Here is a 266960-nt window from a genome sequence, read left to right on the forward strand (position 1 = left end):
GATTCGATGTTGTATAGATACACAAGAGATCATATGTAATGGACTTGTCCTTGGTACAAAAAGGAATATTTAGCATTACTGTAATGTCAAATTGTGAAAAATTAAAATGTGACCAATGTGCTATTTATGATGCATGGAAATGTGGTTAATTTCAGTAGATGTGGTCAACACAGTGCTTCTGTTTAATCAGACAAAAGGAGACCACACATGACAGCATTTATCTACGAGCAGGAGGACATGGCCACCTGACCAGAGTGGAAAATACAACAAGATCTTCTTCCTGTCATGATTTAGTACTGATGCCTCAACCCAGCCATCTGGACTGATAAATTAAACAAGATCTTCAATCTGAGTCTATTACAGTGTTCTCATAGCTTTATGGTCTTTATTTATTTTCTGTTGTGCTCTCTTGTTAGTGTTTGGTAGAAATGTCAAGCTGACAGAGCAAGTAGAGGTCAATTGGCATGCTCCAGTTATTGATGCAGCTACATGTGTTTGCTTCCATGCTTTAGAAACCTTGAGTGATGAAAGACATGCATCAATTGCAAATCATATTGAATGAGCTATGCATAAGGAAAAGATCTCAAAGTAACATTGTTATACTGCACATAAACTGTTACTGCATAATGGGGCCAGTATGCATTTGCTGAGAAAAATCTAATATGTCAGTACTGTTTAATTTAGAATTCGCAAAATGTTTATGATTGGCATATTTGGTCATGCTCTTCTGAGGTGCTGATTAGCAATCAAAATTTAGCTCCAAAATAAATTGGTATTGATCTATTTCCAGGAAAGCAAAAGCAAACATGACAGATCTTCTTTCAAATCTTTCAAAGAAATACAAATTCTGCCTAAGGCTTGGAATTCAAAAGCTTTGTTTCCAACAGGTCTTTGTATTCTTATTGTATTCTCTTCTTTCAGCCTTTATTCTGGTGTGCTTCTCAAATATTTTCTAATTTAGAATGAAATACAATAAACAGCCTTGAAGTTTGTCAGAATCCAGACTGTGAATAGAAATCATATAATGCAAACAGCATCGCCTTTCATGTTCATGTGCAGATGGGCTTTTATGGGCTTATTCAATGCACACTAGTGTGAGTATGGCTGAAATAAGCTCTTTCTTTCTCTGTATTTACAGCACACCAACTGAAAACACCAAATTTTGTAGACCAGACACTAAAAAAGAAAACACCACAATGCTTTGGGTGTCATTCAATAAACCGAAGCAAAATCCTCATAAAAAATAATAACACTTTAACTCAGCAAATTTGTACAATAATGGCTAGGTCAGGGCCAAAGCTTGTCCCTATTTTCATGTAATCATTATTTCAATTCAATTCAATTCAATTTTGTTTGTGGCCAAGCGCCAAATCACAACAGAAGTCGTCATCATAGGTTTATAGCCAAAGCACATCAGCTGTAGCTAAGCACAGGTCTCTATTATATGTCAAACCTTCCAACTGTGGAGCCTAAGAAGGCAGACAGCATGTTCATATTGTTCATTTTAATCATGATTTTTCAGCTAATAGATGAAACACCAGGGCGGTGACATCATAAAACACTTTTGAGAGCTATGAGATTGATCCTGGAGTCTCTCCATTGGTCAAGACCAACCTGCTCCAGTTATCCCAGCCTAAGCCTGAAGTGGAGGACACCATCATCCACCTGCCTCCCAGCACCTAATCCTCCTGGTCAAGCCTGCTGGCGCAGCAAGGATTATGTTTTGTGATTTCTCTAGTGCCTTCAACACCGTCTTTGCAGTTCTGCCTCTTGTTCAGCACGAGCTCTTTTTATACAGTAACCGTACCATACTGGTGAGAGGTTGGCCCCTTTTTTAAGGTGCCTTTGCGTATTTACACTGAACCTAAAGATGCCAACCAAAAGAAACTCCATTGACCATTTTAGAAAGGTACAATTACAGTATGCACTGGGTTACATTAATTGTCATTAATTAGTGTGCTGACTATATTAGCAGGTGAGGAAAGTTGTTAGTCTCACCAGGCAAGATACCATAACAGCTGGTTCTTCTGGCCTGTGCAGTCCTCATAGCAGCCAATGGCAGCCAACACCGACCAGTATCTGCTGTTTCACTCCCACCACCCAAGCACAAATTGACTCTAAACCATACTGTGGAAAACATCTCCAACTCCACAGAAGCCAATAAGGTGGAAGACAGGCATCAAAGATAGTTTATAGGGTCTGACAATTCAGGTGTGAAGTGAAAAAAAAAAAATTCCCTTAAACATCCCTTAGACTAAAATCTACTCACTGCGTAATGTCTGTTAATCGTGAACTCAGTATAAATAATTTGAGTCACGGTGCTGCACTGAATGTTTCTTCCTCACCAAAATGCAAATGTAAATGCAAAACTATCCACTAGGTTGAATTGGAGTTGTACAGGGGGTGGGTACAGTTGGCACATAGTACTACCAACTACTTAACAACATACCTATACCCTATACCCACTATTTGGGTGCCACAGTTGTAAAAAAGCTCTGGTGTGAGGATGCTATAAGCTGCTAGTGAACAGCAGCAGTGATGTTGGGCTGTTAGATTATAGAGATCATGTCATAGTGTTGTGTACAGTTGAACTAACATCTCCCACAGGTGTAAATCTGTCAAATCAATAGATTGATCCTCATTCAACATAATCGTTTGTGTACTGTGAACATTTGACAGTAAATTCATATCTAACCAGAGACTCCTGTTGTAATATTTAGTTTGTTCATAACATTTGCAGTTCACTTTGGGTCCATGTCCATGAGTGGTTGCGCAGATCCTGTCAGTTACCAAGGCCCATTTCTGACCTTGTACCAGACTGAGTAACAAGTTGTACGAGTAGCTGATACAACCAACAGTCAACCGGGAATACACTTGTTCATAGCTTTAGGTGAACCCACATTTACTTCCCTCTGTTTCACACCCCTGTCAGATTGCACTTTAATCAGTTGCAGCAACAGCGACAGTTAAAAAGAAGTGAGTAGGCTATTACTTATTAAATGGCTCTTCTGCATTTTAAGCATTTGCTTATTGAAGCATTAACAGCCAGAGAGAGAGAGCGAGAAAGACTTTGACCTTTGTCCAAAAAATTGAACACCGTCAGTGTGGTGGATGAAGTTTGTATATTTAATATCAATTAATCTAGTTTGGTTGAGTTGGGAATACAAGTCAGGAAATCACAGTAACACATCTGACTGGTTATCAAGAACAACACACTAAAATCACAAACTTGGTGCTCCATAATTTAACGTGTAATTATCAAGAAGGAAAAACATTTAAAAAATTAGTGATACCCCAGGAGACAGCCAATTAAAATCAACAAGTGGTGCCTGTTGTATTTATCTCTTGAAGTTACTATACACACCTGTGAGCAGTTTGAGTGAACCAGCTAGTTTCAAAGTCAGGGTGGTAAAGAGAACCACCCCGACTTTTGTTTCCAAAAGCCACAAAGCCACTAAAACCTAATAACTTGTCGCACCCTTGGTGGCACCATTGGCTGTTTTGGTGCAGATTCAAATGGACTAAAGCCTTTAGGTCTGAAATCACACTAAGCAGCAGCAACCTAAAAGACAGAAAGTGTAAAAAAATAAATGAATACAGTGAATATTACAGATTTGGGCCAGGGCACAGGGTATATGACACATATATTATGAATTAATATATAAATATATTCATTCATCAATTGTAATAATAATGAATGTAATATATTCAGTTCAGACCTGATTACAATCAAATGTCATTTTTGTTGAGGCTACAATAAAATCATGTGTAAAAGTGAAAGAATTTAGTACATTGCTAGTGAATATATTATATTTCATTCTCATGTTTGCTGTTCATGCTAGAAATAGTTGACCGTGCTGGAATGGCAGCTCACCTTGTCTCTATTTCAGCAGACCACTAATGAGAACTAATGGTACAAGTTTTACCGCTGATAGATGTGTCAAACATGAGGGGCGGGCTGGTGTGGGAGACTGACGTGTCTCTAGCGTCCCTGACTCATTGATTTCCTTTTGCATTTAACTGATTCATTTCTAGCTCCACCAGGATCTGATTTCTTGGATGTGTTCTCGTTCACTTGTGTCTTTTCCACTGTTTTCTGTATTTCAGAGTGAGCAGAGCCCATATCAGCTCAGTCAGGACACTAGATGTCTGTAATTACTGCCCAGGGCTAGTTTATCCCACTACTCTCCTCCTGTACCATCACTTGAATGATTGGAACTGCAGGGGGGATCACCAATGTAACAGGTCATTACTCATAAAGGTCTGAACTGGTAATATACAGTCAAACCTCTACAGAGTGGAAAAAAGATCTCGCTTCAATAAAAGAACATGGATTGCTTATCTGAAATGTTGGCAAGCCCATGGATCATTTTGCTGTGGATCACTTCAAGTAGCTTTTCTTGTCCACAGGTGGAAGAATTTCTGTGTCTGTGACCACAAAAGCAGACATAACTGGAGGTAACTAAAATAATACTGCATATATTGTATGTTTGTTTATGTGTGATGAGTGATGCAAAATAAATCCAGAAAAAAATATTAGTGCAATTGAACGTTTCAGGAATAAAAATAGGTCACAATGTCAAATATATCACTAGTGTTAGCAATTTGGAGGTTGCTCAAGGTGGCTTATGCCCAAATCAAGAGCTAATGAAATGAGGAAATCCATCTGGAAATGGGTAGATTATGCTGGATGCTGGCAGAAATTCCATTAACATCTGGAAAAGGCATGTTGCAGTCCCAGTATCTGAGCCAAAGGCATTTGGCATGAAGTTTGAATAGGACATTAAATTGTTTTGTTGTTTAACTTAGGTTTAACTGAATGTCTCAGTGTAAAAGAAACACACACACACACACACACACATGTTGATATTTCCAAAAGAAAACCTGTTTGTGTGATAACACACAGAAGGCATTCGGGGCGAGGACTTTCGATTATTTGCTTTTCCCTGTTTTCTTGTTTCAACATGAAGTAAAACACATGCGGGTAATGCAGGGTTTCAAGCTGTAGCTATTATTGTTATTCATCAGTCAATACACCAATCAATACAGACACTCAGGTTTTTCTCTCGAGAAGGCTTAGCTTCTCTTGACATTTAACATACTTATTGCATTTCTTTCTTCTTTGAAGATGTACAAGTTGCAAATTGTTCTATATCCATATCACAACACTTTAAGCAATGCATAAACATTACATCCCGCAGAACACACACATCATAGTCTTGGAAGTTTTAATGCAACATAATAAAAGATCATTTTCTTTCTTTAAATCTATCCTATGCATGTGCTGTATTTCTGTTATTCCAATAAAGTAAATACAGAATGTACAATGTCAGGGCTACAGAAAATTGGACTATCGTCAAAGAGTGGTCTGAAAATAATATGTGGGCTTTAAAATCTTTCTGAAGGTCCCTGTGCAATGCAGTTAATATATTACTTGACTGATCTTTGTGGTGAAATAGCATTTTTCTGAGAGCTTGTAAGTATCATAAAGTTTTTGAAAGTTTTCTGATGCAGCGTCGTGGTGAATCTGGTATTATGGGAAACAAGTGGAAGGAAAGCTTCTTCATCCTTTAAACTAAACTAACCAACCCGTACTAAACACATGAATGATGTCACATCAATGAGGTCCCTCCTGTCAGAGTTTGGGCTGACGTGAAGCTCAATAACAATAATAACAGTAGTGGAAACACGGCTGTGCTGTAACCGAGAAGAGAATAGTAATGAATACAAAAGGCTGCAACAAAAACAACACTGCTGACCCAACAGTCGTGACCCAGTCGTAACCCTTCCGATCCACTGTGGAACTCAACGAAGCCTCGATTACGCTTCACTTTCAATGACCCAGCAAGGTCACACTGCCAGCATCCCTACTATAATTATCGTTATTATCACTAGTGGTAGAAGTAGTAATAGTGGTAGTAGGAGTACTTGTAGTGAAAAAGAAAATAATATTAGCATTAGTTTTTATATTTTTCTCCTCCTTATTCCTTCCCTCCTCTATCCTGAACAGCACACAGGCACTGAACAGAGTGGGACACACCAAGTCAGCCGCAGACACATACTCACTGTAAACCAACGCCTACAACATTTGACAACCTTTATAATCAATAGTATATGTCTCTCTTTTTTTTAAACTGCCCTGTATTTATTGCTTTGTGTTCCAATTTCTGTTAATGTTCCATCTTTATGTTGCGTTCAGTAAATGAAGTACTCAAGAGCAGATGTTAATGTGATCCTAAATGTAAGGCAGTGTGATCCTCTTCCCACATATAATTCTATACACATTAAAAATTCACATGCACTAATGTATATACCTGCATAATCACAAACTTCAATATGAGCCTGATGTTCCCCCCACAAAGAGGTACACATAGAATAACCAGTTATTTTTCCTGAGCATAAGATGTTTAAATAACCAAGACACCTAATGGAAGCAGACAGAGGAGACGTGCGATAACAACATCTAATTATTAGTTACCCTGTTAAAATATTTGCATTGTCTTGTTTCATAAATTAATTGTATCACCTGCCACATTTTATCAAGACATGATGTCACACAGTCCATCAGCCATCTAGGTTACACACTGAACCTCCATCTGGATGGTGATGAAAATGCTTGCAAGGATAACAAATATAATTCAGTTGCAAGATGCTCAATTTATAAAATGTCATAACACTTTCAACCAGTTTCAGATATGTCATGAAGTTGAGCACAAACAACAAAATGCTCTGTTTTCTTATAAGAGAATGAAATTGGTTAGGAAAGCAGCAGTTTTTCCATTTACAAGTTAAAATTTTACACTTTACAAATACAAAAATACATAAAAGTGTCATTGTTAGGATGATATATTTGATAATGTGGATTCAGTTCCCTACTCCTCTTCAGTTAAAGTCATAAGCTTGTGCCTCTTGTCGTGATACTTTATTTTACCATTGAGGAACTGCTGGAATTACTTGTTTCATTTTGAAGACACCTTCACCAGGTGGTCTGATAATTGCCAGGCTGGGGATATGTGCTTTATGCACCACAGTAGCAAATGTTTAATGGCACCTGTAACTTTACACCTGGACAACCTGAGGCTGTTTCTATGTTGTTTTTGCCTTCATTTCATAGGAGGTAGCAGAGACATGTGATGTGAGACAGGATGTATGACACCCAGCAAACATCTTTAACAGGATTATGGACGTTGCAGTTGTGCTGTAAACTCTGAAACCATAAGCTAACACTTGATTCTGGCATCACTGTTAATGCGCCTCTCTTAGCATGATGCATTTTACAGTAACTAGACTCAAACTTCACATTTTTTCAGTAGAAAGCACTGTAGTTAAATAGAGACCGTTAGACACAACTAGATGTGCACATTATACTGATTAATTGGACACTTTTTCTGGAAAGACGCTGCTGTGGAGTTTTGAAAATGTAAAATAGTTTGAGCACCACAGATATTAATTCACCTCATATTATGACTGAATGTCAGAAGTCGATAAATCACACACACACACACATATATCTGCACATACATACCATAAATTTTGGCCAGTGAGCAATTTATCTTCTTTTTTCGACTTGTTTGTGTGTGTGTGTGTGTGTGTGTGTGTGTGTTGTGTGTGTGTGTTTGTGTGTGTGTGTGTGTGTGTGTGTTTTCGGTAAAGTGATTCACAGTGATACAGTCTATAATTAGAATCATGTTGACTTCACACACACTTGTGATTACTCTTTAGCCAGGCAGAAAGATGACTACCATTTTTCTCTGCAGGATCCAAAATGAAAATCATCAGAACATACACAAAATGCAAATAATGTCCTGTGGAGAAGTCCACATGAGAAATGATGGCTCATTTCAAACACTCCCCATGCTCTCACATTTCCATACCATGCCCTGTGTGTTTTGATTTAACTCTGTCAAACCAAAGAAACACTTGAGAAAAGTGGTCTGGATACAAAAAGAGAAAACAGGCTGTTGGATGCCGCTGATGTTTACATGTGTTATAAACTGAAATCTTTTACTGGCTTCTTGTAGCTGTAGCTATGTTCTGGTTGTGTCATGACCAGACATGTACAGTTTTACAGTACAGTAGTAGCACGATACCTTGTCATTTCTTAAGATATGACAGGTTGTAAAGACAACATTAACTGTCTTTACAACCTTAAACACAACAATATCACTATTACAAATACCTAATACTATACTTACTGAACTCCCCTGTCTTTTGTCTGCGTTATTCTCAGTAAACATTGGTCAGTCCACCTTTGACAGTCGATTTCTGGTATTAGACGTAAGCTCTAATGCCTGAGTGAAAGCTATAAAACATTTACTCACTGATGGAAAATGTCTAAATGCAGAGCAGTAATATTAGTGCTCAGACTGAAAACCTAACTCAAACGTACAGATCTGTACTCTGTATTGAATGTATTATACTTTGTGATTATACCATTTTTACTATAGTTGTTCCCAATTTGGTATCAAGCCACTTAGCAAAGATCAATAAAATATAACTAAGACATTAAAACTGCATGTTCTCTGTAGTCTGTGTTTCTTTGTGGACTCATAAAATGCCTGTTTAAAGTTTTATATTAAAGTGATCCTCAGTTCATTAATTTTAATTGACAGTTAAAAACAGAAATTGTTCCCATAGTTCCTTTAAATTGCAATGTAAACTGCCCTTGTGTCTGTGAAGATAGTTTCATTTTTACTGTAAATAAATCTTTACTAAGTTGTTTTCCTTCTTCCTAATATGACTACACTGAATCATCAAAGATCATAGACACATTAAAAGTAAACTCTATGTGATTTGTTAAAATGATTTCAGTGGTCTACAGCAGAAATACTGTGAGCACACAATTTAAATTTTCAGTGGTTAACCATTAGGTGATATAGCAGGAAAGTTGACTGCATGATGAATAATGGATTATACATGTATTTTATATTAAAATGTACCTTTAAAAATCTACTGTATCTCATTATTGAATAGCACTGTGTTATAATGACCAAGCATCGCCCATTTAAAACGTGTTTTATTTCAGCAAACTGAACTACAATATTTTTCCAGAATAAAGAATATATTTCATCACGGTATTTTATTGGTCCGAAATGGTTACACATAACTGTTCTTTTCAAATCAAACGTTTTTAAAATGTTAATAATTGCTTTGTATAATCAGACCCCACCATGTTGGAGCTGAGCCTCTAAAAACAGCACTTTGATTTGAATCAGGTTGCTTTTACACTGTCAAGCTCCACTATTCAAGTTTAGGGGTAAAGCATTGGGTGGTTAATGGTGGCTATAGTAGGAGCCTGAGACAAAAGTCTACCAGAAAATCTTTAATGCGGAGCAACAAACACCTTTACGTAACGCTGTTCCTTAATTGGTCATTTTCAAACCCATTCTGGTCGTGCAGTCTTGTAATTGTTTTTCTTCAAGTTGGTTTGTACTGTAGGTTTTCCCAGTGCACCCAATCAGAGAAGGGGAAGACAAGAGGGAAAGCCTGTTATTTCTCATGAGATTGAGTTTTTGAATGTTTTAAGACACCAGCTTCTTACAATATGCAAAAAAAAAAAAAAAAAGATGTTAATACCAATGACAGCACCCTCATCTGTACATGTATTTAAAAATAATTCCTAGATTTCTATATGAGATCTACATGTATTTGTTGAAGGCTGCAGTAACTTACAATAAAGAAGGTGATTAAGGAGGCGTTTACTAAAATGCTTGAAGCCAGAGCTGACTCCAATTTGTCAGCAAGAACTAATAAACGTGTCACTTGTGCTGTTTGAAATGTGGCTGGGCTCCATGACAGTTGCTACCAATTGAGCCTCAGCTAGCTCTATAATTAACCGGTTGATTTTCAGGTGCTCTCCAGCAGCATCACTGCAAAGCATGGGGCTATCACAACATGTGCGAGTGTAATGAAGGCGTGTCTCTTTAGTCAGCATGAGCTGTAAAAGTGTTTATTATCCACAAATTATCAGCTAGTTCTGTAGTCATTAACCACTCTTAATATGCATGTGTCCTGTTTATGATTCTCACTGCAATTAAGTCTAATTTAAAAGGTTTGGTGTATGAGTACTAGTGAGAGGCTGAAAACAGCAGCAGACTGCAGAATATGAGGCCGTGTTTCGAGTTATGATGGGTTAAGGAGGCTGTAAAAACATTATTTAACATTTACAAGTTATTCACTTGTAATAATCCATGAGGATGTCCTACAGTTAAAGAGAGCAAAGGCTCTCACACAGTCAGTGTTTCCAAGCTTGTGTTGATGGACATAAAAACGTAAGAAATATTGCATATGGACTCATAAGAAAGTCCGTTTCAGGAAACCTGTTGTAGATTGGTCGCACCTGTTTCTCTAAGCACACGGGGCGGCGCTGTTCAAGCTGGTGAGGCTCGGTTCCATCTAGCTAAGCACTGATGCCATGTTGTCCCACTTTCCCAGATGGCCTTAATCTCTGCCCTTAGCTGAGGCAGATTAATCCCGACAGTGCTGACATTATCTCCTGTTCTACACTGTGACACTGGACACAGGAGGAACTCCCCACATCCTCACTTCTAAAAGCTGCAACATCACCTCTCATGCCACTGGATCCCAATCTTGGGCCAATGAATAACTGAGCATTGGTCACAACTGAACATCTCTAAGCTGCATTTATACACATTAAATCGCTCTTTTTAATAGAAGTGGCACAAGCTGCAGAGGATTTGTTTACAACATTGGCAAATAAACTATCCATTATATAGACCGTGCTTGTGGATGTCTATGAGTTTTGCATTTCATTGTGCCCTTTTAGAGTAATGGCACAGTAAACACTCATAATAATTGTGTCTAGTGGTTGTAATAAATGCAACTGATACCTCTGGACTGGACTACTGTAACTCCTTACTGATAGGATGCTCCAGTAACTCCCTAAAAATCCTCCAGTTAATCCAAAATGCTGCAGTGCTGAGTTCTGACCAGGATTAGTAAGAGAGATCATATTTCTCCCACATTAGCTTCTCTCCTGCTGCTCCTTATAAAATCTGGAATAGAATTCAAACTCTTCTCCTCACATACAAAGCACAAGCTCCATCATATCTCACAGTATCATGTTATCTCAATAAAATGTATTTGTAAAATGTAAAATGGGAGGCAGAGCTCTCCTCTCCTCTCCTCTCCTCTCCTCTCCTCTCCTCTCCTCTCCTCTCCTCTCCTCTCCTCTCCTCTCCTCTCTATCTCTTTCCTTTCTGCAGATATCCCTGGCCTTAGCTGCATTCTGGTTGTATCAACCTGCTCTTTGTTTTGTCTGCTGCTTGTTCTTTTGTCTCTCCATTTTCCACAACCATTTGAGGCAGATGGCCACCCACCCCGAACCTAGTTCTGATGGATGTTTCTTCTGTTAAAGGGAGCGTTTCCTCCCTTTAACAACACTTGCTCAAGTGGAGTTGTTTTTATATAACACTGTAAAGTCTTAATCTACTATGTAAGGCGCCTTGCACTATATCATAACCTGAATTGAGTTGAACTGAAAATAGGTACCTGTACTGTGAGCATTCAAACCACAAAGTGCATCTCAGTCTGGCTGATTGGTAAATATTTACCATCTTGTGCATCTTCCTCTAATGGTAATGTAGCTACAAACAGTAGACATCGGGGTCCTGCTGGTGCACTCTGACAAACATTTTCCATTAATTATCTTTATAATTCAAAAGCTGGAAGCTGTTTGATGTGCTGTGACAGATTATCATATTAATGACGGAGCAGAGTGGATGTCGGCCCATCAAAAAACATGTTATATCAAAAGAATGAATTTCATAATATGTAGCAGGAACACTGAAGCATCATATCATTTTGTTACAGAACATGTAGAACAACAATTTAATATTTAACTACTATATAATATTTAAGCATTCATACAATGATGGAGCACAGATGTAAAAGGTACCCCTTTTTACCCTGATAGTATCAGATACACAATGTTATGTCATTGAACTACAGTATATTATGAACCCATGCACATCACAATTTGACATCCAGAGTAATAACATAGCATATTAAGTCAAAGAGTCCATGTCCATGTAAAGTCAACTGATCTGTGACATTTCCACAACTGTAACCAACTGTTCTTCATTGTTGTCATGATTGTTGTCCGACACACAACCACTATTTTCCACATTGTCGACCAGTGCTGCTCCTGGAGCTTTAAATAACAATGCCAAGCGCTCCCTTTAGCGTTGAGAACATGCTGGCAAAGCTTGCGTCTCTGTGCAACGGGAAGGTGAAACAGCAAAAATTGGAGTTACAACTAGGTTGTCAGTAAAAAACTATTTATTTGAAAGATCTAAACAGAGTATGTGGTGGAGAATGCATGGCCAATTTCAACGGCCAAATTCTCAGCTCTCAGAAATTTCATTATCCACATTTAAACCACACAGATTCAGCTGAAAAAGGAAAAGGCGAGTTATTAGCAGCTTGTCTAAACTCAGGAGCCATCTGTTTTCGATTTTTTAAAGAAAATAAGTATAGCTAAAGTCTTTGTGTGTCATTATTCTTGTTTCTCTATTCATACAGTTTTTTAGTTTTGCATGTCCTCTATCTCACCATGTTGTCTTCTGTTTAGTTTCAGAAGCTGTCCTAACCATGTCACATGCCCCGCCTGCTTTTATCTATTGTAGCTTTGTTCGCCCCTGGCCACGCCTCTGCACACCTGCAGGTAGATATACTCACTGCCAGACTGTCTCTGCAATGCCATGCTACAGACCTCCTCGCTCTGTTTGCTGCCTTTTTAAGTGGATCACGATGCTGGAGCCTTTCTCATCCATTTGGTGACTGTAGGGCTTTAATTTCTTGTTTGTCTTTGCCCAGAAGAATTTATTGGTGTTGCCCACTGTGTTTGAGATTATCCAAGTCTTGTTCTTTGTTAAAGTCTGGCCCAGACCTCATTCTGACTGCTCCTCCATTTTGGCTCCCTTATCACCAAGAGAACACACAGAGCAGTCATGAAAAACATGAGAAACATCTTACAGCTGCGTAGGTGATATTTTCAAGAATTTTGATTAAATAACAAGTTTGGACATAGTTAATGTTTATTACTTTTGGCACTTTGCACTTGGTTATGGGTAAAGATTGTAGCCTGGCTAAATAGAAATGTAATAATAGTCACTTCATACACATGTTTATTAACTTTTAAAGACAACCAAATACTTTTATTTTATACATTTAAACACGTAGGACTTGAATTGACTTGAGCTTGAGTCTGTACAGTGATAGTTTCTCCACCATTCACTCCAGTCACTTTCCATTAATACATGTTAAATAGCCTATGTGGTCTTAAAGACTTTGAACAATACACAGTAAAGCCGTTATGAAACATAAGATTTTAGGGCTTGGAGAGATAGAGCTTGCACATGTATTGACATGTTGCCTCATTCATTGCAAAGGGAGAATGCACCACAATGAAAGAACAGATGTACAAGTATATGTTTTAAATTCACCAAAAGTCAGTAGATAAGCGCATGTTTTTGAGACCAGGACACTCTCATCTTGACCATTTCCATTTGCATAACTGTTACTCTGTCACAAAATATGGTGGCTAACAGGATCAGATTGACTAAAATGCCTATTTTCATGACAGAGAATGGTCTGCAGCAACCGAATTGACTAGAATTTGTTTCACACCTTCCCACGCTGTAGCATTTGCATCATTTTTGGATGAGGCACAAGCAAAGTGGGTTTTTTATTACTATTTATGCATGCAGTGCCTGAAGAGCTCACACTGAAATTGATGCTCAAGATGTTCCAAACACTTGTATGTCTATATGACTATAGTTTCCCAGTTATGGTAAACAATGTTGAGGTCACAGTATAGAAAACGGAAAACATATTGTTCCAAATGTTTTGTTTTTCAATTTAGAAATATTGCAGACACCTACATAGAAGACCTGGCAGCTCCCTGCCACAGGAGGGTGAAGCAGCAATACTTGGGAGCTGCGATTCTCCATAATTGTCAGATAAATCTTTGATTAAGAAAGAAAACGCTAACAGTTTAACTAATGACTCAAAATATTTGTATGTATATGTACATTCATGACATTTTAAGTAATGTTAAAAACTTAAAACTTAAAGTTAAATGGTGAAGTCCAGTTGAGATACAGACTGATAACCTGTGTATTTAACTTAAATAACCAATTCACTGTGTGGTTTCAGTACATCTGACGTGTTGTCTCTGGGCTTTTAATGTTATAAACAGATGACCAGCTACGCCACTGCTTCTCCTACCTGTTGCATTGATTTTCTCTATATTCTAAAATCAAAAGACACATATGTTCTTTTGTGATATCAGTCTATTCAGTATTACAGTATGGATTACAGATTTTCAACCATCTGTCACAATGGCAGGCTCTAATAATGAAGGCACTCATCCCTCAAGGAGCTTCTATCTGTCTTCTCTTTCTTACAAGCAAATCACAAACACAGCTGAAGGACACATTCCCATCTCTTTCCATCTCCTCCCAGCGACACAACCGTGGCTGTCACTGGACTGAGACTGGTAACTGGCTTCACCAAGCTTGTCCTGTTATGTGAATATCAAACTATCCATGCAATGGCCATGACCGGTAAGAGCACCTGTGGTCTGCCTGATGGTGAAGTGCCTCAGAAGAGATGATGCTCGTACACTTCAGTTCCCTAACCTTCCTCACACCTGGCAACTGTTTCCCTTAATTATTAAAACTGCATAGACTGCATGTCCATTTTATAACTGTTAATTCTTAATGGCTCTTCAAACAATCCATTATCGGTTCCAGTAAGGGACAGAGAAACTCCTCCTCCACAGCTCTTCCCAGCTTAAACTCAGGTTGTTGTTGTTGACTCAGATTACTCTGTGAGCAGACAAACTGCATGCGTCACTTCATCTAAACTCAGTCACCAGAGGAGACTTCAGACTTCAGTGGATGAAATTGATTACTTAACCTCTGCAAAATCACCTGCCAATAAATTACACGAGGAAATGACTGATCACAGACATCATGCTCACATCACCAGAGGCTGTTCTGCCTTACTTAAAATGACAGTTTGGTGATACGCAGGATGCAGTATCATTGCAATCAAGTGCAGCAGGGCTGTATCATGCAGCTGTGTTGAAATGCACTGCAGCTGAAGCACTAATATTAGTCCCTGCAGTGGAAACATACAGTCACAGTGAAATTGCTTGCAATTTACTTCCAAGTGGAGCTTTGATGTTGTCCATCCATATTCTGGGATTGTTTCAGTAAAGCGAGCGAGTAACAGAGCAAAAGACAAATATCGTATTCCAGCAGCTTTGAATTCTCTATCTGAAAGTTATTTCAGCAGTATTGACTTGATATTGTAAGAAACAATTCAAGCTTCATCTCCACAGCTCTGAACACCACTGCTGACTTAACAATCCATCAGCTGAAAAAAATAAAAATAAACATGTCAAGCTGTACTGATACCTGTATTCATGGTAACAACATGCTGCGCTCGGAGCAGTCACACTCGAGTGCAGCAGGTTCACATCATTCTAGTATTGCTTCAACTTTGGCTCAAGCTCCCATTCTCGCAGTCATTTTGTCAGCTTTAAGGGTATCCCTGGTTTGAAACATTTGAAGTGATGAAGTCAAGCAAGAGAGTGGAGGGAGACACAAAGATTATAGTAATATTCAACCGAGAGTCATTCAGAAGAGATAGAGTATATTCATGGCAAGCGTGGCTGCAAAATTCTCTGACTTCAGCTGACCCTTCTGTCTAGTAATAAATAATTTAAAATACAGACTCTGGAGGTATATCTGGTATGGTAAATATGTATGAATTTACATTCCTTGGAACAGTGTTATAAAACACCACCAGTGAGCAGCTTCATTGACCAAATGCACAAAAGTAAATTAACTTAAAGTAAATTAATAATGTTTCAGTTGTAGGCTTACAGTACCCACATGCAAATATACAGACACTACTAGATTGTAATATAAAAAATACTTTGAACAGAGGAGGTGTTGAAGACAGCAAACCCAGGTAGAAACACATACCCAAGGTAAATGGCATCTTTCATTTTGCAAGCCCACCTTGAATTAATCCCATTTAAGGGTTTAGCTACAGTGTGCACAGCAGTATTCACTCAAGCTAATCCATATCACACCCACGTATTTCTGCACACACAGGCTTGTGTACAGGGGTGTTGATACACATACCATGCATGCTGTCACACCTACTCATACACTTTCCCCCGAAACATGCACACAGGCTCAGTTTCTGTCGTGTAACAAAGACACAAGACACAAAAGCTCCTTTTATGGTTCTATTGTTAAAAAAAAATGACAATTTTCCTTTAATGGTTATTCCTGTTTATCTACAAGAAAGAAAAACTGGATCATCTATTGTCATTGTCACTATGCTACAGTATTACGGTAGAGATATCCTTTAGTGAAACACATGTAATTGGTCCTCAACAACACGATCTGGCAGTAGGCATTTCCTGGACATTATGCCATTAAAAATATCAATAAAGATTCTCCGTGTTTTTCTGGTTTCTTATCACGAATATTCAGCAGTCAAGTCTTAGATGTGTCTTCTGTGAGAAAGAGCACAGGTGGATAAGAATCTGTACATGAAACACAAATGAATGAAAGAGTAGTGTGACTCTCTCTAGGGCTCTGTACCCCCACATTCAGCATCAACACAACCTCAGGGCAAAATGAGTGAGAGCTGCAGACGTGAGGACTGCAAAGGAAACTAAGAGACACTCAGTAAATACTCAAGGTTAGGTTTCATCTCACCCCTTGAACATATATTCCCTTTGTTACAAAATCCCTCTCCTGACCGCTGTTGTATTAACGAATTCTACAGCAGAAATATATTATTAATGCTCTGCAATCCCCATACTCGCCATACACAGTATGCTCTGAAAATGTATAGCACCTAACTTCCATATCATGCCAAGCTGTGCATAGAATAAATGGGTTTTACACAGGAGCATCATCACACACATTCCCCAACAGGAAGTGGATGATTTAGAGACAAATTATGCTTATTGACACACTGACAGTTTTGAGACAGAGCTTGTGAATGATTTTGAGTACTTGATGGCTATTCATTTCTCTGCAGTTCCATTACTTTTTCCACCTTCAATTGAATTCTTGTAATGGCACATTGAATGCCACTGAAAAGACACTAAGTGTGCTATGAAATGCCTTTAATGTCGAGATGGATCAGCCAATTAGCCATTGTATCTCGCAGTGTGCTATTCAAATTCACTAGAGTGAAATCAAAATCGAGTATGTCAGAAAACACTATGATTTATTGCTGCAGTCTACCTCACTATTCCGCAAAGCGGTAAATCCACTTACAGTGCACGGATCATCACACATCCTTAACTGTGTGCTAAAGGAAGGCAAAGTGGAGGTGGTGTGTGGAGAAACAAATTGAAAAACAATGTGACGATTCTTCCACATTGTTGTGGGCAATTAAATAAAATTTGTCAGAATCCCTCTTTACCTGTGGAGGAGGAAAAAGCATTGTGTAGTAGAGGAGTTGTATTCAGGAGGTAACGTTATGTTCACGCTGATATTTATCCTACGTGAAAAACCACAGGGGTCTGCATTGGTGGGGGTGTGTTGTTTCATGTACAGGTAAGAGAATGAAATATGACCGGAAAAGTCCAGTTGGAGGGAAGAATTAATGGGTTTTAATCTAATGAGATGCGAAACCAGAGCACAGTGTTTGTAATGCTCACAGACAGACAGAATTGTATAAGAGGTGAACAGGACAAATACAGCTTTCATGTTTTAAAGTAATCAGGAATGCAAGTACAGGGCATTCCTGAACGAATCACTGCACGTCTGTGCGAATTCAACTTAACAAGACGTTTTTGTATAAAGTTTCTACTTATTACTTATTTTTCTGTCTCCTCTGCAGCTTCCAGGTTTAAGTATTGATACAGAATTAAGGGAAATTTACATCACATCTTATCTTAAAGCCTCACTGAAGTGTTTGCTCTGCACCCTGGTTCCACATAATAAAACTATTATATCAAGAAGCCTTCAGAGCTAATAGTTCATCGTAATGATCCATCGACAGAAATTTCTCACTGTCAAGATGTAGAAATTGAGTTGATTTGAACAACTGACCTCAAATTGCCTCCAAAGAGATCTCATAATGGACAATTAGCATTGTCTGTGTTTTTGTCTGTTTTGTGAATGCTTCTTTGGCTGTGTCCCCCATAGTCATGGAGCTTTAGGACATGGCATTTGAGCACGGGCACTTGAAGACACTGGCTAATTAGTTCCTGAGGAAGGAGCAATCCATCTTTCTTAGGAAATGATGTGTCCACTTCTGCAGCTGTGGTCAGTGTACTTTAAATGAGAATGTCCTAAACTCAGGAGAAGTAGAACAAAGTCAAACAAATAATAATAATAATAATAATAATAATAATAAGAGGAAAAATAGATTTGTTTGTTATATAGGCTACATAAAAAATATACGCTTTCTAAAAGAGCTATTAGTCTTCTGACTAACAGCTCAAATAAAAAAAAAGAAAGAAATGCAGCTGATTAGTACTGAGATGGTGCTCTCCTACACTCTTAAGGATTTAAGAATCAATTTGGCATAATCATGTTATGAATGTGGCATATATTCACAGAAATATGAGGTCAGACAAACACTTTCTAAGATTGGAAAACCGAGTTTGCAGATACTTAGTTTGCAGGTCATGGCACATGTAAATGTGGAAGTGAAGTAGGCCCTTGATTTAAATTCTAATGGATCTAATTAGGAGGAGTGGGCATGATCCACTATATGTGCATCATAGTTGTGCAGTGGTATTTAATTAAATTAAGAAATAGGAGCAAAGTCACTTTTTAATGTATTATTTTTAATTATTATTGTTTAAGTAAAAAAAAAAAAAGCAAACCAACAAAGTAATATGACTACGTTTGGAATATTATAAAGCACAGTAAGGGTGCCATGATCATTGTATATGTGTGGGTATTTTCTGTTACTGTGAAATGCATTTAAAGATACGTTTGTTCTTGTTATGCTATTAAAGTATAATAATCACAAAATGTGGTTGCATGCTAAGTGTGTAATACGAGTTTCATTCGTGCTTTGATCAAAATTTCATGTATTCTGCCACGGCATGAGCACAGCATGCGTTCATTTAATATGAAAATATGTGTCTCGTTGCGGCATGGTTTAATGTGATCTCATTTTGTAAGTGCTCCAAAATTAAAATGACATTATAGTTCTATTGTTTTCCTCCGAGCAGTACAGTGAAAAGACGTGAAAAGAAGAACAAAAGAAGAAACAGGGCATTCAGACGGTTACGTTGTGTCATTGCTTCCATACATTTAGCATAATAAAATACACTCAAAGTGAACTGTGAAGGAATTCCATCCACAAATGTAACGTAAGATGAAGAGTCCCATCTGCGACGAAGATCTGAGATGGAGGAAAGCAATCATAGCTGACTAAAGGCATTACTAAGAAATGAAACAGTGGGCGGGGATCTTCCTCCGTCTAGAGTTATTGGATGAAAGCTGTTCGTGTAACTTCTAATCGTCAAAGTGGGAGTTTATTGAGGAGAAAATAAGTTTACAGTAGAAAAACAATAAGCATGAACTTGAATGACTTCTAAATGCAGAGTGGGGACGGTAGCTTGGCATCTCCAAACTGCCTTCACACCAATGCATAAAGGTCCTCTTATCCATTAACCAAATAAAGAGACATGCTGTGATGGTTCACCTGAAACTAGGAAAATAAAGGGCTGTCTTCACATGGGATTTTATTTAATATGTTGTTCAGAGACTACTTTAAATTGAAATGATGAAGTTTAAAATGTGGATAAAGTGAAGGACACGTGCTTCTATTTTGTGTCTGGAGAAACCAGCAACAATATTTATGTTGTTATGTATGTTCCCATTCAGGCTTATTGGGAAAATATCTGCAAGATTCTCACACTTGCATATTTTCATGTATCTGTATTTGCATGTAGTTAACATGTTTAATGGTAACGTTACTTGAACTAACCAAAGTGCCTAAACCTAACCACATGCAGGAGGCCCACAGTGCCAAAATCTTCTTTGTACACCCACCTTGATGGCTTCACATTGAGCTGATTGACATACAAAAATGCCCCCCTTCCTTCACTTGGGAAAACAAATTAGGAGTATATGAACGTGAAAACTGGTGTATGAATAAATCCTACCTTAGATATGACTGCAAGGTTTGAACTTAATTTATCCTACTTGTCTGCATGCATGTGTGTGTGTGTGTGAGAGAGAGAGAGAGAGAGATGTGGGTGGGAGCATAATTACATGCTTTCAGGCATAAGCAAGCAAGTGGTTACAGTATTGCTTTGGTGGAAGTGAATTAAAATTTCTCTCTTTATCCCTCCATCAGCAACTTGACACACAAAATTATATTTTCTTCTACAATGTGTATTGACCCAGATGCTGTGGTAGTCTTGTCTGCAAAGGGATTCAGATGACATGTGGAATAGAGGGCTGTCGGCCTATGAGATACAGCTAAAATATTGTGCTGAAGATATTTACCTCCATCTACAAATGAGCTTATATTTTCACTCATCTGCTGTTGCCTGTCTGTTAGCAAGATATCCCAAAAGTTAATCAGTGGATTTGGATGAAATTTGGTGGCAGATGGCTGTGGGCCCAAGGTTCAGTTGATCAGATTTTGGTGATGTCTGGGTCTGGGATGACTGCCACTGGACAATTATCATCTTTAGTTATAGATATTATGCTGTGTTCACATGTCAACGCAGAAGGTTTAACAGGAACTGCTGCTAAACTGAACTGCATTTACTTATGTGCTGCAGTTTGTTCATACTGAAAGACAGATGGACAAAATAACAAAATCACATCCACGAGACAATCTTATTTCTGCTTTAATGTGTTGTCACGGGTGATGGGCTTGACTTTCCATCAAACGGTTTCATCTTTTTCAGTTTCTTAATTAATGGATGGTTGTCTTCTCGGTGATAGACAGACCATGGACAAAATGTGTCAGAGTTGTTACAGTGGGTTACACTCAGACAGTGTTGGTATAAAGGCAATTTAAATCATGACACAGTTTCTCATGATAATCCAGAGACCTCATTGGGAACAGTTAGAATTATTTTTCATCAAAGTATGCCTGCCAACTGGCTGTCATTGCACAGAGGGAGGCATGCAAGTGCTAAATGATGACACATGCAAAGTTGTGACAAAATAGATGTGGATTGAAAGATATTTGCTTGTGGAAATGTCTCCTAAGCTAATTAGGTTTAGACCAGATTTAAATACAGTATTAATACAGTATTTTTAATGTGCGCTATTGTGAAACACAGACAGACACAGCTGTGCTGTGGGTTTTCCTGTGTCTCTCGCTGTTGCCAACCTATACATGGAAAAAGTGGAGAGAAAATCATTCCGCTCTTTCCTAGGATGGCACTGACTCAATGGGTCAGGTGTATAGATGACACCTGTGTGAAGGTCAAAGGGACCCATGATAACTTACAAACAGAAATCTACAGGAAACCCATGCACACAGACTTGTACCTGCTGTGGCTCCCACCACCCACCGCAGCCCATCAGAACTCCAAACCACGCGGTTAAAAACATTCCCTCCTCCATGGAGGCCACCTGAGGAAAGTTCTTCAGGTCTGTGCATATCCAAAGTGAGCTATTATCAAGCCAGTGACGAGTACCACCAGAAAGACGACAAAGCTTACAATCAGGGTCAACAGACAAGCCTTGTAAGTCTCTACATGAGCGTCTGCAGCTAAAAAAAGGATCTTTGGATAACACAACATGGAGAAGTAGTGAAACATTTCAATGCAATTGCAATGAGTCATATTCCAGACAAGGAAAAAACATAAAAGAAAATCACTCTTCTTTTATTATCATTGTTCATCTATATTATTGCTACATGGCCACCAGGTTGAACACTGTTCCATCCTCAGACCCATACTGATGAACTAACATTAGCAGATACCACTGAATGTACCACAGACAGGATGCATTTTTATAAGAATGTTGTATTATTACGTTAAGGACCTTATGGCTGCTATCTGTGTGTTTACTTCTGTTTCTCAGCCCCAAATAAGCCCAGTTAATCCCCCACCTAGTGCAAGCTCATGTTTTCTACATGTTTTGCTTCCACATGGGAAATGAATAAAGAAGAAACAACTGGCATGCATTTCCTAGTATTTTCTACCACAGAAAGGATTGGACAAGAAAAGTAGTGTAGTTGAAGGCAAAAATAAATGTTAAACATGCAAATAATGCCATACCCACACACATTGCCCTGAAAATACTCCTGAAGAGGTTTATAGGGCAATGTTCGAGTATGTGACTGTTATGAAAGTTAGGCTCTTGTTGACTAACACATGGTGTAAAGATGTGCACTCTGTGTATGTTCCGTAAGCATTTTTTGTCCTGTTCTTACAGATAGGTGAAGGGCCACAAGCAAAGATCAGCTTTGAATTTATTATGTGTAGCAGCTACCAACACCACTCAGCCAACCCATGCACCGTCGGTGAGGGGGTGGGGTGTTCACAACTGTGTGTATTGTGCATACATGTAAAGGCACACTTTGGCAAATAAATATATACATTTTCATCAGCTGTTATCTTAAATCAGTTTGCAAAAAGAAGGCCAAAGAGCTATGCAGCACCAGTATACCGTCTTGTTGCCAAAAACACCCCCCGACTCCTGAAACATGGTACAACCAGGAAGTATAAGAAGGCATGAACTCTCCTCCAGAGTCTTTTGCCCATTGACCAGGAAGCAGGTGAGTAACTCTTGTAATGTAACAGGTAGCCATTTGAAGGGTGCTAGCTTCATCAAATATCCTTCTTCTATTTGTATACTGAGGTTAAGATATCAGTTGCCTTTAACTGAACTCGTGTTGTAGGAATGAGGGGAACGATTAACCAGGTTCTACTGGTACTTAGCCTGTTGCCTAGCAAGACTTAATAGTAAATGCACAAGCAAGCCTAGCCAGCTGTGTTTAGTAGCATGCTACCATAAACCAACTGTAATAAGATCATTGGGAATGTTAACTAGGTTGTTTGTGGGGGGCTGGATACACGTGGTATTATGAGCGGCATTATTCTAACAAGCACAAAGATTCTGCTTTGTAACACCAGCCATCTTTAAATTTCAGATCATGTCAGAGGCCTAACACCAGCCTGCTAAGTCAAAAAGTACCACGGAAAAGTAAATGATCTGTGCTACAGCTGCACAGACAGGTAAACTTTCCATTCCACTTTCAACCTCTTTGTTTATTGATTTTCTTATAAAGGTTTTTAAACTGAAAGATGTAGGTCCATGTTTACTAAATGGGAAACAATTATGTTTTATTAAATTCATAGGAAGTTGGTCTCTGGTCCAGGTTTTCTGGGCATCCTTACTCTTAAAATGTCAAAACTTCTAACATTCCCTTGCATGTAACCTTAAAACATTTCAGTGTTGCCCCTCTGTTTTTACTCAAGTCATTGGAGTAACTTTCCCTCATCTTTCACCTACCTGTCCTGGTGGTCTGCTTAACATTGTTGTGTATTAAGTCTAAGCAGGACTCTGCTTCACACAATTACAGACTTAGTATTATCTTTAGTATTGTACTCTTGTTACTGGTTCAATGTTTGTCTTGCTCATAATTTTAAATGTTTGTGATAATGGCTAATGTAATATCTGGCAAACAAATAAATCAAAAGTTGGCACATTTACAATGTTTAATGTGCTTTGTCCCTGGAAAATGTGTTTGGTTTGTTTGACTTGTGGTGATTTTCTCAACATGCTTCAGATAAGTGTCTGCCAAATGACTAAATGTAACATGCCTCCAAGTAGCATTAATGTTTGTGTACTGATGCTAATGAAAACTAAGCTAAACCAATAAATATAACCTTATCAATACCAGGTCAACTGATACTCCACTTTATAGCAGAAACAACTGAGATAATGTACTGTACATTTTTTAATGTAAAATTGTATTAGACAATGAAGTGTATTGGGGTGTGTGGCATTACTGTATTGGTGGCCAGAAGGATTCTGCAGAGCCACTACATGCTTTCACTCTTTTCAATGAGTCATGAGGCAAATTGCTTCAGGAAATACTTGTAGCTGACATAGATGCTTTATTTCTCCCCTTCTACACGTACTGCAAATAAAGCAAAATTGTGCAGCAAAAGCACGTCTACAGCTGGTTCCAACCTGGTCAACCCCGCAAGCCTGGTCTTGTCCCATTTTAAGAAGTCACCCCTAATCTCCAGTGATGGTTCAGGCACACTGCAATGCGTTCCCCACTGGCAGACTTCTGAGTCGTCCCCCATGCATAATATCCATGCAATTCTGCTTCTGACAGATATGTGTTGTAATCTCTTTGAAAATGAGCATTTGCAACATGTAAGAGCCTCAAAGCTGCAGGTTTGAGAAGTGCGAGGGAGAAAATGACATGGAAGAACTGCTATGTAAAAAATCCCTGCCTTGGGTCTGGCCTTTTATCCATGTTTTAATACAGAATTTGCTTTTAATTTCTTTGAAAGTGCTTGTCATAGTACATTTAAGGTAATTTTAAGCTTTAAATAATTAACAGCGACAGTGTTTAATAACTTATTACATTTTTAATATCACCTGTTGGAGTTTAGAAAATATTGTCTGCCTTGTTAACAGTGTCTCTGTAGATTTAAATAGGTGTGCTGTCTCATCTGGAGGTGGGTTAAGGTAGGTTCTGACTTGGAAACACGCAACAGTACAACATACAGTATATTTTCAGTGTCACATATGTTTGGCTATCAATTTGAGATTAAATCTCCATTAAAGATGACTCATCCCTGCATTTACAGAATTCAACTGAAAGCCATGTAGATTAAGCTACTACAGTAGCCTACTGAATATTTAATCTGTATTCACTAGTTTGTGAACATGTGTACATTGATAGCATTAGAATCTTTGGTACTAGTTGGAAAAACTAATATTGATATTTCTCCCTCAGTAATTTAAACTGCTCACATTTCACTAATGGAAGCATAAAAGCTTTTTCAGATGTGATTGTGCTATTAAATATTCCATGCATGACTCTAAACAGGAAAGCCATTTGGGTTGAGTAATGGAGATAATTAAAATCTATGCTACTGTACACGAACAATTAAATTGGTCAAAATTGCAAGATGGTTAATAGCTGACTGGTAATTTACACTGACACCTCAGCTCAAGGTTTCAGATAAGAGCCAATTCTGTTGCCACACATTCGGATGGTAATTCCCCCCGAGTAATAATTTGAGTAATACATTGAGACTATTGAAAGAGGCAAGTGTTGTTACACTGTAATATTGATGTTCATCTATAGGCACAATGTCCCTAAAGGGATCCCGCCCACTCTTAAAGACTCCCTCTGAGCGGATACATCTCAGATTCACAAGTCAGTTGGATGGAAATGATGCTATTAGGGCACTTGCATGGCAAGCTGAGAGTCAGTCACTGTCGGACTGTGTAATGCAGCCAGCTTTAGTTTTTGGGGTTTCTAGTGCCATCAACTCAACTTGGCTTCTATTAGTGGACATTAGGCCAATTCAGAGAGTTGGATCCAAGCTGTCTCTCACAGCCTGCGTCCAACCTGCATCCCAACATCGTTCACTAATGTTTAAATGTCTATTTTTTTTTTTTTTAAAGACAAAAGCAAAATGCTTCACTATCCATATACAGTGAGTAGTATTATGTATAATTAAATGCAAGTCGTCAATGTGATGTTTCGTTTGCGAAATGTTTTCACAAATGGATTTGTGGATTCCTTTGGATGTGACTGTTTATGCTTAAAATACAAAGATTGTTATTTTGTGGGTATTTTTACCAACACAACTGGAAGGTAAGGAAATACTTTCCTCTCCTTTAGTATCAGCTCATGTTAATACATTATAATATCAAACTGACATTGATGTAATTTCAGAGTTATCCTAATGCCACAGTTTATTCCATGTCTGTTCTCTGACGATGTGGTCGCTGTCGGAATAAAATACATGGGTTTTGGATATTTTTTGCGTTTCACCTCTGCATATGCACATATTGCCTGTCTCCATCTTTCAGTGTCTGCTCCTCGCAGTCTGGTAAAATAAAAAGATGGGGTTGAGTAAAGAGATGACATGTTTTTGTTTTTTTTTTTTGTTTTTTGAGGGGAGGGGTTGTGATCTACACAATTACACACATGGAAACGCTCCTGTTTTCACCAAACCAGATAGACCGTATACAATCAAGTGGTTTTTGGGGAAGTTGTGACTCTTTATCATAGTGCCCACATTGCTCCTCAGTGGATCACATTTAAGTAACATTTGCATTGCTGTATAGGACCATCATGTAGAGTTGACGTCACCGGGGGCAGTTGTGGGACATGCCACCAAAACGAGTTACCGTAGGGGCCTGTGAGGTTCAATTGATGCACACAGTAAAGTCTCTGACACAGTAAAGAAGGGATGCATATGTAAGCTAGCATTTATCATTATGTCCCCTGATGTGATTTTTTTATTTATTTGTTCTGCCTACAGTTCACCGCAGCTGAATAGTTACTGTACGCCTACAAACATGAATGAAAACCACCAACATTAAAAGACTGGATCTGACAAACACTGAGCTTTGTGTCCTGTAATGTGAACATTACCCAGGATAAACTTCTCACAGTTCTCACTGTCAATCTGGACACCAGTGTCACCAGACCTAAAGTGGACAAGACTTTCTGTTTGCTATCTCACGTCCCCAACAAAATGCCCAGAGTTCTCACACACATCTTCTTGGAGGCTGTTCCTAACACCTACAAACGAGGAAGCTGTTTGCAGCAACAGCTCCCTCATGAATTCCTAGGTTAAATGCTCTAGTGCTGTTTGCAGGTGTCTGAGAAACACAAAGGTCACATCACTAGTTCATGTTCACACCTCTCTTTAACCATTCATGATTCATGTCATCTTGCTAGATTGTTGCACTGACAGATATTTGTGAGTCTTTCTCTACAACAATCTTACCACAAACTGTAATAATACATCATGTAATATATACTTCAGCTAACACCATCACGTACGTTGTAAATGACACAATATGTGTCCTTGGGGAGGAAACAGAAATAAGAGAAATAGGAGCTTGTAGAACTGGGTTGATATTTTGGCCCAACAGCATTACGAATGCATTATTAATGCTATTAAGCATTCTGTAATAACACTACTGTAGCTGTGTTTCCCATTGCATGCCTTATTTGCCATAGGCAGCGTATCTTGAGGGGGAATAGAAAATAATGAATTCCAGTTATCATTTTTGTTTTCTGATTTTTTTATACTATTTCATAAGGACTAGTGACAGATTGTATCTGTTTATTAAAAATGGGGAATATTAATCTGGCTTTTATGATGGACTGCCAGGGATGCAGGATCAGTCAGGAGTGCTCACAATCACTGATGTGCTGATAGACAAGATTCCCAGCAGCAGCAATGAAGGATTTTAATAAAACTTATGGAATTTTCTACTTGAAAAGTAGATTTTTATATATTAATATATTTGGCTAAAAATATATCTAAATAAAGGCCAGTTTGAAACCTTCAGTCAGGCAATTGTAAAAATGTGTCTTCACTTTCCTCAGGATCAAATGGGGCCAGTAAAACACTACAAAAAGATGTCTGGTGCTCTTCTTGAATCGCCATCCTGACTGAAATAGAGCACCTGATATTCTCGGCTGAACGGCCTGAACCGGTCTGAACCCATGTGCTCTGGGCACTTTGCAATATTGACAAACCTAAATTCACTGGGATGTTTTATATCAAGGATGGCTCCTCCAGACAGGGTGTTTGCTTCATTGTGCTGTCAATGACATCAGCTGGTCAGTTCTGCATACCACAATAAGGTTGCGCAATTGCGTGCTACCATGATTATTGACAGATGCTTCTCCCTGCTTCACCCCAACAAGGGGATCAGGTGTGATGGATGGAAAGCATTGAACAACTTGAATTTCTTAGCGCATGATAGGTATGTCAGGCTGTCTCGAAGTATGTGGATATCTGTTTGACACATCAGGTTTATCATAAATTATTCAAACTTACGGGGTACCTATAGAATATTTCGTTTCCAGCTAATTAATGATTAATTAGCAGTTTAAACAAATATGATATGAATAGGTGTTTCTAACTTTCTTTATGTAGGAATAAAGGGAAGCCTCGGGACATCTTGATCAGAGTTTTTACTCCACTTGCAGCATCACACATGCATCTGGATTTTTAGTGCTGTGTTAATATTGATCTGTTGATCATGGCATAATCACAGCATCATTATTTTCTGTTCTACTCTGTTTAATTCAATTACTGTAATAAATGAACGTTGACATGAGACAACTGTTTATTATACTACATATTATATTACACGAAGAAAAAAATCTTAAGTGCAGAGGAAGGTTTAAAAGAGTTCTGTTTTCAGTATGGACAATTTAGAGCCTTTGAGATGTGAGGAAAACTTATGCAGGCTCAAGGAAAACATGAAAACTGAAAAGCCACGGCCAGATGTCAGGTTCAAACTCCTGCCTTTCTAGCTGTGAGGTGAGAGGGCTCAACACTTCACTCCATGTCATCAAATGAAAGGTTGCCTGCATTCTGTATTTCGCTGTGCCCACTGAACTTCAGATGAACTCCATTTACATAAAACATGCAATTAGACAAAGTACTGCTAAGCAAACTAATGTGGATGCTAGTGCATTATTAGAAAAATGTGCAGTGGCCATGACTGAGTGACTGACACAATCTTTGCTATTACTGAATTATCTGACAACCTAGTGTTAGTCGACATATATCCACTGTATGTCCTCACAAAAAGTTGTTTAAGACGAAACGATGCGAGCATCACAACGATGTAATTCAAAGGAACAAGTACTTAATGATAACTGGAGAGATGAGAGGAATGAAAGGAGACAGAGTAATCCTCATAGATGGAGTCAGTTCTGTGTGTACGTCAGGTTTCCTCTTCCTGGCAATTTCTCAGATCTTAACTAAAAAGCTAAAAACAGTTTAAGGCTTATTGATTGGTGCCTATGGTGCAAAGAGGAAAGTAAGCACATGGAGTGAGTATGTGGACTCTCGGAAGACTGAGAACCCCTCTTTGTTAGTGGGTTAGATGCCATATGGACGGCAACATGTTCAGCTCTGTTACCCCAATAAATTGTTGTTGACACTGCCCTCTAGAGATGTGTGATAATGCATTAGCACTGCAGATCTTAACCAGGGAAGCATCCTCTCTCCTCTGAAGTGAACGTGGGAGAGCATCGCGCTGCATTTGAGTTTGAATATATAGATTTCTGACATCTTTTCCTTTTCACGAGTTTGCTCTGTGAGCCATATTGTGTTCAACTCATTGTTCATTTTGGTCTTGTTGGACTGCGTGGCAAGAGTCTAATATTGAGTGCAGTGTGTGGAGCATCGTATCACTACCTGCTAGGAAACTGCTTTCCTGTGGTGCTTGTATAGGTAAAGGTGTTATAGGTCACCGCTGCGCAGATCAATACAGGTTTACGGCCTTGATATATTGAGTCGGCTTTGCTGAAAATGGGAAACCGGTGGCTTTATTCAAGTGAATTCATTTTTTTTTTTTTTTTTCGGAGAATGAATTTGGCATACTGGTGGCTGTCTTCCTGAATAACTCATTGCCTGGACTTTGAAAGAGAACCCTGAGGGCCATTTCACAAAAGGCTTATGGTGCTGCAAACACCATTTCAGAGCGAAAGAGAGAAGCAAACCTTGCTAAGGTGATGCTGATTACAACAGCACAGCCCGAGGCACCTGTCAAAGTTTTGGCTGTCTTGACAATACTTGTGGCCCCATCACACTTGAACACAGGAAGCCCCGTTATGACACAAAATACCAAATTTAACTCCTTGTTATTTAAGTCTTTATCTATTAACCGCATTTGACTGAGAAACTGGTTCATCTTTGGGACAGAAGGGGTATGCTAATTTGAAATTTTAGAAAATGTCATTGTTCTGTTTTACAATACATGTGGGGCATAATTTGAACACCAGTGACATTTAGAAATAGGGCAATTTCTGATTTGAGTGATATTAAATAGACTCTAACATGGACCTGTACAGTGAGAACGTAGCTGTCATTCCTCCTTCTGAGGAGAGGACCAGGTTATCTCGGGTGAAATACTTTGATATAGAGATTTTTTTAATCAGACAAGTTTAAAGAGGGACTTGAACCTGTCCGATTAGGTCCATTAAACAACCATAAAGTCAAAATGACTCCTAATGGATTTTAACGTTGTATGAAAAACCATATTTATTATGTTTATTTTACCCAGTTAAAGATTCATATCAGAATTTTGTGAACTAATCATGAACAACACCTTATGTAGTGAAACACACACTTTAGTCTTGATTGAATGAAGCATGTTGCCAGTGGAGTTGACTATTATTAGTATTACACATGTATTTATATTCATATAGTTGTTATGATACCACAAGGAGATCTTTAAAAATCATTTTCAAAAAAAAAAAAAAAAAATCCAACAAAAAATAAATCGGCTTAATGGACAGAATTAGAGGGTCTGAATCCAGGGTAGGATTAAGAAAAACTGTGAAATAAAAGAGCGACTGATCAGGAATGACTGTGCGTCTGTCTGGAGGGCGGGAGGAGAGAGAGAGAGGGAGAGAGAGAGAGAGGTGACTGAGGAACACAATTTCATCCAAACCACTTTGCTTTTTCCAGAGTCTCTCTGTGCTCCGCGGCTCAGCGCAGCTCCCTATTGTTTCAGCTGGGAGGGGAACAGCTCCACATCCCGTTTGCTCTGCGCTCGCAGCCGCTCAGACCCTTTTCTGCTTTTCGGGGTCTGATGCTCGGTTTTCCGTCTGAATGCTGCATTCGTTGTCAACTTCTCCGATTTCTCCACTTAAGACTTGAGCTGCATCATGAATAGTTTGGGGGCACCTTTCAGTCGCATACCTCTGGAATGGTGGGGATTACACGGCAGAAACCCGGAGAGCATGTAAACGCAGATGGAGTTTGGGATTTATTGCAAAATAAGGGAAAGATGACCGTCTTCTCGTTGTGCTTGCTCTTGTGCGCAGATCTACTGGATTTAGCCGTCGGTAAGTGTGACCCTGTCATCCATATTTCACGCAGCGGGAACCTCCTATCCATGCGTGGGGTCCAACAACATCCTAACTGTGAATGAGTTGAGTGATCCATATGTAAGTGGCCATTAACAGGACAGCCGGGTGGAGGCGATCGGTACCGTTCCTCCCTGACGCCAACTTTCCCCCCTCAACGCGAGCCAAGTCGTGGAAAGAGAGAAATCAGTGAATAATGGTGGGGGTTCAGTCCAGGCTGCACAATGCGTGGTGTCGGGATGCTCAAACGAAATGCAAGACGCGGGGAAGCAGGAGGCCTCGTTGTGTATTAAGTCTTAATTCATCTGTATTGACTATCACCAGCGTGCATGACAGCACCTACTTCACAGCACAACCCAGCTGCACCGCGGCGGCGCGCACTCCCCGGCGTTCTGGTCATCGTGGCTTTTTGCACCTCGCACAGCGTCCGAGCTCAACAGATCTTAAAGTTGGTGCCTTGACGAACATGAAAGTGCGTCTCCTCCGTGCACATCCTCGCCCTCGGCGCGTTGCGCTCGGCACCGCGGTGGCGTCGGTGTCGCATGTTTACTCTCCGTCCTGCGTTTGACGCGTTCAGATGTTGCAGGATGAAAACACAGCAGTGAAGATTCTGGATTTGAAGCAGCATGTGTTTTGTTCTAAATAATTCGTACACCGTCTTCTGTCTTTCCTTGCTTGGGACGCAGTGGTGATGGTACTGGGGATGTGCTGCAATTTAGGGGGGCAAATATTTACAACAGATAACAACCCGGAGCCATGAAGCATGTCCCCTCGCTGTTAACATATTTATTGTCCTCTCATACGGTCCCTGTGGCATTCTCCAGAGGCATTTAGTGTTTTTACATGGTGTCATACATCATTAAGACCTTACCAGGCTGCATACACATCACTTGGTTCCCTCACTGAGAGATGCAGAGAGAATTGTGCTGGACTGAGGCTGCTACTCACTGGCGGTAACAGTGTGGTGTTTGAAGTAGTCCAGATGAGAGTTCACTCCTGGCTCCAACATCAGAACAGCATGGCTCACAAACTAACCTGTTAACCCTTCTGCATTAGCTGAGGATTCGGTTGTTTTGAAGTGATTTTGACCTTCCCTGACCTGTATAGGAAATCATTATGTCAGTCCAACTTAACATAATGTTAAGTGATAAAATGCCTCTGGCTCTTGCTCTCATGATACTCAACCACATACAAGCCCTGGACTTATGTAAGGTATTTAGGGCTGCTTCAACACTGCTGTCCTCCTCTTCTGAAATGGTAATAGCTTTTTTTTTTTTTTTTTTTTTTACCAGCTTTGTTTTCTCTATATGTAACAGAGGAACTGGTTTTTCATTGACCACCCTGTAAACAAATAGTGAATGGTACAACGGATCAGGTGCTGCAGTTAGACTGCGTGGTTGCCAGTTGCTGTCGCTATATTTAAGCAACACAGATTTAGTTTTTGATGGACTTTAGATTTTTCCAGTTTTCTTTGTCTGCTAAGTTCTGAACATCACATTCAGTTGATACCTGGATACAAAATGTGTGTTTGTGTTGTGTTAGAGTTCAGTGCTCCCGTGTGACGCCCTTGAAGTGCCATGCTGTACATTTTAGATTTAGTTTCTAAACAGCTTCTCAATTCTTTGGGCCAGAGAGAAACGTTGAATGGCTCATCTTACAATGCAGATTTGATTCTGGACTAATGGTGGTACTGAGTGAAACCTGCTGCCTTGCACCATCGCTGACTGTCAGATGTGTTCTTCAGTATCTCCCAGCTTCACGCAGGCGTGCCTACAAGCTAACCTCCGCCAGTGAGAATCAGTAGTTTAGGATTTAGGATGTTGCTGTTAAGCATGTCGCAGCACCACCAGTTTCAAAAACAGGCTATATTAAGCAACTGTAAGCTCAGTGTTCCTCCATGAGTTATTACATGTTTACTGTACACACATCAGTACATCAACTATACTGTTTCTGTGTGTGAGTGTGTTTCACTAGACGCAAAAAGCAGATAACAATCATCTGGCTGCAGCAGTGCACTGTATAAACCAGACAAGGTGTCCTGGTAGACTAATGGTTAAGAGCCATACTACACCCCCACTTGAAACCACTGGCTGCTGTTAAAGAGATTTATTTTTTTTATAGTTCACTGTTAACTTCTGATTTATTATTTCTTGCTGGGGAGAAATTAATATACCCGAGAGCCCGGAATTTAATTGGGCAAATTGTGTTATTCCTCTGAATTTCACTGGATGGATGGTGCTGATTTGCTCTGCAGTCCCTTTTGTGATTTTGGTGGATAAGATGGGTGCATGCTGCATTAGTGCTGTGTTTAATTGATTTATGTTATGTCCTCACAGCATCCACCTCCACCGCCGTTTCACAGAAATAAAAACAAAAACTTTCTAATAACAATTGGCACACGTATTACTGTCTGAATTAGAGCGCCATTTAAGGGGAGAACAGATTTGCTTCAGAGCTTCACAAATTTCTTTAAGAGATTAAAAACTATAGATAAGAATGTTCAGACGCTGAACTGAAATTATATTAAATTACAGCTTTTTGAAGCTTTTTTTTTTCTGGCAAGAGCAGTTGGCTTGATATTTCCCCCTCATATTCATCCTCTGGCCTATACCGCTTTCTAAGATCTGTCCTACCTATTAGAAATCAAAGTCTCTAATGCTGTATCTTATTTCCCTTTTACCTTTTTAGAGCAAAATGTGGATGAAGTGTCTTACACAGTAATATTAGACATGTCCTCAAGCATACTAATTTCTACTGATGATAATGCGTTTCTTGAAAGCTACATGAATGTCCCTCCTTGTTTACGCTCACAGCAAGTGACAATTTGCTGTCCAATGCAATCAATTATGCATCTCTTCTCAGATGCTCATATCGTATATCTTGCTTTAATGTTTCCCGATGTCTACTGCAGTGAATAAAAGAGAATATTGTGCACAGTGTGCATTCTTAGCATGTTCTAGGCTGTATGCAAATGACGGATAGAAACGGCTTTAAGCTCAGGTCTGAACAGCTGTACGTGGGTTCAAAGAGCAATGTAGTAAAGTACAAGTTGCTTTGATTTTATGTAGATGAGGATATAAGACAAGCAGACTCTAGTGATCAGCTACCAGTAGAATGTGGTAGGAGTATTACAGGGATATCAAGGTTCATGACCCACGTTTAGAGGTCAAAGGGAGATTGAATATTAAAAAACAGATTTAAACAGCACCGTCCAACACAAAGCCCTGGCTGTAACAGTTATTGCAGCATAGAAACATGTCAATCATGTCACAGCTAAAGATGCTTAACTGTGAAACTATAGTGATGATGAACTAAACATGACATGCATGCACTATATTTGCTGAACACTGTATGTTCGAAGCTCGTATGTGTTTAAAACAGTATTTCATTTCAGATTTTTCAGTGCTAGTTTTAATTAATTTCCCATCTGATGAGTAAATCAGCTTCTATCGAGCAAATGTCTTGCTTCACAGCTCGGTACTGTAGGTTGGTTTGTAGATTGTGGATCATAGCGGTGTTGACAGATTTAACAGGTACTGGATCTCTGTTAGATCTGATGGTTTCCGGCGCACTGTGACTGTCTGCTCCTGATGGCTGGTCTTGACTCACAGGAAGTGAGAAGATATATTGGCTGGGTAAAGGGTTGTGGTTATGCCACTATCTAACAATCACCAGGCTTTGTATCTGCACTGCAGCTTTCAGCAGTTATATAAAATGATTATGCACAGATTAGGAGCTGTCTTCACTGTTTGCTTTTGCTATTGTTTGTTGGGTCAGTCATGGTGGCACTTTAAATAAATGTGCATGTGAAAACGTAACACAGAGTATCACTGGTTAAGTGCTACGGAGTCATTAGATGCTTTGCTTGTAACTCATTTAACTATTTTTGATTCACAAAGAACAACCTAGGCTCAGTAGGACTTTGTTGAAAATGATTTACAATTTAAAATCACACTATCCTCACCAGCTGATAGGACACCATCTGTCTTAAAAGTCGATTATGTATTCTGCTGATATCTCTGATGCGGCAGTGAAACCACTATTACATAAAATGAGGTGTTGGCAATTTGTAGGAAAATATTACATGTATTTCTTCTTTCTATCTGTCAGGTGGCAACTTAATGAAAAAATAAGAGTGCAGCTTACTTAGACCCAGTGACACACATCAGTCTCTTAGCCTCTTACACTTGCTAAGAGTACTTTGAAAGAAAATGAGGGGAGAAATCCTGTACAAAAGTGGTTGAGCTGCATCTAATAACTTCACTGAAGAAGTAGAAAAACAAATCCAGGATCCGGGACTTATCCATGCAGCAGCCACTGTACAGTACACCGTGTGTGACTACCAATTGTCTCCTTCAGTGATCACCTTCAATTAAAGCATGATTTTTGTTATGCTCACCTTTTAGTCTGGATCTTTTGTAACTTGAAATTCCATTTAATGTGATGAAAGAGCCATATTAAAACTTGAAACAGGTCGGTGACCCAGAAATGACAGCCTTTGTTGAAGGCCTTCAGCCAACTTTGTACATGTAGACCACTGTGCTAAAAATGAAATGGCTTTTACCGGGGGGGGGGGGGGGGGCTTTTTGGTGTCATGCAGTCCCTGCAGCATGTTAGTGAATATTTCAGGTTTATTATCTGATTATTACAGAGAACAGCTTTTACTGCTTTATAGAAAGAGTATATTTAGATTTCATAATTTCATGTTTGTTACTCAAGCAGAATAAGAGAAAATGAAATGAAATCTAAGTTTGATGTTAATAAATTAGATTGCTTATATGTATTAGGGAGGTGTAAAAGACTGCTGGCCTCCACCTGCGCCTAATTAAACTCTGTCCAGTGAAGTTTCCTGAGCACTGAACTGTTGTCTACCAAAGGGAGGAAAAATAAGTCTAAAGTGAGCTAAACAGAACATTGTTTGACATTTGTGATGAGTTTTCCAAGTACAACAACAAAGATTTTTGGAAGACAAAATTTCAGTTCTAGTGTTTTTGGTAGAGTTCTCAGTGATGAATCACAGTGTGGGTGATCTTTTAACTTTAAGATCAGCCGTATTTGTGAAGATCACGTTGTGTTGGTTCACAGGGACGCTGCAGAAACTTGTTATGCTATTATTTAACAAAATAATACAGTAACAAGACAAAAATTTCCTGAAAACAAGCAGTTTTACACTTAAACATGCACACGTTTGCTTGCTGGAGTATGATCTACTTTCTTCAGAGGCATCCATCCCAGTAGCGTGACACCCTAAAATGGCTGAGAATGATAAGCCACATATGAGAGAATAACATATTCTGAGCATTAGCATACATGCCACCCATCTTCTTTACAGGTAAATGTGTAAATGTGGAGAACAGATTAGCTCTTTGTAATTTTGGACAAAGTTAAAATGCAGTGTTTGCAGGGTATTAGTCACTTGAATGCTATTAACATGTTTTATTAAAAAGCATCTTCTGTTTCCATCAAAGACCACTTGTTGCTTGTAGCCTTAGGTCCAAGGGGTCCACTACATGGTGTACGTCTCCCACAGTGCACATAATGAGAAATGTGTAGTCTCCCACTGCCACCATAGCTTTTTGTATTTTGTTAAAGGGGAGAATGTCCTAAAAAAAAAATAGCATGCCTTTGCCTATATTGCTGAAATACATTTGCATTCTTAAGCAGTGTTCCTCCAAATGATGAAATGATAAAGCCTGTGATTAGCAGAGACAACTAAAGGCTTGGGGCAAGGAAGTTCAAACTGCACAGTAAGTTCCCCTTCTACCCCTGAAGTCCTTCATACTCAGATGTAGGCTGGCTTGCTGATGTCTTTGGCTTGCGTGGGAGTTTGAAGCAACTCTGATTCCCTCGGCAGCTGGTGGTTTGCAGAGATAGAGACAAGAGAGGAGACGCTTTGCTCAGAAAGGCCTCCCAAGACAGGCTGCATAGAGAAATTACCATTCTTGTTTGTGATCTACAGTGAGCAATGCTCATTGTCAGGATCATGTGTTTTCTCACCAGAACTGTTATTAGCAATTTTTTGTAGACATATAATTTTACCTTTTATTCTGTTGAAATTAGTACACAGTGTTAGTGGGGATTTCTTGACAGGCTTTATCAGCACTTTTACTGTATTGTCCCCTCACTGTTTCCTACATGCTAATGTGGATTATGTGATTTTGCTTATCGTGTTCAAACATGGCTGCCAAGTAATAACAATTGCTCTGCCACTGTGTCCTAACATTATCCTCCTTATTAAAGACTTTGAGAAGTGGCTTGACACTTATCTTTGCATTCATGGCCCATCAGCACTGCGGTGCACAAAATGATTTTTTTATACTGATCCTCTGATTCTTAGCATGCTTTTTATTTTAGTAATAGGAGTTTATGGAGGAATGAAAATATTATTATGCATTATAATTGTGACCTCAGTTTGAAAAGATAAAATGCTGAATCAGTAGTAAAAGGTCTGAGATAAGATCGGAGATTGTGTACTTTGTCTGCTATCAAACCAGAGACACTGAATAAATAGTCAATGCATTACTCTTTGTTTTTTGTAACTGACCAAACCTTAAAATCCCATGTGTAGCAATTACTGTATATCTTCTATTTCTATTAATTATAATACATATTTAATAAATATAATACATTCTTAAATATAACCAAAATGTTTTATTGTAACAAGCCGGGACCCTGTTTACAATTTATTTAATCTGTACACTACACTTGATATGTGGTAACTATAAATATCACAGGTCAGTGATTTGCTTTTTTTCAGGCAGTGAACGCAGCATCATAGAGGTTTCATGAAAAGTCCAGATTAGGCATGAAACGAAGGGAAAGGAGGGGAAAGAGCTCTAATCTACATATTGACGTCACTCTGGATGGGCTGAATCTGTGCAGATGGTAGTAAGGAGGGCTTGTGTTAGCTGTGCATCTTATGACAACAGATTATTTCTTTTTACACATGCTGACTTCCTCCATATGAGGCAGAGACAGCCTTTCTTCCTATTGGAGCACATCCCTGCATTTTCTATCACCAAAATTCATGAAGACATACATCTCTCACTGCAGTTCAAGCAGTTCTAGGTGAAGTGTCAGTCTGTGATGGAACAAGTCTCAGGATTCATCTGTTAATATCTGTCATTTACGGTAACATTTATCAACAAACCTTTGATCCGCTGCAGGACTAGTCATGCAAGTTCAGGGAATTAATCTCTTGAACATGTGACATGAATTATGCAATAACAGAAACTGCTGTTGCATATGGATCATAACTGTCTTTAGATATGCTTTTTTTACTCAATATTGCAAAGTTGCTTCCACTTCTTGGGTGATTCCACTTAGCATTTTGCTGCCTGCTCCTTTGTTCTGCATTTTTTTATATAAAGCAATGATCATCCAATTTATTATCGGACAATAAAGATGTCAGTCATCAATTAATTTAATCGGAAAGTGAGTGTGGCTCCTGCTTTTTACCTGGTTACACTCTGCTGCAGTACACGCTGTTCTCAGGAAAGGGGAATAAAATATTGGCAGGGAGCAGGTGAAATGACTCCTCCTAGTGCTGTTATGCTTTGAGGAATTAGCCTGTAAGTACTGCATACAGTATAATGTCATTGTGTGGGTCTGTCCTCTTCTGATTGCAATCTCTTGAGGCATGAGGTTACAAGCTGTTTATGCTGACAAACACCGATATTTAGCCTTTATGCGGTCATGTTTGCAGAGCTCACCACTCACACACAAGGTTATTTGCCATTGTTTTCTTTTGTTTTACCCAGGAACTTGAAATACATCTTCTACAGCATTAATCATTTTCTTGACTTTGACTTCAACTAGTAGATGTTTCAGGATTTATCTTTTGCAACGGTTAGTAGGTTGTGCGAGAACTCACTGACTCTAAAGGAGACAAACAAAAACTGATGAAGCAAGTCAAGGCAAAGTATACTGTATAAAAAATGACAGGGTGTTTTTCTTGGAAACAGGAGTTGAATTAAGATAGTAAATGCCATATGAATTATGCCATGTGTGGTATGGAACTCAGTTACAGTGCATGTGTTCAGAGCTTTGGATGGGTTGCTGCTTGAGAGGGTTGCCTTAGCATCTCAGCACTTATGGTTTTTATAAGTTAGATTTTTTTATTTCTTGGATAATAATCCTCAAATAGTTTATCTGACAAATGTCCAGATGTCTGGGGGAAAAAAAGAAAAAGACTGTGCTGCCCACAGATGTGTTGTGAATTCTAATTCATGGAAATTGAGTCATTCGGTTGAATCAGGAAGATGTCAGTGCTATTTGTGTACTGTGGTTACACAAACACTGGTCTCTTATTCCCACAGAGTCAGAGACTATGTTGCTGTGAATTCTAGCCTTTTACAACACATTAGATGACACTTCTGTTGTCTTCAAGTGATCCAGGTTTTATGTGAACAGAGATGTCTCTGTGAACAAAGCTGTTAAAATGACTCGCCATAACCTTTACTGCTGCTGTTAATGTTTATGTATAAATAACAGCAAAAATATCCTGCCACTACCATCATGTTAGTTAAACAGATCTTTAAACTCTTACTGAGCAGTTTCTACTCCAGAGTCTGTGCTCGTGTCATTTGTATTCTGTTTGATGCAGCACTGTGGTTTTAAGGTTAGAGGTTGTCTCTGGTCCCAATGAGTGCTAATGATTAAAGAGAATCAAACAGCTCAGATACATTTCAAACTTGTGTCCCTCAGACCAGTTTTCCTTAGACGATGGGTGGCCAAACTGAACAGGCTCAAAAATCGATGTATCCCCCATGTTATTAGACCTGTCCCTAGGTTGCATTTCTAGGTATCTTGAAAGTGATGAATATGAGGTGGGAATGGGGGAAAAAGGAAGGCTTGTAGAAAACCTTTAGCTCTGACGCAGCAGAGTAAAGTCAGCCCTGGGCAATGGATCAAGTTTGTGCTGAAACACCCCCACTGGATTGTACTTAATCAAACTTGGAAAGCAGCATGGGAAGTAATGGTGAATATGAATATGGAATGGGAGTAGGAGGAAAACAGCCTGAAGAACTGTGCACTTTAAGTGTGTAATAAGTAGATTGGCAGACTGGGAATCTCTCTTTTTTTAAGCTTTTGTCATGAACTACAGTAAAACTAACTCTTGAGTGAGTCAAGGTTGTTGCTGACAACAAAATGAAAGTGTTCCTGATGCTTTACTAAGCCTTGCTAAGTGCAGTGCTGCCATGCATTCTTCTACATCCTCTGATCGTATGAGGATGGAAGAGATGTCCCCAACTAATCCACAGGCTCCAGACTGATACAGATTGAGCCATTTTTAACAGATGTACGGTAGGCTCTTAAAGCCTGATCTGTTGTGTGCGTCAGTGAACTGCACAGCAAAACACATTCAGGAAACAGTAATATAAAAGTCTTTACTATACCTAAAATAAATATTGGATTGAACTGAGTACTGGATATTCTTCTTCGGTGTTAAGAAAATCTGGATTGTGATCACAGCAATATTGCTGACAAAATTTGGCAAACACCAGTTTTACGCCAATGTAGTTCTTAGCTTTAAAAGGACACATTTGTTTCACTATGTACTGTATTTGTGTAGTTATCTTGTCAAGCCACAATAATGTATTTTAGTGTTTTTTTGAGTGTTAGTTATGCATCTGTTTGGCAAACCAAAGGCAAATTTGAATTGAATTGCTTTCTTGTCATTTCAGCAGTTTGATTTACGAACTCGCTCAACTGTTTTTCAGTTTCCTCATGTGGCTGAATCTTCCAAGGGGAGTTGAATGTAAGAGAAAGCTCACATTAGTCTCCGTCATAGCTGACTGAACATTAGGCTACATTCTGCGGGATAGTGAGACCTCCATCATGTCATAGTATTTCTATGAGCTAGAAAACAACAGCTTCTGGATGCAGTCAGACTGCAGATTAAATAGAGGGTACAGTATTATCACTGATGCCACAACAACAAAATGTATGTTATGAAATTAAAAATAACCTGAATTTTTATTTCATTATTTTAAAAAAACATAGGGGGCAGTTCTGCACATGTTGAGTTTTGTGACATTGGTCACCCTTTAGAATCAGATGTGATGATGTATGTCGCATCCCTTCTAGCCCTTCTTTCCATTTTATTTAGCCACCATCCTGATGGGACCACGCTGGCTCCTATCAGTGTTCAGGATAATAATCTCAGTGCAAAAATACGATGAATTATGTCAGTTGTAGTGCTGGATTACTCAATATCATACTCTTTACCATTTGATCTGAGGCTATATGCTAGTTAAAATTAATCCTATTGTTTAAGCTCTACCCATGAGAGAAGACATGAGCTGACAGAAGGATTATGTTACACTGAGCTGTAGAAAGATTTGGCTGAAACACTTTTTATTCTTTTGTTTATGATCATGCACTTGTGGGAAAGAGTTAAAATGACCACAGAACTTTAATGATACACCCCTGGAGATTCAAACAACACCTTTTTAGATTGAATCCACATTGTGCTGCAATTTTAAATCTCACTTTTGAAGACAGACCAGGGCTTTATGATAAAAGCTGTTGTAAACACACTCTTGGCAAAAATCACTTGTTGTAGGAATATACCCAACAAGCGTGTTTCACTCAGTCATGCGGAGTTAAAGAAAGGAGGCAACCTGCTGCTTTACCTGTTGTTAGATTCTGCACAACTGGCACAAAACTACAAAACACACTGTATAATCTAACAGTAAAAAGACACAAATCACAATGTATTACAATGTAAAATGGCAATTATTTAAATTCTTAACAATAAAATAGTTTGTTACGCTTTCTCTTGTTTGATGCTACTGATTAAATTTTAATTAGGTGGGCTTCATATTACTTAGTATTCAAGATTTAGAAAACTTCATTATCCCAGAGGGAAATGGTTTTACCTTGTTAAAGTTGCTCTTAACTAAGAAAAGGAACCACAACCTGAAAAGATCCACACCAACACAAATACAGAATAACATCAATACAGAAAACTCAGTATGTACACAGAATGTGTAAGACGACTGAAAATAGTCAATACTAGTCTAATTTGGAAGGACAACAAATATATCACATGAAATATTGATTCTGATGAATTTCACTTGCCCACCTCCTTACAGAGGGGGAGGATTTGTACAGTTTGATGGCCACAGGTGGAAAGGATCTTCTGTGGCTTTCTGTGGAGCATGTGATGTTGACCAGTGTCTGGTTGAACGTGCTCCTCTGTCCAGCAGCACACTGTGTAGTAAATGGGTGGAAGGGTTTGTCCAGGATTAAAAGGAATTTGGACAGCATCCTCGTCTCAGCTACAACATGTAGGGGGTCCACTTAACCCCCAAAACCTTCCACCTTCACGTTGCTGCCCCAGCAGACCACAGACCAAAGCATAGAAGAAGACACTGGCCACCATGGACTCATAGAACATCCGCATGGTGCTGCTCCTTTGTTTTACTGATGTCGAGTTGAAGATGGTTGAATCCACATTAGTCCACAAAACTGTCCACCACTCCCTGGTACTCTGTGATGACTCCACCCTGTGTACGTCCTACATTTGCAGAGTCATCAGAGAACTTCTGAAGATGGCAGGACTCTGAGTTGTACCTGAAGTAGAAGAAGGGAGACAGAACTGTTCCCTGTGGAGCACCTGTGCTACAGACCACAGTGTCAGACACACAGTTCTGCAGGTGGATGTACTGAAGATGGTCGGCGAGGGAGTCCATGATCCACAAAGACGTGTCAACATGCATGTTTTTTAATTTGTCTCCCAGCAGTGCAGGCCGGCTGGTGTTAAATGCACTGTAGAAATCAAAAAACATAATCCTCACTAAGCCTCTGGGCTTGACCAGGCGGGAGTAGGTGCGATGGAGCAGATGTATGATGGCATCATCCACTCCAAGATGGGATTGATAGACAAACTGGTGGGGGTCAAGTGAGGGTTTGACCAGAGATCAGAGGGACTTCAGGATCAGCCTCTCAGAAGCCTTCCTAATGTGGGAGGTCAAAGCCACTGGTCTGTAGTCAATAAGGACACTTGGACGTAGCTTCTTATTCACAGGAACTAGGCACAAGTTTTTCCACCGAAGAGCCACTCTCTTCAGACACGGACTATGATTGAAGATATGTTGGAGAACACCACATAGCTGACCTTCACAGACTTTCAACACCCTTGGGCTGATTCCAAAACTCCTCACAACATATATTTTTTAATTGTGCAAACACTTCATCCCTGTATGTACAAAGCAACATATTTATATAGATCAATCTCAAAATTACATTGATATGCGACTAAACTACAAACACATAATCATATATTAACTATACTGATTAATGAGACTCTACACTCCTAGGGCGGTTGTTTGGGGGGTGGTAGTCATGGGACTGACAAACCGCAGGTGACTTTAAGCTCCAGAGTCCTGTGTGTGGTTCGTTTCACTTTCACTTTGGTAAAGGTTTGGATTTTGTTGAATGTTTACCAAAGACTGCAGGGGAAGTACAATTTTTCTCTAAGCTTCGTTACGCTCTACTAATCTTTCTGTGCTGTGAATGCCTAAACCCAGCCTATTCTCACTCATCAGGACATCTGACACTTTGTCACATACTTTGGTACCTCGTGTTGATGCTAAAGGCAGCAGTCATCACTATAAAACGCACAAGGATGTCAAATGATGACAGTAATTAACCAGGCACATCAATATTTGATGCCTAGAGCAGTGATGTAGTACAGTATATTAAGGCAAAACTAGGGAGGAAGATCCAACCTTCCCACAGAACACAGTGTGTGAGTTATTGTTTGTTGTAACAAGACCATTACAGAAAGTACTTATTTTACCTTTTAACATAGCTTTTTGTGCCCAACACTAGCCTAATTGTCTTTTTAAAAAATTAATGTTCACTGGGCCACAAATAGCAAATTCTCTACTTGTATGTACAGCAGAGTGTCTGTGTCTTCTGGTGTATGTGCTATACAGATGGGCTTCTCAGAAGGAAGAATAGCAGCTTTAAATAGTTTTTTTCATGAACTCGTAGCTCTCTTTCACTTTTCCAGTATTTCAGTCTAACTCGATACTTTTGTCTGTAATATTCTTGTGAATGAGTCCACTTATGAGGGTTTGTGAAGAAAGAGAGGAAATTACAGTATTTCATGACAATTAGAATTATAATTTCTATAATAAGGGAAATTCTCCTGCAGTCAAGAGATCCTACATTAGCATAAATCCTCAGTAAGATATACACTCTATTGGCAGATTACAGGATTCTTAGTTACACGTAGCTTAAATTATGCATTCAAATACAACTGCCCTGTCGTAAATCTATTGTTCTCAGACTAGGATGTAGTAAAAGGCACAAACATGTGTATGATGCAGTTTAACAACAGTACAAACTAACATCCAAAATAATCATACAGCTGAATCAACACTGCACAAAAAACCTCAACTTTAAGGGAGGACACGTTGTACGACTGTGTGTATATTTAAAAGTATTTCCATTAAGCAAAAGTTGTTGGTTCATTAGTTATACTGTTGTATTTTTATTAGATTCAACACTTTAATGAAAATTTCCACAAATTAAGTGCACATTCCCTAAAGGCTGTGATGGCAACTCTGCTGACAAGTAGACCGTTAATTGTTATGGGGAGTTGTAGCTACATATTCTGCAATCAGGATCAGTTAAAGTTTACTCTAGGAAAACTCAATTGTCCCAACAGATCTCTGGATAGATTCTGTATATATACATATACATATACAAAGTACACTAGTGTCTTTCTACTAGTATAAAAATCCAATTTTTAAAATGTTTACTGTTACGTTGTGCTCTGGGAAACAATTGTAATATTAGAAAGAAGGGTCTGGACACAAAGTATTAATGATCTGCAGCAATCCGATGTCATCTGTGTAACAGGAAGAATATCGAGTTCCTGTCTGGAGTATTTAGAGGTGTGTAGTTATTTTGTAGCTGCCTGGTGTCATTTGCACATGATTTAATCAAGATAAACACAGTGGATGGTCGCACAGAGCGGCTCTGAACAATAGCTCTTTATCTGAATAAACCCCCCACCTGCCCAATTCTACCTGGGCACCGGACTCACTGCGCTTGGAACAAAAATACACAGATAGGTAAAGCCCACTTCAAGGTCAGGAGACGGGACAGCGCTGCACGGGTCGTTACAGTCAGTTATTGTAGACTCTGCCTGTCCTGATCAGTCTCTCTCTCTCTCTCTCTTTGTCTCTTTCTCGGTCTCTCTCTCTTGTTCTCTCCGTCTCCTTCATCAGAAAACCCACCTAATTCACGTTTTAGCAAAATATTTACAGGCCACATTTCTGGAGGCCCAGCTTTACCAAGGCTCTTATTAAAAATAACGGCTGTCAGAGGTTCAGTGACTGTGCATTGAATTTCCGCCCTCGGGTGTGTGTGCATTTTGTCCAACAAGTTGACAACCTGACACAACTCCAGCTACTGTGTAAACCATGTTTATAAAAGAAACTCAGATCATTCTCCAATCTAATAAACTGAAAACATGATTTACTGAAAAGATAAGGAGTGATACCAGACCTTATTTTGAACAGAAGTGTTGCTGTGATGTAAACATGCTTTTAGCTGTGTTGTAGAACCATGTGTGATCAATTATGAAGAGCTCATGGAGGATACAGAATGGGCAAACACTTTGACACATGTTGCAAGACCCACAAGCTGCTGTTGAATTTTATTTTATTTATGTTTTTACATAAACCAACATGAAGCAGGAGGAGTTCAGTGGACATTCATTACATTTTGAAGTTATTTTAACACTGAATGCTAGGAGAACATTTTTCTTTTAATAGCGGGCCATGACAGATTTTGAAGGAGGCTAAAATTCATTTTTCAGATTTTTGGGGGGATGTGTCTATCCCCTAGTCTCCCTATGAAGATTGAGTGCAGGAGTGTAACTGTAAGAAAGGAATGAGGACGTGGACAAGTGTACAAGATGCAATTAAAATACATGTTCACAGGCTGATGAAGACTTTTAAATCGTGCAGCAGATTAAAAACAGTGAGTTTGTCAAGGACATAATGTCATTAGATGTTCTAAAAAGGGGGAACAATTATGAAGACAGTATGCTGTGACTTTATTGCCACTGCTCAGTATTTAATGAAACAAAGAGTTGAGTGAATTCCTTAATATGCGATGAGATCCTTTAGCAAAAGCAAGGTGATTCTGCACCAAGGTAATAGGTAGTTAGAGTTGTCCTCAAGACCCACTGCGGGAAATTATATTTTAGTCCTAGAAACAGCATCATAAATTGTCTGTATCAGTCAGTATGTTTTTAATCATTTTACAAATGTTGTAAAATAGTAAAAATGTGAAAAAACCTTATTTAATTCATTTGTTCAAAAAGTGGAAATGGTAAAAGGAAAGCTGGAGAACTAATCAAATGTTCATTCAATAAATGGAAGACAGGGCATCGCTCTGAGAAAACAGAAACGCTGGCGCTGTATTACAGACTGTTCCACTAATTATATGACATGTTAAATGTGAAGGTCTGGCAGATGTTAAGATTAGAAGTTTTAAAGTGTGCACATAACACGATTTCACAACAAAAATCTGTTGCATCATCCTTTTTGTGCCAACTGTGCCGAAGCACTCAATGCACATTCATTACATATGAATAGCACATAATAATCACAGCAATTACTACAAATGTTGGGGCTGGATTCATTATGGAAAAGAAGCTTAGGCATAATTGTTTTTCACATTTTTGTATGCTTCTTAACAAAGCGTTTGGGGAATGAGATGGCCCAGTCGCAGAGGAACTGAACCGAATGGAGAAATATCAGACTGTACACTGCAAAAAAATTTTTTTTTTAAGGATTTATCCATTCATTTATTCATTTCTGTCTATTTGGAATGTGTGGCTGACACTAAAAGTCTTCTACAATAATTATGAAATTAGGTTTACATTAAGAGACCAATAGCCACAAACCTCTAATAGGTGTATAACTCACCACACTTGTCTGTTCAACTCCACCTCCTGTACAACTAAACTGCAACTGCGATTATCGTTTTGTAACTAGCATAATTGTTATTTCATGTTGAATTTACTGTGCATAGTTAACTGCAGACCCGAGTTTGAGACCAAAGTTCTGCATGAGGTCAGGTTTAGGCAAGAAAATCTGAGGTTGGGTTGAGAGCGTTTTGGTTCACATTTTAATGCAGAGATTGTGTGTGTGTGTGTGTGTGTGTGTAAAGCGACTTTAGCATTTTTGTCCTGTATCCCCGCCCACAGTGTTTCCCTGACCCTAATCCAGTGCTGTGATGCCTGAGCCCAACCATAAAAACAACAGCAACAACGCTGCGGTCACATATCTGGATGTTGAACTGCAACATCGGATATTTTAACAGAAGAGAAAACAGGAGGTTAAAGATCAGATATTTTAAATATACATTAATCGCTGATACGTTAAGGATCAACATATTTGCGACTTTTCCTTTTTGTTAATTGTGAACATATGATCCGTATGTTGTTGTTGGTGTATTTCTGGTCGCAGTTTAGTTGTATTAGACAGGGTTAGTCTCTTAGCAGTAAAATAAAAAAAGCGGTAACCTTCATATGTGTTGTGTTGTTGTTGTGTAGAGGTCAGATTAGTGGGTCGACAAGGTTTTAGACACTGATGCCTGAGACAGCAGTTTCCAATGTTAGTTACGTTTGTGCCCTAACCACGGTGGTTTTTGTAACTGTTGTGAGGGTCACTGACATATTGTTCTGCTCATAAGGAGATCACATAAGAAAACACATGTAGGTCAACAGAGTCACATGCATTAGGCCAAATTTGTTCTGATTTTCCTTGTTCTTGATAAAGAATATGTAGATCATGTAAGAATTTAATTAGTTACACATGGATTCATCTTCATATGTGATGCTCATGATTGTGTACAATCTCACAATGTTTTTTTTTTTTAAGAGAGAGAGAGAGATAGAGGAATATTCCAAACTACTGCACCCAATAATCGAGAAGGAGAAAGCATGCTATGTTTTCCCTTTCTGAAGAGAGGGCCAGATTCACAAAGCCCCGAGTACACAGAAATAAGCATGTAATTTATCAAACAGTCACATCTTCCAGAAGAACGGTATGCTCGTCATTTGAAGTGCACCTTGCCCTTGCATGTAATTAGTGAAATGTTCCTCCTTCCTTTTTGCACATGCATTAGTGAAGGAATTGCACAAATGGTGGAATGAGATTTGATAAATGTGCTTGATTATGCAGTCTGCTGAATTTTCCAGAACTGTTTACTGGGGTCAGGTTTGTAACTGAATTTCTCCAGCTCTCAGGATGAAGCACACAAGTGCCAAAGGACTGTATATATCAGAAAAGCTGTCATCCAGTGGGATTTTTTTTAAAAAAAGAAGTAAAATCTACTTTATTGAATATGTTCTTCAAACAAGTGTCATTTTAGTTCAAAAACAAAAACTTGAAAACTTGAATATAACATTGTCAGCTCGCCACCAAATTGGGTCTGGTCCAATGGCCACTGGTGGTTCCACTTCTAAAAAGACTCTTCCACTGCAAGTGTGTATTATTACTTTCTTGAGTGACATTAACTGTGCTTTCTGCTTCCTCAAAAGTATCTGAAGTGAGTGTCTACAGAAGCAGCTCCTCCTTTTACCTCCCTATAAGAAAACTTAGTGTGTTTGTCATTCCATTTCCTTTTTCATTGCCTTAGAACAGTATGCAATAACTTCCACTGCATTAATTTTATGCTCAGTAGATTTCCAGATACGTTTTCTCAGGTAAAGCGGAATTGCTGCCCTCTAAAAAGTTTGGGTAGCTTGTTACTTTGTTGATTGGTATTTCTATTTCAGTATTGCTAAACTGATTTTCTTTTGTTTTCCGAGCTTGTTGATGTCTCCTGTGGTAGACTCCATCACTCCACAGCATGTTCGAGCTTTGCCCAGAAGGCAGTCTTTATGCTTGATAAGATACTGCCTCGGTAGATTAAATGCTAATTTCACACAGACTATCGGTACAAAATCCATGAAGAATATACAGGACAGTAGCAGCTTTTATGCATTAAAATCTTTCCCTTCATGTTACAGCATAGTGATGTCACTGATGACAACCCCATCTCTAAGAAATGACATTTATATGCAACTACTTTGCAACAGTAAGTTCAATTTTGTCAACACGTCATCTTGTAGTATGATATCCACTTGTGGTGACTATGGTTTTGTTTTATGCTGTATGCTGGGTTAAAGTAGAAGATAAATACTGTGGTCTGGTTATAACTTCAACAGCTTTTTTGCCTAAGCTTAACCAAAGTGGGTTTTGTTACCTAATGAATCACAAACAGACCTGTACTCTCAACATGTTCTCATCCTTCTGCATCAAATAAAGATGGTTCCATGGTCAAATAACCACAGTTTGTATGCTCATTGTCATCTGTACTTGACACCATGGGAAAGGTAATTAATTTACTACATCATTGCTGTGGTCATAAAATATTGATGCACCCATGTTATTATTGTAGTCAACTGACATCCCTGTGTGTCTCATAACAACGCAAGCTGATACCTTAAATTTTAAGACACAACCTCTGGAAATGATGGCAAATGGTTGTTGCACATGGCTATGGTGAGTTTTCCTTATGAAGGAAGCAGAAGGAATTAGTTAAATGCTGCTCACACAGTTCACTCGGCATGATGCAAGCTACGAAGTAGTTGGTTCACTGTAAGGCTTCCATACTGAAATGGCAGTAGAGAAGCAAACCTGATAAGATAACATACTAAATCTGATAATGTGGTCTCAGTATCATGTGCTTTTACGAAACAGGTGATATATGTCATAATATTACAGCAGTTACCTTATTATGTTGTGCCAGTGTGATTAATTCTGTCTAAATTTAGGAATTAGTCTCTTTAACACAGCCATGTATTGACAACACAGTCAGAACCTCTAAAACTGTAATCTTGTAGAAATTCCATGTTGCAAAGTCTCTTCCCAGACAACAGCATGATGTATGAAGTCACAAGAAGAGAAAAGGGCAGATGATGACGTTGCAGACTATTTTATATTCACACAGGTTGCCTGCTTCAGACTGACCTGAATGAGTAGAAACGCCTCTGCAGTTCAGTCACTAAAGGGACAATACAGAATGAAGAGTCATCTGAGTTACCTGATGTCTTGACTGAGAACCTCTAGTTACTGCACTGCTCATCTCTGTTTGTATTAGATTTTGTCAGCTTCAAACGTTCACGGCACTACTGACTTATAAGTGAAAATAACTCTTTAGAATCCAGGTATTTGACAGTTAAGTGGCTTTTGTGTGATTCTTTTTGCGTGTTTCTTTTTTGGTTAGTGGCTGACCTTGACAGAACCATACTGTCTTAGAAGAGGTAATGTTTTCTCATTGAATGTTATTCAAATCACTGCAGTTGGCCCATAGAAAAGAGACTGCAATACAGTAGCTAGCTCAAAAAAAAAGCTGGTAATATCTATAGTAAACCCTTTTAAAATCAGTGCACGTTCTTCAGTTGGGTACTCTTTAGAAAAGAGTCCCCAACTCTTGGGGAAAATTGGAATGATATGCTCTGACTACAAGGAACACTCTGGTCTCCTGCCAAAATTCTCCTGCTTGGCTTTGTCGTCTGTCCTTACAAAAAAGTGCCATCTTAGGTTTGCCCCCTCCTCCCCATCCCACAGTGCTCCTCCATCACCAGATGTATTTGTGCTTTGAACAGCACACAGACAAAATCAGGCTCTTGCCAAGTGCTTTGCAGCTAAGAGTCAGCAATAGGTAATCAATAGAGATTTAGAAGAGAACTTTTCCCAGCCATCAGTGCACGACGTCTTCACTGTCACTTGACTGTACAAACAGCAAAATCCAGCTGTAGGGCTAGTGTAATTTCTTTGGGGTGTGTTCAGTTATTAGAACTGAGGTGGACAGTTATAATATCCACATTAGGTCAGTTAACAAGACTGCACAAAAGAAACATGAATTGCTTTGTGTAGCACAGTAAGGGAAGTTCTTAATGTACTTCACCTAGGGGCCACAGTGGAGGCAATTCATCATGCTTTATTATGTTTTCCTTGTTATTATGGTGTTCGCTCTCTGTTCTCTTATTATATACTTATAAAGGCTTTCATAAACTGGTTTCAGGGAGGATTGTTATTGTGGGGAGTAGATAAACTAAAATGTATTCTGACCCATATTGAATGAATTATATTGGCACTTTAAAAACTTGCTATGTGAATGAATACTGAAACATGTTACATGTCAGTTTGGTTGGAGAGGGTGCAGAATTAGAACACTGGAGAGAGTGAAATAAGGGTTTCTACACAGCTGTATGCTGCGAATTGATTAAATGCTTGATTAAACACTAGGCGGAGGAGTCTGGCAGCCTAATTCAAAAGCATATGCAAATAATCCTGTTTCGTAGATTATTGCCTTTTATGCACCCTTTTTCTCTCTCATGCCCATGCAATCTTGTTAATGCATATTCATATACACAAACACAAGAAAAATATACAATAGAAAGTATACGTAAGCCATATACACCCCCCTTCAAAAACATTGCAGCAGTGAGCCCACTTCCTACATTTTTGCTGTAGACTGTTTGACATCAAAAGATGAATATTAGACAAAAATCAACTTTACAGCTTTAATTTCCAGATGATTACATCTGGATTCGATAATCAACTTAGAAGATAGTACCTTTTGTTTGAACCCATCAATTTTTCATGTGAACAAAAGTATTGGAAAATGTAGACATAATTCCAGCCTGGCCTCCCTGTTCTTCTTGCTAATGAGTGGTTTGCATCTTCTGATTTTGTCTGTACTTTTGTTCATGAAGTCTACTGCGAACAGCCGATTGTGAAACCTTCACTCCTGCCCTGTGGTGGTTGTTGTTGGTGTCAATAACAGTTGTTTTAGGGTCTTTCTTTTTTCTGGGAATAAAAGCTGAAATGTTCAGTTGTCGTCTCATATTCGTAATGATGTGAAACCCAAATGTTTTCTGGAATTGGCCTCACTGATCCAATACTTCTGGAGTGTAGTTTTAAAAATATCCCAGCACACTCAGACATACACAAAATCAAGTAATTTCACTTTAAAGATATGTATCCACACATAGCCAGCACATGTAATTTAATCAAATCAAGTAGCATTCATATTATCCACAGTGTTGCACAGGAATTGCTTTTAACAGACCACCACATATTTTGTTGAGGATTACAGTTTTCAGAGTTTCAGCAAGTACACAGCCTCAGGCAGTGTTTTCTCAACATGGTACACTTTCTATGTTCAAAAGATACCGGGGCACATCACTACGCCTTAAACTTTGTGTGATATTTGTGCACATACCAAGTCATATGGCCTGCATTTACAGTACTACTTACCATGCCTTTGCTTTGAAACAGTTGATTAAAGATGATATGTTGATGTTTCTATTATATATAACATTCAGAAGGTGATATTAAAAACCTGAGGTTAAGGCCAAATTGCTTGAATGTAAACATTCTATTAACTAGCAGCATTAGCTGCTGTGCTTTAACAGATGTAGAGTATGTAAACATGCGTTTCTGTGACTGAATAACCTAAAAATAACTCTGAATCTTTGAGAGGAAACTGCTACACACCACGAGCATTGCTCTGCAAGTGGCACCGTTTTTTTTTTTTTTCGTGCAAGATGCATCATTCAGTAGATATCGCTCAGCAATTAAACTTGAAAAATCATTTTGGTAGACATTCAGTGGGCATGGATTTAAGCATGTATGTTTGACTTTCATTATTCCTGTTTTCTTGATGGACTGTTTAGTGTGACTGCTTGATGTTCCCTTTATATTTAATTTGAAACCACCTGCTGTAATGAGCCATAAAAAGCCTTGGTCTTATGGAGAATTCTTTGAGAATCATTAGCTCTCATGGTGCCGTCTGAACCAGTTGTACGTAAGGACATGAAAATATGATGAGCTCAGTGGAGTTCTTTAAAATGTTTTAATTTTTTGTAGCTTAAAATAATATTTTAGGTGACATTCAAAATGTCAGTTTACAGTATATATTACACAGATGTCAAAAGGAATATGTCAACAAATATACATTTAAAGGACAGCTGCTGTGTGATTTATTTATTTTTTTCTTATATGTGCTATGGACAGGCTGGAGGATGGATGTAAAATTGATTAGAATTTGGTAAAACACATTTAATTTGCACTTTTATTTTACATAAAGACTAGTGTAAGTCATAATAAATGAATAGTTTCAGTAGACTACAGGAAATGCATACAGCAGTATGATGGCAGAATCGTTATTTATAGGGGTTTTAAAAAAACATTTTCATTAAAAGTGTATTTTGCTTTCCAGGATACAGTATGTCTGTAAACACTGTTGGTGTCATAACAGATAATCAGGACTATCACTGAACTTTCATCGGGTGGTGATTTGGCACTGTGCAAAATATGTCCTCTGTAGAAGAAGATTCAATAAGCTTAGAGGCTGAATATGAATCCCTACCTTCTGATTAGCCTTTTAAATTGTTTTGTTTGATTTATTTAATCTTTGTCCATCGTCTTGTGCAGATGTCTTTAAAATTTGATTTGATTCTATACTTTGGTGGAGAATAAGAGATAATGTGAATAATCTCAGAATATCTTTGGGCCAATATGGAGATGGATTTCTCTGAAACACAATGTTTAATGACTCATTATTGCGGTCAGCCACTGAAAATAGATGAGATAGACATTTTATCCTGATTAACGCGCCTAATGGGTTTGCCCATAAAACCTAACTGTTCCTTCAGTGATGCATGCTGAATCTGTCTCTCTCGCTCATATTTTCAGGTCGATAATGCACACACTAATCCATCAAGATTGACAGTGATCATTAGAATAATAAGGAGAGCAGATATTTGATATGAACTCTCTTGGTGGCTGTTGCCAGCTGAATAAAATTGTCTGAGACAAGCGGGCAACCTTGACAGTAGACGCCAATAGCGTGGTGAAATTCATCATTCGTCCCTTAAAAGTTCATCCTCTAGATAAACTTTTCCATTTGCAAATAAATATAGATGTTTTTTATTTTTTTATTTTATTCTGGCACACAGGCATACATTGTTTGACGCTCCTGTCCTTGTGTCTTGGTAGAGGCATTGACTGCTGAGACTCTATAATGTACTATCCATGAAGAATCTATATTTACTAAAGTGTTATCAACCCAGTGCTGAAGGCATAAACATAATTTGTTATGCATGCAGCGAGTGTCAAGGGGTGTACGCACTGTATATTAGTGTGAATGTAGCTTCTTAGGTTTGAATGGTAATAAGCAAACATGCATGTGTGTCTATAAAGTCATACTAACAAATAGCTATATGTTAAACTAGTTTTTTAGCATCTTACTAAATATTTATTGAATTGTAGCATTCAACAAAAGTCAAACTTCCTCCATTGATTGTGTATGTTTGTGTATTAAAATGAGAAACCTGTCGAACAGAGACTACGGATTCATACACTAGGAAAATAAGCTATTCAGTGCATACGATAGAATAGAGCCATCATTTCAAGATTTAAAAAACTAAAACTATTCAATTGTTTTGCCTCGTTACAGTTGCTCTCAATTCAGACAAGAAGAAAAGTAACCACAACCATAAAAGATCTACACCAACACAAATACAGAATTACATCACTACAGACAACTCAATAAACAAGCAGAATATGTAAGATGGCTGAAAATAGTCAATTATAATAGTCCAGGGTGGAATGAGAACAAATATATGATATAAATAATAAATCTGATGATTGTCAGTTCCCCATGTCCTTTCAGATGAGGGAGGAGTTGTGCAGTTTGATGCCCACAGGCAGAAAGGATCTTCTGTGGTTCTCTGTGGAGCACTTGATGTTGATCAGTCTCTGAACACGCTCCTCTATCCAGCCAGCGCATTGTGTAGTGGGTGGGAGGGATTATCCAGGACTGAGAGGAGTTTGGACATAAAGAGGGTCCAGCTCCACCCCCAGAACAAAGCCAGCCCTGATCATCTGCATAGAAGATGACACTGGAACCACAGACTTATAAACATTGAAGGACCTGAACCTCCTCAGAAAGTACCTTTTGTACAGTACCTATGAGTTCTTTGTCCAGTCCAGTTTATTGTCCACAGTGTCAGACACACAGTTCTGCAGGTGGATGTACTGGAGACGGTCAGTGAGGTAGTCCATGATCCACAAAAGCGTGTCAATCTGCATGTTTTTTTATTTCTCTCCCAGCAGTCTAGGCTGGATGGTGAAGAAAGAAATCCAAAAACATAATCCTCACTAAGCCCCCGGGCTTGACCAGGTGGGTGTAGGTGCAATGGAGCAGATGTAACCCCACTCTAAGATGGGGTTGATAGGCAAACTGGAGGGGGTCAAGTGAGGGTTTGACCAGAGATGAGAGGGACTCCAGGATCAGCCTCTCAAAAGCCTTCATAATGTCAGAGCCACTGGTCTGTAGTCATTGAGGACTCTGGGACGTGGATTCTTGTAACTAGGCACGAGTTTTTCCACCCAAGAGGAACTCTCAATGCAGGCTAAGCTCTTGTTGGAGAACACCACATAGCTGGGGAGCACAGGCTTTCAGCCCCCTTGGGCTGATTCCATCTGGCCCTGCAGCCTCAGTGGGGTGAAGCCTGTGCGGCTTCCTCCTCACCTGATCTGCTGAGGTCATTTGGGTGGTGGCTGAGTCGTGTGGGGGAGGTGTTGAGGAGCCTTTAGTGAAGTGCAAGGGATTCTGAGGCTCAGCTTGGAATCTAATGTATTAAATTTGTTGACCCAGTCCACAGTCCGTTCAGTCACCTGGCTGCTGGACTTACTTACTACACCTTTCTGGTGTTGTTATGCTGAAGGCTTTGTTCCAGCTTCCTTTCCCTCGCTGGTCTCGACAACAGGCTCCAGAACCTGTTCGCCGCCTCCCCTGCCTACTGACCTGAATGCCATCTTTTTGTCATTCAGGATGGCTTTGATGTCCTTGGTGACCCAGGGCTTGTTGTTGGGAAAGCAGCAAATAGTTTTGTGGGTACGTGGGTGTCCACACAGAGATTTATGTAGTCAGTGATGCAGCCTGTCAGTCCATCAATGTCCTCACCATGAGGTCCAGTTCTAGTCTGTTGCTTTAAAACATCCCTGCAGGGCAACACTGGCCCCCTCTGTTCACCTCTTTACAGTTTTAATCGTGGAAAGCTGCCTTAGAACCATAGGTGTTTACTGTGGGAGGAGATATATCTGACTTTCCCAGAGGGGGGAGGGCAGTGGAGCTGTAGGCCTCCATCAGCATTCATGACTAAGGTCAGCCCTGGAGATGTATTGGTAGGATAATGGAAGTATTGGATGAAACCAGTGCCATTTCTCAAATACTCAGATTGGCAAATGAAGCTTATCATGATACAGATATATTAATTAACTGCTCTTTAGCGCAGTGAAATACTTTCCCAATGGGGTGTTGAGAATGAAGAGGTGAGGGATTCACTTTGCCACAGTTGGAGACAGAAGGATAATGGAACTGAAGCATGTCTGGATGGCACAGCTGCAGCTCTGTTCCTTAATGTAACTATACTTTTCAGCTTTCACTGACATTGTATTTTATCTTTTTTACTATTTTATTTATAGTATATATTTTTATATATTAATTTATGACAGTTTGGAAAACATTATATCATAGCCAGACATCATGTCCATTGGGCTCTTCCATGGGATAATATTCCTTATTATCATTGCAAATAAGGAATATTCTTGCTTTAAAAGTCTGTCTTCACTTACTAAGTAACATGTGAATAACTTTTTATGTATTATTAAAAGATATTAGTGCTGCAGCTTGTTATTATTGTTTTCTGGTGGTGTAGTGGTAAGCACTGTTGTCTCACAGCAAGAACGACTCCACGGGTCCGCCGGTTGCCTTTCAGCGTGGAGTTTGCATGTTCTCCCTGTGTGCGTGGGTTCCCTCTGGGTACACCGGCTTCGATAAAATTCCCCATAGGTGTGAATGCTTGTCTGTCTCTGTGTGTCAGCCGTGTGATAGACTGGCCATCTGTCCAGGTACTTGAAACTCGTTTTCTCATTTGAATACCCTGTACTATTACTATTCTTATGCATGTTTTAATACAAACATAAATTAATAAAATGTAAGCTTATTAATTAAGTTGTCATTTTGTCTGCATTTTCCACCAGTTAGGAACAAACAGGCACCCCAAAGGTTTTCCCACTGTATTGTTGTAAATGATGGATGTTGTTAAAAAGCTAATAATTAGTTGTTTTTTGTCTAGAAAGTACAGGCAGCTTGATTTACTTTTTACAAAAAGCCCAGGTTGAACTCTACTCAAATCAAATAGATAGCAGGTTTTTAGATAAACGAAATGATCCACCTGTGCCAGATTAACCCATACACAGAAAAAGAGACCTACTCCTTGATTGTTTATTTTCTCACAGCATGTCCATCATGTTTGGACAGTTACAGTTCACTGCGAATCATTTAACACAGGAACATTTAAAAATAGTAAGGTGTAAAATGCATCCAGATGTTTGACTCGCATATTTGCATTTTTGTTTTGATGATCTGTCAGCAGGTGACAGATTATTTTTATAGCTCTGACTCTAAACATAGCATACCTTTTTGAAACACATCCTCTTTTCAATTCACATTTATTTTTACATACTGTAATGTGTTGTAAGATTTTTCTCTGCTTTCCTCATCGCCTAAGGTTGAAGTTCCTTTTTTACCCTAAGGCTGAGGCGCCTGACAGTTAGTGTGCCAGCTAGGAGTTAAGTATCTTGCTCAAGGATGCAACCTTGTTTCCAGGTGCATGCTCGTAATGCTCAGGCTCCTTAGTTGGGAAAATTATCTTTCTGGTCACTGACATGCAGCTTTCCAAATTTAACTGGTTGATTCCTAACCAAGTTAAAACCCACACCAAACAGCCACAGCCTTAATATCACCTGGTGGTTCTAATGTTGTGGTGGATAAAGGTCAGCATGGGAAAGTTTTAATGCTTGCCATGATTAACAAGTACTAAATTGCAGTGCACTGCTCATGCTGACCCCTGTCCACCACAACATTACTTGTTACCTGGCTTAGGAGCTTTGTAAATAAAGGAATCAAAAACCCATTTTCTGAAACACTGTTGAAAATTACAGTTCGAAGAGAGATTTAACAATATCTTATTCTCGGGGAACGTGTTCTCCAGCAATACAACACAATTCACCAATTCATATTCATAGTTTTTTCTTATTACCCCATGTGTTTTTTTATTTTGAATCTTACAGACAAATCTGGAAATGGCATAAACACTTTTACGGTCTGAGAAGCATCTCTCCCTCACAATCACCCTGAAATATAATATCTAACTACTGCATTTATGTAGTTTTGAGTCCAAATGATTACGCTTGTTAACTTTTTAGTAGTAATGTGGCCCTTTCTCTGTCAATACAGTAATTGAATTTTTTTTTAAACGTGCTACCACTTGCAATATCTAAAAAAACAAATATAGCAGAAGACGGTGAATGTTTGAGAATTTAAAAGAAGACTCTCTCCATGTTATTGTGGCTTGTCACAGATCACTTATAAAGCTGCAGAGTAAATTGTGAGTAATTCTACAGCCACAATTGTCTGGTATGGTAAATATATTTACAGCATTGTTCATGAACAAAAACTTACTATTCAACTAAGTTTGCACAGCCACTCTAAAATATCACTGCGATTTATTAACACACACCCTTCCAAAAATCAATGACAGAAAAATGTCAAACTCTCAAAAAATGCCAGAAAAGGCCATGCATTCCTCTGCGCCCCCTTTTTCTATCAGGTGTCACATGCTGCTGTTGAGCCACCTCATTAGACCATATAAGCAGAGAGGCTGTCATGAATGACATACGTAAGATGTGCACACGAGGGCAGAATTTGTGCTTGTGTTGGCACCCTGTCTTCCCTCTGACTGTACCCTGTGTCTGATTGGGGTTGGAAGGCAGGTGAGCGCTGACCCTTAGGAATTATCACACACTGAAGCTTGTCAGTTACTTCAGGATACAACAACAACTATAGTATATGCTTTCAAGCCTCAGCCCATGTAGGGTACAGCGCTTGTTAAGAGGATATAGTCTAATTTGATTGGCACATATTTGTGTGTGTGGTCTCACGCCACTAACTCCCAAAGTGTTCCAGCCTATTAGCTTTAGTTAAGAGTGATTTCCTTGGAGACATGGCAAAAAAGCAGTTTTTGGCAAGCGAGCATGCATGTCAAATGACTCAATTAATCAATTCCACTGCCAAATTGACAGCATTTAGAGTATGCTGTTTTATCATAGCTCTTCCCCTGTTCCTCATTACATTTACTTTCACACCTTGTAATGCAACTGGAATCATAATTATAGCAAGAAGTGTGCTAAATGTCCATTAGGCTTTTCCTTTGGTAGTCCAGACTCATTTGAAGCCTCCTTACATGTCTTGTTCTCTCTCAGGTTATTACAATAGATCTTTGTATATTTGTCGAAAGAGCAATTGGTTTTTCAATGAACTGCGAATGGTCAGTAATCTATTGCATCGTTGTTTCTGTCTGACTGCTCTGCAAACATGGGATCTGCAGATGCTATTTTGGATAGTGGCTGTTAGTGCGCTGAGCTTCAGTGCTCTGTTATCCCATCATTAAATTCATTTGTCCATTTCAATGTAAACCTTGTGCAGAACAGGGCAGGCTGATGGCATTTTAAATGTACTGAAAGGCAAAATTGTAGCTATTTTCACCTGTGCCAGGTACATATTTTAAAGCATAACCATTCAGACGTGTGCTTCTGTGAACACAATCTGGCATTTTGAACAGGAAATAGTAAATGACACTGAGAAAATTTTACTATTATTTTTGAGAGTATGTATTCAAACTATTCAAAAGCAGCACATCAGTAATTTAGGATGGAACATCTTCTCTCGGTAGTTGGTGTTTTTTGAAGCCCATTTTCTCTTGTAGAATAATATACAGCATGATCACTTAACCAACATAAGATGGTTATAGATAAATTCAATAATCTTCTGCCAAAGCAGCTTACTATATTGGTAATTTTTCACTATGGACTCATGCTTTAAACTATGATTATTCTATATGAGTCATGAGCAGCATCAGACAGCTTAATACATCACTGAGTTCAAGCAAACACTCTTTCCTAGTTTCTGCTGGCCTTGATGAATCTATAACACCTTTTCTGGGAGCCTCATAACTTACACCCTACACTGTTCAATTCTCACGTCGTAGGTTTTTCTTTTTATTTTCATGGGTTTTGGAGTAAAGAATGAACTCTTGATGATATTCATCAGCAATAATTCATTGTTTTGGATATTGGGGAAGCTCGGTCTGTCCCTCACAATACAGATTCTCAGCTCATGCAAGATAATTACTTTAGCCACTCCATCACTTTTTGTGCCAGAGTGCTACCCAATCCAACTGTTATGCAATCTGTAAACTTGTATAATAATCTTGTTGTATAATAATCGCTGCTGCACACTGCTGCTGTCAAACACCGTCTACAAATATATGGATTGATAGTCAATCTATTCTTCTTTTAGGATCAATTTGAGTCTCATAATAAGTCACAATGTACATTTTCAAAGGAAGTAGATGAAAATTTCATTACCGTTTCACCAAAGTCTTGCATATGTGCTGTGCAGTCTTCTTGCAGGCTTAAGTGGTGTTGGTCGGCCTGTCTTCAGATGTAATTTCTGCTTCTATAATCACTGCTATAACTTGCAACTCATAAAATGTTATGTTCAGTCTGTTTGTGGCAGACTGTACAGTATATACAGATGTCTTGACCTGCTCGTGTTGAAGCACTGTCCAAGTCATACTTTCTGCATCTGTGTATCTACCAAGTAAACACAATCAGTAATTCTCCCAATCCATGTTTGGGTCATGCCTCAGTTTTTGTTTTTCATTTTATTTTGGGGTTGGGAACTCTCACTTTGGACTATCCCTGACCACTAATGCTACTCTGGACACAGTGTTACTTTCTTAGCACAAAACCTGTGCACAAAGGGCGTGTTTTAAGAGCTCTATCAAATCTGAGGACGTCACAGTGTTAATGTGGGAGACTCCACTACAAGAGCGGTAGGATGTCTCCAACAGGCTGCCAGTGCGTTGGTGTGGTCATGTTGCCATTCTGGAACAAGCTGTGCACATGCATGTTGTGGTTTCAGTCTCAGTTTCAGAACTGTTAGACCAGCAGGCATTTGTGACTTTCACTTTGTTGCTTAGTGCTGCACAATTAATCTAATCGCCATGTCAGCTGTGTGCTTATATGACCGCAAGACTGCAATTTAATACGTGTGCTTGATGTGACTAAAAATTCTCCTTGTGTGCTCTTTGCTGTGCTCTTGAAGAGATGAACAGTCGGTGCCTCTCTGTTTAGGCACTGGAAACTGTGATCACATGACTTCCTGGTGTGCAGTGTTGCTAATTTAGCTCCTGTATTCCTACATTTACTGACTTTTTAAGCCTTTTTACTGACTTTTTTTTCCCAATAAAGTTCTTTTGGCCAGATATGAATTACTTTTGTTAAAATTAGATGCTAAAATTTGTAAGTGAATGTTCTCTCCTGTGTCTGTGGCTCGTTCACAGTCTGTGTTCTGCTTGTGTGGCGAAGCGCAGCAGCTAGAATGAAGTGTAAATGAGCTGTGAATGGGCTGAAGAAGCAACGGATCAATTATGCCCACAGTTTGTCCTTTTAAATTCAAGATTCAAAAAACTCTATTAATCCCAGAGGGAAATTGTTTAATTTGTTTAAACTACTTTTTTTCTGTTTCAGTTCAAATTAACGTGACTATTAACATTTTAATTTCTTAAAATACACACAGTGCAGTAGTGTGAGTTAATTACAATGTTTGGATTCACTCAGTCTACAGTCAACAGTCTACATAAAGACAGGCTCTGAAATTAGAGGTTTAAATGCTTATTGATGTGATGATAGCAGGTTTAAAATAACTAGGGATATGTTTTTGTATGCTTTATACTATTTTTAAATGTTTAGTTGAGAAATACACATTTCATTTCAATAGTATAATTACTTCTTAATAACCAAGCTAGTAGACTCATGATACAGTTTATCAAATCGCAATCTCAAATTACAATAATCACAATATAGCTTTACCTCAAACCATGCAGCCCCGCTATGTAATGTTTAATTCAAGATCTTTGACTCAGTTCTTGTGAAAAGGTTTCACATACCGTTTTGTTTTTCACTTTTTTATGTAGTTCAGTTATAAACAGCACTCTGTAGCCACCGTCATGTGTCAAACATGTCTGTCTGCACCCTTAACTACACTGTAGGCACACAACAACAGGATAGATTAGAGTAGAAGCATGGATGTGTCCGTAATGCCAGCACATGTCAGTTGGAGGGCAAACGGAAAGCATGAATTGGCCTTTAGCTGCATTAACCTAAACCTTATCTTAATAGTTTGTAAAGGACGTGAAATGGGCCGAGGTGTCTCATGTTAAATAGGATCTAGCTGTTATATCAATTTGCCAGATACATAGCCTTTTTAATCATCATTTAATATTAGCGGATCACACTTGGAGCAGACCTTGACTGGATTGAGACGTCTCCGCTGTGTAGTGTCACTGTCGTGGTGGGGCTGATGCTTGCTGGATCAAACTAACTTGCATGTCCTGTATTTGAAGTTCAACACTGGTCTTTCCTTGTGCAGGGTTCATGTCTTAATATCCGTCTAGGGAACTGTCCATGGTGCTTTTCCTGTCTTTTGCTGACTGCTCTGTCCTTTTTCCATCTTTAAAACCACATACTCGTACTGTGTAGAGTGTAGATCTAGGTATGAAGTACATGATGATGGCAGCACCATATCAGATGAAGTGATGTATCACCTGGAAACTGTGTTAAAAGAAATTCAAGGGAGGGAATGCTGTGTTCATCCTTCTTCAACACATGACACCTAACTGAATTATGTAAATGCTACTACTGGTAGTGCCCTCTGCTATGGCTGTGGACCTATTTTATTATGCCAGCCCAAGAGAAGAATCTATTTCAGATATCAGGTGTGCCATTGCAGAGTGACAGGTCTCATCCAGAGGTGAAGCACTGTTCAAAGTGGATAAACAACATTGCTGCTTACTGCATCTCACTACAAAGGTTCACTGCAAAACTATGTTTAGAGACCAAAGTCTCTACTGGACAAAGAGATAAAGTTACTCTTTCATTTCATAGTAGATGTAGCCTGTTTGCCTAGTGTGTGCCAAAACAATCTGCTCAAAGGCTGCTTTTCATTCAACCTTTCCTTGAGGCTGCTCCTTTCTCTACATTTAGGCTTTCGCCCACACTGAATAGCGATCCATGACAACAGCTTTGTGGATAATTAGCTGAATGATGTAATTAGGGCCTCTTAGGGCCCTCTGGTCACCAAAAAGCTCTCTCCTACAGAGTAAAGAGATAGAGACGCCGCCCATTGTCAAGCAGAGGGTGTGAAGTAGCCTCTTGCATCCATTCATCTTGCCCGCTACACAGCACTCATTAGAGCTATACTTATGCTCTAATGAGGAAGCAGGAGGAGTGTTGGCCATGGGGTGGAGACACACGGCGGTCATTTTATTTTTGTTTGAAGGTGACCACAGTATTTAATGGAGGCGCGGCACTCACTGTCTGATCTGTCTCCCCTGAATTGTTAAACTCTTCTTCACTTTATCTCTTGTTGTCTCAATGTCTCCGGTGTTTGCTTCTTCCTCGACTTCCCCCTCTCGCTCTCTCTCTCTCTTTCTTTCCCTTTCCCTCTTTCTTTTATGCCATTCAATCACTCATGCTATTTTGCTCCTGTGTCTCCTTCAACACAGGCTTAGGTGCATGTTGGAGCTCTCCCTATCGTGAATAATGTGCATCAACTGCAGAGGTCAAATGGAATGGGTTTTGCGAGATAATGACTGGAGTGATGGTACCTGGGTGCCTCCAGATTGTGGAGTGTCTGAGCTTGTCATAAAATGGCAGGAGAGGAGGACACTGGATGCTCATTGTGTCCTTTAAGCATTATGAATGTCAGAAACGGCAGTGTTAAAATGGCCCTGTTTTCATCCCACCCATCTCTAGCTCCCTCCACCTCTCCATTTGACACCAACAATACCTTTGTCATTTTCTTCTTCATCTGAGCAGAATAAAAAACCCAGTTCATCTTTAGGTCGCATATCCATGAACGGTATTTACAAACTCATTCTATGATTGAGTGACAACCACATCGAACAGCTCTGTGTCATCATCCAACATCACATGCTGCTCAAAGCTAATATTTATTGCATCTGTCTTCTTGTCATTGAATGACTTTGATGCCTCTCTCCTGCGTTACAGAGTCGAGGTTTGCTCCCTCTTTGGGTTAGTCCCCCGCTGTATATTCTTAAGATTTACAGCTCCATTGGCTGTTTCCCTTTGTCCTCTCCTGCTGCAACGTTTAAACCCAAGGAAACATTACAAGTTAAGGGAATCGGGGGCATCACTCTGCTGCCTCCACTTTGTTCCTCTAAACACTGAGTTTCAGCTCAAATTGGATCCTATTAAAAGTCAATGAGCCATTGTCACATTATAACAGGCCCTGGACTCGACAGCTCACTAAGTAATCTATTAAAACCCACGAGTCACTGTGATGTGTTCATAGCTAGTGAACAACATTAAAAATGATATGTGGGACACAGGATATCACCTGTCACTGGGAGAGTGGGGCCATCATTAAACAATAATTAAATGAAAAATCAAATAAATAAGTGAAACGAGAGGAGACTTGAAAATGTGGTGTCCTGTTTTATTCAGACTGCTGAATGTAAAGTGTGACTTTGCAGACAAGTAGAACAACTTCGAAAAGAAGCATGTTTAGAACAAAGAGCCTCATTCACCAAATGTTGTCGAGGTGGAATTCCTGCTTAAAGTCCACGTACACATTTTTTTTTTGTTTCCTTATCATCTAAATTAAAGGAACGGGACAGTTCTGTGTTGGAGTCTCTATTTGTGCCTATAAGATGTTGATTTCCATAAACACTTTGCCTTTTGCAGCTTTGTGGATTGGACTGCTTTAATAATTTATTCAGTCAGATTATTTCCCTGAAATGATGTATGTGTGTTCTTTTCACAAGAGAGGTTAATGATAGATTCATAGATTCATTCTGTTTTGAATATGTTGTAATACACCTGTTCCCTCATCAAGGGCATGTCTAGCATTCCTCTCACTGCCTCTCATGTGGGAGCCTTTCAGAAACGCATGTCAGTGCAAATGTTCACACCTGATATTTCGCCAGTTCTCTATGGCGATCACCCAGGACCCCATTGGGAAAACTGACCTCGTGGACAGGTTCAGGGTTTTGCCAAGGATCCTGCACATGTTCCTTATTTAGCCCGCTTTGCTAAAGTGCGGAGCTGAGACAGATGAGCATCCTGAGTGAACAAGCTGCAGGGACCCTGGGTGACAGCAGGGATTTCCATCATTCAGTTTTATGCCTCTACCCCAACTGGCTTGTGATTAAGTGATCACACTTACAGTTATCAATAGATTTACAGTGAATATTCGGTACAATAAATACAGTTTACAGGATGAGGCACTCAGTATCATTCAGTACAGGCAATTAGAAAATGCATATGCGATTCAGTAAGAAGTACCAGTTATGTATGCTTCAGTATGATTGTATTATATACTATATAACAATTTAACAAATGTACATCTGAACTTTAATGCAGTTAGCTGCATAACAACACAGGGGAAAAAAAGTATTACAGTATTACACATTGTAAAATTATAGTCTGGCTAATTATGTAATCAATCAGTTTGTAATAAATGAACTTCAATGAATTATGAATTGAAGATTGTTGAGTGCTGTTGCACCCTGTGGTGTGCAGGGGGATAGTGCCTGTCTGTCACAGCAGTGAGTGACGTGTACATATGGCACACAAATATAGAGCAGGAAGCTGCCATCTCGACCTTTCGAGCAATTAGCATGGTCACAGAACCGCTGGTGTGCTTGTGTGCGGTTATTTAGAGAGACATTGTTTTGTTTTCCACGAAGGTGCATACGTTGCTTGAAACAAATTCAATAATTTCTGACACACTAAAAAAAGATAAATAATTACGTGCACAAACACTAGTCGAATATCATAGTGGGAGAGTAACCAGAAAAAGTATCCAAGCGTTTAGCAGCCTCTATCTGTTTGACACATGTACCTGTCTTCTGCAGCTGAAATTCCCTCATCGCACTCGCTACACACAATTATTGCCGTCTCGGAGGCGTGAAAAGAGCTGTCAGAAATAATGTTGTCTTTTGAAGTTGTTGTAAAGAAAACTTTTTAAGCTATTTTCTATTGACCAGTTTAGAGCTGTACTCACCCAAGTATGGGACAGTTGCAGTTTAAGCTGTCCAGACGGTGATGATTTTTATTTTTGTCACACCATCACACAATTATTGAATCCAAATTGTGTTGTCTAGGTCTCTCAGCCACCAGGGTTTTTTAATTTTAGAATATAAAATTACAGCAGGATGTAGTCACCGTGAATGACTTTACATGGCATATAGATTTGTTTGTTATATTATGAAACAATATACGACTGTAAAGCCATTTTCTACATGCAAGTAATTTCAACTCATAAAGGCCAGAACAGAAAACATTTCACACCTCACAGTTTGACACTTAGCAGGCAACAGTTTGCTCATCATTTCTGTTGAGTTCCCTAAGGATATCGTGTTTCTGTGTGATGCATTCTAAGACTCAGCCTCAGCTTTGGTTCTGCATCCTTCTGTTTTCAGATACTGACCTTCTTGGATATAAAACAGGTCCAAGCCAGATTTTTGCTCTTTTTAGCAGAATGTCCTGTTAATTAATTAAAACTACTGTTGACTTATCAGATTAATAAGCAAATACTGAGGAACAAGTGAGTGATTTGTTACGGGATTTGATCTATGCCTCTTTTCAAATTACAAATGTATTACATACATTTCTATCAGTATAAATCTGGGCTTATATGTGTACAAATATACAGTGGCAAGTGGTCATAAAACGTGATCTGATCTTCTAAGTCAAGAGTATTATGTGAGTATAATGTGCCTAAAACAACAACCAGTTATTAATTCCAGGGGTTCCCATACTTTTCTTCCACTAGCACTATGAGAGTTTTTATGGTTGGTTTCAATAAAGACATAAAATATAAGAACGTTTTTTGTGTTATTACTTTAGGCATCATATCATATTTGTTAAAACTCTTGACTTTTTATGAATTTATGATGAAATTAATGCAGAAAACCATGACATTCCAAAAGGTTCACATACTTTTTCTTGCTATTGTACATATAGGTAGCACATAGTCAACATTTTTGTTTTTCAACACCGAGAAATGTTTTTGATGCTGATCCAATCATGTTTTGAGCCACATTATTGAGGAGAACCTCTTTAGCGTCACCTTTTCATTTAGCAAAGGCTACGGTTCAGCAGATCTTTCAGCTTGGCTTAGCTCTTTCATACAGTTTTGACTTTTAGTTTATGTAATTAAAATACAGGGTCATGGGGCATTGAGGCCAGTAAGACAACACAGTTGATGAAAGAAACCACTGATACTAGAAGTGTAATTTGCAATATACATAGTGAACATAGTGATTTTCATTTAGCTGCTTTACACTAAGTAGAATATGTTGCCCAGTTCAGCAGATGTGCACAGGAAATAAAAGCTAGAGACACATGCACCGTGCGTCGTCTTTGATCTCATAAACCCGACAGATGTGATTCATCCATGCCTGTTTACTGCCGTGCATTAATTTCCCCTCCCGTCCCTAACACAGTTTAGCCCAATTAACACAGTAGCTCTTTTACTAACAGTGTGAGGGGGAGATGTGCATGTGTCAGAGCTGCAGTTGGCTGCAGCCAAGTACTGAACTCGATCCAAAATGGAGGGACTGCTGTGAATACCAATGCTTCCTACTTCCCCTCACTCAAGGCGAGTGATAGGTTGAGCTCTCCGTGTGTTTCTCTTGCTTTCTTTTTCTCACACTGCCATGTTTCTACCACTTCACAATAGAAATACTTCAGCTCAAAGAAGATGAAAAAACATAACCCACGAAGGGATGCAGGAGTGCACAGTTAGAGGAATAATTGAGAGTCATAATGGAGGTAGTGAGGTTAGATGAATTGTGTCATTTTGGATAATAACTAAAATCTCCCATTCAGGCTGGTGCACTTTCAGAGAAACTCTAAACTTAATACTCTACCATTTTCTTCCTGACTTCAGCTATCAATCTTCCTCTTAAAGATCTTTAGCAACAATAGGTGTCCTTAGGTATAGTTTCATCATTCCAGTTTATGGCACTGCTTCTACCAGATGAACAATTCCTCCACAAGTATGGAGCTAAATCAGGAACAAATGTTTGATAGAAAAAGAAAAGAATGTAAATGAAAAGCTAGTTCTCAAACTGTTAAAACAATTATAATAATGAATCTGAAAATATTTGTAAGAACAGTTTATGAAAAACAATAATATTAGACTAATTATTTTTTCTTACAAATTGACAAAAAATTTGGCCCCAATTTAGCTCTAGAGCAAAAACAGTATTTTAACAGTGAGGAACATATGTTGCCCAACACGTCTTTCTTGTCATAACAAATTCTAAAACAGTCGAACCTGATCTGTAGATGTTAACATTAATCTCATTGCCGGTGTCCCCTCCCCAGCTGACTTCATGACTCCGCATTTCCAGCACTAAAGGAGAAATAGCTGCAGGATAGACGATGTGACTGCTTTGGCTGTCCTACCTGACACTAGCTCACAGTGGGAGGGGACGTATAGGTGGATACACTGACAGCAGAATTATACATGTGACATCAGACTTAATGAAGACTGATTAATGCCACGGTGTTGCCACTAGGGAACAATGTTGAAAGATGATCTAACAAGTGTCTGTCTCTAATCAGCGATAAACGCCCTTGTTTCAGTCAAAGATGACAGTAGGCAGCCCTGGAGAGGCACTGACATTGACCCATGTCAAAAAGCACAGCAACAGAAGGTAAAGTCACATGGTACAGGAGACAGTGGAGCAGCTCTGAAACTAATCCCACCAGCCTTATAAAGCTCTGTTCAGGTACAGCTGTTTTGTGCCTTTGTTGTCTCAGCTTACCTGATGTAATGATGCATTTATACCAGCAGCAGGCTGCACTTAAGCACAGTGGTGTTTTAAGAAAAATGCAAATGTCGTGCCAACATGCCCGTGATGATGATGCAAACGGGTTTAGCAGGGATATGGAGTGTGTGTGTGTGTGTGTGTAGTGTGGTAAGATGCTAACGTTAACTGCAGAGCTGAGGCAAATCGTTATACGATTAGTTTTGCAGGTGCAGGTATCTGCACAGAAAGGAAAGTAACAAATGAAAATGTATTTGATGTATTGTATCCTGCTGGGATCATAAATGTGTCTAATTCTTAGAAAATGATCCAGTAGCACGGTGCAGTCTTTGAGTTTTCCAACACTTCATGTTTTTTCTTCCCCATTTCACCACATTATAGACTTGACACAAAACAGAGACTGATGCTAAATTGCTAACCGCCGGTATTAAGAGTGTTCTTTTCCACTGATAACTCAGTGCAACAGAGATCCAAAACACAATTTCTAGTTGCCAGACAGTGGAACGTTCTTGTCTGGGCAGGTCAGCCACCTGACCTTAATCCTGATGAGCAAATGTTTTGTTGGCTGAAGACCACACTGAAGGTAGGAAGCCTCTAAAACAAGCAAGACAGAAAGATGGCCACAGCAAAGCCCTGGCAGAGTATCACTGTGAAAGATACTAGTATGGAGTAAAAGGGCTGTACTTTCTACAGCGTTCATCTGTTTTAGATGTAAACAGCCTAAAGATAATGCTGAGATTTATAACACTTTAACCTCAATGTCATGGTTTAATTTCAAATTCAGTGTGTGGGAGTACAGAGCCCGGAGAGCAAAATGATCACTATCCAAATTCTTATGGACTGACTTCTACATGGCATATTTTTTTTAAGATATACTCAAACATATACCCGTGTAATCTTTTTTGTCCTGTACCCTTAACTTGAAGACATTTGGGCTGAGTCCATACTATGACCTTAATGTTTGCTGTCGTGCACCTGTGTGCAGGACAGGACATCGGTGTGAAGGTCACCATTTTGGCCAGCAGGACACTCTATTCCCCCAGAACAGAAAGGAGAGGAGCTGCAGTGGCAGTCTCTAATCCTCTTTAATTTGTTTTCAGATGGGGCTTTGGAATACCAGCCGGCTCCCTAAGCAGAGATCACATAAGAACGTGGGCTGGGACAGCTGTCTCCTCTTCTGGCGTTTTTTTTTTTTTTAATACAGGTCTGCTCACCACCCCATCCTGCAATGAATAATTCTGGTGCTGAGCTGAGTAGTTACTTTATGTGGATTTTAGTGCAAAGTAAATAAATAAACAGCAAATGAAAGTGGGTGGGGGTGGCGTCATTTGGCTTTTTCTTTATCAGCAGTCATGTGGCCTCCTCCTCCTCAGCTCTCAACACTAAACAAAGCTTGTAATTGGGTTTGGGTGTGTCCCCTTTCTCCTTTGTTTGACGGCAGAGGTTGACTTGTTAAAGGGTCCCTGCTTACCTCACCTACACGCCTGTGTACCCGCACAGAGGTGAATAGTATCAATGGACGTGCGACTTTGTCTCCTTTGCGGCAGCTTTTATTTCAGTAGTGTTGGTCAGATGCAGGCACGATCCCATTGAAGTGATGGAGCACATCTTGAGAGACAGGGGGGGTTTAAAAGATGCTGAAACAAAGCATGCAGGCAGTGGGTTGGCAATGCAGGCAGGGGGCTGGCAGCCTTTTAATCCTCACTGCAGTGCTGATAAATCGGCATGTGAGTTTCATTTTTATCCCCCTTAACAGTTTGCTTTGCTCTTGAGCGATGAACGAAGCCCCACTTGCCTTTGAGGCCTTTTGATGTAACATCCAACCGTGGATTACGTCCTCTGCACTGGGCCAGATTGGTGCTGAGGCACTGGACTAACAGGTGGATGGTCTCAGAGTCCAGGTACCTTCCGGGCACACATATAGAGTTGTTGGATCACTTGGCGGAGGACAGTAGTCTAGTCAGAAAGCTTTGCTGACACTCTGCATCTAGGCAATTCTCTGCTTGTAACTGGACTACAATAGATGAAAAAAAAAACTTCAGAATAAAGCTTTAACCTCAGCTTGATACTTCAGAGGAAATAAGGGAGCTAGATGTGCCAGCATTTCTTTAATAATCACTTTGCTCACTCTCTATGTACCGTGTCCCATAGTGCCTCGCTGAGAATCTCCCAAACTTTTATGTTTATTTGCCACTCTTTGAACTTGTAATGATATGTACAGCGATGGCTTTCTGTTACTTTGTACTTCTCTTAGATCTTTTCTCACTGCAGTTTTTTTTGTCATAGTCACACTTTGTGCAGTTTGATAGCTCTCTTTTGAGAAGAAGTAACAAAAAAATGTTTTTTTTTCCCCTGCTGGGTTTCTCAGACACCTTCCCTTCACTCATTCCTACTTTCGTTTTGAAAAAATGTTCTACAGTAACTGATGCTCTTGCTTCTAAGTTGTATGAATAATTGTATACGCAAAGACTGAAGCTTATACACACCAGCTTCTTAGGTTTTCCTTTGCATTGCAGGAAACATGCTCGTGAATGAAATTAGTTCAATGACAGAATCGCTTAATTTATATCTTATGTGCCATTGTCTGATTTGAAGAGGAAAAAAATATCCTTCACTGTAGGCAAAAATGACGAGGATACAGCAATTCTCCTCCAAGGCCATTAAATAATAGACAATATCAAAAATCCGCCTTGTCACCGTACATTTTCTTACCTCTCCTTGATTCTTCTTTTTTATTTTTTTTGCCCTTATGAAGGTAAACTGGATCTCCTCTGTTGGGGCTTGACACTAAAATGGTTTCAGTAAAAAACACAGGCAGTGGAAAATTAAAGTGGTTCAGTGCAAGTACAAAGTGGATAAAACAGGAGCAAACCAGTGCAAAGATGTTGTGAATAGTCACTGAAACAACATGAAATGGCCTTCTCGTAACGGTAGCAATTCAGCTATGATAAATTGACTCTGCAGTTTATGTTCCCTGCACGCTGGATGTGTTCCTCAAATCTACCCGTTTGACATTCAGAACAGCCATTTCTCTACACTGCCCCCGTCTCCTCCCTCGTTTCCTGCCATTGCTCATGACCTGTGGTGATGCAGGGGTCTACAGATTGAATGCACAAACAGTGATTGATACCCCAGTGAGTCTGTCTCTAGGTTACCAGAACAACTCGCTTCCTCGGTAACAACATCATGACTTCTTTGAGGCCTTTATTAATATGGCACCCAGTTCCCGATTACCTTATTAAAAACAGATTGGAATATCTTTTTCCAGGGCTTTGTGACATGTTATTACTCTGAGCTCTAGATTTGTGGTTTGTATTTTACTAAATAATAGAAAATACAAACAGATTGGCAGCTTTTAGGAAAAAAACACACTAGTCCGCTGTGCTCTATAAATATATTTAATGTGATTAGATTGATTTGTTTATACAGGCGTTGATGTATTTAAGAGAGGGAGGTTATGATTTTAAATGAACACAAACATCACTCTACTTTTTAAAATTCATGTTTTTATAGTAAAAGAACACATTCACACAAAAGGGAGGATGTATTGTTAGGTTCACTCAGCTTATTCACGATCACTTTCACAGATTGATTTTTTTAAAACTTTACATTGAACAATTATGATGTTTATCAAACCATCTATCATCGTTTGTTTGTATGCCTGTGTGTCTCTGTGTGTGCCACTAAAAATTGGACTGTGACTCTTGCTCAGCCCTAAATGTGTTTACTTTCGTGTAAAACACCCACACTCATTGTACCAGAGGCTTTTATGGAAATTGGAATGAAGAACATTGAATAGAATCATAAAATGTCATTTGAAAAATTACTTTTGTGAAGGGTTGAGACAGGATATCTGTTTCTACTACAGGTGTCCACTCAGTTTTTCAGGTAAAATAAACACTTCTAAGCCGAGCAGACACGCTGGCCACTTCCTGTTTCCTTGTCTGTAGCTGAAAACGAACAATCTTATGAAAAAGATGCTATTTTCATTTAAAAATCCAGATTTTACATGCACTGACAACTCAAAGCAGTCCCCTTTAACTCATTAAGAGCTATATTTACCCCCTGACAATTCCTTGTTATTGGAGGCTTTGTCAGAGCCACACATTGGTGTATTCCCCTGCAGCACTGTGCCACGAGGCGCTGCTTCCTCACTGCACTGTGTGCTCTATTCATAGTCTCCTCAGTTAAAGGTTGAAGACATGCAAGTGTTCTTTAAACCATTTTCTTCAGTTTAGGGGACAGCTAGGATGCATTGCTGCTGGCCAACTCTGCAGGTTCTTGACAGGAACATTAATTTCTGCAGTTTACCAACACTGGGATAGACAAACTACCTCTTTGTTTTATAAGTATATCATTTAAATGTTTAAAGTGTTAATATAAAAGGCCATTAAGAGGCAAAGAAAGGGATGGAGTTCGATTTTCATTTTATTTAACCTGGATCCATTCTTAGTTTAATTGTTTAATGAACATTTCTCATTATGTCAATAACACAAATTATTATTTTGTGATTTGTTTTTTAAAACAAAAACAAGACGCACGATTCAGACACTATAATAGAAATTACAACAACTAAAACAAGAAACATGATTCAATCATTTAGAGAATATCATTTAATAGATCATTAAATTAATATAAGATAATGTGTAACAATGGCAGTATGCTGAGGCGGAGCACTAGTTTCTTTTAAGTTTGTATTTGTACGTATAATGAATCTCTGTAGGTAGAGAGAAGTTGATTTTAGGAGTTTAATACCATTCTTCACACTTTCAGTACTGATCCACAGGCATATTGACATAAGGATAATTATATTAGTTTTAGGAGGAAATACATTTTTTTCTTTAGTTTATAAAAATGGCTTCATGTCATTGTAAATTTGAATAACCTTTTCTTTTGTTTGTTTTACTTGCACATCTCTTTAGTTCTCTCATTCTGAGCCGTCACAACTCTTTGTTCAACATATAGGAGTTTATTATCATATCATGATTCTTCTTTTAATCCAATAAAAGTTACACCTGTGGATTTTCTGTTTAGTCCCTTTGCTCTCATGGCTCGGCCACAAAGTAGAAATTTCAGCTCAGTGTTAAAATGTAATTCTCTGCAGACTGCGACGTGTCCCTGACAAGTGCTCAGCGCTGCTGCTGAGACCAAAACGGGAAATCTGTCTCTTTTTTTTTTAAACCTATTTTAGTCTGTTTGTCATACACTCCAGAAATATGAATAAACAAATGCATGTTAAAACTCCCCACACAGATTGAATCAACCTTTACAAATCTCCAGAGCAAACGCACAAGCTAATGGCGCACTTGTTCCTGCACATGCAAACTCCTGTTGGATAATATGCACCACACGTGTGTGTGCCTGTCATCTTTCTTGATGGTGTGGCCATGGGAGCTCTGCTCTTCAACTCTCTGGGGACCACTTGCATGCTACAGCACTGTCTGTCCTGTATCTTCATTATATGAGCCTTATGTGGCCGTGTGTGTTTTTATGCTGGGCGGTGGCAGTGGTTCAATTGGTAGAGCAGTTTCTAAGAAACCAGAGGTCAGTGGTTTGACTCCCAGTTCCTCCTGGCCACATGTCGATGTGTCCTTGGACAACACATGGTAACCCTGCTGTACCGCCGTCATCTACTGTCTGGCAGCTGTCCAACAACCATTTCCCCAAGCGGATCAATAAAGTGTGTCATTATGTATGAAATTACATGACAGGGTTTTAACAGGATTCATGATGCTCAGAGTCATAAGTAACTCTCCCAGTAAATAAATACTTGGAACATCAGAGGAGGAGAAATATGGAAACGCATCCATTCTCGTTTTGCAGTTGTACTGACTGAAGTAGACTAAGATAGAAAAGACAGAAGACTATGGAGGGATTCATTACTTTCTAGACAGCCAGCTAACTGAGGCAATGACATGCACACCACTGCAGCTGACTAAGTCCATGTGGGAAGGCTGGCTGTATTTCCTCTCTGGCTCCAATTCTTCTCACCAATGACATGATAATTCCACATGCCCAAGGCCCTTCATAATGAGAACCCCCTGATAGGGTTCCTCGTGATTGCTATCCACTGTAGCAGGGTGGGCTTGTGGGAGGGCAGTGGATTACAGTGGACGGGTGCTGACACTCTTGAAGTTGAAGCATGTCATTAGACAGTAAATCACTCCGTTTGAAAAAGGCCATCAGCTCCCAGCCTCCTGTTACAAAAGAAACCTACTCCACGGGCTCACATTGTGTTCTTGGTCAGAATAAATCAACACATAGTCATCTTGATTCTCCTTCCTTGTGTGGCTGCCTGAGCAAATCTTGCATGTACAGATACAAATCACTACCTGTTGACTTTGCTAATTGCACCTCACCGTTAGTTTGTTGAATGTGATGCTGAAAAGCAGATGAATGATTCGAGTGCTACAGATATTTAAAGTGTACCATTTAAACATCAAAGTCTGTTCTATCAGATGATTCTGACAATTATGTTATTAGGCCAACATTGACTTTGGCATCATTTATGTTCTAAACAATGACGTGTGTAATCTGGGGATGCAGTGATACAGGTAGATACAGCTTTACTACAGAGACCAATAAGGTGGCATAAGCTGTCAAACAAATCGTTTGTGTGCTCTGAGCGCTTTAACTGCCAGAGATGTCACATGGCCACATTTCAGCAGGGAAGCAATATTGCATCAAAGCTGAAAATCCTATGGAGGAAACAAAATTATATTTCATTTTAAAGATACATTAATTCTACTTAAAAAAATTCTTATTCCAGTGTTTAAAAATAATACGATCGGAAATAGTTTTGTCTAAAAAGTATCTAACATGAGGTGTTAATTCAGCTCAAGTTCTCGTCTTTTTCAACATCAGAAAGATCAAGGCTCTGACCGTCTACAAAGTGTTCAACACAACAGCACCTGCCTACCTGAAGTCCTGGTCTACAATCCCTCCCGTCCACTGCGCCCTGCCAGCAAGTGATGTCTTGTGGTCCCCTCACATCACCTCAAAAGGTCCCAGGCAAAACGTTTCATCTCAGTGGTTCCACGACGGTGGAAAAACCTAGCAGCCTCACTACCAACCTTTAAAAAGCTTCTGAAAACAGAACTCTTTCTCTGCATTTAAAAATAAAAATAAATTGTGCACTTACACCTCATGAAATGGAAACAGCTGTGCCTAGAGAACTTTACTTTAAAGTTCTTTTCCTTGGCTTAGATATTTTGCTTGCTCTGTAGCCTTACTTGGAAAAAAGCCTCTGCCAAATGACCTAATGTAAATGTGTTAGTTAATCTTGTGTTCTGCACTTCTACAAACAAAAAGTGCCGAAATTCCATATATTTCTCGAAGGGATAGTAGTTCAGAGTTTTACACTGCAAATCAGCTCAATCTGTTTACACTGTCTAAAGACACAGATAAGGAGGAGAGCTGAGAAACTCAGACTTCCATTTTTCTTATACATTTAGTTGCAATGACATCTAAGCAAAGGTAGCGCATAGCCATAAATCACAGAGCACAATAACGGGCATATTTTGGGCCGGTCCATCATTGGCTGTGTTTTGTTTTCTCATTGCATCTTGGCAAATTGCTGTTATTAATGGGAGAAAGCATAGTTTGCAGTCCTCATTAGATGTTGTTCCAACAGCGCCTCTGATGGATTAAGACAAGCCAGAGGCCTTGTCTGCCTCTACAACCAGCTAATATGAGCCAATTAAATGCCACACACTTTCTGGCCACGGCACACTTGCTTATGTGCTCTTACAATGATATCCAAGTATTCTGCCACTGATTTATTTCAAGGATTTTCTGCACAACCGTTCCATGATAATAAATGATGTCCCCGTTAAAGCAGTTGCTGTCCCTGGGGATGCTGAACATTTCCTTTGATCAAGTATGTTTTAAATCTTGATCCACATTTAAAATTTTCTCCCCTCAGTAATTGGAGCTATTTACGACAAGTTCAGACCGATGTGCGAGACACAGCTGTGTTTGGCAGTGTTCCATTTCAAAGCGTCAGTCTAACAGAACATCTGCTCCATACAGAAGAAGCTTATGGGTAGGATGCTATGAGCATTATATAAACATACCTGGGACCTCCTACAGATGTAGGTTTATTAGTCCCTGCTGTCTGTTGTCTTTAAGCTAAGCTGGACTGAAAGGGTTCACTTTACCAGATACAACTTGTTAGAGCTTTATAGAAATGTGTGTGTGACAGTTGATTTCTAACAGAACTAAAATATCATCTATTAAAACAATGTACACATAAGTGCATGTATCAAAACTAAAAACACCACTGTTTAATTGACGTATTGCTCTTTTGATCTATTCAAAGTAGGCATCACGTTTTCTGTGTTGAAATATTTTGCATAACGCATTAAAGTGTCTGATTGGTTTTGTTTGGTTTAATTGAATTGCAGAGCTCACAACATGAATGTTAATACAAGCAGCAGCATTGTCTTTTTTTAAGTTGTGATCACAATTTAAATATGTTGGAATCATAACATGTTAAGCCGTGATAAACGGCAGAAGAATTGTTCTGTATGTTTTATACAGTATTTAATTAAGGGAGCATCTCTGTTGGTTGACGAAAATAATAACCTGTCACTTTGTTTGTGAGAGTCTGCACAGTTGACAAGCGCTGATTGGACACACAAGTGTCACACACAAGTGTCCAATCAGAGCTGATATGCTTCTGGGGCAGCTGTCTAAATGATCACAAGTGCAGAATTCTCTGAGCTGGGTGAAGACGCAAACACAAACACTTGCACTTTCATGAGCGTTTATGCCGAGAGCTGATTTGACAGTGCCATTTCTGCTGTGTGGATATGGCCCATATTAGCCTGTCTTTTAACAAGGGCATCAAACATAACGAGATATATTGCTTCATTGGATCACGTTCAACAGAGAATTGGCAAAAAAAAGTGTCTAATTTATGAAGACATTTGGATGGCATTCGATGGATATTGAATTGCGTGGGCATCATGCCTTTGTGTCTCGGTATGTGCAGCCTGCAACTGCTCCAGTTTCTTATAGAGATTATTTGAAATGTGAACTTCCCTGGCATGGGTGCATAACCCATGTAATTTGCTCTTTTAAAAATTCCTCATCCCTCCCCACACGCTTCGGAGCCTTTTTCTGTCATTGGCTATGCTACATTTTCTGCTGTGCCACACAGTCAGTGAATTGTTCACAATTGATCCCTGCAACCACACCACTAGCTTCTCAAACAGTATTATTTTCATTGTATGACACAATGAGCATATGCTAAAATAACATAGGCAATTACAATCTCAACTGTCCTTATTGAACACACCTATTAAACATTCACATTGCTGGTGGAGAAATGAAGTGAACCTTTGAACTTAATAGCTGATTGAACCTCCTTTGGCAGCAATGACTTCTCACAAATGCTTCCGGGAACTACAGATCAGACCTTGAAAGTCTTGCGCCATTTATCTTGACAGACCTGCTACAGCTCAACCATATTCTTATTATGTCTGGTGTGAACAGCTCTGTCGAGGTCATTCCACAGCACCTCTACTGGGTTAAGGTCTCGACTCGGACTGAGCCACTACGAAAAGCAGATTTTCTTTGTTTGAAGTTGTTCTGCAGCAGATTTACTTTGATGTTGAGGGTCATTGTCCTGCTGCATCACTCCACTTCTCCTGAGCTTCTAAGATAATGTCAGGTGGACAACCACTCTAAGATTATCCTATAAGATACCTGGATAAACTTGGGAATTCATTAGCCCCTGTCTAGTCTTTTTACACTGTGTGCAGTGTTTTCTCAAACATTTCCTCAGTGCTGTTGTAGAGTGACGAGGAGCTCTTTTGGAAAACAACCACGTTCTCCTGTCACGGATTTCATGCAACCATGTGCCACAATCTGAGTTTGGTTAACTTAGGAACAGACATTTGAACCAGCTCCTTGGAATCATTTAAGCCTTTAACTGTTAATCTAGCTTTCTTTTCCACCCCATTGAGATTTAGTGGTTTGCTTTTGGAGTCATTGTAGTGCCAACGTCTAGTGAGAGTAGCCACAGTACTAAATCATCTGCATGTATAGACAGTTGGGCTGATGAACGTCTAAGCTCTTTGAAATCATTTTGAGTCCTCTTCAGCTTTATGTAAATCAAGAATTATTGATTCTCAGTCTTTTTTTTTTTTTTGTGATTCTTGCCAGCAGATGCTTCTTTTCACTAGCAAACTCAGAATTGTTATCTCCTGACCCCAATTAGCTTTACTTAATGTCATTAGCCTAGGGATTCACAAACTCTGCTCTAAGTGGTTGAATAATACAATCGATATAGATAAGAACAATACAATTTGTGTTTAATTAAAATATATAAATGCATCTATTTTATTATGTTCATTATTACAAATTACATGTAGAACTGACTAAATATATAATATAATATATAGGTAATTTCTAACTTGCCACTTTATATTATATGTTTTATAATTACAGGTATATGTATATTGTGTAGGAATGGATTGGATCAGACATTTAGAATGTAAGGAATATTTTACTGCCTACAACTAAACATGATGTATTAAAGTTAAGACCCACACTTACCTCCTTGTAAGTGAGTAGCGCTGAATTCCACAGAGTTAGTTGACATTTTCTTTCTTACATTTGCATTTCCACCCCCTTCCTGGAAAACCCAGAGACATTTACAAGGTCAGGCCGCTCTTCTTGTGGGTTCGTAGTGAGAGGTTAGGGTTTTCTGTAAGAGCATCAGCTCTGTGTTAATGACATGCTGTCTCCAGAATGGTTTATCCATTCAATATGACTCTAGAGACGATCTTTTCAGCCTGTTTATTTTATTTTTTTTAATAATTAGTGACTATTCACTACTTGTAATTTTCTGTGCCACAAAAAAATCCAGAGGTGTCACGTATAGTATTTTTATTAAGTATTTTTTTTGTCCTTCAAATATTGTTTAATATCATGCAATTATGTTAGTCCTGGAAATCTTTAAAGCATAGAAACAAAGATACAGAATTCTTTGAACAGCAACACAATGAATTGCTCAGACACCTACTGCCTGACGTTGCACAGGACACACTCTCAACACAATGTTCTCAACAGAAGTAAGCAAGGAAAACACATGGGCAGAGAGAGGCGGCTGAAGTAACGGATCCCTTTCAAACCCTATCAACACAATCTTGCAGCCTAGTTTATTTTGACTTCAGTAAAACAATACTTGCTATTACGATCCCGATTCTAGTACAATTGGTACGTTGAGTTTTATCCACATAAAAACAAAATTCAATAGGACATAGAAAACATATCAAATGTTTAAACTGAGAAAATGTACCGTTGTCAGAAAAAACATGAGATAATTTTAAAATTGATGGCAGCTGCACGTGTCAGAAATGTTGGGACAGGGCCATGTCTACTATGATGTGGCATGATGTCCCTTCTGCTTTTCACAATAGCCTGTAAACATCTGGGGACGTTATCCATACTTCTAACTGCTCAACAGTTGTGGGTGGTCTTTGACGTATTTTGCATTTCAACATGCACCAGATTCCTTTTAATGAAATGTCTGGATTGCAGGCAGGCCAGTTGAACACCTGGACTCTTTTTCTACAAGCTATGCTGCTGTCATACATGCAGTATATGGTTCAGCATTGTCCTGCTAAAATATGCAAGGCCTTCGCTGAAAGAGATGCTGTCTGGATGGGAGCATATGCTGCTCTAAAACTTGGATCTATCTTGCAGCATTTATGGTGCCTTTCCAGATGTGCCAGCTGCCCATTCCATAGCTACTAATGCACCCGCATACTGTCAGAGATGCAGGCTTTTGAACTGAATGCTGATAACAAGGCTGAAGGTCCCTCTCCTCTTTATTTCGGAAGACAGTGCGCCATGCTTTCCAAACAATGTCAAATTCCTGTTCATCTGACCACAGAACAGTTTTCGACCATTTTAAATGAACCTTGTGCCCAAAGAAAACTGTAAGACGAGTTTCTGTATCATATATGGCTTCTTCTTTGCATGACGGAGCTTTTACTTGCATTTTTGGATTGTAGGGCGAACTGTGTTCAGACAGGGATCTTTGAAAGTGTTCCTGAGCTGTGCCCTGTGAGGGTATACACTGGTATGTTTCAGCCCTCTCCCCTTCACACAGAGACTTCTCTAGATTCTCAGAATCCTTTGATGATATTAGAAACTGCAGATGATGATATATTCAAATTCTTTGCAATGTTTTATTGAGAAACATTGTTCTAAAAATGTTTGACTATTTGTAGATGCAGCTTTTCACAGACTGAACCTCTGCCCGTCTTCATTTGAGAGACTCTGACTCCCTCAGATGCTCCTTTTATTTCCAGTCATGTTACTGAACTGTTGCCAATTAACCTAATTAGTTGCAAAACATTCTTCTTATTAGTACCACTTACTCTTCCAGCCTTTTGTCAACTCTGTCCCATCTTTTTTGACATGTTGCCATCGATTTTAAAATGAATTTCTTTTTTTGTGGTACATTCTCTCAGTTGAAGCAGTTGTAGTTTATAGTGTTTGTAGGTTGTGTTCAAGTTCATATGGTGGCTATGAAAACAAAATATTTTGCCTGATACAACTTAATAATTTTATGCACTTTGAAATGATGGATTAAGATGTGAAAATGCTTAGATGCTCTCCTCATGGTCATGAAAATTGTAAATAGAAGTGCCGTGTGTGCAGTGAATCAAATTTAAAATGCAATCCATTCATTCACCACCTTTGAGTTCAAGGACATCAGATTATTTTTAAGAGAAGCACATAGAGGTAAATGAAATACTATAGGTTATGATGCCTGTCAAACCAAATGATATTGATGTTTCTCTAGATTCTATCAAGTTTCTGCCAGTGTGATGGTTAAGCCACCCCCTGAACCCCGTGTGCCCACACTACATGTTGTCAATAAGAGAAGCAGCACTCGTAAATTGTATTTGAAAGAAAACCTTTAAATGAAATAAACAAACTCCGCAGTAGAGTTGATGAGGCACTTTGGGTGTCAGTGTATGTAACTTTGGATTTACGTATTTTCAATAGAGTGCAAAGGGTTACAGATTTAGTGAGACACTTATTACGTAACAGTGAGGATGCATGCTGAGTGTGTTTTCAGAGGATGTATTGTTTTTTTCACACTTTTCATATCTTAAAATTCATCTTTCCAGACCGTCAGACATGTAGCGGTTAGTTACATTTGATTGTTTTTAATCCAGTTTATTTGAACAGAGGTTTTTTTTATTGATTTAAAAACAGAGGATTGTATATATTTAACACTAGCATGGAGTCAGATCTCTGTGGTACGGGGTTGCAAATCAGAGGTGCACATTCCTTAAGCTGTAGCCTTCCTTTTTTATTTCTTTGCAGAGATCGCCGTCCCTGTGAGATACTGTTGCCCTCGTAGTGGTTTATATTCTTTTATTAACACATTTATTGGTCATACGGTCTCATTATACCCTGTTTTAGATGTTCACTGCGATATCCATCTGTTTTACTGGATACATTTTTTTTTGTATTACATTTGGAATGTGTTGAAACTGCCGTTGTGTTGAGTGGGGGGCTGCTTGTCTGTCAGTAGAAGTCATCCCACACACCATCGCTGGCTCACTTTGCTATAGTCAGATATAATAAGATGTTCTTTTCACTACAATGTAAACTAGATGTGTTAGATAGAAAACAGACATCTTTCTTTGGACTCTATATCAAGTTTCCCCAGATTTTAGGTCATGTTTAACCTACACTTGGGTGTATCCTATTTCAGTTTTTGTAAACATTCATTTTGTCTTTTCCTTTGTATCCTACCATTTGTATTTGGCAGATATGATCTCAAACACATGCTGATATGCTCTGTACGTGTGATGAACAGTGGCCTATACCTCCAGGTCTGTGTGAAGTTTGGTGTAGTTGGTTGGTAAATTGCCAGATGATCAGGTTTTATATACAACACAGGCAGAAATGGAACTGTTTTTGCAAAACCTAAACTCAAGTCAGTGTCTCACTTCATCACTGAATAGTTTGTCCTTGAGTTTGACACTTTTTCTTTATTCTTCATCTACTTTGGCTTGTTGCTTTTCTAGGTGAGTGTATGTGTGTGCATCATTTGTTAGTGTGTGCTGTTGTTGTTGCTGCCTGTTGTGGCAAAAGCCTCAGTTAAATCCTAATGGGAAATTTAAATGTCTTCAATTATTGAACAATAGGGAAGCTCTGAGATCCACTGTAGCACTAATAAGACAGTAGATGATCTGATTCCAGGTCTTATTTTGTTAAGTGTATCATTAAAAAAGACAGAATTTCCCTTTAAAATACATTTTTATCCATTAATCTAATACTTCTTTTATTGATCATTGTGTTCTTTCTATTTGTGAACCACAAACGAGAAATGTTGAAGGCTCTGTGCCACTCAAATGATTAAAAAGATCAATAATGTTGTACATGTAGTTCTACAGATTCCACATATTCTCCTGTTTTAATGAAGCTATTAGAAGAACCACAACAGATAACACAAATTATTAGATAATAACTACACTGTTGTGTACTATATACTGTATTCCACACAGCTTACAGTGCTATAAAGGTATTAGAAAAAAATAGTTGCAGTGTTATTCAGTTTGTGTGAATTTCAAAATCAGAGGAAAAAATTATGCAAGGTCATTGAAAAATGAATGTTCTTTCATACTTAAGTAACTACCGCTGAAGTGCTATTCAGCACGATACTTAACCCCCATGTGGGAGAGTGCTTGCATAAGGATGAATCATGGCATTTTTCTAAAAGAGAACTCAGTGAATCTTAAGCTTTTAAAAGGATTCATGTACTGTACATTCATAATGGCATTATTGTTGTTTACTTCAGCAAAATAGAAGAGGAACCACAGATGTTGACACAATAACATAACATACTGTTGAGGGACAGTGATTTTATTGTAATAAACTCTTCCATCTTTTTTCTTTTCAGGATATTTGACAGTTACCATAGAGCCCCTGCCTCCTGTTGTTGTGGGAGAGACTGTTACCCTCAAGTGTAACTTCAAAACTGACGGAAGGCTTCGAGAGATTGTTTGGTACAGGGTGAGTACACCTGTCTACACTTTCAATGCCATTAAGGTTCCAATGTCCTCTAGAGCATCCACTTCTTTTAGATCCAGCCATTCGGCATCTGAAGGGAGGTCAATGCCAATAGTCGTATCGCAGATTCGTGGCTGTGTTAGAATAGCCATGTGCTGACAAACTGCAATTGTTGGGAAACAAGCTATTATTTTGGCCAGCTGTATGGGAGGCATCGCTGGCTGTTGCTGGGGAATTTGATTTCTCAATCCGCTGGTCATCACCATAATTTCTTAATAGTTCACAGCTGGCGACTCAACAGTTATTAAAATCCCAGTTGGTGTACTACACAGCCTAAGTGCTGCCAATAATTAAATTGCTGTTGGATGAGAAAAAAAAAATTGTACTGTATGTGTGCGAGACAGTTTGGTCCATAAAACAGACATGTTTAAAGTTTTTGTATAAAATTAAAGATCTGTAAAACAAATCTGCAAAATATGATAGTTCACAGAGGGAAAACTTTAAGAGTCACTTGAATTGGAAAGCAGCAGCAGCAGCAGCAGCAGCTCGTATCACGTCCTGCCCTGACCATTTGTTTTTGCCAAAAACTGTCCAATAACTCTCGAGAGCTACACACAATTGTTTTACAAAAGCGGCTGACTCTTCACCAAGTTGTTAGAGAAGTCGCTGAGTGGTGATTGGATTTGTATAATGAGGCACAGTCACATTGTGGAGGCTGAGAATGATATCAGCCGAGCTCATGGATCTCCATGAAATGCACGCTTGTCTGCTGTGTTGTTCGTGATGGATTTGATAGAATCTAAAGATGTTTTTCCAAAATAAACAGCAGAATGACAACTGCTTTTCAAGGATGGATTCAAGCAGCACGCCACTGATTTTACACATAAAGTTCAATGTAGTATTCTGTGTAAACAGTTATACAGTATAATGGGTTATTTGTTTATTTAGATGCCTACTGGAAGGTGTTATTATTATTATGGGAAATGCCGAATCCAGTATTTCTTGAGCTTGACCCATCTTTTTTTTGCAAGTTTATGGAAGTGTGATACCACATTCATGAGTATTAACTCATGAATGTTAGTGCTACAATTCACTGTTCTGTAAATCTCTATAAAATAAGCCACTTCTGCGCTTTGCTACCCTGCTGAGCTGAGATGCGTTAATACATACTGTACTTAACTATCATCTGGCAACACAGTGTGAATTGGCCTTTCAGTTTTTCATGCGTGATCTCCTTGTCATCTGAGGTCACTGACAATCATCTGGGTGTGATCAGCTTCTCAATGACCTTTTGCCAATATGCAATCCATACTGATGAATTCTGCACCCTACTTAGTGATTAACCAACAGTATTGTGCACATGTGAATGTACAGTACAACACTCGTCTATGGTTTTATTCACCTTGGATTCACCCTCCGCCCTGTGAAGGAGCACTGTCATTAATGAGCGAGCAGCTTTTTATTGCTTAGGCAGGAGCTCTGTCTTTTGTGTAACGTCTGCTTTCTCGCTTTCATTATTGTAAAATAAAACAGTGTCTCTGGACCCATCTTAGCAAATGGTGACCTTTCAAGGTAGGACAAAAAAAGATTTATGGCACTTTACACATTCACCTCTGTATCATATATCACTTTCACTGCTTTAACAATTTCATTTAATCAGGCGGGGTTTGAAGATCGTTGTTTTGCTTATATTCTGTCAGATTTTTTTTTGGTGCCTGTTGATAGCCGTGCTTTAAATAATCACTCTGAGAGTAGAGCTGCTCATATAAAGTGTTCTCACGAGCAAAGTAAAAAGATTGTAACAGAAAGCCGCCCCTTCTCTCCATTGGCCACTGCTCAGCACAACCATTGATAAATTATAAATCAATTACCCACACTTGGCTGCCAAAGTTTCTTTAATCTTTGCCTTTTATTTGACTAAATACTGTTGACTCTCATTTTACCTCCTGTTTAAATGGAACTGGGGTTGATACCCACCTGGGGAATGCTCATATCTAATCGAAGCCTGGCTAATCATACGGAGGACTGAATATTTCAGAAAGGGCTCATTTGTGGTGATAGATGCTGGCATATTCTATTTGAGGATTTTAAATGCATAGCACATCCACACTGCAGTCAGAATTAACAGGTCTTAGGATGTGCTTAAGATACACCCGATTATATTAGCAAACCTTTCAAACCATTCTCTACCTGCCAAATTCTCCACATTATTTTCCATACTAGAGATAAAAGTAATGGATTTGGTATCAGTGCGCTCATAATTTCTTTTGTATTAAAGCATTTAATGTTTTCATTTATTCCTCTTAATCATGAACAAGTTGTTTTGCAGCAACTAAACAAATATTATTAAAGAATGAGGAAGAAGTGACACTTCTCTATCGCAGAGGTTAAACACATGATATAATTGAGAAAATATGGACATGAGCAAAAATACACAGTATGTTACATTATACTATATGTTATATTGTGATATTATGTTTGGGGTCATTTACAGCACACAGAGGTTGAATGACAGCTTTAGACTTCTTTTGAGTAACCTTTTCAAATATGGTTGGTATCACAAAATAACAAATATAAAAGTCACCACCTGTTCCAGATTGATTGGGTGCATCATAGCAGGAGAAGAGAATAAAGTGATGCACCCATCATGCCTTGTGACTATTGTACAAGCCTGTGGGGGAAGTGTTATGATCTGGGGTTGCTGCAGTTGGTCAGCGTTATGTGCCCAAAGGATAAGGTCAGCAATGTTTAAACCCAGAGGTCTCTGAGAGCTCAAAAAGAATGAATGCATTTTTTGTAGTAGATATCTGGAATGTATTATTAATTTATGAACATATATAGAAGCAATGTTCATGTTTACAAGCATTATCAAGTATTAACTTGATAAAGATGTTGAGTCAGGACACAGCATTTACTGTGTGGTGCTCATTCTGGCCAGCCTAATCTATGCTCAGTCTAAAAGTGCCCGTTCTCAATGCATTATATGCATTATATAAGTGGGTGATTTTCTGATGTATGAATATGCATTATCAAATGCATACACTGTAGTATTCAAGAAAATTGTAAATGGTCAAAAATGAATGTTATTCAAATGTCCCTTCAACCAGCGTAAGAAGCAATATAAATAATCTTTAGATGGTCCTCATTTTATGCCTCTTACTCTTTGATAATAATCATGGATGGAATCCCTTATAATGGCTCTCATTTTAGTTTACTCAAGATGACACAAGATTAGCAGACAGACAAAGACGGGCAGTGAATGCGAGAAAGTGAGAGAAGTCCTCTGTAATGGATGTAGCCCTGCAGCTAATGCTTCAAGAGCAAATAAATGAAAGCCTCTCAAGTGTGTATGATATTGGACTACAGGCCACATGAATGTTTTTAGTGAGTGGTGAATACTGGCAGGGCATGGATTAAGTACTATGGATATGTAATACCATCAAGCTGTCTTCTGTGCTTTAATAGTATACCAAATAGTATGATGGATTATTTGAAGAAGCACTGCCAATGTGATGGCTGTCACAGAGGAGAATGTCAGCAGGGCTGTGTATGGAGTCTGCTCCTCGAAGATACACTTGAATTCATCTCAAGCTGTGCTGGTTTTAATTTATGTCATTCTAATGAGTATATGCATATGGGATGACTCCTACTTGGGCATCTACGTGTGCCATGCTGAGTGGTAGTGGAGCAAGCAGCTTGCCTCTTGAGTGCTGCTCTGCACTATGTTTAATTTTAATCTCTGGATCATCTGTCTCTGCTCTCCTCTTCTCTCTCCCCCCTTACGCTGCCCATTACAGAATTCCTCCATCTACCCCGATGTAACTCTTCTGGGATCCTTTCTCAAGTGTATCTCCAAGACGCTTCCCTAATTTCCCACTGATATGTCTGCTAGCTGAGCGGGTTCTCTGATACTCTTCTCATCACTCAGCTGTGTCCACCTCTTTCGATTTCATTGTTCTAATTCTATAGTCAAGTCTGCATCAGAAAATGTCCCAGAGACATTTTGTTTTCTTCTTGCTAACAAACAGCAAAGTAATCTGCGTGGGCTATTGTGAGCATTATATCGAAATACTGGAATCCAATCTCCTCATTGTGAACTTCTAGTTGTGGTCGTAGAGTTAAAACTGAAGGTCGGAGGAGAAAGCTGCACATTCCCCTTAAAATAATAATTGTCGTTCATCTGTTTAGAACATTTAGCTATTAAAGACTTGGTGAATACAATATAACTGTTCAACTTCTGAAGGTTGTGACTTGTTCTTTAAATGATATATATAAATATATACATCATTTTTTTAATTATTATCTTCTTCACTTAAATAAATGTACTCAATAAATCACAAACATTTTGAAACAGTATAGTTTCAAGTATAATTAGCTTGAAAAATGCTTTAAAAATAGCTTCTCTCCAGCTTTCGACTAGCTCACTTACCATTTCCTGGCAACCATCATGAAGATATATGAGGTATACAGTACAGAAATATACAGTAGTTATCTTGTCACTTAGAGCTTTTATAAAAAAAAAAAAATATGTGAGGCTGGATTTCCATGTCTCCTTTGTGGGTGTGTTGGTATTTGTATTGGAGCAGAAACAAATCAATAGTTTGTGTCTAGAAAGGACAATAACCAAAGACAGTCATGAATCTCAATCATCAGCTGAATACCACTGAAAGCTTGTCAAATTTTAATGAAGCCATCTGCCTCTACATTTTCCATTCAGAGCATTAACTCACAGTTAGCTTTACAACCTATGGTACAACACCTTGTAGCAGTAGGTTCTGCTACATCAGATGCTCAAAATTTTCTGCAGTAATGATGAAAGACAGACGTGCAGTGTAGCACCCTGTTTTAAATGATGTATTCTATCATTTTAGTCATGTGTGAATTCCAGTAAAAGTAATTAAAGGTATTGTTAATATCACAGTTGTTATTGCTCAATAGTTTTATGTTGTGTTAGATTAAACAAACTGACCTAACCACCATTATTATCTTTTTATACTAAGGACTAGGACTCAAAGGAAAGTAGAAACAAAAATCTAACCGGAGTCCTTTTGAACACTGGTCATATTGGGGTGCTTTGATAATGTACCCGTGGTTGCCTTGGGTGTTACCAATGAGAGCAGTGCCCTCTCTAAAAAGTTCAGACACAGAATACATTCTGCTGCATATATTTACTAAATACAGTATTTTACCATTATTTTAGTAACTTAGCCTGGATGCATCTACTTTGATAAACACACAGTTTGCTGTGATGAAATTTCTTGTTCCAAAGTTATAGACCGACATATAGCCAATGTTTACAGCCTGGTGACTGGTGGGTGTTCTCATATTCAAATGCTGCATGCACAGCTCTTCCCCCTCGACATATTGCCATTATCTTAACAGCACAGAAGTGCTGTACACGTGTACTTAAGTGTTTGCCAGCTGTGTTTGGACACAGGCCAGCTGCCTTAGTTGCTTTGAGGAGAACATAATGTTTATATTTGAAAATATGAAAATAGTTTTGCACATAAAACACTGACCTGACTACAACTGTTGTGTCTAACTTAGAGTGAGAAACTTATTTGGGGATAATTGTGAGACACTTGCAGCCTGCACCTCATCTTATTCTAATACCCCCAACTGTTACAATGCCTCTGGTAGTGTGTTTCAGATCTACTTGTGCCCCACATTTTGACAAATCCTATTAAAGCTGTTGACAGTGTCAAAGCACAATATAACAGCTATGCAAATGACTTATGTCTTGTCACAGTATGCCAAGAAATATAGGAGTACATTACCTGAGGGTGGTGTGTCACTGGATTTACTGTTGTCTTTTTCTGGCCATACGTTACCTCCAAATGCAATGGAAGAGATATGTTAGTGGATACTCAACTCAGAAGTGTTTTTCTAGCCAGTAATCCTGTTTCTTGACTGTGGAGAGACACAGAAGGCGTCATATGTTAAATCCTAGTTTAAAATCTTCAAGACAGGGTTGCCTGGGCAACTGGAATCTGAGTACAGAAGAGAGCTCGCTGAGTGTGTACGCACAGCACACTCCTGTGGGGTTTTTGGGTGTCTAACTTCATACAGTTTAATCACATAGTAATATCAAAATAAGAAAATATATAAAAAAAGTTGTGGACCTTAGGCTGTAAGGCCACCAAGGTGATTGTACCAGTCAGCCTCTCTATAAAATACTGGTTATACTGTATGTTGTCATGTGCCTACAATTTAGACTGAACCCCCGAAATATATATACATCCAGTGGGAACATTTATTGTTTATGACACCTATTTATTCATCTTTGTCGTTAGTTACACCTTAGTGCACTAAGAAGCGCATAATTCCTTGCATGAATTATCACAGCTTCCTATCAAGCTAAAGTAGGACCATGCACCGATCACTATCTGCACTGCCTGGCCGTGTTGTTGCTATAAGGCTTATGCCAAAAGGCTTCCTCAGCCTCTGACCACGGTGCTGATCACGCTCTGATTCCTGGGGCATGTTCACATTGCTTCGATCATCCCCTGAATCTCCCCACAGGATAATCTAGCACCTGTGAGAATTACCCTGCCTGTTAAACAGTGGGATACTTTCCTGATCCTGTATGAAGCAACCTTCAGGTCCTATGTGTGGACATGGTGCGAGATTATTTTAAGCTTGTCTGCTTCATCTGTGAACATAATTGTCTAGATAGAGAACATTTAGTGTGACAATTATTTAGTTTTCCCTATGTTTGTTATTAGGGATTGTGCTCACTTGTTAGTTATCTTGTTAGTGTGCCCTACTTGGAAGCAAGGTGGTTGCTCTCCTCCATAAACAGTGTGTTTGACTTCAGCATCATTAAAATAACTGAGCATCTCCCTGCATTTTGTCTCCATTAGGAGGAATACCTTTACACTTACTATGTGGAAATAATAAATCCTAAACACTTTAGATTGTATTATTGGTCTGGACAAAATACATGGGGAGTTGCACTGCTAGCATGCACATGTAGGAGTAAATATTTCTAAGTTTTTATCTTTATTAAAATGTAATATATGCAACTAAATATAGTCTACCCCAACAGAAAATGGCCAATGAAAACAAATATTCTTTTTGTTTTGCAGTTTGGAAAACATTACATTTTGTTCCTTTTGGGAAAAGAACAGTTTTGTTTTGGGAAGGCCCACTAGAGCCATATGCAGCATAATGATAATAAATTTTGCAATCAACAGCCCAAGTAATTACTTAACACCGTGTTTACACACAATTTAGCATTTGTATAACAGAATTCAATTTCCAGGATGCACTTTGGGGCTGTTGGGTTGTTGATGTGGTCATTGTCTTCTCCCGTTTTGTGTTCTCAACCAAATCTAATTTCACTGAGAGGATCTCACAAGCTTTCTCACACTTTCTTGTGTTATTTTAGTGGCTCAGTAGTGGAAATTGAAGTGGTGTATTTATATTGGATATGACAGAGCAAAGACCTACTGCTCTCTAAATGTAAAAGACATTAAAACCCAGACTGTGACCGACATTCCCGTCTCCACAGAGGATGCCTAACAGACCTATCTAAAAGAAAAATAGAAACCACTCACCTCAAAGATGCTTGCAGTCCCTCTTCTGTGGGTGTAAAAAAAATGTGGCCTGGCCCTTTAAACAGTGCCACAGACCTCTGTCATCTTTATTAGCCTGCTGCTCCATACTGAATGTGGAGCCCCAAAGGGAATGGGAGATAAGGAGATATGGATCACTGCACTGCAACCTTCCCCTCAGAGGATGTCACTTGGGCAAATAAGCATCCTGTTATACATGGAATGATAATTACATACTTCATGTCAGCAAACTACAAGATGAGTCCCTTTTTATCCACATATGGTAATAGCAACAAAGGGACTGTGTCATTGTTGTGTCTGAGAGCTTGCGCTGCTAATGGCAGTGACTGTGATGACAATGGGATATTTTGTTTCCATGCTGCAAAGAGTGAATAATGCTTTCTCATTGTCAGCATCTCCCAGAGGTCCCCAGGTATCTATCAAAAGCACACTCTGTATCTAATTAATTAGGTAATTCAACAAATGATTATATGGAAAAACTCTCCACGAGATCATTTGCTTTTCCCCTACTGACTCATTTTCTCTCTCAGTGACAGAAGGATTAAATACATTCTAATAGTTGTATCACACTTTTTAATCTTTATGGTAAATGTGAACATCAGGGATAGTATGCCATGCATGGCACATTTATTTTTCTATCTCTGTTTAAGTTTTTTTAACGAGAAATTTGTTAGCTAATAACATTAAATGTAAGAGTCTTTATATTGCAACAGATACTGCAAAAATATATTAACGTCTTTTTTAAAACCAAAGATGATAGTTCCTGAGATCTCAAAAATATTCATTTCATTATATTTCACTAACAATGACCTGGAGATTTAAATTTTAAAGCCAAAGTCATCACTTGTGCTTTTTTTTAAGGATTATTGTAGCTCATATTTTCAACATGTCTTAAAAATTTATAATCTCCCTACCAGATTTTTGAAATCCATTCTTACTCTCACAGAAGGACCATAACAGAAAGTGATTACTTGGCGATTAGGAGTGGATCAGAGCCTCTCTGTGACATTTGCATTAGAGGAGGAAGTCATTTCCATGCCAGAAGAGTCTTAGCAGTGGCCTCTGCTCCACCTCAACACAACACTCTGTGAGGTCCTCCGGGGGCTCGAAAGAAGCAAAACAATTACTTATTTAGTTCTTTATATATTTATTTACTTGTTTACTTCCTTGTTTGTTAAAATGGATAGACTGTGATGAGATGTATTTCCAAATGGTGGCAAAAACAGCCACATACAAATGCCAGAATGTGAACGCTTTGCAAATCCGTAAAATAGTTTATTTATTGTTGTCTGGATTGCAAAATTAGACACTTTTATTTAATATTTTATATAATATTGTAAACAAATTCCTTTAAAAGACCAAAACCAATAAGTATTATCTGTATTGCTGAAGTCCGATGTACAGTGTATTTTTCTTTGCCATACATAAAGACAGAGATGTTGTTATGGAGTTCCATGATTTCCATAAACAAGAGCAACAAATAGTAATTTACAGCAGAAAATAGTCCCTAACAAAGGCACCTTACACTCGAAATACTACTTTGGAAATTATATTTCAGTACAACGGTAGAAAATATGTGTTGAGCATTGTGAGATAAGCATGATTGTAATTGGAGCTGATATGGAATCAGCGATAATGTATTCCTGCGGGAGGCTAAATGCTGTAAAGACATGATTGGAATGCCTTTTGTTTGATTGTGAAATTGAATACAACCACTGCAATTTGATTTGTCAAGTTGTAATGTAAGTTGTAGTGGGCATTTCTGGACAGCTAATGAATATTACAAACTCCATCTACAGAAACGTTGGGACTTTTTCCAAAATGCAGTATAATCAGAATCTGTGATTCGTTTTGTTTATTGAACCTTTACAAGGAAAAGATTTTCATTTTTTTCACTGTCTTTTATAACTAGAAGCAAATTTGGGGCTTGATCCCTGCAACACGCTGAAATGTGTTACTTTTGCTTTTAATTACACTTCTTAATTGTTTGGGAAATAAGGACCTCAATTGCTGGAAAGTGGAATATTTGTGCAGTTATTCTGGATACAAGACTTTGGCAGCTCAACAATGTGTGGTCAGCGATGTCTGATTCTCCTCTTCATGCTGGGACAGCGTTTTCCACCACACTATGTGTATGATTGGCATCCTTTATGGCTTACTTACTGCTTACACTAGTAAAATGACAGTTTTGTCACCATGCACGACGCTGCAGGCACTGATGCAATGGGGAAATGGGGGTTTGTACATATGATGTTCTCTATTAAGAGAAATCATGACATATGCAAGTTTTTCATTTTAAAACCTGTCCGATCATTTATTGCTGACTGGATTGCTGCGTGAAAGTGACCCTAAAATGGAGAAGCATTCATTGTGTATGGTTATTAGGGTACAGTCTGGTATACTGTAGCTTTATCACCACTGCAGCTGGTTTATGAGGCTTTGGTGACTCAAAGTAATACTGTCTACATCCAGGCATATGTACTGTCCTGTGTCCTGTATAGAACATTGATAGTTTATGATGGGGCATCTGTGTGGGAGCAGAAATCACTGAACAACCTTTTATATTATATGGAAATCCGTCTATTCAAGTTTCAAAGAAGCTGCGACAATATCACACTGATAAATCTAAATGAAGACCATGACCAACTCATCCACAGACTGTCACTATCTGAATTAGTTTATTCTGCCAACAAGGCGGTGTTGTTAGAAAATACTGATAGTTATCTACAAGTTTTATCATTCATCCATCTTTCTGCGCCATTCTGAATAGCTCCCCCACCCCATTCAGGGTCATTAGGTCGCCCCAGCATCTCGCTATGGGCTGAATAAATGGTACAGCATATGTCACCAGTTTATTACAAAGGGAATTAGGACAGTCGTTATCAGCACTTAGTAAAGATCAGGACTTAATGAGCACTGATTAGGTGACTACTTTTAGGGGCATATACTCATCTTTAGTTGGGTGGAGACAGTATGAACAATTAAATTAAAACAAGGAGACATTGGAACAACTGCTCTAGAATACAGAACAGAATATCTCAACAATGAACTGCAGGAGGCTTATTTCTTCACTGTCCCACTGAATAATCAGGTCAGTCTCTAGATGATTCCCTTTATTTATCCCATCAAACAAGACTTTGACCCTGTTGCAAACTAGCCGGGGGGCAAACTTCCCATCTCCACAATCACCCTGTCTGAATCTCTTTGGCAATCCATAATAAACTGTTGATATTTTGTTCCACTACTCTGACGTTTTACAGCAGTACATGTTCTACAATATTAGTGCAATCTGGGTATTGATTCTTTTATTGTATGGCCATTTAGCAGTTTATTTGAAATGAGATTTAAGTCACAGATATCTCCTAAACGTATGAAATAAGTGTAAATAAAATTTCTGTAATATCAAACTAAATCTACCGAAGGGTTTAAATGACAGCGACACTAACAGAATTAGATGTATTATATATCACGAGGCCTGTTTGGCGTTGTTCCTGTGTGAAGCAGCACAATGAAAGTTAGTGAATATATGCAAATCTCTGATGTTGTGAGCTTCTTAGTCTGATCATTGAACGACTTGGTCTCTGACAGTCTTTGCATTAGATAGATATCATTTCTTAATAAACCTGTTAGATAGAACAATTATAAAGTGGAGTTTGCCACATATCGAGTTCCCCCTTGTCACCTAGAAATTACATTTGGAAAGCACAAATTTGTATTGTTGTGGTGAGAAATATACTCACCTGGATTAGGTTCATTCACTGTGTTTCAGTAAAGTTTCTTTATAAATACCAGACCCTGGTCAATCCCTTACCTTAACCAAGTATTTCAAACACTCAAAAACAGCCACATAAACATTTCATCCTGCTTTGGCTGCTACATGTGGATATTAAAAAGCAAGATTAGATATTTTGACAGAAAACAAATGAAAAACATCATCAGTGAATATTTTATGTTCAGTGTCAACATTTTATAAGTTGCCAGGTTCAATAATCACCAGCATTTCATCATTAAATAAATGCATCTCAGGTGACACTAGGTTTCTTACAAAACATATTTGTTATTTCAAATTATGATACTGGGGCAGTAAATGGGTTGGATCAGGTTTGTAAATACTGAATGAAGGATAAAATCACAGCCACACGTCTAGTGGTAATTCCAATTAGGACCGTTGGGTCCCATATTTCCCACTTGATCACAAATTGCAGATATATGCAGACACAGGTGCCAAGATTCACAGATAATAAACATGTTAATTATCAGTCACATTAATCCATTACTCTCTGCTTACAAGAACCATTTTTATTGTTGACTTCATGTGTGTTTCAAATGTGGCCAGATTAGTGATTTTAACATTTGATGCAACAGTGATTTCAGTGGTCAACAGTGATGCACTTAAACACTGTTTAACACCGGAAGTGAACATGCATATCCTAACGTGCCCTGGCAGCGTTTTTAAAATCTAATTTCTTTAGTCTTCTGTCATTTTACCCGAACAATATTCAAATTCACCTATGTTTTTGTTCGGGCATTTTCAGACACAGCTTGCTGTTTTAGTGACTTATGTAAGGTTGACTGTTAATAGAAAGTCCAATTTCCTAATCTGTGGGGGTCACTCTTTAGCCCCACATTCTTCCCGGAAATTTTACATATCACCCGGGGGGGATGCCCTTTACCCAGAGAATTACTTCAGTTGTTCTGAAAATTATATGTAATTTCAAGAAAATGCAAATTCACTGTGTGGGAGATAAAGTAGTGTGAAATAAATCTTCTGTCAAGTGCCTGTGCACACTCTACTTCACTGAATATTATTCGAGATAGAAAGAAATTCAGATACATGTAATGCAAAAACACACAAAAACCTCTTTCATTTTTTATTCCACAATTCTCAGTGGTGCAAATTAAAACTAAAGTGTGAAAATTACAACAATTCAATTGTGAAGTGTAGTGTTCAGAACAAGACAATCAGACTTCAGTATTACCTTTTTATGTCTTTTAGAGTAAAAAAAAATAAGATGTGCACCACTTCTACCACTACTGCCACAAACATCATTTATTCAGTTTTGCTGTCTTCTTGTTTGGAGGACCACTGCCAAGTGCAGAGGGATGCTATGAAAGAGCACTGCTGCTTCAATGCAACAACCAGCTAGAAAAGGGTTTTCAGCATGGGCATTTGCACACTGCCATTTCACAGGGACAACAGAATAGCCATGAGGGCTGCTTGAGTCCTTTGTCCATTATCAAAGGGCCTTCAACACGGCCATGAACACAAATCTTAGTTCTGAGCCAAGAAGAAAATTATAATGTAACCGAGGCTCCTAAAATTTAGCGATGCTAAACATACATGTCAGTTTGTTTGGATGCCTCAACAGTTTAATCTCATGAGCCTCCATCTTTATCAGATGTGCAGACATGATGTGCAAAACGTTGCTTCCACAGAAACAGCCCCATGTTTATTATTGTAATCATAAAGTTGAAGGTCGTGTAATGTAAACCATTTATTTTTCTCAAATCTAACCAATGTGCTGTGTGCCGTAACCCAAGTGTGATGGTTCTATAATCGTAACGGTTTGATTGTTTCCACGATGACGGACATCAGGCATGCCGGCCCCCAACAGACATCTGCATAGGAGCTCTATTTTAAGAGATGCTCGTGTGTTGGGGTTGGGGCTCGTGAGGGTTGTTCTACATGGTTGTTAAGGTTAGAGGACTTGTTGGCTCTACACTTGTATTAAAAGTAGCCGTAGTGCCACTGGAAGCCTGATGCTTATGAATACTTACCTGATACTTGTGTTAGGGAATATTGTAATGTCTCTATTTAGATAATAGTGTACAATTCCACAACAGACATTCAACTAGATCAAACTCTTGCTTTTAGCAAGTTGTGTTAATATAATCAAACACATTTTTCTGTACCAGCAGAAGAAAAGTAAAATATGTAATCTGCTTTATTTGTACTTTAAATTTGCAGTCGGTTGTCATTGACTATCAACTGGAAAGTTTCCATTAATACACATTCAGTCACCCCCACAATGAAAAATAAACCTGCTACATAGCAATGTGTAAATGATGGGTCTGAATGACCTCCTCACCAGTCAAAGCAGTAATATGGGCCAGGTTCCCTCATAACCAGGTCAGCTCTGCAGCCAAGGAAAAACAATTAGAGAAAAGCCTCTCTTCCCCAGTGGGTTTAATGCAAGTGTAGAGAGAGATAGGTTTTGTAATAGATTTTTGTCCGTGTAAAATGAGATGCTGACCTCTAGGTCCAAGACACTCAAAGACATCAGAAGAGCGGGACAGCACACTCCCAGTGGGGCTAAAGGATATTCATCGAGGACATCATTCTTGCGCTCAGTGTGAGTCATACTACTAGCCATGACAGCTACTCCTCATGGTAGTTATCAGCAGAGAGCCTCCGAGTGTGTTCAAAGTCAAAATTGCATCTGTGCAATCAAGTTCTTTTTTTAAATGCCGTGGGATCCCGGCAATTATCGCCAGCTTTTTCCAGCCTCTGTAAATGTTGAGCTTGTGTTGTTAATAATGTCATCTTGATGGATTAATGAAAAGGCACTTTTTAAAGATTATGGGTCTTGTTTAAAAAAGCTGTTTTTAGTACCATTTTGTCCTTTTTTTGTTTTGTTTTTTTTTTTACTTTTGTGGGTTTTAATTCAATTAGCTTGTTGAGAAAATGAAGAGAAACTAGTTTTGCTCACATATTAGTCATTTAGTCACGTCAATCATTGTGGATTCTGGGCTGATTGTATTGTTCTCTCTTGCTCATTTATTCTGATATATTCATGCATTACTTTATTGGTTTGTCAAAATTGGCTCCTCTGAGAATGAAGGTGTGTTTTCTGGGCATTAGCTTTAGTCGTTTATGACGTGGATTTCCTCCTCCATCACAATGCAAACAGAAATGTTGTATTTTAAATTACTCTAAATTGTTTTGTATTAAAGCTTTGAGACCAAACTGCTGGAATGCTAAAGACTTTATTTTCGAATGAGCTTAAGCTGTGTGCCCGTCTGTGTTATTCTTCATTTTAATTTTCTGTCTTTACTATAACTGTGATCTCATTGTTCCCTTTAGGCACTTTCTAATGTGAAATGTTATAATGACTCATTAGAACTGGTATAACCCAGCTGTGTATGAACTTTTTTTTACCTCTTCATTTAAATAAAATCTGGCTTTTCATACATGTGCCAACTACAGATTAGTCAAATGTGACGTATTTGTAAGAAATGATAAACTAATAAATAAATAAACTGTACATGTTCATTCTAGTTGGGGGTGTACCACTAAGAAATTGTTAATGATTTGTTAGTTATGTCACTCACTATTGTTTCCTTATATTTGATGAAAAATAACTAACACTTTATTTAGTTTCCATGTTGTTTAGCTTGTCATTATGTACACATGGAAAATGCAGTAGCTTGACTGTTGACATTTCCTTTAATGCAGTATGTAAATATTTAAATAGTATTTTATGCTACTTACATTGATTGCTTGGAGAACAAATGATTTCCCCATGTACATCCTACACGCCAACTTATTCCCACTGACATTAATCAACTGCAACTCATCCACTGAAGCTGCCCACACACTGTTTTTAAATCCTTAAGCCCAAAGTTCACAATTATTGTGTTTGTATTGATGTTTCTATTCAAAATATTCCCTCATTTAGGCAAATAGTTAATGAATTATTATTGGCCTATAGAATCCTGGAAATTACATAGTATGTAGGCAGAGTACAATCGTGACACATCTCCAGTGTGTGTGTGTGTGTGTGTTCTGATGTATGAGAACATCGCATTCATCAGGGAGTTCTCTTCGCTACAAATTTCTGAAACAGTACAGCTATTATGTGGACTAAAAAAAAAATCGATGTGAACGAACAGATAATTATCATCCAGATCATCACCTCTACTCGGTTTTGTAATGAATCTCTGCTCATTGTTGCGTTGTCTGGTCCACAACTTTACTATTTTGGTTCATAGCCGTTCAATAGTAGGAGCAGGCAGTTGTTGTTGTGAGCCCAAAGGTTATGAAAAGACTGTGTAGACAACCTATTTGGCACCAAACTGCACAAAGACAAACAAGTTGGAAACTAGCTGGTAAATACAGTGGGACATTAGTAGCTAAACGGAGAACTAGTTCCCACAGGAAGCAGTCTGATGGGAGAACATATTGGATTCACATTAACGCCATTTTCAGTCTTTTCTCGAGTTGTTTCCACTGCCTAAATAGCAAGCATGTTTGTTTCCTACAAGAACCTTTAATTAGGAACCAATAATCTTGTAAATGATCAATGAACAGTGCCAAACACCACCACCAGTCATCGGTCTTCTTTTCATATTAAAGATTTTAATCTTTACTCCGACTATGTCATGTTGGTTTGATGTTATTAAATAATGTTATGTTTCTTCATTTACATCAGTGGCAGCAGTTTCACTGCTTTTTTTTTCTATGGGAACTTATGTTAACAACACTTTTCTCCATCTCTTTTTAGTGAATAGCTGCTTAAATACATTAGCGAATAAGGCTGACTTTTACATTGGTACATGTCCACCTAAGTACTTTGGTATTTCTATATTTTTGCACTACAACTCGCCATAGTGTCAAATGTAAACATTAGTCTACAGACAGGGATATGTTAATCGTAGTATGGCCGTACTGTATGTCTGCAGCACCTTTGTGTTTTATCGGTTCAAACACCCTCCGGTAACTTTGAACCTGGCTGGATTATTCCCTCCTTTTACACACATTTGTGCTCCAGTACCCTCTGATTTACAAATTAAACACATTGTTTAATCCCTCTTTATCCTGATGTGATCCAGCCATTTAGAATCAAAAGCCAACAGAGATATCTGTGTAATTTAGGTTTTCATGGTCTCTGTCTCCCTTGCTGATGCAGCACAATGCAGTGGAGCCTGGTCGATCAAGCACAGGGGCGGTTTTATGTCAGTGGTCCCATGAAATAAACTAGTATTGACAAAGCCACTCACACATTCATCTTTTAAAGGTCTATTGTAACATCGTTGCTAAAGTGATGGCTGTTTTAAACAAGCTTACGTTTTTAATAGTGGACGGTTGGATGAATAGAATCCTATTTTCTGCCTTTTTACACCTCCCAGTGAAGTTTTCACTGTCACCAAGCAGATAAAGTTAAACTCAAATTAGGTATAAAAACAAAACAAATACAGACAAACTTTGAACCTGTGGAAGGAAAGAGGAATTAAACCATGGCACAAAGCAGCAAACTGCACTCTGCACTCCGCTTTATTTCATGGTTCTTGTATATTTTACATGATTGCTGATGTAAAACATTACATCATATTTTACAACAATCACAAAGTATAGACATGTTTAATCCACTAGTGAATACACCTGAAAGGAAAGGCTTTGTTGGTTTAAGGCTTAAAATCCATGGAATGAATAAGGGCCACAACCCCCGCTGTTAGTAATAAGTTTTGTACCCCATAGAGTGAAAGCACTTTGAGGTGTCGTAGTTAAGATAAAAGCCTGTTTCAAGGTCTTTATTTTGAATTCACGAAACTGTGAGAAGTTCTTTTTTTTTTCACCAGCTAGTTGCAAAATAGAACCAAAGCCTGTGAAAATATTGGCTCTTTAGATGCAAGTGACACAGGCTGCGTTTCTCATCAAGTGCACATATTTAGATTTCCATTTTATAGTTTGATTTTCCAGGTTATTACCCTTGTCAAAAATACTAAGATCAAATCACAAACTACGGATTACTGAAACCAGCTGTTAGAGCGGAGTTGTGTTTGCATTTCACGCAGCACCACACACTTAATGCAACACATCTCCTGAGTCTCCTTGACATTAAAAAAAATGGTAGACATTTGTTTTTTCGGGTTTGCAAACTCACCATGCCAATCAACTGTAAAATACAGTTCAGTTAAATGCCAGCATATCCTCAGAGCTTTGCTTTATTTTAAAGAAGTAAGAGGCTTTAGAACATTGCCAAGTGATGCATTTTATAATTTTAATGAACTTGTCAGCGTCTGGGTGATGCACAGAAGAAGTAACCCACTTTAACTGTCTGCCACCCCACCTAAACACAACACAACACAACACAAAGTGTTCTTTGTAAATCACTTAAATATTAAACATACTTAGGTGAACGCAGCTACAGTAACGTACACATTGAACAAAAAAACACATATTATTTATTTATGTTAATGTTAGTTTTTTATATGTGTTATTACTAAGTGCTTTCATTGACACAGTTCCAGCTTTAACTGCTCTGGCCAAAGGCTTTCATATCCTATTTACTTTTAAATTTCAGAGGTATTGCCTTTGAAATATGCTAAAAGTCCAAGAGCTCCCTTTCATCTAGGATCTTCCTCATAATTATTGAGAAGGCTGTGATACTGGGCTGCATTTAGAGGTCTGCATCTCAGCTGGGATTTTATATGGTCTGGGTAAACCCTTTTCCTCACTGAGCTAATGACTTAGGCATTCTGAGCCAGGCAGAATCATGCAAAATTAAAACCTCCATTTCCCATTTGTCTAAAAAAAGCACTGTGTGCCAAACACATTGATATTAGGGTTAGGGTTAGATTTTGTTTTAGAATAACCCTAATTTGTTAACAAAAAAGCTTAGTGAAGCTCACCCTTGTTGACCAAGTCACAGCAGAGTGAGCTCTACCAGAAGTGCAAAGAGCACAGAAATCACAGCCAAACATGTCTGGCAGCGATGCACTATGTGACTACGGTCTCTATGCAAAACTGTGTTTGTGGTTCCTTAAAAGTTAATGCAATGAATCCTGTGGTGTTGTCTGATAACTTTAGAGAGGGCCCAACCTCTGAGCATTTTGATGTAAAACGAGGTCCGCTGATTAACATGACATGTCTGATCAGCTGTCTGTTTTACTTTAGCTATGTTTTACCTCACTGAAATAATCACAGGCGACGCCATGAAGCGTACATTAGGTTGCCATCGCAGAAATATTTGCAATTAAAAGCTACATGTTCTAATCCTTTTTGACGCAACCTTGACGTAGCTGTTCTGACATGTACACTCGAGCGGTAAATCACTCACAGATAGACTTCCATAGATGGTCGACTCTGTGGACTTTGCTCCAAATTACTTTCGCTGCTACAAAACAACATACACAGCAAATGCACAGATGACCAAAAAGCTTCACGGCAGTTACAACCCAGCGGAGAATGAATGTTCGGAGTTGTTTGTGTAGTAAGTAGACGACATGTACGGTTTTAAATGGCGTTTGTGTAGGTTTGCTTTTACAGAATAACACTCATCTGCAGTTTTTCATCCAGAGTGCAATTTGTGAGCGGGAGAAAAATATGTGCATAAAGGAGCACATAAAGTATATATCATTCACTTCACTCAATTTAACCAAATAAATGCATAATTCTGATATAAAATTAAGTGCTGACAATTTGATTCACATGCAGCAGAGTGCCTTCCCAGTGAAGATCAGGTATTTAAAATGCCTTGTTGTTTACTGGTTCAATTACACTGCTCAAATGGGCACATAAAAGGCAAGGATACATAAAAACCTGTTAGAATTTATAGCATTAGATAAATCTGTCACAAGGTTTTTATGCATTTTTTTTAACGCTGTTAAGATATGTCTGAGGCAAACCAGTTTTTCCCAGAATCTGATACATGAACTGAATGTACAGCTCAAATGAACTCCCTGATAAATCAGTCGAGAACAGTGACAGAGAGAAACCGAGTTGTAGAGCAGCTGTGATGCATTGATGGAGAGCTCTGACGCCAGCAGTCCTTTGCAAACATCTCCACTGGGACAATTTTTAAAAGATAAACACATCTGATTGGGTCCATCAGCGAAGCTTAGACGTGCATTTATAGACTCCTCGGCAGCCTCGCATTTAACTGAAACATTGGTGTACTTTGAAATTGTGTTGACATGCCATTTTCCTCACTGCAGTCCAAAATATGCATAAGTAGAATTCAGCGCTAAGTGAAATGAGCTTCCCTGCTCAGTAAAAGTGGGTGACTGTGTGGGCACTTCCTCATCATATGTCCTGCAGCACTTTCTTTGTTTCAGAGTTGCTCATCAAACCTAAATACTTAAGTGGCTGGTAAAATATACAAAATACAGTGCCTCAGTATAGGAGAATATTTATTTTCTTTACTCTTAGGGCTTTGCAGCACACCAAAACATCCCTCCTCCTGCTGACAAAGGTCAGAATTCTGTAATGTCAGAAGAAGCCATGCCGCTAAAAGACTTCCCTTGCTGCTTTGTTTTATCGACTGTATTCAGGTATATGGGCTGTCATAAAATGATAATATTTCCTCTGCAGCTCCACCGTGTGAAAGAATACCACATATAGCAAAATACTAATTTTAATTTGAGATGTTTTGCTGCTTATACTTTACAAATTCACAAGTAGGATCTCGTATTTACACATATATGCACAGGCACACTTTAACAGGGCAACAAGGTTAAAGGTAACAGAGGAACTGAGACCTTTGGCAGCTTTTAACTTTTTATTTCTACTACTCAACTGTCACAGAACTAAGAGTGCTTTTAGCCACAACTATTTCAAGTGGCTTGATTTTCATTATTAACAAATTGCTAAAATGCTCCAGAGCTCTGTCAACTATTTCATTATAACCTATACATTTCTTTGCCTCGCATAACGGTCTCAGGTTTGTACCTTCATCACACTGACCTCCACAAAAAACAAAACAAAACACACGTCCTTAGCAACTGTAGGACCTGAGCTCCTAACCGCTTTTGGACTAGAGTATGTCTTCGTTTTGTTTTCCTCTGGTGCTTTGTATGGGTTTTTGCAGCAGCAGACTGTGATTTCACTGTACACCAAAATATTTTCCCAAGACCCCTCTCAGTAAGGAAACAATAGCGTGTTTTTTTTTCCTTTTTATTTCATGCATGCATTTGACAGCTCTTGCTTGCAGCGGACTTGAAGTGATGTGCACAACACAAGGAAACAAACTAATGAGAGGAGATATGGTGAATGGGGAGAGAGAAAGCTAAAAGAGACGGATTCTTTTCTGCTGCACCCAGCTCCCTCTTTGTCGTGTTATTATTGTCTACTGCTTCATTAGCAAGTGTTGCTTCATCACACAGACTTGAAATCCCTCAGCCCTCACCAGATGACCAAAGCTTCTTTAAGCATACTTATATTGCTTTAGTCCCCAGATGATAACAAGGTCTCTGTGGAATTAGTGCTCTTTTCCCTTTTGCATGGCAGGGCTGTGGTTTCTTGTATCAATGCTCCAAACAAGTAAACATTTACAAGTATGCCTTGACATCCTCGCATTGTTTTTCCCGAGCTCTTTCACTCTAATTGGAAACTATTGTCTTTTGTGACTCTAAAGACTGGTTCCCTTTCAGATGAACTACGCTAATGAATGCACCTCCTTGGACTGCAGATTTCAGTAGACACAGGACTGAGCAGCGAGTACAAAAGCTTTGAATGGTTTGAGCTTCTGAGGGAGACTCTACCTTACAAAGAGCTTTGTCCGGCACTGCTGAGCTGTGATGTATCTGGCGTTCGTCATTAGGCCAGGTGATGGCTCGTTGCATGGAGAATGTGCCCAGGAGGAAAAGTACAGATCAAATGGGCAGCCAGTCTCCCAAGTCCTGTCTGATTAGTCGTTCTGTCCAGATGCATCACACTGAGGGGGGCACGGGGGTCTGCTTCCTTGTCTATTCCAGAGCCAAGAATGATGCAAGGCAATGACATACACTTGTGGCACCTGGGGGCGTAATTTCCAATGCTCTTGTCCGCTGAGTACTCCACATCATGAGCCGTGTTATCGTGCCAGTTGATCACAGTAAGAGGTGTGTTTGGTCACCTGAGAAAATAGAAATTTCCATTTCAGCCTCTACTAACCTGAGTGTCTCACAGATGTTGGTATGAAATGAAAGTTAGTGAAGAGCTAACTGGCTTCTGCCGCTAATAAGCATCTCTAGCATGAAAGAACTGTGATTTATAAACAGATCCTGTCTTTGTTTCTTAAATAGCTGGTTGTAAACCACTGTTACTTTATGACACAGTTGGGTTTAGAGGATTTTTTATCAGTTTGGTGTTCCTTGATTTGCCAGGTTTTGAATTCACTAGATTAGCCCATATTTAGAAATACTGTAGTATCTGTGGGTATTACCCATCCCTCAACATTGGACAATTTAAAGCCAGGTCACAAACATTGCTGTTAAAAACCAAACCAGGCAAATGTGGAACAAATGTGCTGTTTTGTTGTTTGTACTGTCGTCCCACTGGTGACCGTTTTATGTCAACAGAGTTGGCGTCAACATTCCCAAAGGGCAATCATTTTAGAATATAATTATTAGTGCTAATACCACAGTGATATGTGATATGAGCAGTAACTTTTTAAATGGCTTGAGAGAAATTGATCTCAGTATGCGAGTGCGTGTTTATATCAGTATTAATGATTTTGCATGTGTTTCTGTACATAAAGGGTTAAACATTTACCAGTTTCATTTATAGCACTTCAGCAAATAATTGGCTTCTGCTGCGAGTGCATGATATCCCAGCTAAGACACATAATTTCCTGCTCTACTCTCCCTATTGACCTTTTGATACAGTTAAGATTGGATTTCTTTTTCCAGTGTATTGTCGTTTTGAATAGCAGGAAGTGTTTACCATTCCCTGTATTAATTTAATTCAGTTGCAACATATGAAACACGCAGCTGTTATGACATTTCATTTCAACATAAATGTCTCTCAGTGACATGGAGTAAACAAATGTGTTTTGGTAATAGAGTTAAAAAAAACTAAAGTAGAAGTTAACACTTTTCCCATGATTCCAATCATTTCATTATTTGGATTTGACTCTACAAATGGCTGTCCATCACTGTGGGGACTCTTTTTTGTCCTCTGACTGCCTTCTACTTGCTGCATGTGTTGCTAATTAGCACCTCATCATGTGAAGTGGAAGGCTCTTATCTCCAGGTAAGACACTTGGGAGTTGGGGGGAGGAGGTGTTTTGGCACATTTCCACTTTACTAGAGTGGACGGTAACAGGAAGGAATAAAGGTCAAATGATCAAAGAGAATGGTTTCACTTAAATTGAGGAGTTGTTGTTAAAATAAATCTCATAAATTAACAGAACTCAATGCAATAGATGCTTGGGAAGCAGCGTACTCCACCAGTGCCAGTGTTATGGGTTTTAGAGCCTTATCATGTTGTGCCATCACGGCCCCTATGTATATAAAATATTTACATAGGATCAGATATACGTACAGTATGTGCAGAATTATGGTACAATAACGGTATCATGCTACTGTCAAATCCTGTCTGCACTGCAGACACATCAAGACAAAGAGATAAAGCAGTGGAACATGAGATTAGTCGTGTAGAGTAAATGAGGAAAATAGGAGCATTTAATATTAAATTAGAATTTTTGTTCCTCAGTACTTAGCTCAGTTGAATGAGGAGACAAAGTCACCCTGGAAACAAGAGTATTTAGAGTAAATAATATGAGCCACTGTCTGCTACCTCAATTTAACTCGAGCATGTCTTATTAAAAATGGAAAACGGGCCCATGCCACATTAAGGATTAGAAATTTGTATTTAAGCATGAAATGAGTCCTGTGCTGTACAGACAGATAAATGTTTCGACCCAATTCCGATACATACACTTTGGATTTGCATAGAAAATTTAAAGGATCACTTCAAATTTGTGCATAAATCCTTTATAACCAGTCTTTACGCTTCGTCCCACAGGTGAACAAATCAGAACTTAGAAAAAGCAACATTCAACAAAACTTGGAAACGATGCTGAGATGTTTTTTGTGGAATCCACTGTTTTTGTAGGTGAACTCATTCATTCGGTTGCATGTTCCTTTAACCTTTTAAAATTGTCCTCCACCGTAATCCCAATGTGAATTTTTGCTTTCAACCAATTTCTGTCAGAGGACTGTTCCAGTGATAAATATTCCCACAGTGTGAAGACAGAAATGCTTTATCATAATAAACTCACTCGTAAAATTTATGAAGAAAACAAAAACCTTTTGTCTATTTTAGCATTCTGCCAAATTCAGCATTCTGTTGTGCACACATAACCTTCTTTATGATTTATGCTTTGAATAGCGTTCCCCATATATCCATCAACCAGCAGATGCAGATGGTGGCTCCAGTAATCTGGAGGATAAAAAATAAAAAAAAAGAGGGGAGGAAGAGAACTGTGAAGCTGCAAACATATGCAGACTCGTCATGTCCGCAGTGGCCCTAATGTCTTTTAAGACCATCTGTTTTCCAACTTGTGTGCCTTTGTGAACCAAAACCCATCTGTGCTATATAGAAGAAAATGACAAAAATGTTGTCAGACATAGATTTGGTGGACGAAACTGCATCACTAATTATATCATAAACGGAAAAATATTTTTCTCACTCTCCTTTTAAAGCTGGTAACCAGTCACACTTGGAGTAGTGGCATGTTTATGTTTTGCAGTTTTAACAGATCACTCATTATACAGTAAGTAGCACAGCAGCTTTCTTGTAACCAGCTTGTTGACCAGAAACACACTGACATGTGCAGAAATTGCCCGAGGGAGTTGTGGCGAGGAAAGTTAAACACATACACAATCCCCACGTATTAGCTGCGCACAGCTGCTAGACTTACTGATGACCACTGACAAGTTCCACTCCACAATTATGTCACTGTAAGTTGTTAAGACAGGACACTGTTAGTCATTCTACTTCTCTTACTTAAACTACCATCACTACCCAACATTTAACATCCACAACTCACACATGCAGCCATTTAATTACAGGCACACACACAGCTTTTGCTCCATGCTTATACGCTACAGGAGGTGGATTTGACCCAATGTATTATCAGTGCTGAGTGCAGACATCCCCATTTGTAATTGTTTGGTAATGTGCAACTCAAACAGCACACACATACATTGAATGGGACAAAGTAGCTCAGGGGTGAAGTGAGGCTGCAGTAGCCTGGAGGTCAGATGGTCAAAACAGTGATTCAGATGCTGAAAACAGCAGCTCTGAGTGGAGCAAAGGGTGAGAAAAATAACAAATGGAACAGAATATGGTCTTTATAGTTACACAAGCAGACGTCTGGTACATTATTACACTCAACTAGCTATATACAGAGTGTACCATCACCATGTTAAATAAAGGCAAATTCTTGGGCCTTTGTTTAACTATAAATCAATAACGTGACACTGATTGTTATCTGGTTCGGACAGCTAATGGCCACAGACATGCTTGGAGGAAAAAGGGAAAAAGAAGGAGGCAAATTAAGCATCTAGAACTCTTAATCACAGACGGACTAGCCACCACTAGTTGGCAATCCAAAGCAATTCATGCAAGATCCAGGAAAATGTACTGTGCATTGTCACGATTATCACCAAAACAGTACAAACAGTTTTAACGGCTGAAGGTTATGATTCAGTTCCTCTAAAAATAATAAAGCCGTCACTATCAAATTCACTAATTAATCCAACTGTATGTCTACGGATTGTGGGAGAAAAGGAGACTTCGAGGAAGAAATGCACCCAGCAATTAATACATTTTTCTCCTCTCATTCACGCAAGTTCAGATTTCCCTTCATTTCTCCTTGTGTGTCCTACAGTACTGGTTCAGCTTCTTACGGTGTGCCAGCTGTCTGATAACGACATTGTCAAAAGAAGGTGTGAACGTGGAGTCACTTAATGCTCATTGATCAAACAGATTAAGAACAAGTGCCCACAATGATGTTCTTCCCTCAGCGCTGTATCTCATTACCTGCCCGTCCTTGATGGAACTCTTTGATATGTAATTGAAGTCACTGGATTGCATAATATGCCACTAATTGCTGAAGTTATGCAACCATCTCTTGCATTTCTCATGCCTTTAAAACTTCCAGTGGCTGGATGTATTATTCAGATTCACGTTTTATACCTGCTTTTCTGCAGATTAATTATGTAAGCATAGTTTTTCATTGCTGTGGCTGAGAATTGTGTACAAATAACGAGAAACATGCTGCAGTGAAAGCTGTTCCACACACAACTATGTTTGTTATCACTGAGTTGTGGCAAAAGGTATCCTCCTAATTTAATCATTTATGTGGCATTACCTGTGTATGAATAGTCATTTGAAGCTGTGCTATCATTAGCACCCATGGCAAATGTTTAGCATTCACAGAGAGCTGCCCAGAACAACCACAGTTTCCCATTGTTGGCTAATCACCTATACTGAGAATGTGCTTTTCTTTAAGGGCACCTCATTGGTAATTGCTGAGGTAGAGGAGTGATTCCTTGTCCTGATTTTTCAAGCCACTCTTGGAATATGAAGTGCCACCCCAGTCACACGTGTTTTTCTAAACTCTAGCACCACTTCAGTTTTATTCAGAAACAATGAGCTCTTTTCATCTTTTTCTTATATTTTTCATTTTCACCACACTACAGAGGGCATAAAATATAGGCCAGGCACTTCAACCCCACTATATATAGTAAATATATAATAACCCATATACTGTAGATCCAGTCTCCAACAAATCTGAACTGCTTTGATCTCATCACCTCCTCACTGTCAGCCCATAGACAGCCTGTCTCCCCCAGAATGACAGCCATAATAACCATCTCTGAATGGCCTTGTCTCAGATGGCTTTAGATAACACTCTTGCATAACGCTTAACTGCCTGAATTTATACCCTGGCTGTGTCTGACCCTCACCCTGCTGGCTCCAGGGTTCAGCTGAATGCAGCTGGTCTGTTCCTGTTGGTGGCACAGTTTTCATGAAGCCCAGCTCTAATCCTTGTATGTAATCTGGCAGTTCCAGCAGCAGCCAGTCACAACCTGTTTGTACTCTGTAATATTGGAATGAAAGTGCCTGACAGCAGAGCTGAGGCATGTGACACCGATAACAGGCCGCAGAAAATATCTACTGCAATGATGCTGTTCTTTAGCTGGTGTGTGCATTTAGACAAGGGTGCTGAATGAAGACCCCCTCACAGATGCATAAACCTCCTGACTGGTAAGCATCACCAAAAAAACTAGAATTGTCACATTAACAGTGGAGATGCTGACATCAAGAAAAGTCTGTGTCTCGAAATGATACTAAATTTGTAAAACCTGTTGAATTTCTTTAAACTTTGAAGCTGTAAAGGTTTTGCTAAACTCACTTTCCCTGCTAATTCAGTATCGATTTGAATAAGCATGGCTTTGGATGATGAGCTAATCTGTCAAAAGTCCTATACATATTTGCATCATCAGGTAGCTACCAGCCTAAATTAGTTGCAGTTCCACTCTGAGAGACGTTACAGACAGAGGGAGGAGAGCAGCCTGTCATTTGAAGCATGAAATCCCTTTAACCAAGTCCTCAGCAGCCAGTAGGGGAGCACAGCATGCAGAGCTGTAAATGCACAGGTTAAAAGGCAGCCCCACCAATGCTGCACGCTGGATCTGCTTACTGAATAAAGATCAACATTACACAGTACATCTACAGACGTAGCCATCAACTATGGACCACCTCAGTCAGCAGGAATGTCATATACAGTACACACCTCAGCGTTCCCCATAGTTACACCTGACAGCTCTAAGTGCTGCAGACCACTAAAGTTAAAACATGATGCACTTTTATTCCACTGCATCATATTTTATTTGGTTTATACTTTTTTTTTTAGGTACCACACTTTCATCTGTATTGTCTCTAGTATATCATGCAAAGTTCTCCATAAAAGTAATCACAGTGAATATCATCTCTTGGGGGGAAGGTGTGTGTTATTGCTGTTGAGTAGCACTCCCTTACCTCTCATTCTGCATACTTCGATGTGCAGTGGCATTGTCTATGTGTTTGTTTCAGTAGCTCAGTGATATCATGTTTCTCTGAATTCAATCAAAATTATCTGTGCGTTACTACTGTACCTAAAGTCTGTGATATTCTATTCCTACTCCAGATTTTTGTTTGTTTGTTTATTTGTTTGTATTTTAAATCATCAACAGTAAGCATATCAAGTTATGAAGTTTCACTTTCGGGCCTACTGTACAGTAACATCTGTATTTTTTAAATTAATTTTGTCCTTGAATACAGGCAATTATACCACTGGTGACAAGTAAGACAATGTCTCCCAATGCTTCTGTCCTGTTTCAAAAAGAGACTTTATACGATAATAATATTAGGCAAATTAGCACGGATATGAAGCTGGTTCATGACAATGCTCTGATCATCCCTTTTGTGGCTGCCTTCTAAGTATTTAGGTCTGAATGGGAATAAATCTCATTACCGCATTATTTGAGAGCCATGCTGGTGTCCATGTTATTGAAGAATGAGTGCTGTAAATTCCATACACAAAGACATTGAAGGAAAATATGAATTACCATTCCTTGTAAACAGTATATTCTACGTTTAAGGCACCATGTGCAGATCATGTTATTGCTCAAGTGTAATGTCTTCATAAATGGCATGCATTTCATATTTCAACGCTCATCCAGGTTGGAAACTCCTATAATAAGACATGTTGTAGTGATTCACTGCCTGAAATTATGAAGCAGGATTCAGGTTGAATCTCTCACAGTTGGCCTGCAGTGTGTTAGCTGAATTTCCTCCAGTGGCTGCTGATGCAGCTGCAGCCTATAAATAGCCCCACCCCAGACAGGCAGAGGGAGGAGGGTTTTAGCTAACCCCTGAGAACCAGTCCTAATCTGACCCCAATAATAGGTAACATCATTAGGGAGTGAGCTCAGCTGACTGACCACGAAGGATACAGGGTGTATACTTCATCTTACTCTTACATTTAATCATTTGATAGATACTTTTACTCAAAGCCAAACTTACACACAGAGCAACATGGGGTTCTGTGTCTTGCCCAAGGACACTTCACCATGTGGACCAGAGGAGACTGGAGATTAAACCACTGACTCTTTTGCTGAACAATCCGCTCTACCACCTGAGCTACATCAGCCCCATCTTAAAACAATCTTTGTAACGGCTCAGCAGAGGCACAGGACCTGTTTTGAGTACCTTCAAACCTGCTTTAATGACACCTGTCGTGTGCTCTTCTTTTGTCTCCTGGCTAGTCCCTCAAATATACCACTATCTGCCAAAGTGCTGTCCAGGGAAGGGAAGCTGACTTTCTATCGCCCATGTCCTGTCTTTTTATATCACCAGATGGCTCAATGTTGGAGATGTTTGGTGCTTCTGTGCCTAATATGCATTGCATGGCCTGTAGTGAACAAAGCAGTTGTAGCAAAGCTTTGGTTCCATAAAAGTGCTTTTCTGCAATCAAAGAGTATTCATCTCTCTCTTGCCCTCCCTCTTGTACAGTTATTTTGGCTCTCTTTTTTTTACTCCCACTCTCTTCTCACTGCTCTATTCTTTCCGTAGTTAGTCATTTATACCACAAACAGGTTGCCTTGTGGGGATAAGAAGACATCTACGGATGTGCAAAGTCTTTCAGATTTATTACACAGGGGTTTACGGGTCAGTTTTAATTAAGAGGTGAAATCATTAAGGAGGGACAGATAAGGAGAGATGACCTCTCCTAGGAGAAATCCCCTGTCTGGGTCTTACGACTTCTTGACAAGTAGCAATCTGCCTGAAAAACCAGATGGGACAGAAAAAGCTTCTATGTTTATTGTATTAAGTTTTTCACATCCATCTGAGGATCAGTGGATTTAAACTCTAAAGTCAACATCAGGATGTTTTATTTTCTTCTTCTAATCACTTATTAGATACATAATTAGTTAATGTAAATGTCATTGTCAGTCTATGCTATAAAATTAGTTATTAAAGTAGTAAATACACAAGCAACAAATCTTTAATCCCCTGTGAAGAGATAGTCTACAAACATTATTCAAATCAATCAAATATCTTTATTGCCATTATACGTTGTACAATGAAATTACAGTTCAATCATTTCGGTGGAATAAAATCGTCATAATAAATAAAAATATTCTTAAATATTTATATTAAGTAAATATAAATATTCTTTTCAAGTCTTCATTGCTGTGGTGTTTGGTTTTTTTTTTTCTTCCTTTTTTTCAGTTCACCTCTAAGAGTGCACATCACAGAAAGACACTAATATGCACATTTTCTCTCCTGGATGGTGGTAATGACATTTGAGTTTACTGTACATCTGTGGAATGCTTTGTCTTTGTTCAGCTCTACTAGCTAATGTTATTTATGGTAACATTACCATTCCATTTCTGCTATTGGAGAAGGTTTCACTTGCTCTCAGTGAAAGCATGTATCCTAGAAAGTACCTATTTATGCCAGGGTTTGTGTCTTTCAAAGAAACCATGCCTGTTACCATGTTAGAAAAGTTGTCATACTGGCAAGATTATTGGATTGAGTCTAGTATATCACCCAAACGCAGTGCTATAGGAGTCCTTTATCATCTTTGACCTGACCAACACCCACATAGGGACTTTGAACATCAACCTTCAGGCTATTGTGTTAGTGTCAACTCGGAGATGTACCATAACTCCAACAGAAGGGATGCAGCTGTAGTAAAACGCTATGAAGAACCATGCAATTGCAATGATGTGTAGTAGTTTTAGTCTTTATTCTTTTGCTTTAGAACTCATCCACATCATACTAATTTAACAAGCTATCACTGTGTCATCTTGGCATTTAATGAATTTTGTATTTGTATAAAATGTGTTGTTGATATTTGTTAAGAGGGCGAGTTACTCTTTGCTGCTAACAAGTAAAATTTTATCAAGTTGTCCACTCAGAAATTATTAAATGTGTCAGCACCTTGTGTAAAGTCCAACAGTAAGTTGTACATGGTCAGTTGCCTGAGGACAGTACACTTGTGTCTGTCTTAGATCACTAGGCTGTAGAGTTGATGAATGCCTGCTTGCCCAACATGTGACCTTACATGAACATGTACTAGTCTTTAAAAAAAAATACAGTTTTGTTTCACCTATTTTCCATCATAACCTAGCTTGAAGGGGCTTATTTTATTTAATTATTAACACAATTAATTAAAATTGAGCTGAAATGACTGTTCTATTGAAAGATTTTGGGTTGCTCAAAACAATTTAGCATGGAAATTATAGGTATCAATAAAAAAGAAAATATGCGGCTTGTATTACTTTTGTTCTTTGCACGTAATGGTAACAAATTGTTCAGAGGCTGACACAAGCAGATAGTTTTTTAAAGTCTGAAAATAGAAATGAGAAAAATCTGTTTGGATATCTATACTGTATGTATATCATTTAATCTTTCAGTACTTGCCCACACTATCCCTATATGAAATTGAGAAAGATAGAGGCAATGAAAATGAAATGAACCATTCTGGTTTCATTGACAGCCAAACTGCATAATTTGACTTTTTAAATGCTTGTCTCATACAGTTCTAATCTGCAACTTATATCACTTTATATATGTTATTATTAAATATGTTATTATCCACAGAAAATGAGCAGACTCTGTTTCCCATACACACTACTATTTAAAAGTGCTGCAAAAGTGAGGCCAGTTCCATTATTTTTCCTGTAGATTAAACACCTGGGCAACAAAACACACCTGTCAGTTACATTTTCCATTACTTTTGTACTTTTGTTCACATGAAAAATGGGTGAGTTCAAACAAATGGTGCTATTGTCTAAGTTGTGATCCAGATGTAAGCAACTGTAAACAAAAGCTGAAATGTTGTTGTCTCGTATTCATCTTTTGATGTTAGACCCAAACTTTTCCAATACTTTTGGGGGGGTGTAGGTAACAAGAAAGTTAGGGGTGCCATTTTTTTTTCCACATAATGTGTTGCACAGTCATGTCAGACTGAAATGTCTTTCGACTCCCTGTGGTGATTGTTTCAAAAAGGTCCATCACTGTAACTACAGTGGTGACACAAGTCTGGGTGGTTGGAAAGCACAATTTTCCTACATGACTTTGCTTTTAGAGGGTGATCTTTTCCTAGTGCCTCTCCCTGTTCTGTAGCTCAAAGCCACATCGTTGCTTGGTGTCTACACCCCTGAACTTAGAATAAAAATGAGCAGATAGCCACAATGCTCAAAGGACTTTGACGGGGTCGAAAGCTTTTTTTAGGCAAATGGTGTGACATGTGGAGGAATGCAGTATAAAAAGTCTTGCAAGCAAGCATTTTTTACTTTTTAATAATAAGTCTACAAAAATATCCCCCAAAAAAGTCCTCTTATTGGTTACAGGTGACAAAGGTAATTTATCTCCACACTTCTACTTTGGTTGTTTCAGCTTTGTCAACTCCCTGTGCAGTACTACTTAGCAAGCTATGCCTGAGGCACACATTCACAGGGAACCATTGTTTGCTCGTATAAATACAATTTAACATTGTCTCTTTGTGAAGTGATGTGTACATTATACATTATACAGACTAATCATAAAATACTTTGACATTGTTTACCTCACTGAAGGGACTAGATCAGGACGATGGCATCTTCACTAGCAAACGGAAGAAAGATCCTTGCCCCACCAACAATTTCCTTCTTCAAAGCGGCATTAATGGGTCTATTTAAATCCTGTCAGCCTTTTTTCCTTTATGGTTGTCTGTGGCTTCTGAGGAGAGGAGAAATCACAGTCATTCAAATGCTAAGTGACTTTAACACTCCTGTGAATATTAGAAAGGGGAAGAACTACTCCATCATCTAACCATGCCCAGAAAAAAAAAAAGATGAGATCAGTGTTTTGAATATCCTATCCCCCTACCTCGGCAGTATCTCGTCACAAGCCATTACCTCTGCAGAAAGCAGACTGCTTGACACATACAGAACACCGTACTGTGTCAGTCTTCATTAAGACTTAACCATGGGCATGAACACATACCAGTAGCTGCGTAAGAGACTGTCTCGCTGATGTTATCGTGTCAGCAGGTATTCAATCCCTTGGTCTTAGACATTTTAAAGGATGATCTTATCATGGCTGCAAAAGAGGTACTTAAAGGCCACAGTACTATCTACACTTGAGGCCGTGAGACACAAGTTTATGTGGACGAGAAGCTCTAGAGGTGGGAAGATGGTCCCTGTCCCATCCATCATTAGCAGAATCAAATTATTAATGCTCTCTCCTTTTGCTTCACAGGTCACAGATGGAGGTACCATCAAGCAGAAAATCTTCACCTATGATGCTATGTTTAATACCAATTACTCTCACATGGAGGACTACCGCAGACGCGAAGACCTTGTGTACCAATCAACTGTCCGGTGAGCCTTAAAAGCAATTAACTTTTGTTTAAAACAGGATTGTGATTCTTAACCTCTTCACATACTGCATTACCAGCTCTGCGTTTGGTCTATTCATGTTTCAGCACTGGTGACTTGCTTGAAATGTTTAACCCACTATATAATCAAACTGAAGAAGTGATGCTGTGATAGTACATATACAGAGATTAACTCCCGCTCAGTGCTGCACCACTTCAGCCATCTGCTGTCGGGCACACAGGCCAGACTGGAATGACCAGTCCAAAGGGTCAGCGTATTATTACATGGAGGACAGGAGGTAATGACGAACTCTAATCAACAACTCTGCTCAGGATAAAGAATTCAGTGTTAAAGATTTAGCTAACATCTGGCCCGGCTAGTTCTTATTACAGCTGTAGTGGTTCATAAATCCCAGGTAGCACCACTCTGCTAAGACACATAATCAAGGAAGAGAACATGCACACGTATCTCAAGCTTCGATGATGTACTGCAGACAAAGGCCCGTTGTGTTATGCATTAATAGGTTGGAGACGGAGTAGTGGGAGGAAAAGTCACCTGCCTCTGGTTGCTTGATTACACCTTTAAGGCATCTTGGGCACTGTCTTCTTTTACCCTAAGCCTTATTAATACAGTTGGCAGCTGTTTGCCCATCTTTTTATTTCTTGCTTCCTCTGCTCTGACTCTCAGTCTGAATGTCCAACAGCACAAAGGAGGTGCTGACCATACACACACTTATACCTTCATTTATTTCCTACTTAAATTATCCTTCTTTGATAATTCCCTTTCATCACGTCTTATTCTTCCTGTTTTTCTTTAGGTCAATTAATGTACATCCCTACCTATTTGGATTTCCCCCCCTTTCCCTGTTTTCTCCTTTGTGGTGTAGCTGCCCAGCCATGGATGATTTATCTGGACAATCCTACCATCCCTTTGGGAGAGTGCACATGATGACAGCAGAATAGTGCACACATTTAACAGCACACAGACATGGAAACATGAATGCACAAACAAACAGAGGTCCCCACGGATCTACACATTCCACAGACTTTATTGTGCTATAGCTTTAATTAAAATTTTTTACATTTACAACCAGTAACCAATAATGGCAAAGTGAAAATATATATTTTTTAATTGTATTATTTTCTAATAAATTACTAAAAAGCAAACCAAGTTTAGAGGACATGCACATTAACATATTGACATATTATGTTGGTGAAGTCATCTAGGTGAGGTTGAGTTGAGTCTTAGCAACTGGACTCATTACTTATCCAAGTAACTTCTGCAGGATGTATCAATCCAATGACACATGCATTTTGGAACATCCATTTAGTGTGGCTGACTGGATACAGTATTATCATACTGAATGTACAAGCTAGTTTATTCATGGTTTATTCAACATGTCTTAAAACAACACGCAGTCTTAAAACAACACGCACAGTTTTATAATATAGATAATTATTAGAAAGGTGTGTATGTAATTGTATGCCTCAGTTTAAGTAGGTTGCACCTATATATTTTCACAAACATTGTTCCAACACTGAACTGTGTCAACCTCAAAATAATAATTTTAATGGCATCTAACAGCCTGATTGAGAGTGGTTTGTTTATATTTTGATATCTTCCTTACATTAGACAGTTGTTTGCTGAGGTGTGATCACAATCCAGCGATTTGTCAATGAGGTTAGACAGGGTCACAAAAGCATGTTGGGAGGAAACGCCACAAATTAACTGTGACTGACTTGTGAAAAATTAGGGACAATTAGAAGTCCTTCAGCCTTTAGTGCCCTCATTTTCCAGAACTGCAGCCTTCCTGGAATTTGCAGAAGCACAAGGTGCAAAGTCTTTACAGTTATTGGCAAGGTGAGAAAAGCAAAATCACAGCACTATTATTTGTTCAAATATATTTGTTGATGTTGATTTGTGATGTACTTTCAGGAAACAAATTGTTTATTATTCAGTTGCCCAACAATTATGATTTGAAATCTATGATAATACTATATATGTTCAACAATACAAAACCAATCCTGGGAGAATGGACTTGCACACCAATAATGCACACAGTGTTGACCTCCACACTGACATTTTTTGGACAAGGTACAGAAACCATTAACAGTTATAAACCATTTCTAAAGCATCATGCATTCCCAGGAAATTGAAAAAAGTTTGGAACCATCAGGACTCGCCAAACTGTGTAGCTGTGCAATCAAGACAATAACTAAGAACCCAATGGTTACTCTAACAGAGCTTCAGCTCACAGCACTGAGGCCTTTGTGCCAGAGTAAACCAGAATCCAATGAGACAAAATTTGAGATAAACTTTCATGTAGAACGGGATAAAATACTCAAATCCAGATGTAGAGACTCACCCAGAAAGACTCTGATTGATGTAATTGCTGTGAAGTAGCTTAAGTATAATATACATTAGTAAATGACACGTTTGAATATTACAGACATGGTTTCACTTTATGCATTCAAAACGTCATATACAGAGCATAAGGGATCTGGATACTTTTTAGGAGCCACTGTACTATACAGAGATAGAAAGTGAGAAAACATCATAAGACAATGTTTTTCAAATAAACCAGCATCAGGAGCAGCTGCATCCCACCTGTACTGACCTGTATCTGTATCCGAATGCTTAGCCTGTGTTAGTCAAGCAGAGAGAAATGTGGACTCCCGCCACTGTCACACCATTCTTCCAGCCAAGAAAAAAAAGATTTCTCTGACTGGTCTCAGCCTCACTTTCATGGTGTAACACAGAAGCTCAACACTACTAAGAAATGCAAAAAGCTGGATTTTTACTCGCTATAATCTCCCATTTCCACCTGAGAATGGTAAATCTTCTGCACAAAGCCTTAGCAGTCTGACAAATCCACTTGTACGACCAAAATGAAAACCTCAATATTCTGTATCTTTTATAAACTCAGAACATTTTATAGAAAACTGTATTTTTTAGCTTTTTTCCCTTTTGTGGTATACTTTTTTATATTCAATTTTTTTATTTCCTCTGAAGATGCTGATTTCCAATTAATGAAAACTGACATTGCTATTGATTTTGTCTTTTTGACTGGTTGTCATCATCTTTAAAAAAATGGAAGCAGCTATAGCCTTTTCTGTATTGAAGGGCTAATTCTTAGATTAGCATTATAAGACTGTAGCTGATTGCAGTGAATGTTTTTAGGAACTCCAACATTGATTAACCATTAAAACAGGACTAATTTATTCCCCTTAAATGATGCCTAAATCTGTCCTAAAAGTTGAATGTAACACATCAAGCACATACCGTTCATGGCTTTGTTTTAACCAGTGGCAGAGACATATTTTTTAACTTTCTGTTATGTCTTTGTGTTCAATTTCTCAATTGATTTTCTGCTTTCTGCTCTCTCTCACAAACACACAGGATCAGCCTTTTGCTCAAATTTAAAATGACCTGCACTTGTATTACCTCACTAGCAATCTCTTGTGTAAATGACTATTTTCTCTCTCAAGCAAAATTGAAGGTAGCAAAATGTTGTAATGCAGCAAAAGTTCTCATGAGACAAAACTGTGGTGGATGGTAAACCTTGAAAGTTTCTGATGCTGACCTCAGACTGTGAATCAGATTTTTTCTCCTGCAAATAGTCACAGATTTTTTTAAAAACATGTTTAAAAATGTATTCATTTAACCATGGCCATTATCATCATCAACATTATCATATTAACCTATTATACTTATAAATATGTTTTTGGAGGCAGTGACAAAAAGTATATTATGATATAGAAATAAGGACTTCTTACAAGTTGTTAAGTAATCGAAACAGTGTTCAGTATTTGTGAATGCAGCTTTGCGAGCCAGCACACGATGTGCTTCTGATTGGCAGCAAAACCAATAATGTGCATCTATTCATGGTAGTGAAATCAGCAATTAACACTGGTTCTGTCGCAGTCCGATCCAGGACGTTCAAGGATAAAAACCAAGAACTAAGCAACATGCAGCAGCATGTGTCCCAGTGCATCCTGTGTTGGCACATAAAGCTGCGTTCACAAACAGTGGATTACAATTGCAATGGAATTTTAGCATTTATGAACATTTTTTAAAGGTTGCACTCTGCAATTTTAAGTGGTTTAGTTGCTTTATTTAGTTTCTCTTGATGATTACCCAACTGCTACCTATGGATCACCAAATAATCAAACACACAAAAGGACACATTTACGTGACAAAGCCCTCTGCTGGCAGTAAATACGACTAAATATGACTGAAGCAAAAGAATAAGCCATTAACTAAATATTTAATTTCACTCCAGAGTACTCTGTTTTGTTTTTCTTTTTTAATTGAATGTTTATAAGCTTGACTGCAGTCATTCCCTAAATGTAATCTTGTGGATAATATAGTCACCATGATGTTGTTACTGCACGTCTAAGTAATTTAACCTAAACCTCATGTTTCCTTTACATTAACAATATTAAAACTAAAATCTTCAGTCTAATCTGATCTTTTTATAAACCTAATCATATTCCTTTTGTGCATTACCCTAACCATAACCAGACCCTGTCTGCTACAAATTATTTTTCTATACAACTAAACTGCAATCACCTATGCATCTTTGTTGAGAACATAATTGCAACAGAGTTATGTTTTCCAATAACATAATGGCCGTTTGTTCTCAATTAACATGAATTCAGTTTAGTAGCATAGTAACATAATTTTCAGCAGACAGGGTTGAACCAGACATTAAGCGTGAGAGTTGCCATATCATGAAACAGCTTTTTCAACAGTGAGATGTAACAGTTTGATCTGTCATCTGTCTGTTCTGTCATTAGAGACATCAGATAAGAAAATGCTGTCACTGTAGAGTGCATGAACAAAAAGCATATTTTGTTGTTTAATTTAAAAGACTTGTTGGATAATTAGGCAGTCCCCATTTGTTTTCTGTCTCTTTGTCAACCTCCATCACTCTGCTACAAAGAATACCTGCAGAACCTGTTTGAGCAACACTGAATACTGACAAATCAGCTACTGATGGAAAGGCGCAATTATACTGAGGTAAAACGACACAAGTCATTTGACACTGATAAAAAAAATGTCAAGGGAAATTCAGTAGTCATTTGACGGTGAAGGAACATAAAGGGATATGTCTCAAATGTCCATATGCAAATGCACAACTTTGAAACAGCTGTCAAACCAAGACTAAATTGAAAATCCTCTTCTTTAAATTGCCCCGTGACTAGTCCTTATTACTGGCAGAATCTGACTGGTTGAATGTGATCAAAAAGTTCATCCGTCTTAATAATTTCATAGGAGGAATGCTAGTGGGACAGTCTTTGGACAGGTCTTGCTGTTGTGCTGGAAATATCAGGAAGAAAGACGGCTCAGTAAAGTGTTTCAGTAATTGATAAATATTTCATGTGCAAAGTCGGGTTAAGAATGTCTTTTTCATTCCATTTTAATTATAGTTGCAAATTAAAAATGTTCCTTGTGATATCTTCCCTCTGAATCTTACACTGAAGGTGAACATGATATCCACGGAGGCTTCCTATGTGAAAGATAGAAAATGTATTCTGTGGGTGGAAGTGTTGCTACTGTCAAATTATTATATTGGACAATGAATGTAAAATAGTTTCCAATTAAAATCAAATGATGCCAAATAATTTTTAAAGATTCTTCAGGATCATCTCACAATTTTATTTTTGAGGTGTAAAAGAAAAGTATTTGAATATGTATTATAATACATTTTCTGTCATCAGTCTTTGCTTCCTTAAATTGCCCATGAATAATATGTAATACATAACCTTCTTAATGCTCACTGAATGAGGCTTTAAAACTCCTGTCATCAGCAAGAAGTCATTTGTATGTGGTGTCTTCGTGGCACTGTTCTTCCAGTAATACCTCCATGTGTTCTACCTTTCTATCACTGAGCTGTTCTGTCTATATTTGTGTGGATTTGAATCCATGAATGCAGTTCTTAGGATAGCAAACAACAGAACTACCGCTTTGTGGATAAGAACAGAGAGATGAGCTACATCAGCACTTACTATAATGTAACCAGCCAGCACAAAGCCAATCACACCTCCCTTGGCACTCAGAAATTCACAGCATTATCCTCATCACTTAGTTTTTTGCTCATTTCTTAAGGAAACATGGGTGATTACACACCTCTTGCTGCATCCCATCCTCTAGGCAATTTGTTTCTGCTTTCCACTAAGTATATACTGACTTACATTTGCCAGTCTTGACCCATTCACCCATGGTGCATCAAGTCAGAAAGAATATCTGACAGTGTGCTAGTTAATTTTATGCAGAGATTGACTGGATTAGCTATCAGATGCCACTACATCAAGTCTGCTCTTTTCACTCTGAATCTAGGCAGTTGCATTTGTAGGCAGGAGGAGTTCTGGAGGAAGGCCTACATAACAGGAAAGAGCTTTCAGATGCAACTCCTAGGGGACAATCGATCTCTCTTTGCGATGTGCTGTTTTTGCTGCTTCTCCATAGGGGCCCATTGCTATTGATCTCCATCGTGTATGTGCTGTTTTTCGGTGTACAGGGAAGATTCTGCAGTGTTTTTTGCTGGAAATCATCTGTTTATTCAATTACCTATTCACTTGGTAGCTTATTTATAATATCTAAGTTGTGCTAATATTTTTTTATTTGTTTGTAAGGCTGTAGATAAAGTCCTTTATTTTCTTTCATCCTACAGTCATACAGCATCTACCTTCATTGCTAATCAGCTTTTTAGAACTCACCGATTAATGAGGTTCATAATTTCAAAACAAAGTAAAAGGATTTATAAATGGCCTGAAAATAAACAATAAAACACACAAAATGGTGAAAGAAAATTGCAGAAGGGAGGTACACAGGGTATCATCTAGCAAAATGTGAGCTGAACAGTAAATATGCTCTGCACAACTGACGACTGGAAATCATGCACTGACTCCCATAAATGTTTGCAGTACAGTTTAAGTAGTCTCAAAACTGCTATTTACTTATATTGCATGAAATAGTTATTACTGTGCGGCAGGCCTGATTTATAGGTGTAATCAGAGTAATAATCAGGAGAAAGAAATCTGGCAATCTGAGGTCTTATTTAATTATTCCATTTAAATTATGATAGAATTTTAGTTGAGATTTCAAACATTAGCAGACTCATTAATATCCAATGAGAGACAGCAAGGAAAAAAAAGTCTGAAGACTCCAAGTCACATGTTGCCTTTTTGTGAACAGATTGTCAATGGACTAGTGCCTCTGAAATGCTTGACATCAAAGATTAGAGGAGACCCTAAATAATTAATTCCACCAGTCTTAACATTTAACAGAAGTCTCAATGTTACGAGGAGAACCTTTCCTCTTTTCCTTCTAATTCTGAAGGACGTGTCTTGCTGCCAAACTGGTGGAGACTTCAGAAGCAAGCAGCCACTCTGAAATGCTGTGGTTGGGGCTTTCTTTGTGGCCTTCTCACCCTGTTTCCTACAATACTTCCATACCCTGAATTATCTTATCTGTGGGCTCTTTTCTCTACACTTGGCTTGGTTTGAATCCATGAACACAGCCTTGAGGAAAGGGGCTAACAGAACTGTATGGCTTTGTTTGTAAAAACAAAGCAATGGGCTACATCAGCGTTTACTATAATGTCGCCAGCCTAGACAAAGCCAATTACCTCTCCCCCACCCCCATAGAGAGATTCACTCTTCTCATCATTTTGCACTGTGGTGAAAAGAAGACTTGTTTTATGCTTATCCCTCGAGGAAGTGCTGATGGAGACAGTCTTGCTTTATATCTCGAGGTGCTCTGTCTATTTCATATATACTTAGCTTTTTTAAACATTTGTTTATGATTGAGTCATTCAGGATAACTTTACTTTCTTGTGCCCTGAGTGAACTTTCTTAGGACTTTTTTTATGCACTGAAACATAGGTCAAACTGATCTTATTTCCTGATAATCCCAATTGTCCTGTTGAGACATGTTAGCAATAGGTAGATAGCCTTTAGTCACCTTACATTAGAATTTGTTAATTCTTTGCAGATTTCAAAAGGCTGTATGTCACCAACAAAACACAGAATGCTTCTTTACATTTGAAGGGTTCACCTGCCCATCACAAGCACTCCTCGTTCGTCAAACAATCAGTGTTTGAAGACATGAAAAACAGTTCAATATAAAACCTAACAAGTCCTACTAGAGCCAGCAGGGGAGCGTGGAGAGGAAAAACTCCCTCCAGAAGAAACTTGCTCAGGGTGGGCGGCTATCTGCCTCCACCGGTTGCGCTGAATGAAAAGTGGAGAGAGAAAAGAAAAACGAGTTAAAGATTGCTAGATATCTAGATAAATTGCATTTACTCCATGTTATGCTATGGGGTTTTTCAATTGATGAAGTGCCTTGCACAGGGGAAGCTTAAATGTGTTGAGAAAGGGGAGAATACTGTACTGTATGTATCTCTGGTTGGTGCATAGGTCTGAGTGCTCTCCAAAAGAGTGATCTGCTCTTCTCAACACACACACACAGCTGAACTCATTAAAACCTGGCTAATGTGATTGCCCTGCTGCTGTTCTAATAGAGGTCCCCATCAGAAACACCCGGGCAGCAAGGACAATTGTTCCTGTTTTGTGGGAATAAATCACAGGAGCTAAATGTAACAGTGGTGTCTCACTTTGATTATCACTGTTGACATATTAGCTGAGCACTGAATACAGATTGTGCTCCCTAGCTTCACAAATGGTCATCTGCCAATACTAACTAAATAACTCCAGGTTGTTGTTTCTTTGGGGAATTGTGGGCACCAATGTGAGGGAAGAAACATGTTGTACAACAGTGTACAGTTGTGTTTAAGTAAAAACACTCAAATCATTAAGCCATAAAACTCCACATTAGTTTTAACCATAATGTACCAATGAAAAAAAAAAGTAAATCTGTAAATATGATTGGTAAGATGTAGTTCACTCCACTCTTGTTTGACGGACAGACAGTATGTACCCTGTGGGAGAATTACCAACAGCGATAAAAATGTAGGGATAAAACTGCTTTTGCTGCTTTTGCAGTATTAACTAAATTATGGTTTTATGAAAATCTATCTCTTTAATAATCTCAGGTATCATTGGATTTCTGATAAATGGTTGTGTTGGCCTCATACCATTCCAATAAATGAATAAATAACAGGAAACAGTATGTGCTCAGAAAGCATTAAGTCTGTACATTAAAAATACATTCACTCTAGAGAAATGACAAAACAAGTAATACATTATACTTTATTTCTGTGTTATTTCGGCAAGACGACTATAATCATGTTAATTCTGTGTCATGGTTTAGACTTTACATTGACAATAATAATTCTGATGACTCAACCATTTCATGTGTCATCTAACATACCCTTCTTTTAGTTTCAGAACTGTAGCTCAGAAAATTACTGATTGTAACACTGTTAACAAGCAGGTTTTGGAATCAAAGAGGTTTTCAGCATGAATTTAGTCGGCATCATCCTTTTTGTTTTTATCTATCTGTCAATATGGTTAAATATGATTTTAGTAAACATCTATACATCTTTGATAAGCTTAAATTCAAATGATCAGATCATGTTGAACCATTCACTGTAGCCTCAATTATTCAGAACAAGTAAATACATTTAGTGATGATTTCATATTATCATTAACAACAGTGAACAACTGAATTGACAAGAAATACAAGGGCATCACTGATAAATCAGCAATAATAATGCACTTTTAATTAATAGTACATGAGTTTATAATTGATTCATCATGGCCTCTGTTTAATATGAGCTTATAAAAATCCAATGTAGTGTAGTGTGTAGTTGATTATCTTTAGACACAGAGTCAAAATAATAGTTGATATACCTATTATATTAGGCTAAATTAAATACATTAGCAAAGTTGACAAATTATAACTGAATCCTCAAAAATAATTTAGGGCATAAAACTCTATTTATATTATAATTTATACAGAAAATGTCTAAAACCATCACAGACACTCCCAGTCCCCTCGCTGTGTGTGCACAGTTGTTTTCTGATAGGCATCATCTACCCTCTATGTTTAAATTTAGTCTTAGTATTGTTATAATTCTTACATCAACTGTTGTATTTTACAGGCTCCCAGAGGTACGGATCTCAGACAACGGGCCTTACGAATGCCACGTGGGCATCTATGACCGGGCAACAAGGGAGAAGGTTGTCCTGGCTTCAGGGAATGTTTTTCTTACTGTTATGTGTGAGTATTATCACTGCACTTTATCTATATTTTAAACCCAAGAAACGATCTTTTGGTGGTGTCTTGCGATAGACAAGCAGGATACTGGTGTGTAAAGGAAAGAGACAGTTCAAAGTCAGCCGGTTGGATCGTATGACAAAAATTGAAAACCTGGATGGGTGCAGGCCTGCAGGCAGGAGACAAAGCCTGCTTGATCACTCAGAAAAGTAAGGTTTCAAGTTTTATGTGAGGTGTAAGTGGAAGGGGGGTGTTTTAAAACTGACACCGGTGGTTGGATATGATAAGAAGAAATAATGTGAAATCAATTCAGTATTAAATTCTGCAAAGACCATCATTGCTTAGTAATTAAAGTATTTAGGTGACTCACATACTGTGTCTCTAGTGAAAAGTTGAAGCTTTACTGCCTTGCATCAGGAATGTGAAAAGGTCAGACCTCCCCAATAATCATTTGGATTATTGGCTTGTTGGTTTTGTCTCTGCACTAAATGTGCAACAGTGTGCAAAAACATTACCCACACACCCTGATCATTAGATGTGGTGGAACTAAAGAAGAAAGACTCGTGCTGGAATAAAAGCTGATGTTCAGTTAATTGGTTTGTTCCAATACCACTGATCAGTTGTCTTACACCAGCCTGGTATGAATTTGAGAACACTCATCAGCTCTTTCTGATGCGTGTCGAGCTTTTGTGTGAAAAATGACACGCCTCTTAAATGGATGTTGGCTCACAGGAGAAAACAATGGCACTGCAGACAACAAGTGGATTAATCACTCTCACCCATGAATACTGAAGATATTTTACACAGAGGTGATTTTTCAGGTTTATACAGTATTAATGACGATTATTTGTATTTGCATTCTCTACAGTGGATACGTTTTCATCCTGCTGTCATACCTCTATAGCTTAAAGAATTAATAAACATATTTCCTTAAAAATCTGAGGTCGCATTGGCCTTTAGCTACAGAATAATGGATCACTGTGAACCCAACAGAAATAGATTTTATTTGTAATCCTAAGCAAGTCAAGCAATTGATTCAGCTGTAAACCGTTACTGATACTACTACTAATTTTATTTTTGCTGTAAAAGCAAATGCTGAGTTGTTGATGCTGTTGTGTAAAGTAGACCCTTTTTTTAATGATCTGTGTTTTTTTATGAACATACTTTAATTACAAAACACTCAATGTTTTCTCAGTCCGTCTATTGACTTCAAAAACTTTTCAGACACTTTCATTTTTGCACACTATCTTGAGCTGTAGATTTAATTAAAAATGGTCATTTTTGCCCCTTAATTCAATACTTTGTAGAAGCCCCTTCGGCAGCTATTACAGCTTTAAGTCTTCTTGAATCTCCACAGGCTTTGCACACTGGGATTTGGGCAGTTTATTCCATTCTTCCTGACAGATCCTCTCAAGCTCCATCAGATTGGATGAGAAATGTATGTGAACTGCCATCTCCAGGTCATCTTCTATTGGGTTTAAGTCTGGGCTTTGGTGGGAACACTCAAGGACTGTCTAAGACTTGTCCCAAAGTCACTCCAGTATTGTCATGGCTGTGTGCTTTGGGTTATTGTCATTCTAAAAGGTGATTCGTCGCACCTGTCTCAAGGTGTGTGCATTCTGAAAGGACCTTAAAGGACCTCTCTGTAGTTGGCTAAAATTATAATACTCAAGTGCAGGGTTGGTATTAACCAAGTGATGAGCAGTGCAGTTCATAGTGTGAGTTGTGGGGCCTTATGGAGACGTGTAACCCTTTCAACACTTTGTCCAGTCAACTGTGTTTGCCACAGGTAAACTCCAGTCACAATTAGATCTTTGCATACACGAAGTATGCAAAAGCAAAGGGGTCTGTGATCTATTGTTGATCATATTTGCGTCAAACCTTATTGGCTCTGTGATACAACCTCTATTACCATTATTCGGTTGCAATGACATTTCATTCAATCACCAGAGGAGATTGTGAGCCCATAGCCTATTGCTTAGTCTGTGCTGTAATTATTGTATTGTAAGTCCCCCTAACGACAGCTGCTTCATTTGCCTCTGATGTATCAATTCCAGCAAAGACATGCTGTTCTCCATGTGGTCCTAGGGCTAATTAGCAATGGTGAAATTTTTCAGCGGAACACCAGCGAGAGACACTGTGCCACGATATTGCTCTATTATCACTCACATTATTTTGTACTTCTGCCTTTGGTTGGATGTTTTTATTTTTTCTTTCATAGAGATAGTCCTAAGTCCTTGATCCGCTGTTCTGTTCTTTTCTGATGGCCGCTCTCAGGCCTCTGTTAAAGTACTTCCCACACTGACGTTAGTGACAGACTTTATCAATAGGAGGGGATTTACTCAGTTAACTCTTTCTCGTTAGAGAGAGCACTGGGTGGGGAGATGTGAAGGATGTACTGTAGTCGTGGGATAGCTGAAGCACCTTAACTCTGCTGGGTCTTAAATCACCACTCCACAAGAGAGGAAGAAGAATGGCCTCTGGCATTGTGGCTAATTGCCGTCTAAACTGAAACAGAATTATTCATAACCTATTAGTGTGTCAAGTTCAGTGAGAAGTAAAGAAAAAAGTAGAGAGGAGAAAGAAAATGAGAGGGAAAAAAGTTAATTAATAGGAAGCAGTACACGGAGAGTATTTTAATTTTTTAAAGGGCTTCATAAATAAGAATTATCATTTTAATGAATCCCCTGCCAAGAAATTCAATCATCCAGTTTTAAAAGGCTAAACCCTGAACTCTTGGTACCTCCGCTACTGTCCTTCACTCTCTGGAAAGTTTGAAAAGTCTCAGCATTTCTTGTTCCTCTACATGAACATATGTTTGCTTTATTAAGCCTGAAGCCATGAAGAAAAAACGGCCAACTATTTAGCTGAAGCTGCGTCTAGTAATGAATTGAGTTAATCATATTTAATTAGTGATTTTTGGGAAAATTAAGGAAAAGGTTTAATATACAGTATTTTTTATATCAATATTAAAATAATAAAAAGTTCTGACTGGTTTGTTTATTTTTGATATTTGGTTGTACACAGCATACGAATGACTAGAAACATGAAGAAGGTGCAGAACACAGACATTCCCATCACCAGGACACTTAATTATGCACTGCGTGAGCTACATTTTACCCCTTAACCTTAGCCATAGCTGTTATGGTAATCTGTGCCTTTAAATGCAATTATTGATGCATTACTCTGTAATAATTTATGATTAGGCACTCTGTTGTTATCAACGTCTGAACTGAAAGGTTATGGATGAGAAGTTCAGTGTGGCAAAATAATCCATCAGAACTAGACTGATGGACGGAATCTTTATTAGGTTTTTAAATTTACTGTCAAAACATTCTCAGTCTGCAGAGGATACATCCAACAAGATGTAAATGCACACTGGGCAGAGAATTGACAATGTTATAGAGTTTGGCCTTTTGACCTCCTTTCTCTCTGTTATGGTTTCAGAGAAGAAAAAGAGGAGTCACAGAAATCTGCAGACTAGAGGCTTGGGATTCTCATGTGTGCAAAAAAATCTGTATGAAACGAAAGACAGCACAGTGCTACTGAATGCCGAGTGTTATAATTTACATACTAATACCGATTAAAATATTTGACTTTAAAAAACAACTTTATTATATATGTGATCAGAAACTCACACATTTGAAGTACTCATTTCCACTTGTAATATTTGGAAACTTTTATATATTTATATATATATATATATATTTAAAAGAAACCCACATTAATACACACACACACATATATATATATATAAATGACTTATTTGTAGAAGTTATACAATAGCATTGAAGGCATGTGAATTGTATTTTCATTTTCTAATAACAGCAGCACAAGTTCAATCCAGCAAATTATCAAAACAATCAAAGTCTGCATTAACAATGACATGTTTCTGTTAGCAAGTAAAACTTTTCTTTTAGGCAGCTGGCATTTTAAAGCAAAATAATGTTATTATAGCACAATGCATTACTGTAAATATGCGGTGATCTTAACACTTCAGGGGATAGACCTCTGACCCATAAACAATCACATAAAATAGATATTTCATTCTGCTTGCAGTGACATAGCCATCCCTGTAAAGCTAAGGTCATAATTTCAGGCTTTGGTGGGTAAAAGAAATCAATACCTCTTTCCCCAAAGGTAGAGATAGGGTCATTATTTGTTATTACCCAAAGTGATTCCTATGCGACATTCCATAGATTACAAGGAAAGGTTATTTGTCTCTTCAGAAAAGTCTGACCTTGGGAAGCTAGCTTCTGTTTGATCTGTGCATGGTGTCCAAGACTACTAAGGTTGGGGTGTTGTCTGAACTGGGATGTGACTCCTCTGCTGGATGAAGAACATCTTAATAGCCCTAGCGTTTAAACATCATGTCACGTAATTCCAGAAATCCTTTCCTCTAACCTTTTTATAAAGCATGAGGTTGTAATTTAAAGGATACTCTTCATGAGGCGGCAGGGCTGGTATTTATAACCTGTAGAAATAGACATGAGCGCTAAGGTGTAGAGGGACTAATTACCTTCTCATCCCATGAAACTGGGATTCGCTTCAATAATGGATGCCCAACTTTAATTAAGCGCTGTGTATATTTAGGCACTCGTTTATAAATGGGTGGGATTAATGGTGTACAAGCCAAGCCCAAAGACAGCAACGCCTGCAGACACAGCAGTTCAGTGTGCTAGCAGGAAGAGCTCAGGGACTGTGTGTGAGACTGAAAGTTTGTGTGCTTGTATGTGGAGAGGCTTGTTTGGGTGGTGGGTTTGATAGATTGTTTGGGAGTGGCCTTTCCCTCCGTGTCCTGTACTTGTTTGGGAAGAGGAAAGAACATCTTGGCCAGCATCGACACATGGAATGACTCAACACGGTGGCCTGATTCTGAGCTCTGAGAGAGGATGCCAATTTTGTCAGACCCTTCAGTTGCATTCTGAAGTGTTTGCCGTATCATCTTTTAGCACACCTCGGGTCACCACGGGGGATTGTTCAAGAGCCCTTGACATGATTCTCGATTACTCTTTCATTTATCCTCTGTCACCTTTCTGCTCATCACACTTAATGTCCTACAGTGTGCTATCAGCATCACGACATGTTGTGATGCTGATAGCACACCATTCTCTGATTTGTCAACATAGTGTATCAGCTGTTGTCCACATGGAATAAACCTTGTCTATCTTGTATTTTGTTCATTATTAACCGTAAAGACTCCCTAATTTTATCTTTTTTTGGGGATTTTAAAATTGTGTGACTCCTCCTTGCCCTTTATTAGACCAGGTTTGCTGACTGGGAGAATCTTACAGCACCAATAAAACATGTTGGCTTGCAGCCCAGTGAAGGAAAAAAGAATTACATTAATTCAAAGAGCAGATGAATTATTAAATGCCTGTCTTTGAGTGAAACCCTGGGGTGATAATTGAGGCAAAAATAAACAACCCATGGGCTTCCTCAAGGATTTCTCTACCCAACATTGAACTAGTAGTCTGTGCATCACTTTTGTGCTAAAGAATTTCTGTCTGACTTTTTTGCTGTCTGAGTTTTGTCAGGGAAAATATGTCTGTTTTCCTTTTTACCTGATCTTCCCTTTGTCCCTCAAAACCCACAGATCTGCCATTTTTTATTAATTTAGCAGGATAATGTGTATCTTCATTTTGACAAACAGTGAAATTTATTGCTACCATCTTGCTACCAATTAGCATCAACTGGGTTATGGCACAACCTTGAAATCATATTTCCAGTCATACTGTATCTAATTTGAGGCAGCATTAACAACAAGCCATTTTTACCCTCTAGCTCATTCAGTGCCTCATTCAGTTGACATTCACCAGGCACTCATCAGCGGGGCAGCTGATGCGCGCCAAGGCTGTAGCCTCATGAGTAAGCCTGTTTTCATACCCAGAGATTTCACACAACAAACAAAAAACAAGCATCTGATGGTTTCATCATATCCTCTGCTCATATTCTGTCCATTAAAACCTCTCTGAGGCAATATTTTGGCCTCTGATATTGTTTATCAGCTAAGACCTGGACTCACTTATGCACACTTTTTCTCTGCGCTGATTAATTTGGATTTTCATGCATGGAACCATAGATAGCAGAGTAGTAGAAGAATTACAGCAGTCTGCACCCAAATCTTTAGTTGAAGTTCAGTTCAGTTCTTTGTGAGACTATGCTGTGATTTTAAAATCCCTCAGCATTCACTTAACAGTGGCTCTCAGACTTGGTCTTGTGGCTTGCACTGGAAGTAAGTTAGATAGCCACAGCTTGGCACCACTGTAACTCAGGGTTCTCAATGTCTGATTCAGTCTCTTCGTTTTCACGCCGAGTAAGCATGAATGCACATGTAGGCTACAGTTTAGTTTCACTGTTAACTTGTGACACGCACGTGATGTTGTTGAATGTCAAATGCTCCTGCAGGCAGCAGTCAGTGGGAGAGGGTGACAATCAATGGTCAATACCGTTTGGCTTGTTTAAAGTGCCAGTTCTGAGAAAAGCACTGATTCATTCCAGCCTTTTATTCAGAGCAGATGTTCTATCCAACCCTGTGGTCTATGCTTCAAGCTGTACACATAGATTAATGCCATATGCACTTACTGTATTTATGCACTTACATAATCGGGAAGAGGCAAATTTTGCTATAATGAAGACTGATATCATGTTTTGTTTTAGTTCATGTTCTGCTTTCAAACTCCAATATTGGACCTTTGTTTTAGTTTTGCCAAAGTTTAACAAAATGCACAAAAGTACAGTAGATAATTTCTTCCTCTCCTCACTGCTCTCACTTAATGGCAAGAGGCCCTGCAGGCACATTAAAAGTTTGGCTTCTCATTTTGAACGTAGGCATGTCCTAAATAGACCCTGCTGCTTCCACCACCATATGGTGCTATTGTTAAAGAGCACAAATTAGGATTGTGCTGACTACACTACAACAAATGCTCTGTGTGACACCGAGGGATGTTTAATAAACCTCATAAGACAGAGTATGTTCTGTTTGTAATCCATTAATCATTGGGGAATGCCCGTCACCTGATACAGAGTCCCTGTCATGGCACAGCAGCAACAGTGGAGGACATCGTGTGAAGCTCTTTCTGTGCTGTGTGGCATTTCTCTTATGTACTGTTATGCCTGATGGAGAATGAGATATCAGTTGAAGTCAATGAGCCATGTCAAATAATGGTCAAGTCAAGGTTGTTTCATTAATAAACTCAGAGTTGTCACTTTTTTCCAAAGCACCACACTAAAACCTGAAGTATACATCTTCAAAAGCTTCCAACTGTCTTTAAACGATCACTTTAGAATAACCTTGTGATGTCTTTCATGATGCAGCCCTTTATTGTTTCCTTGGGTAGCATTCATTCCTTCATCCTCAGGCTTGCATGTCTGATATTGAACACAGTGCCTCCCCTGATGTCTCCTTGTGGTTCTCAGAATGCTGTGAAGTGTAGGTTTCATTTCTTGTGGCACAGTCTCCCTCATTTCCTTCAATCCCCCTCACTAAGGATGTCTTCATCACTTGCTGCGCTCTGCTCCTCACCAAGGTCCCTCCTTTTTAGCGTGGGTGACTGAGAAGGCGACAGAGGAGAAACAGCTTCGCCTCCCTGGAGACATGCCACTGATTGTACTGAAGGATGAGAAAACCTCTTTGTGTCTCTAACTTTTTACCTCAATATCACCTTGCTTGATAAGTCTCCTTTCCTACGAAGTGATCCCACTAAAATAGTTTCTAGCTTCACAGGTTTTCTGAACAAGTCTGACAAAACTTATAAGACAATGCTATCTTTTTTTCTCCCCTGTAAAGAAATAAATTCATTCACGTAAATAGTTTGTGTTGTATTTTAACTTTAATTGATTTCTCAAGGGAGTAACCCCAAAATCCTGAATAAGGTCAAATAAAAAGAGGCAGGCAGGGTATAAACAGCCAGGACGACTCCCTAGTCTGTGATATCATTGCAGTCTTGTGGAATAAATATGTCATTTGATTTATTTTTAGCTTAGCTCAATGTGATTGTAAGATGTGTAGCTACTACAGGGGAATACAAAGATGTTGAATAACCTGCATGTCATTTATAGCCTATTTGCTTTCCTCTGGTAACATTTATTTTGTGATGAATGTTCTTTAAGTATTTGCTCCTGCAGTCTATCCCTTGTGTGCCCTCTATCAAAATATTTCATTATGTCGACTCCCTTAAAACTGTTCTGTGTAGCACACCAGAATGGATAGCGTGTAATATCAATGCTCCAAAAGCACAAAACAGATTAGTTTTCATTTCAGACTTTCACAGCAGCATGTGGCTGAGAAAAGATAGTGCTAATGTTTTCATTTCTAACTACCAATACTAACAATAGTTTTGTTCTTGCTATTTGGAAGAGAAATTCAATGAACATGGTCAAAAGCCTTCAAATTCAATCCTTTTTGTTGACACATTGTCTCATGTTATCTGTTTGTAAAAGTCAAGATGCATTCCTTTCTCTTTGCAAGTTTCCTGCATATGAATGTTTGTCTGACTTCAAATTGTCTCTTTTGTGTTTTCATATTTTAGTAGAATGTTTTTATGAAAACATGCACTATTAAACATTATTCAATAGATCATTCTTTCACAATTCAGTGCATAAGCTGCACAGGTGTGGTTTGTGAATGTCATTTAGTTTAGTTCATCTTTCCAGTGTCACACTTGAAGGGCAGAAACGGACTGATACTGCCAAATGTGGCGCTAAGTACCTTTCACTGTGGCCTTAGCTCTTTAAGATTTGACACTCATCTTTGTTGCTGAACAAAGGACTGTGAGACACACAATAAATTTATGGAAAAAGAAGAAATACAGGTTTAGGAGTCCCTGAAAGCAGCCTGTGGGCATGGATCGAATGGATTTCCTTTCAGTGGGTCAATTTTTCTAAACTGGAATAGGAATGGAAGGGAAACTGAAAGGAAAAATGAAACTGGAAATTCATATTATATTATTCTGTCCTCTCAAAATCTAACAAATTTATGGGAGGTATGGCAGCTTGGATTAATTGTGTAAATGTCTGTGGTTGTTATGTGTTGTAGTTTTGTGGGCAAGTTTGTCCCAAATAGAACATCCAATCATGAAAGACGTGTTGTTAAGGTAGACTTGCTAATTAACAAAATAGCCTATTCTAAAAATAACTTATTTGAGATTGTAAAACTTACATATTCAGGTTTTTCAAAGGGCACAAACCAAAACAAAAATGTGGATAAATATAGAACTCAGAGTGAAAGCTTGTGAAACGTGACCGCTCTAGAGGAGCCAAACGCAGCTTAATGATTCTGCTTTATTTTGAGAATTAACCATTAATTGGTCCATTCGAGTTAACTCCACTCTCTCTGGCTCCTTTTTCTGCTTCATATTTTAGTAGCAGTAATTGTTCCATTGGGAACTGTTTTGCAAATATTTTGGCTTCTTGAAGTGAAAACCATTCAGGATTTTTATATAGGGATATAAAACGTATTCTTATGGGTGCCATGTTGTAGTGAAATGCTGCCACCAAATCCAAAGACAAAATAAATGTATGATCATACCATTTTGTTTTGCTATGTTACTTTTTCCTTTACACCAACTATCATATATTATAGACCATGTGCAAGTGAATTCACGTTTGTTATGTGATGTGGTGAGCTATAAATTGGGAAGTATAGTGTGGATACTACATTTGTCTGCATCACAAGAGCAGATCTCGCATAGCTGATACGCTCATAGCAGCCGTGTTAGGAAGAGGATAGACTGTTTATGGAAATGTAGTCACACAATCAATCTGTTTTCTTTTTTTGCCCATATTTATGATATGCTGTGTGCTTCAGCTACAAGAAAGCTGCTCCCACACTGTGGAGAACTGAATTTAATTGACTGCTGTTTCAACCTTAGTGTCACAGCACACCAAGGATGAATATAATGAAAGCAAATCAATAGTCATTTAAAAAAAATGTATATACTGTGTGTTTTAAAGGAAGCACACAAGAGGACACAGCAGTCGAAGGCTTAGTTTTAAAAAAAGCTTTGTGTTCGTACAGAGGCAAGATCAAAAACCTCACCTGCCAAAGTAGCCTGTAGAATTGACTTAGCACTTGCCAATTCTTTGCCCATACTTGGCGAGTTGGTAAATGTTAATTTCAAGCCCTGGTGGCACGACATGTGGTGCTGGCATAGGCTCCAGTGGGGGGCAGGTGTTGCCTGTGTGGGAGCATAAAGATCTAAAATCTTGTTCCAAAATCAGAAATCGAACTCCTGACAGGGGCGATCCCTGTTCTTGAAATGATTGATTGCACAAAAAGAAAGATTACTGCACTCAGGAAATAGAGAGAAGGAAATCAGAAGGGACCTTGTGATACAGTTCTGAATTGATATGTAGTTGTAGGGCTTTTTTTTAGCTTAATGACTCAACATTGTTTAAAAAAACATGTACCCACTGGACACTAGGTAGCAAACAGACTAAATTAACACTATAAATATAGACTATAAACTTTAAAATGTTTATTGATGATGCTGCTCTGACATCCAGACACTCTTCCACATGTGAGAAGCTAGCTTCACTGTACGTAGCAGAGAGGGTAGATAATGTAATGATAATAATCTATTTTGACAGCCTATCAGTGGTATAGTCAGGAGCAGGTCTATTCATGGATTAATAGCTGAAAGTACCCAGGATCTTAAAAAAAAGAATCTATGCTGAGACTAATTGGAAGCAAGTGATGTCTTTAGAGTTTTTTTTCCTCCACTTAAAAGCTCAGCAGCAGCATTATGAATGAACTGTATTGATTTATAGACATTCTGGGGAATCCTGAGAGGAATTTATTACAAATAGTTGAGCCCACTTCTAAGACAAAAATGGCCGAGCTTTTCTGCATCCTGGAATGATTCTTTAAATACAGGTGAAAAGATGATGCACTCTATCAGAAACAGACAGCAGACTGCGCAGAGTGCTGTTGGCAGGAACACACATGAAGAGACCAATCCTTGACTTGGCTCTGATCAACTTTATGCAAATGAGACAGACGGTCTTTGAAATGTTTGATGAGTTTCTTAACAGCCTTAAAGGCCTCATCGTGCCTCATCGCCGTAACTTCAACTTCCATATTAACTGTTTTTCAAAGCATGCCATAGCTCTATTGTTCACATGTTAGTTGTAAAAAAGCTTTGTGTTCCCACTTACAGGTGTTCTATGTCCTCTGAGAAAATAAACTTGCAGAAGCTTTAAACCTGACTTAACACTTAACAGTTTTACTTTTTGTCAAAACGTTTGAGCAAAGTCACTGAATGATTATACAATTGTAAGTGCAGATTAATTTGAAGATGTGTACAACATTAACACATGACATTTGAACAAAAATAATAATTTGACACTCTCAGCATTTGCTCTTATTAATTCAGAGTGAAGCTGGTTTCTGCCAGAATAGTAGCTGACGATACTTCTGGTGTTAACTTTCTGCATTCAAATGCTGAAGATAAGATATTCTCATGCTGCAGCCACCACCCTTAAATCTGTGGATGCTGTCTACCACAGTGTTTTTCATTACACAAGAAAGCTATCACACACATCACTGTAAATTATGTGAAAAGATCCTGCAATAGTTAGTTTATTGCCTGCAGTTTATATTGTACCAATGGAGTCAGGCTCCATTGGTACAAGTGCTCCATCGGGTAACTAAATAATGTACATTTGTAGGAATGCTTGGAGCTTGCTTGCTTTGAGCTATGTGTTAATAAACTGGTACTGTATTATTTTTTGATATGCTGGGTATTCTGAACATTGTTGCCATCATAGGTTTACAGTTTGATGGATGTGTGCTGCTTTTGGCTAAGGATTAAGTAGAGATTTAAGATCTTGAGGTAGCCTCAATCTGTGATCAGATCTTGAATAATTCAATATGTTACAGAGTAAATTGTTGAAGTGGCCATGAGCCAAAAGCAGATTTGAGTCGGAAACTGATATGAAATCTTGACGTGTGCTGGTGGATGGTGGAAAAGCTTTCTTTCAAACCCAACAAACAAAAGCAAATGTTTTTAACTGCAGTGGCTGTCAGAGATGACACACAATCAGTGAAGGCCATTTCTTGAATAATGAACCCTTTAGAATTTTCTTACAATCTCACTAGATCAGCAGTGAAATGCTTATATACATAAAACTTAATGTATATCACATTGTATTTCGGGGAGAAGGGTGATTCATGTTGCATAGAATTGATAATCATTCTTTTCAGAACATGGAAAGTAAATATCCTCGTGAAATGCACAATATCCAACATTTTATGAGGTGCTAGAATGAAAGCTTGCTACAGAGCTGGGGCTCCAAATAAATCAAATTATGCCATAATGGAAAGTAGGTGCGGACTGCGGAGATACTGTATCTGCAACCTCATGTGTGCCAAAGTCAATATGTTTGTCAGATTGCCCCTGAAGAGAGCAACAGTGCTCCACAAATGATTCCTTGTTCCATATAATGAAGACTCTTTCAGCTGGCTCTTGCTGCTGGCTGTGACTTTGCCCGAGACCATATTCTTACTTGTTCTATCCTATTGTGACTGAATGACTGTGGAATGGAAACAGGCTCACAACCTGACTTACAATTATAGCTGGGCTATTTCTGTCAGGACACAAGAGGTTGTCTCTGCCCCTGTGTTTTTGTTCAGCTGATATGAAGACAAATATAGACAGATTTGTTAACTCGGTTTAAATCATGCTTTTTCCATCACGGCATCTCGGCTCTCCTCATTCACAGCAGCCATGGAGACTTCGTTTCAACTCCAAAGCTACAAAGTGCCACTAAAATAAACTATTTTGCAGATTATTGCAAGACTCTTGCAATTAGTCATCCTTCATGGAGAAGACAACCTTTAGTGTTGATTCAACTGTTTCATTATGTTGGAGGATGTAGTTTGTACTGTACAACTGTACTGCATTATACACTGAGGTGTTTATTATTTATCTAGTCTCATTGATATAAATGTGGTGGACAAACTAATACTCTTTCCACACTAGCCTTGGAAGTGAAGACAAGTAAATTTATGTGAATGTACCCAGAAATTCACGTCTGTGGACAGAAAGGTGTGTCCAGAGATTGAGTTTCTACACATGCCATAAACAGAACATTATCGTGCCACAGAGAGTACACCAAACAAAGCCTGAAGGCAAGCTAGACAACTGGTCCTATTTTCAAGTTGGGTTTGTCAGCAAAATTGATTTCAGTCCAACATTATAAAACACAGTGGTTAAAAAAATATAAAAATGTATTCGACTGAACAGAAAATGGCCACTGCATAAACAATATTGACACTAAAATACAATTATGTGACCAGATAAAACCAGTTTCTTTGCTTCTCTTTTCTCTCAAGCTCTCATCAATCTATAGAAAACACTTCACATACGGTAAAATCTAACAGCTCTACTATTAGAAGTGTTTCTGATGGTTTTTTATAACATACTCATGTTAGTGGGGTGTATTTGCCACAGATTTCTGCTTATTGGTGGATGACTGTGGTGCTCTCACAGTAACTCACTGTTTATACAGTCTGAGCAATACCTCCTGTGATGTTAGTGACTCGGCTGTAGTCACAACAGTTTAATGCATGTTGTGATTCTACCCAAATGTACTGCCTAAATTCTCTTATTAATGTTCACACTAGGCGCCGTGAATCACTGTGACCTTTTTGACAGCTAATTATGTAATACATTGCCCTTGTGTTTTTCAGGCTCTTTATGCAGCCATATTGTTAATGCTCCGACTACAGTTATACATGTGGCATCAACATAATACAGTAAGCCAGAAAGAAATCAGGGCTTGCACAGCACTAATCTGAGACATTTGGGACATTAAGGAATCAGCTTTAGTCTCTTCATAACGTGAGGTTTGTTCTTGGAGTAAGTAGTCCATGAACCCATCATTGTTTTGACTGCTGTGTTTTATGTAGACTTTTCTATCAATGCCACATTAGAGAGTATATTTGAAATGCCAAATTGCTCAGCAATCAGTAATAGCTGTTCATCATGGCCGGCATTGAGTTTATGGCTTGGTTCCGTCAATCTTTCAGTCTCTTTCCATCGTAAATGAATTCAGTGTTCTGAAAATTTGCCAGTTTAAATCACCATAATAGTGCGATATTGTTTTTGTGAAAGAAGAGATATGGATGCTTGTGCATCAGTTTTCTGGTTGAGTGACTTTAGGAAATGTTGTGCCTCCTCAGCACTGAGTTGAATTGCAAATAAATCATCTTGGTGTATTAACAAACAGTCGTTTTTGTTTTTTTTTTTTCCCTGACATAGACTTTAAAAATGTGAGCAGTTCGCATATGCACATCTGTCAGGAAAATGGAGAATTGAGTTTGAGTTTTCCCAGTGACATATTGCAATGCCAGTTGCGGTGCCGTGGCAGACCCTTCTTTTTTTTTTTTTTTTTTTTTTTGCATTGATTAGCACATGTCAGTGCTGACTCCTTAAGCTTCAGTTTCATTTCAACAAAAATCCCCAAAATCCCTATGTGGCCAGGAATCTGAGCATTTTCTCAATCCAACAATTTCTGTGTTTTTACATGTAAAATAGCTAATTTAAAAGTCCTGGCTAGAAATATGGATTATTTTGTCAGTAGCAGGCATCTGAGCTTGATTAAAGTATCATAGGCTGTACAGCATTTGTAATTCAGCCTCACTGGAAAGTGCTGCTACTTGCTTTTTTTTCTACTGTGGTTTTGAGACAGAAGAAATGCTAAAATCTGGAGACTTGGTGCAGTGTTCCTGCACTCAATGCATGAAATGTACCAGTTAACCCAAGACTTAGCAATGATAGGGTTGTGTCGCTGGCATGTGTTAATTCAAGTGTCTCCAATATGTGAAACCAACCTTTTTCATATTCAGTAAAATCCTTTTGAATATGTTAAGAAAATAACTTGAACAGATGTGATTTTAAAAATGCTAAATGTATTTGTAGATGGAATACAATGAAAACTGTAAATGAAGATCACAAATAAAGAAAAAACAACAGTGATGGCAATAAGATTTTAAAAAAAAAGGATGTGGGATGGCAGATGTCAAAAAATCTGTTCCAGTTCTTTTAGAGGGCTGTATCTCTGTATCTGTATGCTGAGATTTTGTTATATAGAAGAACATAAATACAAGCAAAATACTTTTTCTTTATTATGTAAAGAGCTCTGAATCCTGCAGCCTTCGTTCCATATCCACATCTACATCTTTCACATTTGTTTGGGCGGGAAAATTAGAGTTCTGAGCCTGGAAATTATGACTGTACACGTCTACAGTTATACACAGCTACATACACCAGTATGCTGAAAGATTCTTGCATCAGTAAACACAAACACATGCATAAATATTCATGCAAATGCAGCTGTACATACAAATGCGTGCACACATTCACACACACAAAACACTCACACCCACAAGTGAAAACACACTTGTACAGACCAAACTCCGGGGTGAATCAGAGCAATCTGGTCATCCTAATTATGGTGTGCTGTATAGGAAACTGGTGAGGTACTCAAGGAAAGCTGTAATCAAAACCTCAGGCTGCAGGGTGCTGCAGTGAAGTGGTTCTCTTCATGTGCAGTTAATATGAAGGCGTGAAATTGCAAATTTATGACCTTTGAATGCAGTGCACAGCAGCCATGAGGTCAGCCCTCGTCTTTTTCTGTCTCTAAACTTGGTCATTTTCAGATGGACACTGCAGAGGTGTTGCTCTGCCTGGTATTGTGGGGAACTGGATCATTATACAAAGAATGTGAAGCAGCAGGTGTAGTGTTGTATGGCACAGTTGTTAAACCTGCTTTTTAACAAGGGCCACAACACATTTATCATACAGCAGACCATGACTTTACAGTTCAGCCCTTTTTCTTTGTCTTCATAGAGCTGAATTGAACAGTACTTAGTATTTTACTATTATTATGAAAAGGCCATGCGGGCACAGACCAGGGCATGAATCAACCGTTAACAAGGCTTTTATTTTGTCATTGGGACTTTCATAAGTACTGCTCACATTTCTCAGCCTGATCTTTCTGTGCCGGTCAATTCAACGACTGCCTTTACCCTTGGAATGTCAATGAAATTTCTAACTAGTTTAGCAATTAAAGGCACCCTTGAAACAAAACCCACATGTCTCGAAGCAAACGCTTCAGATTTAATTGAGAACGTTTACCAATCTGCTGAGTGTGAAATAACTCAAGTAGAAAATGGGATTTTTGGCTACAGTTATGTGATGGAATTAGCAGCCATGGGATGTTATGACAAAGTCTTTGAATTGCCATGTTCAAAGATTCATTTATCAAAATAGAAAAAAATGAGTATGGAATAAATTACCACTATATCCAGTACCGGCTACTAGAAGCTTTACAGTACAATGAATGAGTGATAAAAAGTTTAAAAGTGGGAAGTTGAAGTGGCGCAGTGGGAGGTTAGGATCGCCAGTATGGCAGTCATCATTTCCACTTTGAAAAAAGCTGCTGCGCCACTCGAGTCCAATTTATTTTGAAAATGAAATATGTTTTCATTCCCCATGTAATTCTAATATTTTGTAAGGCCAAAATCAGAGCCAACACGTTCATGAATATTTAGGAATTGAAGATGTAATGTCATCATGCAGTAATCTAATGTAATTTCCATGCTAATGATTGATTTACATTTAGTATCGCAAGTAGGAAATGAAATGAAAGGTGTTTGACAGATTCATTTATTCATTCATGGATTTATTCATTAATTTTTCGACTCTTTATCCTAAGGTCTTTTTTAAAATAACTAAAGCTTAAAAAGCTAATATTATATGCAACAGTTTTGATTACTCGAACTGAAAATCGTCTATCTTAAAAATGCAGGTGTCAAAGGATTCCAACCAGCTCTGCAAACTGATTATTTATATCCTGGACTGTTTGACAAAATAATTTTCATCAAACCTTTCCAGAGTATAATGCACTGTAAATAGAGCATATTTATCTTGAGCTTCCAATTTGAATCATCATAGTGCATCATGTAATCACTTCTGAAGCAGGCAAACAAACAAAAGATAAGATAAGCAACACAGTTGTATGACAAGACAAATCAGAGAAAAGTGCTTGGATCAATAACCTAGGCTTAGTCCTTTGAGAAATTAAATCAACTTCTGTTTGTGGATTTTGTCTTTTTGAGGGGAGGAGTGTGAATGTCAGTCATAATATTTGCTGCTCCCAGTAAATATTGATAGATGCACCACAGTAATGAAGCTGGGAAAATGCAGGTGTACTGAGTGCAGGGTGTGCCTCGCCGAGTGTGGGATCTCGTCCCTCCAAAAATCATGTTGTCCTAAAATAAACAATGGCAGATAGCAAATAATTTGTTTAAGGAATTGTATCAAATGTCTTTGGTCGTGGTAAACGGCCAGAGAAAAGAGCGCTCAACAATAACTTGTTGTTTTTATCCTAGAAAACTATGAAGTCCAAATTAAACCAAAGTGAGACAATTGCTAATTTCTGCTGTCGCTCATTGACTCTTCACAACTAAAAAAACTCTTTTTAAATTTCCAAACATGTCTTATCAAGCGCTAAAATAATGCTCAGATTTTCCCACTTTCTGCACTTCATTTTGATCTCAGGCAGAGAGCTCTCTTTATGAACTCAATCTATTCTCATCCCATTTATGCATCTCATGCAGAGCTCAGACGGACGATTTAGGGGCTCTCCACAATCACACACTGAATTCTCATCCAGACTTAACAACCAGAGCAAAACACTACTGTTCAAAGTTCGCCCTTCTACTGCTCGAAAACAAAACCGTGATTCTCATTTTAGCCTCATTTTAGTTTTTATTTTGTTCTAAAATTCACGAGAAACATGAGAGAAACAAATCTCACTTATTTTTTCTAGTACATTTTAGGAGAAACATCAGATAACATAAAAACAAATACGAGGCTGAAATGAGACTCACAACTTAACCTTTCTCTGAAATAACAAACACTTTCATATTGTTTGTAAGGTTTTTCGCTCTAAGCCTCTGTGGAACTCTGTGGGTGTGTTTAACCAGATTTAATTGGCAACATGAGCCGATTAACTCGTTTTGTTTTAGATCATTTCAGATGTTTAATACAGTTTTTTAATGTTAGAGTATCAAACTGGGGTGGCAGTGGCTCTGTAAGTAAAGTGGTCGTCTAATGAGGATTCCTGGAGGCCCGACTCCTCCTGACCATATGTTGAAGTGTCTCTGGACGAAGCACTGAACCCCAAAGCCGTCCAAATAAACCCTGCTAGTCAGATGTAACATCACTCATATACAAGACCACAATAACACACAGCAGGACCCCAGGGTCATTGAGCACATGACTACTACACTACTCAATTTAACATATGTTACAAGTGTGCAGGAAAAGTCCAGCACCATTCAAAGTCTTCATGTGCCGCACACTTTGATGAACATTGCTGAAACATGCCATCAGCTATAAGTTCCTATTCTTGTCAGAGTGGATTACTCACCAGAAAGAATCCATCAATCAAATGCAACACAAGAGACATTATTCACACTTGATGAAGCTTTTTATCCCTCTAATGTGTGAAGTTACACACTTCAAACATCCCCCGTTTGCCCGTGTCCCTAAGGAACGGGCTGACACTATGGAGAGCAGACAGCACTTGGTAGCTACTTTGCATTTTTTCTTCATTTTTTTTTCAAGCAGTGATTCGCTGTTAACTAATTGCTGACCCAGTTGTGCACATAAAGCTGTTGATTCAGAATTTAGTCATCTAATAATTTAAGATTTGGACTATAGAGTGGGATGATTTGTCATGAGTAAACACTGCCACCCAAGTGAATTGTTCATTAATAGACATTTTTGTATTCCTATAGGATTTGAAACCTATGGCATTTTTTCTATTTGGTCAAATAAGAACGTGCAACACACACCTGAGGTTGCTCATCACCACAGACGACTAAATGACTTTGTCACATCCTCTCCTTCTCCTCATTATTCCTGCTGCTTCCTGTTGCCACTATTCAACTATATTCTGAGCCACAAATGCCATAAATATTTTAAAAGACTGGCACGCTGTTTAGAAATTGCTCATTAGGCTGCTGTGAGACTAAGATTTGGCAGATGCTTAAAATATAAAGTGAAACAAAACCAGGAGAAATATGAAAGATATTTTGTTTTTACAGGTGTAATTGCATGGCGTATCACTTTATTTATGGCATGAGCTGGTGGGCGATAGTGTGAGTTAGTGGGTGATTGGTACACCATGGCTCCTGAAGACTTTCTCAGTGAATGGTGAATTTCTTTGGCATTATTTATTACCAAAAACAGCGGGTAATGAGCTCTCATGCCCAGATGGTGCTCGTTTGAGTTTGTTAAATCAGTTGTTGGCTTCTAAAACGCGCTACCAAAAGGAAGAAAGCCACAATACAGTTCTGTTTGGCATCACCATAGAATCTGCACTCTGATTTGATTTTACACCTTCTGCAAAATCTTTCTACATCTACAAATCTAGAAGGAGGTTTAGCATAGCCATCATGCTTCTTTTTATTGTTTGAATAAAATATTTGACAGCTTCTGTGTGCTGTGTATAAGACTGGGAACATACAAGTAGGCCTACAGAAGACCTGCCAAATTATTATTTTGGGCTCTTGTAGGATTTAATTACACAAATTGTCTCAAACCCAAGCACACATGCCTGCAAATGCAAACCTGCAGCCAAAAAGGAAGCTCTCCTGAAATGTTGTGACAATTTGTACATTTTTGCATTTACTAAATTCAATATTGAAGTTCCCTCTGATTCAAACATTTCCCATGGCAGGACAACTTAAACTCACCTAAATAATAGAATTATAGAACTGTTAAACATTTTTTCAAGACATACACATACATAGGAAGCATATTTTGCCTAAAAACACTGGAACCCACTTTAAATTCCAGTGTTCACGTGTTCACCTGCAGATTTGTTCTTTAAAATATTCAATTTGTGAACAGTATATAAGACAGACCAGTGGTTTCTGCTGATCACCTGCCATTCACATCTAAATGAATAATTCATCCTGCCCTGTAACACTTTCAGTTTTCTAAATAGAAACTCACTTTGAAGTCTCTGTTTCCTCCAGTGAACCTACAACACGATAGTTATATAATAGTTATTTATACCTCTTCTATTTAGTGGATTAATCATTAACTTTAGTTTGTTTCAGATATAAAAAACACAAGAGAATGAAATATGATGGATCTAAAATATAGTAAATCACCTAAATTAATGAAGTAATAAAGAATATATTATTATTGTGTTGCCTGTACTAAATATTTCAAATAGTAAACTATCATCTATTGCATCTAATACTAAATTGAAGAAGCATCCAGAGCAGGTTAAATGTGTCAAGATAATAAAAGTCATTCTGTTGCTTTTTTTTTTTTTTTTTTTGAAGAAAAACCCTTGATGCATGGTCACCTATTCATCTTGGTCGTAACTGCCCCATCAACAACCCTTTCATGTCAACTTGAAATATGAATTCTCCTCCCTGTCCCTGAATGCTGTGTATACTCTATCGACATTTGTGGAGCTTGTGGCCGTCTGGCTGCGGGCATTTGATGTAGATTTTCTCAAATATGTCTTTGGGGATTGTTCATGTGGTCGAAGGCCAGAACTGAGAATTGAACGATGGATACTTTTCCACCTCAAGTGACTCTCTTTGGCCTCATATAACTTCACAGTCTCATTTCACCCTTTTCGTCTGTAAATGATGTGTCATAAAATGAAAAAGAAAAGCATCACAACAGGCACACTAATCAAGAATTGTATCTGGACCAGTGATCTTAAAAGTGTATCTATGTCAGTGCTGCCAAATAGGAGAATGAGTGAGGCTGGAGAGGGCTAGAGGTAAAAGGAGCAAATTGTAACAGACTGCCAACCATAAACCCCTGCCCTTAAGCAAAAAATGGACTTTAGGGATGAGGGTGCCAGTGACTGTATAATTGATGTAGTGCTGGGTACAGGGTAAGTCCCATCTGCCACTGACAAAAAAAAGAGCTTTCCGTTTTGTCCTATCTAAATCGAGCCTTCAAACTGTGCTGGCAAAATCCTCTCTTCTGTCCCCCTTGTCCTCATTATAAGCACAAAGCTCTAAGTCCAAGTCTTGTTTACCCTCAGAGAACGGAAGCTTGGGGAGAGACTGGGGAAAGCCATATACAGCCATGACATATCGTATTTCCTATCATACGGGAACAGAGAAGCCGAAAAAGGCAGAATTGCGTCTAAGCTCTTACTCTTTCAAGGAAGAGTTATGTGTAATTTTTATCTTATTTTTCAATGAAAGCTGCATCAACCTGTGAGTTCTGTTGACGCTGACGCTTTGGTATACTCCATGTGAGTGATACGGACTGTGTCTCTCTGAGGTAGACCACGATATTATGTCCACTTGAGAGTAGGCCAGTTGCTAAATAGCTGCCATTGCTCAGTGATGCATCGATGAAACCATATGTTTCCCCAGACAAGAACGCTCAAACACATTTCTCACTCTTTTAAACACACAGACAGTTCCAAGCATGCAGGCATGTAGTATATGTGCTTACTGCATCGGTATGATTAATGGGCCTCGGAACTAGGGAACTTGTTCAGTGTGACACAAGCTTTTGTCTCTGTGTGTCACCCCCTTCCTCTTCCTGACAGCCACCAGAGTCTCCCTCTCTTCCTTACTAGCTACAGTGCTGCTGGATGGTTGGCTGGGGCGGGAGGATGCGATATGAGCTGACAGCACAGTAATAACCCATGCAAATTAACAGGGTAGGGTGTAAATGCAAATGATAAAAGCACAATAGAAATGGGATTAAAAAGCATTTCAGTGCCTTTTATCTCTTGGTGCTGCTCGTGCTAGGGAACAAAGGCTTTCAATAGAAGCCGACTTAGGTATTGAGGACCCGTGCCAGTGCTCATTTCAACATGTTTTTTTTATCCTTCTTGAGAGGACTTAACTTTGATTGTTTTTTAGGCTGCCTTCTATCTCCCTCACTGACACAATCACAGCCCATCCAACTGCATGACTTCTCAAAATAAGACATTTTATGTTTTACTCAGCTTAACTCTTAGGATGTATGTCTGTTTCTCCCCATTCATAAGAAGTAACATACTGTACGTACACAAACACACTATTTCCACTAACCAGGTAGATATGAACCATCTTAGCCTTATAATAAAAATGTAGTAGCAGTGGGACATATGTTGTGTGGGTTGCCAAGAGCTGGCAGCGTAAAAGTTGTTTTGATTTTTGGATGCCAGGCACAATCCTCCAGCCTAAAAGTAAAGTTGAGATCATAGCACTGGATCAGGAATGGACCAATTAACTTACATTCAAGACTCTACAGGGAGGGATCTCAGGTGCAAGAGTCAATTACATTGACATTTTAAATTTCCAGTTGCTTAATTTGAGGTAATGTGTCATGGGCATTTCTGTTCCCACTCTTTGCGATTAACTACTTCTTTCTTTTGTGTTTGGGACCAATTACAATCACCTTTAGAAGCAGCTAAATAATACACTACCTCACTCAAAAGTTTCCAGTGTCCTCCTTACAGCTGTTGGTATGTTGGGTTGAACAATTAACTGAATTCTACAGTAAAAGCACATGTGTTTGTCTTGGAGGCGTTGGTGGAGAGCCGCAGGCAGCTGAATAAGTTGTGCATGTCATGTGCAAATATATAGTACACTTGTGTCAGATGGTATTAGAGGTGCACAAGTGTCACTGAGCAATCAGCAGAATAGAAAAGTGATGAAAAGCACGTCAGTATTTTATCACGTAGTCCTGCTCAGGCTGGTGAACAAAGTCTCTTTTTTATCCCTGGCAGCTTTACGGATGCTGCTTTATAGCTAAACCTGATCTCTGGTCTTTCTGTGTTGGGGAATTCAAAAGGAAAAGTCTTTCCAAGGTAAACTAGTAGCACTAATAGCATTAGACACAATTTAAAAAAAACTTCTGTCTTTACAGCTCCACGTGTTGTGTTTTTTATGCTCTCCGATCCTTCCATATCTATTCTTTTTCCAGCTTTTGTTACAGATGCATATTAGAGATACAGTGTGATATTTTCACTGTGGCACTAAGAGGAGAGAAATGTTTTTTGATGTTCTCTGGGGTCCATTTGTGTCTCTCTCTGTCTGTGCTATTATTTCCTCTTTCAGCTCTACAACCTCTCTAAATTCAGACATGAAACTATTTTGCATATTGATGACACCGTGTCACCCCGAGGCCTTCTTTTAGTGCAGTTGGAAATATATGAACATGTATCTTGTATACACGGAAATATGCCAGGGTAAGGCTCGGGCTCTATTCACTGCATCCGCTTCTGATAAGGCAAATCTAATGGTCCCTCCTTAATTGTGGAAATAAGTCAAAAACATTACACCCTGAATAAATGTTAAAGGAAATTGTGTGAAAGCTTTATTAAAAGCAAATCTGTGCATTAAAGCTTTTTCAACCAGCGTTTTGTGACTAAAGGGCACACATCCACATAGGATAGTTGGTGACTCAAGTACAAGTCGTGCATAAAAAGTAATATGCTGTAAACAAAGTATAAAGCAGCAGCAGCAGCAGCAGCAGCAGGCAATCATGATCTCTCTGAAACTGAGAACCTTGGCTAAACGATTGCACTAATGTTCTTTTTGTGATTGCTATTTAAATTGACTTCTAGCTTAATTTTGGGACAAAGATTAGCTGCTGTTTAGGAATGCCAGCGCTCACCTGCAGGGGGGATCAGGTCATTTGAAACCAAAGTCATTTATTTAATTACTACAGTAGTTTGAAACTATATTTATTTGTTGTGCCATTGATTTTTTTTCCCACCCACTTATTCTGTTTTGTTACTCAGGATGTCTGAAGCCTATGCCAGGATGCAGTGGGTGAGAGACGAAACACAGACAAACCAATGCAAAACTAGGCACAATTTAGAGCTCCAAAATAATGCATGTCAGAACACAAAGTAGGTAATACATTGTTTTATGTATATAGTTTTAACAGTTACTCAACTTAACCATTTAAACAGTAAGTAATCCTCCACTGACTGGGTTAGGATCACCCTGAGAAATGAAATGCCGTGCACTATTATTTAGCTTGAGGGAAACATCCAAATTCATACTGATTACTTTGGGACCCTTGGGCTCACAATAAAACAAACTACAGCTTCATCAAATACTTATCATTAAATTACTGTCAGTGAAAGTAAGTCAAGGATGACCTTCTTTGCAATCACACACCACCTTCTTTCCCTATAAATAAACCCCTAGACATGACTCAAGGCCAGGGTGCTTAGTACTATGGGATGCTGGGAGTGTTTCTTGTGAGTCCAGCTGTCTCCAGAGCTCCAAATCCCTTAATTATGAGGCCAGGGAAAACAGTCTCTTGGAGCATTAACAGTTCTGCACATTCACACCAATGCCATTTGCAGTTTTTTTTTTTTTTTTTACAGATAACAGTGTAATGGTGCTTGAGGATATAGAAGAAGCAGAAGGTGGTAAACAAGAGATGGAAGGAGAGATCATTATTGATGTAACTGGCACAGCAGTACGACCAGGGACAAAAGGAAATAAATGTTCCTCTTAATGCAGTGGTGTGCAAGTGCACTCTGAATATTAGAAAAAGAAGACTACAGACCTCACCTTGTACACATTTGTACACATTTGTACACATTTTCAAAGTCCGGCTTTGTAAGTTTTAGGATCTGTATTCATATAATTTAATGGAACATACTAAGCAGGTTTGTAGCATGATAATAGTATTTCAGGATTTTTTTAAATAGAAATTTCAAAATTTCAAATCAGCTTATTCCAACACTCACTGAAAGAGTTCCCTGAGGTTAAAGATATTACTCATGGTGAAAGATATATTTCTTAAAGGAAATAGATCATCAACATTGAACATTTATCTTAAAATTCAGTAGACTGACCAAAAACATGTGTAGCAATCACAATGCCACACATAGAAATACACGGTGTTGCTGTGCAGTTTCATTATGTAAAGGATAGGGAGAGATGCTGTGGCGAGGACTTGGAAATTTTATACACTTGAATCTTTTGAGTTTTTAGAAAAACATTCCAGAAGAATGTCAAAGATATTGACATTTCTTTTTTTCTAAAAGTTTCTTTGCTTTTGATATTTTTCCCCAAGACTTCATTCTATTGTTTAGCAGCAAACTTTACTGTGGTGGCTTTTTTGCATTTCAATTCATAGCTTTCTGCCTGTTTTGTATGAGCATCATAACAGCATCAACATATCAGACAGTAACCTTGTCAAGTGAGAAATTAAATTATTTATCTGTTGTTTTTAAATGCTCACTGTGCAGGTCTCAGTGAGTGTTTTGCACTGAGAAGCAGATGTCCACATTTAACACACCCAAAATAGGCTTAAAACAAAGAACTGCAGCACAAACCTTTTTTTTTTTTTTTTTTGATCAACCTTTAACAATTGGGTGAAGAGAAAGCAGCAGATAAATGAGGTATGAAAGGCTTAGACTTCATCATCTGAGACAAGCATCTTAATCCTATACAGGGCTGTTGTGTTTGTGCTGCACACTGTAGGTTTTGCTTTAATCATGTCAAATATTTCTCCAAGGCTTACTGCTGCCTCTTCCTTTAGCTCACATTAGGTGGCCTCTCACCCGCATAGCAGAAACAATGGAGCATCATGATCAATATGCGGCTCTCCTGAACTACCTTGACCAGAGAGATTAATTATTTATCTCAGCATTTACAAGGTTGTGATAGTGATTTTATTCTAACTTAAGAAAACACCTTGTTAACACTCCTTTGGATAGGTAGGTACAGGATTATCAATACTTATCACTCAAGTGGAAACTTGCAATTTGGCAGTAATTATTTTTAATGAGATTGGATTTCATGAGATTAGCTTTGCCTAAATTAAACGTGTGAGGTTTGGTGTGTTTAAATCTCTGCAGATTGCTGCAAAACCCTCTTGATCTTGTTGCATTTACAGCTTCTAATATTATAAAAACAAATCATAATTTTTAACTGCACAGTATAGAAGCACTTGAGGCACTTTACAGAGAAAGAAACCAACGACGGTGTTAAGAATATATTTACTAGACCGCTGCAAGCTTTTCCAAAGTGGAGCAGAATGCTGCTTTATGGAATAGAGCAATCAATATTATAAATCTATAAAGTCAGATTGTTTTTTTTATTATTATTGTCTGATTATATGCTCTGTATATTGCAGCAACTTCACTACCCGTGTGGCTTCTCCACTTGACACCTTTTACTGTGTCGACTACTTGAGCATGATTGGTCAGGAGCGGACACCTCTCACAGCTTATCATATGCCAGGTTGAGACAGGCTTGTCAGTGAGCTAATGGAGTGTTCTAAGGTTAATTTACAACCCTATGAATCCCATCAATAAGCAATTAAGAGGTGTGGAAACACAGAGGCACCCAGGCCAGCAGCTAAATCCCTCAAACCCCCACCTGCCTTTAATCAATTAATTGCTGTGGCATGTCTGTTTAACGCCACTTGATAGGTGTACACAGAAATGACATCAGTGCCTGCATGCGGTCGGGCACGAAAAGGATCATAAAGACATTTAGATATACAGAACATAAGAAAAATGCGGCATCTTAAAACCTCTTCAGTTAATGTTATGAAAAGTGTCTTCGATACTCAGCAGTCCTCATCAAAATTCAACTGGTTCTTGTGCATCTGGCTATTATCTGCCGCAGAGTCGGCGGCTAAAACTTGCTTGTTGATATTACTCAGAATCTGCCACAGTATGGTCTGTGAAGTATTCACATTCACATATTTAAGCTGCCGTACATGGACTAGACTGCTGCATGTTGAACAGCTGATTTTCTGGGGGATGTGGAAGATTTCTATTCATTACCTTCTTCTCCTCCCAGTGCTCCTCTATAATACTTTGAAGTCTTGCTCACATGTTTTCCCTTTACACTACCATGACATATTTGCTGGAATCTCGAGAGAGATTCAGACTGAGGTTGGTGATATGATATGTATGAGATTTCTACCTTATCAGCCTTATCTGACTCACACAAGCCCTCGGGAGTTTTGAAGTTAGTGTGCCAACTGTTCAGTTAAATGGAGATTCTCTCAGCAGGCTCTTCCTTTCTCTTGAAAATACATACTATACAGAACATAGCTGGAGCAGGTCTAAATATTTGTTTTATGTTAAACCTCTGGACACGACAGCGTTGCTCTTTCTCTGCTCTCATATGCTGTCAGTGTTGGCAACATAAAACAACTCCTGGAATGAACTGATCAAGTCAAAGTGGATGTTTTCTAACGGTTTAAGAATATCTGAAGTTGCTTTTTGGGTCAAATGTGTTGAGAAATTGATTCACTAAGCTTTACTTCTGTCCTTCACAGCACCTCCAAACAACATATCGGTGGTGGCAGAGAACACTCCAGCCCCATTCAGTCGATACCAAGCCCAGAATTTCACTCTTGTCTGCACTGCGAAGGGGGGGAAACCAGCCCCATCGGTGAGTTGCTGTTGAAAATACACCATGCTGCTTGTCAACTAGGAACCTGCCTTCACAGCACACAGATCCATGTTGTTTACAGATGAAAAGAGACTGCATAGCATTTTGCTGGTATCAGTACACAGACCACAAGGAGTAAGAAATGATTTTAACATTCCAGTAAATAGACTTTTTAAAAAGGTTTTGAGTTCTAGGAAGTTGCATGATGGCAATACAACCCTTAATCGCGTTGCTTTTCACACACACAAGCTCCAATACAGACGACGCCACACAGCTGTACTCATGCAGTCATTTAAAGTAGCCGTCACCTGTGTTGCTGTTGCCCTGTGACTGATTACCAGCACTAATTTAGCCATGTAATGATGTCATTTAAAAAAGGTAGATCAGATTTAGTAAAGAGCCACATGAGTGACTGGTCACATTCATACCAATTCATCATTGACAGTGACAGTAACCTACAGAATCATCACCGTACAGTATCATAATGCACACGTGCAATCAACCACACACACGTCAGAAGTTTGCATACTGTACATTCACTTTTTTCTCAACTTTCCCAAGTGCAACACAAGGTCTTGCAAATATTTGAATCGTACTCCTGTGTTTGGTGGCGTATGAGCCTGCAGACGATGTTTGAAAGCCACCACTTGCTGTTTGTTCCCACTGGGTCATTAATCACCGTCCATGGGTGTATGATAATGGACTCCAGACCCTGAGCACACCTATCTCCTGCAATTATGAGCCCAGTGAGAGGTGACTACAAGGTGAATATGATTTCCGTCTCTCAGGTACTTCCTGATTGATGGTGTCATGAGTGAGGTTCTCCCCCTGTTGGGATATAACGGGTAATCTCAACCAACTAAAGCTCAACCCTGCTGGAAGCTTTTTTCAACATTTAATGGAGTAAAAGACGTCTGAAAGGTTTCAGCTGGTCAGTAACGTCTGACAGACTCTGCATCACTTGTGATTGCTGATGATTTTGCTGATAGCTTTGTCTGTGCCTCAACAAGGAAGTGGCCAAATCACTGAATGGAAATAAAAACAATTTTTCAGTTTTATCACTCACTAGTGTGTTTGCACACTACAGGAAAAATGCTTTGTTATAATTTACATTGGAGGATTTAGATATAGTTTTTGCCTGAAGCTTTTTTTTTTGCTGCAAAGAGTATATAAGGTAAGTAGTTTTATCACATAAGAGTGGCACTTTAAGTAGCTATGAAATCCAAAGGAGCACTCTATTTTTTATAATTCTAACTTTTAATAGACAAAAATCAACAGTAAGTAGAAAGTGAAAACATTTGTTCTTGTTTTTAAAGAAAATGTACAATGCATTATATAAATATGTGTTGATTTATTTATTTAAAGTAGATTATGTGCAGGAGGAGGCCAGGCAGAATGAATGCAGAAATGGTGCAGTGAGGGAATAGTAAGCAGTAGAAGTAGATGTGGAATATTTGGTGCAAGAGACACTGCAAGTGTTACACAATAAGCATAAGCTTGTCAGGATGTCAGAGATCATATGCTGTAACTGAGGATAAGGCAATATAATCATTAATTTAAAAAGAACACTTGAGGCTGTTGTCTGTGAATGATTGTTGACTCTGTTTGACTGCAGAATCTATAAAAGTGACAGTGAGTTGATCAGTTCACCAGTGAGATCCAGCAGCCTTCAGGCAAAACCATTTTAAAACAGAATACATATACTGGAGCTTCTGGACATTAATCTTAGAGAAGGCACTGAATCGAATGCCTTTTAAAAAAATTAAGAAGACCCAGCTCGATTTTAGATTGACTTATTTTATTTCCTAAGTGTTTCTTTTAACCAACTCCTTTTGCTAGTGAAGCAAAGACAATACTGGTCGACTTTAAAGGTCCCGAGCACTCACACAGGTGTTCAGTTATTCTGTTTGAAGGTGGGTGGAGCTACAGCATGCTTGAAGTTTGTCACCAAAGGTCATATTTGGTTTTAAAGTAAAAAGAATTCATGAAAGTAAAAGTTATTCCAATGTATTAGATACAACAAAGCAAAACTAAAAGGAGAGTCAGATGTTCAAGCACAGTTTGTACACGCCCACAGTCCTGAGAAGAGGCTTAATCAGCCAACATAAGTGCAAACACCTGTGTGTGAGTGTGAGCGTGAAGGACCTAAGTGCTCTCATAGCGCGGAAAGTATTTGCTTAAATTACATTTGTGAACCATTGTGTGGAAACCACAAGGTGGGGACCATCTTGCACCTCGTGCTTGAATGACAACAAATTGCAATGCTAATTAGCTTTGTGCCACACGGTATAGGTTAGTGTTTACACTGGAATGATGCATAATATAAAGTCTTGTCTGCTTAGAAAAACAAGAAGGAAAACATTTTCAACTTTGAAAGTCACATTGCATTTAGGGGGGGTTAATCATGGCCTGTCAAAGTTGCTTTGTACTGTTGGAGCAAATCAAAACACACTAAAGAAACTCAAGGATAGATTTTAGAAATAAAGTCACACTTGGCTTCTCAGTCCATCAAACCTGCCTTTAATGCCTGCGAGAACTTGTCCGCTGGTATATAGATGACAAAAAAGTTAACCTATATACAGTATATACAGTGCGTGCTCTCTCGTGCGGTGTCATAGCAGTTTAATTCTGTAGCAAGTAACAGGTTTCCAAAAGAGGACACACCACTGTGATGCTATTCTTCATTATATTGTCTACATAGGGTTCCAGTTTGCTTGATCCCTATTATGTTTTTAGAATGAGCAGAAACTGTGACTATTTGTTCTATTTATTCTGTTGTCCACGGTCATGCTGCATAACAAGACCTTATTATTAGGTTTGTAAGTATTTGCTGTTGCTTTGGCCCAGTTATGCAACGGCAACTTCAAACGGCTTCCTTTGCTTTTTGATGAAACTTATTTAGCCTTTGTCGGTGCTGCTGCCCGGGGGCTTGTTGCAGAATGAGCTGTTGTCAGCTCTATTTTCAATGTCATATCATTGCAAGCCTGGTCTCAACAGTGGCTCACAACTTATAAAGAATTTGGCTCGATGTATCGAGCCGGCTGTTAAATATCTCAATTCTGTGCTACAAATTTTTGTTTCTTAAATTTTTTAATTTAGTTTATGTAAGATTGAAATTATACTGCAGATGAAGAGTGTCCTGCATGTGTAAAGTCCAATGGTGCTTGAAAGTTTGTGGCACCTGTCTTATTTATTCACTATCATATATATTAATTTTGTCATATTTAAAATTGTCTAGCTGTCCACAAAACATAAACTAGTAAGTGTATTTTTGTCTCATCTGTTTGATTCTGTTCCCTTTATCTAGTTTTAGGACTTGTGTGAATACGCTTCAGCTCATATTTATGCAGAAATAGATTTCAAAGGGAAATTCTAAAGGGTTCTGAGCACAACTGTATATTAACTTAGAATAGACAAAATTCGGTATCTACTGTTTTTGTAGCCCTAACGAATGTGCTAAAATTGTCCTGCCATTCATTATAAACATGAGATTGAAAAGAAATAATTAACAGTCACAATAGTTGCTGATTTAAAAAGCAGTTACAAAGCAACATTAGCGTTCGTCTGCAGTTATCTTTTGCTGCTTGATACTTTTTTTGTGTCATTGTCACCATGTTCTGGCCAGTTTTATACATGTAAGTGTAGGTAAGTAAGTGTAAGTAAGTGTTGAAGAGACAGCCACACGTGAAGGATTAAGTATGAGTGACGAGCTGCTTCTGATGCTGCACAATGTTCCACCTTCATATGTTGTATTTTTGCATAATTATAATAATAATTTTAACACTTTGCATAATCAGATTAACACTAATTAGCTAATTATCAATATTTTCTGTTTTGTTACTTATTGTAGCTTAATATTTTAATTATAAAAGTAAATAAAGTAATGAACCATCATCCAAATTAGATGTGTAGACAGTAAGGGGAAAACCTGAAAAAGAACTTTAGACTAATCTGCCTTATCAGTTGATTATCATTATGATTATTATTGATAATAATAATGAACAAATGCCTTTTTAAATGTCTTTCTCTATTCATTACATGCAGCACAGCCATATCCTGGCACTGCTTTGATCAAACCACAGCCTTAACTTTTTCTCAATCTATAAAATAGAAAAAGCTTAGACAGCATTTTATGCAACATTTCTTTTATCCAGAACAGAAACATATGCTTTGTGTTTGTTTGGATAAATTTGCTTTGGCCCTGCACAAAGGAAAAAAAAAATCTTTCCTGTTGCTATGCAACATCCTTATTCGTCTTTCCAGCATCCAGCGTAACGTCTGACACTTCATTCTGACTTAGTGTAGACATTTGAAAGTGTTGAATTTCATCCAGTACTGCTACTGTTGCAGGTCTAGCTGCACTAATTTTAAAAGCCATTTTACAAGGCTCCTACTGTTCCTTCTTCTGGCTCATTATGTTCTTTTTATTGGTTCTTCAAATGTCACATCAGGACTGAATAAAAAATTAACATGGGAATGCACACAGTCGTTAATGTTAAATCATTAGGGGATTTGGATTTTTTCCTTCTTTCATAACAAAGTAAGATGCTTAACAGGTGAAATATTTAAAATTTATTTGGTATTTAATTGAAGCAGTAGCCTGGTTGCAGACCTTTGAATCACCGAACAAATCTACTATTTGAGATTCAAATAGGTCTGCTGTTGTGCTCATTTACAGCAGTTTCTACCTGCATATAAAGCAGTATTAATGCATATGTTTGTCATATTTCTACACAGCAAACAAGATGCCTAGTTACAGCCACTGAAAACTACAGCTATTACTACAATAATCATGCTGTATCACATCAACTGACATGACAATTTTCCTATAGGAACCTCTACCGCAGCTTGATCCTGTTTGTTACATAACCTCTGTGTCTTGAAGTTTAGATTTATTCCAAAGCTGCCACTTCTCACCACTTTTGGGAGAAACCCAACATGCCAAATTCCCCTAGCAGAGCTTTAAGAGAGCTGGGTATAATGGATTGCATGTGTTAAAAGTGTCTGGTATTATGTTTCAAGATCTGTTGGCATCTGATGCCACTGAAGCAAGCTGGTGACATATCAATAATAGCTTCCCAGTACCACTCATTAGAACATCCTCAGAGCACAAGCAAGCACTGATTGAAAAGAGGAAAGATAATGACAGTTAATAATAAGAAGGAAAGCTGATCATGTCATAACCAGGATCCGTCTCTCTTCCTCTGTCTTCTTTCTCACCCATTTTCGCTTGCTTCTCCTCATTGAATCATTGTCACCATGAAAATTACAGCCTTGTCCTTTTGACACAGCCATGATTAATTGCAGCAACATAAAGGTGTATATGAACCAATGCATGATTGTTACAGTTTCAAAAAGAGATTCAGATTTGAGATGTTTGTGAAGTGGGGGAGGTTTGGCAATGTGCAGAGTGCAGGTGCTTTCATCACTGTCTATTCACAAGAAAAATGCAAAAGCTTTCTTCTTATGCCATACCAGTTTAATTTCACCACTGCTATTGCATTGTGCATTGACTGCTGCTTACAATTACATCTTCCCTTTTTTTCTGTGTTAATTAATTTCAGAATAAAGTACGGGATTGATGCCTGGTTTCATTGTCTGCATCTATTGGGATGTGAAGTATTTTAGCATTTATAACTGAGCCTTGATTGATAATCACTTTATTCCATTGAGTAACCCTGGCGGTAGAAAGACAGTACAAGAGCAATGACAGAAACAGTTAAAATCCCTTTTTACATTAGATCAAGCACTAGTTTCTGAATCCTACAGCAGTGAGACACGTCTCATCTTGGAATATGGGCTATTGGACCGGCAGTGTTTTTTACACAACAAGTCATTATGTTGAATTACCTCATGGCCATTATGCACCTTCTTCAACACCCAAAATCATACAGTAAGTGCCTGAGAGGAAACATTTTGAAATTTAACGATTAAACTATAATGTTTTAAAGCTAATTGACAGACAATAACTGTTTAATTACTAATCAATAACCATTTTATTTTATTGTACAGCAACAACAGCAACAAAGAATCTTCTTTTTTCAATACATAAAGATGGCAGATAATCAGCATCTCTAAAATATTAACCAACAGAAGTGCCTGTGTCATTTTGTGAAATGCAACCATTTATCGGTGACATGTATCACAGTGAGCGACGTCTCCACTGTTATTTTGGCAGCTTTATAATCACTTGTGGAAAATTAATCAGTGTCTGCTCTTCCATTTGAACAGAATGCAAGAAGCCGTGCGTTTTCAGTTATCTCTGCCTGTCAAACAAGTTTGGAAAATGTAGGATGTGACAACTTAAAGGAATACAGCGCAGGTTTACAGTGATGACAGATGCCGCCTTAACTGATGAATTAGAGATTGATTCATATTCATATTTACAAAGATACAGGTGTCATCCTGGTGTCACACTGTTTGTGCACATGGCATTGGGCCCTTTGTGTCATTTCAAAACACATTTTTCAAACTTTCTGTTTTTAAAACAGAGATATATTCCACTCAGACAGATAATTCCAAATCATTTCTGAACATAATATGTTCAACACAAGGGCAGAAGTGCCAGTGTTTCATTTTTAACTAGTTTGTAATAATAGTGATTGTGAGTGCTCTATTAAATCCAAGACCTGCTCAAAGGCCTTCAATTTAATATGATTCACTTTTATTTCAAAGTTGCTGCCTCCATTGTTGCTGCATCAGTCACTAACACTGCAAAAATATGCACAGTATCATGGGAATGTCATTGATGAAAGATGTTTAACGCTGAAAAAAATGCCCTGACAAACAGGAAGACTGGTCACAAATCACAATCAACCCTATCTGGAACACATGACTCAGCTCACTCAACTATTCATGCTATTTTCTATACATGGCTATTTATATCACTGCCTGTACTATTTCCATACCCATATACTATTTGTGATCTGCTTGCTAGTAATAAAAAGGGGAGTGAGGAAGGAGCAGAACTGCAGGATAATGACAGAAATAACACTCCACTCACTGCTTGCAGTTACAGTGCACTTGTGTCATCCCATTCATTCATGTCATTGATGAAACATTCATTGATTCCTTTTCTTGTACCTCACACACATGCAAGCGGCAAAGAATGATATTTAGTCATGTGGGATGAGTATGACTAGATAAAGGGATGCTTAATATTTCGTTGGAAGCAGCTCCTCAGTGAAGGTTAATGCATGGATGACATGCATCCACGCATTGTATTAAGTCTTGAAGACTCTTTTATTAATACTGCCTATAAATTAAATTGTCTGTTACCGTTTACAGAAACAATCAGTTATCTAGGCTTAAAGAATTAATTCCCCACCAATCCATATCACAGCAACACAGGTGTTTTTGTGTACCCACACCATTTTGTCCAACAAAAGCTACAGAACAGGTGCATGGATCGTTCTAATCCACACTGCTCTCCCTCCACCTGCTGTGATAATTAATGAGGTGTTTTAATACACAGTGAAAAAGCTTCTTCGCTTTGCAAGTTGCCGGGTAGCTGTAGGAGTTAGCAGCAGACGCAATGGGGTCATCGTGGATTTGAGGTTGATGTTTCGTTTCCTATTGCGTTTTAATACATTCTGAAGTATGGTTTTGCAGAGTACAAAAGGTTAATGCAGAAAAGGGATGCTGGCTATTGAATGCTTTCACATGGAAAAATTCAACAGACGGAAAATGTTAATCAGCGGGGAAAGTTGTAAATTAGCCTGTGCAATAACTGTATTGATCCATACACTCAGAGGACTTTAATTACAAAGGTTTACAAGTGGACAGTGATGTGAAAATAAATAATACCTTTTCTTTGCACCTGTGTGTGCCATAAATCTTGGCTACACTTACCCTTTGGAGAAGGCTTTTTTATTTATTTATTTTTATAGCAGTATCCTGTGTGTGTGTGTGTGTGTGTGTGTGTGTGCACTAATTAAAACCTGAGGTTATAGGCATAGTAATTATCTTTTAACAACAGATTGCACCAGTATGAGAGTTCAGAATTTCTCCAACAAGGGTCATTTAGACATGATAGACTGAATGGGGGGAAAAAACACTTCAAATACTAAAATCTGGTTTTCCTCTAATGAGAAGTACAACCAAATTTAAACAGGCACATCCCAAAATATACACTAAAAGTTCTAAACAAAAAAGTTTAAACTCTACTTTTGTATTGAAAGTGCACTGCAGGTAGATGGGGCCACAGAGCAGTTCAGGGCTCGTACTGTAAGTAAGTGCAGCAGGTTGGTTAGGATGAGTAGTTAAAAGTTGTATTTTTACTTCTTTTTTTATTTATGCATGTACAGACCACAGGGCTGCTCTACGCCTTTGAGCAAGGGCACTTGGCCCCATGTGGACCTGCTGTGATGGGTCACATTAAAAAACTTTTAGAGCTGGCTTTAACAAGCCAGCAGTGCCACACAGCTTGTAATATGATGATCTGGTCTGGTAAACATAACCTCACCAACAAGTTGGGCCAAGTTAGACAGACCCCATCCATCAGTACTTTAAAATGAAGTTTCTACAGTAAAAGTCAAATTGAATGAAACTGGGAAATATGGTTAGATTACGGTTCATGCGGGGATGGATACATCCCTATTGTAAATTTTAAAATGTCTTTATGTTTTGTTCACTTAACCAAGACTGAAATCAAATTAACATATTTTGAAGTTTACATTTTTTTTAAATCTTTGAAAAACTAAATTAAAATCAGGTGTCAAATAAACACTGCCCTTCACAAAACATCTGAGTAATTATACGGAAGTGAATTGTTTGTGGAATTTAATTTAAATGGCCAAATGTCCCTGAAAGTCTCTGTTTTATTTTCTTCTGCAACAAAAAATAATGCATCTGTTTCCAAAATATCAACAGCTTAGCAGTAACTATTCAAGCTTATTTCAATGCTAATATCTGGAGGTTGTGTGCTGAATGGGAGCATAAATTCCCTGTCAGGAGTTTGGACAACGAGTGGGGTAATAGACTCATTAAATGTTTAGGAAACTCCATCTAAAAGTGATTCTTAAAGCTATATTAAACTAAATATGGATATTAACAATTGACAAATATATGTTAAATGTAAAAGGTGCGCACTCCCTTTCAGCCCTGGTTACCATTTTTGCATTTCTTAACTTGATCATTTAGTTTTTACTCTTTCCAGTTAATTTACTACAGAAACTACATTCATTAACATCATCATGCGATGCCTTCATGGGCCACAAGGGGCCCCGAGGATTTTGTTGTGCTGCCCCCTAGAGGCCTGTAAATATAAAGTTGTGCATAATTTTCTAGTGTTCATTTAAAAATAGAAATAAAATATGTTTATGTTTCTTTCTTTCTTTTTAAGGTGTACTTCAAGCGTGATGGCGAGCTGATAGAAGTGATCTCATACACTCAATCCTCCACCAGTGAGCAGGGAGGTGGTGCAGCAGGGGTGAGAGGAGCCAGACCGCTCATCAGCAGGGACCTCGATGACACTAAGCTGCAGCGGTCCCTCTCCCTTCTGGACCCCGAAAGTCGGTCGGCTCGTCTGTACACTGAGACCCCCCAGCGAGTCCACACTCAGGGTCAGCAAGCGTACGAGCCGAGCCCTGCGACAGAGGTCATCCCCGAGACGGTGGTGAGCCGCGAGTTCCCCCGCTGGGTGCACAGCACCGACCCTCTCTACTACTTCAGCCACACTCACATCCCTCAGAGTGATGGCTCTGTGGTGGTGCAGGCTCGACTCACTTGGACCCTCAACCCTCAGCTGGATAATGACGCTCTGTTCAGCTGTGAAGTCAAGCACCCAGCACTGTCCATGCCCATGCAGACAGAGGTTACTCTGGGTGAGTAACTTTTGCATGATATTCTCATTCATCAGCCCTTTTTCTCATCTGTCATCTTTTCTACCTCCCTCACACCCACCCACCCACCCAAAACTCCCCAGTTGCACACACCTTTCTTCTCATTTCTTCTCCCCTTTAATCTCCTGCTGTCTCCTTGTATCCCCTTGCCACACTTAGAAACCAGCGAGGCCCCCTTATGTCTCTCTTGCAAATGTACTCAGAACAACACTGATTTTCATTTGATGCCACTTAATTGTGTTAAAGCCGAGCAGATTGCGAGTTTAGCTGCAAATGCAAAACTCCAAGTGACTGACAGGGCAATTCATCGAGCTGTCTGTTGCTAGATTGAGTTAACTCAGTAGCGTTATTGAAAAAGTCAACCTAAATTAGAGAAGTCAAATAAGAATGTAGGCACGCTGACCAGTGTTATACCACTGGAAAGACGATCTCAGAGATGCTTTGCTTCTTCGAACTTCAATGAACACCCCTCAACGCACCCCCTTAAGCTCATTCTTTAGTGTTTCAAACAGAAGCATCGCCTCTGCATTTCATCACTTTATTTCAAGGAGAGAAACAGCATGGCGTTGGGGTTATTTGTTTATTCATCTGCAAGCTATCGAAGAAGTAGTGATGTAGATGCTAAATTCAGAGAACAGGAGTCATACTTGAAGGGAAAAGTTCGCTTTAAGTTTTAATAGTGTCTGTTCAAGAGAGACGCACACTCTGAGATTTTTGTTTTCTGAAAATAAAGATGGCTTCCAGCACATCCAATTAACACTTCAAAGGCAATACGTTGGCATGGTCTTCCTGGAGACGAGCCACGCTATCCTGACATGATAAACACAGACGTTATCTGCCACGAGATGCTGTGGTTGAAGGCAGAAAGCGAATCTGGATGAGGAGACTGGCTGCTGCATTGTGGCGCTGTCAGTATTTTATCTCACATCACCACCTTTCGTCTAATTAAACACACCCGTTTAACTGTGGCGCTGAGCGGCTGTGGTCACTCTGAGTTGATGTATAGAAACTGTCACTATTATCTAGAAATGTAAAAATGTTTAATGGGTTTACAAAATGACACGTAGGGATTCAAATTCTCATGCAAACAAGGCACAACAGAACTTTTACCTTAAACATGGTCCATTGTTCTTAAGGAAAACTTGTTGACGTTATTGGTATAAATCAACAATACACAGTAGTGTGTGTGTGTGTGTGTCTGTGTGTGTGTGGTGTAATGTCGTCCCAAGTAGCAGCTTAGAAAGGACGCTGAACATTGTTTGAAACTCTATAAAGGGGTAATTGGATCAGAACTTTGTGACTGAAAAGGACAATTGCAGGACAATGCCATCAGGCCAGCTTTCTATTGATGGTGCACTCACAGATTGTTATTTGACGGGAGTAAAAAAAAAAAAAAAGGCTTTGGATTTTGGGCCTGTTTCAGTTCTTCGCTTCTCATGTGCCAAAAACATTTCCTGCCAGAATCCATATACACATCTGGATAAACAGGGTGAATCTACAGGGTCTCAATTAGTGAGGCAGGACCACTCCTTCCTGTTGTACATTTTGAATCAATTAGTCAGACTGAGGAGACGCTTGTGTGTTGTTTTGTTTTGTTTGTTTGTTTTAGATAAAAACCTGGTGCAGGACAGATTTAAAGACCAGGTTGTCTCTTTTTGTCATAAAATCCTATTTAAAAACAGTCTTTCTTGTCTGTCTTACAAAGTCAGCATTGCTTAACTTTTATAAGCTAAGTACATTAAAAAAAAAGCTTGTTTGACAAATGTTTTTGGCAAAGTTTACTAAAACAAGATATATAGTTCATTTGTTGGAAACGTATTTTTATTAATACACATTGGATCCATTTTTTGGAGAGTGTATATGGGACTGACTTTAAATTACTGCTGTCAATAAATAAAAAAAAAACACAATCCATCAATTAATCACAGTCATAGGCTGTTAATTAATCTCAACATTAAAATACTTGAACTGTATTACAAATGTGAGCAAGTGCAATAAAAGTAGCTTCTGCCAACTTCCTCCCTTTTGTAACTTTTCAGTGTAATGAAATTAACGTAACACTAGTTCTTCACGAAGGAAGCTCGTACGTTGGGTCACCTATGGCGATCTGAGCGATGTCTTGAGATCTGCAGCCTGCAGTCTGTGCCCATCCATTTAATGTTGGCATTAGTTCGCTTTGCTGTTGTCATTTTGGTTGACTCTGGCTGCACTTCGTCAATGTCCTTTGGCGAGCACAGCTTGTTGAACTTGTCTCAGCACTAGCATCTTTGCAAGCATCAGCAAAAATGTGGTTGGCCCAAAGATGGTACTTAAAACTTGTTTTGCTTGGATCAAAGGGCAGACCATCACTGCAGCATGTGCACACAGGTTTGTGTGCTGTTCAGCACACCGAGTGATGTCATCGCATTATCCACTTTGGACTGGTCCTTAACCACACGCTGCCATGTAACCATCCGCACTGTGTTAAAAAATAGTAATGCATAAAAATGTCTAGTTTAACCACGTGTTAACACCTTGAAGTTGACAGCCCTACTAAAAATAAATGACAGTGATCATGTTTATAATAATACAGTGAGCTTTCACTCCTTTCAAACCGTGCCGTTTGACTTGGTTTTCCTTGTGTTGTGTTTTCTTTTGCTCTTTTTCTATAAAACGTGTTGAAATACATCGTTCAACCATATTTAAGCAGATGAGACAATCCAGTGTCTAAAAAAGCCCTTTAGCCATCATCTTAAAAACTATTGTTGCACTTGATATTGTTATCTTTGTTCGAATAGGAAAACCTCAAACCAGAAAAGCATATTTTAAACTGTAATTACTGTCACTGTCATATTCCCCAAGTGGATAGAAATACCATTCATCACATGCAAGACGAAGACGGGAGCATTATTTGAAGGTATAATGGTATGAGCTGTCTTCTCCAGATAAAGTATTGCAGTGCGGATTCTTACAGCTCTTTGCCTCTGTCACATGTTGATGATAAAACAGATGACACACCCTGAGGGAAATAGGCCCTGTGAAACTCTTGCTAAATGTCAAAGGTGCTAATATTTTGACAAGCCTTTCTCTCAGTGTGTTTGAAGTCATTAATTTATCACCACCTTTGTTCTTTTGAAGAGATGGAAGCAGCATCACCAGACATGTTTTTTTTTCCCCCCCACCACCTAAAAAAAAGAACAGAAAATGTGCATTTGTTGATTCTAATTAGAGCGCACTTGAAATTCAAAGCATTCGCAGACCTGCTTGGAACTCGATCCATCTTGGAATGGAAGAGCACAAAAAAGAAATGGTTGTAATTCTGTTTGGACGTCAGACTACAAGACTACAATAGAAATTAGACTTGGCTCATATCATAGACAAAATGGCGGACTAATTTTAGTGTGCCTACTTGAGCATTGTTTAACTCAAATCGAATGGGACCACGTAAAACACACACGAGGATTCTCATTACGTATTCGTTTATATTATGCAGCTATAAGTGAATAATTGTGCTCAGTATCTGCCTTACTGTATGTACATGCACACATGGTCTCCACAGACGCACCTTCTCTCAGTTCTCTCAGGTATGTTTGGTCAGGAAATGAAAAGGAGGTCTTACAGTGCCCATAAGTAATAAATCTTTCAGAGATTTAATATTGCCACATGAGACAGAGCGATGGTCTGACAATCGACCAGTGTTGTATTACATTTCATGAATATTCATGACTGGCTCTGTGCTCACCATGAAAATGGACCTGAAGCTGGCAGTGAGCCTTGAGGGGGCTAAAAAGTGCTACACCTCGATGAGGTCATGAGGATAATAGCCGGGCCAGTCTATTCTGCACTCGCGGATTACGTTCATGAATAGTGCATCAAAGACAGTCTTTAGATTTACATAGGCGAGGTGTGTATTATGCAGCACTGAAAGACAAGTGTTGGAATCCTCATTTCATACACTGTACAGCAGTGAGAAGAGATCCAGACCTCCTTACGTCTACACTGTGACAATCAAAGAGCAGATGCATAGTTTCAGAAAGATTGCTGCGATCTGTGTTTGTGCACACATGTATGTGTTTGGTTAATTCAAATGTCTGTGTGTCCTTTTCAGTTTGATTATGCAAAAATAGCTCTGTTCGTGTTTGTGTGTCTGCAGCTCAGTTCGACAGTCACAAATGTGTTTTATCTGTCTGCTTCAGGTCACCTCGTCCAGTGTGTTAGTTGTCTCCATGAAAGACATTACACAACTCTGGATTCACCACAACAGAGTGGTCCAGCAGTCACTCAGGCCTTTTAAATTCTGTTGCTTGCCTCTCCAGATTCTCTGTTTCAACAGAGCCAGTCACCCAGCTAATGCGACAGGTTCCCCTTCAACTGCGTAAGTCTGTTGTGCAGCTGGGCAGACCTGTTGATGTCTTGGCTTGGTATTAAAGCACACCTGATGCAGGGTGCGCAGTTGTTTTTCTGGAGGGCATGTTTATTCTCTGACCCTACCTGAAGTGATAACAGTTCCTTCTTGCAAACTGAAGAAGTTTGGGGCTTAGGTGACGCTCTCGTGGGAGTGTGGCTCATTTCCCCTGTGAAACCTTCACCCTCAGAGACAGGCCGCGTTATGTCCATCACCCCGCAAGCTGCCCTAATCAAAGGTGGTGACGTAGGATGCCAACTGTCACTGTTGGAGCAAATCCCAGAAATCAGCCATCATCTTCCCCTACCATATGCCTTGCAATCTCTATGTGACGCCATGACACCAGTATTTAAAAATACCCTTCCGTTAGTGTGTGGGTGTTGGAGAGATATTGCTTCACACTGGCATCCCAAAACTAGCCTGTGAAATGTCATCCACATTCGGCATGAGATGAAACACTTAGACTTGTCGAACTGCTAAACTGGTGTCTCTGGTTGGGTTGCCAGTATGAAAACATGAATATTTTGCTTTAGCCCTATAAAAGACTTTATACCAGTTCTGCAGCAATACCTAGATGTTCTGGACAAATCAATCTGTTTAAACGAAATAACAAGTTGTCAACTGGTGCTGAAGGTTTTCTAAAATTTAAATAAATGAATTACCTTAATTTTCTCTTGCCATTCCATACAATTCAGTGCAATTTGCTTCTGTTGTGTGGTGATCACTAGCTCTAGTAAGGAAACATGAGCAATGCCAGATGTCCAGTCCTGTTTACAGGTAGGATGTGTCCTAATCCATTAGTCTGCTGCAGGCTTGTAGTCAATGAGTGCCTAAGAAAAGGCTGTGCTTCATTAGCCACAGTGGACAGTTTGTTTCCAGATTAATAGCTAAAACTCAGGTCGTTTATCTCTTTATATATTTATACTTGAGTTTAACTCATCAATGAAAGCAAAGCAGCCAGTGTGATTTATATTGAGACGTCAAACCAAGTAATTGAAGAACTCCTGGGGTGGACTTATACAGGCTTTAATGACATGATGCCCTTAGCTGGATTCTCATGCATGTCTGACATGTGCAGCGGTACTATATGTGACCGAGTTATCTTCAGAGGAACTCGTCTTCATGGCCATAATGCAGTATGCTGTGCAGTTTAGCCGTAATGAAATATGTTACCTTCCTTATAGCATTATGGAAATCACTAGTTTTATCTCAGCAGTACACACAGGACGCTCACTGGGCCCTCACAATTGTAGAATATTAGAATCTGTCTGCGCTCCCTCGTGCTCGCACCTCATTGTTTTAGAAGGTCCAGATGAAAGCTATCTGGGGGCCGCTGTCCACACCACGACAAGAGAATTAGCTCTCTGAGTGTCCCTTATCACACTGCCTCCACACTCCACCCAGTGCACTCCCATTCTCCTCTAGTAATGAGTATCTACCCAATTTAGTTCCTTTTCTCTCTAAGGTGGAATAAATCCAGCACAGTCTTTCGGATGAAAGAATCTACGGGTCCCTCGTCTCTCGCCCTGTGACCTTAATTGACAGGAAATTGTATTTGTCTCCCTCCTTCTGTGACAAACCAGGTGTCCAGCAGGATTTGCTCCCCATGCTCAGTTCAATGACCTTTGTCTCTTTGTCTTTTTTTCTCTTTTCAGCTGCTCCTAAGGGTCCTAAACTCTTGATGTCCCCCAGTAGGGCAAAGGTAGGGGACACGGTGCGCATCACTGTGCAAGGTTTCCAGGTAGGATCGCCTGGGGTAAGTGCATGGGGTTTTATCAAAATGAAGGGCCAAATTCTGTATAGAATAGGATGTGGCTTGTGCATATGTGCAGTGTGAGGGACTAAGCAGTCAGTCAGAGGAGTATTATTAACCCAAATATTAGTGTGAACAATCACATTTGGCGCAATTGTGAACACAGTGTCAAGACAAAATGTCACCTCCTCCTCGCCTCTGAGCTCAAATTCAGAAAGTGAGCGATACCCAGGGGCAGTGAACATGCTAAAAAACTAAAATGACTGAAAGACCCACAAGGGAAACATTTATAGCTGTCTGACTAGACGATGAACACAGAAATCACAGAGAGATGGCGTCACGATAAATTACTATTCACTGTGCACGTATTAATAAACTAACATAGAGATTGAATGTAAATAATTCAAAATGCAACTTCACTCTGCTCTGCACAGCTCAAGGTGTTTTAGGTTAGACTCATGCATGTGATGTTTGACATAAGCTCTGTCTCTCCCCTACCCCCACCCCTCCACCATCCTGATCAATTACTACACCCATGGTTTATACAAACAATCACCTTAAACAATAGCGTGCTAGACTAGAACACATAAAGCTAAAGAAATCTATGTTGTCGTTTTTGTTTTTTGTTTTTTGGTTTTTGGCTGCATGAAGCAGCTAAAGGGATCAGCAAATGTGAATGTCTTTGTGTCACTGTCATCCCTGGAGAGAGAGAGGGGGAAAAAAACAGTCCTCAGTGTGAATGGCCTGTGGATGGTCCTGATCTCTTTGACAGGAATGACACATTGAAGCCTTGCAGCTGGAGCTATTCAGGTGAAGAGGATAGAGCTAATCCTGATATAGGACAAGTTAATGGCCCACAGTACAAACCACCTTTGTTACTTCTTTTTCCTGTTTGTCGAATGTGTTGAAATGAAAATTCAAATGTGTTGTTCCATTTTATTCCTATTCTCACATTCATATCCTTATTTAGGTCACATTTCAGTGCAAAATATACCGTATGTTATGTAGATTCAGTGCACCAAGCTATTTTTGAAGACTTGTACATGTGTCCTTTACTTTGAAGAGTGTTAAGATTGGTTATCATAAAAAGGCTGTAGCATGCAATCAGTCGGGCCCTTTGGCAGTGTAGGCATCCGTGCAGATTGATCAGGATTTTTCCCTTTTCCTTCACTGGACCCTGGCTTTAGGGTTTCACTGCTAGATAAGACTGTCAAGACTGATACTTCTACCTCCTACTTTTCTGATACAATAAGATGGCAGTTTGCCCTCAGTTTATTCTCTGAGCGAGTAGGGGCGATCATTCTGTGCCGTTGTGATTTTGTTTTCCTTGTTCTTATTGCTTTGTGTCAGATTACATAGTGCACTGATGGCTGCAGCAGCACCTTGCACAGATCCGTTTAATTTGTACAGACTCTTTGGGATAATGTGACATTCACTTAAACCTTTTAGAAGTTTGGACTTTTTTATCTTAATTTGGCCTTTTTTCCTTTCTTTCCTTCACATTTCTTTGATAGTTTTAGTCGGCTGGCAGACAGGAAACATGGGAGAAAAGTGGGAGGAATGGCATGCAGCAAAGGTCCCCAGACAGAAACTAACCAGGGACACTGTGATTACGTGCCGTAACCATTCAGCTACCAAGGCGCTCCAATTTGACCCTTCCTAAGAGTTTATTTTCATTTTGAAAGTCTAGGCAATTCACACAAGTTTCATCACATTAGCAAAGCTTTAAGTTGAGGATATTTGCTCTATCAAACAGTTTCAGTAGGCCACTAAAAATTGTGAGGGGCATCTTCACGCCAAGAGTGTTTAGAGCAGTTCCTCTAAACTGTGAAGTGTTTGGTTTGCTTGGACATGGGAGAATGCCATCATTTGAACTTGGCCGCATGCCAAACAAGTGTACCGACAGCACTGTCCTCAGGGAACGATTCCAAAATGTGCATTTTTGAGTGAATGGAGAGGGATGTTTACATCTGATAGTAAGGCGCAAAGGAACAGTGGAAGGGCAAACTACAGTCTGGACTGTTTCCGCTGGATTTGTTGGCTCTGATTTGTTTCGCCCTGTGAATATAACAAATAAACTAGCTTTGTTTTCTGTATTCCTGCACCTCTGCACTGAAACTGTGGTTGAGTAGAGTGAACCAAACTAAATAAAACAGTGAAGTGAGCTTTTGTAGTCAGTTATATCACATTAAGGACATTTATTTTACGCCTACTTCATTTTATTGTGTTTGTGTCACTCGAGTGACACAAACACACACAATGTATTGTGTTGGTTATATTGTCGCTCTCTCAAAAATATCAACTCAAATATTATTTCATTACTGTCTTTGGGAAGAGATAAATCATTTTGCCTCATTACATGTTCCTTTTATTTCCCAGTGATCTTCTCTTTTCATAAGGCTAGACCCAAAAAGGAACCTCTTTCAGTAGCAAAAACTTTCACAGTATGAAATGGATGGTATACAAGATATATACACTGTATACTGTGTGTGTGTAATAGTAAGCAGTGTGTGTCATGAAAGGACTGTGGTGTGAAGATGAAGAATAAGCAAGCCCTTGTATCCCAGAGGTGGGGTCATACTGTCCAAGAGATTCACCTCTTTATTGTATCATCTTATTATCTATGAACATGTCAAGAGCAATTCATGGAGGGTTACATCCTGGAATAGGAAACAGGAGTGGGTTCTATATAAGGCTCAAAATGTGAGGAGAAAACTGTTGTAAAGTGAAGTGTTGATTATTAATGCATGTTGTTAACTTGCTGTTGCATTAGAGAAAAAATGGAGCTTGTATTATTCATGTTTCCTTTGCTCTTAATCTCTTGGCTGAGACTCACAGACTTTCTCTGCACCACCCTCCCCGTCCTCTCATTCCCTCTATCTCGTTTTCCTCTCCTTTCTCTTCCTTTCTTTTCTCTCCATCCCATCTGTGTGCTGGGCGTTGTATAGAATGAGGTGTTCCCCGAGCCCCTCTTCACCTGGACACGGGTGGGGGGCCGCCTTCTGGATGGTAGCACCGAGCGAGAGGGGAAGGAGCTGATTCTGGAGAGAGTGCCAGCTGAGCTCAACGGCTCCATGTATCGCTGCACGGCCCAGAATCCCCTGGGCTCCACGGATACGCACACCCGTCTCATAGTCTTTGGTATGTGCGCTCAGCTTGGCAACGCGCCCTGGCCCCGTTCTGGAGTGGCTACTACACTAGCAGTTAAACTGAAATCACATTTAACTTTGATCAATTATTCAAAAGATGATGAATATGAAACATTGTGTGTGTGTGTGTGTGTGTGTGTGTCTGTACGTGTCTGTACTTAGCTCTGCAAAAATTATCTGGAACACTTACACAATTACACAGTTAAATGTCACAGAGAATTACATAATTTTGCAAACTGTATTTCATGTGTCTACAGTGTCTTTAAAGAATACTACATTTGTGTGACCACTTTTAGGTATAAATCATTAATGCAGCTAAATGTGTGATTAATAAGAGATTGTATCCCTAATTGGCTCAACAGCACGTTCTTTTCAAGGCTGCACTTAGTGAGGATAACCATTCTCTAGCTAGGGATTTAGTGACTATTCCATCAATGGCACATCTTGTACTGCTCTCACTTGAACACCAACAGCCTACTGTGCCATCAAAGGCCCATGGTGGAATCAAACGACCTTTGTTGTTGACAGCGTTAGAAATGCACTTTGCTCAATGGCCAAACCAAGATAACATGTTCACCGCATCCTGGAAGTTGTTCATTTACTAGCGTTGGCGTGTGAGCTCGATGGTTACAGGCTCTATTTTATCCGTGTGCCCTGCTCCTAGCCTCAAGATCTATTCAGAAATCAGTGACGGGTGTTTTAAGAAGATGATACCTGTACAGCTAAATTGATGTTAGGGTCGTGTTAGTGGCACTGCACAAAAAGGGAAATAGACCTTAGTTTAAAACATTGGTGGTGAGCATGAGCTGTGGGAAAATACTAAGCAAATGCTGCTTTGTGTCCTACGTCTTCTTAAGCTTTGTCTTTTGAATAACAAATAGAGACAACCACCACCTGCTGGTCTACAGATCATGAAGATTTATTTCTTAGTACAACTTTTTTGCCCCAACAAACACAAGAACCAGGGGTCTAAGTCGCCTCTAGTGTTTTGCGTCATGGTCCTTGGCTCTTTTTAAGTCAGGTATTTTATGTTAATGTGAAAACATGTTTGAATAATGCCCCACTGTCTGATTTGAAGGTCGACTATTATAACAAAAATCACAGTAACACTGTGAACATGCAGATGTAGTTTGTATAATCTGGACATATAGATAAATGGATTTTTAAATGTATGTATGTTTTATGACACTGAAGAATATTAAGGGTTTGACTGGGACAGGGGTCATTAATTAAGACTCTTAAATCCTTCGTTAATGCAGCCTGTGGGGGAACTTAACACTTCTTTCTTGATGTCATTATTTTCCACCACTGTCCCACAACAGTGCTGCCAATCCCTCTTGATGCTAACTATTATGCGAGCATTGCAGCTCCGTCCATAATGACTCTGTCATGGCTGAATGGAGCCATTACAAAACATTTACGCACTTTGTTTGTAAAAGAGACTTATTTTGAAAACTCAGACAACATTATTATAGATGGATCACGCAGTTTTACACATTCCTGGTCTGAATAGGACTTTTGATGCTTGCACTGTACGATAGTCAGGCCGAATATGAGAAACAGGAGAAATATCTTCTTTTTTTTTTTTAAAGCAGGAATACGTGTGGTAACACACACATGCTCTTCAGCCCTGGAGTGCCCTATTAACGTAAATCAGGTCGACACCATTTTCATGCTTCATCTATTCTGCAACAAAGAATATTGTATCCATCTTTTTTTTTTTTTAAATCCTTCTGCCTCAAACACTTCTGTGAACGGGGTTTAAAGTATGTCCCAAATGTACAAATTACTGGGCGGGTCTAATAAGAACCCACTTTAAGGGGAAAGTGCCACTTCAGGGAGGTGTTACCTTGGGAGGCGTTTTGCTAGGAAGAGCACTAATGTCTATTTAACACCCTGATGCACCCTCAGGTATCATCGGCTATGTGCCTAGTATGGCCCATCTGTCTGCCTGCTCCTTGTAGATTGCTTCCACTCACGCTTTGGGGAAGTAAATGGTGATTAAGTGACCTTGGCACCATCCCCCATGGCCTTGAGATTAGATGCTCCTCTTCTCTTCCTGCTGGGGGCAAATAGAAGTATTTGGGGGATCTCGCTTGGCAAAGTGTTCAATATACATTATCAGGAATAATAGAGTATAATGATGACTTGGTATGGAGGCTCTCGACTTATGAGCCAACGCTTGTGTCTTGATGATGTACATCTTGAGCCACCGTCACTGATAATAACCTCTGGAATTACTGTGAAGTGAGTCACCACTGTGGAGCCGGGCACACACACACACACACACACACACACACACACGCAGATAACCAAACTGCACACACATGCAAAAACTCACAGATATGTATGCTTATGTACATTTGCTGGGGCAGGAAGCACAAGCATATGCAAAGTGCCCACACTAATTCCTCTGTGTCCTCTGAGGAGCTGCTATCTTAATGTGGCTGCAGTGAGACCAGAGGAGTTTCACACTGTGCTGTATATGTACCTTCCTCCAGCTCATATGTGAAGTCTAACATCCAAAAATAGCTCACAAAGTGGAATTTAGGGATGTTGCTAATGCTCTGCGAGCCCTCCCGCTTCTTCCTTTGCAATTACTTTATCCCTCAGAGAACCTAAGAAATACATTGTCAGTGTATTGTGCAGGTTAGACATCAGAACTACTCGTTAAAGGTGGAGACAATTTCTCCAAACATCTTTCCCAGACTGTCTGGCCACAGCTGTAGTTGCCTAGTCTCAAAGGTGTCCTGGTTGTTCTGGTGCAGTGCTCTGTGTTCCCAGTTCCATTAACAGGCCCATTCTTTCTCACAGGGGATGTGCCATTTAACATGTGCTTCAGCAACTTCGGAGTTTAGCTTCGATAGAAAGCCACAACCTCTGTCAGAGATCACTACTTTCCCCTTTCTTAGCATTTTTCCTCATACCCTTTATGCTAATATTCTTTCACTACACTGTTTGATGGTCTCACTGTTGATGTTTTCCTTTGTTTCCAACAGAGAACCCAAGCATGATGAAAAACACACAGAATCAGAACAGTAAGTATCTCAGCTGCAGAAATGGCCAGCTTGGACTGTGTGTGTGTGTGTGTGTGTGTAGTTTCATTAAAATGCGTCTCATGATTCTTGCCGTATCACTTGCTCGTCATATTTCCAGAGCCGCTGTATGTAATATGAGAACAAAATGTGATACTGCAGCCTGTTCAGTCAGAAAACGTGTGCAGACATCTGGCACTTATCAGAGAAGCAAATTCTTTGGGCAACTGTGGTTTCAGGATTCAAAGTATTGACAGGTGGATGTTTCTCATTCTGTCCTGAATGCATTGCCCTAGATAGACTGCGTGAGAGTGATTCAGTTAGGATTAATCTTTGCCGATGTTCAGTAGCAGAAAGTAACAATGACTAACCGAGCCTGTCACTTTTGGTTGAGTGAGATTATTGGTGTTTCATATGTGCAGTGGTGGCTCATTTGCGGCTTCTAAGATTATCATATGTAAAGATGAGGGATTGTCAGGAGAAGCCGCAGGGCTGTGACAACAACCTTTCCATCTCTCCCCTTTTTCTGCCACTTCTTTTCTTTTCTTACTTCAATCTTTGTCTATCTTCCCTTTTCTCCTCCCTGACTTTTCATACTTGCTTTCCGTCTCCTAGTGCCAACATCACTTCATTTTTCATCCAATTCTGTTTGCTCATTCTCTTTTCCATCATATTTATATCTTACTTTCCCCCCTCTGCCTAGCTCGCAATCTCTGATTTTGATGCAAATTTTCAAGCACTCAGGCCTTATGGTCAGTGCAGATTATGATGTAGTGTAAAGAAGATTCAATTCTGGCTAAACAGCCAGAGTCTTGTCAGATGGGCTTTTGAAGTGCTCCAAGACTTACCAAGATTGAAATCAGTGTGTGACCCTGCAGAAACAGCTCTCAGAGTTCAGCTATAGGAGTTAGGAACCATAAAAAGAAATAGATGAATTTATACTGTATAAGCTCCATTCCTCCAAGACTGATACTTTGCATGTATAAAATGGCAGCATGTTTAGATCTGTTTTAGAGAAGATTCCTCACTTTAATGCTGTAAAAAATATAAGTGTGCGCTGGCTGTAAATCGGAACTTCCATGAAACAAGAATTGCCTGTAATTGTAATGGTGTTATTTATTTAATGCAGAGGACTGTTGTAGATGAACTGGAAAAATATATTTGAATCATGTAATTGCAGAGTGTATAATCCTTTCAGCATGTGTATGATGCCCATGTTTGTCCCTGCATGCAGTGTGAACAGCTTCCCCAGCAGATGGCAAGTGTGGCTGTCTTTAAGCTGAACTGCCCTATTCACATGAGATTTATAGTCGTGGGGTCTGATATGGGCTTCACTCTTTTTCTCACTCTTCCTCCCTCTTACAAAAACTTCCAATATTTTTCTCTAAGTTTTTTCCCACACCCATTTCATCGCTCTCACTTCCTTTAGCTTTTTATTTTTTCCCTGTCTTTTGCTCCCTTTACCTCTCCCATCTCTCCTAGTCATATCTTAGGCATGCAAATCAGAATATGCAAATTCTATGGTGAGCGTAGGAGCAGGTGTGTCACAGCAAGGACAGAATCAGGTCAGCACGGACACACAGACATGCCTTGCATGCAAGTCAAATTGGTATACAACATGGCTCAGAGGTCACCACACACGTGCCCAATTGCTTAATGGCTGAATACCCAAGTCCTCGCCTGGTGTGAGTGGGAACGGCCACCTCAGTCAGTCAGTCTGGACTGTAACAGACGAGAACACTGTGCTTCCTGTGCAGGGTTATATTCATTCATCTTTGTCAGAAATCCAATCTCCCAGACAACTTGTCAAACCACGCTGTATGGCATGAACTGAATTTAATGAATGATGAGTTTAGATGACTGAAATTGAGGACAAAAATGTGACATGTTTTCTGCCACATAATACTGTACCTGTCAGCGTAGGTTGTCAGAAGTGTCAAAATGTTCAGGGTTGTCATCATATTGTGGAAAAGGCATCATCTTGGCTGAGACACAGTTGTGCAATCATAAAGCAAAATTCATTACAACTAACAAAGTCTCCTGCATTTAAATTTTTTTGGCAGCCATGCTGCATCTGTCATTTTCAGAGGTCAGGTCAGAGAACCAGCCTGCTAGGAGTGCAAGCAGATGTGTCACAGCCACAGTCAAATTAATATCAAGTTGGTTTGTCATGGAAGCTAATTTGACTTTAACTTCCTGTATGCAAAAGCAGTGCAAGGTTTAAGCTGGAATTTCAGGTCCAAAACATCTAAGGTAAAGTCATCTTTTATTAAAAAAAGAGCATGTTGCCACAGAAATCAGTTCCAGTTGTCTAAAAAAATCAGGTTGGCAAATGCACTGAGGTCTGAGCCAAAAGCAGAAAGCAAACAGATGGCTGGGTGAGCTGCATCTATGATTGTAGACTGGAAGGGAACCTCAGATGATGATCTTATGGTTGGATGAGCCCATTACAAAATGAGATGAAGTACTTATTGGGAAGATTGTTACTGTGTAATGTTGTCTAACCTGCATAAACACAGTGGAATATGTTGTATGTAAAATGTCAGTTTTGTGGAGCTGTTAATTCAGTGCAGTCATCATGAAGCTTGTTGTCGTTGTAGATCGATCCAAGTCCTCCTGACAATCATATGATGCTATTGGTCTGATCGAACAGCTGACATTCAGACCCGCTAGACTGCTTTACCTGGCAGCTCCCTTCAGCTTCCCGACATGGTCACACTTACATCGGAATCGTTAGCGTAGCCACAGACTTAGCATAACCTGGACAAATTGTTGGTTATGTCAGCAAATCCACACCCAGAGTCAGTCACAACTTTCCTCCCTTAACAGTTCCAGTTCCACAGCCGTCTCTGTAAAGTATCCATGAGGGAGCAACAGAAAATAATAGCAGCATAAAGCTGCTGTCTCTGCTGATTTCTCCTCTGTAATCTGGAATCCTTGCTATATGGCCCAGAACAACAAGTCCAACACATAAAAAATAAAAAGAAGTAGGGTTCATTCCTTGCTCCTCCATATAAAAAACAGTTATTGTAAAATAACCTATGAAAAATTCCAGATTACTTCAATTACATCTGAATGAGGTTACAAGTCAGGACAAATCAGAATAATGAGGCGTATTTGAAGACTGTTTTATTATTTTGATGTTGCTGACATGATGAATAGAAGACGTGTCCGTCTGATTGACTGTGTCTTTGGGGTTTGTAGATGGCGCCTCCCGCCTGGATGTGCTCGGACTAACGTGGACGGCACTTGTCCTCACAGTGACAGTGGAACTGACGTGAAACCTCTCATCTAAGACACTCATCGCACACATACTTGCCCTCCTTAAACAACATGCACACAGAAACCAACACGCACACACATTTTTCGCAATCCTGCAAGCCTTCTCCAGTCATCAACAGACCCTCCATGCGTCAGTCGATCAGGAAACAGCGCCCCCACAGGTGGGCGCACCACTGTTTTTGTAACGAAATAATAACCAACATAATGATATAAAAAGAAGAACGTGATGAACAATAACCACCTCCTATATATCCCTGCCCAGTTACACCTTCTTTTTTTTTTTTTTTTGGTTGTTTCTTGTCCCACGTCTGCCTGTTGATCAATAAAATCAGTTGATTTGAAACAGAAAAGAAAAAAGCATTTGGATTTTATTTTGATGAGTCGAAATGTCATTGGTGTTGACTGAAATGTGAAGAGTGGAACTGGCTTAGGCTTCGCCGCCATATCAACCACACCCGTCTGTTACATGTCCTGGGATGCACCTGATTAGCAACAAGCTGATAATCCACGGGGGAACACACACAGATGCTCCAAGAGAACATTCTTTTTTTATTAATATACAAGTATTCCTTTTTTTCTGATGGCTCAGAATGTACAAGAGGATTTAAATGCATACAAAACTATAAAAAAAAATCTCCTTTTTGAGTGTATTTTGTGTACATCAGTGTAAATATTGAAAATAATTAAAGAGGTTATATGGGTGATGGTGAGGGATGGTTGCTGAGGTAGCTAGAGTTTACACTTCTCCACCTTTGTTTGTACTTTCAACATACCCATTCAACACTGTCTCCAGAGATAATTCCTGGCTGAAAAGACAGAAACATTACCAGCCTTTCTGTTTTTCATTTGGGCTTTTTATATCTGTATGGCAGGTCTCCAGGGACAGAGTGGAAAAAAAAATTATCTAACATATGTCTGCTGTTTTGGGTTGTGGTGCATGTGACGTTTGAAAATGATTTCTCCTTTTGGTGTTGCAATTGACAGCACTGCAACTCATTGTCACTGGCCTGTAATCCAGTTATTTACTTGTGACATACTATCTTAAGTGACCTACATTGTGTACAATGCGTAACTCTTACCCAGACATTTACAGTACTAGTAGGATCATTTTAGCCACCATTCCAGGAAGGTGCTCACCTGAGGCAGTGTGTGTAAACAGGGTTGTTGGATTTGTTTCATTTCACCTGTATTAAAATGGAGAGATGATAAAACTCACACGCCTTGACTTTACTTAAAAATGCCGTGTTCAACATGTGCTTGACGTGTTTAGTTGCAGATATGCGTCATTCAGCAGTCTTTAATACGGCTAAAGGTAATACACAGTTTCTAAAAGTGCATCCTCCTGCACATCTCGACTGGTGCAGGAATTGTTTAGAATCTAATTTGATGTTAATCCCACCAAATGAGGGACATTTGAAAGACAGTTTGCAAGGAAATAGACTTGTTTTTTTATTCCTACTGAGCCATAGGAAAGTTCCTACACTGACTTCTTATGTCTTAGATATTTCTGATTATATTGACCCCAGCGTGACCTCTAAGGAGAATGTGACATTGCTGTTAACCCTTTGCAGTGTGTACACTTTCACACACAGTGAAGAAAAGCTTAATGCAGAGTAATCCTGCATTTTATGGACTTCACAAGAATTGCAATTTAAGCTATTCTAAGGACACAACATGTATTAAAGGATTATGGTTTAAACCAGGTGCGAGGTGAGAAGAGAGATTTTAAAGCTTAGGCGAGTAGAAAGGATAGACCTATCCATTTGGGATATCGGCTCACCTTGCCAAAGTACAATCCATATTTCTGCATTCTGGAAATGAGACCTGCATAGCACAAACATTATTAACAGATAGTCATTTTCACTTTGTTGTTTTTTTCTAGTGAAGGAAGCAAAGGGCATGAATTTGTGTCCACCCACTGAGCAGCATTATAAGTCAGCTATCATTTTAATTTTGATTCAAGAGGCTCTTCTGTGTGTTTGTTTTTTGCTTTTGCTTTTACCACTCACTTCCTATTCAAGAGACAGTAACATAGGTCCATCTTGAGTTTTGAATACACTAGAGAACATATAAGTTACCTTTATATGACTCTATCATCGTCACTATGCATGTGTGAGTGTGCAAATGTAAATGCTATATGTGTGTAATTAACAGTATGGATGAAACCTTTGTGTAAATTACAACTCATAACATTAGTTCAAAGCTGTCCTGGACCCAAAAAAAAGCCATCAGGCAATAAATATGACCGCTTTAAACATGTGGCTTCATTATATTTTTTTCATTTTGAATTTTAGACTTCCTATTTTATTCATGAATGTGAATGATTTCATTGTTGTCTTAACAGTAATTGTTTTCAATTATAAGAACATCAATGTGAAAACAAGGCCAGGCTCTATTGTGCACCTTTTATTCACACATGATGAAATTGTTCTGTTCTGCTCTTTATAAGCCAGTGCAGCTTAGTTTTATTTGTGACAAGGCTGGGCCACTCCTACAGATTAAGTTTGCATCAATGCACCTTTCTTTCATTTAAGTATTTATTTATTTATTTTATAAGAAAATTTATGATTCAAGAAATTTGATGGTCAAAAACTACTAAGCTTTATCTTTTGTGTAGAACTGACTATATGCTTTCTCAGCCATAGTACCACGCTTCACTAATCTCCATAGTGATTATATACAGCAAATAGCAGGACACCAGTTAATTTGTTGTGCCTTCTGTTCATGTTCAGTCACATGTTACAAACCCTCTAATGAATGGCACAATCAAGATGACGTGAACGTGCATCCAAGCAACAATGCAAGAATTATTTACAATTTAATTTGCTAGCAATCATGTTCAGAGTAGTATACAGGAGCTGCGAGCAACAGTGAGGATAAGAAGCTGCCTCTATGGCTCATCTGTGAATTATTCAGGAGTCAGCCATGCTTGCAGAATCCGGTTCCCTTTATGTCATTTGCAGGCACAGCTATCAGATGACCAAACAGCACCCATGTCAGCCAGGACACCTGACACACCCTCCGTATGCCTTTCGTGATGCACTTTTAAAATGCTCCACAGAGTGCTGTTAAAATAAACACTGCTCTGTTGTTGACTACAGCCTTGCTCAAGTGTATTATCAGCAACACAAATGACAGCCTGACAGCAGCAAGTGAATGCCATGCCTCGCATGTGATAGAGATGTATGTTTGCATCTCAGGATAGTGTATGAAAATCAAATGACATTGTCATGTTTCTCTGTAGACTGGAATTTCTAAGTTGGTTTTGGATTATTTACAGTCATGTGTGTTTATAATACCAAGTGACTGTCATTTAGTTGTCAAAGAGCAATCTTCAGCTTCTCTTTAGAGAAAGTAATTTAAGCATCTGCGCTGGCACAGAAAAAAGACCTTTGATCTGTGGCATGGCTGTGCAAACAGATGTATCCTGCTTATTAAGTATTTGATAAATGTCACCTATCATCGCTCCCCACCTCTTAGTCAAACTATGTTTTCCTCCTGCAGCTCTGGATGTGTGTTTGAGCAAGTTAGGGAGTGTCATCTATTATATTTTGATGGACATTTAAAAAGTTGTCAAAATAAAGTATGACCCTGAACCACTTTTGTTCATGTAAACACTAAGCAAATATGCAACAACAACACAGTAAACATAAGTTAGAACTGGAGTTTAGAAATTCTTAGATGTCGTGGGAAAGTTCAGGTGAGTTAACAAATTGCATAAGCAAATATTGATATATGAGGTATTTACATATTCTGTATACGGGTATTGAATCTGCATCTGATTTGCCACAGGTAGTGCATGAGCGGTGCCCCGCCTCTGCAGAGGCAGGGATGCAAATAGTACCTCTGGAGGTATCATTTACACTTGATCCTCTGGGCAAAGAGGTGCAGTCATCAGATCACAGCAGCTCTTTTACAATGTGAACCAGACTGCATGATGCCAACAACTGAGACGCATTAGTCAAGTCAAAAGGATCAGCCAACCAATCGTCACCGCCATCACTGATACAGCTATGCCTATTGCAGAGCTTTTGGGAGTCCAGTTCGACATGCAGCTGTTGTTGAAACTGAGTTTCTCTGTGGCTGCTGTGCTGCTGGTTTCATGGGCCTACAGGTTCTACAGCTCCAGGGATGGAAAGAAAAAACAAGTCTGCGTCAAAGAGCCAAAAAATGCAACCTGCCAAAACTGCAACACAACACCACAACGTGACACCGATGATGGGGGCCAGCGACCCAGACCCTTTGACACAGAGCCTGCCGCTGATGAACTGACATCTGACAGCATCAAGGAAATGCCAGCAGAAACTCATCCATGCCGAGCTGAAAGGAGTGAAGATGTATTTATTGTGTCATACACTGACCAAGATATCATCATGAAAGGGAAGATACTCAATCATCAGAAGCAAGCAGAGATTGCCACAAGTAATATTTCATTTGGATCTACTTTGAACCTTCCTGATCCAGCAGAGAGTGGGATGGTCAGTACAACAGGGCGCCGCTCCCCTTGCTTTTTGCAGAAGCTGGAGGGCAGTGTGGGTGTGGGCAGGGAGTTAAGGCAAGACTTGGAACGCCAGGGGGCCTACTCCAGCTTCCTCTCCAAGGCAGAGATCAAAGTAGAGGATGCTAACGTTGTGCTGGAAGGAACAGGAGACCAGATTGTGCGTGGAAAGATATATGATTACTATGTTGAGTCTTCTTCTCATTCTATTACAAACCCAAACACTGTGCCGGGTCAGTATGAGGGGAACTCTGAGTCACAGCCAGTGGAGTTTGGAAGCCGTGGCAGCAGCCTCACAGGCTCTCCCTCCTCTCTGAGCCCCATCATTATGCGTGATCTGGTTTTACCACAAAGCACTGTTGAGGCGCCCTCGTCACCAGGAAGCCTCAAGCAGAGGCACCCTGAAAGGCCTGTACTCCTACGCAAAGAGAGCTATCTCTCTGCAACAGAGCAAAACGAGCCTCCCAACCTTTTTTTAACTTCAAGAACCTCTACTCTAATGACTCACTCTCTGGCCTCAACCAGTGATGAGTCCAACTCTGTTCACCCTATGATCAGTCCATCAACAGAAAGCAAAGACAGTAATATGAAGGAAGGAACTGATCTGGAGACTGTAGCAGGGGCTCGGTTTTTACACCTTCCAGCAAAAAGTCTTGACAGCACAGATTTTGAAAGCTTGAAGAGTAAGCTTGATCTTGATAACTGTTTGGAGATCTTGTACCTGGCCAAAAAACATGGCCAGACCTCTGTGCAGCAAGCAGCTCTGAGGTTCATGTCAGACAACTACCTCCATGTGCTCAGGGACCCCAAAATTTATGGGCGGTTAATGGCTGATGAGCGGGAACAAATCCAGATGCAAAGAATGAGGGGGAGAAGGTTCATCATGGTGGCAGATATGGACCCTCAAGACTGGGCAACAATTACAGACGTGAGGACGACAGAGCAGAGGAGGACGTCCAGTGCAGTCTACTATTATGATGACTACAAAGACTCCTGGCACACAGTCGGCCCCATCCCACAGGAGGTCATCTCTAAAGCTTGTGCCATGTGCACAATGGATAATTACTTATTTGTGGCATTGGGATGCCAAGGCACAGACAGAGAAATGACACCCTCAAAGCGAGTGTTTTGCTACAATCCTTTGACATCCATTTGGAAGGAGATCAGTCCTATGAATGAGGCCAGGCCCCGCTGCAAACTGGCAGCACTGGAGGGCTTCATCTATGCCATCGGAGGGGAGTGCCTCTCTTCAGTGGAGCGCTACGACCCACGATTGGATAGATGGACGTTCGTGGCTCCACTACCTAATGATACATTTGCTGTAGCACATCACGTCACAGTCTGCAGTGGAGAGATTTTTGTTTCTGGGGGAACTCTTAGGTATATTCTACTGCGCTACAGCCCCAAAACTAACACTTGGAGGCCGAGTCTGTTAGTAGGCAGCAAAGACAGAACTGCAGATATGGTGGCTGTAGGGAGATTTCTGTATCGGTTTGATGTAAACCCAGTGCTGGGTGTCAGCGTGTACCGCTACCACACAGTAGCTCGACTGTGGTATGAGTGCAGCTCAAAGCGGCTTCTGCACTGCCCAGCTTTCCAGTGTGTCACAATGCACGACACAATCTATTGTGTGAACCGCCAGTTCACCATGAGGTTCGAGGCTGATGAGATCTCTCCTGGTTTCATTGACGAGGATTTGAGTGTCCTCTCTGCTGCAAAGGGCATACTTTTCCCCTTTGTCCTTTCACTCCCTGATAAGAAGCCCCGGCAGACCAGTGTGTAAGGAGGATTCAGTTTTCTACTGATAAGATTAGGCGGTGATGGTGTGTCCCAACAGAAGCATGCTTTACATCAGGCTTCTTGTTGACTGAGTGTGTTTTGCTTTGCTCAGGTTATATCTAACTAAACCCCATAAGCTACTGCAAAACTGTAGCCTCGCTGTTGTCATTTCTTTGAGATGTTATTAAGATCACCTTTCCACAAAAAAAGCATTAGTTTCTTAAACTGTTTTATTTTCTTGGACTGGGTTTTGTACAAATAAATTTGTGTTCCTTCTGTCTCAGCTTTGGCATCAGAAGTGAAGTATTATATGCTTAACGGTAGTCAAACTATTGTTTACTTAGATTTACGCTAGATGTGCTGCCATGTAAATGGTTTCTTTCTTTGATTTGCCACTCCCTCCTGTCATTAAGCTAGTTTTATATCATTCCAGATGCTTAACCTCTTTCGCAGTAAACATAATTCAAAAATAAGTCCCAGCGTAAATGAGTTCATTCAGCTCTAATACATTACAAATACTAGACAATGTAGTGGTAATCTATCACTATGCTCCACTGTGAAGGGCACGAATATAACTTACACAGTGGCCTGGATACAATGCAATTATCTACAGTTGCTCTTTAAATATGACAGGATCTAAATGGTTATATCATACAATATGAATAGATGAGCTTCTAAAAGCATTCGTCACTACTTCTGAAAGTCTTCTAACACTCAGACCTGCAGTTATTTTGATCATTTTAATCATTCTTTCTGTTGCACTGAAAGAATTGTACATTTTCAAGTCCTTACTGAGCAGATTATATGTTGTACTAATTAAACCTTCTTATTATTTTTTATTATTATTTGTTGTTTTATAAACATAAAAGAGCTGCATCAATGTGTCATTCGTTGTATATTAATCTACAATTAGTGAATAATAGTATTAGTCCAAATGTATATGTCAGCCTTTATGTGACAACCAGTAATAGAATAACACACAACAATCTTGTAGTTTATTTTGGAAGTGTTTAGAAATGACATTAACAATGGAAGTATGCATACAAATGATAAATATGTAATCCCTCATTGTTTGCTCATTTATAATCAAATCTCTTACTGTTCAGACCGTAAAGCTGTGGACCTCAAACACGCACTGACAGGTTTCACGGTGACGTGCGACTACAGCACCATCATGTGGCTCAGAAGGCAAACACAACGTGGTTTTGTGTAGTGTTGGAGCTCTAGACTACCCACAACAGAGAGGTGTCATGTGACATACAGGCATCAGCAGCACAGTAGAGTGATTAACTAACTAACAGTGGGTGAAACAGAGGGCTTCAGCTGCACGAAAAGGCAGCAGGCAGGCGGGAAAAAGGGAGGCAGGCGCAGATGGTTGACCATCAAACATAAGCATCTTTGATTCTTCCTAATTAAACACTTTGATTCCCTGTAATTAAACACCTAATGGAATGGGAGTTAGACATGTCCCTTCAGACACTGCCTTGGATGACTCATGAATTCTGGTTTGCCTCAATACCCAGGTCAGCTCTGGCATCAACACTTGTTTTACTATTTTTTTTATGGTATCTAGAGTGTCTAGGGAAACTTAATATATGAAGCCTATTCTGAGTTTCATGTATTGAGTTTGTAAATAGAGAAACAATTTGTATGTAATTATTTAATTCATAGCCGCCTCCTTTTTCATTACTCTTGCACAGAGATGCACATATACTGTAATCTCATATCAGTACAACATAGTGAATCTAAAATAGTCCTCACAGCCACATAATGATTTTTTTTTCCCGTAATTTTGTTTCCCAAATGATCTACTCAGTTAAAGAAATTAACCAGTAAAAAAAACAAAGCAATTACTTCAGCAGAACCGGTGCATTAACAAGAAGTATGTGAGGAAATTCGAGAGCCACAGTCTTATCTGGAGTCCTGCTGTGAAGACGAAAGCAGACTCAAACAATGATCTGGCACTTGCAACAGTGAGCGGCATCTCAGATCCAGGTCCTTGCTGTTGTGATTGGCTGTATGGAGGTGGCTGGAGAGCATGCGTGAAGCCCTGGCAAAGCGGCTCTGGCAGAAGGTACTAAGTGGGTGCCTTTGGTATGCTGACCTGTACACAGTCAGTCATGGGAGGTGTGACTGCTGCTTTTCCAAACGGTGCTTTGTGGACTGCAGTGGGCCAAAGTTGGTTTGTAAGGCTATAAAGGAACACAGTTACGGTGGCCATTAATTACAATGGTGACTGATTTGGAACAATAAAAGGCATCCGGGGCCAACAACAAATGTAATTGTTCATGAGCACAACTGCTGATGTCTTTTGTCTATCCAAAACTGAACACACTGAAGACTGTTTTTGCTACCCTCACAACAGTGTGCCTGGAGGGTTTAATATATAATGTCCTAGCAGCAGTGTAATGACACTCGAGTCTTACCAGTAAGGGGTTGGTCAGACCTCTCAGATTGCCATGTCAGGTTGTGTGAATGCCTCGGAGTGGACAAAGTGTTGGTGTGATGACGCCCGTAGTTCTCTTCATAATGTGTCCACAAGTAATGAGAGGATGGGACTCCACCGTGTGCAAATAGCAGCTTGGATGGAAGTCCCTGAAAAACCACACACAGTAGTCTCAACATAGCATGTTGGCCTACACTGGATTAATATATAGAGGGCATGGCCTCTTCTTTTACAATAATCTTCAAGGGCTCTCCATGTGACAGCAGATAATTGCTCTAACTAGCCTCTAAGTGCCCACTAGGACTGATGATTTTACACATTTTTCACGACTGCTGAGTCTGACCAGAAACTTGCTTTCATAAAGAGTTTTATCACAAGCCTTTATCTTGGCCGTCAATATTATGCAGAAGTGGCCACAATCTAGAGAAGAAAGCCCTGACTTGCAGAGTTGTGACAGGCATTCAATTGGTGTTAATGCCATGAATGAGCAGTTAAAGGCTGACCTCAGCTCTCAGCAGGGCAGATCTTCTCTCAGAGGCGTCTGGCTTGAAGTCCCAGTGCGCCTGGTAGTCTGCGCGATTGGTGCTGTTGGCTGTCTTTGGCTCCCGAGTGAACTGTGTCAGACAGAATAAACAGACGCTGCAAAGAGGAGCGAAGAGGGAGAATATACAGGGGCTTGAGCAATGAGCCCAGCACAAGGATCAGCAAAGCTCACACTTCACCATCGATTCACACTGTTGTACAGTATTTCTTAAGTCATTTCTCCTCTGAGATCCTGAACCAGCAGCCTGTGGCCAAACCTCAAGTCAATGCAATTAGCCTCCGGCTCCAGCCTCTCCCACCAGGAGTCTGTGCTGATGTAGCTGAACTGAGGTTGCCTAATCACTTTATTATAGATGTGACTACCAACTGAGGTGCTACAAAACCGCTGGCATGCTGTCACTGGCATGGCGTTATATTCTGGATCTGCAGCAAAATAAAAATGCTCTCATAGTCAATTGAAGTTGTATAAAACAGAACATCGTATTTTTATATTGTTGCCACAGCTTTCTACAGGGTCCTCTGCTTTCTCTTAACATTAGCTAATGTTACATTATTGTAGAGTGGAGAAAAGTAAAATAGGCAATAAAAAGACATAATAAATGAATACCTACCTGAAGTCTTTCTTCCGCCCAGTTGCCTAACAGCACTTTGTTTGCATACTTCTGCTCTATTCTCCATCCGGTTTGGGCCCATTTATCCTGGTTCATACTTTATGTCAAACACACCTAACAGGGGACATTTGAACATTTGTCAGAACATGGTTAGCTCGTCCAACAGATAGCATGGAGGTGCATTTACCTGGCACACACAGTGGAGTGGAAATAGAAGAGCTCTGTTGCCATGGATGCAGCAAACACTGAAAGAGAAGGCAAGCAGAAGCAAAGAGGAGATGTCTTATATCTGTGTACCGACCATACCGCACTTGTCTATATTGTTAAAAATGTGTCAGAAATTGTTTCCATACTGTCCTCAAGCTACTTTGATGTAAAGAAGATTTTGTTTATTGATTTTTGTGTTTTTTCTTTTTTGTATGGATGGTATACTTTTAATGAAGAAGAACACACTGCCACTGGGCGCAATTTTTGTTTATTAAAATGTAAAACAAGATGGAAAATAGAATAAAGCACATTCATTATCCAAGTTATGATCTTCACAGTGTGTTCACAAATTCAACAACGCTGTCCACAGCCTGTTGTGCACACGGAAAGGAGAGCCAGCCGTGGTTAAAAAAGTTAAGGATGCCATGAAAACCATCCTTCACATGCTCCCAGGTGACGTCTTTTCTCAAGTCCAGCAGGCGTTTCCTGTAGAGAATGCCATCATCCCTGAGGACATCATACTCACAGGTGAGTATGAAGGTGGGAGGGGTCTTCTGAATAATAGCATCATCAGCCAATAAAGGAGAGACCTCAGGTTCCAAGCCAGCTTTGATTGCGTGATACACCTCCCCATTGTAGTCTGGAGCCGGGTGTTCACAGAACCCTCGTGTAAGGCATTCAGCAGGTAGGTTGGAAGGGGAGAGCCATTCTACGCAGCTTGGCCTGAGCTCAGTGGGGACGTGGTTACCCTCCAGCACATCTTGGCACAAAGACACGTCCCCACTGAGGTACTGCAGGAAGTAGAATGCCATCCGGCCACGGAACAATATGGGCACAGCATGATTTTGCTGGTACGAGGGCAAGTTGAAATCTACCATCTGCAGGGCTGGGTAGATGAGAACTTGAGCACAAGGGAATGGCAGATGTCCGTCCTCTTTCCTCGCCAGCCGTTGGCACAGTGCTGCTGCCAGGTTAGCCCCAGTGCCGTCCCCTCCGACTGCCACTCTGTGAGAGTCCACGCCGAACTCTGTCTCAGCCACAGACAGGAAGTGACACGTTGCAGTTTCACAGTCGTCCAGCTGGGCAGGGTACCTGTGCTCAGGGGCTAATCGGTACCTGAGAGGGGTGAGAGCCAAGATGTGACAATATGTTAAGTTCTGGAAAACTAAATAGGTCTTGGATATTTCTGTGAATTGTGGGAAAGATTTAGGTACCCAACAGAAACAACAGTGGTGTCTCCCTCCTTTGCAATGTACCGACAGACTTCATCAACGGACTCTGGAGAGGTTTAACAGAACATCACGGTTAACATAAGATATGCTGTGATTTTTAATAACAGGCAACCACAACAGAAGAACCATAGACTGAGCACAATCATCTTTGCTCATCTTTCTACATAAACTCTTCAGCTTCTCTGTATTTAGACGTCATGTTAATTAAGAAACTAATTAGAATTAATAACACATTCAGGTAAAGAAGGTACTAAATGTATGTAAAGTTTTGTAATTTGTAGTTTTTAAACCACATAAATTCTATATTTTGTGACTTTCTCCTTCTGATTATATCTTAGTTTATTTATTTTCTTGTCATGTGGGCGACTTTTAGTCTCTGGTTACTTTGCAGATTTACATAGTAGTTTTCAATACAGATATTAATTAGTATTGGATAGTTTTATTTCATTCAAGTAAATAACATAAACATTGTATACCGATGCTTCCCAGCACCCATCCTCCTCCATGGAAATAAACGAGACCTCTTCTCAAGCCGCTGCAAACAGTGGTGGGTTCGTAGACTCGCACTGGAATCTCAGAAAACGTCAGGTCCTTCACTCGCAGGCCTGCAGGAACTGGATTAGAGCCAGTCAGAAAACAGGCCACAAACCAGCGGATGAAGCTGACCTGATGACAAATGCCCAGGCGATGCAAGATCCGGCCCTGGCAGGAAAAGGATCCACAGATTTGAGCACAAACAGGGGATGATGTTAAAAATGTTTTTGATTGGTAAAGTCAAAGTCAAAGTTATTCTCCCTGAGAAACCATATTTACTATGACAACATCAAAGCAGGGGAACACATGACCTTGCTTTTGTGCACCTTTGTCAGACTTGATTTCTTATCTAACATTTCTCTGATTTCAGCTTTATCAGATGCTGGAGGACAAAGAAAGGGTGGCCCAAAGAACAGGAGGTACACGGGAGGTATTTTGCTCCACATTAAGAAATAGGCTAATTAAACAATAATAAAGTGAATTAAAACAGACACAGTAACACACAGGAAACATAAAATACTAAGCCCTAACATGTCCAAAGATTCCGTAGATACTCACCACAATTGCTATGCCAACAAACAAGCCATGAACTATGTGCAGTTTCCCACTATTTGTAACCTCACGAGGGATGTCTGAATTCATCAGCTCAGAGTACACAAGTCCAATTACCAGAAGGAGGAAGGCTGCAACAAGAGCAGCGAAGCCAATTATTAAAATCGCCGAGCTGATGTCCATGGTGTTGCTGGTCTGGTCTGCTGAAGGTAAGTCATTAGGAGTAAATGTTTTTATCTACCTGCTTTCAGCATCCATCCACCCCTCCCACATCCGCATGCAATGCATTCTGACCTTGGCTGCATGTTGCCTAGGTAAAATAATTATATTCCTATGCCTGTATAGTGAAAGTAATTATAAATCCCAAAGAAACCAGGTTGTTGCACTATGTACTACATAGAATAATGTTAACAGAGCAGGTTTTAGGTAGTTTAGTGCCCATTAAGTTGCTTTCATGTCAGCAAAATTTTTAATATCTAGTGGATCTAATGTTTGTCCCGCTTTCTCACACGCTCCTGGTTTTAAGGAAAACTCTCCTGCTCACATCTGCACTCAGGTTAAAGTGCCATTTGCCTCGTCTGGTGCCTAAGAGAAGAAAGTGTTCGCTGGTGAGTGCTGCTGGCTGAGAAACACCCTTATCTGAACTTTCACTGTTGATCTGTAGATGGCAGTGATACTACGAGTATAAATAATCTCTCCCTTCTGAAATATCCTCTATTTACATGCTTGCATACGACGTGCAGCTTGAATCCATTTGCTGCTCCTCACCACAGTGTATATGTTTAGATTTTTGTCTTGTTTTTACAAATCCACTAACTTATATTTCATAGCACGTCAGCGTAGAATACTTTGGTTTAAGCTTCCAGTGCAACATGACTTTGGATTCGCATTTTGTAAATCTCTGAAATATCCAAAATGAAGACAGCATCTGGACTTGTGTTGTCTTGGAGGTTTTAGCAGCCCCCGAGAGCCTCTCTGCTTTGCCTAAGTAGCTCAGCCCAGCACAAAGCAACCATTGTGAGGTTGCTCTTTAAACCCATCCCAGTTGCTGAAAAAGCCTTGCATTCAGCAATACCCAGTAAAAATCACAGAGCCGGGGCCAAAAATCACCGAGTGGAATCTTGTCTGAGGCCCATGAATTCATTGGATTTGTTTAGGAGGCAATCATGCCATTTTCTGTTTGTTACTCTGCCAAGCTTCTGAGACTGGTCTGACCTATTTCCCAAATTGCACTGTCACACACAAAGACTATAGCCTGCTTCAAAAATACAGTAACACAACCGATGTGGCTTTACACATTTAAAACCTCTACAAGTAAACAGACATCATCAAATCAGTACAAATAACAAACTGTGAAATCACTTTTCATTAATTAAATACAATGTCCGTTTTGTATTGTTCGAGTGTTTAAGCTTAGACTTGACTTCTATGTGCAATACGGCACAATAATCAAGACAAGTTTTTATTTCACAATATTGAGGCTAGAGAAAGCAGATGTTTTCCCCATGTATTGTGTCTTTAAACAGGGATTTTGCAGATCTATCTACCTATTAAAGGGGACTCAGGTTAGTTATTGTTGGGGGGTACTGTTGTGCTTACAACTGTCAGATTTCCCAGTTGTGTGTTTGCTTACTGTTTAGCTGATGGGTCATTTGTTTGCATGCTTATTTGTTTTATTTAATTAACCTGGGGGGTGGATAAGGATTAGCTGAGCAGGACTAATAACCTCATGTGACACTTTGCATCAGCTGTCAGTGAAACCTGCGACAGCAGCACCGCTGCATGTTGTATAACGACATCAAGCTCGAGTCAATGAAATTACACAGTTAAACTCTCCCAGTAGAAAGTTGGGAACCCACCTGGGACGCAGTGGGGCGGCCACTGGGGGGGCCCTCCACCACGGATTGAGAACCACCGCTGTAAACACATGAAAGGGGGTGGGGACGAGGCAAGTACGCAACCACTCAGGGTGGACGGGCACTGGAGCAAAATATTCATGCCCTCTCAACATGTCAATCAGGATTAATGCCCTTACAGACCTCCCCTTTAGGTTCATCCAGGTCCTTTCACTAGTTGAAGAACCGAAGCCAGGGCAGAGGCGCTAATATATAAGGCAGCACAAGGCAGGAACACAACGCCAAAGCCCAGCAGCCTCAGTAGCGCGCACCGCGGAGCGCAGTCTGGCCAAGCGATCCACGTCTGTGCCTCTCCAGCAGTGGCTGACAGGCGTAATGACTGATCACTCACACATTTCGAGATCCTGATGCATGTCGACTAACATGTCAGAGCTCCGCGAAGTCTCACACTTCTGCTTTTTCACTACTTCTGCGCCAGTGGATTACTCATGCAACACTTTGTGAGGCTGCTCATGACACTGTTTACATGCGGATCAACTTGCAGGCGCTCCTGAGTCGCAGTTTTCTGAACTCTGCTCACTGTCGGGGGATCAGTGCACGTAAACCTGCAGCGTAAACACAAGTGTCGGCTGCGAAAATGGAGCTGAAGAGTGCGTGTCGCATGCTGCTGTTCCCGGTTCAGATGTTTTACTACATAGTGAGAGCAAGTTTGTTTTCGCTCTTGCCAAGCAGAAGGAAGGACCTTTCCAAGGAGGTGGTATTGATCACCGGTGGGGGGCGAGGCATCGGACGTCACCTGGCCAAAGAATTTGCTAAACAAGGAGCCAGAAAGGTAATTGAATTTGGCTGCAGGCAACTCTTTTATTTTGCATTAATGTGTTATTATTTTAACACTTTCCAGAGAAACACATTCTGTCATGATTGTAAACGTGACCTGTGCGTTCTTGTGCCTCCAGCTTCAGGTTGCTCGGTCCCACCTGTCCCACCTTGGCCCTCAGTGTATTGTTGTTCCACTGTTCTGTGAAAAGCTCAGATCATGACCTCCACGTAGCCTAGTTGGTCCAGTGAGACAGATGACACTGCCCTCAATTTAGGTTCAGATATTGAACAACAGCATGGGTCAGCCACAGGCCAGGCAGGAGCGGCCCTTAAGGCTGATTGATGTGATTTAGTGCAGAGCCCGGTTGACATGCGTTCTGCTGAGGCCTGTGCTGAATCTGTGACTCACATGTTCACTAAACCTATAAAGATTTTCCTGTAAATGTGATGTTAAAAAAAAACTGTGTTGTTGTTGTTGTTGAGTATGGAGGGAGGGATGGGGGGAGGGGGTTATCCACAAACACACTGAAACTGCTTTAGAGCCACAACAACTCTTCTATCACCCTGTTACTGTGTGCTGGCTTTTTTAGAGCCGTTTGTGCACAGTTCTAAAATCTGCCAACACATCCCAGCACAACAAAAGGCCCCATAATGCTTTTAATAGAAGACAGATTAGGTTTTGTTTTCAAGCATAGCATGAGGACATGAGATACCTATTATGAGTGTATGCAAAACAAAATGAGCCCAACAAAAAGGGTTAGGGAAGAACAGAGTGCATTATCTCGGATTAGTCAAATGCAAAGATCAGAAATATGATGAAAAGTCCTTTTTACAAGTTGGGATTCATAATCATTGTTTCCATACATGCTGCTACCTGGGTTTTCACTGCTCTGTAGAATGGAGTCAACTGTTTGAAATTCAAAAGTCATTTAATTACACTGCTGTATCAAACCAATGAATTCGTGACAGCATCCTCAGTGCTAATAGATTTAAATGTCATGTATGCAGCTTTCTCTCTTTTGGAGAACCACTCCACCCTCCCATCTCCCCTCACCCTCACCATCCCTCACCCTCTAACTAGGAGCTGTCACTTGGGCCTGAAATTTTCCAGTAGCTCCACAGACAGTTCCTCATCAGTGCAGGTCAGGTTAACCTCTGTTTTCATCATCACTTCCAGCTGCAGCGTGTCTACCAATCCAGTGGTGAACATTACACAGCTGAGTGCCTGATGAGCCACTCGTGTCCCTTTAGCAGTAATGTGTTAACACAGAGCAGCTCTATTTTTGATCACCTCAGATGGGAGTCATCAGCACACATGGAAGAAAATGGTGGTAATTTTCCTGGCAGAACTCATGCAGCAGCTGAAATCTGTGGGTTGTAATTATCCGTACATGTGTGACATGGGCTCAGCATCTTGGATGCTCTCTTAAGGTGCAATTTTAGCTGCTTGAAAACATTGCTAAAAGCTCAATGAAACAGTAACTGCCTTCCTCTGTATTTCAATGCCATCTCCTCGGGGAATGAGCAAGAAGAAACCAGTGGGTTTTAAAAGCTTTACTTTGCAGCTGCACAACAAAGGATGTCACCATGCTTTTCAGCACCCCATTGTTGGGTATTATCAAGGTGTGAAGGCTTTGAAAACAACACCTGTGGTAATGTGTATGACAATTACTCCCTGCCTAAAGAGATGCTAAAAGGAAATAGGACGGTAATTATGAATAGGGCTAACCTCTATGAACTTGCGCTAACCCCAGTTCGAGCCCCTTTGTGATTGGCAGGCGGAATTTCTTTTCGCCTTAGATTGTGTGTGTGTTTTCACAGCGTGAGGAAGACTTAACTTTAGTGCAGACGAAAGAGCTCAGGGCTCAGGAGAGGAGCTCGGTCTTCTCATGCTGTAGGTTCGTAGGAGGGGAGCCATTGCAGAAAAGTTCTGAAACAACAAACCAAACCACAGTGCATCCACGTTGAGAGGGCTGAGAGAGCTTTCCGAACAATCCCAGCAAATAGTTGACATCTAGAAAAAAAACATTTTTATGTGGTTGTTAGCATTACATACAGAGATCACTGCTAGGAAGATGAGCCAAACCGAGACGCTGACAACAGATTTTTTTTTTGTGGCTGTGCGTGTGTGTTGTGCTGGAGGCGGGAAGCACACCGCTCCCAGCTGGGTATTGCCCTGCAACTGACCTTGCTGTCTCTGCAGTAATTAGACAGTGGCAGGCGACTGCCTCCTGAACTCCTGCTGCCCCCTCTGTATGCCGCCTCTCTGCTGGCCTATACAATGGGTGTGAAAAGGAGGGTTTATACCCACCCATACATTCAGATCTGAGAGATAGAGTATCGCCGAGATTGAGCGGCGCTACTGAGGACACAGAGATGTTGAATGCAGCCAGCATTGAGTGGCATCTGCACTCTCTCTCTCTCAAGGTCTTGTTTGAAGCTTTGCAACATTAATTTGTTGATTAAAGAGCTTGTTCTTACAGCGTGTGTTGATGTTAAGTCTTGTTAGGCATGCCTAGTTAGAACAATAACTGGATTATCGGTGATAGGGAAGGGGGCTTGTGCAAGGTCAATTAAAACTGTTTTCTTACTCTTTCTATCCACACAGCAATTTGGCCGATGCTTGTTTGTTCTGAGGGCCCTGCGTGTTTTGACGGGTGATAAACTTAATGAATTAAATAACATTTTAACAGGAGAGCACAGTTTGAGTGCAGACTTTTAATGAGAGCTGTCAGCTTTGTTTGTAGGGCTCAAATCCTATTAAAAGCTTTCAGTTATTTATCAAGACCTGTCTGCCTTTGCTGATTACTCAAATAGGCTTGCAAATGAAGCAAACAAAAAACCCAATCACAAGCAACTCAAACAGGGGCTGTTCACAGAGGGAGCCAAACAGTCATGGCTCCAGATCTGATAACTAAATAAAGAATACTTTTCTGTCTGTAATCTCTGGTGTCCCTCAAGCTTTACAGTCAGTATTTTCTGCTTGGCTTGCTCCAGCCAGATTTACCATTGGATACTTGTTAATGAACTAAACTATGATTTAAAACAGATTGCAATGCAGTTATTTTAAAGATTCTAACTGTGCAAATGAAATTGCTGTGTTTGCCAGTGTGTTATGTTTGGCTCTAGACAAATGCTGAGTAAATTTTACAGGATTGGCACTGACTCAGAGTGTCCTGGTGTTGCAAGATGACAGGTTTTATTTGTGCAAGATGACACGTGTGATCATCTGTAGCAGTGGAAGGAGTGAAGGGTGCACTTTAAATGCTGACAATACTGTTATTAAGTGTGTTTGCTGGTGTAAATGCATTACACTGCAAATGCACAACGTTTACCTGCTACATGTTCATATATACTTCACTATGTTCATCTGCTCTCACATGCCTTTCATGTCGAGACTAATAAATCCTTCCATCCTGACAGACACACTCTCTTTTCAGTGTGTGTATACATACACACATGCAGTCTGTCTGTCTCAGATACACAAGATCACTTTCCAGAGGACTTTTTGCTCAAATATTAACCTTGGTCACGGGCGACCAGCCAAATCCCACACTGGCGTCCTCAGCACTTCACACACGCACTGTTTTCAGACTCCCTGACCAGAAATGACGGGGCTCATCTGCCCAACATGCCGTGTAATCTCTTTGAGAATTTGTGTGTGAGAGATGAGGAGGGCTCACCCCCTGATTTCATTACCTTTCCCTGACCCCAGAGACTGACAGATCTAATTGCCCAATCACTAGTCCCCCACCTCCATCCAACCCCATGTTCCCTGCTCAAATGACTGGCCTTCATTTAGTCTCCGGGAGGATGAAGAGACAATTCATTCTCACAGCAACCCCCGAGCCTTTAATCTTGCTCGAAAACTATTTGTTAGAGTGAAAATGGCCTCTCTGTTCTCTGAATGAAAAGAGCATTGCTGCGCTTTCTACAGGTCTCATTGCCAGAAAAATTGTGCATAACACACGTAATGTTTTGTTCACTGACTGACAACTTTTTTTGTTCCATTTATAGGCAACAGTTCATTCAATGTCCTTCTTATCATGTCACAGTTTTCAATGCACGCCCACTATTTGTTTCTAACCTATGAAAGTGTTATTTTTATGTATTGCTAGGTGATCCTGTGGGGCCGAACAGAAAAGTGTCTCAAAGAAACAGCTGAAGAGATCTCTCTCTCAGGAACAGAATGTCATTACTTCATATGTGATGTGGCCAATCGGGAGGAAGTTTACAAGCAAGCCAAGGTGGTTAGAGAAAAGGTACGCCAGCCTAATGTTCTTCTAAAGATACAGTATATCTGCTAGCACGGAGAGAGAAACCCTTTCCATGTGATGCCTCTCCGTCTCCCCTCTGTGTATATGTGCTCTGAGCTGTTCTGTCTCCCATCTGCTGTGTAGATTATTCTTCATCTGATACATCTGAATATGAGCAGGAATATATTGCTGACAGTGCTGGTGCAGCACAGCTGTAGCCCCCCCTCATAAAAGCAGACAGAAATCTCTCCCCCCCAAAAAAAACACACACACCACTGTTTCACAGCTTGTTTTATTGTTATTTATTCTCATTGTTGTGCTTTTTCATGTCAGGTGGGAGATGTCACAATATTAGTGAACAACGCGGCCGTAGTCCACGGCAAAAGTCTGATGGACAGTGATGATGACAGCCTCCTGAAATCTCAACATATCAACACCATGGGGCAGTTCTGGGTAAGACCTGCAGAGGTTTAAGCAGGAGCGGTTTACATGCATGTGTAGGGGAATTCCTTCTTGCAGATTATCCTTATCACTTTCACATTTTGATTATAGCATGGGGTGTATACACAGGCTCCTTCAGAGCTGCCAATCATGACAGTTATGGGAGATTAAATGGGGTATTTCCAAATTGATTCTTAGCCTCAGTAACATCAGAGAGGTTTTGAAACTCATGGCATTTTTATTTGGAATGGAGATCAAACGACTGTCATATGGAGACAGAAATGCAATTATCAACTAAATGGAAATGGAAATTTAATCTGTGGTTACATTGTTGGCTTGTTTCTCGTGTCAGGTATTCTTATTACTCTACTGAATATATTTCACCTTAGATTTCCATTTATCCCTCCACCTTGTCTTTATTTGCCTCTTCATTCTCCTTTTTTCTTCTTTTCTCATCTCAGACTACAAAAGCCTTCCTGCCTCGAATGCTGGAGTTGCAGCATGGCCATGTAGTATGCATAAACTCCATCCTGTCCCAGTCTCCCATTCCTGGGGCCATAGACTATTGCACTTCCAAAGCCTCGTCTCTGGCCTTCATGGAGAGCTTGACGCTGGGCCTGCTGGACTGTCCTGGTGTTGGCTGCACCACAGTGCTTCCATTCCACACCAACACAGAAATGTTCCAGGGAATGAGAGTCAGGTGAAAACCCACAACAAGTGGAAATATTTCTTTCCCACAGTTGTTTGTTTACAATTGTTGCCATCTAGGAATTTCAACATACAATATGTAATTTGTTTTTAGCCCACATTAGCAGCGTTATTCTGCATTTAGAGATCCTCTGATTTGTCTTCCACTAGACCAAGAGGTTGACATTTGTGTTGAGAGTGAAATATTTATATAAGTATTAAATGAACTGCTCAGATGGAATTTTGGACAGCGTTCATGGTTACCAGAAAATATGTCCCATGGACTCCGGTGAGCTCCTGACCTTTCCACTGTGTAATGAGCTACTCCCTAGTACATCATTATTATATACTGTGACAGTGCTGGAAAATGTGCGTTCATGAATTTGCACAATCCTCCAGCTCCTTGCAGATAGACAGCTCCTTGTACAAGGTTTTGTGGCAACTAAGATTGTTATGAATATGCATAACCACTTATTTATTAGGTTATATATTGGTTCTAAAACTGTATAAGGCGCTCAGCATCTATGGCACACAATGTTTTTGTACAGGTTTATGAGTAAATCCAACCTTTCCCGATGTGCATTAGTTTTGGAACATCAGAAACATTTCACATACAATTAGTCAACCCATACATATTAATAACTTGTTGCTATGCTGCCATAAAAATCATTCATAGCTTCCTGAAGCAGATGGTTTGCATTGTAATATCAAATTAAAATGAATAATTGGGTACACTTTGAAAATGCATTATCTCTAACTACTTGTCTTTCGTCTGTAGGTTTCCCCACCTCTTTCCTCCTCTTAAACCGGAGGTGGTTGCCCAAAGGACTGTGGATGCTGTCAGAGCAGACAAGGCCTTTCTCTACCTGCCGTGGACTATGCATGCCCTCGTCATTCTAAAAAGGTAAAAATCTTTAGAATAGATTTTATTTATTTGTGTGTTGGTCTCGTTTTCATCACCACACTTTACGCTTCATGTTTAACTCATCTGCATCACTGACCTTTATTCACTTTTTTAGCTTCATGCCACAAGTTGCACTCGAAGAAATCCACAAGTTTTCTGGGACTTATACCTGCATGAACACATTCAAAGGGAGAACATGAACCTGGATTTCACAGAACTTGCGAGCAACCTCAAAGACTCTGGGCTGCCATGAAGGGAATATGGACCTTAAGATATCTGGAAATGGAAGAGGCCCCACAATAGACTGCAAACAAATACTTAGAGGACATTCACAAAGGGGTTCTTCTGCTGGTAGAATTAATCGTTAAACTGCAGGTACGCCTTGCTCCCATTTGTATGTGTACATTACGGAGGACTGAATGCCATTCTCACTCTGAACAGAAGCCATACATAGGTCTGTATGAGTAGTTATTCTGTGACACTTGTTTTAGTCTGTTTTTACACTTCTTTTTGTATCTGCCTGTTAATGTGTCCTAAAATCAAAACAAGTTAATAAAGATTGAGTTTTAGAGGCACGCTGTGTTTTTTATGTACAGTGAACAGAACAACTCAACACTTGGGTGGTACATAGCTTTGTGTCTGACTCCCATGGCAGCGTGATAACACCTTTTGATATATTGCATATATTTCAAGCGTGAGATTAGTGTCGACAACACACAATGTTGTCAAAACATACAACACTCACTTGGGAGATGGGACATGTGCATTCTTGTTTGTTCTCTGATGACAAAAAATGGGGCACGGGGGTTGGCGTAATTCTACCTAAACATAATGAACTCAAAACAAGTTAGTCAGGACCTGCTAGTCACAAATTGAGAATAGACTAAACCATGTTCAGGGAACATGAGAGTGGGATCTGTCATTTTTAGGCCTCTGGTATACAAGTTGACAACAAATCTCTAAAAACCTAAACTGTATTAGTGTGTACTGTTAAGAAGTTAACATTGGTTTTATTAACTTGCTTCATCCTCATACACAATACAGTACAATCTCTGTAACTGCTACAAACTATTGTGCATAAATCAAATAAATGTGATTTGTATTAGTGAAACCTCAGAGGTTTTTTTTTTTTTTTTAAATAGCACAATATGGATCTTTTTTGGTTTATTGCATATGTATTTGAGCATGTTCCCAGTGTGGAAATCAGCAGACGATGAGATTTATGAACACCAGAGCCACCAAATTACCTTTTGATTGAGGTCATTATTTAAGGACTAGAAAAAGCACGTCATAAAACTGTCATTTAAAAAAAAAAAAGGTAGATGAATGACCATAAAATATGGAAACAAAAAAACTTGGATCTGAATATAAAACCACTTCTGTAGCCAGTAGCTGCTGAGCACTTTCCAAAAGAAGAAATTGATGTGTGAATTCATCATATTCAAAGTGAATGAAATGTTGTATTAGTAAACAACAATTCATCTCCAGTATATTAAAAAGAAATAGTTTGACATGTAGGGATGGGAACGTAATTGCCTTGAAGACCTTGAGCCAAAGCACATTTCTGAATAGATAAGCATAAAGACTTAAAAACAGGGGAGGAACAGTTACCAAAATCTGCTGGTTGGTACAGATCTTCTCATCTCTCTCTAAGAAGATGGGGACTTATTCGTATTCCTATTCCTCCTTAGCCGCTGATACGCACACCACTGTGTCTATGGCATGGATGTAGGAGGGGAAAATGTAATTTCGGCATTAAAAATGTTTCCACTTTACACATATTACAGTATGAGTGCACAATTGTAGACACTTCAGACATATTGAGAACACAAACAGGTACGTGTTTCTGTATAACACAGCAGACGCTGAAACGCCAACGTATCAGTATAGTACAGTATGATAGTGTGGGGGTAATGGTGATTGCAATTCAAATCTGTGTTGTGTGGTGTGTTTGTGCTTGTTAGTCAAGGACATTTTGAAATGTGTTCACACCCAGACAAAGCTGAGAGCTTTTTTGGATCCCCATTCATACAACAATGGCTACAGATTAAAGTGTAGACCAGTGTGAGTGCCACATAGGTTTCTCCAGACGACTGTAGTTACCAGACAAAGAAGACAAAGCCATGCCAATAAGAAGCTGTTGTCCTTGCATTTCTGTGTTACACCTGTAATTTTGAGATTAGTCAACTGTCCTGTACACGAAGGCCTTTCTAAAATTGAAAGATAAGAAAACCTAAATCAAACGAAAATGAAAATGTCAAGTTATACTAATCTACAAACACACCAGAACATTATGAGCTGCAGTAAAATAACTTATGATGTTAAAGGAGGTTTTGCCATTTTTCACATCACAGATGGAAGACGGTGAATTGAAATTTGTTAATGTTTAAAGAGACGGGACTAAAATCTGACTGCAAGAAGAGGATTCACAAAACGCTAAGAATCTCCTTTACTACAGGGACCAGGAAGGTCGTTTTCTTGGTTTTTCACTTAAATATACAGATTTCTCCTCTTAAGATTTTAGCATATTTCTCTAAAACCAGTGTTCAGTGCACATGCAACAGAAAATAGATTTGTGCTGATCTGTAGACAGTGTTGTTTTCTTCGTGCTGTGAGATTAATCATAAAGCCACAGTCTGAACATGGATGAATCTTTCCCTCATGACAATAATTTATCTACTATGTGCTGAATACCGTGAACCCAGCTCACACAAAAGTTAAATGTGATTGTCCCCCTCAAAGTTGTGAACTTTATGTGATCTCTGAGTTCTGTAAAACAAACACAGAGTGTATGATGTTGCTGTCTTCAGACTATTGGTTCAGTACTACACACATAAAGGGACTTGAAGATCACAGATCCAGACACACAGAGAGACACCCCATATCTGAGCACAAGTCAAAGCAAGCACACACAACCAAAGGCAAACCCAAGAGAGTGGCTGTAAAATCTGGGATAGTGCCTGCCCTTTGGCTGCCATACAAGGCTCATAAACATTCATTTGAATCTCAGCAAACCATAAATGCCCTCCTGTGTGCTCACGATAGGGCCGCACATTGTGATCAGTAGATGACCCGCACTCTGTAGGGAGGGGGACGGGCTCTGTCGAGAGCGAACCCGAGCCTCCTTCCTTCAAGCCTGTTTCTCATTCTCTGAGTGGGCTCTTGCGAAAGCAGAGGGAGAAGAAGCATGTTGGGATGGAACTAGGTCGAGGAGGCATGTAGTGCACGTATGCTGCAAGAGGAGGGATAAAATGGTTGGAAATCTCATGGGGCAGGTTCAGAGCAAGGTTAGCCAAATACTGAATAAATCAAAGGAGGTTTGCAGAGCTTTTTGCCTGCTGAAGGCGCTCAGCCCCAGGGTGTGTGACCAGGCGCAGGTGGAAGTAGAGGACTTAGGTTTGGTCACAGGGGGAGAAATCGGAGAATGTAGCTGTCTCAGCTGTGGCCACATTCCCAGGTGTCTGTGCTGTGATTTCAGTTTAATTTAAGATCGTGCTGCTTTCCTAAACCATGTGATTTGAAGTCAACCAATCTTCTTTCTTCTGTGGTTATTTTGAAAAGACAGATTCAGTTCACCTTCAACTCTTGCTATAAACATGTTTATTTAAATTGATCTTAAATGTTTAGAGTCATCATTGCCTCTTACTGCACCTTTGTCATTGAATACCCCAGAATCTTTCTCTGCAATACTCTGAAAGAGAGTCTTAGTGTAGTTTTCCTATGTTCAGTACATGCATTTGTAATCCCAGCACAGGGGCTAGGAAAGTCAGCCTCCAATGATCCATTAAATATATTATAGGTGTCTGGATCTGGACTCCATTTTGCTTGTTGTGCAGTGATGCTGAACGCATGTAAAACCTCAGCCAATGCAGGATTCTGTCGATATTCACATCACATACACTTCCTGTGACTCCCAGTTTCCTGGCAGCTGGTTCAGTGTAACTTTGAAGCTCAGTGTGGCTCAGTTGCATATGATATATGTGTTTCAAAGAACCTTATATCTGTTTTAACTTTACATTTGTTTGTATGTGTAGAATATAGACAGGTTTCTCTACAACTATTCATTGTTGTATGTAACATTGCATTCAGAAAGTATTCAAACACCTTTTTCTTTGCTCAATTATTATTATCGAAATAATTTATTTTCATTAATCTACACTCAATACCCCATAATGACATCAGTTTGTACATTTATTATTACATTAGTGCACAAGTCACATCTTATGCAACAACAGCTCAGTTCACCACAGCTGCCACTCATTTCTTTTAATCATTGCTGAGATGTTTCTACACCTTCATTGGAGTCCACCCATAGAAGGGCACACACCTCTCTATAGAAAGCCTGACAGTGCATACTGTATTGGAAGTCAAAAACTATGTGGTCACAGGAACTGCTGCAGGACTCAGAGACAGGATTATTGCCAGGCACAATTTTGGGGAAGGCGATGAAAGATTTCTGCTGCACTGAAGGTTCCCAAGAGCACAGTGGTGTCCATGATTGGAAATTGGAAGTTTGGAACAACCAGGACTCTTCCAAGAGTCGGCCTTAGTAACAGAGATGACCAAGATAACTGACACTGACTGAGCTTCAGAGATCCTGTGTGGAGACGGAACAAAGTTTCAGACGGACAACCATTACTGCAGCTCTTCACTGACCTGTACTCTATGGTGACTGACAGAAACCTCTCCTCAGTGCAAAACACATGAAAGCCTGCCTGGAGTTTGCACCTTCACCTGAAGGACTCTCAGACCGTCAAGAACAAGATTCCCTGGTCTGATGAAGTCAATATTGGTCTTAAACCAGGAGGAAAACAGGAGGAAACCAGGCACCATCCCAACAGTGAAGCATGTTGTTGGGGGTGTTTTTCAGCTGCAGGGACTAGGAGAGTGGTCAGGATGGGGGAAAGCTCAATAGAGCAACATACAGAGATATCATCACTGAAAACCTGTTCTATAAGTGCTCAGGACCACAAACAGGGCCAAAGGTTCACCTTCCAAAATGACAACGTTCCTAAGGACACAGCCAAGTCAACACATAAAGACAACTCTGCTGTATGAATGTCCTAGAGTGGCCCAGGGAGGATTTTAAAAGAAAGAATGGCCCCTGGTCCAGGTGTGCAAAGCTGGTCGTGTCTGAAATTCAGTTTTCAGTTTGTCATTGTGGAGAATGTGTAGAAATAGGGAGTGTAGAAAGAGAAAAAGATTAATTAAGAAAATGTAGCATCAGGCTGCAACATAACAATATTGAAAAATTGAAGGGTTTCTAAATGCACTGTATGTGAGCTGTATTTTACCCCTTATGTCTGTGTGTTTGTGCACCAATAGATGCTGCCCGAACCAAATAGTTGAATGAGCCTGGAGTCAGAGGCAATGAGAAGGTGCTGGGGGTACAGGAGTGGATTTGCACAAGGTGTTATTCGTTACAACCCTCCATCCGCTTTCTCTGAACAACGCTGTTAGCCCTCTCACCGGTTTGTTGCTCGGTTCATCCATCACAGGGTAGGTAGTATGATTAAAAAGGTTCAGCCCTAACCCACAGCAAGGGGCCAGCCGTGACGCCTCAGTTGACCTGTCAAACTGGAAGAGTTATTATACACTGTGGTGTTAAAGGTTGAAGGGAGCAGCAAGCTCAGAGGGTGTCAGTCCTCAAAAACACACACACACAGACAATCGGAACTAAGTAGATAAATGCTGGAGGGAAGCTGCAGCACATAAATGAATGAGGAAATTGTATAAGACATTAAAATCAGACAGACGTGAAGAATGAAATATATGTTGTAGTGTTGTCTCCGTCCTTGGCATCTGTATTTGATACCGTTATTACTCTACAGGTGGCTACAGGCAGGAAGTAGAGCAAAAAGAGCAGAAATTATGTTGAAGTAAATACCCTAAAGCTTGTTTAATGCTAGCATGAAATATTCAATCACCTCAGCCACACCTTGCTTTTTTAAAGAATGAAGCCTTTACAGGTGTCTCATACATATGCATCGGGTGGATGGAGGTGTACTTCTACAGAACACTCGGGAGTTGGGGCATAACTCTCCATAAATTTTATTCATCACAGGCTGTCAGTTATATTTACACAGTCCTTTTGCCGCACTTTGCCAAGATGCACAAAATATCTATATGGTGATCTCATTTGGGTTTTCGAGCTACACAGAAAACAGTTTCTGCTATCACCTGTTCATTAAGTATATGGAACATAATACCATGCCAATACATATGACTCGGAACAATAGAGATCAGAGCAATAGCGCCAATGGATGATGACTCGCTCGCGGTAATGTGTTTAAAAAATAACTGCTTGCTTTTGGTATGGATAGATGAAAAGTACCATCCAGTTTCTGTAACAGGGCCTACCACAGATTTCAAAAAGAGAGAAGTCAAAATTCCAGTTTTGATCTTCCTAAGCTCCCATATGATAGAAAAAATTCCTCTGTGTCATTCACCTACAATGTGAAGGCAAGAGAGTTCTGTTTCACATGTGGTTTCCAGTGTTCTGCTTTTGAACACTGACAGTTAACAGGGAGAAAGTGGGAGGTAAGCGCTGAGGGACAAACAAAGCGAAGTAAAGCCTGCTTTTCACTGCAAGCAGAAGGCAAACACTCAAAGGGGAAGGGTGTGGGAGGGTGAAACACAGTTCACATTGCACGGATGGGCTCAGGATATTTATAAAGCCCACCAGGCATCACGTCAGGAGAGTTCTGCTGAAAAATGTTGTTCCCAGATGGACTGCATCAGCCAGATTTATTTATTACAGCGCAGCTTCCTCATAGATTACGCAACAGTGTCGCAGCACGAGTGAACTCTGTGGCTTGGTGTCTGTTGCCAGCAGCCTGCTTTGCTCAAGGTGAATCAGATGTGGGTCAGATGGAGGGCACTGTCCTCCCAGCGCCCTCGTCTGAACAACAGAGCAGATAAGGTTATACAACGTTTTTAACATGCCATGGCTCTTTTCAAAACAAAGGGAGACAGGAGCTGAGCAGGTCACAGACTCTTACTGAACCGCAGAAACACTGATAAGACTGACAGGAATAAAAATAGATATAGATATCAAGTATATTTTCTTGGCTTATGTAAAATAGCTGACAGTTAAGATGTTCTTTGAGAGTTCTCTTGGCACAGACACTCTCGATCTATCACAGGGCTATATTACACAAACAAAGGCCTCCCAAGCCCACAGCCTGCATGAAAGTCACGTGACCAGAGTTGGCGGCCTCTGTGAACTACACCTGAACTTAGCTAAATGGAAACAGACCAAACACATAGTGTGCGTCAGGATGAAAGCATCTCTCCGGAGAGCTGTTACTGAGGGTTTGATGAGAGGATGTGGGTTATCGAGCAGCACAGGAGAGCTGAAAAGCACTTTGAACGATTTAGTCAGCATGGGGCTTAGTTATGTGTGCGAGCAAAAATCATATTCAAAGACCTCACTTCATGGAACAATTTTCACCTCATTCTTAGCTCTGTCGAGGTGGACATTAAGCCACAAAAGTCACAGACATATGGGTCTCTCATTATATTGATTTTCTCCATCTCTCATATGTGAATCTCAGGCTGAGGAGATGGAGGTCAGAGGAGTAAAATGCAAATCAAATCCGTTTTCTCTCCGGGTTTTTCTTCTGCTAAAAACAGAAGCTGAGTAAAACACTCTCGAAACTTACACATTGTAAAAGAACATCCTCACAAAGTTCAGGTAAAAGTGAGCATAGAGGGCGTGGGAGGCGAAACCACAGCAGCTATCCTCCTACACGTGACACACTACTGAACCTACAGACGAGTGTGTGTGTGTGTTTATATTGCACTTGTATGTTTTCCAAGTACTATGAATACTCCAGAGAGTCAGAAAGAGAGAGAGATGAGCTCTGGAGAAGCAGAGGAATAGTCAGTTTGTGTTTGTACTCTACACACAGAAGCTTAGAAGAGTAATTGCCTGCTCAACACTCGGAGGTGAAAGGTTGGCTGGGAATGCGGGGGGTAGTCGCACGGCCTGCTGTAATTAGCCTGCGAAAAGGACAAATGAGTCTCCCACAAGATCACTATGAGCATGTCAGATCTGGACCACTAAAGACCTTACAAGATCTTATCGTGGCCTCGCGGAGATCCTGATAGGCTGCTGATCAAATGAGGATGGTTATACTTTAGGAACAAAAGAAACTTCTACACGTGGCAGCCGTCGTCTCTGGAGTTCAGAGCCCTAGTGTTGCACAAGTTAGCTAAGTCACACAGACACGCAGCATCAAGTGGCGGTTTGAGCAGGTTTATGGCATTTGCATAGAGTAATGTGCTCCACAGCTGTCCTCCCGAGACGTGACCGGGTTGGGTATGTTGTAAAAATGTAAAAAAACATTTCATCGAAACGATCAAAACAACACTGCAACCTGTTTTCAATTGTCACAAAACCACAAGTCTGAGAGCTGCAATTATGCACCATTACTCAATTAGACAGTTCTACCATACAGTCTTTGGCAGATGGACAGGCTAAAATGTATGTCTCCTGTCTGATTAGAGCGGGTTTCGTCTAACAGAACAATCAGAACTACCCACCCCCTTCCTTGCCACTGCTCTGCTGCTGGGCTTGGATGAGCCAGACTGGACTGAGGTTGAACTGAGCCGAGGAATTCCAACATCTGGCTTGTATCTACAGCTTACGGTCATTTGGATGCAGTTGATGATTTCCAGTAGATCCACAAAGACTGAATTGTTCTAGGTTTGGGCCTCGTCTGCCTTGGACTTGGAGGGCGTGGTGCTCTGGCGCCTGACTGCCACAGCTGGGCCTGTCTGTCAAATCCCCATGTGACACACAAGACTGAGTTATCCCCACCGTGAGAATTGGGAAAGAAATTGGGGTGGTCACCGCATGACTGGAGGGGCTTTGCAGAAATGTGAGAACATATATTAGAAGTAACTCACCAAATTAATTATGTATAAAAGAGGCTTTGTCAGGAAATTTCACTTTTCACAGCTTTTTACTCCATTAGCCGAGGCGTATGAAATCACTGCACACAACTCTATCAGGGAACGGGAGATGACAAACACTTGCTTCAGTCAGCTAAAGCACACTCTGATGCTGCCTCTCCTCCCCCAACAAGGTCCCACACTACACTGCAAGTTTGACAATTGGGTTCAACACCAGGTCAAGCTCTGGGTTTGACAATGGGCCAACCAGTCTTCAATGAGAGTAAAGCAGACAGCTTTCCCACAAAGAGCTCACTCACACAGAGGGGATTCTGGCTTAGTGGCCTCTCCTATTTAAACCACACTGACTGGAATTAAAGAAAATTTTTCTCACTGTGTTCCAGTGTTACTGGTGCTGGTGCTGGTGTTGTTGCTGGCTATGGACACTATCAGTTGATGTCTCAGTGGTACACTAAATCTCTTTGCTCCAAGAGGCGTTTCACTTTTCCTTCTGCGTGTTTATTTTGCTTATGTCTCCGCTAGATAAACTTTACTTGCATTGATATGAAAATAATACGTCTCTGTGCACACACAGACTCTTGCTGTTTGTTCATTTGTGTGAATTCCTGTTCACTCCAGACTAAAATGATTGATTATATTTAAAACATCCTGTACGTTTCGCAAGTGCATCTGTGTTTGTCTGTTGTTGCTTTTGATCTCATCTTTGTGCATGTGCGTGTGCGTAATGATACAAGTGGGTGTTTTTTTGGTGTTGCTGTGTATGTGCTGGTGTATGGCTGCAGAGCGCTGACTGAGGGACATGGATCTTGCACACTGAGTGTGTGAACTCTGGCTGAACCCCAGGGTGTACTGTTTCAGGCACGCTCTGACAACCTCGCCCCAATGACCCGGCTCGCGACTGCACAGTTCACAGGGAGGTCCTCTACTCACGCACAGTCGCCCCCTCCTCCTACTCCCACCTCTCTCTCCTGATCCCCTCTCTGTTCTCCCTGCACCCTCCTTTACCTCTCTACTCTACTCTACCCTCCCTCTCCTCTCTCAGTCGCAGTTTCTCCCTTCATGCTGTGATTTTCTGCAACCCTCCCTGCTTCCCTTTCTCTCTCTATTTCTATCACACTGTTGTCAACAAGACAGAAACTGTCTGCTGGCATCTTGAAGAGACACGTCCCACAGACCTGCCAATGGAGACGAAATGTCTTTAAATACCAGACTCTAACATCCTTATCAGGCTCGTGGGATGAGTTCCTTTGTGGATAACAAAATGTTCCTTTACACAGAAGTAGCGGTTTATCAGAAGATGAATTCAGATCTTGAGGACGTGAAGAACATAAAACATAGCTAAGTTCATTTACTTAAGTACTTTACTTCACCACAGTTTTAAGTACTTGTCGTTTATGCTCTTTTATACTTGCACTGCTCTATTATATTGAGAAATAGGTTATAGTGCTTTTTTACTGTGTTCAGTATATACAGCAGGAAAAATTAGCTCCACTTTATCCCATTAACATTAAAGTTATATATAACACTGACAGAATCACCACAATTAGTACTTTGAACTTTATATGCAGTTGCTAACAGTTATTCTCTTATTCATTTAATTTGGGTAAGAAAAGCAGAAGTGTTATGCAAAGCTAAAGTTTTTTCTTTCACTCTGTATGAGTTTGTCAGTTTCCAATTACCACATACAGTAAGTTTTTGTTTGTTTTACGTTCTTTTTATAACTTTGACTTAAAAGTATTATGTCTCTAACTCACCGCAGTTAAAGCAAGTGTTTTTCCATTCCTATGTAAGACAATTGGGTAAAAATAATGTGGCAAAATTTTGGAAAAAGCAGAACTGGAATGAAAAGTTCCTTGAATTATTAGTCATCATTAATCAGCACTTCCATCTGAGGTGCACATCTTCAGCTTGTGTGCGGCCAGTCGTTAAGACATTTTGGTGATAATTCAGAAACGGCGGTATTTCAGTACGGTAAATAAAAGGATGCTTTCGTTAGATCTTATCAACACAAATGTAAGAAATTTTTACTTTATTAATCGCTGGGAGTGAATCACAGTTGGTATTATTCATCTCCAAGCAAAGAACAGGAGTCTCGATGTTGACTTGATCGGCTCTGGATAACATTACAGTGTTTTTTCCTCAGTCAGTGAGTCATGGGCAATTTCAACATAGCCCTCAGTGATTTTGGTCATGTAGCCCAGGAAATATGATGATTCAGTGTGCATTTCAGTATTGTACACACACTGGCCTATGACTTGCTATTCCAGGCATGCTGTATAAAATGGCAGTTGAATAGTTAGAGAGATTAAAAGTGTAGCTTTGAAACACATCTTCTTCTGAAAAGAATTTCAAAATAAAAGACCAGTGGACAGAGTGACAACAGACTGTTTCTGTCAGGCTGCAGTCTGACGTGTATGTCGTCTTGGCCACCTGATGTGATAGACAATAAACAAACACTTCATAAATCTAGAAAGTATTCCGTCTCTATCAATTTGTGTCTTGTGCCGTGTCATAGGTCTTTAAAACTCTCATTGCTGATCACCCCACCAGTCATCTCATTAACTCCCTGCCAAACTCTCCCTAACCCCTGGTACAGGCTTTACTCTTGACATTATGGGAGGGACCACTTATCCACTCAAAGCACCCATGCTGTGCTGCCTGTGCAAACTGCCTGATTAGTTGGCCACCCCTGACTTGCTGTTTGGTCTGTGAGTGTTGGATGATAGATTGTCTCTCATTTGTCTTTTTCAAAAGCCTTTTCCAAAGCCTACACACTTCTGCTCCATCTCAAGGGTTAGAACATCCACCTGGTAGCTCTGTTATTTGAAATTCACTCATGAGAAGCTAAATAAGTGATAAATTATTTTTTTATGGTACGCTTATGGAACTAGGAAAATAAACAGCCTTCATGTTCTCTTATGCTACTTGATTTCACTTTCCCTGACAGAGAGTTGCGTCTGTGTGGCTGCACAGTTCAGTTTTTAGAGCTGCTTCTGTGTCCAGTGAGAATCGAAACGCGAGCCTCCACAAAGACACACGAGGATGAGAGCTCGAAAAACAAACCTTCATCTGACTGTCAGGAAAATATTTATTGGCGAAGGTGGCTCTACTCACCACCACCCCCGCCCCCCCCCCACCCCCAGAATGACCTCCGTTTACCCAGGGCATGCCCCCATTCCCCACACATCCCACAGAACTCCTGCTGGAAATGGGTTTGTGTTACAGGGCCCCTGGGGGCTCCCAGCAGGGGCTGGAGGCCGTCAAGAGCAGGCCCCTTCAGCCATGGACAGCTCCTCCGCTCTCGCAGAGTCAGCGAGGGAAAGACCTGAACTTGGAATGACCCCACCAAGCAAAGTCCCCGATGGGTTCATCCACAGGCCACAGCTCCGGTTCCCCTCACCCCTAAACTTTCCTGCTCTTCTCTTTTTTTGGACCTGTTTTTCCAACTAGACCAATACATTTTCCAGAGAAGTATCACCCCTAGCCCACCCCCCCCCCCCCCCCCATCCCTTCCTGCTTCCCGTACTCCCTTCTTCCCCCGACAGCCACCAGTCACCTAGTTAACTCTTCTTACTCCTCTCACAAAACAGGAAAGGCCTTTCAAGTTTATAGCTTCAGATGCTTCCTCCTCTTTACACCTGCCACCTCAATGTGCTGAGAGCGTGGAGTTTATTGTGCCCTTATCATGTAGGTGTCTGAGCTTGGAAAGAAAGAAAGAAGCCAGTTACTGACCATCTGAAGAATTTTACCATTTTAGGTACTTGGACTTTAACTGGATTTTTTCCTTTTATGCTGTTTTACACTTCTACCGACCGGCTTCTACTTATGCAGCTGAGCCTGTGCACACAGTTATTTGTTGTTCTTCACCAGTCAAAACTTTATACAAGAAAAAAAACTCAAATTAAATAGAGTTTGCTGGAGGGCATGTGCAAAACTCTGACTTCTATAGTTCGATGAGAACAAAACTGAGCCTTTTGGACATCAAACTAGCTGCCGGGATTTCTTTTATAATCATATACATTCTGTATTTTTATATATCTTCTCACTTGAACAATGAAATGTCAGTGGCTACTGCTCTTCTACCCTTGTGTTTGTTGTAGCTACTAACTTTATCTGCTTTACAGGGAGTGGATTTATAAGAACTTTCTGGTTGCAAATGAAGGTTGGTGCAAATCAAAAACCAAAAAAATGAGCTGAAAGGTGGTAAAATGGGGCTGAATATACCTGCAGAGTTGAGTTTAGACATTTGATCCATTGTTAAAATACTGATTGTGCAAGTAAAATTGTGAATGAACATTACTCATAATGTGGATGAGAACACAGATAAGTGTGACTTGAAACCTCTAAAATATTGAAACAGAACAAGATACAAATTACAGATGGTTACTGATGTTGCAGTAATGGTTACTGAATATTACACAGACAAAATAAAATCACTTCATGTTTTCTGCTCAACAGGATTTTCGTCTTGTTGTCACCCCTTCAGTACTAATGACACAAACCTACAGTTGCTCCATGACTTATTTACAGCCACAGGATCCAGGATCCAGGACCCAGGATGTACAGGATGTTATGTCACTTCTCTATTTATCTATTTTAAGAGTTTCTCAAAACATTATGACTTAATGAATCACTGACTGTGAGTCAGTGTCATTAAGATGAATTCCTTTGCAGTTATTGTCAGTAAGCTGATGTCCTGGCTCTGAACTCTTCAGTCCTGCTCAGGCACAAAAAGCAGTGGACTTTTCCACTCAGCCTGAGCCTCTGTGAGCTCAGAACCGAGCGGCTGGCAGAGAACCAGACATCAGCACTGGTACTATAAAGGCTTAAAGACAGACAGGGCTCCAGAGGTATTGGCAAGCTTTCACCCATGAATTTAGCATAATAAAGTCTGTGACACTCAATATCCTCACCTTAGTTGCCCACTATTTATGACACCAGTGAGGGGGCCCAATGGATTTATTGGTATTTAAATGTCCCCCCGGAAATTAGATTTCTATTAAATGCTAAGGCAAAGAATTTCATCAGGGCTAATTTGTTGGCGGAGGTTTTTGTTTTTTCCCACTGTAAAATGTGTGAAAGCCTGGGTGTGAACTGGAATCTATGTTTCCGTCTTGGATTCAGTGTTTTAGAAGACTAATTTGAATGCAGATCAGCCTGTGTTTAACAGTCAGAATCAGATAACAAAGACGTAAACAAAAAGCACACAGACAACACCAGGCTGCACATACTCGCTGCTGCTTCCATGAAAAAATGATGCCTTTGCACCCCCATGTGGCGCCATTATACTGTTACACGTTTGTTGGAGGCACTGGCACTCAGAGGATCTCTTGGGGTTTTCAGAGGAGCGTTTCTCATTGATGATGTAATGTTGGTGATTTTAATTTATTGTTTTGTTTTGTTATTTTGTTAAGCCCTTTAATTTCTTTCACGCTATATTCACATTGGGCTCTTGCAGCAATTGATGGAGTTGTGGGGAGAAAACTCCATCATACATCACTAAACCACATTTTCTGAAGAAGTGACTCTTATTCACTGACACAAAGCAAAGAACTAAAGCATACAGGCTTGTGATTGAGCTGTCACAGGGATGTAAAATATAGCACCGCTCCATTAACAATAGCCAGGAGACAGTTTTTATGGACTTGCACAATATTTGAGCTTTTATGTCAAAATAAATTCTATTCCACAATTGTTTGCACCACTGAACAGGAAAATGTGTCTTTATACGTTGTCTTATAAACCTTTTACTGTAGTTGGGTGCTGTCGCATACACTTTCTATTATCAAGTTTCCAATTTATTCTTTGCGAGAGAACTTTTATTCTTTTGGATTTCTAGTTTAAGAACAGATTTGTTCATAGAAACTATTATTCACTGCTCATGTGAGGATCAATTCATGATTCCTCGCTTTTTGTTCATCATTTTGTATGAATAGTAGACCAAACAGAGCACTCTTTAAGTACAAAAATACAATCTGTGTTATCGACATGATAATGGAAAGTAATTTTCCATTATTTCTTGTGACATTCCGACACTGATTTGCATTTCTCTGTAACATGCACAAGAAAATCTGTTAAAACTAATAATCACATCAACTGTTTATGGATCAACTCAGATCAATATCAGTTTAATTGTTCTTGGAAATTATGTAACTGGTACAAATAAAGAGCAAAAAGTATCCAAACCTGCTTAGACCAAGGTCGTTCTGTCATGAAGAAGGGTAGATCACAGATCTGAAGTGGGCTGATGGAAAAGGATAATACTTTAATCTCAGTTGAATCACAGCAAAGTTAAAGGGCGCATTGAAGAAAGAAAAGGATTACGGTCTCTGACGGCTGACTCCGTGACTTTTTTGATGTTCTGATGGGAGAAATAGACAAGAGGGGGGAAAAAACCTCAAACCAGAGGAGGTATGCAGGTGTAGGGTATATGTGTGATGATTTGAGATGGGATGACGATTCTTCACTCGCTCTCACAAAAGTTATTTTATAATTAATAATTAACAACACTGAAAAGGCAACTTAGAAAGAGAGCAATTTTAAAATGAATGTTATCTCAGATTAAGAGAAAAACATATCGGAGACCTTGAAACGGCAGAAATTCATTACCATGGTTGTGTTTCAGTTGCTTTTTTAAAGGAAAAATGTCTGAACCGCACTGAATCCAGTATTAGAGGTTCCATTTAAAGTCTTCTTCCTGATGAAAAAGGATATAAAACATGCATTGTGTTTAAATACTTAAGAGCTAAAATAAACTAAATACAAAATAAATCATAAATACAACATTTCACTCTTAGACCTTTGTGTTTTGCTGAACACTTAGGAATTAGCCACATGTTACAGACCCAAGACCCTGCATGTGAATTAAGAGCGTTTAAAGAGAGTCATATTTTTCAGAGCCTGACCCTTTATTGAGCTTTTGGTAATTTACGACCTCTGGTGGTGACCGGTAAGATTTATGACAACTTTTAAAGCACTACATCTTCTCTTACACAACTCTCCCGGCTCTGGCACAACACCCCCCTCTCCCTTCATCCAACTGAATTACACTGACCTCCAACTTACATAAACACTAAAACAACATTCCCCTAGTTCAACAGAGCACAGGCCCAACAAAATGTTTTCATAGAATCAGTGCAGGTTTCACATAAAAAAAATAAAAAAATTTGTATTGTGTTTTGTTTTTGTCGTTAAAGTATTTAATGTTTATGTTAATTGACCATGGAATGATGTAAAAATGCACAATAAACAATGTTACAGGAAACATTCAATATAGCATCTCCTGAGATTTCAACAAAAGCACAAACTTTACAAGAGAACTTAACATGACTTCACCATATTAAATTCTTCTTTAAATTGTCCTTGCTCTGGTAACCAGTGTGTAACATGAAGAACTGCATGAAGGTGTTTGCAGGTCGGATGTAGTGACTCTGACTTATCACTAGATGTCAGTACTTGACTGACTGACTCCCCCTGATCGAGGTGGTCGGCGTAGAAACATTAATTAAAACACTCACCCCCTCTGATTATTAAACAAATCATTACCATAAAGATGAGTTAAGATCAGAGGGGCAATCAGAGTTAATATTATGAGTTGTTCTAATGCAAGTTAATAATTACAGAAGATTATATAATTTCCTCACGACTGTGTTGTTGACAAGTTGAAGTCTGCTTCATTCAAGTTATGTAACATTAACGAGTCAAGAGTCAATTTAAGAATAAAAGTCCAGTCCAAGGCATACACCTAATGATATAGAATCTACCTACGTAATGTACGGTTTGAGGAATAGCGCATTACAGGTACTGACCTTTGAATTGTAGCTATACATACTGGACATTTTGACGGTTACACATTCTGTTATTACTGTTATTAAAGTAACTAAGATTACTTGCATTGTTTAAGTATTTGTTGGTGGTTTTCTGACAGATGCGGCAATGTTTTATAAAAACATTTGAATGATATTATTCTACAGTAACTTACAGTAACTGCCTGGAGCAGGAGAGTTTTCAACAGGCACAGTGAGTACGCTGCAAAACACATCTTCAGCTTTTAATTCTCACTGAATTGTCTGCATTATTATACAGGTTATGTTATATGTGTAATGTTACAGGAGTGATAATGTGTTTTATTATGTATTGTGTAGTTGCAGGCTGTGTCAGGGAAAACTAGCACACTAAGTTTAACTATTAATGTAAAAAATGAACACTTTGTTTTTCCATCCAATTACTGAAGAAGAAAAAAGAAGAAACTAAGATTATAATTTAGATATTGGTCTTTTTTTCTTAATACATGTTTGTACCGTGCTTTGGCAACTTGTCATACAGCAGAACTCACTGCTTTTCTATAGCCAGTGGATGTAACATGTGCAGTCTGTGGTTTACAGTGACAGGTGAGCTTCACCTGTTATTGTCCATGTAATAAACAACAACAACGCCTCCACTGGAGAGTTTTGCAAACAGAAGCTGTTTCACGCCGCTGTCTGAGTAGAGGATGCCCCATTGCCAGGATGACTCACCTTTAAACACAGTTTTCATGACAGTCCTTTGAACTATGTGCTGTTTGGGCTGATAAGTAATATGTGTAGTGTTGTTGATAAGGAGCCATCAAGAGTGACATTATTCATTTTTGTTATTTGAACAGTTCATGCAGTTGTACTCATTTATAAATACAAGAAAACAAACCATAGCTGTACAAAGTGTCTCTGCTTTTTTTGGATGTGAACGTCGTTTTCATAGTTTGTCAGGTCATAATTGTGATGTGTTTTGACAACCGCTTCAGTTGAGTCAGTGGCTGGCCTCATCTCTGTGCACAGTGCAGAACACGGGCTTTCGATTTAACAACTTTTGACAAAAAGTCCTCCCTCTTGATCGAGCGCCACAGGAGTCACAGCTCCCTAAAATCTCTCATCTTGACTCTTGGACACAACATTTACTGTAGCTCAGTGTCACCGAGCTCCATTGTTTGATTTGTTGTGTTTGTCAAGGTCAAGTATGTGCTTTTCATCAGTTGAGTGAATCTAAGTAACTGAGCAATTACGTAGCATCGCACTGTCGGGATTCTCTGTCACAGCATGCATATCAGGTTCTCTGGGAGATGAAATCATTAGTGTATCCTCTCAGGTGACTAATGTTTGCTGAACATCGATTCATTATTTATGTCACATTTTAATGTTACACAAAAGGAACGCAACTGAACGTCTAGCCACCACAGACACTGTACAGTGTCACTTTGCATCTCTCTGCACAGCAGAATATCCAGTTGTAGTGGAAACTCTGTCATTGTATGCTAATAATGCCCATGTGCTCAGAAGGGATATGGCATTTAGATTTATTCTCTAATTAGTAGAGATGAGCCTGGATTAGAGGCAAGCAATGCCAGGGGCCATGGCTATGCTGCGCACTTATGCATGCATACCACACAACAAATGAATAAATGATGGAATAAGCAAGTACACACGCTCATCATCATAGTGGTGAATATTGAAATGGTGGAAAAACAAGTTGAGAAAAATAATGAAAGACACTTCCATATGCTTCATGCTAAATAGACTTTATTTAGATTTACAGTTTGATCATTTACATATGACTGAAAAAATAACAGTGATCCTGTGTATCTGACAGTGAGGTGCTTGAAATATTTTATGATTACAGCAGCAGGAATTGTGCACAACGTCAATTCCACTCTCGTTACCAGTCATGAACAGAAGCCTTTGTGCATAGCGACAACCTGTCTCCTCCTGGAGGACATCACATCCTCCCTGCTTTGCAATAACTGGCAGTGATCGCTGAGCAAGCGTGCACTGTCTCATATTAACTGGTCACAATTAGCTAAAACATTTGCCTGAAGCTGAAATCATCCCTTAAATAAAAGTGTTGAGAGGAAAAGGGCACGAACCTGGAAGTTAACATTTGACACAGCAACTATATTTTGGACAAATGAGTCAGCATGAGTCATGAAGGTTTTGCTGTCTGGCTTTGTTTCCAGCATTATTCACAGGACTCCTGTGTTTGTTTGTTTTTTTATTCTTAACAAGTCTGTATCTGAGGGCTTCGGATTCAACAGTGACTGTAGTGAAAGATGACAGAATGATGCCCACTCAAGAGCTAAACTCTCTTTAACCTTTTGTTCAATTTTAATTGCAGTTTGTTTGTGTGGAAGTGATTTTATTTTTTGTTATTCTTTCCTGCCTTCTGTGAGAGATGGTCTCCCCTGTGGTCTTCCTGGCTTCTTCCTTGCTTGGATAATCCAAACAGATGTGGTCTTCCCTCAGTGCCCCTCATCAGTCCTGCGTCCCCTCTCACATCAACTAATCTCAACCATGGCGTTGATAGCAGAGAGTACCATCTGCTCTGCTCCAGCCCTCTTTGAGATGGGCAGACCTCCACATCTGGACCCATGCCTACCCCTCCTCCTATTCCTCCTTTTTATCCTCTCAGTATACTGTCTCTATCTCTGACACAGAGTGCAGCAAGGATTTAGCAGCCCATCATGCTTTATAGTCTTAATATATCAGTGTCGTAATCAAGGATGTAGTGAAGGTTAAACTAATCTACACTTGAGTGTTTTGCTCCGTGTTATATCTGAAACACTTTAGTAAATCGTGACAACCTTAAGTCCCTGTATAATTTATAAAGTTAGGAGTGATACTGATGAATGTTACATCAAAATAAGAAGAAAAAACATAATCTTTTCAAAAATGTCTGCTTATTTACACAATGTCAGAATCAACTTCATGATGTTTAAATTATTCCATATTATTGGAAGTATTGGTGAGAGCATTACAATTGATCATTACAGGCACAAATGACTTATGATACTTCATCTGTATGATTTTAAAAGGTGAATAATGCATCGTTTATGTTGACAGTATACACTTTACAATTTGCATGCAACCGGTGCATCGTGCTGAAAACTAACCCTGTTCCGACCCACCGAGCAGTAACAGGAACTCTGGATGGCAAAACCATTATTTTAGCGTCGTGAGAGAGAAAGGAAGAGGCTCTTGTCAGCTGGTTAATGGACAAGAGGCTCTTGTCAGCTGATTATAATTAACTATTGAAAAGTAAGTGTATAATTATCCATGCATTGAAATTCAACACCCTTTTCATTTTCTCTGCTGCATGAACGTGTAACCGGTCAACCCAGCTGAGCCCATTAGGCTCAAGTGATTTATTAGTTTGTGCATTGGTGACGATTGATTGTGGAAAGTTTTGGCACTGTCAAGAATGTACGATGCTGTTGAGCTCGATATTGATGGAGCCATTCACCTGCATCATCACCTTCATCGCATCCCCACGGTTTAGACACACTACAAAAACATTTAGACATCCTAATGGATTCCTTGGGTTTATCATCTTGTCTGTCTGCCCGCTGCACGTCCCCTCCCTTTACCTGCATTGTTTCAGACACAAGGGCGTAGTGAAGGAGGAAAAACAAAGTTGACCTTTTCCAGGTGACTACATCTAACTGTTTTTTTTTCTCCATCCTTTAGCTGTGTTGTGAACAAGCTCACAGGCCAGTAGGGAACTTTGAAAGATGAGGACGGGCTTTTTCATTTTATCCATCAACAACAATTCATCCCATGGTGAGTGATTTAACACAGCCCTGTCATGGTAGTATGGGAAAATGCTATATATACAGAGACTGTGTTTGATCTAAGACTTGGCCTTGACATTTATGATGCTGTGAAAGTGAAGTGTAAACAGTGAGGATGTTTCACTGAGTGAAACACCAAATGTGACCTGTCTCCAGTCTTCTTTTGTTCCATTTACTTTCCAGCTTTTACTTTTTTTTTGCTGCCTCAACTCAATTCATCTTCAAACTAAGTAGGGCATATGAAAACCTATATGTATTTATAGAGGACCACTAAAATAAGGTGTTCTCTCTTTTATGCACAGTATATATAGTAGTTTTCTTCTCTACCCAGTTGTTCTGGTCACTTGGCAGAACAGTGATTAATAATAAATGCATGTTTCATCGGGTGTTGACACAGAAGCTGAATGAAAAGATGCTGTAAGTTAGAATTAGTTTGTAAAAGTAATCTTCTTTCTGAAATCCTGTGCTCTTTTGTAGGATGACACAGCTTGTTTATTGTGGAAAATAATCTATAACTCACACCGGAATTATATAACACAACCAGCTGCAGGCCTGTCTTAAATACGACAGCATTATTTACTGTATGTGGACACTCCAGTGGTTTTCCAAGCAGAACAATTGATGACTTTCCCAGCTCCCTCCACTGTTTCTTGATGCCATAATTTAACTGCAGGCCATAAATGTATCTGCTAACACTGTGCCGCTTCATAGAAATGTAGCATTTTGCTGAGAACTTGATGAATGTGTTGAATATCAACCTCATTATGCCTGAAGTGAGTCAGTACGAGTGAGGCTGAGATCCATCCCCTCCTGCCACTTGCACTTCCCTCATTAATCTTTAAAGTGTTCTCTGCGCTGGATTAATTTCTCCTGTTCAACACGTGCCATGTCTGCTCACTGAGTGATTACAATAAACACTTTCTTTTTTTGTTGTTGTTGTTGTTGTTATGGTTTCTACTTATGTATCGTGCGACTTTAAACATTGCTCATTGCAGGTTTAATTAATTTTGCAGTCATAGGGTGTTGATATTCTGAATAAGTCACTGCATAAAAGAATTTCCATTGCAATTGAAACATTAATGAATCATCTTTATATCCCAAATATAACTAGAATAAACAGGAGCTGCAGTACTTTATGTTACAGTTTATCAAATGGCTGCAACATAAACTGCACAATCTAATTATGTGTTACAGTGGTCAGCTAACATCAGCTTGTGTATTGATCGTGATGTCTGACATCTGTCTCTGCTGGCTAAAAGGACAGTAACTGGACACTAATGCTTTTAATTCCACAGTAATACAACATAAATCATTGTAAATAACCAATCAGACTGGGAGTCTTGGCACACACTAACTCAAGTGTGACCTGAACAACGGTGCATGAAAGAACTGCGCTGCTGGGGAACACGGCAAAATGTGTTACCTTCATCACTGATTTCATTACGCTTGCTTCAACATCCATCTTTAGATATATATGGGGTTTCTTGTGGTACATAAAGAATACAATTTGAGGGTAATTGGCTCCGCCAGCCTGCCAACCTGTGTTTGGATGCAGCGGATGAGCAGTTTGCCAGAAGCATGCATTGATGCTCATGGCTGCCCACAGCTATGATGTCCCCGATTCACCTCTCACCCTCTCTGCTTTGAATGATATTTCGATGCTGCTGCCAAGAATTGTGACCAGGCAGGCGCTTGCAGAAGCATATCTTTATTGCTCTGTGGTGTTTAGTGGCGCTATCTCAGGTACCCAGGCGAAGAATGCATATTTACAATGGTTTTCTCAACTTTAAGGACGTTTTGTGATTTATTTTGCGTATTTGTGGCGTTTGTAGTCAGGTGATGAAGAGGACTTGAGGGAAAGGGGCTAAAAATAGTAGCAACAAGAATTATTACTAGCAGCTCTGTCTTTTTTCATTCTGCCACTGGGGTGTACCAAAGGCAGATGTTTTCATGTTATAAATGCATCAGTAGTGGATTTAATGCTGCTGGATGTTGAAGGGGGCATTCGTGTATATGCAAATACAGTTCTCTGAGCCTGTAAAACAGTTAAATGTTTCTGGTGCCCTGGAAGAAGCTTTCTGAATTGCGAAAAACAAACAAAAAAAAAAAAACCACCCAGATAATATCATCAGGGGATTAAAGGATGTCTTGCCCTCTGCCTTTTTGATTTTAACCAAACAATTTTAATCTGCCCCTTCTGAGGCCCCCAATTAGCACAATATTGAATATCCTGAGTGCCCCATGAATCTTGGAAAACAATTTATTTCTAATGCACTGAAAGACAGAAACTAATTAGACTTGGTTAGAATTTTACACAGGGCAGGTCACTTCACATAACAGCATAAAAAGAGTTAAAAAGGTAAGTTTAAATATGTGAGGAAGAACAGGAACAGCCCAACCTAGTCTTTTAATCCCATTTGTCTCACTAACACTTTCACGGACCCTTCAGTGAACTCGGAGACCATTCTGCTTGTCAGTTACAAAGACACAGAGAAGCATCAGGTGTGGTTCCTCTTGAACTTTGCAACCCGACCCCTCTGTTGCCCAGAGGCTCCCCTCAAACCATAATCCCACTGTAAGCCACCAGGCCATTATTCATTCAAAGCTTCCTCTCATAGGGTTAGCTTACTTTCCTCTGTGTCCGGCTCGCTTCCTGTCTTTGTAGGTCAGGAACAGACAGTAATGAGAGACAGCTGGTAAACAAATAAATAAATAAATGCTTGTTCTCCGATGCACAATTCACCTATTTCAGTTAGATCATTATTTATTACCTGATGGTCATGACTCAGTAGAAAATACCTTTATAGTACATTTACTTGAATCCATTTTTTTACTGTTTTCTTACCTAGTTGACATTAAATCTTGTGCCATTAGTAACTACTGGTATAAAAGCAGCAGCCCCATTGAGTGGCATCACACAGACGTGATAAATGATATGGATGTGGTGATCCATATCCCTATCTGACCTATCATAATGTCTTTTGCAGACAAACAGGGAGAATAGTTGTGAAAGTCACAGATTCTTTTTTTTTTTTTTTTTTTTGCTTCTTAAATGCCAGGTCCGGTTAGTTGATGCAAGCGTGGAAAGAGAGGCGAAGCAGCCACACTGAGGGCCATGCTTCCCAGCATCCCTCCCTCTCCATGTTACCGCCTCAGCGTCCAAGAGCTCGGGCCTCTGGCTGTGTAGCCATGACAACCAAATGAGGTAAATGGTTGCAGGAGAATCCTCATCACGACCACCACCCTCACCGGCCTCTTTGCAGTGGTGCACAAACATAGCATGTGTGGGTCTCATATTGTATTCACCAGATAGTAATTCCAGTTTGGAATCACAAATAGCTTCATAAATGATTCTTTGCTCATTGTGGTGTGCACCCTGCCTCTGCTTTCTTTCCAGTCAGCATCACATACCCCGAGGGAGAGAGTTGTTTTGATCTAGATTTTTTCCGAAAAGCATGCTATCATGGTAGACCACCTCTCATAGTCTTACAATAGGACCTAAAGACATGCTGAGAAAATGTGGAGAAATGAATCATCAGCACGAGGGATGAAAGAAGAAACAAACCTCTCTCCACCACAGAGGTAACTCCTCCATGCAGCGCCTTATACAAGCAAAAGAAATTGACACTGCCAAAAAGACACATTGACACAAAAAGGGCACAGTCTCTTGCTGAGACGGGACTGCAGTGCACGTCAGCTCATTTTTGTCTTACTCGGTTATCTTTCCCTCATATTGTGCAGACTGTCCAATTGCTCACAGCTCTGAATGAAAGAGACCGTCCACTAACAGCCTGGATACTTGTTATGCAAGCGGATGGTATTTGATTTTTTCCCCCTAAGTCTAATTTCTCTAACACATTTTCCAAAAATAGTGCCAGCATTTGCATACCTGCAGTGTGATTACAGTGCTGTGTGAAATAACACATTGTGCAGTGTTTGCAGATGAGCCTCTCTCATTTGTTGCTGTGACAAGACAAAATCTGCCAACTGTAGGAAATGAGGGGAAGAGATTCACACTTATTAACACTTTGCAGTCGACATCACTTTGCTAAGAATCACATTGCCACTGTCAACACATTCTCTGCATACAAGGCAGTGGTTCATATAAGGAAAATGATCAGATTTGAACATGATTATTTGCTCTGTGTAGCTCAGTCAGCGTTGCAGGTGTTTATACAATGAGATATAAATTATGAATAAATGCAGACCAGAGGACAGAAAATAAGGATTTTTATTTTATTTTTATTAACAATAATATACAGCTACACATACGATCTAGTTGACAGTGTCTGTTTGACATTTGGAAATGCATTGAGCTGCATCAACATCACACTCCCCTCTGTCACTTAATTTAGATTTGAGCCATTCTGACATTTATCTGACAAAACAAAACATGGATTTTGGTATTTTCAGCAATGTCCAGACTAACTGTTGGAAAGCAGCCATCCGTGTTTTTGCTTTCCTGGATGTGCACTGCCAGAAAATGACTTTGGGGACAAACAGAGTAAATAAACGCTTCATTCTGAAAGGTTTAATAGAAAAATAGACATGAATCTGAACTTTAACCTGTGGGTAACTCAGTAGTGCATGCTCTAATGTGCTGATATTTGTCACTTAATAAAATGAGCAAGAGAAAGGAAATTGTCATGCTAACATATGCTTCAAGCTAACAGTTAAGGTAAAATAATAATTTGTTAATATACAGTAACTACACAGTAGTTGGAAATGATAATGATATGTATAAAAACTCCCTCTGACTCTCTGTCTCAGGGTTGCCATCAGTTAAGACAGACGTTTCTCATCAATTCAAGATGAAAACTATTAATTATTTAATCCAGTCTTGTGGTATTAAGCAGCCAATTTGTTTCTAAACACAACAACCTGCTTTCAATTTGGGAACTTGCTTTCTGGGCTCACACAAAATCAAATTGGGGTCGTATTTTTTGCAGAGCGTTAGGTCCCTAAATGTCCCCTCCATCTGCTAATTCTCAGTGTACGTCACCATTTGTGACCAGACCAGTCATTTCAACTATCCTCACAGCTACATGATGTGTGTATAAGCATATTTGCATCTTTTATTCCTAAACTGTCACAATTAACTGGAATGGTGTAATTGAAATTCAGACTATTCCCCTTCAGGGCTGAACTAACATCTGTGACTTCCAACATCTAACTGATGTTAGAATTCCCTCTTCACTAAACCCCATCTCCTGTAGTTAATGTTGCTTTGCCTGTCAAGCTTTTCATTCTCGCACTGCACATATCCAGATTACAGCAGTAATAATGCTAAACGAAAGGTTTAAATCACATATTCCAGGCCTTCATATTATCTCTCACTGTTAACATCCTCCTCAGACTGTACCTTTTTTGTCATTTGAAGACAATAACAATGGAAGTTTCTGTATTTTTAGTTCATACTAAATAGTTTCTCTTCATAACAATAAGGACAATGATAGGCATGATAATGGCTGGGGTTGAATTCAGTTCCTACCTGCAGATCAGTCACTGAGGTAGTTTTGCAGTTTCAAAACTTTTAAAACATTAGAGTTTAAACTATTTAAACTAAATTCACTTCATTTGCATTTTCAAGGCAGTAGGGAACCTAAAGACTAACAACCTAAAATCACATTTAAATTTTCAAATATAATGCCTGATTTGTACAAATGAAAGGAATTTGGGGATAAAGTAACAGTATGTAATGTACAGTCGGTCCGTTTGCCTGCAGCTACTGGAGCGTCAGCATCACTCAATCAGCATCCTGGTTCCCAAACAGTGAATTTGTTATATCATAACCTGTAACCTCACATAGAAAGTAGTAAGCTAAAGAACTGTCCTTTGCCTTTGGGAGTAACTGTGTGTAGTATGCTATGTTTACTTCAGAGATGAAGAAAAGGTTTAATCTATACTTCACACGTGTCTGGAAATTGGCCATTATAAATCAATATTAATAATCTCCAATGTGGATGTATCTTCAAATAGTTTGAATCATGGCAAACACACAACATCTATACTCTGCAGATCTTACACTGTATAAAGGATGTGGCACAGTCAGCTCAAGACAACACACATTAATGACAACATACTGTGACAACGCAGGCTAGTACTAACATATATCATGTGACACATCCTTTAGAAGACTGTGATAGGATCGCATTAGTTTCCTGTTTAATCTTTGTGCTTTTACTGATGCTGATACTCCTGGAAAATCAAAATAAATAAGGCCACATTTTTCATTTGTCATTTAAGGTTATTACTTGTTCTAAAGGGACGTAGGTATTTGGATTTTTTATCTGTGTTAACCACACAGAAACAATGGCTCTGTTTGCTCATGGCTTTTATTCTATGTTCTGCGTGTTTGCATTTAGAGGCTGGACATTCTTTCTGCTTCATATCTCAGATTCACTGAATTATTCATGCCTTACAGGAACGTGAGAAGCAATGCGACATACCTTAGCATTGGGGAAAAAACTAATCCAAATTCAAATTAGGGAGAATCTGAATTTAAATACAGAGAAAATAAATAACAGACAAATCCCACAAAGATTCAGGCCACTACTTTACTTTGATTGTATTATTCTGTTGATCTTGTGTTTTCAGATGCTAGTACAGTGAGAATTTTAATATGAGACTTCTCCAGGTCAAATCAGCAGCTTTACTACAAGATATTGGAAGATCTATAGTGAAAGAACAATAAACTGGCTGTAAGTAAATTACAGTGGCAAGAAAAAGTATGTGAACCTTTTCTTGCCACTGTAGCTATTCTAGATAATGCAAACACAACAAAGTCAATTTATTCCATAGCAAACTAACCTCCTGCTCACCACCCTCTGAGGGTAAATAGCTCTTTGTTCTGCGGCAACCTCTCTGTTAAAATCAAGGTTAAAGACTGCCATGTGTGAAGCCAAGGAAGGAAGAAGCCTGGATCAGTCATAGATAGAGGAGAGGAGAATGTAAAGCTCTGGAGACCATAACTGTTGGACTAAGTACAATATGCTTGTACAGATTGTGATTTGGCTAAAGTGCTGCTTTCTACAACACATCATCCACAACAGAATCCTCATATGCTATCTCTCCCCACCTGAACCTACAGTAATCTTTGGCAAATGAAGACAAAACCGGTATATATGTTGTGATTAGGGGCTTTCCAAAATTAGTTTCACTGTTTAAAGTGCATTATTTGACACAATAGTTCTACATACTGCATATTCTAGTTCAATTCCATATTTGCCATAGTGTTCAACAATATATTGTAAATTTTATATTCATGTCTTTCTACACATTTAGCAAATCTAAGTTACATACAGCATATTCTCATCATTTAAGTTTGTTTGACTGTACATTGTTTTATTTTGTACATAGATTTGTGATTACATCATTAATATACTGCTAAAAGAATGTGTAGGCTCAGCTCAACATGCCTACGGTACATCTCCTATCTAACATCTCGTTGTTGTCTGAATCCGTCCTGTTTGAATGATACTTTTGCCTCTGTTTAATGGTGCAGAAGGAACAACAGTATTTGCCTTCCAAGGTGCTTGTGAACCTGTTTGTGAACGTTAGTGAGTTAGACTGTCCAAAAAAAGACATAAATGGCCGGATATGCCAGCATATCATAATGTAGGCAGTTACAATATCTTCTGAGGTCAATAGACTGTATGACATCCTGTTTTAATGGGGTCATTTAAAAGATTGCGTTAACTCTGATGTCATGTTACATGATTTCAGACTCCACAGCTTGTTATTCATATGATCAGATGTTATTTATCACATTGGCTTGTCTAAAACTCTGCAGCAACATTCTTTCATATTAAAGGTGTTAGCCGTACTGTATTTATGTAGACCTGTAACACTGAGCCCAGAGGCAGCACGCCTAAAACACAACTACCCAGACTTGTGCCCAAAGAATCAAACTCTACTGAACTCTCACTGACTAATTTGTACTGAGAATTTGGCTAATTCACTGGGAATGTCCTTTTCACCATATTCCAGATGTCCATGTGCAAAGACAACTGAAACTGTACCACATCAAGAGCCTGCCATTAAACAGTCCTGCATTTTCACTAGGGAGGAAGCAGCATGAAAACTTGTCACATGTAGCACATACTGTCTGCGGTGTCCTCTCATTCTTTGAAGTATCAGGACCATGCGGGTCTTTGAAAGTCAGTCTTTGTCACTCCTCACTCTCCTCCTCATCCCCCTTAGTGCCTTTACTCCAGCGCTGGAAGCAATGAACAGTTGAAGCCAGGAAGAAGCTTGTCATGATGGCCACCACAGACACTGAGATGCCAGAGAAAATGATGATGAGCAGGTCTGTTAGAGTCAGGGTGGCCTGGCACTCACGGAAGCTGTCCTTTGAGAGCTGGGTCAGGGAGACGCGTCTGCCGTCCATGGGGAGGGAGCATTCCATGCCTTCTACTCCTGCACAGAAACAGGAAATACGATTAGTTTTACTAGACATGCTGAATCTACAACGCAGTGAATCATGGACTTTTTTACAAATTTCCAATGGAAGTCGTTGATAAATGACATTAAACAGAAGAACAGACAGCACAGCTGCAGTGGTTTATTGTTTCTGCAGAAAAACAACTTAGCATGTGATTCGATTTTGAAGGCCCAAAACTAGATGAAGGGAGCCCAGTAAAATAATAGAGACAATAAAACACTTCTTCATTTATGTGTTGTGGAGCATGCATTTGTCTAGTCTGTGTGCCTCCAGTAGTTAGTTGATCCCCCTTTAAAATCACTTGGATTAAACATTTCCAGTAATTGTTTATCAGCTCTGTCCATTGGTTTTCCAGGATTTTAGCATCTTCCTTGTCTTCTTTCCATGAACTGTCAACTGCTTCTGCAATAAACACTTTTATTATGCAATTTGAAAACGCTGCATTTTATTCTTTTGGGGTTATTGCCTTATTGCATGATCCACTTTCTGCTGAGCTTCAGGCTGGATACCTTTTCATTTTCCTTGACTTCTTCTTGGTGCAAAACTAAGAATTCATAACTCTGTCAATGGCAGCAAACCGTCCTAGTCTAAAGGCAGCAAAGCAGGCCCACATTTTAATGATGATTTGATAATAATCCAACAACAAAGGTTTTTATGTTCAAATGCCATGTTTGGTAGTAAACAGCACTCAAGCTGAAAACATCTGTGTCATTCTCCAACAGCCTTATTTACATGGCATTGGACAAAGTGTAGATGGGCAGTAATGATCTTTTTGAGACATATTTGGCTTCCTCCTGGCAAATCTGTCATGCACACCATTGTTGTTCAGTGTTCTCCTGATTGTGGACACTAATATTGGTCCCTGCAAAAGAGCCCTTTAGTTTCCTGTTTGCCAAACATGTATCATGGTTAGTTAGTCAGTCTCCCCAGGTGAGGAAAACATTGGTGTTGGATTTTCTCTATTTGTACACTAACTGCCTGATAGTCCAGTAAGTAAATAAATAAATGCATTTGAATCTATCTTATTTGTAACATCTGTGTTCCCTGTAGCTTTCTTTATTACTCAAATGAAAATCAGGGTCGTATCTATGCAGCAACAGTAAAAACTGTAAAGGGTTCATAAACATTCAAGCACCACTGTCTTTATAATCCAGAGCAATTTTTACACAAACATATTCTGTCCCTTCACAGTTTTCTGACGTTGGATTAGAGGGGGCTGTGTCTGACTATTTCTGTAACTTTCCAAAACCGGCAATCTAACATTCACACCCACTTCTCGACATGATTGGGCAGCTGTGCGCTGGTGAGAAAGTACACTGTGTTTAATCTTCCCTTCCTAGCTCTGTTTTTTCATTTGTTACACAACTGTTTGTGGCACATTATACGTGTAAAACAGGGATTAATACTAGACAATATCACCTCCTGCCTTTCTATGACGGCCAGATTTTCACTCTGCCTTCGAGCGTGGTCATCCAAACCACACTATTGATTTATAACACGGTCAGACAACACATTGTACACACCACTTCTTTTCCAGTATAACCCATCCCCCAGATCCGAAGCTCACACCATCTACAATTGCTCAGAGGTAATAAATTATCAGAGGAAGATGTTGTAAAAGATCTGAATTTTATGGTAATGCAGTTTTTCCACAGAGTAGGAGCTGATTTAATAACCGTAGGGTCAATCAGAAGTCTTTGCTTATAAGTTGAGGCTGCACTGTGTATACAAAACACCCACCCACAGCATGACCGTGGGTTCAATGTGGGAATGTCGAAATATTAAGAAACTGTGAAGGAGGGTATATAGTCTACCGTTCACTATATACCTATCATCTACTGCACAGTATTCATGTGTTCTGCTATAGAGACTTTCTCTGAGCCTTTCTCTGTGCCGCTGATAACATGCAGGTTTTTGTGCGTGGCTTGGAGAAAGGAATAAAGTGCAATTTAAAAAATCATAAATCCATTCAGTTGTCAGCTACACCAGAGATTTAGAGAAGGCAAAGCTCTAAAAGATACACTTCTGTATTAGATATGACTGCTGGGTACATGTCGGAAACGTACAGCTGTATCAGTAAAGAGCATCATCAGAGACAGGGGCACCTTGACCAAACTCATCTCAAGATGAGAGATTAATAAATCAGTGAGTGCTTCTCTCAGTGTCTCTGTCACTTTCAAAGATTATTGTTCAGACATCATTTAAATGGAAAATGACATTGACAGTGGCTTATTAGATTTCCCAGTAAAAGTCTTCCAGTGAGTTTCCTTTTTCCGCTCCCAATCACAAATGAGATTAACACTAGATCCTAAGGGTCTGTTTTTACATGTACAAAAACATTACATTGGTGTGTTGTAGAAAAAAAATGCACACATTGATGTGACTGTTAGCTTACAGTATAGTTGGGTAAGGATGAAGCCTTGCTATGTGGGCGGCTGTTTTCTACCGATACTGCACATGCAAATGCACACACTTGGCAGTACATCAGTTCTAGGTGTCTGCTCAACAGTCAGCACAAATGTGCAGCACACTTTACTATAACAAAAATGAATTGCTTTATTTATTACAATTAGAATCAGCTTCATTCATCAAACTACCTTAATATTAGATGTAAACATATAAAGCAAAAACAACAGCTTCCAAAGTGTTAAGTGACAATGGAAATAGAAATAATGGAAATTAGTGATAGCATGGAATTGGTTTCCATGCTCTTCCAAATGACTCTCTACAGTATTAATTAGGTTGGTAACTGAGCTTGATAAAACTTAGTGACACTAATCCCTTATTACAAGATAGAGAATCTCACATTTCTTTAACCATCACTTCGTAAAGCACATAATATGTTATGCTCAATTACTGGACAGGCAAAAACCTTTAACCCTATAATTATAATTATATTTAAATCAATTTTTTGGTTTGATTTGTTGACTTAACACACACACAATGGATTTGTCACATCGTCTGCACTCCTTCTTAAAATAAGACACGTACCTATGTGGTCAAAAGCTTTTACTAGAAACTGGTTAGTTTCAGTGGAGTTGAATGGGGTGTTTAGATCCCACAAACACAACCCATTTCAATTAGTCATAAATATATTTAAAAACCTCTAAGTCTTAACGCTGAAGGCCACCACAGCTTCTATCACAGCAGGTAGACAGACCATAACTAGCTGAAGACAACCAGAGCATCTAAGTACATACTGGACAAATTCCACATAAAAAAATGTGGTCTTGGATCAGGATCAGATCAAGTTAGAAGCAAATCCAGCATCAATAAAAGAGCTTCAAAGTGATTACGAGCCAATACCAACAATCCTGGTGGAGCCAAAGAAGAACACACTGGCTCCTGGAGAGATTAATTCCAAGATATGTTTACCTTATGTCAGGGGAAAGAAAGACCAGAACAACTTCATAGCCTACAGCATGTGAGAACACGGCTCAGACATGTTGACCTGCTGGTCTTGAACGTACATTCAGAGATGGCATATTTCCCTCTGTGACAATTCTGTGTTAAAAACGTTGTTGAGCTTTTTATGTATTAAAAATCCCATATTTCTAAGAACTAGATTACGTAACTAACCATATGGCTCACACTTGAAAGCGTTGATTCTGGTTCCAAGTTCCAGTTTGACTCAGCAGGGTTTGTAAATGAGAGTTTTTAAAATATATTATTCCCAACTTCTCTCACTGCAACTGTATATAGTTCTTCATAATAATACACTGCAGTGGAATTAATAATAGTTTATTATAATGGTAGTTGTATATGGTAGCTACATATGGTAGCCCTGATTTGTACAAGATAAACTGGCCGACTGTTTAACGATGAACTACCAGAATGCTCATAATAAACTTGCTGTAATTCAATGTTTAGCAGTTTCACATTAAATGACATTGCCTAACTAAACACCTAACTAAAGACAAAGAGTTTGAATACAAGTAAAAATCCATTGTATGTCTGCACCATGAATATAAATTAATCATATTTATATTCATGGTGCACTTATTATATGGCTAAGTAACCCATTACCTCAGAGCCTTAGTCTTTGGCTTTGAGACAGTTCTGTCTGGACTTGTCCGTCCTAGATGCTTGATTAATACCTCACACTGAAATTCTCCTCGTGAATAGAGGGACCCTGCAGGAGTTACAGCATTATCACATTTAAGAGTGATCAAAGTAGAGTTAGTGAAAAAGTCAGTGGTGCACAAAAGACAATGTCCTTTGTTTTGTTTTTGTACTACATCATTTTTGTGAGCCCATTTTAAATTAGTGTAGAAAAATGTGCATGTCAGACAAGAACAAATGCTGCTTTACCTTTTGTGTTTATAACGTACACCGCCTGGCCAAAAAAAAAAAAAAAAAAGAAAGAAAGAGTCCCACACTCTTTTTATTCCTTGGACCGACCTTTGTTTTGATTACTGCAGACATTCGTCATGACATCGTTCTGAACACTTATGCAATGTCACCACACTGCTGTGGTGACCAATCCATGTGTGATAATGACGTCTCATGCTCCCTGAACCACTTTTTCACAATTTGAGCCCAATGAATCCTGGCATTGTCGTCTTGGAATATGGTCGCGCCATCAGGGAAGAAAAAAATCTGTTGATGGAGAAACCTGGTCGCTCAGTATATTCAGGCAGTCAGCTGGCATCACCATCACGGCAGCAATTAACTAGTGGAAGACTTTAACTTATTTGCTTCTGTGAAGTCCAGATGGTGACTTGTTTTTTGTCAGGCAGTGTGTATTCTGATATGTTTTGTCATGAATTTTAATACAAATATACAGTTTGTGTGTACAACACAATAGATTTGCAAAGACAGATAGTGAAGCTACATTGTTTCTGTCAGGAACTAAATTACACAATCGAGCACACAGACTTATTACACTGCCGACAAAAGGGGGAATTACTGAACAGCTGTGGTATTTGGCCAAAAGTGGAATCTTCTGGAACAAACACCATAATGATAGTTTCTCAGTATTATGTGCCTGTCTGTGACAAAATGTGCACAGCTTGCACTAAGAGGATGTCCAGATTTATAGTGGCTGTGGCCTCAGATTAGAGATGTAGAAAATTGAGTCTGACGTAAGTGCATCCATTTTTACAGATATTCGTTGACTGAAAGCTGCTTCGTGTCAAAAAATGTTTTTGAAACATTATCAAACATACTATGGCTCACGAATCAATTGAAACAGCTTTGACAACACTTGGGATCATGTGAGTAAGTGTGAAAATGAGTATTAAAATGTACCATTCACCCATTAACAATCCACAATACAACACCATCTAATCATCTCATTTAGGCTTTGAACACTATCTGGACGTCGAGTCATGGCAACTGGACGTCCTTCATGTTGTATGTAGGCTTAATTTCAATTCATCAGTTGTGACTAGAAGGCTAGCAACAAAGGTAACTCCTGCTGTATCATGAAAAAATGCATGAATAATCCTGATCTAAGAAAAGAAGATGCCTCCTTTGATTTGTCTCCATTACAACCATTCTACTAGAAATACTTTATTGCAATCTAGCTAACCAATCAGTGCACACGCTGATGACACGTTAGTCATGTAACTAGTTCTTCTTTCATGAATTCATTTTTTCTTTGATTTTGCACATTGGTGTAACCTTTGTAACTGTAACTATAAATGAAAAACATTTTTTTAACACAACACCACACTAATAATAATGCTAATGGTGGTGGTTTACACCACCAGGTATGTCAGGCCACACAGCTATGTTACATTCCTGGCACGGACAGCTGATGGATTACATTTAGGATTACAGCCAGCCAAGGGGATAGGCTATCTGCTGTCTCAGTCGTGATTGATCTATCTAGCTGTCACAGACTGATATCTGAGGCTTGTTTCTCCTCCTTCCCTCAACACCACACTGACTGTCCAGATTGATCTCTGCGCCAATAGCAAGGGCAAAAATCAGCACAATCTCACTTCTGCAGATTCCTGCAGGAGGTGGCATTCACGCTAAAGTCTTCATCTGCTCCCAAACCACTGGTGTCTAGACCTCCTCAACAAACCACTTGCGATAATGTCTCACAAAATAGTCCTCACACTACTTTGTTAAATGAGATGCCACTGGTCCAATGCTCAGTAGGTGCAAAAACGACCGAGCAGAATTATTCCATAACAGTCACAGAACGAATCATTAAAAAAAAAATGGCCAGAGATTCATGTTCACAGAGGAAAAGGGTAGAAGTCGGAAGGGAACGGAGTGGAGAAAGTGTGAAATGAATGCACAAAATGACAAGCATTTGTGTGACAGTGTGGCGAGAGTGACTCATGCAGCAGGGGATTCCTTTTGCGTGGAGACTCATCACTGTACCATGGGCAACGTGTCTCACCACAAAAGCACAAACGCACACAGATATTTGTTTATCTTCAAACATAAAGGAGGCTACAGTAAAAAATGGAACACTACTCGATGCTTTTCATGGTTTTTCACAGCAATAATAAGCCGTTTGTCTAGTGTCTCAGTTCATTCTAATGAAACAGATACCGGTTTTAACAGTTTAGGTTTCACACTCAGCAACACACAAAAGGAACAAAGGAAAGTATCTATCATGCATGGTGCTGCACACTGTCAGTGAAAGAAAGCTTTTGGCTTTTCACCTTTTATTTCTGACACCGGCAGATTATCCCTTTCTGCTTCTGTACATGCAGCAGTTGATGCTATCACACTGTAATTCAGTCCACCTTTTTACACGCTGCTCTCCCCTGTCAGCACCCACTCTCTCACATTCCAACTTTAAATAAACATTAAATTAGGCCAAGATAAAAGAAGCCATCAGTCCGTGTTAATGGAATAGATATTTTTTTCATCACATACCCATGGGTAGTCAGGCTAGCAAGTAATGTCATATGGTGTGCTATGTAGTGCTGGGTCAATGGCATTATATTTTCAGTGCCGCTTGTGCAGTGTGGTAACAGGGAGCAACTTGATAGGCTGTGAAGGAAAATTCAGACTCTGACCCTGTCACATGAACTGCGACTTTGTAGTGAAACTGTTCAGGTCATGACTAGTGTTGATAGCAATGCCACGATGGGCCTCAGCCCTAATATCACATGGGAGTCGGCCTGCCCTGCCCCGTGGGCAGCTCTGGCTCCAATTACCCTGGCCAATGTGCCATAGAACTGTGTCATTCTAAATTATACATGGCCTTTGTTCATCCTTAACCCAAGAGCACTGGAGACAGCAGTGGATCATGTTTACACTCATCCCCCCATTAAAACATTTATGAACTTGATTAGTGGCTAAAATACTGAAATAGTAGCAAAAAAACAAAATGCAGAATGAGTCAAATAGTCGTGTACTACGCTTTGCAGCTCAAAGTAAAACTGTATTCCTGAGAAGATACTGTACCAATCTCAAAGTCCAATTTGGCTACGAAAAATCATAGCCTGTGCTGCACTTGTGGTCTCCCAAAAAGTCCAGATTTTTTTAACATCTTCCACCTACTCAATATGCTAACCTGCAGTAATCAAAGTTATGCAAACAGAGAAGTGCGCTGCTTTGTGAACTCGAATCACAGGGGAAATCAAAATGTGAAAAATGGAATGGGAATTGGCTTTACAGCATGGGCTCTGCAGCTGCTACATTATGCAGGCTACCACAGAGGAAAGCAAGGAACTCTCAGGGAAACCTCTAACATGAACATGTGCAGTTTTGTTAGGACTTATTGCACATTTCTAAATTACAATAAAACTGTTTAATGCTAAAAAAAAAAAAAAAAGAAGATGGCTTGGTACTGATATGTATTGAAGTTGATCAGTAAATGCAATTTGGCCTTGGCCTTATTCATGCTACTCTATTGGCACACCTGATATATCTTCTTAATAATGGTTTAAAAGTAGAACCAAAGACAGGAAAGAGCACACATACCTTATGTTGCACTTAATATATAAGCTATTAATAAGCTCATTCAACTCTAAAATGCACTAAACACTCGTTTGAAAGCTCTTTTACTTTGTTTTCAGAGCTGTTCCTGGACGTTTTTGGAAGCTCACCCACTTAGTTGAGTATACTGAGTATACTTTCATTATGTCAGTTTCACTGACAGGATTTGTTTGGGAATCAGTGTGTAACATAGGAGGAACTCTTGGTTTAAAGAGAGGCTCCACAAAATTTAAACAACTATTTGGCTCTGTAACTGATTTGTTGTATGGTGAAACACACAGGAGGATGCAGCACCCACGCGTATGGAGAGAGCACACTCATGTACAGTTTAAAGAATAATTTCTGTCTCTGTAATTGATTTTCTCTGTGATGAATGAGATATTAAGTTGAAACACCCACACTGATGATGGTTGTTAGAGCTGATACATATTGAAAGGCTTATCAAGTCAAACCCATTCACTAATGAGTGTCCATCTGTTATTGTGTACCAGCCTCCATTACAGTATTCCAGAGAATAGGTCATCGCATTTTTCTATGATCGAGAGCTAAGTCATTACATTAATTAGGTCTGGCAGTACGATGTCTGCATATGTGAAATGGCCATGTTTGTAATTCCATCTCACTATAAGCCCGCCTGTTACTCTCTGTCTGTTCAACAGTCGATTTATTAACTACAAACACTGTGTGGGACACTATAACTGAGTTATATATTTATTACACAAAGTAAACAGTCACTCTTGGCAATGCGACTATGAAGGATCAAATGTTTAGCTCCATGTGTCACTATCAGTCTCTTCTAGTTTTATGAGTCACATTTAATTTTAAAGTCTTGCAGTAAAAAAAACTAAGCAGCTCTTTCTTTAAAGACTTGTGGGAGATATTTGTTATTTGTTCTCTCTAAAAAAAAATATATATATATAGGTATGATATTTGTTCAAATGGTATATCATCCTATCCTCCAGTATGAGCAGCATTACAAAATACACCCCAGACACCAGAAAATGTGACAGTATAACAAAAGAACTAATAAAGGCAGCTTTAAATATTCCTTGCAAATACGCATTCAGTTGTTTAAGGCATGTTTTGCCTAAGACAACTAGACTCTGGGGTCAACGGGGAAATAAAGCAAATACTCACTAACAGGGCTGAGATATGCATTACTAACTCTGTTTTAGAGCCTCTATACACTGGAGCCAGTTGGCAGCCAGGCCGGCAGCTTGGCCAGGTCTTTTGTTTTGTTCTTTGTTGTTGATGTCTGGCTGACCAGCACTGCTAATGCAATTCATTATGCCCTGCAGTTGACAACACTTAGAACCTGTGATTAATGCATTTGCAGTTTCATACCAGGGGGAATAAGCTAGGTTGCCAATTTATCAACTTTGCTTCCTCCTCAGCTCAAACCCGTGGGTTTTGGGGACAAACTGATCAAAAAAAGCAGAAGTGCCATAAGTAGCGTGGAACACAGTGGCCTAAATGTTTATAAGGAGTTTGCTTTAGTGAGTTGTCAGCACTTCACAGTAGCCGGTCAATATTTAGTAGAACTGAAGTTTTTGCCAGTCAGGTCATAACTGGGATATATGATATTTAATTAAAACTCTTACATGTCCTCATATCCAAGTGGATGTCATGATAGTTGCTTTCAATCATATCTCATGTGGTCAGTTGGTTACCAGCTTTGTCTGAATTTTGATCATATGCCATTTATTAAATTAGAGGATTTGGCACATTGCTTTGAATAAAAACATGTTTGTACAAATGTTTCACACCCTAAAAAAACAAGAGGAGTGACAGAGAGTAAAGTAAAGAGAGTAAGTTTAACCACTCCTTATCTCTAAGCCTTCATACACCTTGTTACTACAATTCTCAGATTAAACCCAATTCTTATAATACATATAATCTATCCTTTGATCTAAATATGATAACAGCATGAGCTGATGCTAGTTGTGTGTGGCTGAACTGTCAGATCGGTTTATTTTTGACTCCTCGGATCCCACGTGCTGACTTGCATTTATGAGATAACGGCTGTCTGTGTCCTTTGAAAGGACGTAAGTTGTTATACACACACTGACCTTCAGTTAAACATTTATGGTTCCCTCTGAAAAGTAACACAACTGTTTGATTTGTCGAGGAATAAATGGCTTTTGACAGATATTTTATACATTATCTATTTTAAAGATGATGGAGACAGATATTTGAACAATAGCAACGCTTTGTGTTGAGTCCAGGACATATCTTACAAACCCTATCAGAAGGCAGCAGCTTTGGCAGCTGAGGCCAATCTACTTCAAGTAAGCTGATCGTACCCATAGTATAATACTTCTAAAAGGGACACGGTGATCCCCTTTGTCTTGTGTTGTTGCTCTGTTATGTATGCACACACTGAGATTGCCTTGCACGCTGTTTCGGTGCACAATCCAAAACTTCAGCTCTGTTATCTAACTCAACCCTCTAGTCCAAATCACAGTGGTAGACAGAGTGTATACTGTTGGCCTTAAAATTCACATGGACAGAGAGTAATACAGCAAAAATAAGAAAAAAGGGTTGATTTGTGTAAGAAAGACGTCTTGGAGACTGTTGCTGTATTGTAGTTTCCATCAAATGGCAAGTATTACATAAAAATATTCTATAAATATACACTGCAAATGTATCGATCCGACTACCACGCTGGAGAAGTCGATGCTTGGTTTACATGCATGCTGAAATGTGCAAACAGAAAAACTGCCACGTTGCATTTTGTCTCACTTACCATTTTAACAAACATATAAACAAAGCATCCTTGTAGTTTTCGCTTTCATGCAAGTGCTATTGTATCATATTACACACTCTGTCTCACTCATGATAAGCTATGTGGGTGGAGGAAGAAAAAGACAAAATTAGAGCAAGGGAGAGGGAGGGGGTCCCTCTCCTACAGGGAAAAATAAATAGACCAGAGAAGTGTTATGACAATACTGGTGTATGTTGAGCTCACATAAGCTTATTTGGGTCAAACATATGGAAAACAAATGTTTCTTAGATGTTGCTACTTACCATTTGGAAGCTTGTGACTGTTCTCCATTAGCCACGCAAACAGGTTGGCAAAATTGCAGTTGCACACCCAGGGGTTGCCCTCTAGCCTCACCACCCGCAGGGAGGGCAACTGACTCAGTGCTCCCACCTTTAGGGTAGAAAGGGCATTACGCTCCAGTTCCAGTTCTCTCAAAGAGGTGAGGCCCAGGAAAGCATCCTCGCTCACAATGCTCAGATATGGGTTGTTGCCCAGACGTAGCTTGATCAGGCTACGGGACTCCCCAAATGTTCCCTTAGGGATTTCAGTCAGATTGTTACTGCCCAGGTCCAGGAACACCAGCCTGGATGAGGTGCTTAGCGTCCCTGGTTCTATATGGGAGAGGGTATTGTTCCGGAGGTCCAGGTAGACCAAGTCACTGTACAGAACCAGGAAGTCTGAGGGAATGCGGGGTATCCAGTTGTCAGCCAGCAATAGCCTGCGCACATCCAAGGGGATCTCATCGGGTAGACGGGTCAGCCCACGGCCGCTGCAGTCCACAGTGTGAGGATCTGGGCACAGGCAGGTTGCTGGGCAGTTTTCCCCCAAGGTCCATAAGAAAGAGGACAGCAAGATGAGGATAGATTGGAGCCAGCAGACACATGGCAACATGGTCAAGGGGGTGAAATAAATTAGGGGGAATGAGGCTCGGGGTATGGGCGAATAGGAGAGGGTGGAGGTAGAGAACAACAGGGTGAGGGTTAGAGGGCAGGAGATCAGGACAAGGGAGGGGAAGGGGAAAGTGAAAGGGGGTGGATGGGGATCAATCCTTGTGAAGGAACATCCTGCAGTTGTACAGATGAAATCTGGAGGGGCTCAGGAACTGTGAGGCAGGCGAGCAGAGGAGAAAACTGTTTTCCAGGAGATCATGTAGCAGACTGCCTGCTTTGAAGGAGCAAAGGCAGTGAGATAGTAAGCAGTAGGGAGCAGGAGAGCAAGAAAGACGGAGCTTAACACAGAGGGGAGGGCAGCTTAAGAGAGGTAAATAGACACGAGCGAGCTGGGAGTGATGAGAATCCGGGGGCACAGACAAGGGAGAGGGGGGTAGAGGAGGGGGCTCTGTCCGCCACGCTACCCCACTGTTGATCTGGCAGCAGTGACAGACAAAGACAATAAGGTCTCTGACACAAAAGGATATATGAAACTGTGATTCAAGCATGACAAGCAGAGAGTAACATCGTTGCATCCCTCCATTAGTCCCAGGTGCAGAAAAGGCTGGCTGACTGAAACGAGAGAGAGAGAAGCGCACGGAACATCGCTCAAGTGTGGTAAGGTTGTCCCCTCTTATTATGCCCTGTCTATTTCCTAATGCCCTGCAACATGCTGTGAAAACACAGCACAGCTCACTGTTACGCTGTCCGGCACCGTATCAAGGCAGTGTGTCTGTGGAGAGAGAATCCAAACGTCCAGGCGGGAGCCTCGTGGATGTAGATCGCAGCGCTGAGCTGCACACAGCCATGCCAATTCAATGTCTGCCTCTGAATCTACCACAGTTTATCTCATGCCCTCTCCCCTCTCCTTATTTCTAGGGAGGCGTGCCTGAACCATGCTGTCAACATGTGATGTCACTTCCTATAGTGTGAAGAAATTTTGATCCGCTGTATCTGAAAAAATACAAAATGTAGAACACATTTCTTTTGTAAGCTGTAATTTTATTTTTAATTGACATATTTTAGCCATGTTTTAAAACAAGATCTAAAATACTGAAGCCATGTTAAGCAATGTAACATTTTCCTTGTTTTTTTTCCTTATTATTTTCTACTTATCTTATTTTCATGATGTCCAAACCTAGACTGACCATTTTTGAGAATATTTTATTAAAACATGCAGCGTGTCCTTTTGGAGAATCTTCATTCATAGTGTCCATAAATGAAATCTGTGACCTTTCATAATATAGAGCATCAGCCTTCAGGCCTTATATATTTACATACTTTTTATTGTTCCCGGAGTCCTGGCATTAGCACACTAGGTTTTGGTGTAAGGTACAAATGATAATAGTATAGCGAATCAATTGTTCAAATTAATTTTCATTTACATGTACACATTTTATTGACCTTAAAATATTAGATCCTAAAACAGAGGTGCCATGAGTATCTAACCATAGTTGAGAGAGGACAATTAATTCAGAATGCGTTTCTACATTGCCCAAATGGGATTTGCTCCAACAGGTAAATGCAATTAGATCAAGGTTGCTGCAGGAGGATGGCGAATTAAAGACGAGGCTAGCGTGAAATTTCTAAGAAAGTAGTGTTGTCATGGATAGTAATTGAGTATTTCTAAGAAGACAACATGACCATACATTAATGAGTTTACACACTTATTCACAAGTGTATTTAGATGGGGCTGCATATACAGTGGCAAGAAAAAGTATGTGCACCATTTGGAATTTCACGGATTTCTGCATTAATTTGTCATAAAATGTGATCTGATCTTCATCTAAGTCAAGAATATTAACAAATATGATGTCCCTAAAATAATAACACAAACACATTCTGATCCTTCATGTCTTTATTGAGAACTGTAAAAAAAACTGTAAAAACCCTATAGTGCTAGTAGAAAAAGTAAGTTTACCCTTTTTGAATACCTGACGTATTAGTATATCTGGAGTCCAAATTAGTTTGGACTTGCGAACTAGAGCTACTTTGACAAAAAACACTCAAACATTTTGAGTTTGCTCTGCACAAGAAGAATACGCTTATGTGAGTCATGCCTTGCCAGAAGGAGCTTTTGGAGACTTTCAAGAAATTCACCAGTCTAAGCAAACAAGTTACAAATGGAGACACTTTGGGACTGTGGCTACTCTGCCAAGAAGTGGGCGACGAGTCAAAATGACCCCAGGAGCACAAAGCAATAAGGTAAAGAAGCAACCCGCAAAGACAGCCAAAGATTTAAAAGCATCATTGGAACTGGCTAACATCTGTGTTCATGAGTCTACAGTAGGTAAAATATTGGACAAGCAGAGTTTCTATTGCAGGACACCACGAAAAAAAGCAGTGCTGCACGTCTGAGGTTTGCCAAAGAGCACAAACAGTATTGGAAAAAACATTTCACACTACGTTTGGTGTAAAAAAGTCACTGCAAATCATGAAAACATCATCCCAATTGTAAAGTACGGTGGAGGAAACATCATGGTTTGGGCCTGCTTTGCTGCATCAGCGCCTGGCTGGCTTGCAGTGACTGGGGGGAAGACAAATTGCCAAGTGTATCCAAAAATCCTTCAAGATAATGTGAGAATGTCTGTACATTTCAATTCAATTCAGTTCAATTTTATTTGTATAGTGCTTTTTACAATTGACATTATCACAAAGCAGCTTTACACAAGCAAAGAAACTATGAAGTTTACATCAGCTGAAACTCTGCAGAAGTTGGGTGATGCTACAGGACAATGATTCAGAACAAGTTCACCAAAGAATGGCTTCAGAAAAACAAAATCTACAAGAGTCATCCAAGGAATATGACTGAGTTAAAGCAGTTCTGCCCCAAACAATGTGCAGGTCTGTCCCACAGCTACATGAAGCACCTGGTAATTGTTATTGCTGTCAAGGGGGGGCGCTAGCACTATAAGGTTTTTATGGTTCTTAATAAAAACATGAACAATCTAAATTCCTTTTGTGTTATTATTTTAGGCACATTATATTTGTTAATGCTCTTGACTTTAATCAAGATCAGATCACATTTTGTGACAAATTAATGCAGAAAACCAATTCCTTTTTCTTGCCATCGTACAGATATGGACCTTACACTTACCATTATATTAATCTGGTGGTGTGCAATATTGACAAAAAAATTATATCTGATTATTTTCTGGCAGTCTGCATTTCTAGCACACTGTATGTAACCTCATCAGTCTGTCCTATTAAGATACATCTCTTAAACTCTCATAGTGTTTTTGTTTCATGCGAAGTGAATGATGTACTACAATGCTGGGTCGCATATTGTTAAAGTTTCAATAAAGATTATTGTAGACAGTATGTATTGCACATCCCTCAGTTGATCTGTTTTTGTGCTGGCCAGGGTCTGTATTTAACCACAGCCAAGGTGGCTGGTAGACAAACAAATCTACCAGCAATTTCTAACCAGCCAAAATAATGAATTGCTTTTTTGTGACACATAGACATATTTAAAACAATAGGGTGTATTAAAAACAAATACAACAAAGCAAAATTATTGCAAAATTTACCAAATATAATAACTAGAAGTTAATAAATCTTTTACATTGATTTAATTTCTGGCAACTTGTTTGAAGACTGATATTTTAAAAATATGACTATCACCTAAAACCAGATTTTACTGTTACCAGGTCCCATACTACTTTGCTTTCTGTGACTTTCTCATATGGTCAATCCATTGTATTCCCATGCATGGGGGATCTTAGGGGGGAGTGTTAACATTTTATAAACCTCATCGATGTTGATTTTCACTGACTTTCACATGTGGCACAATACAATAAAGCATCAGCAATATTCTCTATGCTGCAGTAAACTTTATGTATCTATTTTAATTGCTGTTGCACAAAGTTGCTAGAGTTTTATTGGCATGGCCCTTTGTGGTATCACTGCGTGCATAGCATTTCTATAGCCGATATTATTGTGGGTATAGGCTTTATCCTGGCTGCCACTTTGCTTGTTTGCTTATATTAACTGTCTAAGCACTGAATGTAAAAATAATCCACTTGGATTGAAAGAAAATCAGCTTTTAATCTAAATTAATAGATAGTTGATAAAACAAGGCACAATATGTTTATCAGAGTTTTATAATTAATATGTTTCTCTGAGGCTTCTAGTGGTGAGAAGATAAGAAAGTTTTTTCTCTACTAACCTTGAAGTCCTGAGAAATCTTACTATATGCTCAGTGCCCACAAGAGCAATTGCTAGAGTATTGTTTTTTCAACGGCTGCTTGCACAAATTGATTTTTTAGTCTTTGCAGCAATGACACATACCTGAAGTGTTATAAGTGGTGTAAATGTAACATGAGGGGGGAACAAGCCAGTACTTGAGGGTTTCGTGACCTTGTCAGCGGAGACACAACATCACTCCAGTTAGTTTTACCTTACTGATGTGTCCTCAGGTTGTCATGTTGGTGAAAGTGCAGTCACGGGAGAAAGACTGCTGCATGATTTATGATTTAAACTTGTAAATAATGGTTTACTTTGAGGTCAGATTGAAAAAAACTAAATCTGAATTTGTAAAAAACAAAAAATTTTTTACATACTGTACATATTAATATAAGTTTCAGTGATAAAGTTTAACACATGTACTATACAGACATTTAAAACTGTATACATATTAAAAATGTCCTTCTTGATCATTGCAGTAAAATAGTATTTTTTTGTCATAAGGAAAGACGGTTGTCACAGTTCACTCGCTGCCCGCTGGTAGCTAAAATTAACCGACCGTCTAACTGCAGCTGCATATGGAGGAAATTAATCCCATGCCAAATACAGATTAAATGAGAAAGGGCAGAGTCCTGTGTGAGTGGTTGTAAATGAAAGAAAGCACCATAGTTGCAGAATAAAACACACGCGAGGATTAGTTTAGGTTTACAAGGCAGGGTTCAGAAAACTAATCTACACAGGGGTTATAGTGAGTGAAAAGTTCATTTCAATTGCTCAACATATGGATGAAAACATTGTTCATTCTCTTAATGAATTTGGCCAGTTTACCATAGTAGATATGTTGCAGGCGAATGGTCCTTGGTGAGTTTCACTTGCTAGTCAAAGGTCTCCTTGACTTCACTTCCATTAGTTGAACAGTGAACCGTTTAATTTCTGACCCCCTCTACCCACCTTTAGTCTCAGCTTGGAGCAAGAACTAAAGAAGTGTGAGCAGAGAGTGAAACGCTAACAAACTGAAAAGAGGGTAAAAACAACCCTGCAGGTTATTTTTTGTGTGTCACAACCATTATAAGTCAACAGTGGTGCTCCCAGCGCGCAGAGTAAATGCAAGTCCTCAACAGGAGGGCCTCTCCCATGGATCAGCCAGTGTGAGAGCAGAGAAGCTAAGTACTCTCCTGCTGCAATTAAAGAACAGCCCATCAATAAATGATGAATGTCAAACACAGCATGATGTTTGGCCTGGTAAGCAGACTAGTATCCTATGTAGATTCATGGTCGCAGCAGGACAGGAAACAAGGGGTGGCATGGTGGAAACACAGAGAGAGGAGACAAGAGGATGTTAAGGGGAGCCTGCTGCAAATGTCACATTGTCCCTTTCAACACTTCTCGGAATGGGGCGATGGACATTCAAGATGCAGTGGCAGCTGTCATTTCTTAAGCCATCCGCTGACATTTGGGATCGTGAGCTGCCTCCTCTGTGCAGGCAAGAGGTGGCTGAGGACAATCTCTGGCATCGTTAGGTTCTCCACTGAGTGTTACTGTAACTTAACACACTGTTTTCCACGTCAGGGCAGGACTTGAACCCTCACAACCCGCTCATGATCCAACTTTGCAAAGGTTAAAAGGAAAGGGAAGAAAACCTGAGAACAATTTGATGCTTAACACCTAATATTTCATGTCCTCAGATGACATGTGTCACTTCGTCAGCCACAGAACTGGCTTTATAGCTCTCAGTCAAAACAAATATCACTACTGCATGACTAACAGGCCTCCTCATGACTGTGGGACGGGTTCCTTCTTTTGCCAGTTTTACCAGCTGGAGGTGAGTGAGATGAGTCAGACTTATTATTGTTTTACAACCTCTCCGTGTGCAGTCAAAGCCCACAATGGTCTACGCTTACTGAGAAGTGCTACTTACTTCTCAGTCCGACAATAACAACATCGTGTCCACTTAGATTACACAGTAACTGTGCGAAACGCTGCTTTAATATCAGCTTTTCAAACATGAGCCTCCAGCTGCATAGAGAACATGTGGAGGCATCTAAGTCCGTCATGGGCACATTCTCCATAACCTTTTGTCATATTAAATGAAATAAGCTGAGCCAAGTTTTAAAGCCAGCCTTAATTCCTGGAGATGTGACAGTTTAAAGATAGATATACATAAAACTAAGTGGGCATTAAGAAGGAGGATGCATTTCCACACCAGCTGCACATACATCTAATGAGAATATGCACAGAAATGCTCACCATCTGGTTCGTCTAGTCTCCTTTCACTTTGTTAGTAAGCATGATTTTTCCTTCAAATGACCGTCAGATAAACGTTGACATCAACGCTTTCTGATGTTCCTGTCATATATTAGATTTAACAGTGATATAATCTCATCTAATTCCACTTGACGAAAGCCATTAGCCTTTATTTCGTGTGTGCATCTATATATGAGTGAAATCTGTCAGTGTCACGTGTCAACTTATCTAAATAGAAACGATGATCTGTAGATATGTGTTGGGATCCTACTATCCTGCAGATTAAGGCTGTTTTCAGTGCCTGGTGTTCATCAAATCCATGTGTGTTAGTTATTTGTCAGCGTATAATACATGTAAAAGTACGTTTTTGTCCTAGAAGAGTAAACCTAAAGTAGCCCGTCACAAACAGCTGCAGCTGAGGTGACAGGCACAAAAACTGTGTTCCCTTCACTTGACATTATGCTTGTTGTCATTCTGTGTTTGTCCCATAGTCCAAACCATGAAACATCAACGTGCACTGAAAAAGCTGCTGCTATAAGCTTTCAGGCCATTAAAATACCAAAAATAAAAAAATAAACAGAGCTGTGGGTCGTTCATAAAACCTCACATTTACTACTGCAGCAGCATAACCTGTTTTGGCTGTGAAATATTCATTCAGCAGTGTTTTATGGCCACAAAACTACAAATCTATAATTTATGGTGTGCTACATGCCCAGAAACCTTGTTACCCTGAACATTTAACCCAAATGCGAGACCATGGTAAACTTTTCTATTGCACAGAAACTCAAAGAGACTCTGTTTTCAAATATGTTTATGCAGAAGTATATGGATTTAACACACTGGGTAAGTCTGGATGATAACTTTATTTAAAATGTACAAACTTCTCGTGTCTGCCCTGAGGTGCCACATTTGATAGATCAATGAGAATTCCAATTAGTTCCCGTAGAGCCGCTTTTATGGGCTCACACATTGACAAGCAGCTGTGTCAGTGTGTGTCTGTGGGTTGTTATGAAACAGCACGGAGAGATTTGAGCTGTCACTTGTCATTGTTGCTTTGGCCACTGTGTCCCTGTCAGCTGTCTGTAGTTTCTGTGCATCAAGGGTACAGGACCATGACTGAAGCTTCACAAACTGAATCAAAGTTCTGCGCACCAGATTGACAGACCGTTGCAAACACCCTCGAGCAATAGCACTGGGGAGTGGTATGCATACGTGGACAGACACACAGAAATCCCACAGAGATCCTCAGTCCACTGCCAGTAATTAGTGAACTGTGCTTTGTAATGATTGAATATGCAAGATTTAGGGTTAGATGGTTAGGGTTAGGGTTAATGGGTTAGGACTAGGACTAAGGTTTGGGTTCCAGTTGTATGTATTTATATATTTTTAAAATTGTAAACTATAACATTGTATAACGTGTATCTTTCTTCTTTGTGTTCCCTACTTTTGTCTCACAACTCTCAGACATCTTTTAAATATTTAACTTGAACATGTTATGTCATGCCATAGGGTATGACCTCATAACAGTATAAACTGCAAGTTGTTTTCATTAGAGCGTCTGTGGAAAGTCAATTGAACCCAACCCGGGCAGCACTCACGATGTCTTTATACTCGCCATCAATCCATTTAAAGGCCTCGATCCCTCGTTCTTGGCCAGGAGGCTATTTCAGAGTCAGGCTAGGACTGCAGAAATGAAGATAGTGTGTAGGGAAACCTTGTAAACCAAGTAGCTACATCCTTCCACCCTGAGGATGAGTTCTGATTAACCATGACCTCCTAACTGTGTCGTCTCTCAGCATGAGAAAAGTCAGGTAGGAGGAAACGGGATAAAGAGAACCAAAAGCAAGAGAGTCCATGTAAAAATCAAGAGGAATAAAGAGGAGTAAGAATGTGTGTGTGTGTGTGTGTGTGTGTGTGTGTGTGTGTGTGTGTGTGTGTGTGTGTGTGTGTGTGTGTGTGTACCTATGTGTGACATCTCGCTTTTTCCACTCACGTTGTTTGCCACTTGATGAGGAGTGTGCTCTGTCAACCCAGGACTCTTCCCTGACTTGTCAACCGCCAACACACACCTCCCTAGCCGTGCCAACTGCCAGGGCAAATGAGATGGTCGGTTGATCTCGCGGAGGGTTTGTATTACCCTCATGCAACCGAGTAGCTCCACTGCTCTCTCTCTGTCTCGTTCTCTCAGCTGCACTGATGAGGGTTCTGTTTATGTCTAATAATGTACATACAGTAACTCTCTAGCTGGCACCTGTTATTTGTATGATGTCATTCAGCACATTCGATAATGTGAATGAATTATTTTGATTGATAAATGTGTCACAGACACAATTTATTGGGCGCCTGCAGATTCCAACATGTTCTGCACACATGCCTTTATAAACACTTTGCACTGTGCTTTTTAAAAAAATATATTACGTTTAATAAGCTATTAATTGTTAAATTGTATGTTATGAAATCTTTTAAGTTTTATCTCTTTTATTTTAGTAACTTTGCAACAGCTAATAGATGCAAAGCAAAATGTTTCCTTTTCAATTTGTGGAAACGAAAACGGAGCTAAGAGTACTGCTGTGCTGTGCGTCTGCTGAATCTGTAAAATCCCTGCTATGTTGCCACGTCATTGTTTAGAAGTGTGTAGAATAAAAATATGTAATATTTATAATTATAAATATTTGGAGTGATGACTGCAATTTGACCAAGCATCAGAGATACTGACAAAGGTCCATGAATCTTCATCACACTGAAAATTGCATTTTGCACAATGTGATCAAAATCCATGTTGGTAACCTTCCACCCACCCACACGCACACCTCAATCTCATCTAATCTTATTTATCTCTGGTCCAATCCCTTTAATTTTGGAACACAAAGATGAGTGACCAAGCTGCGGTGTCACATCATCATCAGTCACTCATTGTGTCTGTCTGCCTGTGCCCCTGTACACTCAGGGAGATATACAGAGATATAAAAACACACAATAGATTTGTAGAGGAGCAGAAATCAAGGACAGCCTCTTACACCCAGCAGCCCTCGGGCTCTGTGGAACAGTGCTAGTGGAAAGGGCAATGTGACTGGCTTTCCAAGTGAAGTCTCTGCCTTTGCCCTCAGTCTGGCTACTGTGAGCATGTTAGAGACAAAAAAAGAAATAGAAGTGCTGCTCATGACGGCAGACAATACTACAGGAGGCACAGATGGACCCATGAGGCTAGGATTAAGAGAACATCTGTTTCTCATGTAACTCTCTGGCTAGAAACAACAAGACTTCGGCGCTGCTGTTACATCAAAGCTCATGTCTTATGGATGTAGACAGCAGTTATACTTTATTTTTACATGAATAAAAGCATCAGAGCAAAATGAACAAGCACATAATGGGTATTATAACAGTTTCTTAATAATTTTACTGCCTTAAAAGAAATTAAGTCTAATTTAAGGTGTTTTATTTTCAATTGACAGTCTTTGTCAGCTGACACAACAACTTTCTCTGTCAGTGCGTACACCACACTTAGTGTCCACACATCCAGCCGTGATGACAGTCCATCAAATCTTTTTAGTGAGTGACAGTATCACTTTCTACTGTAAAAATAACTTGTTAACTGCAATTCAAGTTAACATAAGCAAATTACAGTAATGTTTTTAAATGTTGCATTTACTTGAGGGGAAAAATAAATCAACACCAGTTTAATTTCCAGTGTTTATAGCATTACTATTTTTATTATTACTCTAAATAGAGTAGAGCTGAAAATAGAGTATATATATGTTTGTGTGTGTGTGTGACTGAAATTTAGTTTGTATAAATTGTCACTTTATTTTTCCTTTGTGCCCTTGTTATTGATTTAAAATGTGCAGGGATTGATATAAAAAGGTGATGCCACACACTGCCCACACACCAATCAGGAATCAAAATGTGATGACAGTTTTGTTGTTTGCTCACATTGTCGAGCTCCTAATAAAGCAAACTCCTCTCCTTTTGTGTGTCTTTCCTATTAATGGGTGTTCTCGATCAGGTCACAGCGGGATGCACTAATGGATGACCTATTTTGCCATTTTATGATTTGGTGTGGATTCAGTCTGACTGAAGATGCTGCCTCGTGTGTGTGACAGTATTAAAATGACACAGAGATTTAATACATTAGATCATATGTATTTAACATGCATTTTAAAAAATGTCCACTGGTTAAATTATTTGAAAGCACTGGATATCTCTTTTATGAATAATACAGGGTGCAGTGTACTATGCATGCAGAGCTGTCTGTTTTACTCCAACTAATATCAGTTGGGTCTAAAATTGTCCACAGATTGGGTACAAAACACTGCAGAGAGCCTATTGTGTGGATTTTGCACATTTGGTGCAGTCAGTAATGGCAGTCGTCCCTGGGGTTCAGGCACATGCAAAAATAGATCTGCTTTGACTGACAGGCTGAAACATACCCAGGGATTTTCATTGAGAGCTGTAACTCACATATTCAAATAAGAGATCACCCTGCGAAAGTGTGTGAATGTTCTTGGACTACACATCACTCCACAGTACAGAATAGTTTTTAAAAACAAACACTGTGGGCACAGCTACATGTAGCAGTATCAGGGGTTATTAGAACATGTAAACGTGCCAAATGAATAGTAATCTGCTAATGCAGGGACGGAAGAGTCACAGGAAGCCTAATAACCTTGTTAGCAGCCAGAGGCGCAGGTTGATTGACAGGCTTTTCTCCCTTACAACTGCTTTCCAGACCCCATCAGCTGAAGCAAAATAATGTCTCTCGTGAACTGGAATGAAAAGTGTCCCTGCATATTTCATCAACATGGAAGGTGTTTTGAGGATGTGAGGACAGTGCATAAGTTGTCAGTGTGGACCAGTCACCATTTACATGACAGGAAACCTCCATGCTTTTGGGATTTGACATGTCAAGGACAAATCACAGCTATTACATAAAGCAGAGGTCAGATTCTCATAGCTATATCCATCGCAGACCAGCTAGCTTTACGTTTTATCCCAGTCATAAATCATCAGCTGCGTTTTGATTTCGCTATTTGGATGCAAATATAAAGCCAATTTTTATAAGCTTGGAGCAAGGCAGCCTTTTAGAGCTTTGCTTTTTTTCAGCCTGCCTATCAACACAAACAAGACACCAAAACAACAACTGTATTTTCAAGCAGTTCAAATGTCAATCACGAGGATTTCTCCCATGTTATTTTGGAGCACTTAGGCATCCTCACACATCTTGGCATGAGACCGTTTTGTCATGTCCACAGCTGTACGCCACACATCATCATTAACGTGTCCTCGGCACAAGCTCAGGGGTCAAGAGGTCAGACTGAGAAATGGCTTGAAATGATGACATCATTAGCTCAGTGCTACTGGGCAGCGTGATGGCAGGCAGAGGGCATGTCGGGTGGCACTGCAGGGTGGAAGGACAAAAATAACACAAGTGTAAATTTCTGCCTCCTCCTCCTCTCGGCCAATGGAAACATGCTAGCAGTCTCCATCTCGCACTTCGCTATCATGTCGCGTCTGGCACTGGACACCCAGCCTGATTTTACCAAATGCATTTTGTGTGTGTCCAAGAGGGGTGTTGAAATCCAAGGTTAACAGAGTTTGTGTTGGCAGCTCTGTGAAATATGTGCTTCCCTTTCAAGTCTGTCCAAAGGAGGATGAAATTAGACAGGACACTCTGCGTAGGGGCACTCAGGCAGAATGCATAATTTCATTCAAAGGCACATTAACTTTGAGACAGCTAATGAAACAGATGAAAACACAGAGACAGAGACTATTTCAATTGGTGAGAGTTAAAGCGGGCGGAGATAGTTGCCAAGGAGATAAGTCCTGTGAGCATGAGGTGTGACTTCTGCGTCACAGGTTTTTTTTTTTTATATTTCTCCCTCCTCTCGTCGGCGTATCTCAGTCGTTCCTTCCTGCAACGTCAGACATCATATTACCTCCACCACCTCCCACCGTCACCGAGGTGATGTACATGTGGTCCTCACCTGTTTTCGCTTTTCCAAGATCAGCATTAAAGTCGTGGCTTCACATGTGATGAGTGGAGGAAAATATTTCTGACTGCCACCAAAAACATCTCCCTCCTGTTCACAGCTAGTCAGCAAGTGTAAGGATGTTCTGTCAGCACATGCCACTCGTGGACACACACACACACACACACACACACTGCAGGAGAGTGATGACATTTGAGCTCTGTGTGGCATGTCACCATTTCCCTAAATCATCCACGGAAGCCATATTTTGAGGTGATGGATGAATTCGGGGTGACGTGTAGGTTTTTTACCTTAGTTAGTAGTTGGGTCTGTATTATTGTGTGTACACTACACATGTACACACACAGGCACTGACACAGAAGCATGCATAAATAAGTATGTGCATGTCCTCCCCCGCTGTCCTGTGCTGCAGTGTTACGCAAGAAAGGGCACATGTAAATTTGACCTTAGTTTTCAGTGGACACCGTCACTTAAAGGTTCGTCTTAATTTTAAATTGACTGTGACGCTGAAGTTCTATGTGAAGTAAAATAGTATGAAAACAACTGTGAGATTCAGTTCACACGTTATAATATCCCTGCCACTTGGTCTTGTAGATCATAATTAAATGTTTTTCCTGCTGGACATTCTGTATTTAACTGTTAAAATATATTATATTTTACATTGACTAGAAGCTGATATTGACCTCATTAACTTTGTTATATAGTCAACTAGATGTCACCATTTCACATTATCTTTCCGTTTTGCTGTTCATTTGTCGTTGTGAACTAACTTTGAACAATCTGCGAGTACCTGTGCTGCTTTCTATGGGCTCCTGGATACGTTCCCTGAAACAAGCAGCTGATTTGAGATAGTGTTATAGTAATAGTGTGTGATAGTGAGATAGCAGCTCTCAGCGCTTTGGCAGCTGAGATTTCCAGGTAGGCAAACTTATGCACACTGAGAAAACATTGTGTAGCTCTGTTCTGAATAAAATCTGAAATGTTATACACCTTCAATCACCATGTCTGTGTGGGATAATTCAGTTAGAGAAACGCAGGTCTCATAGCTCATAGACTAACCAGAGTCTTTGCAAATTATTCATTTGTCAACAACAGACCCAAATACTTCCACCTGAAGCAGCCAGGATTTCAATTTCAGCTGCTCAGGTCTTATATTCATTAAGAGTGAATCCCAGGTCTTCTTATTCTTTAATGTAATCCAGTGTTACAGGTCCAGAGGTCAACATTTCCATACTCCTAGGAATATCTTATTCCTGATTTATAGCTAGCCTCCACTTGTGCTACCTTTAATGTATTTTGCAGCATAGCATATTTTTTGGTATTTACAGACACCCTGAGTTTGGGAATCTGTGGAGAAGCTCTTTAACTGCTAAACTGCAGACGAAGCACAGTTGCAAATACTGGCAAGTTCGCTAAGCTGCATTTTTTAACCTAAATGGGTGAAAAATATCACGGCCATCCACCGAACGTGCTTATTACGACTGCACCAGGAAATGTCAAAGATAGGATGGGACACAAGGGACACAGGCAGGAAGGGACACAGCAGAAAGCCTCATTAGGACACAAGTCAGTGACGTACACAGGCTGAGTAACCACACATGGCAGGACACAACATGTTTAACTCCATGATCAGAAATCCAACCAAGAAAGATTTCAGTGGAGAGACAAATGTTGGCATCTATTCTCCCCAATCTAATGGATGTTTCCGAGGGAGTCGCAGCAAGGAGCTTTGCAATCACTCACGTCTTCCTCCTTTATCACTCAAAACACCTTCCTAACTGGCAAATGGCAGCGTGTCATAGCCTAACCAGACTCTGCAGCGCGCTGTGTTGTGTGTGTGTTGAGCGAACATGTGAATGCGTAAGGGGCATTGAGACATCCGAGTGTGAGATGGATTGAAGTGGTGATGTGGAGGCAGCAGGATGGCGAGGGTAGAGAGGACAGCTACCATGGAACGCCTCCCTCTGCCCATATTAGTCAAAGCAATTCAATCTATCATCATCCCCTCCACTCAGTTGTCACCCTGCCCTAAAGAGTGAGATGGATGGACTCCAGTTGTTTATTCCAACTCCATGAAAGAAAGAAACACCTTGGAAAACATTGTAATTTGGACTTGAGCAGCAGATGGGTGCGTTTTAGCACAGCAACACACATCTACACTGCACTTAACAAATTACCAGTCCTGGTTTTCATGAAGATGAGGGCGGTTTAAAATTATACAAGTGTGTATTAATGAGCGTGAACTTAATCTGCCCTGTATAAATTATGGATTAATAAAAGTGAAGTGCAGATTTGAAAAAAATGTAGGTTATTTAAAAATAACTGGACCTAATGGAATAACACTATGTACTGTGTATACATGTATACAGTGTATGAATATACACTGTAGAGGAAGCTTCATGTCTGTTTTTCCTATGGTAGCTTTAAAATAGATGTCAAATCACTTACTACTGGGAAGTCTTGAAGATCACAGATACTATCACACTGTCTTCTGTATTACTGCTTTGTTTTACCTGTGTCTCTTCCTGCTTGTGTTACAGCTTCTTTTTCGACAGGGGAACATGTGTGTGACCTAAATACCACCTTTTTGCTGACGTGAGAGTTTGAGGGATGAAACGTGGCCCTCACACACTGTGAACCTGTATTTCATTATTCAGTATACCTCTCCTACTCTATTTGCATGTATTTTTTCACATTCACATTCATTACCTCCTGCACATCAGTGGAACTTATTCAGCTCACACCTCAGTTATGACTTACCCATTAAAAAAAGAAAATCCAAATCCCTCCAGGCGGTTATTAAATAATATCCTGGACATCGTCATATGAAGTCACTCATCTGTAGTCAATCACGAACAGATGGGACGGTGTGACTGCCATGTTAATAATGTCTTCCAATCAATCATTTGAGGGACTGTAGTGATATCTGCTGGTGTAATGTCACATGGGAGGGGATTAAAGGTGAGTTATGACCTTTCTCCGATTACAGACAGCACCAGTTATCTGTTGAGACTGGAGGACACGCCTCGCTGCATCTTAAAATATTCCTTCAGCGTCTCTACCTGGCCACAGAGACAAGGGGGGAGAAGATTACCTCACTGCTGCTGACATTTATCAGCCTGCTTTTACTGATGTCCCACACGCTCCTTGTTTCTCCTTGAAGCCCTAATTTCTGTTTCATTTTGTTTGTTGACAAATTTCCACACGGCGAAGGAGAAGCTGTGAAGTTGTCTGTTTTAACCATTCAGGTAGAAACGTTCACACTCTCTTTGCTCATTCTCACAAAATAGAGGGAAATTGTAAGTTGTCTAGACAGGCGGAGACCTTGGAGGGGAATTTGTCCTTTGGAGTGTGACACTGACTGACCAATTGTCAAACACTGCCCTCCTGTGGTGAAACGTGCTGACTGTGCAAGTAGCACAGTAAAAATCATCCCATTTTAAATTAATTTTTATTGCATATTTATGTTCTGACTCTTAATAAAAAACCTGCGAGTGTAGGCATTCGTCAAATCGTGGATGTTTGGCTGCTCAACATGAGCTCATACTGGCTGACCTAGTGGCAGACGTACCATGTTTCAAGAAAACCCTTTGTCAAGCTGTCAGATGGGCGTGTTTAAAAGAGCGGACATGTGCTCCCTGTCGTTAGACAAAAGCATTTTTTTCATCTGCAGAGCTGGAAAAAAAACGTGATTTCATAATTATAGAGAGAAAGTAGAGCGAGTGTTTACTTTGTCAAAAGTCATTGTGGAACTAGTATTTTCACTTGTTTGTGCCCTGAGGTAAAGAACATCATCCTTTTAGCCAACACATTTAGTCAGCAGAGCCTGAAATTGTGTGTTTGGGCATGAAAAGTTATTCTGCTTAGTGTTGACAGAGGTCTGACTTCCATAGATGGTTTTAGATCTCTGTGGAAATCAAGCCACATGGTCAGCTGCAAGTCTGACGCAGTCTTTCCAAGCTTTCAACAAGGAACATGAACAATGCTAAAAGGCTGCAGAGTCTGAGTTTGGTTGAATGTTTCCCATCAGTCTGCTGAGAGTCCAGTGAAGAAATAAAAAGATGTGATTTCTAACTCTTACATTTTGTTTTCTATATTTCCAGGAAAGCAGAAGATAAAACGAGAAGAGAGAAGAGCCTCGAGGCACTTTGTAAATTATCCACCCGCCCGACTGCAATTCCTTCAACAAGACACGGGCAGCATTTGAAAGGGGGAATCCCCCAAATGCCTGGATGGAAGACGACTGCCAAACCAAGTGAAATGTGGCTTTATATGAATCAAGGACAAAAATATTCCCCTCCATCTTCCTGTCCGTGCAATGGTATGAAATCATTTAACCACAGTGTTGACTGAAGGATTTATTATTAGATGGTAAAACGCAGCATTTGCTTCAAGGACTCTTATAAATGTAATTTGCTGATCTCAAATTAAACTTTACGGTTTGTAAAATCGTTACAGAACAGCTGTATGAAAGTAAAGCTGGAATGATTTTCATTAGATTTAATCACAGTTATAGTTTCTTATGGCCAAACCTCTTTTTAACTATGACGACAGTTTCATTTTAAATGTCTTTGTTCCTAAGGACAGTTGAAATGTTGATCTGCTGAGTTCTGGTATGTCCCACATTTCTCACCAGGGGGCTCTCGGCACAACAAGACACAAATGCACCCATGGTGTTTGATCCACTTACTCACTGACTTCTGCACCCAGGAGAAGACAAGAAAGAACATTACTATGATGCAGTATCACTACATCAGATCCTACTTTTATGTGTATACTGTGGGCTGCTATTAACCAAATGCACATGTATGTGTTCATTAGGACTGAGGTTCATTTTGGTTTGAGGTTTGTTTTTGTAGAATAGTTATTATTATTATTATTATTATTATTATTATTATTATTATTATTATTATTATTATTATTATTATTATTATTATTTTCTTAACAGTGTTATTTTGCTGCAGCAGCTCTTTTTCTCTTTTCATAACATGTGATTCATGATTTATTTCTGATGCTTCATTTTCTAATCCTAACCTTCAGCAGTCTATCTGCGAGGATTTGTGTACTGGCAACAAGGACAAGGACAAACACAGCCCTTCATCTAGCTGTCAGTCACATGTTCACAGACTCAGAGGTGACCTTCACTTTATTGGATTGGCCCTCACACAATCCTGTGGAGCAGCATTGTCTTACTGCTACATATCACAGATCCGACTGCATCTCTTCGGACACGTATTGCTGAAATTAAACCCAGAATCGGAAACTATCTCCGACTTTTTGCCAGTAAAACTATTAAATCAAGCCTGTGCCAGCGTCTTTCTGTTGATTACGTTTCACCTTTCTCGTAGCCCGTCCTGCCATCAGCTGCTGCGGTCTGGGACTCGGCAGCTCTTCATTCCAGCTGCTGATTTCACTTGCACACATCCCTCAGTCACAGAGGGATGTGTAATCACTGAAATCAGCTGCTGTGGTGATTGGATGGAATGGAAACCTGTCGACTGTTGAGTTCCAGCAGCATATGGTGAACAACTGTACCACACTGCACAGACATGAGACAAAACTTAGTCTGCGTTTCCACTGATTGGTGTTTGTAATCTCCAGTTGTTTGATGGAATATAAATACAACACAAGTGAGAACTGAATGCTGGAGCCGGCAAATGTGTAAATCTGAACACTGAACCTGTTTTTGTCATTGTCAGGAAGACTGTGACCCAAGTCTGCCTCTGTCCAAATCTAGAAAACCCTCGTTTTAACTTTACATTATGCTTTTTTTATTTCAAATTATGCATAAAAGTTCTGCTTTGTCACATTGCCATCGTTTTTCTTATCTGTTAGGTAAATAACACCATCACAGGAGCACTGTAACGGTGAAGTGAACTGAGAATTATCTCCTTTAGTAACGTAACGATTGTTTAGTGACAGGAGCCCTTGATGGTAAATGCACTCATATCCTGGTCTTCAGCATCTTGGCAGCACCTGTGAGTTGTTATGACGTCAGCACATATTCTTAAGGTGTGCTTAATGTAATGCTGCATGTTTACCACTAGATGGTGTTCATGATTTATTCTTTTAAAAGCCTTCTAAACAGTTGCGTAAACATGAACTCACTGACCACCGATCACTGACCAAGGATTTTCATCACAGTCTAAATTACATTCTATCAAATAATACTGATATTTTTTAAACCAGTATAAAATAATACGTGAGCTGTGTGGTTTTTATTGCCATACAGGACAGACGCCGGCTTCTCACTGAGTCTTAAAGAGGTGTAATTATATGTCAATGAAAACACCAATGCCTGCACACCCGCTCCAAACCACAAGATTTATTCAAAAGGACAATATTTCGGTCGCAGTCTCTGATCTTTGTCAAATCCTTGATCTCACAGAGTCTTGTCTCCACACTTTGCACCCAACTGCTGCTAAAGGCAGAGATGGAGCTCAGCCTAAAACCCAGTGAGCCTTTCACAGTGAGGGGGGAAAGATATCCCCTTTGGTTCTGCCCGACACGATGTGGCATCTGTAGGTCATGTAACTCAAGTGGAAGGGAATTAAGAAAAGAAAAGAAGTTCAGGAACTCTAAAAGCAGTCACCGAGAGTTCACATGTCTCTGTGAGTCGGAGTGAAAATGTTCAATCTGCACTTTGATGTTCGTGCTCTGCAGCCAGATTAGTTTGATGACGATACAATGAAGCTTTCAGGCAAATTGATGTGTGCAACCAAATCACTGGGTTTTGCAGACAAGCTATTTGTGCATCAGACATGATGACAATAATTTGTTTGTCATTTGTTTTGCATATATATTCACATTGCATATATATATATATATATATATATATATATATATATATATATATATATATATATATATATATATATATATATATATATATATATATATTTGTGTGTGTGTGTGTGTGTGTATTCACATTGATCGGTAATTGAAATCAGTTTCTTTGAAAATAACACATTTATAAACATTTGAACATCAAGGGATCAGGAACCATTTTCCTGTTTTTAACAAAGAACTTTCTTATTAGCCCAAATAACAAAGCTGCTGTCTGTCCTTAAATAACATTTTTTTGTTTTAAAGTTGCTTCAAGCCGCCTGCCGAGCGAGAACAGTGCAATGTGGATCAAACATGGCTCTTATTTACAGCCAAGATCTCTGCATGGACCACATTAACCTCTCAGTCTTATTTACTGTACCTGCTGGGCTGTATTAAGCAGAGCCTGAGTCCAGTTAGAGTTGGATATTATTCTCTAAACCCCAAGCCCAGCTGTACAGATCTCTTGGACGCATTAATTCATCAATCCTGGCAAAGGGTCTTTTAGCAGTCTGTGCTGCATTAGCCACTGTCTCGTAAGTCTCTTAAAATCTGGCTCCTGGGGTCGAACTTTTGAGCTTCTTGCCAATTAAGGGCAGTTGTGGTAAGCAGATCTATTCCTCCTGTGCCCAGAAGAATCACTATGTCTTATTTCATTCTAATTCCACTTTCCATCATGTTTCAGGCGCGGGACATGATGGAAATGGTTTGTGACAATTCTGACCCACTTGTAGGTCTTTCTACACGACATGAGCCAACGAACTCTTCCTCACTCACTCGCTTTGGCCCCAGTGTCCTCGAAGGCCACATGCAGTTTTTCATCTCAAAGCCATCATTATGGAGAATATACAGTGGCCCCGCCTCCCAGACAGTCAGGTGAACGAGGACGTTTGCTGCGACACAGGTCGACAAAACAGCAGCAGCAAACCTGATGGATGGTCATGAAAACAAGACTTTTAAATACGTTTAGCAGACGCTTTTATCCACAGAGACGTACAAGGTAACAGGAGGTCTTGAGTAAGGACCCATACTAGAGGTAGGTCACAGCTGGTGACCGCATGAATGGTGGTGATTTTACCACTACACATCCAGCCACAACCTGTAAACCCTAACATAGCTTGTTGAATATCAGTAGCTAGAGTGTTTGGTTGGTTTTAAGGTGCAATTGATTCTTATTAATGCTTCGTTCAGTTTGGGAGGGCGATTCTTTATCTAACTACTCCCTAATCTATTCTACAAAAGACTCCTCCATTCAAGCTGCAGAGCAGCTGGACCAAAATCAAATATTTAACAACTTACTAACATTTCAAACTGCAGACTTGATGGTTTATTAGAAAGTGGAAAACCCATAACTCTTCATAATTGCTGAATTACTCATATTTACTCATTCAGGTTTGCGGGTCCAGAGTTTGGTGCAGATGTTCTGCAGCTTTCTGTCAGAAGTGCTAAAGCTGATGATAAATGTAGTAATTGGTTTACCACTATTTTACTTCAAACATTATTTTGATGATGTTTGTACATTTCTAAATAGTCATTACAATTCAGCAGAAGTTTAATTTCTTTAAATAATTATATAGTTCCTCACATTCTGGATGGAAGGCAGTTCTGAGAGTTCGGGCCTTGTAAAGTCTCTCAGAAATCCCACTGCTAAAATGTACAAATACAAAACAGATTTCGGAGATCAAGCATGATTTAAAGCCTCGCAGTCATTTTGTAGCTTTACAGTCCAGAAACAGAAATGATCGTGCTGATGGCATTTTACTGCAGCACTTTCATCTTGAATAAAGTAGGCCACTGTTTATTGTGTGTGGAAAATCAGTAATCAATTACATACAATCGTGCATGAGTCTTTTTTTTTTGTGTGTGTGTGAAATGATTGTTAAATTATTTTAACTCTTTTATTGTTCTGTTAATTAAAAGAAATTCACAATCTCGCTCAAGGTTGCACCAAACTGCTTGCAGAGTAAGATGGAGCTGTGTAGCTAATAATTAGTTTTGGACTCTGGTAGCTGCACTTACTTACGGGTGGTCAAAGACTGGAGAAGAAAGGATTTGGCCTAGCAGCGGGGTTCCCCCGCCGCTGAACTCCTGAACCGCTCCTCTCCAGCTCAGGGGGTAACCCCTCTAACACACGTGCCATTCTCAACTGGGCCATGCTGAGGTCTCCAGCCTTTCACACATCGACCGCTAATGAGGTTTCAAAATCTCAGGGCAAGGTGAAGGGAGTGTGACCTCCACTCAAAAACTGAGCTGTGGAGAGACGGCAGCACTGTTGGTCAAATCACTTCTGACATGAAACCACAGAACACCGTGCAGTGGTCTGGCTCTGGGGACAGGCTGAGAGAAGTGATGCTAGCTAAGTGTTTAATTTGACCTCAAAAGTCTTTACAGCTGCTTTCTGGAAAGTCCAATGTGTATGGTTTGCAATGTGGCATTTGAGGACTGTGATAAAAATTCGGCATGTTTTTCATTAAATTAATCACTCAAATGGAGTCAACGTCTGTGGCTTTGGTGTTTAATCCAGTGTCGAGTGTTAGAATATTGCAAGTGCCTTGTTCTACTTTTTAAATCCAAAACCTCAAATCATTTAAATACACATTTAAGTCTGGACGATTTCAAATGATGGGACTCTGCAGTAGCAGAGACGTGTAACTACAGAGACATCGACAGGATCGTCAGTTTTCAGAGTAGCTGCTGGATGCTACCTTTTTAGACTGATTATGTAACCATCACTACCACAGAACCAGCATGATAACTAAAAATATAGAAACTGCACTCTTCCTGCAAATAATCCTCAGACAAGGAAATGCAGTGCCTGCAAACAAATGTCTTTCTGCTCTCGTATCAATTTTTACTTGTTATTGTTATTATTATATTTGGAAATACGCTTTACTCTGATTATTTACCGCTTATAGTTCATGGGAGGTAACAAATCTGTTTTGCTGTCTGCTGCCCAGATGTTAGTTAATCCAGCATATTAATTTACAGATTTTCAAGTCAAATCCATGAATTTAAAGGTTGTTTTTTCTGTGATACACAGTGCAATAGTTATTTATAGCTCACAGATTTCCAAACCTCAGGATTTTTGCTTTATTATTATCATTATCATTGCAAAATATATTTTTTATTTAGTAAAACAGAAGTGATAATGTATATAAATCTAAGGTACCTTCAAGTAATTTCTTATAGATTTTTTGTTTGTTTGTTTGTTTATTTGCAGTTTTAACCAATTATAATGAAGAGTTTCCTACAGTATTTATATTCAGTATCATTTTGCATAATTAAAATGTCAGCCAGGCTTCAAGGCTGTAATGTAGGCATCCAAGCTTATAATTAATATCTCACAGAATTAGTAAACTAGTCACTTTTCGACAAACATTTTTCGTTTGCTCATCTCAATCTCAAATATGCTGCAGATAAGAGCAGATTTTTAAATAACATTAATTCAATCAATGAATGTACAAATGAATAAAAACTTTAACCAGTAGCTAATTAATCAACTGGGCGACACGTTGTTTTATAACAGATCTTATTTTTTATTGAGGAGAGTCAAGTTGAGCTTTCCATTTTTAGAAAATAAACCAATGACAATATTACAAATAATGAAATTGTTACATCATTCACAGGGTTACAGTCAATATACATTTATACAGAAATACAGGATCTCCCACATCAGTCACAGTGGTCTGAACCGGCACTGGTCTGTAATGTGGGCCTTAGCAAATCAAGGGAACACATGGAGATCCCTGCCTGCACTAGCCGACAGCCAGAGTGGTAGTGGGTGCGGGTGGGGGTCCAGGAAAGAGGACTGGGAGACAGAGAGGAACACTGGGTCATTTAGGGAAACACAGGTGGCAGGGTCCTATAGTGGTATGAACGTTTGTCCACCAGAGGGACAGACCCAGGCTTGTTCTGAGCAGCAGCCAGTGTTTGTCCATCAGCAGCCTGCTGAAGTGTCCTGCACTGGAGCTCTGCCTACTGCAGTATTCACAGACTATCTGGACCTGAAAATATCATCCCAACAAGCTACATTTGACCACCACAGCACTAGAGGGCGCTCCGATGCTTTGTGCTGCAGCCATTAAACAGGAGCCATTTTCTGTCTACCACAACAGGAGACGGACCCCATGGTCCGACCATACTGTAGTTGGGCGGCGTTCAAACGCAGCGCGGTGGGTACAACCTGGCACAGCTCGTGTTTATGCACACTATCATGTAACTGCAACACTGAGACTTAACGGTTTTTCTCCGTCCTTCAAAAATTGGCACATAGTGAGAAGCAGGGCCCAGTGATTTTACTTTGCTTCACAGATGTAAGAGGAGACAGTACAGTATGTTCTGCTGAAAGAATGATGATTACATTGAATCTATTTTAATTTACAGAAAAAAACTGTACAAAATGTATTTGTTTTGTTTCTTTGTTTGTTTGTTTACTTGAGAATCTGGAGTCTGAATTTGTAGCTGGCATATTTTAGTGCTATAAAACTATGAAATCTTGCGATAAAGCTACATCTGTAAAGTTAAAAATGCATAATGTTTCTGGGAAGTAAGCTGCAGCAAAGAAATGTTTTAAAATGGAAAAAAGCAACTGATTTAAATGGCACAAATACATTTCTGTGTAGACAAATCTTGAATTGATAAACAGTGGACTTTAATTTCCCAGTGATTCAATATTCACACATATCCAAATGCACTTCTGTATTTTAAAAAACGTTTAGTAGCATAGGTTGGAATTTCACTTGAATTAAATATTTAATATGATTTCAGGGACTCAGTAAAAGGATAATCACCATTTGAGTGAAAGCTCCTTTACAAAAGCTGCACCACATGAATAAAGAACTTCTTTTTCAACGCGGCACTAAGACACATGTGTCTTTGGCTTGGTGTGTAGTAAATAGCCAGTCGGGTTTTGAAAGGAGAGTCAAAATCACTTGAAACACTTGATGTAAGTGTGGCAATTTCTTCTCCTGCTGATCAGAGCTCAGCCTGAAGTGCAACAATACGTTTCTTTTGTGCCATTAAAAACCTTAGCTAGATAAATACTTCATGCAGTGCTTCCAGACACTCCTTCACATTCAATCAAAAGGTGCTCAGCAAATCTTTCGAATGAAATGGAAAAGTAACTAACCCTTCAGAAGTTCAACAAAAGATGTTCCCTTTGCTGCAAGAAAATGCCGACAGCGTGTAGCATGAACTTTAACTGTATTTTATGTCCAGCAATAACTGTGCCTACACATCCAGTCTAACGTAGTTCCTTGAAGACGGGTTCAAGGATAACTCCTTGATTAATAACTCAAAGTCTTGGCAGCATCCATGGACGAGCATCTTAATGAACTTTAATAGGGCTGGAAACTCACCAGCCTCGTGTAGATTAATTTCTAAAACAATGTTAAGTGTTTTTCCTGACGACGGAATATTTGCTGTACCATCAGAAGACATACAGCCTGAGCCTCGCTAAATGCCGCAAAACTGATGAGCTGTTAGGTATTGAGAAATGGAAAAGGAAGACAGCGTAAAGCTCAGTTAGAAAGCAAACTGCATGTTGGCATCAGTGGCATTTAGGTCACAGCATCACTTCTCACTCGCTTCTGAGCTATGACTAACAGCTCACGATTTCCCTCCTCCAGTTTCATATGTTGTACACGCTTCCAGGGAAAGATTTGTTTTGATGTTTTGTACTGCAGACGAACATAACCAAGGAGATGATTTGAGAGCAGGAAGAGAATAAGGAATTCTTCGCTCCTGGACTTTAATTCCCTTCAGCCACAAACAACGAAAGTTAGGAC

General features: G+C 39.5%; 6 protein-coding genes across 7 annotated transcripts; 3 read left to right on the forward strand and 3 right to left on the reverse strand.

Annotated features, from left to right (window-relative positions):
- Positions 1-30944: 30944 nt before the first annotated feature.
- igsf21a (immunoglobin superfamily, member 21a) lies at positions 30945-181988 on the forward strand. 2 transcript variants are annotated; one of them, XM_026350021.1, is made up of 10 exons: positions 30945-31083; positions 84132-84244; positions 116825-116946; positions 127013-127131; positions 154446-154561; positions 163905-164385; positions 170443-170543; positions 173489-173681; positions 176689-176727; positions 179929-181988. In XM_026350021.1, the coding sequence occupies exons 1-10, from the start codon at positions 30945-30947 to the stop codon at positions 180003-180005; spliced, it is 1500 nt and encodes a 499-aa protein (XP_026205806.1). In that variant the 3' UTR covers positions 180006-181988. The 2 variants fall into 2 exon arrangements, with proteins under 2 accessions (XP_026205806.1, XP_026205807.1); XM_026350022.1 differs by having other exon boundaries at positions 170443-170528; positions 179929-180005.
- A 1927-nt stretch (positions 181989-183915) lies between these two features.
- klhdc7a (kelch domain containing 7A) lies at positions 183916-187154 on the forward strand. The gene has a single exon (XM_026350020.1). The coding sequence runs from the start codon at positions 184020-184022 to the stop codon at positions 186285-186287; it is 2268 nt and encodes a 755-aa protein (XP_026205805.1). The 5' UTR covers positions 183916-184019; the 3' UTR covers positions 186288-187154.
- A 1172-nt stretch (positions 187155-188326) lies between these two features.
- Positions 188327-190173, reverse strand: c5h1orf158 (chromosome 5 C1orf158 homolog). Its single transcript, XM_026349466.1, has 4 exons — positions 189884-190173; positions 189233-189343; positions 188710-188878; positions 188327-188475 (listed from the first exon to the last, which is right to left on the reverse strand). The coding sequence occupies exons 1-4, from the start codon at positions 189977-189979 to the stop codon at positions 188402-188404; spliced, it is 450 nt and encodes a 149-aa protein (XP_026205251.1). The 5' UTR covers positions 189980-190173; the 3' UTR covers positions 188327-188401.
- Positions 190174-190422: 249 nt separating this feature from the next.
- On the reverse strand, positions 190423-194406 carry aadacl4 (arylacetamide deacetylase-like 4). Its single transcript, XM_026346723.1, has 5 exons — positions 194268-194406; positions 192415-192539; positions 191799-192024; positions 191305-191368; positions 190423-191206 (listed from the first exon to the last, which is right to left on the reverse strand). The coding sequence occupies exons 1-5, from the start codon at positions 194404-194406 to the stop codon at positions 190423-190425; spliced, it is 1338 nt and encodes a 445-aa protein (XP_026202508.1).
- dhrs3b (dehydrogenase/reductase (SDR family) member 3b) lies at positions 194407-201946 on the forward strand. The gene is made up of 6 exons (XM_026346724.1): positions 194407-195096; positions 199202-199345; positions 199673-199792; positions 200242-200480; positions 201246-201371; positions 201487-201946. Exons 1-6 carry the CDS (start codon positions 194902-194904, stop codon positions 201569-201571), a joined length of 909 nt encoding a protein of 302 aa, XP_026202509.1. The 5' UTR covers positions 194407-194901; the 3' UTR covers positions 201572-201946.
- A 26483-nt stretch (positions 201947-228429) lies between these two features.
- lrrc38b (leucine rich repeat containing 38b) lies at positions 228430-241895 on the reverse strand. Its single transcript, XM_026346964.1, has 2 exons — positions 241268-241895; positions 228430-230304 (listed from the first exon to the last, which is right to left on the reverse strand). The coding sequence occupies exons 1-2, from the start codon at positions 241893-241895 to the stop codon at positions 230057-230059; spliced, it is 876 nt and encodes a 291-aa protein (XP_026202749.1). The 3' UTR covers positions 228430-230056.
- Between the last annotated feature and the right edge of the window lie 25065 nt (positions 241896-266960).

The sequence above is a fragment of the Anabas testudineus genome, chromosome 5 (genome assembly GCF_900324465.2).
Source record: "Anabas testudineus chromosome 5, fAnaTes1.2, whole genome shotgun sequence".
In the NCBI taxonomy this organism is placed as follows: Eukaryota; Metazoa; Chordata; class Actinopteri; order Anabantiformes; family Anabantidae; genus Anabas; species Anabas testudineus.

Excerpts from the sequence above, each read along its gene's own strand:
- igsf21a (XM_026350021.1), top strand. The coding sequence starts at position 30,945 with ATGGTGGGGATTACACGGCAGAAACCCGGAGAGCATGTAAACGCAGAT. Across the intron at positions 84,245-116,824 it reads GAGAGATTGTTTGGTACAGG|GTCACAGATGGAGGTACCAT; the intron begins GTGAGTACACCT and ends TTTGCTTCACAG. Across the intron at positions 127,132-154,445 it reads TGTTTTTCTTACTGTTATGT|CACCTCCAAACAACATATCG; the intron begins GTGAGTATTATC and ends TGTCCTTCACAG.
- klhdc7a (XM_026350020.1), top strand. The coding sequence starts at position 184,020 with ATGCCTATTGCAGAGCTTTTGGGAGTCCAGTTCGACATGCAGCTGTTG.
- c5h1orf158 (XM_026349466.1), bottom strand. The coding sequence starts at position 189,979 with ATGAACCAGGATAAATGGGCCCAAACCGGATGGAGAATAGAGCAGAAG. Across the intron at positions 189,344-189,883 it reads GGGCGGAAGAAAGACTTCAG|TTCACTCGGGAGCCAAAGAC; the intron begins GTAGGTATTCAT and ends TGTCTGACACAG. Across the intron at positions 188,879-189,232 it reads CTGCCCTGCTGAGAGCTGAG|GGACTTCCATCCAAGCTGCT; the intron begins GTCAGCCTTTAA and ends GTGGTTTTTCAG.
- aadacl4 (XM_026346723.1), bottom strand. The coding sequence starts at position 194,406 with ATGAATATTTTGCTCCAGTGCCCGTCCACCCTGAGTGGTTGCGTACTT. Across the intron at positions 191,369-191,798 it reads ATGGGTGCTGGGAAGCATCG|AGTCCGTTGATGAAGTCTGT; the intron begins GTATACAATGTT and ends AAACCTCTCCAG. Across the intron at positions 191,207-191,304 it reads ACCACTGTTGTTTCTGTTGG|GTACCGATTAGCCCCTGAGC; the intron begins GTACCTAAATCT and ends CACCCCTCTCAG.
- dhrs3b (XM_026346724.1), top strand. The coding sequence starts at position 194,902 with ATGGAGCTGAAGAGTGCGTGTCGCATGCTGCTGTTCCCGGTTCAGATG. Across the intron at positions 199,793-200,241 it reads ACACCATGGGGCAGTTCTGG|ACTACAAAAGCCTTCCTGCC; the intron begins GTAAGACCTGCA and ends TTCTCATCTCAG. Across the intron at positions 201,372-201,486 it reads GCCCTCGTCATTCTAAAAAG|CTTCATGCCACAAGTTGCAC; the intron begins GTAAAAATCTTT and ends TCACTTTTTTAG.
- lrrc38b (XM_026346964.1), bottom strand. The coding sequence starts at position 241,895 with ATGTTGCCATGTGTCTGCTGGCTCCAATCTATCCTCATCTTGCTGTCC. Across the intron at positions 230,305-241,267 it reads CAGTCACAAGCTTCCAAATG|GAGTAGAAGGCATGGAATGC; the intron begins GTAAGTAGCAAC and ends GTTTCTGTGCAG.